General features: G+C 50.9%; 38 protein-coding genes and 2 pseudogenes across 38 annotated transcripts in view; 20 read left to right on the top strand and 20 right to left on the bottom strand.

The window, feature by feature from the left end:
- Nucleotides 1-4100, bottom strand: part of LOC100905130 (probable delta-1-pyrroline-5-carboxylate synthase) — a 4674-nt gene extending 574 nt beyond the window's left edge. The window contains exons 1-15 of the mRNA XM_029110860.1: nt 3963-4100; nt 3472-3620; nt 3309-3384; nt 3028-3182; nt 2800-2918; nt 2578-2712; nt 2360-2500; nt 1929-2093; nt 1718-1803; nt 1522-1629; nt 1251-1424; nt 1016-1175; nt 545-666; nt 222-408; nt 23-126 (exon numbers count right to left, since the gene is read on the bottom strand). Of these exons, the coding sequence (XP_028966693.1) occupies nt 23-126; nt 222-408; nt 545-666; nt 1016-1175; nt 1251-1424; nt 1522-1629; nt 1718-1803; nt 1929-2093; nt 2360-2500; nt 2578-2712; nt 2800-2918; nt 3028-3182; nt 3309-3384; nt 3472-3620; nt 3963-4076 (1995 nt within the window). The 5' untranslated portion in view covers nt 4077-4100. The remainder of the gene's footprint in view (nt 1-22; nt 127-221; nt 409-544; nt 667-1015; nt 1176-1250; nt 1425-1521; nt 1630-1717; nt 1804-1928; nt 2094-2359; nt 2501-2577; nt 2713-2799; nt 2919-3027; nt 3183-3308; nt 3385-3471; nt 3621-3962) is intronic.
- Nucleotides 4101-7522: 3422 nt separating this feature from the next.
- Nucleotides 7523-18206, bottom strand: LOC100904990 (unconventional myosin-IXa). The gene is made up of 38 exons (XM_029110823.1): nt 18156-18206; nt 17243-17386; nt 16974-17118; nt 16778-16881; nt 16616-16694; nt 16359-16533; nt 16162-16255; nt 15941-16060; nt 15641-15767; nt 15322-15544; nt 15088-15211; nt 14836-14946; nt 14630-14720; nt 14392-14540; nt 13991-14313; nt 13738-13900; nt 13490-13651; nt 13249-13407; nt 13035-13159; nt 12834-12942; nt 12568-12717; nt 12228-12374; nt 11910-12124; nt 11577-11818; nt 11315-11480; nt 11063-11207; nt 10808-10977; nt 10523-10691; nt 10203-10345; nt 9930-10089; nt 9682-9815; nt 9357-9504; nt 9095-9271; nt 8555-8700; nt 8336-8440; nt 8092-8243; nt 7875-8002; nt 7523-7783 (listed from the first exon to the last, which is right to left on the bottom strand). Exons 1-38 carry the CDS (start codon nt 18180-18182, stop codon nt 7730-7732), a joined length of 5505 nt encoding a protein of 1834 aa, XP_028966656.1. The 5' UTR covers nt 18183-18206; the 3' UTR covers nt 7523-7729.
- A 6985-nt stretch (nt 18207-25191) lies between these two features.
- On the top strand, nt 25192-32533 carry Ae2 (anion exchange protein Ae2). Its single transcript, XM_029110822.1, is given in 27 exon segments — nt 25192-25287; nt 26627-26697; nt 27082-27140; nt 27234-27373; nt 27471-27589; nt 27682-27752; nt 27921-28035; nt 28173-28256; nt 28363-28507; nt 28649-28697; nt 28785-28908; nt 28982-29069; nt 29174-29243; nt 29332-29490; nt 29559-29688; nt 29765-29880; nt 29997-30145; nt 30240-30361; nt 30449-30521; nt 30598-30715; nt 30839-31062; nt 31139-31302; nt 31390-31588; nt 31665-31812; nt 32073-32188; nt 32263-32394; nt 32489-32533. Coding segments are annotated over 27 exon segments (3126 nt in total).
- Nucleotides 32534-33591: 1058 nt separating this feature from the next.
- Nucleotides 33592-35191, bottom strand: Prp38 (pre-mRNA processing factor 38). The gene is made up of 3 exons (XM_003741022.1): nt 34902-35191; nt 34414-34594; nt 33592-34340 (listed from the first exon to the last, which is right to left on the bottom strand). The coding sequence occupies exons 1-3, from the start codon at nt 35049-35051 to the stop codon at nt 33751-33753; spliced, it is 921 nt and encodes a 306-aa protein (XP_003741070.1). The 5' UTR covers nt 35052-35191; the 3' UTR covers nt 33592-33750.
- A 2091-nt stretch (nt 35192-37282) lies between these two features.
- Nucleotides 37283-37735, bottom strand: LOC108863918 (uncharacterized). The gene has a single exon (XM_018638610.1). It carries the CDS (start codon nt 37733-37735, stop codon nt 37283-37285), a length of 453 nt encoding a protein of 150 aa, XP_018494126.1.
- An 8792-nt stretch (nt 37736-46527) lies between these two features.
- LOC100904701 (peptidyl-prolyl cis-trans isomerase 9) lies at nt 46528-49207 on the top strand. The gene is made up of 6 exons (XM_018638608.2): nt 46528-46641; nt 46806-47010; nt 47159-47336; nt 47448-47994; nt 48092-48606; nt 49129-49207. The coding sequence occupies exons 1-6, from the start codon at nt 46528-46530 to the stop codon at nt 49205-49207; spliced, it is 1638 nt and encodes a 545-aa protein (XP_018494124.2).
- A 607-nt stretch (nt 49208-49814) lies between these two features.
- LOC100904940 (transforming growth factor beta-1-induced transcript 1 protein pseudogene) lies at nt 49815-50355 on the top strand (annotated as a pseudogene).
- Nucleotides 50356-55031: 4676 nt separating this feature from the next.
- Nucleotides 55032-59320, top strand: LOC100904552 (Krueppel-like factor 12). The gene is made up of 2 exons (XM_018638655.1): nt 55032-55103; nt 57186-59320. The coding sequence occupies exon 2, from the start codon at nt 57578-57580 to the stop codon at nt 58481-58483; it is 906 nt and encodes a 301-aa protein (XP_018494171.1). The 5' UTR covers nt 55032-55103; nt 57186-57577; the 3' UTR covers nt 58484-59320.
- Nucleotides 59321-60962: 1642 nt separating this feature from the next.
- On the bottom strand, nt 60963-63730 carry LOC100904505 (dnaJ homolog subfamily C member 21). The gene is made up of 9 exons (XM_003741019.2): nt 63634-63730; nt 63131-63345; nt 62727-62999; nt 62468-62617; nt 62146-62288; nt 61851-62061; nt 61628-61736; nt 61343-61526; nt 60963-61239 (listed from the first exon to the last, which is right to left on the bottom strand). The coding sequence occupies exons 1-9, from the start codon at nt 63728-63730 to the stop codon at nt 61035-61037; spliced, it is 1587 nt and encodes a 528-aa protein (XP_003741067.2). The 3' UTR covers nt 60963-61034.
- Nucleotides 63731-65211: 1481 nt separating this feature from the next.
- Nucleotides 65212-69287, bottom strand: LOC100904266 (RE1-silencing transcription factor). The gene is made up of 13 exons (XM_018638607.1): nt 69258-69287; nt 67900-68058; nt 67693-67788; nt 67464-67590; nt 67230-67372; nt 67120-67144; nt 66867-67019; nt 66640-66761; nt 66385-66537; nt 66064-66227; nt 65823-65977; nt 65673-65716; nt 65212-65561 (listed from the first exon to the last, which is right to left on the bottom strand). Exons 1-13 carry the CDS (start codon nt 69285-69287, stop codon nt 65544-65546), a joined length of 1389 nt encoding a protein of 462 aa, XP_018494123.1. The 3' UTR covers nt 65212-65543.
- Nucleotides 69288-71867: 2580 nt separating this feature from the next.
- Nucleotides 71868-73611, bottom strand: LOC100904125 (serine proteinase stubble). Its single transcript, XM_003741093.2, has 2 exons — nt 73395-73611; nt 71868-73302 (listed from the first exon to the last, which is right to left on the bottom strand). The coding sequence occupies exon 2, from the start codon at nt 73264-73266 to the stop codon at nt 72223-72225; it is 1044 nt and encodes a 347-aa protein (XP_003741141.2). The 5' UTR covers nt 73267-73302; nt 73395-73611; the 3' UTR covers nt 71868-72222.
- A 1598-nt stretch (nt 73612-75209) lies between these two features.
- LOC100904360 (isopentenyl-diphosphate Delta-isomerase 1) lies at nt 75210-78703 on the top strand. Its single transcript, XM_003741018.1, has 7 exons — nt 75210-75376; nt 76212-76308; nt 76483-76724; nt 76959-77025; nt 77238-77394; nt 77516-77702; nt 77827-78703. Exons 2-7 carry the CDS (start codon nt 76214-76216, stop codon nt 77961-77963), a joined length of 885 nt encoding a protein of 294 aa, XP_003741066.1. The 5' UTR covers nt 75210-75376; nt 76212-76213; the 3' UTR covers nt 77964-78703.
- A 437-nt stretch (nt 78704-79140) lies between these two features.
- Nucleotides 79141-80729, top strand: LOC100904650 (cell division control protein 42 homolog). Its single transcript, XM_018638657.1, has 5 exons — nt 79141-79280; nt 79378-79673; nt 79815-80122; nt 80229-80473; nt 80567-80729. The coding sequence occupies exons 2-4, from the start codon at nt 79427-79429 to the stop codon at nt 80322-80324; spliced, it is 651 nt and encodes a 216-aa protein (XP_018494173.1). The 5' UTR covers nt 79141-79280; nt 79378-79426; the 3' UTR covers nt 80325-80473; nt 80567-80729.
- A 261-nt stretch (nt 80730-80990) lies between these two features.
- Nucleotides 80991-82812, bottom strand: RPA2 (Replication protein A2). The gene is made up of 5 exons (XM_003741017.1): nt 82665-82812; nt 82014-82123; nt 81695-81847; nt 81262-81606; nt 80991-81184 (listed from the first exon to the last, which is right to left on the bottom strand). The coding sequence occupies exons 1-5, from the start codon at nt 82723-82725 to the stop codon at nt 81056-81058; spliced, it is 798 nt and encodes a 265-aa protein (XP_003741065.1). The 5' UTR covers nt 82726-82812; the 3' UTR covers nt 80991-81055.
- Nucleotides 82813-85981: 3169 nt separating this feature from the next.
- Nucleotides 85982-89018, top strand: sm (heterogeneous nuclear ribonucleoprotein L). Its single transcript, XM_029110814.1, has 2 exons — nt 85982-86963; nt 87103-89018. Exons 1-2 carry the CDS (start codon nt 86582-86584, stop codon nt 88176-88178), a joined length of 1458 nt encoding a protein of 485 aa, XP_028966647.1. The 5' UTR covers nt 85982-86581; the 3' UTR covers nt 88179-89018.
- A 525-nt stretch (nt 89019-89543) lies between these two features.
- Nucleotides 89544-90211, bottom strand: LOC100903829 (uncharacterized). Its single transcript, XM_003741091.1, has 4 exons — nt 90186-90211; nt 89951-90082; nt 89744-89860; nt 89544-89663 (listed from the first exon to the last, which is right to left on the bottom strand). Exons 2-4 carry the CDS (start codon nt 90071-90073, stop codon nt 89544-89546), a joined length of 360 nt encoding a protein of 119 aa, XP_003741139.1. The 5' UTR covers nt 90074-90082; nt 90186-90211.
- A 576-nt stretch (nt 90212-90787) lies between these two features.
- Nucleotides 90788-93686, bottom strand: Zip99C (Zinc transporter Zip99C). Its single transcript, XM_003741090.1, has 10 exons — nt 93607-93686; nt 93290-93411; nt 92862-92963; nt 92666-92775; nt 92452-92536; nt 91977-92059; nt 91763-91861; nt 91516-91604; nt 91303-91398; nt 90788-91216 (listed from the first exon to the last, which is right to left on the bottom strand). The coding sequence occupies exons 1-10, from the start codon at nt 93627-93629 to the stop codon at nt 91141-91143; spliced, it is 885 nt and encodes a 294-aa protein (XP_003741138.1). The 5' UTR covers nt 93630-93686; the 3' UTR covers nt 90788-91140.
- A 3921-nt stretch (nt 93687-97607) lies between these two features.
- LOC100903549 (uncharacterized) lies at nt 97608-99038 on the bottom strand. The gene is made up of 5 exons (XM_018638606.2): nt 98914-99038; nt 98673-98838; nt 98448-98595; nt 98188-98321; nt 97608-98068 (listed from the first exon to the last, which is right to left on the bottom strand). Exons 1-5 carry the CDS (start codon nt 99036-99038, stop codon nt 98006-98008), a joined length of 636 nt encoding a protein of 211 aa, XP_018494122.1. The 3' UTR covers nt 97608-98005.
- Nucleotides 99039-100879: 1841 nt separating this feature from the next.
- On the top strand, nt 100880-105713 carry LOC100903405 (neurexin-4). The gene is made up of 10 exons (XM_003741088.2): nt 100880-101080; nt 101214-101330; nt 101459-101556; nt 101659-101761; nt 101864-102044; nt 102124-102242; nt 102339-103730; nt 103842-104081; nt 104185-104319; nt 104438-105713. The coding sequence occupies exons 1-10, from the start codon at nt 100880-100882 to the stop codon at nt 105629-105631; spliced, it is 3780 nt and encodes a 1259-aa protein (XP_003741136.1). The 3' UTR covers nt 105632-105713.
- A 1-nt stretch (nt 105714) lies between these two features.
- On the top strand, nt 105715-107250 carry Mthfs (methenyltetrahydrofolate synthetase). The gene is made up of 4 exons (XM_003741087.1): nt 105715-105785; nt 106415-106542; nt 106931-107015; nt 107103-107250. The coding sequence occupies exons 1-4, from the start codon at nt 105715-105717 to the stop codon at nt 107248-107250; spliced, it is 432 nt and encodes a 143-aa protein (XP_003741135.1).
- Nucleotides 107251-111470: 4220 nt separating this feature from the next.
- LOC100903116 (uncharacterized) lies at nt 111471-115326 on the bottom strand. Its single transcript, XM_029110821.1, has 9 exons — nt 115193-115326; nt 114780-114898; nt 114497-114630; nt 114020-114265; nt 113644-113865; nt 113303-113516; nt 113028-113182; nt 112784-112937; nt 111471-111558 (listed from the first exon to the last, which is right to left on the bottom strand). The coding sequence occupies exons 2-9, from the start codon at nt 114884-114886 to the stop codon at nt 111471-111473; spliced, it is 1320 nt and encodes a 439-aa protein (XP_028966654.1). The 5' UTR covers nt 114887-114898; nt 115193-115326.
- Nucleotides 115327-126182: 10856 nt separating this feature from the next.
- LOC114828087 (uncharacterized) lies at nt 126183-127486 on the top strand. The gene is made up of 5 exons (XM_029110820.1): nt 126183-126213; nt 126309-126790; nt 126922-127031; nt 127145-127284; nt 127377-127486. Exons 1-5 carry the CDS (start codon nt 126183-126185, stop codon nt 127484-127486), a joined length of 873 nt encoding a protein of 290 aa, XP_028966653.1.
- A 69-nt stretch (nt 127487-127555) lies between these two features.
- LOC100902979 (phosphoacetylglucosamine mutase) lies at nt 127556-134255 on the bottom strand. The gene is made up of 13 exons (XM_029110813.1): nt 134187-134255; nt 133734-133830; nt 130219-130310; nt 129976-130106; nt 129804-129891; nt 129613-129720; nt 129434-129518; nt 129225-129318; nt 128944-129091; nt 128754-128855; nt 128470-128612; nt 128310-128382; nt 127556-128193 (listed from the first exon to the last, which is right to left on the bottom strand). The coding sequence occupies exons 1-13, from the start codon at nt 134253-134255 to the stop codon at nt 127948-127950; spliced, it is 1476 nt and encodes a 491-aa protein (XP_028966646.1). The 3' UTR covers nt 127556-127947.
- Nucleotides 134256-141542: 7287 nt separating this feature from the next.
- Nucleotides 141543-148327, top strand: LOC100904078 (long-chain-fatty-acid--CoA ligase 4-like; annotated as a pseudogene).
- Nucleotides 148328-160243: 11916 nt separating this feature from the next.
- Nucleotides 160244-161411, bottom strand: LOC100903930 (uncharacterized). The gene is made up of 4 exons (XM_003741016.2): nt 161306-161411; nt 161130-161194; nt 160918-161025; nt 160244-160781 (listed from the first exon to the last, which is right to left on the bottom strand). The coding sequence occupies exons 1-4, from the start codon at nt 161349-161351 to the stop codon at nt 160524-160526; spliced, it is 477 nt and encodes a 158-aa protein (XP_003741064.1). The 5' UTR covers nt 161352-161411; the 3' UTR covers nt 160244-160523.
- A 2815-nt stretch (nt 161412-164226) lies between these two features.
- Nucleotides 164227-166526, top strand: dgt6 (dim gamma-tubulin 6). The gene is made up of 7 exons (XM_003741015.2): nt 164227-164390; nt 164500-164735; nt 164823-164983; nt 165110-165424; nt 165618-165763; nt 165938-166088; nt 166197-166526. The coding sequence occupies exons 1-7, from the start codon at nt 164308-164310 to the stop codon at nt 166506-166508; spliced, it is 1404 nt and encodes a 467-aa protein (XP_003741063.1). The 5' UTR covers nt 164227-164307; the 3' UTR covers nt 166509-166526.
- Nucleotides 166527-168694: 2168 nt separating this feature from the next.
- LOC100903647 (regulation of nuclear pre-mRNA domain-containing protein 1B) lies at nt 168695-171050 on the top strand. The gene is made up of 9 exons (XM_003741014.1): nt 168695-168795; nt 168908-168977; nt 169077-169155; nt 169250-169305; nt 169475-169609; nt 169711-170043; nt 170297-170397; nt 170536-170611; nt 170723-171050. The coding sequence occupies exons 1-9, from the start codon at nt 168695-168697 to the stop codon at nt 170837-170839; spliced, it is 1068 nt and encodes a 355-aa protein (XP_003741062.1). The 3' UTR covers nt 170840-171050.
- Nucleotides 171051-176599: 5549 nt separating this feature from the next.
- On the top strand, nt 176600-183316 carry Shc (SHC-adaptor protein). The gene is made up of 11 exons (XM_018638604.1): nt 176600-177055; nt 177309-177448; nt 180884-180954; nt 181125-181240; nt 181411-181518; nt 181673-181811; nt 181936-182050; nt 182323-182467; nt 182590-182726; nt 182905-183072; nt 183191-183316. The coding sequence occupies exons 1-11, from the start codon at nt 176665-176667 to the stop codon at nt 183314-183316; spliced, it is 1656 nt and encodes a 551-aa protein (XP_018494120.1). The 5' UTR covers nt 176600-176664.
- Nucleotides 183317-186151: 2835 nt separating this feature from the next.
- On the bottom strand, nt 186152-188502 carry Dtwd2 (DTW domain containing 2). The gene is made up of 6 exons (XM_003741082.1): nt 188422-188502; nt 187805-187917; nt 187467-187640; nt 186675-186864; nt 186404-186571; nt 186152-186283 (listed from the first exon to the last, which is right to left on the bottom strand). The coding sequence occupies exons 2-6, from the start codon at nt 187909-187911 to the stop codon at nt 186152-186154; spliced, it is 771 nt and encodes a 256-aa protein (XP_003741130.1). The 5' UTR covers nt 187912-187917; nt 188422-188502.
- Nucleotides 188503-189976: 1474 nt separating this feature from the next.
- Nucleotides 189977-193703, top strand: Pdcd4 (Programmed cell death 4). The gene is made up of 10 exons (XM_003741012.2): nt 189977-190290; nt 190607-190765; nt 190865-190965; nt 191076-191189; nt 191303-191433; nt 191548-191638; nt 191762-192030; nt 192116-192278; nt 192395-192514; nt 192612-193703. The coding sequence occupies exons 1-10, from the start codon at nt 190254-190256 to the stop codon at nt 192687-192689; spliced, it is 1263 nt and encodes a 420-aa protein (XP_003741060.1). The 5' UTR covers nt 189977-190253; the 3' UTR covers nt 192690-193703.
- Nucleotides 193704-194603: 900 nt separating this feature from the next.
- On the bottom strand, nt 194604-197683 carry Bem46 (abhydrolase domain containing 13-like protein Bem46). The gene is made up of 9 exons (XM_003741013.1): nt 197510-197683; nt 196928-197086; nt 196747-196823; nt 196448-196643; nt 196190-196327; nt 195886-196067; nt 195666-195788; nt 195450-195561; nt 194604-195302 (listed from the first exon to the last, which is right to left on the bottom strand). Exons 2-9 carry the CDS (start codon nt 196934-196936, stop codon nt 194940-194942), a joined length of 1200 nt encoding a protein of 399 aa, XP_003741061.1. The 5' UTR covers nt 196937-197086; nt 197510-197683; the 3' UTR covers nt 194604-194939.
- Nucleotides 197684-211151: 13468 nt separating this feature from the next.
- Nucleotides 211152-212508, bottom strand: LOC114828086 (uncharacterized). Its single transcript, XM_029110819.1, has 5 exons — nt 212348-212508; nt 211911-212214; nt 211611-211841; nt 211351-211482; nt 211152-211262 (listed from the first exon to the last, which is right to left on the bottom strand). Exons 1-5 carry the CDS (start codon nt 212506-212508, stop codon nt 211152-211154), a joined length of 939 nt encoding a protein of 312 aa, XP_028966652.1.
- Nucleotides 212509-214120: 1612 nt separating this feature from the next.
- On the bottom strand, nt 214121-217496 carry Frmd5 (FERM domain containing). Its single transcript, XM_029110818.1, has 12 exons — nt 217398-217496; nt 216545-216685; nt 216380-216451; nt 216068-216295; nt 215854-215934; nt 215580-215713; nt 215329-215410; nt 215145-215224; nt 214886-215057; nt 214573-214777; nt 214315-214457; nt 214121-214213 (listed from the first exon to the last, which is right to left on the bottom strand). Exons 1-12 carry the CDS (start codon nt 217494-217496, stop codon nt 214121-214123), a joined length of 1530 nt encoding a protein of 509 aa, XP_028966651.1.
- A 2043-nt stretch (nt 217497-219539) lies between these two features.
- On the top strand, nt 219540-222266 carry mRpS30 (mitochondrial ribosomal protein S30). The gene is made up of 10 exons (XM_003741011.2): nt 219540-219758; nt 219837-219958; nt 220066-220177; nt 220293-220420; nt 220529-220688; nt 220830-221024; nt 221108-221257; nt 221347-221524; nt 221705-221991; nt 222093-222266. Exons 1-10 carry the CDS (start codon nt 219540-219542, stop codon nt 222231-222233), a joined length of 1692 nt encoding a protein of 563 aa, XP_003741059.2. The 3' UTR covers nt 222234-222266.
- A 696-nt stretch (nt 222267-222962) lies between these two features.
- Nucleotides 222963-225983, top strand: LOC100902116 (uncharacterized). Its single transcript, XM_003741079.1, has 13 exons — nt 222963-223101; nt 223193-223267; nt 223342-223458; nt 223567-223638; nt 223737-223915; nt 224069-224204; nt 224303-224488; nt 224572-224667; nt 224769-224801; nt 225008-225100; nt 225190-225345; nt 225517-225756; nt 225877-225983. Exons 1-13 carry the CDS (start codon nt 223009-223011, stop codon nt 225940-225942), a joined length of 1542 nt encoding a protein of 513 aa, XP_003741127.1. The 5' UTR covers nt 222963-223008; the 3' UTR covers nt 225943-225983.
- A 1491-nt stretch (nt 225984-227474) lies between these two features.
- Nucleotides 227475-229912, top strand: LOC100902927 (cyclin-dependent kinase-like 1). The gene is made up of 9 exons (XM_003741010.2): nt 227475-227651; nt 228023-228144; nt 228231-228303; nt 228437-228662; nt 228778-228923; nt 229024-229083; nt 229185-229362; nt 229443-229554; nt 229667-229912. The coding sequence occupies exons 1-8, from the start codon at nt 227484-227486 to the stop codon at nt 229550-229552; spliced, it is 1083 nt and encodes a 360-aa protein (XP_003741058.1). The 5' UTR covers nt 227475-227483; the 3' UTR covers nt 229553-229554; nt 229667-229912.
- A 1760-nt stretch (nt 229913-231672) lies between these two features.
- Nucleotides 231673-232944, bottom strand: LOC100901965 (venom protease). Its single transcript, XM_029110817.1, has 6 exons — nt 232867-232944; nt 232642-232775; nt 232412-232559; nt 232174-232312; nt 231944-232077; nt 231673-231828 (listed from the first exon to the last, which is right to left on the bottom strand). Exons 1-6 carry the CDS (start codon nt 232942-232944, stop codon nt 231673-231675), a joined length of 789 nt encoding a protein of 262 aa, XP_028966650.1.
- Nucleotides 232945-245618: 12674 nt separating this feature from the next.
- On the top strand, nt 245619-248685 carry LOC100902777 (protein BFR2). Its single transcript, XM_003741009.2, has 2 exons — nt 245619-245767; nt 247763-248685. The coding sequence occupies exons 1-2, from the start codon at nt 245742-245744 to the stop codon at nt 248127-248129; spliced, it is 393 nt and encodes a 130-aa protein (XP_003741057.1). The 5' UTR covers nt 245619-245741; the 3' UTR covers nt 248130-248685.
- Nucleotides 248686-250071: 1386 nt separating this feature from the next.
- Bsg (immunoglobulin domain-containing protein Bsg) lies at nt 250072-260217 on the bottom strand. Its single transcript, XM_029110815.1, has 15 exons — nt 260154-260217; nt 259460-259608; nt 259249-259366; nt 258869-258962; nt 258517-258674; nt 258286-258402; nt 258085-258182; nt 257879-257975; nt 253660-253775; nt 253482-253556; nt 253225-253326; nt 253007-253127; nt 252723-252828; nt 252505-252599; nt 250072-252169 (listed from the first exon to the last, which is right to left on the bottom strand). Exons 1-15 carry the CDS (start codon nt 260215-260217, stop codon nt 252054-252056), a joined length of 1626 nt encoding a protein of 541 aa, XP_028966648.1. The 3' UTR covers nt 250072-252053.
- Nucleotides 260218-261811: 1594 nt separating this feature from the next.
- MED28 (mediator complex subunit 28) lies at nt 261812-262733 on the top strand. Its single transcript, XM_003741007.1, has 4 exons — nt 261812-261963; nt 262063-262179; nt 262265-262445; nt 262543-262733. Exons 1-4 carry the CDS (start codon nt 261856-261858, stop codon nt 262662-262664), a joined length of 528 nt encoding a protein of 175 aa, XP_003741055.1. The 5' UTR covers nt 261812-261855; the 3' UTR covers nt 262665-262733.
- Nucleotides 262734-267376: the final 4643 nt, after the last annotated feature.

The raw sequence follows: 267376 nt of genomic DNA, 5'->3' as shown, positions 1-267376 counted from the left end.
CTCGTCAAGCTCTCAGTCTTACCTCTGCTCCCAGCCCGAATCTGTAGCCATCAGCGAACCTCGACGACGCGTTGTGGAAGACACAGGCCGAACGCACGGACCTCAAAAAAGTTTCGGCGGTCTCACCTTCGGGAGAAACGCTTGTCATTCAAGCATCATAGGGCAAGCTTGCGTCGTGACGTAAGAACCCACGCGGGAGGCGATCTCCACGAATGACTCACCGTTCTCCGTTACGATGACATCGGTGTGACCACTCCCGTACGCGTTCACGTGACTGACAGCTTGATGAACATCATCGACGACCTCTATGGCACATTCTAGACGCGAATATTCCATTTTGAGAGATCGCGCCTCCGGCGGTCCGAATGTCAACTGTTCATGGAGCCGAGGCCCGGCGTTCACGACAACCTGTCGAAGGTATGGAACTTTCGATCGGATGTACAATAAGTGCTGAGCTCACTATTTCATCCGAGCGTCGAGCCCATCGAAGAAGAAAGGAATCGATAATATCGTCGAAGCGGAACAACAGTTCGGGAAGACTCACGCCCTCATTCTTCAAGATAGAACACATTTTGTTGAAGAATTCCGTTTTCATCAGATCTTTATGCAACAACAGAGTCTCCATGGCGTTGCACGCAGCTGGGTAGTCGCATTTTGCGTCGCGCACTGCGGATTCGAGAATTGGGTCGTATGAGCCCATGGATAATTTCGGTCGACGATATTTTTTCTTTTCCGTCATGAAGTGGAACCTCCTTCCGCAGTTTGTCCGAATCATACATCAATAGGGCATTCTTCTCCCTTGCTAATCTGCCAGGCGTTTAGTTCAAATAGACCAGAGCTCTCTAGATAGCCGCGGAACACCGGGAATGTTTCGTCGGCAGAGTTGAGACTCCCTATACGACATTGAGCCCCGGGAAACACTCTAACAGGACGATGCTCTCGGATTTTGACGAAGTCATCTCATTATCGTCCAGATCACCGAGAGAGCCTGAATTGCGAATCGATTTCCACGCACCGATTTTGTAAGCCATCTCGAGATCAGCCTCCTTGTCGACGTAGACGTGACAGATTCCTTCACTGTGTCCCAAAACGGGAATGCCTTGGGCTTTCTCCTGAATGGTGCGCACCAGCTCCGACGATCCTCGAGGAATAATCAAGTCGATGTGCTTCCTCATCTATAATATCGATTTTCAATTCTACTGATTCACGCTCCGTCGAAAGACTGATACGACCGATAAATATTATCTTACGCTGAGGATCTCGTCGACATCCTCTCGGCTCGAGACAAGCGAAACTGCTCGTTCAGCGTTGTGAGTGGCGAGAGCTTCTTGAACCAAACCATAGAGAGCACGATTCGAGCGATGAGCTTCCTTGCCACCTTTGAGAAGAAGTCCGTTACCAGTAGCGATGGCGAGGGAAGCGACCTGAATGATGATGCTTAGGTAGAAATCAGATCCGCGATGAATTTCTCTGTCATATGCAAATACGACAAACGCTCCCAGCTCTCCTCCGGGCGCTAACCTGAGGCAAACAGTCAGGGCGAGACTCGAAGATGACGAGCAGAACTCCGATGGGCACCGTTATCTGCTGCAGCTCCAGACCATCGGCGATGAGCGTCCGGCGCTTGACCTAAAGAGGCAAAAGCATCTCATGAAAACGAGGCAGAGGAAGGACCTCGATAAGATCTTCAAAAATCCTCGAAAGTATCCCTCATCACCTGTCTGAGAACGTCTTCTTTTTCACATCGGAGTGCGATCGAACGGATCCCACAGGCGAGGCCTTCGAGCTTGGCGTCAGTCAAAGCTGCGGAAAAGAGCGGGTCCATGATGAAGATCATCGTCATCGGAGTAATCGAGTGAATCAGAGAAAAATGATTATCCGACTTCAACCGACGGTAACGAGGTAGCTCGCAGAATTCCCAAACTCACAAAGTCTGCTGAGAAGAGACGCATCGAGTTTAGCGGCAGCGGCTTCTTTGATGTCTTCGCAATTTGCTGCGAGGATCGCAGCTGATTTCTTTACGAGCAGATCTGCCAGAACACGCAGGATGGCGCCGCGCTGACTTCCCGTGAGGGATTCCAATATTCCCGATCCTGCGGCGAAAGGGACAGAGCCATGAGATGTTTCGTGATACCGTTTTCTCCTCCAGACCCCTCCAGTATTTTAAGATTCTCGAATCAGAGTCGTTGGAAAGTTCCTCCAAGCCAATGAGGAGGCGCCCCCTGCAGACGTCCAGGTCTTAAGGCGCGTTGGGGAATCGGGTCTCCGATTCTTCTAATCGTTCGCGGATCGTGATCTTGTGCGAGAGCGGGTGCCCAACATATCTAAGGTATTTCTCGAGATACGAGATGATGTTCACCTTCTTTCGCGTTCAACGCTAAGGTCTCGAGAGGTTCTATTGTTGTCTCATGGTTTGTGAAGAAAGTGCCCACTTTCATCCCATTGATAATCCGCAAGATTGCTCCTTCTCGAAGAGCGTTACAAATGACAGCGGAGACACCTGAAAGGACTCAATACTATGGAGACCCTGCTGACGTGGGAGAGAATACTCGAAGGGAGCCACGCGTACGCTCATACCTCTTTCGAAGGCCCAAGAGGCCGCAGAAATTTTGCTCTTCATGCCACCGAGTCCAACGCTGGATTTTTCCCCGAAAACTACTTGATCTTCGAGTCCCGGAGAGAAGCTGTGCAGCAGTTTCGAACCCTCTTGGCCTAGAAGAAAAAATATCACGTGTGGAACGAGGAAATTATTTCCCCGTGTGTCGATGACAACGCGTATACTTAGCTCCCAGAACTGACCCGGAGGTAAGGTGTACAGTCCGTCAACGTTAGTCATCGCGATGAAAAGGTCCGCGTCAATTTCGACCGCCAGATGTGCCGCCAGCGAGTCGTTGTCCGTTATGGCTTGGATGAGGGACCTGGTTGAAGACGAAGAATGACCCTCGAAAGTTTCTTCATTATACCTAATGCGAGGTCACTACATATTCATTAGCGCGACGCGGAAATTCTAATCGAAGATCCATTTACCCGTCTGATGGTCCCTCGAAGATCGTGGTCGGCGAAGATACGGCATCGTTTGTATTGATGATCGGCAGAATGTTGAGCGAGAGCAGTTCTAGCAGCGTTTGACGGAGCCAGTGTCTCGATTCCGGGTGATAAAAATCAGGTTTGGTCACCAGAACCTGTCGGATATCTATCACGCGTCATCAACCAACGACGAATAATTTAGCCCAAATAAATTAAAAGCTGGGCGGTTTCGACTGGTCGATACATCAATCTCCGATCTGAATACAGGGCAAAATCCTCACCTGAGCGATGTCAACACCAAACTGACTGAACATGGCGTCATATAGAGCCATCAGACCACTCTGTCCTACAGCGGCACTGCGAAGTAGAGTCGGAATCAACGAAGTAGAGTCGTAGGTCGCGCTCCATCAACTCAACGATAGGCATAGAGTCTTGTGCGCTCACCTGGTTCCGAAAGAACTCTTCTTCGTGTTGACTTGAGCCGATGCTTCTCGATAGGACAAGGTTTCCCGCATGGACATCGACAAGCGAACCGCTCTGGAGAGCCTGACTTTCCCGAAAGCAACGGCACCAGAGGTCACCATGAGCACTTCCTGACGGGAGGACCGATAGATAGATTAGAATACAAGCCTTGAGATCAGCTTCATCTCGGAATTGAAAAAAATCATGATGAAATCCGCAGCCTCATGTCCATCACTGAGGCTTATGTGGAGTATTGGGGATATTCCCGATGAGAACCTACACGGAGGCCCTAGGGTGAAGCACATTATATCATCATAATACTTATTCTACTATCAGTACAATATTTCACGACGAGAACGGGAAGGGTCGGACCATCATATCCAATCTCCTTCGGTCTCCTTCGGCGGTTCAAAATTCGAAATAATTCACAGCCATCGAAAGAATTGGTCAGGACGGAACTTCGCATCGCTTGCCTTCCCTCGGTTGTGCAGCTGAGACACCTGTTCCACGATCGAGGCAAGCCTACCCAAGGCGAGACCACATCCATCTTCACGAGTTACGACCGCTGTGCCGATCTTGACAACCATGCGCTTGGCATTGCGCAGCTCAGACCTAAAATGTATTCAAGCAAATGACAGATAATGGGACGCTCGATTGCTCGGCTATCGGCTGTATCGAAGCGAGCGTGGCCAGGATCTAGATCCACAGCCGGCAAAATCTTTTGAATATGAGTCGAGTCGCGACTTGAATTCTCTTCGGCCGCATCGGATGACCCACGGACCTTTTGGAGAAAGGAGTTCTCTTCTTAGACATCGGGCTTGACATTGTCGATTCGAGTTGATCCGATCTTTATGCCTCAGCGACGGCGGGATTCGAATAATGAAGAACGATGACGCTCGAGAGATTGATCACGAGTTCACACGCCGATCTGTCGTTCGAGAAAAACTGAAACATGCCGATGTGATTTATTTCGGTATATAGTGTTGTTTTCGCTCGAAGAGCTCTCCTCTGATTCCGGAGGAATCTCCGCAGACATATTCGTAATTCATGCACCTTCTCGGATAGCTCGCGAAGAGCTAGATAACAAGTATGACGAATCTCGGGAATCGAACGCGGCTCGTGTCATTCCGACGAAGTCGCGACAGCATTGATGCATCGCGGATTCGAACGCTCTCTTTCGGAAGTTGATCGCGTGTTTCTGTTGTGACCACGTTTATCGTTGGGGAGTGTATGCTAGGTCACGCTCCTTTGCGATGCAGAAGAACATCGCGGATACGAGTACAGTTCGAGAGGCAATTCAACGAATCTGAATGTGATCTGTGAGCTATGATCAGCCGCAATCGAAACAAAGCATCGTATCGAGGTTAGAGTGAGCTCTTCATTTCGCTGGCACGCAATGATCATGCCATGATCAAGAACCATCCGCAGATGACGCACGGATCCCTATCGTGTCGGGATTTGGGATCGTCAAGAATCCGACTCGCAATGAAACGGGAGTTTGTACTTTGCTGGTTCGAGGCCCTGATCGGCGCGGAAAAGTTGAAAACAATAGAGGCGAACAATTTCGTGAGATCTTCCTCCTCTTTTTTTCTCCTGAGCAAGGAACGAGCGCGTCTCTTTGTCAGGAATGTAGTGAAGTGAACTGAAGCCAAAAGACCAGAGGTGCGACCCCCAGCTCGGGACAAAGAAATCAGTGTGCCTCCGATCGAGCGAGAAGCCTGTCGACAACTCAAGACATTGGACGGGATCGGGAAACCCCCCTGACTCTCGGCCGGATATAGAGTGGTTGTTCATAAATCATGTGATAGGTTTCGTATGGGTTTGCGGAAACTCAGTACTAGCTCGGACTTCGGAAGACTGGCCGCCAGTCGTTAACAGTTCGGCGCTACTGAACGAGATATATGTAGAGGTATGTGTGAGAAGAAGAGGGAAATGAATGATAGGAGTGGAATAATGGTCTTTTAATAATTGTGCTTCTCATAGACGAGAGGACATACCCTTAGGGGCGGAGCAGTCGATCGATCACGAGCGTATTCGAGGCAGCTCGACAAAAATCCTTGGAGATTTGTGTTGAGAACGTCCTCGATGATCTAGCGCTCACAATGGTGATCCTCTGATACCGAGGAATCTAGCTTGATAGCGTGGAGAAGCGCGTAGTTTGAAAGAAGAATAGCGGCTATCCACGGGCATATACAAGCGAATCGTAGTTAAGAGGAACAGTTTTTGTGCACGAAACCTAGAACTTGTATTGCGTCCGGCTCCTCGAAAACCGAGTAGAACCATTTCGATGACTCCGATGAAGAGGGGGGATTGAGGGAGAGTACTCGTCCTAGAGTAGGTCTTGGGGCTTCACAAACACCTGGCAGTCGCCTCCCCGCGACACAGTGACCGGAATAATAATCCGAAATCCGGCGGTGAATAAATTACCGTAAATATTCCAGTACAAGCCCCTCGCCAGTAGTAGCCTGTCTCCCATAGAAGGCCCTCGGCGGGATTCCCGAGTCTAATAGAAGCCCGTCTCCAATAGTAGCCCGTCTCCAATAGTAGCCGGTCTCGGACAGGTGCCCCTTTAGGGGGATCGAATCAGATTCCCGAGAAGCTCTATTCCGGAACATACCTCGGTTTTCAGATGTCTCGAGGAATCCGGCTTTCTGAAGTCTCTCTTTCCCAATCGCCGTCATTGCAAAATCGCGCGTGTGATCATGAGAAGCTCCCCTGTAATAGAAGCCCCTCTCCGATAGAAGCCCATCTCCAATAGACGCCCCTCTGCGAGGAGGTTCTCGAATTATAGAAGCCCGGGCTTGTATTGGAATGTTTACGGTGTCTCATCGGAGAATATCGGGAAGCCCCGGCGGTGCCGGCGCAGGCGGCGCGGCGGTGCCCGTATACTCATGTATTCGCCGAGGAGCCATAAACTTCGAGTTCGGCATCGTGATTGGAAACGCAAGGACTGTGCGGGCGTTAAGCTTTGTCTGACCGGCTATGAAGTCTAGCGTCTCTGACCGATCGCGGTCTGAGCGCGCATACCCGCTACCGAGACCCCATCCTGGAAGAACCTCACCGATGAGCGGAAGAAGCGTGCTGCGCACTTAGGTAGCTTCTGTCGGCGAAATCTCGACAGCATGTTAAAGCATCGGCGACTCGCTTCCATAAATTTCTCCATATGTAGTCAGACAAGCTCGGAATCCAGACGCGAAGAGGAGATTCTGGTTTACTGAGATCGTTGCGTTGAGTAGCGTCGTTGAATAGCAATACGGTGAGACAAGAGATCGACGTCTTAGGTCAAGAGGCTCATCGGCTGTTGACAAGGGCTAAAGTTGCCGATGTAGAGGAGAAACATTGCCGAACGGAGGTTGGGAAGCCGGTACGCAGGCGAGCGAGCCGGCGGGCGGGCAGACGGGCGGATCCTTCCCATTGTTTCTAGAAAAATTTATCGAACCTATTTGCTCTTTGCTCCAAAAGAACGTATCGATCGTCGTGATAGCCTAACGCTAACTCGCTGTTCAGCTTTTGTTGCGGCTCCTCGATCGAGAGTTCTCTATCTCTAGATTTGAGATCCTACATTATGTCTTGGAAACTCCCCGAGAGACAGACACTGCGTTCTCTCTTCATTCCTCCTCTTTCATACATGTAGAAAACGCTTCAAATAGTGCCATCTTCCGTCATGGATTCACAATCGACTGCTGCCGCAGCCGAACAACGAGCTTTCTGTGGACGAGTTGTGAGAGTTCTTGGACGCCGAACCAATTGTGCTTAGACCGTGCCAAATTGTTGTCGCCGAGGGTTTGAAAGCTGACTACCACTCTGGGTTCGCACTGAGTTTTTCTAAGAATCGTATGAACACAGCTTGTGGTAATCAATCTGAAAACCCAAAATCTACGCAGATCGGTCGTTCCCTCGAGTTGCTATTCCCCGGTGAGTGGAAGAGCTTCTCATCCCGCCTGTGCCGTCCCAATCGCCTCTGTGTTCGAGGCTCTCCCGAATAAGGTTCTGGGGAAGCCAGTTCTTGTTGTTACCCTGAATACGAGAATTCACTTTCCGGAGATGACTTTATTGGGCATCCAGGAGTTACGATATAAATTAAAGATTCATGGCATATATGAATATCCGGGTAAGGGGGACTCGTCCGCGAGACTTCCGCCCGCGTTCAGTATCCACAGTCGGATTTGAGCTTCTTTTCGGTAACACATGCACCCGTGCACTTCATTGTCTTGGAATTCGTTGTTTGTGTAGAAGTTGCCTAGACGAGAACCGTGGAGTCATCTGTTCCCGGACTTGTTTGATCAGTGCTTCCCTGGAAGAAGCACAACTACTGAGCACCTATAGGTGATTCGGAATGCTCCTTGAGAATCGAATGGTAAGAAGGAGACGCAAGGATTGCTCACTTGGTTGAAAACAGCTTGGCCTTCGGAGCTCTGCGTCAATCGTCTGATCGGGGTAGATACTCGACTCCGCGTTGAGCATTTCGCCGAACTCGCTGACCCGTCCTGATTCTTGTCACTGCCTCCGCCTCCTGTGGAAAATTTTTGAAAGGCATGAAGGACTACCCGTAGAAAAACCGACATGAACTGACAGCAAGCCTAACACCCTTGTCCCGCCTACCGGTTGCTGAGTCGCCCTGAGCGGTGCCATCGTGGAAATCGTCAAGACTTCCTGCAGCCGAATCGTCAATATCAGTCGTAGATAGATGGTCGTCGTCAGAACCCTGCGATTGCGATGGCTGGAGGTTGGGCAGGTCTGAGGTGAGGAGGGCTCTGCACAAAAACGGATGCTCATCGTTAGAGAACTTTTGTTATTTTACGTAGGGACCGATAATGGTCGTTCGGCAGACGATTCCAAAACTCACTTTTCTTTCTGGAGACTCTGGATATGATTGGTGAGAATAACTTCCTCGTATTGATCTTCGGAGCCCGTACGGTTTTTCTCCTCGGCGAGGAACATCCGTGACGATCTGAGGGGAATATGTGGTTCCTCGATGATACATAGGAGACCTTCTAGCAAATATTCTGTACAATATTTCCTGCGCCGAGAATAAAATAGTGGCACAATGATCAGATCCACGAACCTCAACGAAGATAGCCTCGTGGATGCGGTGTGGCACGCTGTATCAAGCGTATCGATCTCGGCCAGCGTGTTCGTGAGACGTTGGAATTGATCATCGATCAACAGTGTTATACATTCGGTCTGCTTCGATATCGAGTTCAATGAATCCTGTAACGGAATTTCCAGACTTGATAGTGCAGTCCATAATCTCGAAGGTCGTTAAGGGTGAGCCAGCAGAAATCTGGCAGTCTTCAGCAGGAATTCCCAACCGGGGATCCCAGAGGGTCCCAGAGACTCCGGACGATGATCCCATGCGTTGTCAGCATTAAGGACGCCAAAAAGTGGCGAGGAAGCGTGAATGCCGACTTAGATACTCGATCATATCCAGAATATCGGTGAATAATCGAGAGATGCAGTAGAGAACCGTGGTGCCTAAATCTTTTGAGTATGACATCATCCCCGAGAGCTCATCACAAGAGGCTCAAAGTCGGTCTCACGATTCGCGGGGATCCCGATAGGCTTTAGGGGGAACACTGATCTTGAAAATCTTCATGCGACGCACCTGAGCTTTTTCTTTCTTATTGGTGCGGAAAATACACGGTGTAAAAACGATAGCCAGATTCTCGGCTTTCATTCGATTCGATTCCTCGTGTGTAGCGACACGGGCCAAGTGGAACATAAGGCGGCCGAATAGGTCATAGTTTCTTCTCGGCAACTTCGTCAACTGGTGGAAAATCGCCTTGGGGAAAGAAACCGTCAATAAATGAGCATTCTCCGGGATACATATATATTCACCATCACTATCCGGAGCAATCGATATTCACCTGGAGCCGCTCTTGTCTATCAGCGATCGAAGCAGCCCATACGAAATTCGAATATAGGTCGGCGGTCATGAGCGGTTCGGGAAGGTCCCGAAAGAAGGCTTTCAGGACTGAGGTCAAGACATGTATGCTGTAGTTGTCCAAGGTCACACTGAAAATAAATGAGATGTTGCCGGAATGAGATCGAGTATGCGAGTCATTGGACCCGTGTTGGGTCCCGTGTTGGGGTCCCGAAAATATTTCCGAATCATGAATTCCGCACGAGTCCGCGGACGATGACCCTCCGAGAATACCGTCGGCCGTTCCCCCTCTCGGCTTGTGCCGTTACCTGTAGGGATCTTCGTCCATGATCAATCTCAATTGATCGATCTCCGCTTTCCTTCCGCCTTTTCGATAAAGACCCTCGCAGTAGAGACCACGCAGCTCGATCTGGTTGATAAGCATGTCCACCACGACTGGCACCTGTAACGGATTCGCGGCCGTCAACGTGCGCCAGAGACGAGAATATCCGCGCGATATTGGTTACCTCTATAAATCTCATTCGGACACACAGAGCCGGCCGCTCCATATACTTACGGGACCTTCGGAATCCTTGACCAATATGTCTAGAGGCACACCGAAATGATGACGTTGAGGGTAAATCATATTCTTACACGACGCGACGATTTGTGAGTAACATTTCTTGTGGCACATCAGTTTACAGCCTGAGCAAATCAGTCCCTTCTCGAGCATCAACCTGTCGAATTCAAAGGAGCTTATGTTTTAGCTCGAGAGTTCATCTATCTGGCCTCGTCGATCGTCGCTTTGTGTTGCTCCACCATGGTAGCATGGGAATTCGGATCATCTAACCTTATCGGATTGTTGCAGACTTCACATGTCGTCGTAATGTGAACTAATTGAGTATGGAACAGATGTTCTCGGTGCTCGATCACATCCTTGCGCTTTTTGGCAGTTTTCTTCTTGACCTTCTTGTCAACGGGCTTGTCTTTCAACTGAAAACGTTCGAACTTCATTGGAAGGCTGTCGAAGAGCGATGGCGCGAAGAAGTTTATGAAACCTAATATGAAACTCCTGGATCATCCGGAAGGGCTTCGGAGACCTTCTTCAAAAATGAAGCCGAGCTTAACGACGGCGAGCCCCGACATCTGCGAATCGTTGCAGGTACTCACATCTTTCGACTCCGAAGGTGCGCGACAATGATTATTCCGGAATTCGTCGATGAAGCCTCTAAAGGCATTGACAGCCATCGTCGTCGGGAAATTGTGCTTCGTTTCCGCGGTTTGGTTTTTGAGCACCGAAGCCACAACTTGTGCATAGTGATCCGTGAGGTCCTTGTATCTGTGGATTCGGAAGATGAATTGAGATCCATAGTTGATGCTACGTGTGAACGGTCACTGACTCCTCCCTGACGGGTTATGTCTACTGCAGTCGAGTCAACGGAGGCTTTCTCTTACCGTAGACAGAGCTTCTGAGTATCTAGAGGAGCTGTGCAGTAGGTTGAGATGAGATTGCACTTGAACTCCTTCAGAGCCAAGGCGAAAACTCGGTCGACTTCTGAATCCTTTTGTGAATACTTGTTCTCAGACAGCGTACAGAGTTTACGCAGCAAGAAGTCTTCCAGACTCTGAAAGAAAGAAAGGGAAGATAATGATTCTGTGCTATGCCTTCAATCGGTCCCGCTTGTCTCAGCACCACAAGGAAATATCCACCTTCAGTACTGCTGGATCTGAGATAATGATGTCGCCAGGGTCCTTGAATTGTGTGGTCCTCGTGAGATTCCAACTCTTGGCGGGACTGGCTGTCTCTCGAGGTAGATTGTACATCGGAGTAGAAGCATTTTGTTGGGACATAAACCTGGAAACCAGGAGTATATATCGAAATCAGAAACGAGCGACCGATCGACGATAGTCTTTCCGCGTTGCGACCGACAGCTCTAGTATGCTCCTCATGATTGATGAGACCTTTCTTGGTGTAGTGATCCCTGGATAGGGTAGATACGATCCCCTCGCAGAGCGGGCGTTCTCCGAGGACTGTGATTTTGACGTTCCTTCTTGGGAATGCTCTGAGAGAATGACGTACAAGCGACGGATCCGGCGGGACAGTCCGAATGGAAGAGTCTCTTGCAACCTTCAGTGAGAAAGGGAGAAGAACCATAAATTGGAAGATAGGAGTACAATCAGGATAATCTTCGATTAGTTCCCGACAGCGGGTTCTAATCCTCACTTGTGCATTGCCCCATGTGAGTGTAGCCAGGTCCGCTGCAGGAAGCACAAATTTGGCCCGGTTGCACTCTGACCCTTTGAAGGAGATGGATGTTTGCGCGCTTGGCTGAGGCATTCTGACGCGAAGTTGGCTGCCTCAGAGTGCTCTCGCTCAGAGTCGGTCGTAGCGGGGCTTTTTTCTTCACAGTGCGAGGTGGCCGAATCTCCGGCATCGATGCTCCCGACAGCTCGAGATGTCGATGGCTATAAACGAGATCCGATGCTAATATCTCATTCCTTCCGAAACTCGGCGGCGCGACTCCGAATCTTCGCCGAACGATGTCGGAGAACCTACCTCGCTGATGCGGAAGCTTCCAGACTCGCAGGAGCTTCTGATCCTTGATCATCGTTAGTCTTGCTCCTCCTAAGAGGCGGATGTCTTCGTTGAGGAAGTACCACCGCGGTTTTGGACGGCTCAATCGCGGTTCCTTGGGAAAGTATTGAGTGGAACTTCTGCGCCGCCACGCATTTGTGGTACCGCAGACGAGCGAGGTGACCGCGACAAGCCGCCTGAAATAGGTCGCCGGCTTCGTCAAATCGATACTTTCAGTCTACATATGGTGAGTTCAATTAAATAATTCTTCTGGATGTACATTCTCCTGAAACCATTTACCTGGAAGTGCACAATGACCCTGTCAATCGCGTAATACGCTTTATTCCTCTGATAAGTTAGCCAGGCATGCTGGATGACTATGGCGGCTCTTCGTTCAGTACGCATTCTATGTGCTTCTCGTCGGAGCAGAAAACCTCGACAGTGAGCCTTAAATTCAAACGAAGGAAAACATTGGGTGGAGAGAAAACTGGAACAACTCCCGCTGTTGGATATTCCCGAACCTTTTGAAATTGGGTCAGATCCCGAGTGCAGTGAGTACAAAGATTGCCGTGACTGAGTCACGACGGAGGAACGTGAGAAGCGCTCGGAAATGATCGATAATAGTCGACCAGAGCCTCACCTGGAAGATCACGATTGAGGATCTGAGCTGTCGGAAGTGCTTCCGCAAGAGCCATGTCCTGATGTACTTCTGAAGGGTAACTATGCGCCGCAGTATGTGCTGGTGCAATTGTTCGTCGAGCCTCAACTTCTCGGACTCTCGCAGGAACACCTGGAGTTGAGACACGCTCGAGCTTTTGAGATTCTCCTCGCTGCGGAGCAGGGGATGGGAATTGAAATATTCATGGAATCGCGAGAAAGATACGGAAGACGGGTCGCTCCTCTAACCTTGCTCCGGCCCATTTGATATTTCGTAGTGTCGAGCTGCATTTTGACTAAGAAGCTTTGAATGTCCTGCTGAGAACTCAGGAGGCCGTTTGGTAGCAATATCCGATACCTTTAAACGAAAGCGTGATCGGTGATTGAGAGCATAGGAGCAAGTGGAGTGTGATATTCTCCGCGAGGAAGCATTACTCTCTAGCAACCGACCTCTGGATGAATTCTTCGAAGGCGAGCCGGACAGAGTAGCCCGATTGACGAATTCGTACAGTTTCCAGCATGCCCGTGTAACGCAATTGTTGTAGGATCACCGCCTCGTCGAACATGCAAGGTACCTGAAGAAGAAATTCCTCGTGACGCCTTCGGATGATATCGACTTGGCGGGCGGAGCAGCCGAACCTTGAAAGGAAAACTTGGAGCTCACCTTTCCGACGTTGCTCTTTATGCAACGAACGAAGAACGGATTAGCTTGGTTCAGCGTATCCATCAGCTTCGAAAGACTTGACGCGAATTGCGACGTGACCGTCGAATGACATTTTCGGAAATTTTGTTTGACACTGGGTTTGAGTCCATGAGTATCTCCCTGAAAGATCGAGGTGACTCGTGAGTGCGTCATCGATCACTTTTCACGATAAATTCCGAGTTTCGCCATTCCATCAACGCACCTGAGTTTTGGCGTGAGCCATTTTGATGTTTTGCAGCGTATATACACCTCTGACGTGCCGAGTTCGTGTTCGGGAGGTTTTATTTTTCTGGATGATTTGATTCGCTTTTTGCAGAACTTTCGCTTCGGAAGCCCCCAGGATATATTCAAGTCCATTGAGTCCCTGAGAGGGGGTAAATTTTCGTCAATATGGGGAAAGACAGAATACCATGGACCGGTGAATGATCCCCGTCTTGGCGACTGACCCACCTTCTGGCTTCCGTAACCCCAGTTATCGAAAAAGTTGTTGTCAGAGAGCAGAGAATCCTGCCTTTCAGAAATGGATCGAACCGATCTGCTCCGAGCACTGTATTTTTTGTGCATGGCGGCAAACACAGCGTACGACTTGAAAAACGCGCGAACGACTCTCCATCTGTAATGAAGGCCCCATACTGCATTATGTTATCCGCCGGAATGACTGCAGACCCGATTCCGAGAATGTTGCAGAGAATACCCCACTCACCTATAGCACGCAACAGGATCGCCTCCTACGAGTTCTCGCACGAAACTTATGTGCGACGATTTGAGCACAGCCACTACATCGGGCTTCATTTGATCCAGGTTCTTCTCTTTGAAATCGTGAATCTGGTACTTGACCTTACCAGCGTAATGCTTGATAAAGAAGGCATTCTCCTTCTTCTGGGGTTTGTCGTAGAAAGTATTGCATCCGTGATAATCTTTGAACTTCTGCAGAAGCTGAGCATTTGTTGATCCGCTAAAGTTGCACTGATCGTTGAGCAGACACACGAGTCCATGTGGTCGATTCTCAATGAGCACCAGACATTCCTGAGATGAAAGAGAAATTCCACGAAATGCTCGCGGAAACGGGGAGTGAAATCCTCAGAGTCGGCAGGGCTCACGTACCTTATTGTCCTCGAATTCGATGTTTTTCCATTGTATCCCTTCCTTCAGATACTCTTCTTGCTCATAATTGAAAACGTGTTGATTGAAGTAGTGCTGGAGGTGCTCATTTGCCCAATTTATACAAAACTGCTCGAAAGTATTATGGTTCCCTAGGGAAAATGGCCAACATGAGAGGATGTCGAGAAAGCTTGAGAGAATCCATGGCACGGTACTCATTGAAACTATATGGAAAGCTTACCGAAATCTTCGAAACCAAAGATATCCAGGACTCCGATCGAGTAACCCCGATGTTCCACCAGGTCTTTCTTCGATAAGAGCGCATAATTGACCTTTGAGACACAACGACATGAGTTTCATTACAACGGCCGTGAAGTGAACCTCTAGCGGGCTCCACCAATTCCTGATCTAGGCTGGTCGATTGCGTGGGAGAATCTGGCAACATACCTGCATCACAATCCAATCGAAGAGTGCGCCGTAAAGACATTTAGCAATGGCATCCCGGGCAGCGATCGCTTCTGACAGTCGATGATTGATGACTACGGTGTCCCCAGGCGCCTAGTGTGGAACGTAAGAATCTTCCGTAGAGAATCGGTCGGATAAGAGGAAACAGGATAGTCATGATGTCGTGATTCATTCAATCATAATGACGAAGAATTCGAGCGGCAGGATTTCTCCGGCATACGTTTCCGAGCTCACCTTAGCTCTCTTGGACACTAATGCTTGGTGGAGGGTCTCGACTCGAACACCGAGTAGTCTGGATATAACTTCCAGGGTGTCTTTGTTCAGTACGCCGACCGATTCATCGCTATGATAGCCCGATCTGCAATATATTTTCTCAATCGGGTAGCCCGCTCGGTAGAGGCTCCGAGGCTGATCATGATCGATCAATTCTTCAGGGCGCACACTTCGCGAGGATGAAGTCAATCTTACCGTTTGCTGAACTCGATGTTCCCCAGTTGTAAAACAGCGCTGAGAACGCGCGTGGATTTGTTCATTTTGTCCTTCGTGAAACCGACCATTTCCATGCTCTGCATGAGGCGGGCATACTCGAAGTGTTCGTCGACATTAGATACGCCGACGTTTCCTCCGCTCAAGTAATTGTACTGAGAGGGATCTGACAGATGAAGTTCTTGCTTGTCTTCCGCTGAAGCACCTAGAGACGCGAGAAATTCATGGGATGAATGCCTCCTCTGTAGAAATTTCACCGCATCCAAAACACCGCATTATCGCTCTGGAATTCTCCACGAACCCAGGAGGAGATAGTAAAAAATGTGGTAGTTCCGCTCCTTCTCGCCCTGGGAGACGATCCTCGACTTTTCCAAGAGATACTTTTGAACGACGGCTCCATGAACGCTTCCGTTTTCCCGATAGTTGACCTACGGACGGAAACTCCGATGATTTCGGTGGATCGAAATAGACGTAGACCTCTCGCAGACACGCGAACGCCGCAGAACATGTTCCCCGCGCGTCGCGAAACTTGGAATAAGCCTGATCATCCTCCCGTGGAGGGTCGACAGACGACCAAGAAGAATCGCGGAGATGGCATTACCTGGATGAATTTTCCGAATCTCGATGAATTGTCATTGTGTTTCGTTTTAGCGTTTCCGAAAGCCTCAAGAACAGGTCCCGCGGAGAGAATGGTTTGTTCGACACCCCGGCCATAGGAACCCTGGCGATTGGAGGAAAGATTAAATATGAATGACCGAACAAATAGTCCTGATCTGGATAACTCTTGTAGCAGGCCTCTGGTTTTTAAGAGCGCGAGCCGACCTTTTGCGAGAGCGAAGTGAGATGATGCAACAGGAAATTAGTCGACTCGGTTTTTCCGCTGCCACTTTCGCCCGATATCACGATGCATTGGTTCCTGCGGAGGCAACATTGTTCCTAATATCTTCGGTGATAAGGCTCCTCGTCGTTGATTCGGAAAGGAGCGGATCAGAACTTCGTTACGGGTGCGAGGAATTTACCTTCGTTCTTGCAGCATAGTATGATACGCTGCGTCAGCGATAGCGAAGATATGTGGCGGCAGATCTCCCAAGCGTCGGTTTTGATAAAGGCCGACATATTTCGGGTTATACACGGGGTAGTATTTGAAAGGGTTGACCGCAATTAAGATGGAGCCGACATACGTGTAGATATGACCTGAAGAGATCAGGAGTGATCCACTCGATCGATATCGAGGCCGGCGAGCTCATAGAGGGACAGTAGAGACTGATCAAATTACCTTTCAGGAATCTGGCTTTGAGATTGTCCAGCAGAGTTTGCTCAGTGAGATCTGGAAGTTGGCAGAGATCCGCGTATTCCTGCAAAGGAAGTTTTCAATGGAAACTTCGATTCTCTTTCTCGCCCATTCCGGGGAACGCGATCAATTGCTTGGAAGCATCACCTTGTCCGAGGGCTGACAGAGGAAGCGTAAGAAATAGTCCCTGATCAATTGGGTGTCGGTGGGTTCAGTGGCCTTCCAGGAGAGATTTACCAGGCGATTCGAACCTATGAAATATCAGAATTTCTAGATTGAACTCTTCGGACCGATGCGGCTCTATGATGCGAATAAGGCATCAGATACATCGTGCTGCGCTCACCAATTTTCTCTTTCAACACGAATCTGTATCTCGGTCCATCGAAAGAGCTCGGACCCTGTGGCCAGAGCAACTGGAGCGCGACCGGGCATTCTGCAGGAGAGAGTCTTCGTTCCTTGCACTCTTGTCCGGAAGCATTGGTCACAACCTGCACGCGGAAATCACTTTGTTAGAGCGATTATTTAAGATCGATGAGCCTTCTCAAAACCGCAAGTCGCACTCTATAAACTCGGGGTATTCCGGGAGCCGGAACGGATAGATTCAGAGCTCACCTCCGCCAGTTCCAAGTCGTTCCATTGTGCGGCAGTGAGACCGAGCTTGTTCGAGATGCACTGCAGAATATCCGACGACGAAGTTTGCTTCGAAGCCTCGATCGACAGAGCTTCGTACAAGGGACTGAAGCCACCGACGTGAACCTGTCCAATGCATATGGTAAGATACCCCGGAAATTGTCATGGGAAAGATGGAGATTCTACCGCGTCACTCGTACTCTACATGATTTCTCGGAGCTCTTTCATTCCATCGTCCCGTGGGATCCCAGGATTCCTGAGGGTGACGATTACATGAAAACTATCCTCCCGGATCCGGAATCATACTGCGCCCGGCGAGGAACGGGGGCTAAGGGTCGTTACGGACAGGTCTCGACGCTCAACTTTTCGTTCGATCGCTTGAAGGTACCGCTAGCTTTCCCGCACTAAGAATAATCTGTAAGGGTCAACACGGAGCGGTAAACCGCTGCTTCGACTTACGGATAAAAGCGTCGATAGGTCTAGCGAATTGCAAGCCATATCCGCTTGCAAAGAATCGCCGGACCTAATTGTTTTTACGGTCCGGCGTAGAATGGGAGGAACAGCGTCTTGCTCCGCTTGGCACGATTTAGTCATATCGAGTGACTGGATGGAATATTCAATAATCTAATCGAAGAGTTCCAAAACGGTGGAACGGTCTCTCGATCGAGTTGAATACACATCAGCTTCCGCTGATTTCTCCGCATGAGTCTCTCCCAGAGGAAGCCTCGCTCGGCCCGCGAGAGTCTCGACGTCGACCGACGTCGCCAGGAGCCCATGCTTCCTCAGTCAATACCTTATGATGAAAATTCCCCCTTTCTCGATAGAGCACCGTGAAGGAGTAAGGTCTCGATCTGTCATGCGATTCAGCTGCGCTCGGGCGAAAAATCACACTGACCTGTAGTACGTAGCGGGGCTTCGACATTCTCGATGTTCGAGAACGCCTACTTCCTTCATTGAAATCCTGGAATAAAATTCCCGGTTTTCAGAGGAACAGTGCATGGAGATCGGTCACATTTCCGTCGGGCTTCCTGATGTTTGGTAGCGATCTTCATCTTTCTTTAGTCACAGTATAGGTCTGAATATACACGAAGCATTCGGCTAAAACGTATCCATGACTATCACAGATCCTAGTGCGGAACACTTGCCATGGGTAGAAAGAATCTGGTCTCCACTCTACTAGTGAGTGTGTGGATGTATCCGTCGGTAAGTTCCTAATCCGATCCAGAATCGTTTAAACGCCTTGGATCCACCACTCCATTGTCGCCGACAATTAGGACTTGCAGGCAGAATCCGACGAGCACGCGAGCTTCGGAGCTATTGGAACATTTTTAATGTTTGGAGAATTTTCCATGTTACGTGTATACATCTAGGCAGCCATTACGGCGCCTGTTACGATGATGACTTTACGGCGCATTGATCCTGCTTTTTCTTTGCGTTCACACGGGCCGTCTGAACGTGGACGGTGACGCGCCGGCCCCGCCGCTATGAGCTGTGGCCAGGTGCTACACAGCTATATTCGCTCTCTACTCACCACGGCGCCACCGTATCCTTCGAGAAGTATCAGGGATGAATGAAGAATACATGTTCCGGGAGAATCTCACAGGAGATCAGCCGAGTTTCCTTCCATCCAAAAATCACGGATGTTGCTGCTTATACCTCTCAGATATTTTTCTTCATTGGCCGAGTCTTTTTTATCCGCGTGAGAAGGGAATGGAGGATCCCCCGGATTCGGCGGTCTCCGCCCCGCTATTCAGCCTCTGTTGGAGCTGCCCCCAACCAAGCTCCCCTGATTCCGGGGCATTCGATTCTGGATTATGGAGACACACAACATAGCAACGATCTCAAGACATTGCGCATTCTCATTGATTGGTACGTATAGGAAACATCCAAATCACTCCAAATTATTATTATCCAAATTACTCGGAATCTGCTCGGGGCGACCGTGATCCGTGCAGTTCATTCATTGGGATCTGCTGACGGCTTGGCTTCTGACGAGCCATTCGAATCAGTGCGGGCTCCACGGTCCTGAGTAGTGCTCTCATATTCTATATACATATGTGTTCCTTCGGAGGACACATCACTTTTTGCGTCTCCTCGACAAAGACACCAGCCCCCGTGGAGCGAGCGACCGCAATGTGTCGAGCTGCTCATTACCTAGAGCTCAGTCATCGGAGGTTTCCTATTCGCTCGATGGCGTGGAGAGGAGCAGTGGAGAAAGGGATTTTAGTGCTGCCGTCGTGAAGGAGCATGACGGCGTGAACGCCCCGATGACCAGGGAAAGGAAGGGAATGGGAGTAGGTTTGCCCCGGATACATTGCCGCGAGAGCTGCAGGGGATCGCAGGGAATGGAGGGATGAAACATGCAACGCTTAAGGGGGATATATGTTGCATCCGCGGTCTGGTCTTCGATTCTTACTTGGTCGGGATCAGAGATCCAGTACGACGGCCCACCTCGACCCTCTCTTCTATTTATCGCCTTCGAGGGATGTGACAGTGTGACCACTCCATTTCTTCAAATCGATTCCGCGTAATCGGGTTGAGGCGATCAGACGGGAATGCTCTACTTGAGCCATCTCATCCCCCGCGTCCTCCCTTCACGTGAAAGACGCCATCGATTTTCCCGGATACAATAGTTTTCTTCTCGGAATCGTCGGATGAATCGACCAATGGATCGATCGAAATCTGCAGCATAGAATTTTCTGGATCAATGCATGAAGGGATGCCCGTACGGATGCATGAAACTATCGAGCGGGCCGGATTCTCGTGGGACAATTCAGCATGTGTCCAGGGAACCGGATCCAAGGATCCTGATCCGCTGGAAGGTCCAGATCAGTAGATCATTCCGACCAAATGTATAGGAGCGTTCGGATGAGTCTCCTGATGCTGCTCCAGAATCGGAAGCATGGAAATCTAGGTGAGGTGATTTGGAGATCTCCTCCCAGGAGGAACCGATTCAGACCAGGGAACGTACGTCCTCCCGCTCATCTCTTCTTCCGTCATGGACACTGTCACGCTGCCTTCCATCAGTCGACCTTTGCGGCATACCATCCTTTCGGAACGGTTCGGAACGACTAGATTCCGCAGTTCGGGGAAACGTCCATCGAAAAGAATCCGGATGTCCCCCTTCTCGACATCACGATTCGCACCTGATGTGAGCGTCTAACTTTCTGGAGAACATTGTGCCCCCAGCGACCTTCGTCTCCTCAGCGGGGTCCTCTGGAAGGGCAGACGAATCTAAGTCTTCCAATGGGCGAATCTTGGTTCAGAAAGAATGTGAAGGCACCTCAGGACTTCGATGGGCACTCCCCTATTCGTGTGCACTCGGAGCTGTCAGCATCGCTCGAAACACCTTGGTTCTAGCGGTGTGCTTCTTACGATTCGTCGACCGGTTCGGAACGGGGACTTCATCACAACCCGAACATTCGACGAGGCTTTCCGTGTATGGCAGGAGAGGTCGAGCTATTTAGAGGCAGCTTTCCAATTCGGTGGTCTCGACCACCGAAAGTTATATGTCAACAAAAAAATCTTCTCGAGAAAGTCCCGGCCCGAATACCCGGGGTCTGATACATGCCAGCCCGATTTTCCATCTCGATTCCATCTGGATCGATATCCAATTCTGGGGTTTCTGGACCGAGTACCCCGACGGCCCCCATCCCTTGACTCATGACTCAGCCATTCGATTATCGTTACCATCCCACGATTCGCACAAAAACTTCCCCCTCACTCTTCTGCAGGTCTGGGGAACTTGCTCAATGCACCTGGTCTTGGCGAAGCGGATCGTATTGCGGGAACCTTCCAAATATTTCCGCCGCTTCGGCAATTCTGACTGGACAGCAAGACCTTTCAGCTTTTATTCTCCTGGCAAGTGTGATCCCGAGTTCCCCTTCATTCAGATCAAATCGCGCGGTAGAAGACCGAGACATGATCAATTTACCCGTTCTATTCATCGGATCGTGATCATCGCGGAGTAGTCGTCGCTCGCCATGCGACTGAAAGGAAACATACTCGAGTTCTCTATCCCTGAAGTTCAGCCGACTGTTCTGTAACGGCGAAAACACGTACATGTTGCACCTATTCTCAATCTCACCCTTCCTTCCAATTAGGACTCACTCTGCCGACAGCCAAACCACCCATTAGGGATCATCGACAGACGAAGGAAAGCAAGAAATGGCTGTACTTGTGGATACAAAAGATTACCTGCTGCCATTATTTCTGGTCGTTCCGAAATTCCGGCTGTCCAGAAATCGTAGGACGAAGTGGGATGCTGTCGCTCGTCGGTGGAATGCCTCACAGATCATGTTCACCGCTGAATGACCCGGCAATCATCCGAATTTTACCCTGTCAGGAACCCTCCTCTCACAATAAAGATTACCAATTTCTAGGCAGCTCTGAATCCTACGGAAATGAAGGAGTACAATACGGGAACACCTCAGAGAACTCAGTCTTCCTGAACGAAGATTCATCCGACCACATCCTAGCGGAGTCAGTTCCCTCGAGCTGGAGAGAGCTCTCCATTGGCATGAGATTTCTGTGGATTGTAGACTGGGGGCTCCAGATCGCTGCTGCCAGAGTCGAGATGGATAAACAGTAGCCGGGATTGAACTTGATATTGGTCATGATCTCCAGATTGATGCGCTCGGTCGGTGAGAGAAGACGTCTGCTTCGCATAAAAGCATGCCGATGGAAGTTCTCAGCGTCGGAGCAGTAGAGAAATTCCGAGCCTCCGCCGAGAAATCCCGACCCCTAGGCTGATACTCTCGCCAGAGGGACTCCCAGATCCATCGGCTGGCAGCCCTCCGGTATCTGAGAGTTGAAGATTCACATAGAGAGTTCCGGATGGTTTTCCCGCCCGAAGCCACCAAGAACCCCCCCACTCCCCCAATGGCTCCCCAATACAATCTTTAGGAATGTTCGCCGCCAGTTCACGGATGACGGAATGAACTCGGCAGATTATTTTGCGTCGTTTTACTATATCGGGATGAAGAAAAAATAATTGTTAATGGTTCAGCGTCTCGGACAAGAATTCATCTTCAGAGGTGACGTCAGAGAAACAGTGGTTTAGCCTGACCCTCCAAGGGACGAGGGCTCTTGCCCGCCCCTGGTAGAAGTCAAGCCCCAGATGGTATACGTGAGGCGTTCGTGCGTGTTTCGATTCGTGGCTTGTTTTTTGCTTATTCAAAGTCGGAATGTGTAAGTCGAGTGGTTTAGTGAAACAGAGTCTCACTGAGTCTGTAAGCACTCTAGTTTGTCGGTTTGGTGTCTCGTGATCCCTGTGGCGTTCGTTTTCGCTTTTTCGATGACTCGTTTAGCTGACTAATGTTAGCTAGCTCATCGGCTTTTGCTTTGTTTGCTGTCAGACGGTCAACCAATAATTCCCCGTGGCGCATGGCGCGCTGTTCGAATCCAACCCCCCTCCCGGTAGATTAAAAAACATGAGAGTGTCCACTCCAAATTCGGACCAGACTCTAGCTTGCTGACTATTCCACCGACAGATAGATTTTCAGCCAAACGATCCGCAAACGTCTCTCTCGTTCTCTCCTCTCCTGTTCATAGCTGACCCTCGGCCTCCTCCCGACCGTTCTTGCCCTAAGCGACTGATCGCTCGGCGTCAATGATTACCCATTCTCTTATGCAGCCAGTACGATCATTTAGCTCGGTGGGTTCACTTCGTCTCGGAGTAGTGTGAGAGTTCACGTGCATTCCAGTTCGCGCTTCAGCGGAGACGGCATATCCTCGACTCGCTCAGGAGGCTCTGGAGCAACCGAAAGAGCAGCGAACCAGCCGACCGAGCGGCCGTGCATCTGTCCGTCCGTCTCTCACACCCGGCCGATCAACCGAACACTCAGTAAGCCAGTCGATCCGCCAGCGGGCAAGAGCAATCAGCCTGTCGAGCCTTCCGCCAACTTCCAGACAAGAGCTCGAAGTGGTCGTCGGCGTCGTTGGAGAAGCTCGTCTTCCAGTTTCGCTCCTCGGAATCTCTTTACCGAGGATTGGGTCCAAGCCCTGGAATCTCATTCCGGAGTCCAGAGCTTTCAGGAGGCTCTCCGATCCCTCGATCCATCGTTTCGGTGTCTCTGGCTGCTTCTTGACGCGGGACGCGTAGTATCGATTTTCGAGTTCGATCACCGATGGACCACGGATAATATTCGAAGGACCGGCAGCTCTCGGATCGCATGATGGCGGATGCCGACAATGAGGTAGGACATCAGTTTCAAGCTTCATACCCGATATTCCGGCATTAAGCCTTTCGCGACGGCTCAATGTAGTCACAGCGCGGTCACATGATGTTTAATTACGGCGACTATTTCGCATTAAGCGAACGAGAGTGGAGTGCAGAAATCTCGGATCGGATATTCCCCGGTCAGGTTGAGCCTTCTCACGTGTTTATCTATATGTGGAGCCACCTGGGAGACGAATTTTCGCAAAAACAAGCTTGGCGCGTGAAGAGGGGAGTACGAGAGCTCCCTTCATATGAGAAAGTCAAGGATCCAGCCCCCCAACTTGGCTTTCCGTGGAGCTTAGAAGTCTTCATGCAGATTCGTTGAGTCGTGATCAGAAGTTCGACGTACATATGATATGCAGTCAAACATCCGCATCTAGAATCTTTGGAGCAATTCCGAGAATTTCAGCGAGTTTTCGTTGAGATCGGATTCGCGTCATGCGAGGCACCGACATTCTAGAGGTAAACTCACAGTAAAAACAAACATATTTGGCGCGTTCGTCGAAAGACTGAGGGACGACCATCAACGGGCTGTGGCTTTGATAGCGGTCATTTGAGTTTGAGTAAAGCATGCATAAACAAATCTTGATTGATCCGTTCGGCATTCGAGATCAGCTCAGAATGCTCCGAATTGAATAGAGAAAATCGCGCGGGTGGGCTTCTGAGTTCGCGGAGCTGGTCTTCGTTCTGGGAATTGGGAAAATGTTGATCCGACCCGTGCATTTCGTTCTGAGTCCCTTCCAGAAAGCCAATTCGCCAAGTATACTCCATGAAACCCCGATAGCTCTATCGTCGTATATTCTTGAGGCTTTCTAAGCTCGGACTACGCGGTGGCGATACGAGATATCTGACGCTAGCGAGCAATGAGCACGCAGTCAAACTCGATATCTGCGACTTCATGGCATGCGACCTAATATCACTTACGAAGCCATTCGAGGAAAAGCAACAAACACAGATACGAATGCATCCCAGCCACCAGACATCTGTTTGTTGGGCTTCAGGATAACAGAGGAAGGGGGGAATCCGCGAACTCTCCTCTCGTTCAAGCGGCCTATCCCGCGCCAAGAAACTCCGGAGGAGCTGGTCAGAATCGAAATATTCGAAAACAATCGGAAAAGTTCAACCTCGATGGAGCAATAAAACAAAAATACAATCCGGTCGAGCTGCGTCGGCAGGGTGTGGTTCCCTTAAGCTTCCCCTCCGTAGCCTTGAACTTGAAGATGGCTCTAAAGCACTCGATTCACGACTCGCTTCTTTATTCTCGAATCCCGTCTGGACAGCTCTTCAGGATTGGAACGGACCGGTTTCTCGGAGCGTTTCGCGAAACAACCCCGTGTTCGTTCTAGGGGCGTGATGACAAAGGAAGCTGTTTGTCTGTTCGGAAATCGTTGACTCTACCGTGACCGCTTCCGAACCGCTCCCCATGATTCTGGGCTCGCTTGGACGATGCGGTCACTTCTCTGAGCTTTCTTTTGAGAATACATCGGTTTTCAGAGTGATGGTGCTCCGAATTTACCGCTCCTGAGTTCTCGGGACAAAGAAGATTCTCCTGAGCTTGTGTATCATTCTGCCATGAGGAAGTCCGTGGGAGATACCAACAGGTTCGTTTTTTAGCGGAAGATGACTCCGAAATCCATGTTAATGATTACGTCCCGCCGTACTCTTCTTTCTCCGTTAACCGTCGTATTTATCCTTTATTACCTCCAGTTCGATGCCCCTGCAAGACTTCCATTGTGTGGACATTGGCGACGAGCCGCTAACATCGTCGCAGGCTCGAGCGAAAAATTTGGTGGACAATCAACATAAGGTATGAAGTTTGCTTCAAGCGATCGATGAAAAGCCGTTCTGTCGAAGCTCGGTACGACGAAACTCTGTGAAATGAATACCTTGAGCTCACACATACTCTCTGCCAGCGTCGTTGGCCAGGCACCAACACAACAATGCTGAAGGACTCTACTTATAGCGAAATTTCAGTACAACGAGCGAAACTTTAGGTACGCGACTTATTCGCTGTAGGGTGGCTTCACTGTGCATATGTAGAACATGTGCAATCGAGATTGAATGATGGGATAGATGATTCTTGTGTCTTGCGTCAATCGATTCCTTCGCGGCTGTCCGGCATCAGTTGAAGCATGACCGCGCCAAGCTCTATTGCCCAGAAGCTGCTTCGTGGCTGCCTTCGATAGACACAGGCACATAATTATCAAGTTCCTGGCGACACCCGATGACGGGAGGACCGATGCGACCTATGTTCCCAAACCCTTTCGATTTATGCAGATATCATATCTGAGATATGCATCTCCAACTCACCAGGGCGGCAGCGTTTCTCTATCTCTCGGGGCCGGTCACGGATTACAGGTGCATCGAATCGGATACTTTAAGGCCAATGCCTGTACACATTCATTCTCCCGTGCGGTAGGAGCTAATCGGAAGGCATCGGCGATGTTCTGTGACCATCCTTTCTGCTCCTTGCAGCTGACCTTTGATTCGATCGTCTCCCATCGATTCCGCCGACAAGAATACATAGGTTTCTCGATACATTCGCATGTTCTAATGACCGAGATCATGAGTTGAGGGCAATGATGGCCCGACGCTGGAGAAGCTCTCAAGCGCGCACTTGTTGCCTGCTAGCACGGCGAGCGGCGAAGAGCATTTCTCCTTTCGAGACTGTTTTCGCCCACGGTGCCATGACTCTCATGGAACAATTCGTAAAAGCTGTTGAAGACTGCGGCTTGAATCTCGGGGGAATCACATATGTACGATGCATCCAGATAGCATTTATTGATCGGAACTAATGGTGAGGAGATGACAAATACAGGCGAAGGCCCCAATTCCGCGTCGACCAATCGACATGACAGAAATATAGCATCAATCAAGACGGGGCCGAATAGACTGATGAATGAAATCAGATCACGTCATTACGCAATCACGGCGACGTTCGTCGCTTGCTGCCGAACAATGGACGAGCCTCGTCGTGATCATTATAAGTTGGGAGTCTTTCGCATTTCGAAGTACTCTTGAAGCGCGGGTGAATATTCCCATTGCGGCTGAGGGGAAGCCCGGCAAGGGCGTCACGAGGAATCCACGGTCTTTCTTGAGAAGGTGCTCGGAGATCCGCGCCAAGTCAATGTCGGGATTTTTTTCAGGTGAATTTCATCATCGGCGAGGAAGATCATAATGGGAGCGCAGAGAAAATTGGGGATCGAACAAAAGACAGGTATGAGAGCACCAGCCGGTTGATGAGAGAGAGAGATAGAGAGAGAGAGAGAGATAGAAGAGAGAGAGAGAGAAAGAGCACCACCACTCTTTCTGTGCCAGAGTGCTTGGAATCTCAACCCGCGACGTATCCAACGCTTAGGGGAATTATGAAGTTTGAAGTCTAAGAAATCGCTGATTTCAATTTCCATTGGTCATAGGCACGCATCCGGACGCTATCATCGCTTTCATGTATATCATCAGAATAAATACAACAGGGATCGGTCGCGGACGTAAGTCTCTTCCTTTTCCTGATAATTCGGGGCTCTCCTCGTTGTATGGTCCCGGTGTCCGAGCTCCGAGAGCTAAGATCGCTCAGAAATCAAAAGCTTTATTCCGCCTCTAGACCCGTGACAAAAGACGAACCGTACACCCGGCTGGCTCTGGATCATAGCGACATTCTGAGTGAGTTTCGAGTTTTCTTCTCGCTCACTGGGTATCCATGTAAATGTCGACTTTAATCCCCACGGTCACTAACTCGAGAGGCTCACTCCGCAGCTCATCGTTTCGGAGTTGCCCCGCAGAGCTTGAGGCGACACCTGAGTCATCGATCAGCTCACAAGAAAATAGAAGAGATCAACGGCTTCAGTGGGAAACCAGGAAAAGACTCCGAACAAAAGAAGGCAGTAGCTAAGAAGGTTCGTCTTTTTCTAGAAGCTCCTCCACTAATGGCACAGCTCACGCTTCGCGGACGCGTCAGATGTATATTTGCATACGTTCACTCTTCCCGGCCAGATCCTCGACCATCGACCTCACGAGGTATTCGTTGAGCTTGAAGAGCTTGTATCCAACCAGTGGAAAGAAACTGCGCGTTGGATTAAATACGAAGAAAACGTTGAGCACGACCTTGACAGGTGATAGGCCTCTCCCGTCCTCGATTGATTAACCTTATTTTCTGGAATTTCGGAGGGACTCCTTTCTGACAAGTCCTGTAACTCCTGCGCAGGTGGAGTGCACCTCATATTGCACCGCTTTCATTCAACGATATGGGAATACTGAAAAAATGTCTTGAGGAAGGCAAGTATTCTCCGGCCCTCATGGGAGGCTGTTCAGCTGAGCCATCGATTCCCGTGTAGGGCACCTAGGACCACTCTTAGGCCATGAACGGGTCCAGCGCGGGTCGGAGGAACTCGAAAATATCTTTTGGAACAAGGGAGTTACGGTATAATCACTCATCCATTCCAGCGGTCGTATTGCTCGATATCGAAGATCACGATCTGACGAGTATCTTCAATCACATTGCGGATGCAGCAGTCCAAGCAGGTCAGATAAATTCCGATCAACGCGCTCTAGTTCTCAGGTAAGCACGCCGGCATGCACAATTCATTCATTATCCTTGTGATGCCCTCCTGGGAAGGATTGGAGATCCTGCGCCCGTCATTCTCGGAGACACGGGACCATACTCCTAGCGCTCCGACTGCACGCCGTCTATTCCAGGGCCCTCCTGCAAAGCCATCATCACGTCGGGGAGGAAACGTCGGGTCCCTTGAAATTTCTGCGACGAAGCTCCATTCTCGGAAGGTGCCATGGGGGATCTTTGAATTCATCGTTGGTTCTCCGGAAGAGCATGGAGTCCCTTCCTGGCAGAGGAGCGGATGCTTAAGCTTGGATAATTCTTCCATTCCAGCGGTACTTTCCGTCACAACACATCGGCGACATCTCTAGACGCGGCAGCCTCGTTCCGGGAACAGCAGAAAAATCTCTCCATGCCGTTGATGAACCATCACTTGAATAATTCTCAAGAAATCAGAGTCAGCAGCATCTCGAATATAGTGGGTAGAATGGGCACGAGTCGTCTACCTCATCTCGCTCAATGATCCTACACACTCACAAGGCCACAGAAACGTTGGGAATTCTGCTCTCAGCTCCTAGCTTGATTTAGACCGAATACTAATTCGCTTTGTCTATCCAAGGACGCTGAAGCCGGTCGCCATCAGGCTATTCTGAAACGGATTCCTGAAGGTTAGCCATTTCATCCCGAATTCTTCTGATCATAGAATTCTCTGAGTTGGAGATCGTCGGCCATGTACGGACAATCTTTCTCTCCAGATTCGGAAGCGACTTGCGTCATGGTCGCTGGTCTCAAATCTCTCGTGAAGACCGCTGCAGCCTTCGTACGACTTGCAGACAGTCAATACCTCCCGAATGTCATCGAAATTCCTCTTCCCGTACGGTGAGCCGAATTCCTCCTCAGAGAGTCTCACTCTCGTGGATGCCTACAGTAACTCATGAGGAATATTCTGTAGGTTCATCTTCGTTTGCATCGGACCTGAAGAGGGTGAGGTAGATTATCACGAGATCGGACGGTGCATGTCTACATTGATGGCCAACAAGGTATCGACTTCATAGCGTTTTGGGAAAGAACATGAGTACTTGTAGTTTGCTCAATCTCGATTCCTTTGGTAAGGCCGCTTTTGACGTCTGGGGATATTTTTCAGTCGTTCCACGATGCGGCGTATGCAGCCAACGGCCGATTGGATCTCATCAACGCTTTCAATCAGTTTCTCGGTAGATATTCTCTGACGCTCAAACATAATCCCAGGAGCGAAGAGTCTCCACAACGAGTGAATACGGACCATGACACATGTATCCTCAGGGGAATCGATAGTGCTCCCTCCTGGCGACTATGATAACCGGGAGCTCCTACCGGTCGACGAGTTGAAGAAGAAGTCTGAGCTCATTCGCAAGAAACAAGAGAAGCTGCGAAAGTCCTCGAAGAAGCTACAGGAGGCATCTGGCCGTACCGAAAAATTTGGTTAGAAAAGATCTTAGCTCTCAGAATATTTTCGGAATTTGTGAAGCAACATGTCCTCTTCTCTCAAGCGGCTCCAAACCCTAGAATTTTCTGCGAATGATCAGCAGGTGACGGGAAGAAAAATGATGATCACGATTTCTCGCCTCTGCGGAGAACAGGCCGGATATTTGGTGGCCTCATCAATGAAGCTCGGAAAAGGTTCGGGCCTGCATATGTTTAATCCTTGAATTCGACAATTGGAGGAGAAGGTCGAATGAATTCAATAACATTCTAGGTATCCCCAGTATGTGTCGGATATCAGAGACGGATTCAACGGACAGTGCCTAGCCACGGCGATATTTATTTTCTTCGCAGCATTATCGGGCTCGATAACTTTCGGGGGCTTGATAGGTGCGTTTCCGACGAACCAGCTAAATTCACATAGATTCTCCCCTTCCTTGTCCCCAATCAAGACAATATTCCGCCAATCATGGTGTACATTGACCGCTCCTACTCCAATCCATCAGGCGAGAAGACCAACAACCTTATAGGAGTTTCTGAAACATTATTTGTGACTTTCGCGGGCGGAATTTTCTTCGGATTGCTATCCGGACAGCCTCTCATCATCATCGGGCTCACCGGACCAGTATTGCTCTTCGACGAATTACTCTATGATGTAGGTGGAGTTCCGTTCCTTGTGTTTGCGGCATGAAATGCAGCCAGAGCAACTTATTTCATGCATATCCATCCGACTAATCATCCGCTTCCAGCTTTGTCAAGAACAAGCGATCGACTTCTTAGGGATTCGTGTGTGGATAGCCACATGGACTGTCGTGATTGCGCTGATATTTTGTGCCTTTGAGATGCCTACTTTCGTTTGCTTCTTCACAAGGTATTCTGAAAAGGTCGATTCCTCTGGTGTCCGATCGATCCGTCATGAAATGATTCGAACTCTCATTCTTTTTGACTCCTTCGACAGGTTCACACAGGAAATATTCGCAGCTCTGATTTCTCTCCTGTATCTCTATGAATCCATGGGAAAACTCGTGAATGTGAGCTCTAGCGATCTCGAGACCTAGCCGGAATCGATCGAAGGGTGCAAGCCTCTATATTAGAGTTGATTTCCAGATATTCGTGACGAATCCCCTCCTGTCGTTGGGCGACTACGAAAATCGAATCATTGGTGTATCGAATGTCGTTGACATGGCCAATGAATCTTCCGGGGGTTTGCCGTCCAACACATCAGGTAAGAATGGCACCTCTAGTCTCCTCTGGCTTGTGAATCATTCGCCGCACGCGTAGGTCGGAATTAAGCACGGAGTCATCCACGAAACGTCAGACAAGTCTTTAATCGCTAGCCTTCGAGCAGATCTCACGCAAGGCTTCGAGATTGCGAGAAGTCATCCCAACACGGCATTGCTATCATTTGTCCTGATGTTCTCCACTTTCTTCCTGGCGGACTACTTCCGACGTCTGAAGACGTCGAAATTTCTCTCCCGAGAGACGCGCGCCTTGATGGGTGACTTCGCGATGCCTATATCGATCGTGACCATGGTTCTCATCGATCACTTCATACCGAATGTTTATACTCAGGTCAGTCAACACAAAGATATGATAGACACATACTGTCTCGAGGAGCTCTCAGTTAAATCCCTTGCAACTGTTAAAGAAATTATCCGTGCCGGATGGATTGGCGACTACCACGCCAGGCCGAGGTTGGTTGGTGAATCCTTGGGGTCACTATAAGAACTTGGAGATATGGCATATGGGAATGGCGTCCTTCGGGGGCGTTCTGGTCTTCATCCTTATATTTTTGGAGGTTGAAATCTGTCAGTGAGTATAACTTGGAGCTCGAAGCAGAATAAGCGTCACACGAGGGTCCTCCGATGACAATGAGAATCTGAATCTTGAATTCAACAGGCTACTGCTCGCGAAAAAGGAACGAAAAACCGTGAAGGGCACGGGTTTCCATTTAGATCTCCTGCTCGTCTGCATGATGGAGCTGGGAAGTGCTAGTTTTGGTGGGCCTTGGCTGTGCGCTGCAACTATTCGTTGCGTCAGTCATCTCTGCGCACTGACAGTGACGAACGCGAGAGTTCCACCGGGAGAGAAACCCCAGGTGGGTCTTCTAATGGGCGATGATTCCACGGCGATGCGGGAGAGAGAACCCCTGTTAACGCTTTCTATTATCCCAGGTCAAAGGAGTGCGGGAACAGAGAATCACCGGGATACTAGTTTCTATCCTCTTGGGCTTGTCCGTGCTCATGGGTCCGGCTCTGCGCCGGATTCCCGTGGCTGTTCTCTTCGGAGTATTCCTGTACATGGGCTATACGAGCATGCTTGGTGAGCGAAACTTTCCGATCAGACCGAATTTGGAAGTTTCCTTGGCTGGAAACGATGGAAAAAATTATTTCAAGTAACTTTTCGTCATGGACGAAATCCTGAGGCGAGGAGGAAGAGCTCCCACACGGTCCTTCAACCCGTTCTCTAGCTAGTTACGACATGATTTCATGAGGTTCCGAATTAGAACCTTATAGGTAGTCTTCTTCAAAAGGGAACAGGGGGATGTTATGAGAGTACCAAATAACACGCTTCACCCGCAGGTTTGCAGTTGTTCGACAGGTTGGTTCTCATGTTCAAACCAACGAAGCATTTTCCGCCTGTACCCTATGCGCAGAAAGTTGGTGTATGGAAAATGCATGGCTACACCGTGATTCAGGTGCGTTCAATTGATTCTACTGCATCCGGATCATCGATAGAGCTCGGTAGACTCAAAGTGTACTCTCTCTTCAGCTGCTGTGCCTGGGGACACTCTGGGCGGTGAAACAAAGTTCCTTTGCGTTGGCCTTTCCCTTCGGTTTGCTCATGATGATACCGATGCGGGTAGCGCTGAAGTTCATTTTCTCCAAGAAAGAACTGCAACTGGTGAGAATCATCGGTCAAGGAGTCTTGTATCGCAATATGAATCAGGCGACGTGGGGGATCGATATAAAATCAATTTCACATGTCTAATCTGCAGCTCGACTGCGATGATTGCGACCATCTCTCCGAAGAGGACGAATGATCTGTCAACCGCGTAAATCTGCGCCCCTAGCGCCAGTGTACTCGAATGACCTCGTGTTTGTATGTTTGAGATGATCTCCTGACATGGTGACATGATCTGTACTGTCCTCGCTACAATCGACAACCGTGGAGCTCTCCCCGGAATTCAACGTGACCGTTTCTGGAACGGCTGTCCTGTCACCGCCGGTAACCCCGATACCGGGGATTATTCACGAGAAACTCGGGATCTGCTCCGTGTTTCGATGAGAATCTCCTAGTAGTTTGCGGAGAGCGGAGATCGAAATGGAAGACAGCTGCCAGCTAATAAACCCGACTAAGGACATTTTCATGCCCAATAAGAACAAAAACACATGCCCTCGAGTTTTTAGTATCATTCGAGAGTCGAGAGTCTTAAGCAGGAGATTCCAGGTGAAAAAACGGCAAACTTTTCCTTCTTCGCGGACGCTGCCTGACGTTCCCTACAAGCGATCCCGAATAATTCAAACGAATCTTGCGAAATCGGAGCAAACGCGCTGGTTTTCTGCAATGGTGCGGGACCGTCTCTTACAGCTTCTGTATGAGGCTCCATCCAACTGCAGGAGGTCGAGAAGTATGAGCGGTCTGCACATGACAAGTAGATTCTGATGAACCGCGTCGGCATCATCACTAGCACCTTATTCCGCGATCGGCCGCTTCGCCTTGATGCCCTGCGGGAGCTGAAGGTGTTTCGAAGCCTGGGAACCCTTCTTCATTAAACCTAACTTCGGGGTAGATCCTAAAGGTTATGGCTGATTGGAGTCTCATGCTAGACTTCCGAGACACAAGCCAGAAACTCCAATGGGGTTTCCGGTTGGGGCGCTATCGTATTTAATATTATGCGTGGTGAATCAGTTACCTACTCCATCTCTGGACAATCGCCGGCGGGAACTGACGGCGAGGAGGGAACCTGCGGCAAGCTTCCCGATTGAGCCCCGGGATGGGAGCCACGAGAGATTCGTCGAGAGCCTTTCGGGCAGTGCCGACTTAGATTGACTCGAATCAGAGATAATTAGCCCGAGATCGAAGACGAATCACCTGTCCAGGGATCGGGCTCAAACTGTATATTTGATTTTATAAAGAACTTTCAATGACTTCTTCCAATCCCAGAGTTTGTAATCATTCTTACGTCATGACATTCTCAGCTCTCTCGAAACGGATGAGCTTTTCGCCTCATTTATACAATTGGGTCTGACGCATCTCTCATCTTCGCCGGTACCGCCTTTCATAACTACGACTCCGTCGGCGTTCATGCCTTCTATCTTTCCTTATTGGACTCCGATCATAACGTTCCCTCCTCCTTTCACGACTCCTGTCTTTGCTGCGGCTTCGCTTCCGCTTGTCCCTTATTTGATATCTGCCGCGGTCTCGGTCCCTATCCCGCTCGCGATCTCGGTCCCGTTCCCGATCTCGCTCTCGATCTCTTCTGTCGTCTTTTTTGCGATCATCCTTGCGTCTGTCTTTACGGTCTCTGTCGAATTCCTCTTCCTGTTGGCGCTTCTTCTGTATCTTCTGCATTTCGATCTCGATCTCTTGCTCTTCGTCGCTCTCGTCCTCCTCATTGTCATCGTCTAGGAGCGAAACTCTCGGATCGAGCTCAGAGGTTTCTTCAAGCACGTGTCTCTTCATCAGTCGAGGTAAGATGATGTCGCAGACGCGTTCCTCGTGGAGCAGCTCGTCGACGAACTGATCCATCGTGGTCAAAACGAACTCTCCTTGTCGATTTTGGTGTCGGAGTTTCCGGTAATCGTTATATAATGGCTCGAGGTACTTGTATATGTCGACGGAAGTCGCTGGAAAGAGAACGTGGTTTTGAGAATAATGGAACTCAAAGTTGATTTTCTGTGCAAAGACCCAGATACTCACCAGTTAGACGAAGGTAGATGGCCGACAGAGCTCGAAGATATTTGAAGTCTTCTTGTCTCAGGAACTCGATTATGATGTCTTTCTCCGGTTGGATTTGGAGCATCTTCAGCACCAAGCAAATGAACGGAGTAGGCTTGATGTTACCACCGAAAACGCCACCGCTGTACCTCAACTCCATACCCTGCAAAACGCGTCGGGGCGGGTTAGCTCTCAAGCAAAGCTCTGTCGAACGGAGTTTATATCATGGTGGTAGAGGCAATCGCCGACGGAATGAGTTTCGCGCGCAATGATCATGGTGCACCGACGCGTCAGGAACGAAATAAGTATTTGCGAGACGATCACCATCTATTCGTAGAACAAGACAAAGGAAGCCTCGCAAACCGCGGTTCACCGGCTGTCGATCTTAGAGAGTTCGTGAAGGGACGAAAAAGTTTTTCGCGTGAGACCATGGAACAATACATTCACAGGTCTGTGTGTCTCTTTCGTACCTTGTCGACGATCAGCTCCGAGGTAACGGCGAAGCATTCTTCTTTCCAGTAGCGGCTCTCGTAGATTCGGGAACGGATTATTTTTTCCACAAGGTACTGGGGATTCGTTCCGTGGACTGTTTGAGCGTCTTTCACCGTACGGTTCGCCATTGCGGGAGGAAATGAAGCGGAATTCTCGCACTGGCTCTCTGCGGCGGCGCCGCAGCTAGGGAATTATTTTGAAAGCTCGAGAGTTGATTCTTTAAGCGGAGGAACGGTTCAGGGAGAAAGTGCATTCGAATATAACGCCGGCTCAAGCTGAGGTGAACAAGAAATCAGTCGTCTGGATGTCGTAGACAATGATGGTGATGATCTCTACTCGCCGCCTGATCCTAATCGGGCGGAAGATGCTGCACTCGAAAGCTGGCAGCTCATCTCGCCCGCCATAATATTCTACGGGGTCGCCTCTCATCAATCGAAGACATAAGTGAGTTCCCTTTCCACTCTTCGATTCCCGTTCGGAAAGCGGAGAGACTCACTGGTCTGCGGAAGCCTACGCGACGAGGATCAAGAGACTCAGCCATCGAGACATCTACGCTCGGTTTCAGAGGCGCTCGAAAAGAGGAAAGACTACGCACCATTGAGGCCATGAGGATGGCTTATTCTGGACTGGCGAAGTTCTCTGCTCTCGGTGTCTACTTGGGACGTCGATGGAGGCTTCGTGAATCCATGAAATCGACGAGCCGAGATATATTAGTTTCGGCACCTGGGAGAGCGGAATGCTTGCTTTGAAACATCTGTCAGGTAGCTCAGGAGAAACCTCTATTCAACCGAACCGACAGACGTATTCCCGTGAAAATGAATCTTATTCCTTATATCGATTCGCACGGGTTTGCCGACTCGAAGGTCTAACCGAAGTACGAACGTCGACGACGCGATCGATTGGCGTGAAATGTTTTGAGAGTCAAGGTGGGGCGTAAGTTGAGTCCGGGTCTCAAACAAACACTTGCTGAACTCCTGAACTTTTTCGAGGCTCCATTTACGGCTCTGCATCGTACTGCCTTTCAGTCTGGGTGAGGGGGGGGGGGGCTACCGCCAGCAGCGGTTTCAACACTGCTCACGCTTCGTTCGAGATCGGCCTGGAAGCGGCCCTTGGCTTGCCAGCTCGAGCTCACGTCTCTCACTCAGTGGTTCGATGCATATTCTCCTCCAAGCCCTGATGGCCTCTACCGACTTCGCACGGCCTCCTTGGCTTTCATCTACGTTCACCGCCCTCAGTTGTTTCCCCTCAACTTTTCGCTTATCTTCATTCAACCTGGCAGACCCTCCGGAAGACTTCTTATCAAATCACCCTTTGCTCATAACAAACTCCCTCTAACCATACTATTCTATCAGATAGCCGACGTTTGAAATTCTCTCCCGTGCGAGATCCGCAATTCTCCTGCACTTTCCATATCCATATGTAAAATAAGTCGCGGCATTTTTCTCAGCTGGTCGAATATAATGTACCAAACCTTATCAAGTCAAGTCCGTAGTCCCTTCCCCTTGTTCCCACGGGCTTTCTCGACATGAATTCAAAGGGCGCGAACCATGCCAAGGTTCTCTCCGATTACGGAGCTGTTGACGCAGTTAGACTTCGCATGGAGTCGTGCCTGGCCCCTTGTTCTGCTCATCGACTATCGAGGGAACTCAGAATTTTGAGCTTTCGAATACAGATAGGGAAGAAAGAAAGCTTGGAAAAAATTGTGGGCTCATTGACGCATTTTTCAGACACTCCTCCCTGTGCCAACTCGATAGGGTTCTATATATTTGCTGGAGCGAAAACTCAAGCATAGGCCGAAGTCGATGCATCAAGCCGCGAATAAAGGCTTCTAAACAGGGGAACAATAAGGAGTTTTCATCTAGACTCATGGAACAGGTCTAAGAATCAGTGGTCACTTACTACCAAACTGTCGGAGTGATTCGGGATTCTTACTGAGGGGGAAAGAGAAGAATAAGCCGGTGCATGACGATTCGGCGCAAAGGAGGATTCAGCGCAAAGGACGATTCGGCGCGAGACGATTCGGCGCAAAGGATGATTCGGCGCCAAGGATGAGTCGGCGCGAAAGATGATTCGGCGCAAAGAATGATTCGGCCCGAAAGATGATTCGGCGCAAAGGATGATTCGGCGATAATCAAGGAGAAAGGAAAACACATGGATCCCAGGTCAAGTCATCTCATGTAATTTCATCATGTTTCTCACAAGCAAGGAAGGTTCTCAAACCGATAGAGAACTGGTTAGAAGGGAAGATGGTTTCCAGTGAGACTCCCGTGAGGATTAGTTGTTATGTATTTTTCACAAAGAAGGAAATGATAGATGGGAGTGCAAAGGTGGATGAAGACAATAGAATCACAAGATTTTTCTAGTTGTCCATGAGGAACTTGTTTGCCATCCCTCGCAGAAAGGCCACCGGCTCACGATTCTCGACGGTACGGACCAACTCGAGCAAATTGGCGTCCGTATTCAGATATCTGCGTCTTTTTGGAGCCAGCGCAGATCCTATATTGTATCGCTCGAGCTCGGCGTCTGCCTTGTGCTGCACATGCCGGAGACCATCGATGAACTTCCAGATGGAGGGATGACAGACGCCGAAAGCCCCCTGGAGTTTTCGATGAGCAGCTTCAGCGAAGTTGTTGGTGCGGCTCTCACCGTTGAGAGTCCTCTCATGGACCGACCACATATCGGAGCTGAAGAGCGGATTGTCCCTGATGACTGACCCATCTAAGCGTACGCTGAGTATGCGACCCACATACGTAAGCTCGAAGTAAGTGTAGACGGGTTTCAACTCTCCTGGTAAGACTTCCAGAAGAGCCATCATTGCTCTGTCAAGGAGATCTTCTCTCACGAAAGTCATCGAAGAGAAGACTCGAGTTGCCGTTGTTCGGATTCGACTCATGTTTATTTTTTTCGACGACGGACGTTCGATTTTGCTCGGATCGGAGATCAGATTCCGTATTTTAGTCACACACTTTTGGTGGCGTACTAGCCCAGCCTTTCTAAAGACGTTTCACGTCGAAATGGTCTCAGAGTGATAATCACAGTCCTCTTCTATCCCCTACCGAGCCGCAGATTCCAGTTGTTTCTGCGCAGATTCGATTGCGCTACGAAGCGCAGCCATGTTATGTTCATGATGTCGGCGAATTCTCCTTTGAATTGCGACATCGGCCTGCAACTGGGCTATCATAGCGAGTTTCTTTTGTCGGTGTCTAGCAGAAGCTTGGCGACCCTGTAGTTTCCTCTTTCTGAGCCTCTCTTCGTCGGCAGCGCGCTGTGATTCGTTCCCACGACTGGAGTGATCCGAAAAATCACATGATTCTCCCTCTTCGAACATTCGAAATGGGTCCGTCGCTGTCGCAGCACGCAGTGATTCCATACCAAAAGTTTTCGATAGCTGCATTGTGGGTGAGGAGAAGGCTGTTCCACCGACAGGCTGGTTCTGTCGGAGAAAGACGCTTCCAGACAGGTGAAGGTTCATTGGGTGAGGCTTCCGAGCTTCAGGAACGTTAAGAGCGAGTTTCTCCGATCGTGGAGTCCTCAGAGAGCATACGGTGCGAGATCGAGCTGCCGATCTCCCGGCTGGAAAGCCCGCCGCTGATAATTCCGGATCTGATGGTTTCTTGCTCAAGTCCAAGGGAGCAAGTTGCTCATCGGCTGCCCCGTATGAGGGAGCTCCTCCAAGATAGTCTGCAGGTCGATGAAACATGATATCGTAGAGAGCCATCCTTGATCACGAACTTATAACTTGAGCACGAAGCTCGTTCAGAACTCGTGCACCTCGTCGGACAGGAGTGATCGAGATCGCACATATGTATATATCCCGATCGTTTCGTTTTCGCAGTAATGCCTCCTCGCTGATCGAGAGCTACGTTCTTCGGCGGGAGAGGATCGCATGCGAGAAGAAAAGCGGACTACACATTGCGCCGGAGACCGGCATTCAATCTGGGCCGATGAAGATCCTTTCTGATCGGGGGGAGGTCGAATGAGAAGGTCAGCGGAATGCTCCCGAAAGATGCCTTCGATGACCGCTGTCTTAGGTGTCGCTCATCATTGCAGTTTTCAAACGTTCCGCAATCAAACTGGGTTTGACCACAGAGCTTAATCGCAATGCCGTGGAGACGAAGCGCCTCCTCGAAAAATGGGAGTGTGAAACCACTGGATCCGCTGAGCCAACTCCTGAATAGAAGAGTTGATGTGTACATGTCATGATACCGTCCGATCCGAATGAACCATTAAACCATTAAACTGTTGCATGCCACGAGCACAGGGTAGCTGGTCTCGCCGAAATTAGATGATGTATTATGAGAACCGTCAGGGATGCCACTCGAATTTGAGGCTCCCTCGGACCTACGGGACAATTGCGTTAATCAACGGGAACAATAACAGATAAAGAACCTCTCCTCCGTTCACATATCCCTCGGAAGAATTGATATGCCCATTCGACAAAGATTTCGTGCGATTTATATTTGCTTCCCCGATCGCGACGTCGCTCCCGTTTCCGCAGAGTTTCCACGAGAGAAAGAACGTCTATCTTCCATGGAGTTTGAGAATTTCTTCGTGATCGGGTGCTCATAGCTATCCACAGCTGTCGGGATCAGGCTCCCCGACAGGAGCTCTGATGCTTTTTTCTTTGTTCCGCCTCTCAAAGAGGGCGGCATCGCGGTTCCATTCAAACATGCGAATAGAGGCTCATCAGATGGGCGATCCAATGAATTCCCACGTTGCATTTCGAATTCTCTCTTAATTATAAATGTGTCTCCACGGACATGAGGAAGTTCATTTATGTGATGATAAAGAGAACAGAACAACGTCGAACGTGAGGTCCATGGCATACTCTTCAGACATGTTCGTGCTGCAGATCCTCTTGGAATTCGCAATAGGATCATTCATTTCGAGGAATCCACCCGACCCGCTCGTCAGACGCCAATCTCGACCCTCGCGAGGGGGTGGCGAGGGCTTCGAGCGAGAATCCGCGAGGGCGAGCGGGACCGCGTTTCGGAATGGGATTTCAGCGCTCTTCTTCACATCGATCAGAAGAAAGTTGTGTGTCGCCGAGACGAGTGAGTTGAGTAATCTGCCACATCAGGACAACGATCTCATCCGGGATGGCTTCATCTGACTCCAACGCGAAGGATGGTATTCGCAATCAGAAAAGAGCCCTATGACATGCGCTCGACGGTTTGTTCGAGGAAGTTCCGGCGAAAAGAACGCGCCCTGACCCGTATTTTAAGAGCTATTTGGGGATTCCGGGTGTGACTATAAGCAGCCCTGAACTTATGGAGCTTCTGCTGAGGAATCTCTTCAAGCCTCGCCCCAGGTCAGCTCAGCCATCATCGCTCACCCCTCCTAAGGAGACTGGGTCTAGCGAATCCTGGGCGGAATCAGCGGTACCGCCGATTGCATTGACTCTGAGCCGACATCCGCCGAACGAAGTTGAGAACTGCGAGTTCACGCAGCCTCAGCACCGCGGGAGTTCTCCTGCGATAGCAGCCTCAGCGATCTCCGGAAAAGACGGAGCCAGGCCCGATGAGTTTCCGGAAAACACGAGTCCGGGCTCAGCGAGCCTGGGGAGTACGGGAGAATTCCTTGAAAAGAGCGCCGAGGTTTGCGGCAGAGCGGTCGAGTGTCGCCGAGAGGAATCTGACCTCGCGTTCAGTCCCTCGCCGTGTGTCATCAACGGAGAATCGACGGCAGCGCCCTTCAGAAGAATTCACGGTGACGATTCAGAGGCAAGCACCGCCCTGCCCGGAACTTCGATCGTGGCTCCAACAGAAGCAGGAGTCTGCGAATCGATGTCGAGCTGTGAAGCTCCTGGAAGTGCTGAAGGGGATTACGCGGACCTCATCAGAGCTGAGAGGCTCCAAGACTGACGCGAGAGGAATCGCATCGCGGCAGCGAAGTCTCGAAAAAAATTCAGTGCAGGGTTAGCTTGATGCCTAATCTGTAGGTTGCGTAGAACTACCTACGTCTACGTGCTGGAGGGGACTCATTGCAAGAGCGCGATGAAGTCAATGAAGCAAATCGGGGATAGATTCATCGCTTCAATCTATGATTATGATCTATGATTCATTCAAAATAGAGATTTCAGGACTCCATCTAGAATATGGGATCGGGTTTTTGATGGCTGAAGTGTGGAATGAAAATATCGTTTCGCGATGTTCTCCGATTCTGAATTCCGATTTGGGGTCTTCAAAGATAGGTTTCAACTTATCTGAAGTCCGGATCTGGAGGATAAAGTCCGGCCACACTCTTCCGAAGCCAATGAGGTTCGATTCCGGATGCAAAATCCAAGACCCTCATAGATATGTTCCTATTACCTCAAGTCTCGATACCGAGAATAATGTTCGGACGCGCTGTTAGGATGTCATCGATTGAATATACGTATTTCAGTATGGACCTCGGATCTACCGTGCGTGTCTCGCGCGGGCCCGAGCACACAAATTTATAGATGATAGTGGAGTGATATATGAGGGCTGTCTTCCGGGGCGCCCCAACTCGTCGCGGCTAACTCGCCGCGGCCCAACTCGTCGCAGGGTCCAGCTCGCCGCGGCCCGACTCGCCGCCGGAGGCGACCATCATCGGAAATGGATCGACATGGCTGTACTCCTGCTCGAAGGAAGAAGACCGACGAGGCTCAAGTCTCTCGCGTTCGGGAGAACGAACTTCAGTGAGATCATTATCCCGCAAAACTTCCCGGAAACTCCTTGCCTCTGTTCCGGCTGATTCGATAATTTCTTTTCCGGAGGTAGAGAACACAACGCTCCTACGTCCATCAGGTTTTTAGACGAATGAGCCGAGGACTGTCGCTCTGAGGTGGTCGCCTCCGGCGGCGAGTTCGACCCTGCGGCGAGCTGGGCCCTACGGCTAATCGGGCCGCCGCGAGTCGGCCGGGGCGAGTTGGGTCGCGGCGAGTTGGGGTGTACCGCTGTCTTCTGTCGATACGCTATTATGCCAGACACCTGACACGCACTCTTATGGAGCCGACGAAGTTCGGTCCCGGATGAGAATCCTGGGTCCTCAACATTGTGTTTCTATTCTAGATTCTGATCTCTGTTCTGAAAACTCCTGGAATAGGCGAGGCGAACAGGCACTAAAAAAGGAAGAATGTGCATCCGAAAAAGCAAAATGGGCAAAGCAAAGAATAGGCATCCAAGAAAGGCAAAGCGCTTTTCGAAAACGAAGAACCTGCAAGAACACAGGAATCTAGCGAGAAAATGCGTTTTTAGGCAGTTTAGACATTTCGCCTGAAAGTCCCAGCTCTACATGTGACCATCAACTCGAACAACCACGCGGATTCGAATTTTCCATCGCTAAGTCGATGACTTTTTGGTGCCTCCGTCATAGTTGCGTACGAGAACACTCGTTCCTTGCGCACTTGACGGGAGTGCTGTGTTGACCGCACGAAAAATTTTCTCAATCGACGGATGCTTTCTCAGCATGCTGGGATGCGTTTGCGCATCTCCCAGGTTCTGTAACATGATACTTTTCCCGAGCTTACAAACAGCGCGCAATGATGAAGCGGAGTTTGACTCACTCCGCCGAAGTCGTAGAAAGGGTCCAACTCCATCGACTCTGCTTCAGCGGAAGGATCCAGAGTGAATTGCTCACAGGCATGATTCCTCAAGAAGCTAAGGATATATTACTGATGATCATTCTGGGCTTCGGTTGGCTTGAAATTTCACGGAGGTTCTCTTGAAGTTCAACCAAAGCTCTCAGACTGTCAGAGAAACTGCTCCATCTGGTTGCTACTGGTCTCGGCAAACATCTTTCTGTGATGCTCTTGATGATTTCAGCCGATCTGGGTCGTCGACTCAAAAAGAGCGTTGCATTTCTCTAGAACCGACTCGTGTGAAGCTCGCACATTCGGATGATCGTCAAAGACACTGTGTAAGTCAGTCGCCGCGCTGAGGGATAAGGTGTGCGCAGCACATCGAGCATGAAATCTAGTTCTAATAATTCGGTCCCACCGTCGTATTCCACCCATGGATTTTCCTCAGGTCCATTCTCCTGGAATCCTTCTTCCTCTTCGCTCCTTTCCGTGTCTCCTTCCATATCTTCCGCCGCCTCCTCTTCCATATCTTCTGCCGACTCTTCTGCCATATCTTCGGCCGGCTCTGCTTCTGGCTCTTCGGCCGAGTCTTCCTCTGGCTCTTGTTCCTCCTCATCACCCCGATCGTTCTGTTCTTCTCCGGTTTCTACCTGGGCTGCTTCGTCTCGATTCTCTTGCGATTCTCTTGATTCTCGAGCCTGCCGGGATCACGTTTCCAAAACTGACGCCGAATACTCGAAAAGCTTTGACGAAATTCGATTGCAGAATTCAAGATAAAAATGCAATCTTCCCCTCTTCTGTCTTTTCAGAAGCCATATTGCATTTCGCCGATGACCTCCGTTTCTTCCATCCGATTCTGGATCTCTCGGCAGGGTATCCGCGCGAACAGCCTATACATACAATATTGTCGATGTTGTGAGTGGCCGATAGGCTCTAAGCATGCCTTTTTTCGAGGAGCTCTTCGTCAGGAGTGATAACCGTCCTAAGCGCCAGTCTTCTGCAATCGGCCGGGCTCCTACCCTGATGTCAGTGAACAGTCGTGCTGAGTACCCGCATCCTGTTTTACCTAGGTTTCCGAGTGTGTATGCTGGTATATTGCGTATTCTTCAGGAGATCTCCAGGAGCTTCACGCTGGTATACTTCAGGAGCTCGTACGTCACAGGCTCGTCTCGAAGCAAAAGATTTCTTAGACTCTCTTTCGCTTCCAAGGTGGCCCTGTTTTCATCAACCATATCGAGTTTGTTTGACTGTTTCTTCGTGTTCTTTCCCTCTCCAGCAGAAAAAGTTAGCTGTAATTGGCTTGAGGTACGGAATTTGTGTTATCTGTCTCTCCAATCTGTTATCAATCACCATCCGTTGCATTTTACTGTACGCTGCTGCATTGCAGAGCACATAGCCCAGCACTGCTCCTTTCTGGGTGAACTTCCCTCCGCACTTGTCGAAAGTGTTCGCAATAACGAGTCCCCTCTGACTCGCAAAGTTCTTCTATAACCAGCCTCTCGCATCCTCCCGGTCTGCGGACTGTGTTATATGAGCATTCATGTCTCCGCCAATGACAACGTGTGTTTTCTCGTCGTGCTCGTGGCTGAGTACGTTGGTAATATTTTCGAACAATTGTCCTCAATCTCAGTCGTCCTCTCTTTCAGCGCAACATACATTGAGATAAACAACCATTTCGATGATTAGATTTCCATCTTGATTGCTATGAAATCCCTTTCACTTTTGGTAGAGATCACTCGCCCGGGACCCTGTGGGATCAGTGTTCCCAATGCGACTCTCGCGTGCTTCCCCGTTTTACCTTCTCTATCGGATCCCAGCCATTCGTATCGGGATGTTTTCGCGGAACCTCCTTCATTACGAGCCAAGTTTCGCTCAACAGCGTGATCCCTCTCGAGTCTCTCGCATCTTTCCCGACCGTTCTTGAGAGTGATCTCCTCGTCAAACTCTTCCATTTTGACCTCGCACGCCCCTCCCCCCCAGATATTGAGGACACCGATTTGAATTCTCAAAAAGTTGGTTCCCTTTATTGACTCGTTTTTGGATTCGCCCCCCCGCCGCCGATTTCGTTACAGGAGTTTTCCATTTCCGAGTTCTAGAACCGTTGGAAGGCGGGATCGTTCGGCTCCGGTTTTTGGCTCCATTTCGATCCCAGAGGGTTCGCCGTTTTCCGTGCACCCCCTCTACTCTGTCCGCGACCTCGGTCAGCAAAATTGCCCCTTCCTTCTTTTCATTTGGGCTCGGAGGTTTTCTTCCTCTTCCGCATCGAGCTCTACCGTAACGATATACTTGGAGGTCGGCTTTTCTAGCGCTTCCGCCTTACCCAATTTCGTCAGGTTGTCCGGATCGGAATAGACCCGGTTCTGGTAAATGCCTCTAAAGTTGAAGAGGGACACTTTCTCTGGGTTTAGCGTTTCAATCCATTCTTCTATCGCCCGGCTCACCTCACTTGCCGGATGGGCAAAATCCCCCTCCTCTGGTAGGTTCGTCAACGTTACTATGGAAGCATTTTCGTTTGCCAGCAGTTTCCGAGCCACTGCTCATTTGGTCACCAACTTCCTTCGCTTTCCGGGGACGGAAATTTTCGTCCCGGAGCTTGGCCTTGCCAATTTTAAAGAATTGACATGCTTTTTATCCGCAGTCCCCTCGTGGATAAATTTCTCCGCCATTTCGAAATGTCTGGCACCCAAACACCGTGTAGTTCTCAGGTTTCCGAACGTAGACATCCGTTCTTATCAAGCGGCACTTTGTTGATTTCATCTGAATTGCACCAGCGAACGCAAACATCCGTTGTCTCCCGCGTCCGTGTTGTCAAAAATTGGGATAGATCCCAACGCGTTTTTCAGTCGGGAACATTAGAGCGCAACCATTCAGCGCGTTTATCACTGCTGGCTGTCGAGGGAATTCATTCGGGAGCCGGCATGCGGGCAAAAAATAATGGGAGAGCCTTCGTACATAGATCCGCTCCTTCAAGGGAGAGAGCTCTTCGGTGGAGGAGCGAAATCTTGGAAGCATTGCAGCGGCTCGTCGGAGACAGGCTCAAGAGGAAGGGAGCGTGTAGAACCTCAAAGGGTTTCTCCCCCGTAGCAGGCTCTAGCGGTGCAGGAATTGGAAAACTTCCCCAAGGCGGAACCTTTTTGCCCGAATTCATGCGCTGTTGCCTCAAGTATTTCCGGGGGCTTGCTTGTTCGAACTCTCTCCTGACGATTGCATCGCTTGTTTTATCAGGTCGACGAATTTAGGAATTTGTCTGATGGGTTGAAAAAGTGAGTGGGTCTCATGCATTCGGACAGGGAAATCGAGGATTACGGCCTCCATTGAACTGTCACAGCCGCGATCTCGAAAAAGTGGAGAGCGCGGCCGGGGCGGTGGATGCCGAAGCGACGGCAATTCAGAGAGGATGGCGCCGGCGTCAGACGTCAGACTCATTGCCCATCCGCCGATCGTTCGGTGCGAGGTTCCAGCGGCCCGTCCGTCGTTGAGGAAGGCAGTGTCGCATGAACGAAGAGATCATCATCGCGCGCCGCCATGTTTTGATCACTCTCATCAACTTCTGACTTCTGAGGCGCCTTCCTGAGACCTGGAGATATTATTCACAGAGCGTGTCTAATTTCTTCATCCTCAAGGTTATACTCGGTCAGAGCTCCTCGGTCCCATTCGAACATCTTTGCGGCTCTTCGGAGTTTCAATGCCTTGGGCATATGAACAGCAGAAATTCGAATGAGCGGGCAAAATACGTCGTCTGCTACGCTCTTGTTTACTTAAATAGAACGACCACAACCCGTCAGACGACACACCACCGCACGGCGACTGTTTGGAACGGAGTGCCATTATTCGTTCTTGCGCGTTTACTCGAAGCAGAATACGGGAGTTTAGAGAGTTGTGCGACGAATCCAGAGCTCCTTATAGAAGTCGGAGACACGGAGCTTGACTGCTGACTCGAGTTCGAGCGAAACTAAGGCGAAACAGAAGGCTGCAGAACCAGAAGACTCCGAGTTCTGTACGGCCGGCGACCGCCTCACCAGATATTCCAATATCGAAATCGACCACAGACCAGCCCGAAGATGACGGTCGATTCGTCGCCTGAAATGGCCAGGAAGAAGCAGAAAACGAAACACATAGAGAGACAACGGACGTTTTTCGACGTGTCGATCGGATCAAAGAGCGCAGGTCGCATTGTGAGTAACTAACCCGATAGCTCGCTTGAACACTCAGTCGGTCAAGGAGACTATTCGCTCGGGGTCGATGGAGCCGCTCTTCTTTCGGAGACTTCCTCCTTGATTTAGCCGTTCCATATTGGAGGATCCGATCGCGACTGACCTGACATCCTTATTTTCCTCAGGTGTTCGAGCTATTTTGTGACATCGCACCGAGAACATGTGAAAACTTTCGTGCCCTATGCACGGGTGAAAATGGTATCGGAGCGACAACAAAGATGCCCCTTCACTACAAAGGAGTGAAATTCCATCGCGTTATTAAACGCTTCATGGTTCAGTCAGGTGACTTCAGCAAGGGTGATGGTTCAGGAGGCGAGAGTATTTACGGAGGTGAGTTTCGTTGCGAAGGATTCGTAAATTTTCTCAGAGGCAGAGCTCGGCCCCGTCAGAGGCGATTTTTGCTTTTCCGATATCACGAACATTCGGATGTGGTCTCACGAGCTTAGTCCCTCACGCTTGTGATTCTTTCCCTGCCCAGGACAATTCGATGATGAAACCTTCGCTTTGAAACACGATCAGCCTTACCTGCTGTCGATGGCCAATCGCGGTGCAAACACGAACGGTTCGCAGTTCTTCATCACAACAGTTGCCACTCCGCATCTCGACGGCATCCACGTCGTCTTCGGCAAAGTGATCAAAGGCCAAGAAATCGTCAAGTCAGTATCGTTCGCATCCCTTCGAACAACGACCGCGGAACCGTCTCCTGAGGGAGACGGTACCGACTCGCTGCCTCAGAAGGGTTCTGAGATTAAGTTTTACAATTTCAGGCAGATAGAAAATTCTGCGGTGGACCGTAACTCGAAACCATTGGACGAGATCGTGATCGAGCATTGCGGGCAACTGCAGAAGAAGAAGTCGAGCAAGGAAGAGAAAAAGAAATCTTCGAAGAAAGCTCGCGCTCGATCCGAAAGTGAGTCATCCTCGTCGTCCAATCACTCATCGGCTTCCGGGTCGGGCGGCTCCTCCGAAGCCGAGGGACCTCCTGGAAAAAAATCCAAGTCGTCCAAAGCATCTGGCTCATCCGAGTCAAAGCGGGATGCCTACGTCACCCAAGAAGCCGGCGTGATCATTCTCCCGGAAGAGATTCCCGAGGTTCCGATGAACAAGTTTCTCATGCGCGGAGCACCTCAAATCGTGCCCGATGACCACCGGCGCCGCGACAGAGGTCGGGATCGCGATCGGAAACCAACAACGACAAAATCCGGGAGGAAATGTCGCGGTCGCGGCAATATGAGGTTCAGAACTCCGCCCGGTAGCGAAAGCGACAGATCTCGAAGCCGAACTCCACCTCATTGGAGATCAGCAATGAGATCGGTGAGTTTCGTGTAGCGTTTCGCATGCGAATATTAATCGAATTATCACTGATGCGACGGGAAGATCCGACTGATCGTTGCCTGTCTCCCCCTTTCAGGATAACAGGAGGACCAACAATGCCGCTACTTCGTGGGGCCCATCTGAAGAAGAAATCGCGGAGAAAGCAAACAAGGGCTCACGGGCCGACGATTCTTGGCAGAAAGCCGGAAGCAGCTGGAGAGACCGGCAAGGTCAAGGAGACGATGGACGCCGAGGGCGCAGACGGGACTGGGACAATCCTCGCAGGGACGCCCATGATGACTCCGACAATGAGGATGTGGAGGACTCCCCTCCCCGCTCCGGTTTGAGGTCCACGATCGTTTCGGTCGTTAAGAGGAACGAGCCTCAAGCCGCGACCTCGCTCGACCATGAGTCGCCTACAAACAGGGCCCGCTCGACGATTCAAGTCGTTCTCCCGCCAGCGGATTGCGACGAGAAAAATTCTGAGGTTCCCCCAGAAGAAACCGGCGCTTCCGAGAAGAGTCGAGACAGCCTCGAACGCAGGAGGCAAAATTCATCCCGATCGCCCGAGCGTAAGGATTCTGGCGAGAAGTCTCCGAAAAGGAAGAGGAGGTGAGTCTCGCTTTCGAGTTTCGGATTCGGAGCAATGTATCCGCTAAGTCAGTGGTTTTCAAACATTTTCTCCCACGGGGTTCCGCAGGTAGACTTTGGGGTTCCGCGGAACCCAGTTTGAGAAACACTGTGCTAAGTCATGCGTCTTCAGTTTGTATGTAGCTCCGCGCATATGTATATCTGTGCGGCGAAAAAATATCGTTTGTGCGTTTCGTGTGGGCCGATTCTCGCCGGCTCGAGTGAAAACATATTTGGACGTCAGCCCAGCAGAGCTCTCGATCTCCTCGCTCAATGGCCACTGGGCGGTCGGACGGCTCTCGAGGCGGCTCAACTGTTGCTACTTGGGCCCGAGCTTCAGAGGCGATTGCCACCGCTAACAATAATGGCGGCCTCAGTCGGTTATTGTTCATTAATTTCGCGAAATCACCATCCTACTGGGGATGTCTCCCCGTGGTCTACGCCGAGGGTTTTCCGCATGGATCAGCCTCATTCATTCATGCAATGGATCGTCGTCTTTTGCAGGGATAGGAGTCGCTCCACGCCTAGACGCAGGAGAGGTTCCAGGTCTCGATCGAGGTCACGCGATCGTCGCGCCAGATGAACTCCCGTAGTCATTTCACTGTCGTGCTGAAATATAAGCGGGGGAGCACGGCAGTTCCCACGAAATCCGTGCGTACAGCGAACGCATCATACAGATCGAGAAATTCATCTTGTACACAGTGAAACATTTGTCTTCTTCATTTCAATAAACTACGCAGCAGCAATGAGGGTTCTATTTTGATCCTCCAGATGGGACTGGAGCTTCCGGTAGAAATTGAGAAATTCCATCTCTAGACGCTTTTAACCTCCTCCATTGGATGTTCTTTCTGAACCTTGAGCGAGATATACAAATATCCCGCCAAGTTTGTCCTTACGGATAATTCTGATTCGCCCGCCGGAACACGGGCTCGGGGGTCCCTGAGCGTTAGAGTACCAAAAGTGAACGGAGGCAGAGTCTGGACGCGTGTAAATAGAGATGAACGTCATAGGTCCGGCCTCGATTCGCACTGAGTCACCAGCGTCAAGAACGGGACCTTGAGGCTGACGAAGAGACCTGTCCACATATGTGGTGGTGTTGGTGGCGGCGAAAACCACCAGGCTTCTCTCCCCTCCCACCCGGGCGCCCTCCACGCGGCTTACATAACCAAGAACTCTCAGCCCGACGAGCAGAGCAGTCTCTTCCGACCCGAGTTCCCAATCAACAGTGGACAGTGACAGCGATGGCCGACGCCCCCGCCGACGATAAGTGCCCGTTCTGTGAGAAAGTTGTGGAGGGACAAGCCGTCACGGCTCTTAACAAGAACTGGCACCCGGAGCATTTCATCTGCACCCGCTGTACGCAGTCGCTCATCGGCGGAGAATCGAAACAGTTCTTCGAGAAGGAAGGCAAACCTTATTGCGAAAAGTGTTATCTCAAAGAGTTCGCTCCCAAATGCGCCAAATGCTCGGATCCGATCAAGGGAAAGGCGGTGACAGCCCTAGAACAGCACTGGCATCCGGAGCACTTCCAATGCTCTAAGTGTCAGAAAGTCATTCCAACTGACTCGAAATTCAAGAGCTACAACAAGAAAGCATTCTGTGAAGCTTGCCCACCTGCTTGAGTTTTTTTCCCATGATCTTCGTTGATTTTCTCGCGAAATGGAATGATCGCGCTCAAGAACTTATTGCTTAAGTTGTACATGTGTTCAATAAAACTGCCGATATCTGTGAATCCTACTCCTGGCTCACGCACATTGATTTCGGGAGGAGTCGCTCAATTCTGGCATAGCTTCACTTTGACGGATTTATCTTTCCTTGCTCTGATCGAGACTCTTCTTTACCCGCGCAAGCGACTCCCCGCGATTCCCAAGCGATCGATGATAATTAGACAATGTTGATCTGAATCTCAAGATCACACTCCACGGCTTCTGTCAGGCAGAAATGGACCAGCTAGACAACGGGTCGGGAATCTTCTGAAAGTCTGACGCAGGAAGCTCGTCCTCAAAGCAGGGACAGTTCCGAGAGGGTCAAACACAGCGCTTCACTGCTCGGGCTGCCAACATTATTATTAGAATGGTGCAGCCATCTGCGAACCTGACGATTTAACACACTTCACTGTTGTTCTTGAGGGAGAAGGAAGACAATGCCCAACTAGGAGAGACTACCATTAACCACTCTTTTCAGGCTCAATAGATCCTGTGCCGCACATCTACATTGATGCTGCGAGCGAGATTCGGAGTTGCAGAACGATATCCGGGTGATTGAAAGAACCCTCAATATAATTATATGCGGATAAAAACACGCAGACCGGAAGCCGAATTTAGCTCGGTGAAAAGGAACACTGTGAGCTGCGAGACTGTGAACACCCACGCGAGGCAGTGGGTGAAAACGTCCAACCTACGAACAAGCGTTCGAGATCGACCGCAGAGCTCTCTTCTCCCCTCTCTCTCTCCCTGGATAGGGAAGAACATGTTTCCCACGTCATCCGCCTCAAGAAAACGATTTTCTTCGTGGCTGAGGTGCGGCCGTCCCTGAGGGCGTTCGGAAGATATCCGGATTGGAATAGTCGCGGGGCGAAGTGCAGACGTGGTTCCGCTTTTCGTCGAGCATGCTTGACAATCGCTCAGCGCTCGTATAACTGCGGCGGCTTATAATAGAGACGAAGGTGGAACAAAAAGACCGGTCCCTCCGTTTCAAATCAGCTTCGTCCTCGGTCAGCTATCTATTCAGGGGCGATCACGATCTGAAGAGAGATCTGACTGTATGTGTCCGAATCTCGACGTCTGAGATGTCGGATGCGAGATCTGGACTCACCATCATCGGGTCGAAACGTCACCGAGATGTGTCGAGAGTGCCACCAATCTGATGATATGGACAATAATGACCGGTGTCTCCCCGATCAGGAAGCTGTTTTTTTTTACCGCCCTCAAGGTGTCTGCTTCTGATGCCTGAATGGAAAAATGCCCGCCTGATAGCAGGCCACTCAGCTCGTCAATATCCTCTCAGCTTCCCAGTCACCCACGAGTCTGTGGGAAGCCCAGTAGTCTGATGTTCAGAAGCGACCTCAGTTTGTCACACAAACCTAAGATCTCAAGCTGGCGGGCTGACGCGCGGTCGCTCGGTACATCGGTCTGTGTATCCGCGTGGCGGCCCGCGAGAACACAGTCGGACCAGATAGGCTGTGAGTGACGTGTTCACAGTGAGACGCGCTTGTTATCGCGACGCGTCGTTCGATACTGATCGGTATAATCTCGAACACAATACACTCGAAATTCGGAGACTCGCGGCACAAAAAAATAATTCGTATTCTCTTCCATCGCTAGGCATCAGCGCATGGGACACCCGAGCAAGAAGTGTGGTAGAACCTCGACTTCCTTCAATGTTAAGACGGGAGGGCATGCTCGACAATACTCCCCAGGCAGCGCGTGTTTCAGGGACCGCTCGCGCTATTATAGTTCCCGTCTGAACTTTCGTCCTTGTAGAAGACCATTGAGCTAAGTCGGTCCCTGAGACGTCTCCTGTGATACAATGAAAGATCGAACTCCGCTCTCTTCACCGGCGTACTTCGGGAAGCGGACCTCGAGGACTCCATTTCCCACTCTGCCCTCATGCTCGAAGTTTAGACGGGGGATTGCGGGGACGCGGGTCCCCCCGCGATGGTCCCGCCCCCGCTACGGTGATAAAGATTTCAGTGATTAAATCGCCAGGGAGGGCCGCCGCGGATTGAACGCCTCCTTTCCGGAGGGGGCGGAGGATTACGAACCCCTGCATTTCCCCGCGATGTGGGAGATGCCGATCCCTGCAGGATCGGCATTCTGGAGCTGGAACGGAACGCGCGGACTTCTCGCTTTCTCCATGGCATCCAGATGCATTGACGCACTACCCAGAAGACAAGGAAAATTCGACTGGAGTGTAGGGCTCATATTAATAATACCCACTTCGGAAGCCCTGTTGCTGGCAGTCGAGACTCGCGAAAGGCAAACATCTGGCAATGAGAGAACCGTCGCCGTCCTTCGACACCTTGAATAATCACAATCCTCGTCTGAGGTGCACGCATCTGTTTGCGAGAGAGGATGGACGAAATTCCCCGGGCATGACGGGACAAGAAGTCATCGGAGTCAAGTCAGAGAACGTTAGCAAAAGCTCATCGTAGATGACTTGCTCACAGGTAAGGTTCCCTTCTGCTGCCCTTCCCACAACTCCATCGAGTACCATTGGAGATTCGCGTGAGGTGGAGGTGCTTCTATCACCTCGAAGCCTGCCACTGGAGCTCTTATGTTATTCATCCCATGATGAGGCTGCTGGAAACAGTGGACTTAAGGAATAGATCCGAGTCGACATCTGACAGCGGCACCGAGTTCATGTAATGATGCTTCGAGCTATCGAAGGACGATTCTGTTGAGCGCGAGGTCGACAAAATAATCAATATGATTGATATCGTTCAATATTTGAAATGCTCCAATTCGGGGCGTGGCATACCGCAGAAGGAACTCCGCGACGAGTCTGTCGAGTACTGAGGACTAACTGAGCGGAGCTCACGAGCGTTATCGGGGACTATTTGAGATCTGTGAGCGGTTAACGAATATCTCCTGAACGGAGAACGGCGATTTGGAGCTGGTGGATATTCTCACTCGTTTATGAACTCTCTTTGATGCGATTTCCTCGTGGAACTGAATGTTCCAGGATAATAACGGTGTCGAACGAGCGAGCGCCCCGAAAGGTGAGAATCAATCATGCAGAGGTTCACGGAGATCAATCATTCACGAGGTTCTTCATAGAGCTCGAGTCCCCCTGTGATAAGGAGAAGACGATAGGGACTACTCGATCGATTGCTGCGGACCTCTGACATTGATCGAATTTGTTCCTCATTTCCAGACTCATTAGGGCTGTTACAAGATGTTGACTGTGGAGCTTCCTCCTTCGGTTCGCTACCCTCTCATTGATGATATCTGTATATATGGAACCAACGCTCACTTCACTCCTAAATCTAAGCCTCTGGAGGGATTCGGATCTTCAAAAGCGTGAAGAATCACTCATGAGCACGACCGTGCTTGCGTCCTCCAGGGGCGGAAGACCATACTGAAGCAGCTTCCCGATTCTCGAGACTGCCCGGGTTCTCACTCGCTTTGATTCTCACTCGACTCCCATTACGGGTCTTGAAGTTTTTTTGGCTCGACTAGGGAGAATCCTCGGAGCAGAACGACCGCAGGACACTCTCCTGGGACGGCAATGAGCCATCATTAGGGCTGGAGATTTTTCGCGAAGAATTTCCGCCAAATCCGCGGAAATTCGCGGCCGCCATAGAAAGTCTATGAGCAGTAGCCGGAAATTTCCGCGAAAATTCGCGGAAAAATGGCGGTCCGCGAAAAAATCCTCAGCCCTACCCATCATCGCACACACACGGCGCGACTCCGAGAACAACATTCGAGAACAGGGCTCGATCCAGCTCCGGTGGACTCGGCAAGGAAGGATCGACATTTTCGGTCTCGGGACCAAGATCACTCCGCTTCTTCAGGTAGCCTTTGTCAATCTCAGGCAGTCTACGGGGCTCGCTTGTGTCGATCATCTCGGACGGCTTACGGCTTACGGAAATCTGGTGCTGGAAGGGCCTCCTCCCAGTGGAGTCCCGTATATCTTTTTCCCGTATCTCACCTATTTCCCCTGTTCCTTCATCAGGGAATGATCTTATCGAAGAAAGTGCCCCTCTATCTCCGAGCAGGAAGTTTGTGAGCATCGGCGAAGGGGATTCCATGATTCATGGCCGAGATAGTTTCCCGTTGAAACACTGGAAGGGTCTTCAATTATTATTGAGCAAGGAAGAGTGAATTTTAGGAGGGAATCCCGCTAATACGGTTCTCTGAGGAGTGCTTCCCCGATGGGAATCAATCGCCCGACTAATATAGAGGGAGAACTCACACGATTCAGAGGGAACTGTTCGCCGAACCGATCCGAAGAGAGAAATTTGGAAAGGATGAACATTCATCGAAGCTCAGACTTGAGGACATGAAGTCCTCTCCACTCACTGATTTTCGCGATTCGAGACTACGAGAAGCTCGAATGCTGTTCTTAGCGCTGATTGTGTGCTCCAAGAACTATAACAGACTCTTGAATAGAATTCGGTTCCCAATACGAGTGATACTGTCAAGCGACTCCAGTGTAGGCTAGGGTCCCATATCGGCGTACGCTTATTCGACTCTGCGATTAGAAACGATTCGATTACGAGCCCCCGACAGACTCGGATTTACCCGGCTAATAAACGAGGCCTCTTGCTCGGTTAAGAGGGAGAGAGATGTCGCTCCGTCGATTCCAAGTCACGCGGCTCGATCCAAGATGTTCAAACAGTTTCACAAGTCGAACGAAATAGCTTCAGATTTAGCTGCAGCGTGTCACACGTCAGACTCTGTTTTTGTCGACGCGGTCAGGATCGACGACTCCATCATCCAAAATCGTTTCTCCTGATGGGCTCTCTGATATTCGAGGTGAGTTGATAGATTCGGACGAATCGATACAGGCCGAATTCGCAGATGACGCAAGCCATCCTCCGCGGACCGGGCACTTCTCACGCATCCCCCCGCAGGGAATAAGACGAGACGCGGACTTCGAGAGGAGCGGCGGCGGCTGCTTTTTTGTAGTTACTGTAGCTGTTCTGGTCGGGATCGAACGCTTCATTAGACGTGCACGCGTCATTCAGACGGAGCGCGTCAGAGACGAACTCATGAGCGAAGAATGAAAGACCGTCTGGATGACTTGGCAGAGAATCGGCCGCGCTTAAGACGGCATCAGGCAACCTGGTCTGGCAGTCCGGAGCGAAGGTGGCTGCCCTGTGCCTGGACGTGGATCAGGTTACTCGGAGAAGGGATGATCCAAATCACTGTGGCTGCTGCTGCTGCTGCCATCCGTTTCTCGTAGTCAGGCTGTCGAAAGGAAGTAATCGACTCGAGCGTTTTGCTGCTCACGCTTATGACGACGATGATCGGTCGATCCTGTTGCAGCATCCTCGGTGCATCCGTCCCTTTCCTTTATTCCACATTAAGGCGGGGGTCAGATACTTCTCAGTTTCCACGAGCCTCGTCCACAAACAATTACAGAACGAGCGGCGATGCTCTCCTATCCAACATCGTCGACCTGTGCGCTATCCTACGAAGACTCGAGTCTTGAGCGCTGTCTCGAATGTAGGTTCATCGACGGCCCTTGGATTTCATTCGGAAGTTTGACTGACGAACCACTCTGACGGGCAGACGCGGAGTGCGCGCGAGGACATGCCGAGCTTTCTGCTCGTGTTGTGTAATCCAGCTTGATCACTGCATCACTGCTTTCAATGGAAATTTCTGTAAAGGTCACATGACTCAGTGTGTAGAACAGGGTTCGACGTTCTGTGTTGTGATTGTGGATTGTGCGAATTCTTTCCAAGCTCCACGACGCGTGCTCGTTCCGCTCTCTCCTTGCCTCCGTCTTGGAAAAGACGGCTCCGGGCTCCCGATTTGTTGTGAGAGTCGATGCGCGATCCACGCCTGCGCCTTTCGGTTTCGGGAATTGTTGTCGTCGGTCGCACCGGCATCATAGTCTTATGTCCCCCTGCCTTGAAATCGACGACACTTGCCGCTTCGTCGCGACTGCCGGTCTGCGTAGGTACGTTCGTTTAGAAGGTATCGGAAAACCAGAGACTCGAAAGAGAATACCTACAGGCTGACCGACCGACCAACAGACCGAAAGAAATCCGGGACAGCGCGTGCGGCGTGTATGCCACGAAGAAACCCACTTCGATCGATGTGGAGGGCGATAGGGAAGAAGTAAAGGAAGTCGCGCGATAAGTCTCCGCTTGTTCCGATGGCTTTTTTCAGACTAACTCACTCGTTGACTGACTGACTGAGTGCTGTACCGAGTGAGCGAGCGAGTGTTCGCTGCCGAGGGAGCCGCTTTGGCTCTCGAGATCGCTGGTGCCCCTAGTTACCTTCACTCGCCCAGTTGGTCCGCTCAGATTATGGACGTCTGAAAGACGCGACATCCTTTTTCGATAAGTGACGTCGTCGGCGACGATTTCGCAGATCCGGTACTCTGTATCCGAAAGATCAACACACGCTGTACAGCCGATGCCGGCTGTCTCTGTGTGGATACTCTCCGAGAGACTGCTGACAGACGTTCTGACTGACTGACTGACTGACTGACGGACACACGGACAGACAGACTTGGTTACATCGCTCTACTCGCTGGCTCGATGGTCAGGTCGGTGGCTCGCTTTCTCTGGCACTGACTGTGTGTTGACGGTTCCGTCCACTTGTTCGATAGCGTGCCACTATAGGAAGATCCTCCGTATTGTTTCTTACCATCGAATGAGTGAGAGACCGAGTGTGCGTATTTCTTAGAGCGTTCGAGTGTGGATCATTTCGCTGGCTGTCACTGCCACTGTCATTGTGAGCCTGTCAGTTCTGCTGCTAGTGCAGTTGTTGTTGTCCGTGCCGGCCCTTGTGCTTCATTTCGGACACCGTTCGTTCTCCAAACAAAGAGTGCACTCCATGGCTCCGCGTCGACTAATGTTGTCCCACCCATCTTGAATATTTCAGCTCTCCTGATCTCGCTCGACGGCTCTGATGATCCGATTGGCGGGAATCAAATTCGGCAGGACGCTTTGCAGAACACCGTCGACTACAACCATCTCGTCGAAAACGATCTCAGCAACAACGTCAACAACACCGACACCGGCGGTGTCGCTTGCAACCGCGGCGGCCCCTACAGCCACGGCAGTTCCTTTGAGCCGGCGTCGACGTCGCTAATCGATAATGAGTGGAGCTCGACTTTCTGTGGGGATTACTTGCTAGCTCGAGCGCCCGGGGACCAGGTGTTACTTCCACACTCATCGTCGTCGTCGTCGTCGGCGGCCGCGGCAGTCGATAATGAGCCTTTGAGCTGTACACAGTTACAAGATCATCACCTCCAGAACCAAGACTTTTACGTCATGGTTCCAGAGCAGCACGGCAACGGCGGGGTCTTCGGGGGGCACGACGAGCCTCCGCAGGACAGTGGCGCCTCCCTGAACGACCTCGATGCCGATTCGTACCTCGGTTTCATCTTCCCCAATCAGACCATTCAACAGAATGGTCCCCTGCCGGAGTTTCCGACGCTGTTCGTCAAAGCCGAACCTACCGCCGAGACGTTCAGCGACCCGTCGCCCGGATTCTTCAACGAATCGGAGCCGATCGGACACCAGAGTTACTGCTCACCGCTGGATCAGCAACAAGCGAGCACGGACAGCGACGGGTTCGTGGTTCTCGGAGTCGGGCTGGAAACCCTGTCTGGCTTCAGAGGAGAACTGGATGAAAGCCCGTTGCAGGACCTCAAACAGGAACAGGTTGTGCCCAGTGTGATGGATGACCAGACGGCTATCTATATACAACAGACGAAATTCCTCCGAGAAGAACGGGTACCCCCGATCACGCGGGTGCCTCGGAAGTACGTTCGACATCCGAAGCCGAACGATGCGGAAAAGATCTTCTACTGCTCATACGAGGGCTGCATGAAAGGCTATTCGAAGAGCTCTCACCTCAAAGCGCATCTCCGACGACATACGGGTGAGAAACCGTTCGCTTGTCAATGGCCTGGCTGTAGCTGGAAATTCAGCCGCTCCGATGAGTTGGCGCGGCATAGACGCTCTCACTCGGGCATCAAGCCCTATGAATGTTCGATTTGCCAAAAGCGATTCTCACGCTCAGATCACCTGACGAAACACTTGAAGGTTCACAAGAAAAATCAGAACGGCTACATCCCTCGTCGGAGCTATAGCCGCCAGAAGCTTTTGCCCTCGTTGAGTCCCGAAGGCCATGACTTGGCAGAGAACCATATGCTTATTTATCCTCAAGCATAGTGGAGGAGCGTTTTTTTGGAGCGTGCAAACTGCATTTTTACATTCGTCGAGACTCCTTTCTGCCGCGACGGAGCGTCCACTTCGATTCGCGACCTCATCATCGATGCTCTCTCTCATGTTTCTGTGATCGGCTTCATCTTCGCACCTCCTTCATCGCGGTCACAGATCACAACCAGAGCCGATCGACTTCGCTGCAAGGCGAGCACCCACCGAATACTTTGACAATCAATGTGGGATGATAGGGAGAATACTTTGCTAGTTGTATTCAGGAGTTCATTGCTAGACATGATGATTCGTCATGAATAGCACCGAGGCACCTTTCCGGTGTGATCTCATCGTAGAGGCAAGCGGCGACGGATGTCTCTCGATACCAACTTATAGCGCAAGCCACCGATGGAAAATGGCAGTATCGTCATAGTTTCTCTCGAACTCCATGTAGTGCTCCTGGATGTCATGTTTACGAATGGATGCGTGGATAGACTTTTCGTCGGGCCGGCAGAACTAGAGGCTGAAAAACGGAGCTTTCTCTTCAAGCGACGATAGATGTGCTCTGGACGGCTAAGCGATAAGCAGTTTTAGAGCCTCCGAGAAAGAGATACGACAGGAATTCCCATCTCAGTACGCAGGGCCTGCTGTGTAAATATTCTATGCAGAAGAGATTTTTCTCAAAACGGACTCGGACTCTCCTTCCCATATGCCTAATGCCCCGGGGGTCCATGATTCATCGCCGAAGAGTTTGCTGGAGCTTATGCTTGAGATTCGCTCCCGATTTCCGAAACTGACTCTGTTGAGTGACTGACATTATTGGAAATAAAACGTCACATTCCGCGATAGATATCATTCCTGAGTGCTTATTCCAGTTGATGGACAACAATAGACGAACAATGGAGTTAGATCGACACCAAGACACCCAAAGCGTGTAATCCCTAGACGAGCAGTTAGAAGCGCTCTCCTCTTTGGGATCGTCTCCTGCGGCGACCGCCAACATCTCGCCGTAATCGACGCGAAATTTTGCCCCATAACTCCGTTTCACTGGTCTGTGTGACACAATGAATAAAGATCTCAAATGAGTATCCGTGACTTAAGCTGTAGGATCCCAGCAGGATCCCCGCGACATCTCGGGCCACTGCATGACACCACCTCCTATCTAGGCACATTCGGAGCCTGCCAATCAGTGACGGCACCGCGTCGGTGGCACGGTGATCGCCGTTCCTCAACCGGAGGGCAAACAGCCTGGAGTCCAGACACAAACAAGTGACTTAGCTAAAGATGAAAAGGTGAAGCAGACATAAGGATAGACATATCGCTTCGCTTAGCTCGGTATCGAACCGTTCAGGAGAGGCCTGCAATTCGCGCTCCACATCGCGAGCAGAGTCCGCAAGCTCGAGACGACCTTTGCATTGATCCCAAAACCACAGCTCCCGTCCCTGAGAGCGGCGATCGAGCTGTCAAACATGGAGGTAGCCCCAGTGGCCTGTTACGGAACTCGGATGATATGGTAACGTCCTGGACTCGCCGAGATCGTCGCTCTCGACAAACTGAACGCATCGTTGCGCGAGCTGCCGTTGGGTCCACAGCTCTAGCCAACCGCCCCGTATATATCGTGGCGGGCAACCCGCTTCTGACGGAAGACAGACCGACAGAGAAACCTCGGACCAGAAATGGCGATTGAATATGGGAAAAACATCGCTCCTCGGCAGAATGAGACGGTAGACGTAGACGGTAAGCTCATTGCAGTTCCCGCCCCTATTGTCGACCCATGGAAATCGCACCCATGGAATCGCCCTTGTGCAAGATCCGGCTGACCGAGAAGCCATGCATGGCTTCCATGAATGGAAATGCAAGAAGCGGAAAGGATATGAGGCAAAGTAGAGATTTACCCCTGAGGGTGGAAAGAGACCGCCGTGTCATGAAGACGAGCGGAAAAACGTAGGTTTCGGCTGGAGCGTGATTCGAAACATCATACCATGAAGGCGTAATAATCGATTTCCTGGCATAATCTAGTACGGGATAAGTCATCGTAGAAGAGCAACTTTCGGATGTCGCGACCGACGAAAGATTGATTCAGCAAGCGCTTGACGGCTACGCGGAATGTACGGCCAGCTTCGTGAAGCCGGGTGAAACGAAGTTCGTTCCATTCGCCCCCAGTCGATTCGTATCGCGAGTGTGATTCTTCCGAGTTCTGACTTGAGACCATCAGTGGTCGTTTTGTGAGAGTCCGCGAAGACACGCTTTCCCGAGTGTCACGCTCTAGCTCCCGCATCCCTGACCTGATTCTCGTTCTACCGCCGCCAGATCCGAATCAATCGGGAAGGCCACTGAGATAGGCCGCGTCGGCGCCGGCCGTCGAATTAGTGGGCGAATCTTCTTTCGCTAAGTTGTTTTTATTCTTATCCATCCCCACGCTCCTCTAATCATGTCTTAAGTTTCGGACCAAGCCAAACATCACATAGATTCTTGTCAGGGAAATACTTGATGACGAAAGCAGTCGTGTTCCCTCTCAAACAAGACAGAGGAAGAACCTCGCAGATCTCCTCATGGAGCCTCGATATTATTTCCCTACGTATTGTGCGTGATTTGTCCTGTTGAAATGCGCGAACATTTTATTCCTGGATGGGAATTCCGCCCCACACGTGGCGCATCGGTTCCCCACCGGCGTCGGCGTCGTTTCCTCCTGTTTCCGGGCTTTACGCCTCGCTTCTCTCGCCTTGTGACCTTTCAATTTCACCGTTGCCGGCGGTGCAGGGGCAGGGGCTCTGGAAGCAATCATGGAGTAGGATAAGGAAAATTTTCCCCCATTGTTTGCGGAGCCATCACCTTACGGACTCCCTCACAGCGCTTTCCTTGTGGATTACTAACCTAGTCTCTTCTCCTTCAGGCTTAACAGCTTCTGCAGGAGCCACTTTCTCCTTCGCTGCTTCCTCCGGTTGAGTTTCTTTTATTCTCGCCGAGTTTTTCTGCCTTCTGCGATCCTTTGTGCTGGAGTTCTTGCTGAAGTCGACATCGTCGCTGCTGTCCGCTCCAGGTTTGGAGACACCGGTTGCTGCCGAACACAAGGGAGATGACAAGTCCTGAATTTCACCACAACCTCCTCGAAACGCAGAATCGATGAGGATGAGAATTCGCAAAATAAGAGCTACCCACCTTCAGTCTCACTGTCAGTCAATCGAGCGACAAGGATCTGCTTCTTCTTGTTCTTCCGCTTCGACTTTGGTTTTTTCCTCTCTTCATCGGAATCTCGATCTGACGTACACTGGAAGGGGTTCTGCGATGATATAACCGTGATTTGAACACCTATATCATGCTATTCGTCCAGTCTGTTCCATGTGCGGAGCAGGAACACCGGAATTCGAACACTGGAATTCACCTTTCCCGGGTCCGGTTCCTTAGTGACATGCGCGGTGTCCTCTCCTGCAGCCGTCATCTTTTCCGCTCGATTATCATCGATTTCATTCTCGGACTCGCCGTCGTTCTCGTTCAGATCTTCATCTCGGTAGTTTTCTTCGTCTTCCTGCATCTGCTGCTTGACCAATTCCTCATTCTGCTTGTGTTTCTTGGAGCGAACATGATTCTCGAAGCTGGCAACGCCGGAAGAACATTCGATTATATCCACCTGATAGTCTGGAAATTTCGGCGAACTCCATCGGGTGCTGGAAACTTACGATTTGATTGACATGAACAACTTGTCGCAGACGACACAGAAGAGAGAGTCCTCCTCGTCGCCTTCAAGCTGAATCTTATCGTGTTCCGCCTCCAGGGCTTCCAGCTGTCTCTCCAGTTCATCGAGGGGCATCCATTCGGCTTCCTGGCATGGTGGGGCATTTAATTCGCAAGGTGACCATTGCTCGAGAGCGTTAGCCGCTTAGAAGCTACAGAACTATATTCGACTGATTATTTATGAATAAGCAATAGCTCAAAGCAAACTCAGCCGGAGTCTGCTCGCGTGAGATGGCTCAGAATTCAAGTTCTGATAGGTCAACCAACCTGGAAATCTTCGATTTTTTTCAGCTTCTCGAGCCTTTGTTGCTGGCGCTGTTCATCCAGATACTTTTTGTGAGCCTCTTGTTTTTCTTGTAAACCTGATAAGTAGGCTTTGACTCGCGGATCTCGCTTCTTCACAAACTGAGCCAAACTCTGCGGGGGAAAGCTGCTTGTCTCGCTTCTCATGACAACCGTGGAAGCATGCCGAAACCAACGACGAGTACTTTCTCATATCCGAGCATGAATTCTCGAATATACTCACTCGGACATTGATGTTGCGTTCTTTACGTGCTGCGTCCCGCGCCTTTTGATTTTCTTTATTACAGGCACGCGTATACCACCTTTCCCTGCACAATGTCGGATCTTCCTTCACGATCCACTCGTACTCCAAGGATGTGCAAAAAGATTCCCAAGCTCGGTAGAACGGGCCGACAGAGTCTGCGTATCCTGAGCGGCTGTCCCCGAAACCAGGGAGGTCTTGTTCTTCCTCAGCGGCTATGTCCGCGAAAACTTTCCGATATACAGCGAAAAAACCCTAGAATTCGGAGATGAGCCCCAGTCAGCGAGCGATCTCTGGGGGTGGGCACAGCGAGACATGAGGAGGACGTATGCGGGACATGAGGAGAATCTGGAGCGTCAAGTCATTCCGGGGCTGCTCCAACTCACCGACTCGCTGTCTGTATAGCCTTTGAAGCAGCTCGTTGTGAAAAATTCGAAAACATTCACTAGATTCAGCTCCTCAGGTGGCCTTCCATCCCGCAATAGATGCTCACGATTCTTATCATAATAGGCGCGCTCAACGGGATCGGATAGGATCTCATAAGCTAATTGGATCGACTTGAAAATCTCGGTAGCTTCTTCTTGATTCTGGATATTTTTATCTGGAGTTAAAAAACACGATATCGACGGTCCCGCCTTTATTCATGTTCCAGCTCTAGCCCCCCTCGTGTTAGAGCCCCGGTCAATCACCGGATGGGAACTTCTATGGGAGGAGCATGTCAAGGCAGACCGCGCGGTCTACCATCGGAGAAATTCGGCTGGGCATTATTCATAGCATTCCTCCCATAGCAGAATCTTCCTCCCACGCTCACGGGTTCACATTAGCAAAGGAGCGCTCTTAAGAAATCGAGGAGTTCTTGCGGCGCTTAAGCATAAGCTTTTTCATTCACCTGGATGCCACTTCAAGGCGAGTTGCCGGTACGCCAACTTGAGTTCTTGGTCGTTCACGTTCTGAGCTACGCCGAGCACTTCGTAGTGACATTTCATTCTGGTAACAATATAAGGATATCACAGACGAAATCACAAATCGCCACTGATGAGGTCGAGATTTCAGAGATCGTTCCCGACCACGGTTCAACGTTCGAAAACAGCGGACTTGATCGCGTGGAGTGGAGGCCACATGTTAGGAAAGAAAATGGCGCTCCACGTCTTTTCCCTCCTCCGCTCTCTCGCGAATATTTTGAGAGGAAAGACGTAAGTTGAAGGCCCCGTCCAGAAGGAGTCTATTCCGAGTCTACCCGGGACTCCCTTTGGGGGAAAAATTGGTATGGGCCTCAAGAATGAAAAACGACTTAATTGTCGGAGAATGATGATGTTGATCCGTCGAGATCATTCCGAACTAGCCGAGCGGTCCTTCCCGCCGTCGCTCAGAAACTCGTGGTTTCTGGCGCCGACGGTATCCCGGGCTCGTGCATGGAATCGAGGGATCATATCTGGTATATTCTCGGGTGTTGAATTCCCTGATGCTACAGTTCCCGACGGGATGCTCGGGAGCGGTGGAATCATGGAGCCGAGAGATCGTACATGATGCTGAAGTCGTGGACTCATGGGATTGCAGAATTGTTCTATAAATTACTCCATCCGAGCGGAATACTCCGTTGTTTGAATCCGCAGCTAGAGGAGCAGGCACTGGGGGAACTGTTGAGTCGCTCGGGTGGGAGGGGTCGCTGACCCTCGAGATTGGAGAATCGCAGGACCCGATTTCTGCATCAGATATCGTGAATTTCCCCTCCGCTCCACGGGAGACGATCAGCAAAGAGACAGCGAGATTCAGGCAGTCATGATCTCCGCCCACAATCGCTCTCCGGTAGCGTTCCGACATCGCTTCAGTCAAAGGGTACCGATTCGTCGGGAAACCGAGATCGTTCACCTTCTACCTCGATCGAGTTACGCCTAGCGGGAACAAGGAGCTTTTCTCGGGCATTCGGAGAATGTTTGCGGCGAATGTCAAGGATACAGGCATCATTCGGGTAGATGCTTCGATTGCGAACCGGAATCACTGACTTTTCCAGGCTCGCTTGCGCTGGAGTCATGTGCAGCGATCAGGTCGCCTCCCCCCTCGGAGACAGACGCAGGCACCTAGCTGCGAGTGATATGACCCAATCAGACGTACACTCCGAATGGGCCTGGAAGGGACGGAAGCCCCACGGAGTCACAGCATTCTGAGCCGTAGCAACGAGAGTCGAATTTCGTCGGCATCTCCCCGACTTCTGTTCGGTCTCATGGGATTCGATGAGCTCATTGGTGCTTCCAACGGAGTCGACTTCGGAACATGGGCAGATACCCTCCAGATGAAGAATGCGAAGTGGAGTTTTCCCGAGAAAGCGTTCTTTCGAAGTCTCCGGGTCCATTGATCTGATTCATATTCTTGGGGAATCACCCTTCAGGCCTCTGCTTGCGATTGAAGAGAGAACCTCGGCCACCCAGGAAGTTTCTATGTAAGGCTTATGAAAACAAGAGCTCGGAGATCGCTACTACTTTACTATCAACTTTCAACCTTCATCGTGAGTCGTGAAGTGCCGTAGTTGCGAGATGTATGTCTTGCGAGAAGACAAGAGGGGAACAAGGGGATAGTTGCATTGAAAGGAACTCAAGAGATCAATGCTCGGCAAATTTTGTCTTCGTATGATTCGCGCAAATGTCCTGATGTTGGTCATTTGTGACGTATCCATGCAGATGATTCATAATGGTAAGCAAGTTGCAATCTTCCCGGTATCTTCGCCTTGTGAACGGGGATATCAGTGACGTGAACGTAGTTACATAAATCACAGTAAAGGAAACTTCTCTCCCATCCATTCTCCTAGTAGGATGCGGCCAGCTGAAAGAATCAAGGGTGTCAGAGAGGACCGGGACCGATCATCCGAAACAGAATGGCTCGTCTCTGTATCTGTCTCGGAATGCTGATCCTTCCAGCAGAAGGATGACTTACTTCTGTATGTTCTTCGAGCCCCGCCTGTTCATTTTGTTGGGAGCCTGCGGAGAGCGGACGGAGGAGAAATTGATTAAACTTTGAATAGAAAAGAAGGGTGGTGCAGCTTTTCGTTCCAGAAAAACCGATTATTCAATGTTCTTCCCCTACCTTGCCCACTGGATCCTCCCGTGGGATTGAAAGTGTCAATGTACATGTTGTCTTTTTTGTGCATGCGGCGGACATGAGACCTGAGGTTGTCTCTTCGCGCTGATCTGTAGCTGCAGTGGGGACACAAATGTGGTTTCTCTCCCGTATGCATTCGGCTGAAAGCGGCAAATCGCTTTAGAATCTATCGGTGGGAGAGCGCTGCCTGTTAGAACGGATGTGAATCTCTCGCTGGAAAGCTTACCGATGTTGAATGACTTTCTTCAACTGGATCGATGTAAAGTCGCAAATGTCGCAGCCGAAATTTTCACCTTGTCGATGCTTCCTCATGTGTTTGTTCATATCATCTTCGGACGAGCGATCCTTTCCGCACACTTTACACGAAATCTTTAATGGCGTTTCTTTGCCCTGGGATGAACGGATCATTAGTTTCAGGAAGCGCCAGTCGACGGAAATCCCCTCTGACTCAACCAATCAACTCAGCGTCGTCGATTGAGACTCGAAAAAAAATTCCAGCGGTGCTATCTCCGCATGTTCCTCGTATATCCATCCCCGCGGGGTTTACCTGGAGGTGCATTTTCTCATGCTTTATCAAAGCTTTATATACAGTGCAGCCATATGGACAATAGGGGCAGTGGTATTCTTCGGCATTGTGGCGGTGTCGCTGCGGCGGAGCCTCCGGTCGGTGACGTTTCTTCCCGCACGGATGAAAACCATCCTGGAACGAGATCTCGGATTATTCCGCGCACCCCTAGGGAAGGCATCTTTCGACATAAGTCACTTGTGACTCACATGTGGACTGTCCTGATTAAACGCTTACCTGAAGAACGTGTTTCATCGCATGTTTGTCGAGTTTATCACGCCGATGCGTCGAGTAACTACACGAGGGGCATCGGTATGTCTGGACACCATTGGCGTCGGTGGAGTTCAGCGTCAACGCATCTGAAGATCAGACACAACCCGTCGGATCGTCAATAGCTGTCGAGCATGTCACACATATGTACATAGAGCTGCTGATACGACTTCATTGACTCCACCTCCACAGACCTTGAGCGAGCACCGAAGTAGAGGAGACCGAGCCGTGACGATGGTGTCGCGATTTCTTTTTCGACTTGCATTGATAGTTGTGTACTGTTGTCAGGTGCTCCTTCGCAATAGCCCTTGACCTTAGCACTGCCCCGCATTCCAAGCACGAGTATCCTGGAATCGTACACGATTTATATGCACTGACTGACATGGCATGGTGTAAGACCAGCTGCATAAGGCCTCATGGCCTTACTGCATGGAGCCCGAAACTCACCTGAAGTTATCTGGCCCTCTTCCTGCTGGAATGTCAAAAAAAAAGTGTTACGGCGAATCCACAATCTGGGAAAAGAGCTCTCCGAGGGGGTCTCATTGCGAAAGACTTACTGGTTCCGATTTGGAGGGAAGCTGTATCAGATCCGAAGTTATTTCCTCGACGTTGTCCACCGGTACTTCCGAACTTTCGTCGAGGAAGAATTGCGTCGAGTTCTCGACTATCTCTTCGTGATCTTCGTCGGATAAGCCAGCCACTGGAAATATATCGGACCCTTCATTCATATCCTCTTCTCCAGGTCGCTGATTCCATTCTCTACGGAGCGAAACGCTACGAAATCAACTCACACTCCTGCTTGATGTCTGGAACCTCGAGTACGATGCCATCCTTCAAGCTGTCCCGAGAAGGCGATCGGTCGCGCATGTCTTTCCCGTTGATTATGATCTCGTCTCTCGCGAGGTCCATGTGTATCACCTGGGGGTCGAGAACCGGGTCTCACTCTGCGGAACTCGGCACGCCGAACCACCGAAGACAAGGATCTGCACCTCGTAGATGCACAAGAAGCTCGCGACTTACCTCTTGGTGTTGAGCAACGGTTTCCGGAACCGGCATGATCTCCCCAACGATTTCCGTGGCCAGTTCGTCGCTACCCATGATGAGTCCATCGGACTCCTACAACCAAAAAGGGGCGTTCGAGATTCGTGTCTGAGGATACTTTCCTCGATCGAAGGAATCTCCGGCATAAGAGAACCGAAAAAGCCAAACCACCCCAGACAGCCTCACCTGAGAATATATTAGAGTGTTCACAAAGCTATTGTGGTGACCATCCCCGATCCCGATGCCTCCGATTCCAAGGTGTTGCATGTCTTCGGGAACTTCGAATTGCGATGGGTTTGTCGAAGCTCCCACATGGCACACAGGGTCCATCATTTCTTCGACTTTCTGAAACAAGAGGAATTTGGTGTCAGATTTCGTAGCGGTCCCATGAAAGCCGCGAAAAGCCTACCGAGCCCGAAGAACGGGTCCGATTCCACCGAGTTTCCTATAAGTGTGTCAGGATTCGGCTCCAAAGTTCTGCTTGAAGGCGTAGAACCTCCGCCCGTGCATGGGTATATCGCCTCGCATAGTCTGCCTGGCCCGAGAAGGAACGCTGTTGATCGCGTAGCTGCTGATTCCCCTAATAGGTACTAGGAGTCAGTACTGAGGAGTACGCCTCCAGCCGTACTGTCTGTAGTTGGAGGAATCGCGCATTCGGATCTCTTCTCGCGAGCGCTGTTCCTTGATGGCTGAGAGAATACAATATCGGATCCGAAGCGTTTCGGGATCTTCCCCGACTCGCTAGATCAGATTGCGCCGCAGCTATTCAGGACTCTTCTTCCTTCGACTTCATATCAGGAGGCCGATTCGGCTTGCCGTGTATTTCGATCAATCGCGAGCATCATCTTGATCTCGGGATGACGAGCGTGAACTATCTGCTGACCGCGAGCCCCGTATTTGAACAAAAGTGTAATGGTAAATGTGAATGTAATGGTCTCCGAGGGCTCATGTATCCACGGAATATTCCTCGTCGAGTCAAGGAGGTTAGTCTTTGTGTTTCGTCCGGGTAATTGCAAGAAAAATCGAAATGTGTGATCGTGTTTTCTCAATACGAGGTTCGCTCTGGCATCGTTGGGTCGGCTTCGCCGTTGGGCGAGGCCATCGCACGGTTTTCGTTCTCCTCAGCCGCGGTCTCGTCCTGGCGACGAGAGCGTGGCCGTATGAATTGAGTGACCGTCCGCGGTGCCCTGAAAACAAGATGGCTGCCCATCGAGGCCTTTCTCGTACGAGTGGCCATGATCACTCATTAGGGTATTCATCAGGGACGCTTTAAGCGAGCGAGAGCCGGAGCCTCGCTGACCCAGAGCTGCTCGATCGGACTCGAACAATCGTGGCATGTGATGACTCTCGCCAAACGTTACGCGGCTTCCTTCATATTTGTAATTAAGACGTATCAACCAGTAAGCTTCGTTGTGGCCGGAGCCAAGATGGCGAATCATGCAGCTTAGCCTAAATAGGCCTATGCGTGGCCCTTTTTCCAACTAGTTCGCTCACTTTGTCGTTCATTCGGTCTCACTACCGCGCTACCATGTTTCACGACTCACATCAACTTGACTGAGGGCTAATTTCCCCATGAAAATGCCTCACCTTCGTCGAACGGCCGTTGCAACGGCGACTAAGCCTCTTGAATAGGGCTAGCACAACATGGAGGCGGCGTCTTCGAAGAGCGAGGCGCGCTGATTCGAAAAACGGCATCTTCATCAACAGCGGCGTCGAGTCCTCTCAACACACGGAGTGGAGCAGCCTGCGCCAATCATCAAGTCTAATCATCGAATTCATAAGACTCGATCAATGGATTTCCATTATTCTGAAACGTCCATGATTTCTCGGGAGAGGACCCGGCCCATGGAGCTCAAAAAACTCCCGTTCTCTCGTAAAGAAATATAAGGAACAGCCGGGGCGCCGCCGGGGACCGTGGGGATCTTGGGCCTTCAAGGAGAAACTCAAAGCTCGAACGGATCGGAAATCTGTGAATTCCTGAAGTCGACCCTGTCTGATTTCCAGGCCTTTCGCATCCTGCACGGATCCATGGGACACTGAAGGTCGAACGATGAAATCATCAGCTCCCACGAGCGATCATCCTCATCGAATCAGAAAGAGAAGTCGATAAGGTTCAATTCCGAGGGAGTATAGTATGAGGATATCAGAAAGAACCGACGATGAATGACTTACAATTTATTGCACGGTATTTTTCCCATGCGCGAAGATGATGCCGCTCGCACACCGCTTGTTTGCCGCTCGCTTATCGTCGCTTCTTTCTCATTGCATCAAAACCAATCAAGCGAATCAGAGCGAGTCACGCAATGCCCGTATCGGTAAGAGAATTTGTCGGAGATTCGAACTTGCCGTGAAGGAGAACCCCTCCGTAGTCCGAATAATTGAGATGTCGTTCCTATCTCCCGAAATTGCCGTCTGTCCCGGGTATTTTCATGTATCACCGGAGCTCCCGGCGCTGGAAAGTGTCGCTCCATGGAGGCGCGTAGCGACAGCAGCCATATTCACCGGGATACCGAAAACAGTTGATCTCATGCATTCATTCAGTTTACGTCCATCTCCGAAGACCTTCGGAGACGATTCTCTGGCGAGCGTCAAGAAGAGTGTCTCGGTTCCCAACATCGACCCCTCGAGCAGTCGGACGGAAGGGTCCTTCCCCATTCATGAGTCAAGAGACGCGGATGTTCCATCTATCAACATCCGAAATGGCCTGCGATAAGAAGACTCTGGGCCAGAATCTGATCTATCCATTCCCGTGTCGGAGTCCTGAGCTGCTGGGACGCCTTGGAATCTGCGTTCTCACCGAATTTTCGCGCCTCGCATTCCAGAAATCCTGCGGCTTGTATTCGACCCTCTCCTGCTGCTGGTCGATTGGTAGGAGTTCGCAAAACAATTCCAGACTCCACAGGATTGCTCCGAGCGGCTAAATTAGTTGACTCCAGCGGTCTATCGTAACTCCTGCATCATGGTCGAAGGGCACAACCAGGATCTTCGCCCCAGCGAAAACTTCACGACAGTGGGAACGGCCGGTAACGGACAGCCGGAGTTCGAATTACTGGAAGTGGACTCTCCTCATAATGGACTCGAAGGGACTGGCCGTAACGAGGTTTTACTGTACGTGCGAGTGCTTGGTACTTCTCATACCTTCGGGTAGGCGAAGTATTCGATTCTTTACGGTCCCTATCTCCTAGAAGCTCGCCCCATAGGATCAGAATACATGTCTGCGAGTGCATTCATCCGACCGAAGACAGAAGCTTGGCGTCCTCGGTTTCGTCTCGGAATTCATCGAATATACCATTTAGATTGAAATTCGAAGCAAGCGCTCTATAGGCTGAAGGCCTCAGCCACTCAAGGTGATCATGACCTCAGCAGAAGGAAGAATCGGGATCGAGAGGCTATGGGGGACGAAAGAGGAGCTCCCGGACGCAATCGGAACTAAATATCTGATCGACCGCCGCGCTCTACAGAGGGTTGCCAATATGTGGACCTAAATCCGACCAGTCCGAGTGAGATTCGGTACGGCGACCGAGATAAGACACCTCCGAATTATAGTGATTTCCCTCCAGTGCAGCAAGGTTTTCTCGCGAAAGCGGAGCTGACGTGATAAGGAAGAACAAGTTTCCAAAGAGGAGGCAACGCCCGAAGCAGTCGCTTGGCCATGGATGCGTTCCGCGATTTTCAGGTTTCTGTCACCAAGGCGCAAGATTGGATGGGAAACTCTCCTCGGGACGCACCAGGAATTCGTCGACACGCGAGGTGTGGAACGCGTGGACCTTATTCCTCCATATGGACATCGCAAGGAGCCGAGATCCGCTCAGACATCCGAAGCCCTGTCCCGATGATCCCAATCAACGTCTTCCTGTGAATTGTATGAGAATCGATAGGGACGTCGTTGTGGGGACCGAGGGCTCTTCCATGGGAGGAAATCTATGATTCGAAAATCTGTGAGAAATCGTGATTGTTTTGAAGACTTTCACGGCTTCGATGAGTCGGGATATCTAACTGCCTTCTCCCGGGCAGATTCCGATCCATCCAGCCACTCGTCCGTTGCCGGTCGCCCGAGAGATGAGGAAGAGGGATAACTCTCTCGGGCCACCCGGGCAGGTCCCGGATCCGCGACCACTAACCCGTCGTCGGCTGATGAGATACTTGTTTCGTCGCAGTCTCGCTTTAAACTTTATTCTACATGCTCGGAGCGAACAGGCATCGGATTATATCCACAAGATGATCGGTGTCGCGAAGTTATTGTCGAAGAATCGAGATGGGTCCTCAACTTCAGGATTGAGAGATGCTTCAGAAATACCACAATGAAATGAATTATCGCCGTCTTTGTCTACAAGGCGGACGCATCTGGAGATGGAATCATTGACTCCCGGGGGTAATACAGCGATCCCGGGTGAGTTGAGCGAAAAGCGAAGTCGGAGACAGCGTTGAGCTGGGCCAGGGGCTGATCCGGTGATCATCGGCTCACCGTCCTCCGCGGGATTCTCGATCCTTCCCTCGAATCCACTTTAGTCAGTTCGCGATGAGTTTATTGATCCACTCGGCGAATGCGGAAATCCTGGCGTGCTTTTTCGGCCCAGCCGAAAGGTAATGCTCTCCGCCCAGCACCACTCCTATCAGGCTCCACTGACCGCTAGTTTCATCCTTCATCATCAACGGACCTCCAGAGCCACCGAAACAGGCTCTCTCGCCGTCCACGAGTTTATTGGTACAGATGAAAGCCTCGGGTACTCTTGACGACCTTCCGACGACCTTTTCTAGTTTTTCGCAATCCTCATTGGAAATGAACGAAAGACGTACTTCGCAGAAGATCAACGGCAACGACTCGTCCTCATCCGAAAGCCTCCAACCGGTGTAAAAAGCGGTACCTCTTACGTAATCGTGGTCGCCGTCGGCTACGCATATCGGTGACGTGTTGTCCGTGAATTCGACAGGCTCGTCGAACCTGATGAGCGCTATATCGTCCCCCCGATGGAATGGTCTCCGGCTCGACAGACGAACCGTTTTCTGAATTCGTCTTTCAATTCGATCCGGGTCCTCCTCTAGGAGCTCATCGAGATCATGCGCACCGAACACGAGCACAATCTCCTCACGTCGAAAGATGTTGTCACAATGAGCTGCAGTTATGGCCCAGTTTTCACTCAGGAGAGTGGCTCCACAGAAAAACTCAGAAGTGTTGTCGTCCAGACGGTGGTGCATCGAGATCGTCCATGGCCATCGTTCTGACTTAGGGATATCCGTGAGATTCCTGCCGTCAAGAAGATCGTTCCCGGACGCAGCAGTTGTACCGCAAATGTTTCCGAGACGATCCTGCTTGGTTTGACCTTCGGCTACGTTTGGGAATCGGCAGCACATTCCGCGGTTGCCCCGATTGCGACAGCTTGTCGTAGGAGTTCCGCTCCATATGAAGCAGTCCCAAGGAAACATGCAAAGACCTCTTTCTTCTGTGTTCGGATCGGTACAAGGACTCTTGTAAGTCAATCTACGAACTCTGTATCCCGCTATGTGAGACAGACTTACGAGGAGGAAGAGGATGTACGCTCGCATTTTGTGCATCTGAGCCGCCGTTATTCTCCTGTGAGCTGGGAATACCTTCGGAAAAGAGAAGAAACTCAGTGTTAAGAAGTCTCAGATCGGAGTAGTGGCAATGCGGGATACAGCTGTTTAAACGGAAACATTTCCACCTTTGGTCTCAGCCCAGGTGAAAAAAAGGCCGCATGGGCCTGTCGGTGAGAGGTCGCTTATCACTACACAGGCGATCTGTTGGCCGCAAGCAGAAAGGACTCGGTCACCGGTCGGATACGACTTGACTTCGGGAGGTTTCTAAACCTCCGGTCGAGTACTTTCGTTGATCGCTCCTCATAGAACGAGTCAGCTGCCAGAATACCGCTCTCCAAGAGCAACCTATGTGTGCGTCGGGCGCATGGACGTCGAAACGAGTTCGACTGACTGAGAGGTGCTGATCGACAATCAATACCCTCGGGTTATACAGTCCGGACTGGTGTTAAAAAGGGACGTACTAGATTCACAAGGCCTATCGAGTGCACCGTTCGGGATGCGAAGAAACCATGCGAGTGATAATTTATGACGATAACGATACACCGAAGACAACCAAGCTGTTTTCCTTGCAGCAAGGTCCCCGTCGAGTGTTGGAGCGCCCTGGTGTGGTCCGGCTGAGATTCGATCGAGATGAGAAGACCTCGAAGGAACCTCGGTCGGGCCCGCGCGCCGTGTCTTCACCGAAGCTTCAGCGGAAGCTCATCGGGACTACGTACACCGTACTCCCATCGGGCCTTCCCGCAACCTCCGGAGAACCTTCACTGCGAATTCCATGAGGAGTAGCAGGCTGCCGGAGACGGTAAGTCGTGAGAACCTCCGCCATGCACAACGGATAGAATTATGGTCAGTGATCATCAAGCACAAACAGATTGGCGAGCCGTCATGGCGCTCCCTCACCTCACGACACGAATGAGAAAAACGAGCCAGGGTCGCTTCAGCCGGACGATCCTCGAGAGGACTGGAAAGCGGAATGAAGCAAGATAACGTCCAGAGTGCAGGAGATCTCGCGGATTAGATGGGCGCCTTCGGTGCTTGAGCGATGATCTCAAGGACTCCGAAGTTGAGACTTCCAATTTCCACAGAATGAATGATTCTGCTCCGTCGATTGACAAATATGAGGACGACGAGATACCTGAAATACTTTCTCCGTGGGACTCCAACCGAGTTCCAGCTGCAGACTGCGAGTTTCCCTAGGAGTTCTGACAATTATCATTCGGTCGCGAAATGGTCATGAGAAATGATCGGAAGGATTTGTTCCTGTTTTTGTCTTTTGACGCATCTGAGGCTCTCAGGGAAAGACCATCCGTCTATCTGATCATTGATGGCTCCCGACAGCAATTGCCCAATCGTGGCAACGCGTGGCCCCCCTGCCAACTGCAGACAACTCATTCAGGAGCACGAGTACTCCTGAGTTCATAATGTCGCGGCGGGGTTCGTTGTATCTCCCTTCCTCCTGATGCTTTCTCGAGGAATGATTAGCTTTGGAGCCGGTAAAGAATTAAATTGAAAGCGCTCGCGCGGATGAATGTTGTTCTAAGCTGAAACTGGGCGGATCCGCCTCGAAGTACGCGCATTCGGCGTGAGGGATTCTGGATTCAGATTCTGGGACTCACGGAGTTCCTCGTGCGGCAGGCGCAGTTTTCAACCCTGGCTGCAAGCGATTCTTCGCAACGAAGCTCGAACCCGTTGGAGAGCCTTGGTTCCCGAGAAGGAACGCGATCTACGAGGAACTAGCTTGAACATGGAGATGGCCGTTAAGAGCTTGATCAGAAGCGCGGCGCTCTTGGGTCGTATGTTGTAGAAATAAGAGCCTTCTGTGGAATCTACCGCTCGGAAGCGGTACGGTGCACCGAGAGCTGTTTCAAATTGCCGCCTGCAGAAAAATGACGTCAGGCGCGCCCGAGCAAAGATGGCGGCGCCCATAGGCGCCGATGATCACCACTCCATCCATCTGCACACACAGCTAGAGACTCCAGAGACAGGTCATTGCAGATCTTCTCACTCTCGAGGCGGGTCGCGGGCGGACCCCTGTGAGAGCTTGGAGGGTGTGCGCCGAAAGAGATCGCGTGGTGGAAGAAACCCTTAGCGAAATTCCTGAACAGAGCCGGTGAGTACTTTTGTGGTGAGATGTCCTCCGAGTAGACTCGTCTCTCCGTGATCGACTGATTGCCTGGTCCACGAGCGATCAGCCTACGGAGCGAGCCTTCGAAATCGGGCCGGGGGAAGTATTTCGGAACCAGTCAAGTCGAGCGGGAGACCATGTTATGTGGATGATGGATTGAGCATCGGTTGGTTCCCCCTGGAGGAGGGATCTGTTCGGATTGAGTCAAACGAAAAGTCGAGTGCAACTCGCTATTCTCCTCCGAGCAGAGTCCTCTTCCACTGGTCCTCGACGGCCGCAGGGCCGTCCAGCCAATCCTGAAAGGGTGCCGTTACAGCTTACGTCCGGCATACTAGATGGCGTTCAGTGTATGACGAGCCCAACCGGCTAAATTCTCTCCCATCCGACCCGGATTTATAAATAAATCCGAAAAAAACTTCCGACGTCGATCAGACACCGACGACCGGCCCTTGTGCAATCGGTCGGCTTTATTTTCGGGAGATCAGGTCCTGCTGAAAATCCAACGCACACGTAAGTGGGCAAACCAGTCGGCAGCCGATCGGCCCGGCCGCGCCAGTGAGTTCGCTCAGTCGCTACGCCGCTGTCCAAACCGCTCGGTGCGGACTGTCTGGATTCAAGTATTTTACATCCGCCCGTCATCCCGTCCCTAGGTCTGCGGACATCTGTTGTTGCCTTGCAGACGCGTGTAGGCTCAGATCTGATTGTGATGACTCGTGTCTATGAGAGTCGTGCGAATGAGAACTCCTCACGGTGATAGGTATGCACTCCGCACTCTGAGACGGTCGGCAACGAAAGTTTCACTCGTCTCTTGGATTTCCAGCAATGCGTGCCATCAGCCGACTCGCCAACAATATCCGGCGACAGCTAGATCCGCGGAAAGAATCGGAAGCTCAGCGAGCCATGTCGGGGTATAAAGCGTAAGCTCCGAAGCCGCCGCTCTGTCATATCATATTTTTTAGGGATTCTTGCAGTCGTAAAGCGTTGACGCACTCATGCACGATCGTCTTGCGGTCTGTGCTACGGATCTTGCTGCGGTCGAGACAGACGCCGATGAACAGCATCTCATCGAGCCTCTCTGCTTTACTCATCAGGAACACCATGTTCTCCTCCCCGGCAAAGACCACCTCTGCTTCGATTCACACCGCCATGAAGGGTCCTCTACACTCCGCACGGGTCGAACCCAAACCTTCACCGCCGTCGACCATGCTCGATGCTCTCGATCCCGTCCAGGTCAAACTCTTGAAGGAAGAGTGCATTCTTGTCGATGAGGCCGACAAAGTGGTCGGCACGGGCAGTAAGGAGGACTGCCACCTGATGTCCAACATCAATAAAGGTGGGTGTGATTCGCTCGCTTTATTCCCGAATGTCGATTGAGAATCTTCCGACTTTTTGCGATCGAAACCTGAAAAAAATTCATAGCCACCGGCACGGCGAATTCATTTCGCTGGAGCCCGGGGCGACAATTATTCTAATGTTGCGGAAGAAATCGATATCAGGCCGTGCGAACGGAGTCTGACTCGAAGAAATTCGGATAATAATCCATAATAATCATTCATTATTTTTGTAGGGCTCTTGCACCGGGCGTTCTCCGTGTTCCTGTTCAACTCGAAGGGAGAGCTGCTCATACAACAAAGGTACGGTTCTGATATCCCGAACATCATGGAGTTCTTCTGATTTTCCTCTCCACATTCTACGCCAAGTCTGTCACTTCCGATGACTCGACGGCGGTGCCCGACAATTGAGGAGCTTCCTCTCGGGATTTCTCTGGGAAAAAAACTCTCTCGGGGTTCTCTCATCGGCGCTTCCTACTTCGTACGTAAATGACATCACTCCTTGGAATCCGCAGGTCCGACGCCAAAATCACGTTCCCCGGGTCGTACACCAACTCGTGCTGTTCACATCCTCTGGCAGTGCCCACGGAGCAGACAGAGGACCCCGTACAAGGGGTCAAAGTGGCTGCGCAGCGACGGATCTTCGCAGAACTCGGTATCCCGACCGAGGAGGTGAGCAATGGATGTTTACCGGAGCCCGTAGATAGGCGAACATGGACCGATGGGGAAAGATACGTAACCATACCGAGCAAGATGGCTCATCGATATTCATTCGTTCCGCCCCCTGTTGCAGCTGCCACTTGAATGTTTCCATTACATCACACGTATAAAATACATGGCCGCATCGGACGGGATGTGGGGCGAGCACGAAGTGGACTACATTCTATTTGTGAAAAAAGATATCAAGATTATGAAGCCGGATCCCAATGAGATCAAGACGATCCGCTATTTGAAGAGGAACGACATCAAAGAATTCGTCAGTAAGTCACCCTGACTCCTAAGGCCAGAGTTCGATCCGTGAACGCCATTGGTGAATCGACGAGAGCTTTTTCGAAGACTTCCCGCTCCACTCTGCAGGGCCAGTGACGAGAAGATTTTTTTCAGGTGAAATCGAGGATCGCGGCGAGAAGCTGACACCTTGGTTCCAACTGATCCTGAACACTTTCCTAGAAGAATGGTGGAGCAATTTAGATAACCTGAAAAAATTTGAATCCCATGATCAAATCCATAAGCTGAACTAGGAGGCCCGCGGAAATGCGCAAAGTTCTAGGGGGATCTCGGGTTGGACGCGATTGCCTGGCGTGTCATCTGTCGCTGTCGGATCGAGCCTCGAGAGATTCAGCCTCTTCCCCCCGATGGACGTTTGTGCCGACAGCACCCGATAGCACCGGCGGAACTAAGACTGACTCACTTGATTCCGGGAAATCTGAAACCGTCGATTTCCATTCCACTCGGGGACAAAATGGAACTATCGAAGACTCAAGGTTCCTATTTTAGAAAGTACTCACTACTCACCCCTTAGACATGACAACCGTTCAGGAACTTCCGATTGCTCTCGGGAATCAGAACACCATAGGAGCTCTCGATGTTTCTCTCGAATGAGCATAAGTTGGGCTTGAGCTGACATTCCACTCAGCAGCGTGATGGCCTCTAGACTTGAGATTCCGCGGTGGATTCGAAGCTGGACGAGCTCGAGTCTACATGGTCGCTAACTATGATGAATTTGATAAAGGAAAGATTCGACTGTAAACTAGGAACAAATGGACCAGATCTGTGGGGTTCAAGTTTCGAGCGTATGCATTCCAATTCGTTGGGTTCATACTTGGGATGGAGATGACCAACTTTGTAAGATATGGAAAGTCTCGCGGATCGATTGTTATCTTATGGAGTTTGTAGATATTTGGAAAATGAAGATTTCTGTGAAATGAGATTTGTTCTCCTTACCTGCTTCCCGACTCCTGAATAAAGGAATTGTTCACTGTTCCCACTTTATTTGTCCGAGTCGTGTCGTGCTCGTGGTCCTGGTCGATTCGTGATCAGTGATCATAATCATCGAGGTGATTCAATAATTGTGCCTGAGGCTCATATCGTCATTTTCGTCAACATTTTCTCAACATTCCCACGGAGAAATTGCAGCTTATGCATATGCCCAGCCCTCAGCGGACTTGGCGCAAGTCTTCGCAGCTGGAGCGCCGAAGAGTCACATGCGCGTCTCGCATTTTGTTTCCATTCTCGCAGACCGCGGCGCTTCACGCCATTTTCGAGCAGTCGCCGGGGCGTTTGCTTCGAGAGCCTGAATCTATACGGATCAAAGTTGCTTTTCTCTCTCTTGTTCAGATTGTTTGAGACTCTTCTTCACCGATCCACTTCAGACTCCTCGGAGGGTGAGTGCACCGATGATGTCCTTTCTTTTTCGATGAGTATGTGCTGTCGAGCTTTCTAGGCACCGAGGAGGACAGCGTCGCCAAGGTTGGCAGAAACGTACGGTCGATACTTTCCAACCCCCTGGTGGGGAGCTGGAACGCTGCATGAAGCTCTACTGCGACTGCGAGTCCGAGGTCCGAGATGAATACTTCCGATAACGATCGGCAGAATTGTCGCACCACTCTCGTCGAGTCCGGATTCGTCTGACACTATCCGACTCTAAATTTGAAGGCATTGCAGTTCCGTTCCGGCTACTCTAAACCATTGAGTGACCAATTCAATGTGGCGAATCGACGGTATGAGGTTCGGGAGCACCGACGATCTCTCCTCCGACTTTTCAACGCAGAAGACGTGCAGAGAGGACATAAGGTGCATCGCTGTCGGTGATGCAAACTCCGGAAAAAATCAACTCCTCGCAGCCTGTGAAAAAATCGATTCGGATAAGGAACAGGCAGTGTTTCTGGAATACTCGACTTGCAAGTTGTACAACGACATAAATCACAAGCTTGTTTTCAAAGGATTTTCGGGTGAGTTGCCTGGCTGTTCCGAATAACTTGAGGTGTCCAGCCCAGAGCCCAGCGAGAGTCGGCCTCCCTGAGAGAGAGCTCTCGGTGAGCATGGTACCAGCTCCGTGGCAAACAAGATTTCTCATTCTCAACCGTTGGCAGGCCAAGAAAACACTCACAACCTCAGGCGGATGTCCTACATCGAGCCTACCGGAGTGTTTCTGGTTTGCTTTTCCGTGGTTGACAGGGAGCAGTTCGAAAACGCTACCGATAATTGGATCGGAGAGATAAAGAGCTACGCGCCCGGATCACCTTATTTGCTGATCGGAACTCACACAGATCTCCGGAAAGACCCGATTTATCGACAACAGCTGCAGCTAGAGTCCAAGAAAGTTGTGACCAAGAGAGAAGCGAGGCGGAAAGCCTTCATCCATGAGTGCAAATATCTCGAATGCTCTTCGACAACTCTGGTACCCCATTCATTGACTCAATGGACTCAATGTACCTACTAGCGTGGGGAGTCGGAAGAATATGTGCTCGGTCATGACGTGCTCTAGGGGGCTCCTTCATTTTCAGAGAGGGGTGAAGCAGGTGTTCAATGCTGCCATTAGCGCCGCCCTCCAGGGTGACTACGCTGAAGCTCTCCGGAGAAGAGTTTGTCAAATGATGTGATCCGCCACTTCTGGGGGTGTCACAAGGGATCACGCGTGGACCGTCTCATCTGCCTTAAATATCTGAAGAGCAGCGCCCTCCTCTGGTTGTATCGAGGAAGAAGTGTGGAGACCCGCTATCCAAGGCTCTGCTATCATTTGCATGTTGTGGTAAGCATTTGGAGCCAACAAGGAGAGATTGCTTCACGACAAGCCTATCTTTATCCTTGCGCCGAGGTGAACCTTGTGAGTCACTACTTGCAGGTGTTCGAACTGCTCAGGATCTGATCGATATCATCCTCGTCTCATCGACTCACGGACACGAGTCTCCCGCCGATTTGCGCACTCCTCTGACGTCGAAAACTCTCAGGACCTGTAATTCGACGACTTTGCCTCAATGATAGAATAAAAGATTCAAAATACGCAACTTCTTTCTCTTCTTCGATGCTTGACACCAGCGTAGGCGTCACGGACATCTAATCTGGAGCAGGTGTCAAGGATTCCCACAGAGAACTCCCGCTCCGGTGGACCGAGGCAGTCTGGCGTGGTTCGAGTCGTTTTGCTGAAGGAATATTTGAGACGACCATCGATTATTGGAATAAGAACGCCGGCCTCTAGCTCATCCCCCGGGATTTTTCCCCGGAAGTAAAATTTGAGATTTATGCATTTGGAGTTTTGGAGTCAGCACTTTTTTTGAGCCGTGAGGGTCAACCTCCTTTAAAATCCCATTTATTATCACGAAAAGGAAGGAAATCAGTTCTCGAGACAGGCGTATGTGTCTTCATCGATCGTTGTGTAGACATGGCCTTCATTCGACAAGAATTCAAGTGCATCCCGGGCCTCCCGTTCGGACACGCCGTGCATGTTGATCTTCTGGAGCAACTGCGGGACGAGGAAGGAGATTAAACGGAGACAGAAAGGAAGAAAAAAGGTCAGAGCGAGCAGCCGGCTGGACTCACTTTGTTGATATGGAGTCCTTGGGAATCGTTTGCTCCAGCTTCCTTGATGGCTTGATAGACCATCTGCTGTTTCCTATTGAGACCTGGAACTCCGCTGTCGTCGAAGGTGGTCCCATTGTTAATCGGAGCAGAGGACTTGGATGGCTGAGAGGGAGCTTGGCTTTCTCCCAAGATGGCCTGGAGTCTCTTCTCAGCAGTGAGATAATAGACTCTGGCTTGGACGCACTCCATCATGTGGAGCGACACCTCGTTCAGGGAAGAGACCGCGCGGAGCTTGATGAGGTTGATCATGGTCTTCATCTCCTCGTCTCGATTGACCGATTGTTTTCGCAGGGTGCCAAAAACCTGAGATGAATGAGAATCGATTCAAATCAGAGAGACTGTGGAATAAACTCGACGCCTCTCGGGACGGATGGGATCGATGTTGACTGACCTTGATGTACATGCCTTCGTTGAGTCGCTCCAGTTCAGCGTCATTCGTATCCATTGACTGGCAGATGACTGGAGGACCGGTCCTATCATCGACAACCAGGGTGGCCTTAAGACTGGATATTTCGATCGATCGAACTACTCCGACCAAGCAGACCTGAAGGGGCCAAGTCATTAGATTGATGATCGAGAACGATTATATTATTCACATTTCTCCCATCTCGCCCGCAATCGAGTCGGAGCAATGCCCCGACGCGTACCGATTTCCGGTCCGCACAGTGCATCCTCAATTTCGGAGCTGCGCGCGCGGGTGTACGACTTACCTTTTCAGCTTCGTGACTTCCGAAGGTCCATCTTTCTCCTGTCATCGAATGAATGTCTGCGCATGTCAACGGTGTCAAGTTTGGAGGAGCTCTTTGGCGATCCTTTTTTGCTGCGAATAGGCCATAACCATGATAGATGAGTGTGGAGATTCAAGTCGCCACCATTCGAGCCTCCAATAGTCGCAGCTCGCAGCACTAATAATCGCCGTTGAAGTGCTATCTCTCCGACGATCACGATAACGAAGCGATCAGTTCAAAAAAATGGTCTTTGAGATCAAGTTGAGCGTTAAAATCGAAAGTGTCTTTTAGACCGAAAGGATTCGATAATGCCGAGCCTAGTTATGAGAAAATGACTTTCCGCGGGCTCCGGAGCAACTTCTTCCATTCTCGGAATTTCCGTCTCTGCAGGCTGAATGCACCGATTACGCAGGATTCACCACAGGTGCATTTGTCTGGATCTCAGATCATATAGACTACATAGAATCGTGATGACACCGTATGTCACGATCGGACATCGTAGCGAATCTTTCCGTGAGGCTCCTCAGAGTCCCTGGGACCAGATTTTGGCAAGACGGTATTCACAGAGCGTTCTGTGTTTCCTCTTCGATGAGCCTGAGTCGTAGAGCTCATCATCGATCGAATCCTCCGAACTTACCCCATCACTGAAGGATGAATCTATATCAAAGCCTCCGGCTTCAGCGTAAACGTCCATAGTCCTATCCGCGGGTCACTTGGCAGCCAGCGAGATACGATTCCTCGACAATAATTCTGACTTGAAGGCGCCAAAACCCTTCGCGCCAATATTCTGCTCATGAGCTGATGTTTTGCTTGCGACTAGATGTCCGTCTGATCCGAAGTGTATGAGCATGAGCAGTGAGCAGCCATCCGATTTGTTAAATGGCGGAGATTCCAATTCTCCTCAAGCAGCTTTATTGGCGTGTCGAATAAATCAGGGTTTCGGAAATCTAGGGATGCTTTTCCCCAGTTATGTTTTACCGGAGCATACGCTCTCAATGATCCCAAGAGAGCTTAGCGGAACGAAGCGGGGGATTGAATAGAAAGTATCTCAACTCTCGAGAGCCCCGGGAGGGGAATAAGGATATGCCTTTGGATCATGGGGGACTCCTCACGGAACGGTCTCAGAAAACCTCCGCCATTTATTAGAATATATTCGCCAACGAAGGACGGCAGAAGGGAATATTTGAAGATGAGGTCCAATTGCGGGCGATGATGGCGGTGATCTTCGCTCAGAGAGAAAGCTATTGATTTGGCGATTACCACCCAATATGCGCTTCTCTACGGCCATACCTACTCTGCTCCATGACAAAAGAAGACTGATGATGGACTCAATTTTGAGTGAGCCCGCGCTCATTTAGACCTTTCAAAGAGGGCGTCTCCCAACCGCGTAAGGAAGGTTCCTCACGAATCTCAGTCGAATGTTTCATTATTCGTCTTGGGAAGAACTTATCAGTCCGGTTGAAAATCATTGTCAGAAATCAGAACCATGTTCTCATGATTTCATTCGACTCCCCGTCTCGAATATTTTCTAGAGGATTGGCGATTTTTTTTCCAGTGCACAGCTCGCAAAGTGGAGGTACTCATGATGAGGAGCCCTATGCGACAAGATGGCCACCGCCTAAACTCCTTTTCCGTGATCGCGTTCAATTGAAGAGACCCGATACCAAAACAGTATATCCAGAATTATATCCAGTGTCAGACTCTTCGCTCCCTCGATCTCTAGAGATTTTGAAGGAGTCCACCTGTTCGAGACGACGGTAAGAGATCGTCCGGCTATTCAACGGCGATCTGGAGATAGGATTGTTCTCTGGATTCTTTCTGCGAATCATTTCTCCTCCAAGCCTCGTTCGAGTTCCGCAAGGGAATCTTACGAGTGCCCCCGTTTCCGAATAGTCCACCAACAACCCACAATATGCGCTCGGGCGGGCGACTCACACAGACTGATTTTTCTCCTCTCCCAAAACAACATGGCCGCCCGGATGTGTTGTGATGATGTGAGATGATTCCACACCACCACCGCCACCCAGTCAATCTCGTCGTCGACCGATTCAGAATAGATCGTCGAACTTGGGGGTGGTCTTGCTTTTCTTTCTGAAACCGTTGAAGACGGCGAGTTGGAGTGTTCTAGGTGTCAACGAAACGAAGCCGCTTTTCGAGCAGCGACGAACAAGTGAGTTTAGGCGTTAGGCTAACCAAATTCACGCGAGGCACACTCGGATAGCATGGACTGTATTTGTCGTGGTCGGCGAAATCTCCCATCTGTGCAGAGACCAGGAGAATCCCCTGACCTCCGCGAGCGTCGGAGCAGGCTTCAGCTTGCATTCTTGATCAGCGAGACCAGATCGTTCGTTGAAGAAATAAGCGTGCAGTGGCATCGAGTTGGCGATGATTCTATCGGAGCCAGCATCCCTTGTCTGCGGGAGAAGGACTCGACGGAATGGATTTCTGAGCTCCTGACTCCCAAGCGAGCGACCACATGAGCATCATTACGAAGTATCCTCGTGAGCTAAGATCCATCATCTCGTGGAGCGTCCCGAGTCTCTGGGCCACGGTGGAGATCTCCCCGTCGGCGGATACCATGACTCTCTATCGACACGGAGTTGGAGGCCGATAGGAATATCCATCGATCGAACTTTATCCCTCGCGAACAGCACTATCCACGTCCTTCGTGGAATTTGAGGTCGGGTTTGTCGGAAGCGAGTCTCCTGTACCTATCTTAATCACCATCACAGTCAAGCAGATCAACGGGAATCAAACCACTCTCGTCTCACTCCTACTTACTCACGTTACTCCCGACAAAAAAGACACGCTTGCACCCCGATTTGGATGTCGAACATGAATGATATCGAAACGAGTCTCCATGTGATAAGATGTTCCCCTAGAGGAACCGGAAGTCTCGAATCTCGACCTGGGGAAGAGCCGGAAAATGTGTCGACTCGGAATGGGAAGAAATTCTAGACGAGGAATTTCGGTATCCGATTCGGGATCAAGATGAAGAATCCGTCTTCTATAGAATCCCTTGCTTGACTGAATTTGAGGTCAAGCCCTGTCGCCTGTTTCTTATCTCTGGTCTTATCGAGACGGTGCCCTGAGACACGTCGTATACGGCGTCGCATGCTAACGCGTCGTCGCATAAAACACTCTTTCTACTGATCGTAGGTCTGTTCGGCCGTGCGCCGTTAGCTGATCAGTCACCACTCGAACTCCTGAACAGTTATTTGCCTTCTGGCGCACTACATTCTTGATTGTTAGTTGTTCTCCCAAAGCGTTCCGAAATCGACGGACTTCTGCGGCTCATATCCGGAGAAAAGTGTGCGACGGCGACCTGAGTCTCATCGCTTCCTATTGCGTTATCTTCAACAGCGCAGTGAGTTAGGTCGAAATCGGGAGTTCAGAGAGCCGTCGACAAACTAGGTGATGAGGCTTTTATTCAAAGTGCCAGCTCATGCTCGTGACTTTTGCGGGGGTGGACGTCAACGAGTGCCTTGGTCACTCTTCCTTTCAACGGCTGCCTTTGTCGAGGCTTCGAGCCGCGGGCTGAGACCGGCTTCGATCATTTGCGAGTGCGCTGTTCCCTGGTCGTGACTGAGTTGTGATGGTCGGATTCTCACCGGGAAGACAGGCTTTCTCAGTCCGAGAGTGTGAACATTTACGTTTTCCCGTATGTATGATATGAACCTCCCCATCCTTCTTCTAGTGCTATCGCAAACGATTCGATTCTACTCGACTCGCGGTCGATCGAGAATCCAGAATCCAGAGAATTCATGCCGTCGAGGTATCCGAGCTAGCAGCAGAACCGAAGCAGTATTGGTGACACCACCTAGTGGTAATGGCGCTAGCGGTAGTCGCAGTCGACTCTCGTCGCGCAGTGTCAACACTCACCCGAAGAGATGATTCCGAACATATTTCCGCACACAACATTTGAATGAAACATTTATCTCTCTGTTACAGTTGAGTCGCCTAGACCTGAACATACCTGAACACTGAGCCGATCTGATCACAACCAAGTGAACCAACATCCAAGCGTAGTCCAGGCTACGGCAACAAAAGTGCTCGGGACGTTTCCACAAGGGATCAAACACGGGGACAAATAGAAAGGCTTGCTACATGTACATGATCCGGTCCGATACACTTCCAAAAGGTGGAACTTCTGCATCTAGCGCCACACATTGACAAGTGCGGAAGTCAGACATCTTTTATCGATTCATCGATCGATCTGTTCATCTGGCCCTCCGACGTACCATCGTCCGTCCATCCATCCAACCATCCATCAATCCTTCATCAGTCCTGACTGACTGACTCCAGACATTGCGGGAGCCATACTCACTACAAGTCTACGAACTCACGTAAAACAGTCACATCTCGACTCTGTCCGAGCTCAGTTTCTGTTTGAAGTTCAGTTGAGCAAGAGGACGCCGACGAGAACAACATTGAGACTCTACAACAACAGCTGATAATTATAATTGTAAAAATTATAATTGGTCCATCATAACCTCAACAGCAGACTTATTATATACCAGTCTAAACACCTACAACAAAAAGCAAGAAAAATGCCTTTTGACATGGATGACAACGGACGTGCTCCGAAACGCCAACGTACGGAGGCCTTAAAGCCCAATCATATTGTTCTCATGACTATAAGAAACGCTCTTTATCCCATCGACGTCGAGGTGATCTACAAGATCTCTCACACTCTGGGTAGAGTCCAGAGAATCGTAATCTTTAGGAAAAACGGCGTTCAAGCCCTTGTCGAATTCGAGAACGTCGACCAAGCCACTCGAGCAAAAAACGAATTGGACGGCGCTGATATCTATCAAGGATGTTGCACTCTGAAACTGGAGTACGCTAAACCATCGAAGCTGAACGTTTACAAGAACGATAAAGACACTTGGGACTATACCGGCAGCCTTGACGGCAAGGAGAAAGATCCAGGTAATTTAGCAAGGGGCTTCGCTTTCCCTGTTCAGTCTGTTTTCGCAATCGATACGACCCCCAGAGTCGTGGGTGCTCATCAGAGGAGGAGCTGGAATTCCACTTCACTTACAATAATTGCACTTCGTACTCGTTCCAGGACGCCATAAGGCTGCTCTTCTAGGACCGCCCCCACTCACGACGAACAATGGTTTTGCCGGACCTGGACCTTCTGGTCCCGGAGCAGGAGGTCCCCCGGCTTACAATTCGTACGACGAATCTTTCAATAGGAATCGTCAGCCCCCTGCAGGGCCTCAGGGCCGAAACGGAAACTACGGACAACAGGAAAGTGGGTTCGATTACCATCACGGGAATTACGGGGGTTTACCTCCGGCCAAAGGTGGTGGTCAATACGGGGAGCGTCGAGAGACCCTCCAATACGAACGGAGAGGCGAGCGGTCCGAGGACTTCGGTTCGCCGCCTGTCGGAGGACCGCGGAGCGGCGCTCCGGGTTTCAACAGTCTCCCTCTGCCGATGCAGAACGTCGGATGTGTCTTGATGGTGTACGGGCTGGCGCCGAGAATTAATACCTCTCACTTGTTCAACTTGTTCTGCCTTTACGGTAACGTGATTCGCGTCAAGTTCCTCAAATCGAAGCCCGGTTGCGCGATGGTACAGATGGGCGACGGGCCATCGGTGGAGCGCGCCGTGCAGAACGTTCACAACGCGGTCATCTTCGATCAGACGATCCAAGTGAATTTCAGTAAACAGCCCTTCCTTCACGAGGAAGTGAAGGCGTACGACCTCCACGACGGTACACCTTCGTTCCGCGAATTCAGTAAGAGCCGAAACAATCGCTTCACGAACACGGAGCTTGCGGCCAAGAACCGCATCCGCCCACCGTCGAACACATTACATTTTTTCAATGCACCAAACGACATATCGGAAGAACGACTCAAAGACGTCTTCAAGAAAGAAGATTTGACACCGCCGACGAAAATCACCATGTTCGAGAACAAGAACCTTAAGAGTCAGACCGGCATGTTGGAATTCGAGACCATCCAACAATCGACAGAAGCGCTCGTGATCTGCAACCACGCTCCGATTCAAAGTCCCTCTTCACCTTTCCCATTCCTTCTGAAACTCTGTTTCACCTCAGGTAGCTATCCGAAACATTTCACCGAAGCGCAGCCTGGCAACGCAATCGGTTCAGTCGTGATGGAGAAAGACATGTGAGGCACATTCAGCGGTAGAGTTAGATCGAACCCTTCGACGACGAGTCACTCGAATTTTTCGTCCCACCCGCCTCCATTCCCCCCTCTCGTCCACTCGAATCGCAGTGCTCATTGCCTCTCTCCGTTCTCGAACCGGCGTAGGAAGACAGTCGTCAACGTCAAGGTTCTGCGGACCCGAGACGAGTCGAAATATTTTGCCTGAGAGTCAAATTGTTCAACTTTCAAGAAACGATATTATTCGCGCGGATCGATCTCCTCGATACAGCCCCGTGGCATGCACTTCCCGCCCCTGGCTGCAATACTTCATCATATCGTATCCTTCGATTGGCGGGTAGTGAACAATTCGGGGAAATACTTATCGGCATAAAAAGTCAGGCGGAGGAAAATGATGCCCTCAGAGAGACTCATATTCACATCAGTAGTGAACCACCGGCCAGGAGCCATGAAACGCCGCAAAACATTCGATTTCATTTCTATCCATTTTCCTGCATTACATTATATTACTTGAAGTCGTTGCAATGATCGTCATCGTGAGATCTCTTGAGAGTTATGATTAATGGCTCTCAGTGTACATGCCTACATGTCAGTTTGTCTTTCTGTCTGTCCCTCGATTAAAGTGTCTGTCCGTTCCTCTATCTGTCATGAATGGATCAATTGGTGCATTTCAATATATTGAGTCCTTGTGCCTCTCGACGCATGAGCACGAAAGGTTCGTCGAGAGAGAAACGAGAGTTCGTCGAGCAGAAAATCGACTTTATGAAACGCCGTTGCGGGGATTCGAGAGGTATAAAATCTAGATAGGAAGCATCGATCCTTCTGCTCTCTATTGAAAAATGAATCAAGGCAGCGATTTGAACCAATTCGAAGTTTGAGAAGCTCTTGCAATTTGTTCAGTGGTGTTACTGCGGCCAGTCGTGAATAAAACATCTCTGCGAGACCAATTATTCTGTGTGCTCCCTCTGACCATGACCGGACGACTGTCATCCCCTACAGGTAGTCTCGACCGACTCTGACGAACGCAGGAGCTCCCCCATCGTACACCTGGAATCTGGGCGGAGCCGATTGATATTTGAATCCCCGAAGGCCGTCACCGCGATAGTCGTAGCTGGGTCTACGATGCCTCGAATCCGCTTCTCACGCCGTATGTCGCTGAAGTTCATCAACATACGGAGAGAATATCATGACGCCTCGTTTTCCGTCGTCTTCCGATAATTTTCCCTTGATATTCCCGATGGGCTAGCTCAAGCCTCGTGATCGGATACAGCCGTCGGGGATCTCGCGTGATTTTTCTACGATTTAGAAACTTTGAGCGTTTTATTCAGGGACTGAAAATTTATTTGTTCCGATCCTTGCTGAGTACGTCGCATCAGTGTTTCTTAACGAGTTCGGTGCAGTGTTTGCCCTTGATCTTGAGGAGATCGATCATTTTGTCGATGGTCTTCTGATCGACATGGGGCAGCTCTTTCTTAGTAGCTTCGTGGATTTCCTGTGAATTTCGAGTCCCAAAGTGAGCGGTGATAGCGGAATCGGAATACGTTTCGTCGTACGACGGTGATAGTGACTTACGTCGATGATTTTCATCTGCTCTTGGAGAGTCTTTTTGCAGAGAGGCTCCTTCATGATCTCTTTGTCGATGATGTTGGTGAAGATCTTAATATCAGCCTCAGGAAGCTTCCAAGATTCCTACGATGGAATGATCGAATTAAATATCAACAGAACTCCTTGCTCTGAAGGTGTCGGAGACATCCAGCTGGGGGCGAGGCAAGAACTCACGGTGTTGGCAGCAAGAATGTCCTTATTGATGCAATCGACGACGGATTTCCTCACGACCGTGTCCTCATCTGCGGACGCGACGACAAACAGGAGGGCGGCACAAACTACGACTGGCTTGAACATTTTTCTCGGCTGGAACCCGACGGCAACGGATCGCTTAGGTTTTCATTTTGAACTCAGTCGACTTCTCCGCTCTAAGATTCTATCCGGTGTGCGTAGCGGAAGATTTACTTACACGCTTATTTCGAGGAGCACGAAAGTCTGGATAGCTTTGTTGGGCTGCAAACGCTCTTTTATATGAGAGCGGCTATTCCTGGGAAGGTTCCGTGTCTCTAGGAAGTTGAAAGAGCAAGCTAAGAAAATATTTGGCGTGTCATGAGGGATACACCTACCGGATAGGGAGCGTAGCGTGTTTGGGTCGTCTTGGGCAAACGGATCGTTCTCCCCAGGATGACCCACACTCATATCTCACAAGAGGCGATCCCAGGAAATCGAAGCGCCTCGAATCATATGACTCGACTTCCATTTTTCAACCCGAAGTCAAGAATACTGGACGTCGTTCTCCGGTGTGCGAAGTTGCTGACTCTAGGAACAGGAATCAACTCCAGTCGATCGGACAGAATTGATTGAGACCATCAGCTACCTTGCGAAAGGCATGGGACTCCAGCAAGTGTCTCCGCGTTCCCCATCAGGCTGATCGCGTTCATTCGGGAGGGGAGGAAGATGAGACTAATTTTCCCATGGCCTTCGGCTCAGTCACTCAGGAGCTCCACGCTCGGGACGGAAGGACGAAATGAATTCTCGTCCGGGAAAATAGAATTTATTTATTTCGACGCGGGAAAATAAATATTCGTCAATTCACTCTGGAAGGTATGTACAGCTTTCTACACAACAATATCGAGTACTAAATACTTCTAGTGATCCGAGAGACGATCCAGTTCATTGGGCCCGCTCGCCTGAGCTATCGTTGCATATGCTTTTCGTCGGAAGCGAGGACCGCCACATGAGCGGTCCCCAAAGCGATGATTTGACGAGAGAAAATCTTGAACATATGGGCAGAGTATCTTGAAGGCTCTCCAGCACCTAGGAGCGGTGAGTTTATCGTCGACCTCGGTGTTCTTCACGGGTGAGTCTGGGCAAAGGTTTCTCGATTCCTCCTAAAACTTCCAATGCTGATGCGCTCGCGAATATTAGTGGGTGATGTATTGGACGCCCGCCATCATCATGATTCCGAGGAAAACACTTAGGAATTGTTTGACAGATTCTCTGAAAGCGATTCATTGCGATTAGAATTCGAGATCCGTAGCGCGTTTCCGGTCCAGATCATAAGCCAGTATCTGCGCTCGACCCACTTTGGCTGATCCTCCTTCAACAGCTCCGGGAGCACTCCGATCAGCGCGATGTTCAAGAACCCGCCGGCAGTGAATGGCAATATCCACGTCGTGCACCTAGCGGTGGTGTGGGGTCGTTATTGTTCTACCCTTCGAGACAATACTAAAATGCTTCCAGTGACGGAGTTTGATGTATCTTAGGGAGGCACGGGGGTCGGAACGAAAATCTCTTACCGACCAAGAGTTTCCAGACGCTCAACAGACAGAGCAGTGATGGCACCTATCATCCCAATCGATGCTGTACTTAGCTGAGCTTTCGCTGCCTGGAAAGATTCACTGTTAGCCACGAAGCTCTGCTAAGGGTGCTAGCATCCTTCGCAAGGCTATTCATACTTTCAGAATCTTTCGGGAGCGATCATACGTCGATAGCACTAGAGCGAAATCGAAGTCCCAAACAGGACTTCAGGGAGGTCCGACGCACCTGCCATCTCGAGAATCCCGATTTGAGCAGAATGGCGAAGTCTCCGATTTCATGCGGGATCTCATGTAGAAGGATCGCGAATGTTGTGACGAGACCGACCTGGACATCGCGGAAGAAAATGAGCGTTGGACGCCTCAGGCTCTCTCAGGAGTCCTCTCATGCAGCCTCTGGGTCTCTAGAGAGCGTTGATCGAGAAATGTATCATTTTCCTCACCTGCGGACCGGCTATGAAACTTCCCGCGACGGCGAGTCCGTGACTAAAATTATCGATGGCGTTTGCAACCAGATTAAGGTACCCTGGAAAGAATCTTCAGTTCCAACGAATTGACTATCGAAGTCTCGACCCTGCCCGAAGATTCAGCCGGGATGCAGTGGCGTGAATAGGGGAACGAGGGAGCGCAGGCGGGTCTCGTGCTCCGAGCGCCGTTTCCGAGGGTCGCGGAATCGGTTCAGCACTTTCGACCAAAGCAGAAGTTTCCTTTCGTGCGCCCCGGGCGCCCCGAACTCTATCAACGCCTCTCCTGAAACGGGGGTCTTCCCTAGGGGGAGACCTTCTGCCCGGTTTCGTGCACATCTCTTCCAACATTCCATGCGTTCATGAGAAACGGTCCTCCGGAAACAAAGCTCTGATCGAGGAACATCTCGACTGATCGAAGGAATGTGAAGAGACCGCACCGCGGGTCACTCACCGGAAATGTGGATGAGATCTGTGTTTTTTTCTTTCGTGCCGTTCTCCTTCTGATCCTTCTTGACTCTGCTGTACTGGATTCGCTCCTGGGAAGAAATGACACCTGGTGAAGCACTCTTTCGATGAAAAATTCAACTATCCCTGATTCCTGCCGATTGATTCACTAATCGCACAGGGCCTGCTGCAAAGCGGGCCAGAGAAGAGCCCTTTCCCACCTCCATCCGTTGGTGAGCAGAAACCAGAATCTCGACGAGCACGAACGTGAAGATCCCCACCAGGGTCCACATCCCGCAAATCCGTAGAGCAGAGTCATTATCGTGGTTTCCTTTAATCCCAACGACACCCCTTAGTTTGGCTTACGTTGCTAGTTTGCGAAAGTATACAGTCGAGAGGAGTTAGACTGAATTGTACCATTATTTTTTATGGCTTCGAAAGCTTCGGGCAGCAAATGCAGGAAAACGTCTCCCAAGAGTCCGCCAACAGCAAAGCCTAGGAATATTCTCAACGATCCCCCTGTAATTGAATGAAGACGCTTGAACTTTCTTTTCGTCTGGAGAATCGGAAAGGTTCGCGTGAGATGGTCAGCGAGAAAACGCCGGTCGCTCAAGCGACCTGGAGCTTGATTGACGGCAATGAGCGTTAACAGCAATCCCGCCATTCAAGCGAACACTCGATCCGAATAATCGTCAAGGTGAAGATGCATTCGAGACTCAGGGGCTGCGAGTGATTGTCAAAGCTTCCTGATGGATTTTCGAGCATCATGAGTATCCTCGATGTGAGAACTGCCGTCTTGGCGCTTCGTGGAGTTTCATCGGGATTAAAGTTTGTTCTTGAAGTACCTGTGTCGCCATCGGCTTTCAGGCGCAGTCCCATCTCAGGCGATATCACAAAGAGCGGCAAAATCCCGCTCAAGCCAACAGCACATGTAGCTCCTAACGTCCATAGCCATGTCCACAGACCCCTGAAGGATTTGAATGAATTGAGATACTATCACTATATCGAGAACGATTAGGTGGGTATTCCGCGAGAACTCCTCCCGTCACATACGAAGGGCACGCGGTGGGAGCGCCTCGTCCTGAAGAGGCACCCGAATGAATTTCACCGCGTCTTTTATCCAATCACTGCAGAAGACCACATTCAATCAAATCACGCATACCTGTCACCGTGTACTGCTTCCATGCTCAGTGAATGCAGCGCTTCCCTTCGACTCGCTCCTGCTAGAGCTTACTTGGCGAACTAAAGTCCGTGAGCCGGATGGACGGGACCTGTGCACGAAAGGAACGAACCTTGTTGAAGAGCCTCTTATATGAGTAGGCGAAAGCCGCTAAGGAGCTAAATATTGCCGGTATCTATATCTAAAGGAGAATTCCCCACCAAATCAATTGATTGATAACCCCTCTATCGGAAACATCACGTATGCTCAACGTCGCAAACCGGGAACGTTCCTCGATGAATCACTATTATCGGGTCCCTGCACTCGAAGCTTCGAAAAGATCCATCACGCCGACTCAGGAATGCGCCGGCCTGCTCACGACTGTTCCTATGTCAAAGATATCATTCCTAAGCATCGCCCCCCTCCACGGTAGGAGGGGTGGGCGGGGAGTCGTTGCAAAACCCTGCAATCTGTTCTAATGTCACAATCTCGTGTACTGAGAGCTACGAGGGAATGATAGAATATTTTGATGACTGCTCGTCGTTCGGTAGTCCTGCGCACACCGGACCATCATTCAGTGGTCGGCGTCGACCCACTGACGGTAGTCAACGATAGGTTTCTCCAGACAACCAAAGAGTATTGCACAGTTTTGCTTGAAACACGTGCGATGCTCCCCTGGCGAATGGCTGACCGGGCCTTGCCTCAAGAGGTACCGATATCGACACAATCTGACCGTTGGATGCTTTCTGACATCGCTGGAGATTCGCGAGCCTTGCTCATCGAATCATCCTCATATCTTTGGATTTTCGACGCTCGCATGGATGGCCCATTCAGAAGAGGGATTCCGACGCCGGACGTTCGAGCAAGTTTTCAGGCTCCTGAGCTGCCACCGTCGGTTTATCTCCTCCGACGAGTTCTATGGAGGGTATTTTCCGCATAATTTTATAGGTTTGACTTTCTATTGTGCTTCAGAGCTCATTTCTTTGTAGTAGCCGCCTCTCGACCCTCCCGGTCCCCCCGGACCTCCATTAAAAAAGCTCGTATAGGTGGCACAGGTCTTTGACAGTCAGAACAAGTATTCGAATTAGCAAGAATGCAGTACGATCTTCATAATCAGGGTCACCGATCTAGCTTCTCCTTTGCGAAAGTATCCCGAGGGCTTTGAATAGCTCGGCGAGCGGACTCCAATGGGGAAATCCCCGTTGGGAACTGACCTAAGAATCGCGAAGCCGTTCCTTCCGGCGAGCGATGCGGATCTTCTGCAGCGATGCTCACGATTCACCCCCATGCTCCATTTTAGAGAGCAGTATCACGTCTCCGTGCGTTTTTATCGGACTTCCACGAGGGACAAGTACAAATAGTCAATACATACACGAAATGAAAAAGCCTAGTGGCCTCATAGAAATTGAATGCTCCCGAATCCTCCGCCGTGATTATCCTTGGAAGCGATTGACACGGAAAGCGACCGCTGCTCTTGTCAGCGAGATCCACCGATTCTCGGAGCTGAAGACGGAGCTCTGCCATTCCTAGAGCCGACGTTGAGGATTCGCGCCCGGTCCATCGACTCGAAGCCGTTGAAGCCGAATCACGGAGGGACTGTTCATCGCCTACGCAGTGCTCGGATCTGATGCAGTTGCCGAGTTCAGCTCGAACCCAATGACGGAGCCAGCCATCCTGATGTCTGAGGACCTGCTGTGCGACCGACAGCGTTCCCCGATTTTTCCGGCACCGGATCTGCCGGAACGGAGCTCGACTCCGATCTACAGGAGTCATGCTCGGATCCTCCGATATCAATTTCCGATTCCTTGGAAGATCAAGCCTTGACATGCGCTCCCGCCGACGTAGTCAACATGCAAAGACCATGATTATTCTCACGTACCAATCAGCTGATCTCCTCCATCAGCTGGCTCGGGCGAAACCAAGATAAAAACGGAACCATTAGCGAGTGTGATGTCGGATTGTGTCCTCTCCTCTCGTGAAGTCTAATAGCGCACGCACAAGTTAGTCCGATGCCAGGCATCCAGTAGACGTGTCCTCGTCTGAACGCGGCGAATCATCCTCGTTGGCGGTTGGAGAGCGTTGCCGGTCGGAGGGAAGATAGAGAGGTGGTCGAGCTCAGCACGAGAGAGTAAACAAAGCCTCGAAGGCTGGCGCGCTGGTTCGCTTGTTCGCTGGCTGGCTGGCTGGCTGGCTTACTCTTTCTACCAAGCTAGTTGTCGGCCAGCAGTTAGAGGGTTTTCTCCGCCGCGCCGCTGGCTCGAGTGTCTGTTCATCTGCTGGACTACCGAATAGCGCACGGCAGGGAGCGTGCGTCGGTGGTGCCCTCTACGGAGACCGGTTGCATACAAACAGATACCTCACAAAAAGCCGCATGGAATACAGGCTCGGGAGCGTGTGGCTATCAATCTGACAGAGAGCGTGAGGACCCTTCGGAGGGGATGACATCGGGAGTACTTGAGCCGGCGCGGCGCGACATAACGCTTCTCCCTCGGTGGAGGCTCAATGAGCGGGCATGTCCGCCTTGTCTCGAGAGAGATGGCTCTAATCATGAGTCGAGAGAGAGAGATGGATGGAGACCGGATGGCATGGAGATTGGGGACCTTTCGAACGACCGCCGTAGCACACCGAATAGGCTTGTTCAGAAAAGCAACGCCTTCCGCAGGTGAGAATCGCGAAAGTCTCAACGAGAACGGAGTCATCCGCTGGTCTTGAGAATGTTTCGAAAGCTTCGGGCAGCAAATCCTCTGATGCTTGTGCATCAGAGGAAGCTCCGAGGGATTCGCGGTGGGAAGCCTCGGCGATCCGCGGCAGCAACTCCCTGGGCCGGCGGCCATGAGAGCGCTGCGCTTCCGTCTCGCGTCCTCGGAGGATCAGATGAGGATCGACTCGTTCACTATCCGCTCAGGCCGTTTCCCTGTGAACGTCTATTCGCAGCAAACTCGTAGGCTGAATTTTGGATCGATGCTCGCTCTCATTACAGTCAGCAACATGTCCAGTCTCCGGGCCGCCAAAAATACTCTGCGCAAACAGATGAAGTCACGACTGAAGGAAATCTCTCCGTCTGACCGGAAAACTCAGTCCGATGCAATATTCAAGAAACTTTGGGCACTGCCTGAAGTTCTCTCAGCAGAGAGGTGAGCAAGTTTCGAACCACAACTCTTCTCCTCGATTTTCATTCTCGTGCAGGCGAAATTCTCTGTCAGCAGCCGGTGTCTGTCGTTGGAGCTGCGAGTAGAGGTGATTCCTTCTTTGGATGATGTCATTGCCATGGGCATGCTCGACCGGTGCCCCTTCGAAGGAATCACAATTTCCGGATTTGGTCCTCACCAGTAGTCATGGGGTATTCTATTCTTTCGCGGCTCTCTCGCGAAAATTCTCTGAGGAGGTGTCAATAGAAGTCAACTCCGAAGATCCCGTATCGAGAAGTGCTGTTCGGGACTGGCGTTGATATAGAAGGAAACTGTTGGGGGAAAGCCTTGAGCAGCTCTTTAGCCCATAATTTACATGGTTGTTGAGGGAAGGTGCACAGTCTGGGCTTTCCGCACATACTCACATTCGATTCTGTACCAGGGTGGGGAATAGGGATGGTGGGATTCTCCCGAGTCGTTCTCTCGCTATACTCCTTCGTTCGTGGATGCAATGGGGATGCTCATCTGGCTTATAGACAAGTCCTCTTTCCAGAGTGAGTGTCTTCGTGAGCACGCCTTCAGAAGTGGACACTGAGCCTCTCATACGCCAGATGCTCAGGCAAGGGAAAGCGGTATTCATTCCTCGATACAGGTGAGCCTGCTAGATGTGATTCGGAGGTGAAGCAAGGGGTTCTCGGTCAGTCTTAGATTCGATGAGCTCCGTCATCGATGTTGCTAGACTCTGGAGCAACCCGCTCACTTTAGCGACGACATGCGTGGGCGGGGACCGACAGCGGGGATAGCGTATCCGAACTACGAATGGCTTCGGAGAGATTACTACACGAAGTTTATTTCCACGTAAAAAAATAATTCGGGGATGTATTCAATATTTCATATACGATGCATTCCACGAGATTCGACGCTCTCACTCAAACATCCAGCATTGTCTCTGATCGAGGGATCGGTATATCAGACTCGAAACCTTCCACTGAACTGCTCGCTTACATTCAAACTTCCATTTTGTGAGATTCAACGAAAGTCCTCGATCTCGCACATGCTCTCTGGCATGGGAAGTCTTCACACAACCCTAAGCTAAGACAAACTTTCTGTATACATCATCAGTGCAAGCACTGATTCATTGTTGTCGAGTTTCCCCGAGACAACTTGGCGAACGATCGCCGGATGATGACGCAGTTGCCCAAGGGGATACCTCCATTCTACACGATTCGCTACCGGGCCTCGGAAGCCGCGGGGAGTCGATCCGATGCACTCACTCATCCAAATGTGTGGAGATTCTCATTCTTCCTCTCGTCATCCTCGATGTGTCGGGAGTCGACCTGGGAAATTAATCCAAATCTCATCCCCGCGAATAAGAAATGTCACCATGATTTCTCCATCTTTTCTGCTCGAGGCGGAGGATACCGGATACCGGTAAGAATCTGATCGATTACTGTACCTGGAGGCAGACGACGGCTATCAGTTCACAAAAAGCTCCGACGACGGCCGAAGCGAATGACCAGCTCAAATAGTTGTGCATAGGATCAGGCATCCAGTTTTCCATGTGGGCACAGCTCCCGAAGACGGCGACAGCTGCGAAAAACTCTAGACTGAAAATTCCGGCAACCTCGCCCTCTCGTGACTGGCCTCCCGCGAGAACAGCTCAGCGGTGATTCTCCAAATCGAGTCAATATTTTATGCGGAGACTTCAGCGCTTACTTATCGTGGAGCAAAGGCAGGCGAAGGCCAGGAGTACGTTCCCATATCTGATGATTCTCTTCTCCGTGCCTTCGGTCGCGCACACATAGATCGATACCAAGCCTAGGCAAGCGATAGCGTGAGCGACGAACGCGAATGTGTAAAACACCTGGAAGGAAGACATTCGAAGGATAAATCGAACGAGACTGGAGCTCCTCCACGCGTAGAAGTCGTTGAAATGCTCACCTGCGCGGATATGAAAAAAGGAAGTTCGATCGTGTCACGTAGGGTATTGTATTCGTACGTGAATATCCATCGGCATCCGACGTAAAATTTCCTCTTTTCCAAATCGTAGGGGCTTGAATGGGACCGGAAACAAGTTTCCCACAGACCTGTCCGCAGGAAATCGGCGCTGGGAAAAGAAGCACTCTGAGTTTCGACCCATGATCTCAAATAGAAGCGCGCACATTCTGCTCTCTGAACTCACCTGTATGCCCTGAAGTCCGACTTCAGCCAGTAGGGAGTCACGAAAGCCAAGAAAGTCGCAATGAATCCGAAGTTTGCGAAGAAGAGGCCGCCAGCCCGTCCGTCCCGACAGCCGAATACACCCATGGTTCTGAAATCGTTCTGGGTTTCAAAAGAGGAAGACGAGCGTTTGACTCGCCGCTGCCCCAGATAGCATTCCCAAAGCTGTTTCCGAGAACAGGAGCGAAATACTGCGATGTCTCTTCTCTGGAGCCGGTACCCGACGACTCGATTTTCGCGAAAAGTTCCGAATCGGTCCGCCGACTCATTCAAAAAGGTTCAGGGCAGATCATTGAATGGTTTCATGCTCTGTGGAATTCCTCAGGTTTTGGCTCATCCCCAGAATTAAAGAGCAAACTGAAAACTCTTCCGAGTTTACTTCGTCTACAGCAGCTGGGTGTGGTGCCTCTCGGAGATGTCTGATTTCCTTTGATTTTTGGGCACCTTGTGCTCCAATTTGCGATGAGCCGCCTCCCGCTCTACTAGTCGTGTCGATGCTTGACAAGCGCTCCAGTCGATTCGAAGCTCTCGGGTCTGTACGGAATTTCAAACAAAGCTCATTCCGCTCGACCCCGTGAGTTGTCCGCATCCTCCGTGAGTTCTCCGCATCCTCCGTGAGTTCTCCGCATCCTCCGTGCGGATTGCGGGATTCTGTGAAGGGTCGTCTGAATTCGCTCCTTCGTTAGTCTCGTTAGTCTCCGTCCCGAACTTATTCGTCAGCTCCGCAGATCGATATCGAACTTGATTGCGTGCCGACTGCTCTCAGCATCTCCTACCACCTTTTTCACGCTTCTCGGCCGCCTGATTCGGCTCATTATTTGTGCTCGCTTTCATCCGGGTTCCAAGCTCTCCATGTGAAACCTCTGTCGCTGGAACCAAATCTGATCCTACGGTCAACATCGTTACGGAAGTCGAGTGTTGCCCAAGTGCCATCGAATGAAACTGCTCCGGAATAGACGTCGGAGTGAAAAGTTGTAGAGTCCTAGTGAGAATAAATTTCCCTCTACGTCGGGAAACATATGGCTAAATTCCTCAAGTTCCGCGATCTTCAAGGAAATATGCGACAGTGAGTCTGCCGCAGGACCGGAAGATACCTAAGAAATCTCATCATTGAAGTTGCATCGATTGAGGATCCTCAGAGAGGGCACTCGGATTATTTCCGGGGAGTATCGCTGAGGACCATGTCAACAATCGGATCTCTCCCAACCTCATGTCCGAGGGCAAGTGCTCGTCTGAATCGGATGATTCATCGGATTTTTTCAACCCGATTCCGGAAGAGCTAAGAACTCGGAATGAATGGAGCTCGGAGACTTACCGCTGGGGGAGACAAGGTCTCCGAAGTTCGTCGGATTGTTCCGAGACCGGCTAATTTATCTTAACGGTGAAGGCAACGGAAATGAGCGCCGTGTTTACGGCTCGACGGAACGCAAGATGTATACTGTGTGTAACCAAGTCAACATGGGGAGCAGTGCGTCAACGTCAGTGGGCCGCTGGCGATGGTCCTCACGGATCCCGTCAGTCCGGTCGCCGTGGCAACCTGGCGCGGTCGCCACAACACGACGCGAACGGCGAGATACCTGGCCCCAAGCGTCACCGTCGTCGATTGGAAGATTTGCTTTCGGGGCGACGTTCGATTCCGGATAGTTTTCGGGCGGTACAGGCGCCAGAAGCCTCCGATTACCTGAGAGCCTCCATTCTGACAACCTCTCATACGAGCCCGCGCACCGCTCGCCGCCATCTTGGAGTTCAAATCCCGAGCCTTCAGACGGCCTCATCCATATGATCGGTCCGGTGATGGATGATTCCGGAGTGCAATGTATCCTTCAACTTTAGCTGGGATCACACCGACTTGAATCGGGCTTGTGGAGTTCGCTCCGGCGACTCATTGCGAACTCATCTATCGAAGACGAGCCAAATATCGGAAAACGATGGCTTCTGTTATGCTGTTTGTGGTTTTGTGTTGGAGCTCAGCCGTGAACGCTTACTATGAATGCAATGAGGAGTTGGTGCACTATTCTAAGTTACGCGCTTCTTCACAACTGAATCAAGAGCGGAATCCAGATAAAGCTGTGCGTGACAGCGGCAGCTCATGGACTGCCGGAGTATCCGACTTCAGCCAATATATCGAGGTAAGCTCAGATACAAGGAGAACCCCACTCCGCCGGGGGCTCTCGCGGAAAACCTCAGAGCGAAATTATTTGGAACGGGACCCGACCGAGGGGTGTCACAGCTTCATGGCTCAATCCACGAGTATGGTTTCAGATCGATTTGAAAGAAATGAAAACCGTCCACTACATCGAAACTTACGGAAAACAGTACACCTCCGAATACGTGCAAGAGTTCCGAATCTATTTCGGTAACAACGGAGGAGATTTCCAGGTTTGTATTGCAATGCCCTGATAGGAATATCGGGGTCCTGTCAGTGACGGATGTTCGGCCGGCAGAATCCGTAGATGATTATGATGCGAGATTCGCTTGAGGATGAGTTCTGAATTTTATTCCCCCAGGAATACAAAGATCGAGATGGAAATACTAAACTGTTCGATGCCAATCGGGATGGAGACTCTCCGGTGATAAACTACTTCGACATCCCGATAATAGCGAGGTTTGTTCCGCTGAAGTCTCTCATTGGGTCTGCCATCCTTCTCGGAATAACGATGAATCCCAATCCAGAATTTTTCTCTGAAACCTCTGCGTTCTCTTCCAGATATATAAGGGTCAATCCCACGAGATGGAGGGATAGAATATCGATGAGGGTAGAGCTCGTGGGGTGTCAGTATGAAGCCGAGTCCCTGAATTTCGATGGTCAGGTATGTAACTCCGTCCAGCAATCGTTGGCCGGAGAATCGACAAGCATATTGGCCAGATTCCGAGGTATGAGTCACACTCATGGTCGCTCTTCATGCTTTCAGGCTTACGTGATGAAAATGCTGCGTCGGCCGATATCTTCGTTCGAAGATCGAATCAGTTTTCGTTTCCGGACCAATTATCCGAATGGTCTCCTTCTGTACTCCCGCGGAACGCAGCGGGATTTGTTCTCGCTTCAGCTGGTCGAAAATCAGCTGAAACTCAACCTCGATCTCGGGGGTGAAGGTACGATGCCGAAACAGCAGATCATTCTGAATTCACTCTGTGTTCTCGGGCTCGAAGTCATGAGAAAACCTTCTTCTAGGCCTCATTTCGTCCGTGCTGGTCGGCACGCTTCTCGATGATAATCTATGGCACGACGTGGCCATACACCGCAACCGATCGGATATCATATTCTCAGTCGACCGGGTTGTCGTACAGAACGTAAGCTCCTCTCGATATCCTACGATACCCCACTCTCCGGTTGTCAGAGGATTGAGAGCATTCGTTGACTGAGTTTGTCTTGTGAACGGCTTCCAGGTGATCAAAGGCGACAATATAAAGTTGGATCTGAATCGTGAGTTCTTCATCGGTGGATTGCCGTACTTCAGTCAGGAAGGCGTCGAGGTCACGAAAAACTTCACCGGCTGCATCGAGAACCTCTACCTGAACAAGACCAACATCATACGCGAGATCAAAGAAGATTATCGCGGCTGGGATTATCAAACTTTCGGGGAGACTCTGTATTCGTGCCAGTTCGAGCAGGTGATACCTGTGACATTCGGCTCCGACGCTTCGTACATCCGTGTCGGTGGATACATGCAGCGTCAAATGAACACTTCTTTCGACTTCCGAACATTCAATGAAGACGGCATGCTTCTATACAACAAATTCTCCGGAGATGGTCACGTGATGCTCTACTTGGAGAAAGGTCTCATAAAAATCGAGATTCAAGGGAAGAATACGCCTATCGTCATCCTGTCGCCCTTCGACGACAATCTCGCGGACGGTCGCTGGCACCAGACCATGCTGATCCTGCAGGAGAACCGCATCGAACTTCACATCGATAGGCTGCCCTCCATCACGACAAGGCGCTTCTCGATGGAGACGGGGCAGAACTACTTGATCGGTGGCGGAGTTTACGGCAGACGAGGATTCCTCGGCTGCATGAGATTCCTGTATATCGAGGGACGATACATAAACCCCTTGGTGTTGTCCCCGGACCAATATTTCGACACCGTGGTGTTCGACGCGTGCACGATGGTCGATCGATGCAATCCGAATCCCTGCGAGCACGGCGGTTCCTGCAAACAGAGCTGGGACGAGTTCTTCTGCGACTGTTCGAAGAGCGGCTACGCCGGAGCTGTCTGCCACATTTCGAGACACCCGCTGTCGTGCGAAGGATACCGCATTGAGCACCCCAGAGAAGTGGAGAAAGATCTGCACATCGACGTTGACGGCAGTGGGCCGCTGAAACCGTTTGAGGTTCAGTGTATTTTCCATCCCGATAACCGAACGGAAACCGTCATCCATCACAAGGCTGAACACTCGGTCGAGATCATCGGCTATCAGGGTCACGGATCCTTCGTGCAAGATATTGTTTACGCGGCCCCGCTCGAGCAGATCGTGCAGTTGGTGAACAGATCGACCTTCTGCCGCCAAACGCTGAGGTACGATTGCTTCAACTCGAAACTTTTCGACACTCCCACCGACGAGCTCGGAAACTTCCATCCCTATGGCTGGTGGGTGAGCCGGACAAATCAGGCCATGGATTATTGGGGCGGTTCCATACAAGGATCGAGGAAATGTCAATGTGGTCTGACGGAAATTTGCGAAGACCCATCGAAGTGGTGCAACTGTGACGCCGGCATAAACAAATGGCTTCACGACAGCGGGGACTTGACAGATCGCAACAGTCTCCCGGTCCGACAGGTAGGTCGCTTCGTAGCGAGCATCGTCCGAAGTCATAATATCATTATTATCGATTCGAGTGGAAGACTAGCTCGGATGGAATGATCTGATTTAGTGAAATGTCCTCGACAGCTGCGCTACGGTGACACCGGCAGCGTCGGAGATAACCGGATGGCGAGGAGCACCCTCAGCGCGCTTCACTGCGAGGGAGACAGTCTTTTCGATAATCTCATAACGTTCAGATACTCTGACGCAACGGTGGAAATCCCTCACTTCGAGTGGAGGCATTCGGGCGACATATACTTCCAGTTCAAGACGACAGCCGAGAACGGGATCATGGTGCACTCCAAGGGATACCAGGATTTCATAAAGGTGCGTGCAAATGGAAAATTTCCCACGGCGAGGCAGATGACCTCAGTTTCGGCTTTCGACTAGGGTTCCAACTTAAATCCGACACCCACCCTTCTGTCAACAGATCGTCCTAGTTGGTGGTGATCAAATTCAATTTCAATATCAAGCTGGGAACGGGTTATTGGGTGTCAGCGTGGAAACTTCCTATAAACTGAACAACGACGAGTGGCATTCCGTTCACGTAGAGCGAAACCGCAAGGTAAGATAATCCTCTGAGTTTCCTCTATTAGAGATCTCCTGAGATATTCCGACATTATGGAGGAGAGGAGGCGGTTCCACAGTCTTGCATTGATGTATTTCTCTTCTTGCAATTGCAGGAAGCTCGGATTATAATTGATGGTTCACAAAGTGCTGAGGTCAAGGAAAGGCTCGATCGAGTCCGACCCTTCAATTTGACGTCCCGTCTCGTGATCGGAGCTTCTGTGGACTACAAAGAAGGCTTCGTGGGCTGTATGAGATCGTTCTTGATGAACGGAAAACTCGTCGACCTCAGAAAGCAGGCCGAGGAAGGCCTCTACGGGGTTTCTGTGGGCTGCATCGGGAAATGTCTGTCCAATCCGTGCCAAAATAATGGAATCTGCCTCGAAGGATATTCGCATTACACCTGCGATTGTCAGTGGACTCCTTTCAAAGGTCCCATCTGTGCCGATGAGATCGGTGTCCACCTTCGATCGGATTCCTTCGTTAGATACGACTTCGAGACTACTGTGTCGACCCTTGAGGAATTTATTCGAGTCGGATTCACAACAACGGAGCATCAGGGACTCATTTTCGGCATGTCGTCGAAATCTGGCGAATATTTGAACCTGATGATGTCGACTTCCGGTCATCTCCGTCTCGTATTCGACTTCGGCTTCGAACGGCAGGAACTCATCGTCAGGAACGAAAATTTCGCGCTGGGCCAGATCCACGACGTCCAAATCGTACGATCAGACAAAGGGAGGAGAGTCTCGATCTACGTCGACAATTACCCACCGCAAATTTACGTGTTCAACGTGGGCCACAAAGCCGACGCTCAGTTCAATGAGCTGCAGAGCATATACGTCGGCCGTAATGAGTCCATGAATACGGGAGAAGGTTTCGTCGGCTGCATTACACGCGTGCAATTCGAAGATCACGTCCCCCTAAGGAGGCTGTTCCAAGAGTCCAGACGTTCCAACGTTCACGCCAACCCAGACAACCTTAGAGAAGACACCTGCGGCATCGAAGCGGTAACTTATCCGGAAGAGGGTAGCGAAACCAGACCGCCGCCAACGTTGCCTCCCGGAGTCTTCAGAGAGATTTATAGACCAGCTCTGAATGAATCCGCCATCTTGGGTATAGTGTTGGCTGTGTTGTTCGCCGCACTCATAATTATGTGTTTCATACTCTCGAGATTCATCGCAAGGCACAAAGGCGACTACGTTACCCAAGAGGATCATGGCGCCACCGACGCGCCCGATGCTGACACTGCCGTGATGCATGCCAAGACTGGTCACCATGTAATTAAGAAGAAGGAGTGGTTCCTTTAGGGAGTTCGAAACATACATTCCCGTCGGTTTCGAGCTGAGTGACCGCATCTCTGGGATGGCGCTCGGAGGCCGTCACCTCCTACATGTACAAAAGAGACGAGATCATCTACGATCGAGAGCGTCTCGGTACTCGTTCGGAGAAGTTCAAAAAGAAGTGCCTTAACTTTCTATATCCAATAGGATGGATGAGCTGAGAATCGATGAATGAGCGATGACTGACATGGGTGAGAATATCTGAGGAATGCATATGATTTTTTTGTGCAATCCAGTCGCAAACACTAAATAATATCTTGGTCCTACCGCGCTCCCGTCATCGCTCGGGGAGCGCCGGGAAAGGAACGGAAGCTTCATGGCAGCTGGGCTTGGCTCCGCGAACCTCGCGGCAAGCTCCGGGAAAGAGTCGTTGAGAAGCTATTTTTGTAAGACGCGTATGCTTGGTGATTAAATATTTATAATTCTCGAGGCCCCTCGTATTCTTTCCTGCAAGTTGTTGAATGACTTGACATTCAGATGGCAAGATATACTCGGCGAGTCAGAATAATCTTCGGACGGAACTCGATGAAGGGAGAGTTTCGATAACGGAATTCAATGGGAAATTATCCTGTCCGGAGTGGATGGACCTCCCTTCATCTCTTAGCCTAGGGAAAGCAGCTTCGCGACCCTCCTTCAAGAGAAATGCCAAGGGATCGTCCTCGATTACGTTCCACTCCCGGCGAGGAACGGTATCGCCAAGTACGGAAGACCTCCGAGAATAAGCTTCTCAGGGTTTTGGGTCCGTTGCAGGGAGACCTCAACTTTCATGGAAATGATACGCCTCCCGTCCGAGAGGGAATTCGATCGTCTACACCTGACGAAGTGGAATATACGTCAGCCTCCGCCCGAAGTCGAATGGCCCGAGGCCATCGAAAGTGGTAATGTTCCCCAATGTTCCCCCAATAATCTTCCCTCTCCGGAATCGAGCTTCTGACAGACGCTTTCTTAGTTCCATGCGAAATCCTCTTGGGAGAGACTTCCCGAAAACGATTCCAGATATGGTTATCCTCCCGTTTGTCGGACATTTCGATCGATGGACCGAAATCGCTGTGAGTCGCGAACTTCGTGAACGGCTCTGATCAGCATGTTGTCCGACGAGAGACTAGTGATGGTCGGGCCCCCAAGAAGAAGAAATTTCGGTCACGGACGTTGTTTCCGTGGTCGGAGACGTTCCTCACCGTGATACCCGATATCAGCTATGCGAGAAAGCATTACCAATACAGCATTTCCTTGCGGGGAGCATTTCTTGAGCTCGAAATTTTGCAGGGGGCTTAGACATCATGATCTGCCCCGGAGTGGCTTTCACCAGACGAGGTCATCGTCTAGGACACGGTATGGGATACTACGACCGGTCAGTTCTCTTCACCTTGATCAGCATCGCGGTGGACATCAAGCAAGATTGGAATAACATTCTCGTGAAGCTCTACTCCGCTTATAGGTACATCGCTCGCTTATCGGGATCTGCGAGAGAGCCCATGCTCATCGGAGTCGCTTTCGATGAGCAGATCCTGGAAGACATTCCCTGTGATGAAACGGACGTTCTCCTCGACAAAGTCATCACGAGTGAAGCGCCCGAGCGTCAATAAGAATCGCTCTCTCATGCATCCCAGCGGGGGGTGTGAGGACGAGCTCTTTCCGTGCCCGAAAAAAAAATCTCACGCACCTTCTCCTAGAAGTAGATATCCTCAAGCTAGTAATAAAGATATCAAGATTCGGTGGTGTGGGATCATTGCGAGGTTGCATTTATATCATGTCATCTTCGCCTCACAATGCGGGACAATTCCGTCGACAATCAACTCGTCTCTCCAGTGACATAATCTTACCTAATGTTTTTCGACATCGTATTCTATTTTCTACCACAGATTTCCAATCTCCAACTTTCCCATGCATTCGGTCATCGTCTCCTAATCACTCGTTCACTTTTTTGTTTTTCGTTGAATCTTGCTGCGATGATTGCTCTTCCATAATTACAAATACAAAGATTTACAGCACTTACTTATCCGATAATGAAGGAGTGTTTCTGCTCTTGCCTGAGAAACTTGCTCAGCTCTCCTGCTCCAAACAACAAACAAGGGCATCCGGTTTCTTATCGGGTCGTGTCTCGTATATTACAGTCTTACATCAATCATCAAAGAATACACGGTTATGAAATCTTTGGCCACATAGATCAATCATATAATTTGGCAAGCATCCTTCTGTTCATCCATCCATCCATCCATTCATCGCACCGATCACTCGGACGATCAATCTCGAGGGATTCTAGCCCTCTCGGCGCTTCGAGAGAACTCTCTTTGGGAGCAGCCAATCGTACAGCCTCGGTTCCCTTCGTGGGAGCTCACCGACGGCGGACTCAATAGATACAAGTGGGTACGAAACCGGATTTTCCTCTGATGATAGGAGGGTCACCGAACAGACTGCGTTTCTGCTTCGCATTCTTCGGCTCTCGGATGCGGATCCAATCTCGAGCGACACATCGGCTTAAATCTACGACCCATTGCCAGCCCTACGAGGCGGCGACTCTGCTCAGATCGGCCCATCAGCTCATCCAGGGCCCTGACTGGCGCGAATATTCTCGACGAAGAAGACTAGAAGTCCGTCGCCGATTCCATTCACTGTCATGGGCAATCGGGGGAACGTTGGATCGACCCGCGTTCCCGACAAGGGCAAGCCCGGTCCGTCGCACATGCACGAGTTTCGAGCTCAAGCCGAGAGGACAACGTGATTGGCCGTTGGCATGAAATGGTCGCCGGACCCCGTCACATAAAATTGAGCCTGGAAGTTCGAGTTCGTATCGCGACGCATCGACGAGAGCTTACGGAGGGGAGAAATAATTCAGATATCCGCGACGGGAGTAAAGCGGCCGGAGCCAGGGGGATTCGATGGAACGAGGGAATGATATACCGTTGGCATCATCATTCCTTCCTCAGAACATTAATCGGGATCTTCCAAGAATTACATCATATGGTTTTTTGATCGTTGTTTGGTTGCTCCTTGTTCATCGTGAAGCCACTTCTTCAGAAGCGGAAAGTCGAGTATCGCAAGTTTGCTTCTGGCTGTATCCGACTCATCACATCGATGGTACTTCTCCAACAGGCAGATAGACGGGGTGACTAGATCAAAGCTTCTTTGTTTAATGCTCGTGATTTTCGCATCCTATTGTACACACATATAAATCTAAAAGCATATACCTTGTCTTGAACAGAATGAGAATGGAGCGACGAACGCAATGACGGATATTCTGCCGGGCGCCATTCATACTGGGGGGAAGACACTGAGTGGATTAGACTTGAAGACAATGGTGTCTGATTCCAGCGGCGAGTCAGAAACAACTCTACTGGAGTAGGCGCTAGTCAGCCCCTCACTAATCTGTCTACCAGTTCGATGGAGCGCTATCGACTTCTAACTACATCGAAAACAACGGGGGTCGAATGGGTACCGAATCCAATAGCGATTCCTCGAATTCCATGTGATTTATATGCAGGAGATCGAAGAATTACAACTTTTGACGGAATACCAGGAGGTCGATTTTGCATTCATAAAGATCAGTGATCATGGACAGACACGGTCTCGAATCGTTCTCTTTCAAGAGCTTCACAAATTCGTTGCAAAAAGTCAGTGCATCCCGGCGGCGGCCCCCAGAATTCCGTTACCATCAACGAAAGTCTTTTCCAACATTCTACACGCAGATATCACCGTCCTCTCGGTCGATTCAGTCGATCAGCATAAATCGACTTGGACAATACATGGATTCAGCTCCACTGACCTCGGTAAAGAGAGGTCCTGTCAATCTGATTCCATTACTCATAGGCTCTTGATCATGCAAATGTGTGGATGCATGTTCGTTCGTGGATGCATGAAAGGATGAATGAATGGATGAACGTATACGTATGTACGTTAGAACGTGAAATACGTATGCTTGTATGTGTGGTGTTCCGCACCAGTCGGTGGTGTTCGACGTGGGGTAAAGCACAGGAGGGCGGACCGAGTAGAACTCCTCCCAAGTTAGACTCTTGTTTTCCGCTCGGATTCTCGAAGTATCTCATCGAAGTATGTATATAGTGATAATTGTTGTATTACTTGGTTCGTTCTAAGCTACATTAATCGTAAACGATCATACGCTCCTTCTCACCGCATAGTTCTCTTGTAAATTAGGTTGGGTCACGGGAATATCCATCTTATCGTAGTTCTAATAACACCTTGTCAGGTTTCCGTCGCTCAATAGTTGGCTTCTATCTTGTCGAAAATGCATAACATCACGTTGTGTCGTCAGTGCCGATGCAGGAACAGGAACTTTGTGTACAGCTTCACCGTGTCACGTCATCTGACCTTTCGCGAAGCTCGCCATCTCGCATGAGCTCCGCTCCAGTTCCAATATGAACCTCTTCTCGATTCCGCAAGCTTTCTTCCTCCTTTCTCCCAGCATCCACTCGGTTCCTCTTTTTTGTTTCCTGCTCTCGTCGTTTCCAACTGTTCTTGTCCCAACATCCCGCTCTCTTTCTCATGTTCCACCAGTTCTCATCGCAAACCTGCAGCATGCCAAAAATGTTTCATCTTGTTTGCAAAAAAATGAGATCGGAAGGCACCCGTTCTGCATAAGAGATGGCTGTCTATCAGCTTCGCTGTAGAGCTTTTGTGTTTCAATGTGTCTTCTGCTCGTTTAGAGATCATCGAATAGAGATCATCGTCCGTCTATTCAAGGCTACTTTCTTCTCTCCGGCCTTCCAAGACTAAAATGCTTCCTTCGGAAAGGGATCAATCACTCTCACGGGGTTTACTCAAGTCTTCGATATTTGGGCAAATTAATTCACGCGGACTAGACATCAGCAACTCAATTCCTCGTCTAGCCTCGCCTCCTGAGGCGGCGGGCTGAGACTCGGCATTCGGATGCTCGATTCCTCGAGCCGCGTTTCCGCCTACATATATGCGACGAGGAAACAGAGCGGCTCAAAACGAAAATCGGGAGTACCTTGTTGTACTCTATGCGACCATTCCAGACCGACCGACGGAGGTCAGGTAGCAAGCGATCGCAGCTACCGTCCTGTCTATCCCGACCGCAATGGACGGGCACGGTTCGGAGGAAGGATCGTACGAATACAGCGGCCACCGATAGATGTCCCCGATCGAAAACTCAAGAAGTTGCGTTATTCTCCTGCACGCGGGGCAAGGATTTTCTTCTACCCGTTCATCATTCACGGACGCGATGGCGATTTCGAAGGTTTTTCCGGTTCCTTCTCTTCTTTGGGTATTCGCACTATTTCGAGAGTCGTGATAAAGAGTATGGCATGGGCGGCAGATGAGGCAATCAATAACTTGCTCCACGCGTCCGTGAACGAGAAGAGAACTGAGGAGCACACTTGACCATGTGATGTCGAAATTCAAGAGGACCGCTAACAACAAACTAGGTTCATTTTTCGACTCACACGGTCTGCCTGCGCCTCCGACTCCACTAACTAGGGAACAGTTTACGATGAACTAAGCATTGGGTAGCATCTCTTTCCAACGATTTTAATCAGTGACTCGATTGATTTCGCAATCGGGCCGCTGACCGTCGAATGAATGAGTAATCGATCGTTTGAACAAGCGACTGCTCCCGAACACGGTTCCGTCGCGGTGATGGTTCTGGTGAAGGATCTTCTTGCTGATTAGATTCGTGTTTCGGGTTTTTAAATCCGGAACAAGTCTCTCCTATCGTCATCTCTGTTGTCGCTGCTGGTTCCGTCCGTAGACTCTTATTTGCTTGTGGTTTGTATTTGGTTCGCTATGGCGATGAATTGACGAAGCTCAAACCCACGGACCTTTATGGTGATCACGACGACTGTTGGATTTTCACGTCTCGGGCCATCAAGGCTTGCAATAGTGGTTTGAAGTTCTCCTGCTCCTGAAGAAGGGCCTCGCTGCAAAGAGAAAGACCAGAACGCTCGTCAGACGCTGAGGGGCCAGCTCCGTCTCTTCACGAAATCGGCTCTCGAGATATTATGCGGTGAGCTATCGAATTGATTGATCGATTCGATCAGAGAAACGACCGGATGACAATGCTAAATGGATGGGTGAGTGGATAAACGGGTGGGATGGTGGATGCTTAATCGATGAAAGGAAAACAAGAGTAACAATTCAGTGATTAACAGCAACATCAACAACAACGACAGTGACAGCAACATTGACCATTGGTGAAGATCAATCTCGACAATCTTCGACAACCACACAAGAGCAGAGAGTCAAGAAGCGTTGAATTGAAAACAATGAAATGATCGAAAGCATAATGAAATTAATGTTAGGTAGGTAGGTAGAAGAGATGGGTGAAGTTGGATCTCCTGATGTCTTTCGGATAGATCTCAAAGAAGATTTTACAAAGAAATTATTCGGATGGGAGAGAAGCTGACGTACGGGAATTAGTGAGGTAAAAACGAAGAAAAGCAGTCGAGGTTACTCAAGAGCGGAAGGACAAGGATTTCCGATAGATTGGTGGATCGCTTATTCGATCGATTCGATTGATTGAACGAGAGATTGAGTCCTGAGCGGGACTTACACAGATCTAAGTGGTCCAGAGGTGATACAGAGAGGTGGAGTCTTCTACAAGGTAGGTGGACGTATTTCGTGCATCGTGTGAGGTCATCTGCTCGCTTGACTGACTCATCAATTTACAGATATCTGCTACAGCCGTCGTTGCTGCTGTTGCTGTTACGTTGTTGCTCATGCTTTTCCGTTTTTGTATGCGTTCGCAGCGTGGATGCGTTCTGTCCGTTTTTTGGCTGTCTGTGTACAAGTGTTACAGAGGATGTCTGCCATTTCGATCGGAGTCTCCTTGCGCTCAATCGGAGCTGATCATTCGGACGAGGGGGGGGGGGGTCCGGCACTAGGAAACCCCTTTGGGCAGCATTGTGATGTCGGGGAACGAATCTCGTTCATGGTTTGACTGACGGGGATTTCGCCCGCGAACCGCGGTCTGAACAGCAAGACGGCTGTCTTTTCGAGAGCGTTATCATCATATCGAACGACTTGGCTTTCGAGAGTCTTCCTGTTTGTCTGTTCAATCAACTGTGTGACCGATTCTTGCATTCAGTGACTGAGAGGAACGTGTTTGATGTACTTTCTGTAATTCGTTGTCGAGTTGAAATTTACCAGAAGTCTGGCAGGAGCGTCCGATTGGCCGCAGTTGATCGATGGTCGCCAGGGGTCTGAGCTACTAATTCCCCATAGGTGCGTTTACGACTGCTCTTGGAGCTATTGACAACACGGGCTTCGAGATATTTAAAGACCCGGTCGTAACCTTGTCCTGGAATAGATTCAAAATCCGATTGTTAGGGTTCTGTTCGACCTCGCCCGATAAGCTCAAGCGACGACGCATCAACGAATATCAACTCACCGAACACAGTCGCCTCGCCGGGTTCGTCGCGCAAAGATTGTGGATATCTCGCCACCATTTCTCGGGCTACCTCGGCGATTTGGCGCCTCGCGGGTCGGGCTCCAAACTGCTGCTCCATGGCTGCACAAACGATGCGGATCATCTCCAGCCGGTCCCTGGATAAATTGAGACGGATGAGCCGCACAGCTTTCACGGGAAAGGTTGACAATTCCTCGAATATCGATATCCGTGTGAGCATTTCTCTGGCGGGCTAGAGTATTTCGAGCATACGCTACCTCTTGTCCAACTTGCGACCTTCCTCAAGTGTTTGAATGACATAGTCAGGCAGGCGGTCCCACGGTATCTGGAATAAACCAGCTACACCCAAACCTGGTGAAACTCCACCAAGCGGACCTCCTCCCAAAGATCCACCGACTAAGCCTCCACCGCCGTTCATTAGCATGCCTTGCGGAGACGGTGCTGCAATCGGAGAATAATGAAAATTAGCTCCTTCTTGCTCTCAAAGACACGGAGGGAGAAGTTCTCCTGTACCTATTTCTTTCTCCCGGGTCTCAGTTCCGTTCGGAGCTTCCAATCTCGCTCGAATGAGCTGATTCTAAGATATTCGGCGGCTCACCCTGTAGAGGTGTCTTTAATGTAATGTCTGGCAAGATTTCAGCCACATTCTTGCAATCGTTGCTCCCGACGTTTTGTGGTGATTTCAGCAAGAGATCGTCCCCTTCGACCATCTGAGCCACTGGGGACTGGGGTCCACCATTCATCGTGTGGTTCTGATTGGAATTCGACATCGCGGAATCGCTTTCATCCGAGTCACCTGAAGAGAGGATCGAAAGACAGCCTTGTAAGCCTGCTCGCGAGATCGATCGGAGGTTGATCGTGTGTGTCTCCCGTGAATGAATGTTTGATATCGCCTGCTGATGAGACGGGCAGAGAATTGCTAGAATTAGGCCAAATGATGGTTTCCTTACAGGTCCACCACGTACCCTGTTGACCAGATTCTGCTTGGCTGCTGCTCAATCCATTCAGGTCAGCGTGTGGCTGCTGTTGTAGGAGCTGTTGGTAAGCTGCCATGGCGGCTTGGTTTCTCGAAACCGCATCCCGGTCATGGTTGTTGGCACTCTGGTGATTGGTGTGGTTATGTAGAACGCCATGATGATGACTCAGACCCAGGTGGTTGAGCGAAGCAGGCAGCGTCGTCGAATAACCTCGAGAGCGTCGTTCTCTGATATATCCTCCAGCTGCAAGAAACCCCGTTCGATATTGAGAGTGAGTGGGACTTAGAGCTCTCCACGGAGCACCGGCACGCGTCCCCCGCAAACACTCTTGCGCGGCACCTCGCGAGCGAATTCTCATTCCCTTCAGCTCATATCGTGCAGTCTACGGATAGCATTGAGAGTCCGAAAATGGGATCGAGAGAGAAATTTTGAATGTTCGGATTAATGAAATCAGCATGCTGATGTGGAACTCACGTCGTTCGAAATGCCACCCGCTCTCGGATAGGACGAATATTTTCTCAAAACTCGAGTCTTGCAGAACCTCGACTATCACGTCGTCCTCTATTTCGGTTCCATCTTCTAAATATACCCGGACGTGGCCCGGGTCCCTGGTTCCAAAAACGAACTCGTCAGACCGATATAGGTAAATCCAATATTCTCACGCCATAGGTGACAATCGGATTCGGAATCCTCACGGACGACTCCTCAGCATATAACTGACAGCTGATTAAATATATCGGACGACCGGAGTACTAACCTGGCTAGTCCTTTAGCGATTGCTTGTCTCTTGAGATCGTCGCCGTCTGTGATGTTAAGTAGTTTCTTCCTACTCTTATCCGTCGACCACACTCTGACCAACACCATCGTTGTAAGTTCCTGTAAGATGATAATTCCAATGAATCGAGAGCCGGCGAGCATCACTTCGTGGACCTCCACGAGTACGGTCCTGGGCCACGGAGTATTCCAACATCCCGGTGGCGAGATCTGTCTCCGAAAAGAAATGGAGCCCGCTCTCCAAATGATGTGATTCGATCAACATGCCACTCCGTAAGGTGGATGAAGCGGAATTCCCCCGATATTTATGGAAACTATAATGGATAATGAAAGATAATTCCGCGATCCACCTCCGGCAACCTGACACGTCGAAGTCACAAGGGAACGAGTTTTTACCAAATACAAGGAGAGAACGCAGTCGCGAAGATTAGCTCAAATCGACAGTGTGGGGGCGATCCTGTGGAATGCGGCGCGCGAGCGATATTATGGAAGAAAATGCGCAGACCGAAGATGACCACGACATAGGCTCCGGCATACAACGGGTGAGTTTTGTTTTGTAGAGATAGAGTTCTGCACACATTACTTATAACATCGCACATGGTCATAACATACATGTTTGTAGGCGCACAAAACGTCTTCCCCTCATCCGAGAAACCCTTGCTGGTGATCGCGGGAGATTGCTCCGGCGGAAGGGAAATATGTTTCAGGTCGATTCTTCGGAATCTGTAGAGTGAGATTGGGGGCAATATTCGGCCTCGCTCATGGAAGGCGAACCCTGAATAGGAACCTTCGCTTCCGACTCAATAGCTCTCGTATTGACCGTTTCCTTCGCAGCAGAGCGCGGCATCTTATAATTTCATTATACAGAGATAGGGAAGTATGCTGTATACGGCGCGTATGAGTGGGGAAACTCGTACTCCCTCTCGCGCCAGAGTATCCATTCCGCGGATTCATGGAATCGAACAGGGGAGCCGAGTGAATCGACTGATATCGATTCTCTCGTCATCATCCCTCCGTAGCGTTTCAGTACATCGAGGCACCATTTCCTCCCCGATGGGGGGAAGGATTCCGTAAATAGGCGTCCACGGTCGAGGAGATCAGCCGCAGGAAGGTGGTGGCTCGGTCTAAAGTTTTCGAGATTTCCGAGTTTAATTCTCCGCTCTTCGTTCAACTAGGCTTAAGCATAGTGCAGCTCGATTCTGCTGTATTACTCTCAGAATAATTGGAAATGAATAGATCGGGGACGTAGGCGTTGCGATCTGCAGATTGAGAAATGGAAATTTCGCTCCGTTTTCAGGTCTGGCGAACCTAGGTACCGACCATAGGAAAAAGGGTGAAGTGAGCGCTACTCATTTGAAATCCTCCGGATAAAGGGAACAGCAGTGAAATCGACTAAATCATTGATATCGATTCCTTGAATCGCTGCTCCCTCTGAGAGGTATGCTGGCTGCTTGCCGTCGGCGTATGGGGATCTCGTCACCTAGTATGAGTGTTGAGTCGTGTATTGACGACGAACGAAGGGACGAATGTATGAGTGTGCGCATACGACGCAAGGAATGGTAGCTCTCTCGCTGCCGATTCGGGACGTTTGATCTAGAGCTCGAAAGGAGGGGAAGAGGGAGTGGCGGTGAAGGACTTGGGAGGTGGTCGATGGCGTTCGCCTGCCTCGCCAGACCATTCGTCCAACCGTCCGTCCGCCCGTACGCCTGTCCGGTCTCCGGTCCGTGTTGCCCGAGCGAGCCCCCTCATTCGTTCGTTTCACTCTCCCTCGTTTCGCTCGACGATGACTTCAGCAGCTGACTTGGCTTCCCTTCGATCTCGGCCCTCACCCGCCCCGAATTTCTTGGGCCCTAATTCTTCTACAACTCCCCCAAAGCTATGTCCGATGGTGGTGGCGGCAGCGACGGGCTCCAGCAATGGTGGCGGCGGTAGTCGTCCCTCTCTCAACTCAGCTTCGGAAAATTCACTCGAGAGAGAAAGAGCGAGCGAGCGATAGCAAACTACTCTTGAACAGCCAACTGCGTCGTTTCCACCGCTCTTCAGCACCTTCTCCACATTTCCTCTCCGTTCCATTGCTGACTCCCTCTTCCGCTCCCCTCCTCCCCCATTTCATCCTTGCCCCATGATTCTTCCCCACAAATTACCCCACTATCCCATCCTTTGGCCATCGTTGCAGCAGAGCAGTGTAATCCGTTCCATATATAGAGGAGCTCGCTCGGCCCTCCGCGAAGGTTTGCCTCGAACTCTCGTCGTCGCCGCCGCCACCGTCCTCCTCCTCCCCCCCCGCCCCCGACTTCTTGCTCCCAACCTCCAGCCTTCGAATCCCTTCTTTCTCCATCGCTCATCCAGTGAGTTCCATATCCTCGCTGTGGTGCTCCTCGTCCTCCTCCGGTTCCCGCTATGCTGCCTGCGCCGCTCCGTCTCTATCTCCCTCCCTGCCATGTCGATTCAGAGTGCGTTGCTCCCCGCGAGCAGGAGCGCATGCCCCGCTCTTCGGCTTCGCAACACCCCCTCCCTTCGTTCATTCGTTCGTTGGTCCGACTGTCTGTACGTCCGTCGTTTCGTTCGCTGCCAACTCTCGCCGTTTCTCATTCTCTCTCGCCACTTTCTCAAATCCTCTCTCCCAATTTTGAGTCCGTTCGACCATTTGAGGAGGGAACGAACCAAAGGAGGAGCTAGGGATAGAGGGGAAAAGGAGGAGGGATAGCCGCTTGCCTGGTCGGTCGCTCGGGTGGATGAAGGGGACGGAAATAAGGGCAGACAGTGAGCGACTCAGAGAGTGAACTGAAGAGCGGAGGGAGCGAAGCAAAGCTTACATCCATCTCAAAGACAAGTTCAAACATGAAGCTTCATCGCTTCATGTCTTACCAGCGGAATTCCGAGCTGTTCCTCGTCGCCCGCCGGCGATTTCAGCTCATCGCCACCAACGGAGGGTAGAGAGACCCAACCTCCCTACGCGAGACGAAATCACGTTTGGCAATTCAAGGAGTATTGGAATATCGAGAATCATTCCCATTGGTGGGGACTGGTATTGGAAATTTCGTTGTGTTTGAAAACAGTACCGATGGATGTCAAGTCATCATGGAAAGCACTGACGCTTGGGAGTAATCTCTGTTTAGAGACCTCGACGGGAGCCCGCCCGCAGATCGAGACAAGATTGGGGAAACTCAGTGCCATCGATAACTGTATGCTGTTGGCAGGCTACGGGATATCGCCGACGGAATAATGTTCCGGATCCGAACGAAAATTCCCGATACCGAGTCAGATCTGCGTTTCAACCAATTCCTGCAAATCATGGATGGATGAGATCAGCGAGTTTTTCGAATCTTTTGAGAAAACCTCGTCATCATCGAGATCATCATCACCACGGGCCGGAGAGAGGCGGGAGAAGGAGCAACCGAAATATAACAGAATCGAAAACAGACCTCGCTGAGCGAGAGAGAAAAAGGCGGGTACACTCAATCGTTTCCTCTCCCAAAGACTGACTGCGGCTGGCAGCAAGATTCGAGAATCGATTCACAAAGATTTGGAAAATTTTTAGCCTCGTTCACTGCTGGGCGCATGCTGAAGAGACCGAGAGAGAATAGGAAAGGGAACAGGAATACAGCGACATGAGTCATTACTCAGTTTCCCTCAACGCTCCTCTAGAGTTTGTATGATCCATGCGTCGATATTTCTCAATCCGTGGGCATGTGCGGGAACGCTGAGCGGGGGCCCACCGGGACCGAGATGAAACGGAGTATTCCGCAGGATCCGCTCCCAACATCCCAATGAAGTCATTCAATTCGGATAGAATCCCTCGAGGATGCGCATCGAGAGAACTCGTCTTGGTGACCGGAGGACCATCGAGATGAAACTCGGAATCGATTTCGAAATCTCAGCTCGGATAGCGCATGTCGGATGTAGGTCGCCACTGACGGCCATTCCCGTCCGATGATGAGCATAGCGACCATCATCGAGAGCATAGACGGTGGTAACGGCACACAAGGGTTAGCTGACGGGGGTGGTCATGACCTTGATGTTCCGAAAGAGGACACAGAGACTCGGCGCAGTTGCTGCGCTACTTTGTACTTGTTTCGCGGCATCCTCCTCGCCGGCAGACACGCAGGCAGGCAGGCAGGCAACCGGGTCGGCAGTCAGGCAAGCGTGCGCTTCCCTTGTATGTGTGCCGTCGAAATGTGTGAGCGTGTGTTGTGCGTGAGAGTGGCGGGCGGTGGAGCACGGGAGGGTCGCCCTGGGAAGGGTCGGGGGATGTATTGCGGCTGGTTGCGCGAGAACGTTGCGTAGTAGGAAACAGTGGAGGGCAAGAGAGCGAGAGAGGGAGCGCGCTGGCGGAGAATCGGACTGACGGACGGACGGCCACTCGCCCGAACAGGCCGTGAGACATACGTACGGATGGACCCAAAGACGCACGAACGGAAGACCTAAAGAGGAGGAAAAAAGGGGGGTGAAGCGGTGGTCGCGACTGCCCTTTTAGTCCGAGGAACAAACGCAGAGATGTTCCCACGCTCCTTCCTTCCTCGTCGTCGTCGCCGTCTCGTCCCCTCCCCTTCGCTTGCGCGGAAACGTTTGCCGAAGCGCCCTTAGCCAACATGTCGCTTTGCCCTAGCTTCCCCTTGCGTCGATTGCTTACTGACGTGCTGGCCTGAGTGGCTGCCCCCCTCGACTGACCCCGACTGGCTTTGGCAAGGATCAGCTCGTTCGAGGCCGAGTCAATTTGACTCGGGGTCGCAGTCTCAGAGGAGGAGGAAAGAGAAGAGAACGGCCTTTCACCCCCTGAATCGGTCTGTCCGCCACCTGTTTCTTTCTCCCGATGTCCCCTCCCCTGAACCCCCGACCCCGTCCGTGAAATATCATCCTTCCATCACGAGTGCTGCATAAGGGCATCTTTCCTCGGGAAAGTGTTCTTCGACGATCTGTCTCGGATTTCATTTCGCTGAACTCGGATCGAAATCTAATTCTCCAGGAATGGGTCTCGGACTCCCTCAACTCTTGTCTCGCGCCAGATTGACAAGTCTCTCCCTCCCACGTATATCCGAGCAGCGCAGCCTTGGTTTCGGAGCTGAAACCCAGCGCAGTAGCGAGGAAGCCTGTGAATGGTATCCGTGCATCGGGCCGTATGTCGGTTGCGACGGATAGATCTCGGCAGAGACCTTTATTTCCTCGAGCAGAATCGCATGTGTCTGTCTGTGCAATCTGTCCCCCCGGCGGTCTCTAGTGAGCACATTCGACGGATTCAGGAGAAGTCAGGGATCCCCACCCCGAACCAGAACGTTCATATATCGTTCATACAGCGGATAAATCGATCGTAGCTCGAAAATCATGGCTGAAACCTGGAGTTTCGCTCGCCCCGCATCAGATCTATTGAGAGCTTTGGAAGATCAGAACCGGAAGCGACGGGGGGCGAACAGCAAATGACCCGTTATAAGTTTTCTCAGTCATCAGAGCTGAGAAGTCCGATCCGCTAGTTCATTCAGTTCCTCAACGAGACGCGGCGGTGGTATGACCGAATCAAGGCGCTGCAATGCTCGCTTGCTTGCTCGCTTACTCGTTGGCCCCAGGGGACATCTGGCCTTCGCCTTCATTCTCGGCCATCCACCGAGAGCGGAGCACGCGGACCGCACGTTGCCTCAAGACCGTCCGTTTGACCGCCCGTTCGCCCAGCCCTCCCTGTCCAGAGTAGTCTATCCTCCCGAATGTATACCGCACGGTGAAATCGGCCACACGAAACTTCCCAGTTCACGCTTGAGAACCTGTCCGCGAAATCGAAGACTCCGCTCGGAAGTACCTACAAAAGCTGCTGGCCGCAAGCTCAGCTGGAAACAATCCGCAGCCAGGAAACCAGCCAACGAAGTCGAGTTGCGTCACAGAGCTGGGCGAGTCTCTCGGAGAAGCACGCATGCACAAGCGACTTCACAGGAGGACTAGCCGACCTGGAGGAGGTTGGGAGCAGGAAATGCCACCGACTCCTCCTGAATCAGATGGAACCCACAATATCCCATGGTTCGGTGCCTGTTCGATCGTCCTACTATCCGGCGGGCTTGCGGAATAGTAGTGGAGCAGGCGGCAGGCCCGTGTGCTGGTTAAACTCACTCACGTTTCCTAGCTCGCTCGCTGGCTCAGTGGCTGGCTCGCTAGCTGGTGGTGTTGTGACTCTTCCGCCGGCGGTCTCACGTTGCGCGTAATGTTGTTGCCGTTGATTTGGCGCGATTCAGCTCCTTGGACCTTCGAACAGCCGTACCAGTCGAGTTGATCCGTTGATGGCGGCCCACTCTTCACTGAACTGCATCACAGCACTCTATGGAAGGAGCATTCACTCACAGAGAGTGGGCTGGGGGCGACTCACAAAATACAAATACAATAAAACTACAGAAGAGAGAGAGGAGCACCGGGTCCTCGCAGAGGGCGCTGCGATCGCTTTCTTTGACCAATCAGGACACGGCTTGAATTCGGAATTGACTGAGTCAGCGTTACTATTTCGAGCTGGCTGACTGGCTGGCTGCCTGGCTGCTGCTTGCCTGGCTCTGGCTCCCTGCTTGCCTGCCTGCCTGCCACCCTGCTGCCTGCTGCCGTAGGTTGTACAGCAGCAAACGAAGCATCGACGATAACAACAACGACATCGAATGAGAGAGTTCGAGATGAGCGGTAAAGGCGGCGGCAACAGCGATCCGAGCACTGAAAATATTGGACGGCGATAGTCGCTTTGAACTTCGGCTTTGATCCCTTAAGCCACGCTTGGCCAACCAGTGGTCTCTCCGCTGGAGATTCCAAACTCTGTCGCGAGGAGTGACTCTTGCGGGAATATTCTCAAATATCTGATGGCACTGATCACTTTCATAGAATCCGAAGAGATCATGCAATGCACTCGAGGTATTGATTGAGGGTACGCGATGCCCATCGCTGTCGAAGTCAAGTTCTTGGTTCCCCGAATACACCGCGGAACTCGGATAGTGTCAGTGCGGGGGCCGGATCGGACAAGCCGCCCTCCAGAGGAGATCCGATGTGGCAATCAGGAGTGAATTGATTGATCACAAATGGCTGTGTTTTTCTAACCTTCCCCTTGAATGTCGCGTTCATGCTCCGGGACCGCTTGTTGAGACTCGATTTCGTCCCGCTCGCAACAACGAGGAATTGATCGAGACATTGATTAGCTGAGGATCTCTCGACGAGCGAGCTCATATCTATGTGTGAATATCTACGATGAATCGCGAGAAACTATGCACTCACCGAATGTCGACACGCAGGACAAGGACTGCGGTGATATTCAGGAACGGGAATCGCGGAACGATCACGTCTCTAGGAGTCGATCCAGTCAACTGATAGACGGCAGCCTGAGAAGTCCCTCCGGAGGACTGACTTGCACCCTTCGCCAGGTTCCTCGACCGTCTGAATGCGCTCCACATGGATTTCGACAACCGAACAGTCAGCAGACAATCCGATCGGGAATTAACGGTAGCCGGCGGGACAGGCAAGCAGTTGACGCAAATAGAGAACCATTTGCCGCCTGATCATAGTTGCGTACTTAGATACATACGAACGAGGAGGCCCCTCTGCGATACGGAACTTCCGAAGCTGCTCCAATCTCGCGCGTGTTATCAAAAATCGAGGATAGAGGCCTGGAAACATCCTCTGAGATTCTGAATCACGCATTCGGACTCATCCAACCTGGCGGTTCCGTCTCAGATGCAGTCTAGCAGTACTCGAGCGTGTTTCGAGCATGCAGCATTCCTGAACGAGAAAATTCAGTAAATAATTTTCTTATCATCAGCATCGTTCCCGGTGACTGAAGGAATATTGCAAAACTGAAGCAGCCAGAAATTCACATAGAATGATAGCATGCAGGAGAGAGCTCTCCCCGGGTCCGAGCTCACTCAGTCTTCTGATCGCGCCTGCTCGGTCGCACGGCTCCGCGATCCGAGACGGAATGTGTCGGAAAGAAGAAAGTCAGGAAGTTCTGGTCGGCTTCGGCCCCCCTTGTCTCCGGAAATGTTTCGTTTTACCGTACGTTCTGCGAACGATTCTCAATTCCTGAGTCTGTTCCTACGGGCGATTCTCATCGCACCAGTCGGATCAACAGTACAGCGACCCCTGTCCTGGGCTCTGGAGCGACGTCACAGTTTCTCAGACACTTGGCGGACCCGAGATCCGAAAACAGACGTCCAGAGAAAATCATAGTCAGGGCGTCTGGGCATGAGTGCCATGTATATCGATCGGATGGCGATTCTCGAATAATGAACATCGAACCAGGAGTGAAATCCCGAAATCTCCAATTATTTCACTTTCTATGTATCGAACCTCCGAGGCGAGAACCCCCCTCTCGAGAGCCTCGATTCGAGCAATCGAGGGAATCTTCTGCGAAACTCCCAAGAGACCTGATTCGCATCAAAGAATAGAATGAGCATGCTTTCGTCCACACAGAAGAAATCGGTTTCATATTTCGTTCTTTGTTCCTACTGCGAACCCCTTTTTCGTACCGTAATGGAGGAGTTTTAAAGAGAATTCTGCATGAGATTCTTCTGAGAGCTCTTTTGCCGACGAGCAAGCCAGTTGGGTGACTGGGTGGCTCCGTTTTGATCCCCACACCAGCGATGCACAGACGCGCCGATGAACAAAAATGAAAATCACCCCAATGCTTCATCGGTCTGCTGCCGCAACGGCTGCTGCTATAAAAACAGCCCGCTGCTGACATGAAAGAACCGAAGCGAGCGCGCCAGCGAGTGAACTCACAGTCCGATATACGGATGGATCGACGAACGGACGATGTACCGACCGATGATTTGAATCGCTAGCCTGCCTAGTTTAGTCGTCGTTGTCGTCGCTGCCGCTGCTGCTGCTGCTGCTGCTGCCGGGCCTCTCGAACAACCAAGAGCAGCAGCAGGGCAGTTTCGAGTTCGGTCGATTATCAGTCAGCATTCCATAACTGCATCTCAGGGCCATCATCACGAGATTCCTGCATCCATAGCCCGAGAAAGGAGGTTGCGTTTTAAAGGAAAAGTCTCGCGTTTCATTCTTGACACAATACCAGTTTCGAGGGCCCCCAGTAAATGTGACTGACTGGGTGAATAGTAGAGCGAGCGGAGGAACGAGAGGTACATACATCTATGTATGTATGTATGTATATTGAGGGAGAGCGCGATAGAGGGGGAAAGGGGGCCGGAGGGAGGGCCGCGCGAGAAGGAAGCGGGACCGGCGGGATCGCGCTGGGCATAGGCAGGAGGAATCAGAGAGCGCACAACCGAGCACGCAAGAGGGCAAGCGGGCGCAAGAGAGAGATCCCGGTCGAGTGGGAGAAAGAGAGCGAGGGGGCAGGGGAGAGATCACAGTGTTTTAGGAGGCCTCCATGTATTTTTGCCCATTTCCCTCCCCCTCTGCTAGGAGTGGAGTGTAGGTTGGATAGCACTGGTGGTCGCGGCGGGTAGTAAGTTGAGAAGCGCGGACGAGCTGGTGGGCGGCCTGGCTGGAATACATGGGGATCATGGGAGAGGGAAAACCGAGAACCAAGAGGCATTACCTTTCGCTTGCACGGGCCCGTTTCGCCACATCTTCCTCCAAAATGGCCGTGCTCATGGAGGAGCACCAGCCGAACCAAGCTGTTTGATGTACCCGAGCACCATTTGGCATCGTTCAGCCACTAATTGTGGTGACATTCCCGCTTAACATCAGTGTTGGAATTTAGTTATCTGGTTTGTTCCTCGACTGTCAACGGGCGTGCACATTCCCGAGTTCAGACTTCACAAAACGAGCTTCCTGATTCGAGAACTTCGAGTGTCACTCATCGCTCGGCTCCTTCATTTCCCTGAAATTTAATCGACCAGGGAATGGTTTGAAAAACGATAGGCGATATTGCTCTCCGCCGATTTCGGTCATCGCTCTCGAGAGATTGAGGCCGCTGAGCGATTCTCATCCACGCGTGCGAACTGATGGACTGGACGTAGGCTGGCTCATCGGAACCTTCGAAGCTCGAAAGCGAGAGGGCGAGTATCTCTTGCAAAATTCTCAATAAACCCAACTCGCGATTCTTCCTGACCCCGTTATGCATGATCTATTCACAGTCGCTCCCATGCAGCGAAGAACATAAGATAACCCCTATTTCCTACTGCAGGTTCACCATGTCCGAGCGCTGCAATGTGCCCAGTGTCATCGATCTCCTGGAGGAGCTGCAAAGAATTCGTCATCTCATCCCAGACGACAGCAACAGCAGCAGCTGTGGAGGTGGCGGCGGTGGTGACGAGGACGACGTCGACGTAAGAAGAGGTCAGCGCGGCAGTCGGTCTAATATGGTTTATGATGATAAATCATGTCACAACTAGACGAGCCTCGACATGAGAGGCCAAAGAGAGTTAAAAAATTATCCGTCTCGACTGCACACCCACTTCAATCAAGGCACCGCAAAACTCACACGTGTTTTCGATCATAGCCTTCGTCTCTAACGCACCCCATCCGGAATAGTCAGCAATGGAAGCCTAATGTAGAGAGGTTGGAGCACTTTCGAACCTTGCCTGTGATCTTAAAACTAGAGATATCTCTAAGAGCATTCGATGATTTCTGTCCGTGAGAAGTGTTCCTCGGGCCAATCTTTGGTATACATACTCCTGCATGCCAACAGCAGCACAAGATACCTCCGGCGGGAAGTCTAGCTATCTCCACGGTGGTTCTGGCGCCGCCTGCGAGAAAATCCCTCGCCGGGTCACGTTTTTAAAGACTTTATGTCCCTGGAAAACGATCGCAGACTGGAGAAGCACACAGATTCTATTTTCCTAATGCCAAGATTTGGAGTTCGACGAGAAGATTGACCCGTCTTCGATTCAAGCTGTGAATGCTCTCCCTTATTCCATGATCAGTAAGTGACCAGACCAGATTATATGTTATAGACTCAGATTCTATCTTTCAATAAACTTTTTACTCGAGTAAAGAGTGTCCTCACTGTTCGAACTTCAGATCGGCTCTGATCCTAACCCTGAGAATGAACAGATATAATGTAGCCGCTTTACCTCCCTAGACGAGTGTTCTAACATGGAACGAGAGAATCGCGACCCACCGAGTGGTTGCGCGATCGTATCAAGAATCAAATAATCCCCGCGTGCACTAAAATAGGGAATACGATCAACTTTGGAGCACTTGTGAAAAATGATAGCACTGTCCCCTGAATGAACGAAGACAACCTGCACAATGTGAAGAGCTCAATGTAGATGTCGCAAACGATTTTCGCACGATGATTTCTTTCGCCGACATATCGATGATTCAATTAAGTCCTGTCATTTAGTTCCAACCCGTCAGGAATGGACTGCAGCCGGGGGAGGATTGAGAGAGCGTCTCACACCGCGAAGCTATACACTCTGACTCGCCTCACCTGGGAAGATTTTCGTTCCTACGCATTCTGTCCCGCATGGGTGGAAATTCCATGGAGCCCCCTTTCGGTTCGACTACCAATAGACACGATCATCCGTGAACGATCCCCGGAGTGTCTAGAGACCCATCCCGCCCGCCTAAAACGAAAACTTCTGTGAAGCAGCTCGAGACTCCACAATCGTCCCGATATCGGATGGATTCGCATTCGATCCAACGCATGGAAATCGTTTGGACTTGGAGCCGTGGTCGCGAACGCGACGACCCCTGACGCAATGGTTCGTCGAAGAAGCGTCACCAAGCGTCATCACAACCCCACCGCACCGGAGCGTGCGCCCTTCTTCGCTCTGCCTAGATTTCCCCACCCCTCCGTCCGAGTTCCTCAGTAGCGATTCGCCGAGACGCCAACGGTCGAGAGTGCCATGGCACATCGGAGGTGAAATCTCGAGCAAAAGGAAGAAAAAACTCGACTCAGTGCTCAGCTTCCGTAGCGATGATCAAAGTAGCGGCGTTTCCCAGGGAACACCTCTTGTCTGGAGCGCCAACAGCAGACGGTGTTCCCGGGACTTGCTTGAAGTACCGAATCAAAGAATAGGCTGTGATCAAGACTTCACTGATCTCGATCTCTGGAGAGCGCAATCCGCCGAAGTGAGTGGTGTCCTCGCTTCAGTGTTCCCTATCGGAGTCCTCAGTTTCGGTGTCCGGCGATTTCGGAACACTTCTGAGGCGACAGACCCCTGAATGAATATCCGATGAGGCTCTAAGCAAACTATCCTCAGGTGATCGGTGGGGTTCAAAATCTTCACATGGACGAACTTGCTCAAATCGTCAGAAATAAGAATATGGTCAGGAGGAGGAGCGCGGATTTACTAGAAGACTGTCTCCGAAGGTTGGTGACTTGGGCAGTAACCTTCAGCGTGATGCGATATCAGCCTCATATAGCTATTCCAGAGAGGATTCCTCCGATTGATCTCATAAAACAGTCGTTTCGCTCCTATTAAGGCACACCCGCTCACTATCGGAAGTGGACAATCTACAGATGGTGGGAATGGTTACAGCGAATCAGATCGTATCGAAAAGAAGATGGCGTCGAATGGTTCTCAGAGAACGCGCAGTCGATGCCTTCGCTCTAACTTGTGGAGGTAAGATGAGATCTCCTCCGAGCCCGTTTCCCGCTCCATGGATACTGGCACCCGTCCATCCGGGCTCGCCTTCAAGTTTTCTTCTTCGACAGGTACATGCTGCATAGCTTGTTTATACGCGTGCGTAGCCTACTTCTTCCTGCCAGGAACTTGGCCTACCGTCTTCGGACCCTGCGAAGATGCTCTCTGCGCCCTAAAATAGCTAGGCTACGACCTTGAAGAACTAGCGGCATCATCAGACGCGGCCCAAATTTATGCCTCCCCACGAAACGAGAGATACAGGTTTCTACTCGTCCCGATAGATTCCTCTGAAAGGTGATCGACCAAGGTTTCGACGAATGAAATGAGATTGGGTGCCCAAGAGGGAGCAGAGATATTCCTTGGCCGTCAGAATCGGGGGATCCGCTTCGGTAGGAGTCACGCGATAGGTAGAAATTATTGCTCAGTTTACGTAGACTTGAGAATAAAATCATTCGATCCTGTTGTATACTCTGTGCTGTTTCAAAAATCTCGTCGACTCTGGGGAGATCGACGACTTGTCTTTCCTCGGAAGATAGCAGTCCGGTTATGAGACTCGTGGCGAGGGGGCCTCGACGCGAAAACTTGTTCGTAGACTTCTCAGTAAGGCAGATTTCAGAAGTTTCTTCAGGTTCCGGTCTCACATCACGCCAACATCCTGGATAAGATCTTCGAAACTTCATTCGCCAAGAAGTCCACGTTCGCCACTCCCGCTGTTTCTCCGGGAGCTTCTGCGTAAACACGTACAATGTCCTCGGTTCCGGACGGTCTCACGAAACACCGAGCTTGCGGGAATCGCGAAACTATATCGTCGATTGCCTCTTGTAGCCCTGTCGGTGCTACGCAAGTTCTCTCTGCGTTCGCGGTCTTGATCACAGTTCGATCCTTCACCTTAAAATGAAAGCATGGTTACTCGAGCACGATGGCATGCTCGGGTTGTGAGAGATAATATCGGAGATCCTCGAACGAGATCGGAGAGATCGTAGAAGTTGGGGTCTTCCACTCACGGCGACCTTCAGTTGTCGACACGGCAGATCCTCGTATTCACTGAGCCAGTCGCTGACGTCAGTGTCCGAAGTTCTGAAAAGAATCCCAGTCGAGAATTATGTATTCCAGTCGAATATTTACCATGAAGACTCCTGACTAGGCGAGCTTGGGAGACCGCACCTCAGGACGTATTCGACGAGAAGCATATCTGAGAGAGCGTCGCCCACTGCCTCGTTGGTGAGGTCTATGAAGTCGCTTATAGTAGCCGCCTCTTCAGAGCTCAAAGCAGACACACGATTTTTGATCGTGTCGCTGAAGCAGATCTGCAATGATATCGAGTCAGTCTCGCTCAACTCCTAAATGCCAGCGCTTCGAAGCTCCCGCTCATGGTGTTGGCTGGCGCTGCGATCGATCGAATCTTCGAAAATCGAATGGTATCAGGAGCGAGGACTCCGAAAACGTACCGTTCCGTGCCCGTTTGCCTCGAAGTATATACCGACGTCGGCTTTCTGAGCTTCATGGTGGAGGTGCTTCACGCCCGTGGGAACGCACAATGCATTTATTCCCTGAAAGCATAAAATCCCGAATGATCACCGAGCTATCCCGGGTATCGGGGAACAGGTGTGAATCTTCTTTCGCTTCCGCGGAACGTACGAGTTTCTCCGAGATGTACTTGGTAGAGCTCCCATTGGCGTAAGCAGTCTGCACTAAAGCTATCCCGACATCGCTCAGTCCCGCCTCCCCGAAGAGTTTCTTGATGTAGGATCCTAGGAGGGTGGCGATTCGATCACCGTCCAGAAGCCTGAACAAAGGAGAAATGAAGGTCACCTCATGAATGACTGTAGTCGACATCCCACCCGATCTGATTTATCCATCTCAATTCTCAGCGCCGTGCGTCGCAGCAGATACGCGATCACAGAGAGGAAGGTGGTTACCTGAACTTGCCGTCCGCATCTTGGAAGAAATAAACTATACGATCCGCATCACCGTCCAGAGACGCATATCGGCCGAGAGTTTTCAATGAGAGGCCTGGAATGAAGCAATTCTCAACATGTAGAGCGAGATATTACCGGACCGTGCATCATGTCCTTCTACCCATATGAGGATCTCTGATCTCAACGCGTAGAGTCAGGGGTACACTTGCCGACTGGAGCCCCCTGTGAGATCTTGACATAGTCAGCGCCACACTGGTCATTCAGCGGACCATTTCCGTCGTTCACAACGCTGATCTGGAAGAGAATATAGTCGAAACTCAGTCCCGGGGCTGCTCGGCGAGAAGAGAGAGCGATCAGCGCAATTCCAGAGAATGCCACGACGGGATACCTCTAAGATGTTCTTCAGTTGTTCACTCAGCAGGTGGACCGCTCGAGCTCCAACCCCGTTAGCCGCATCAATTGTCAGAGCAGGAGTGTAACGCAAGGGTTGTTTGGTCTGTAACGGGGAGAGTTATCAGATTGCCGCTGACCGAATCCCGGGAACTTTCCGAGAAAGAAGCGCTCCGGATCGGAACCTACTTTCGAAGCGAGTCGGATGAAGGCCGAGGTGAGTTTATCATAGTACCCGTGCACGGATGGCTCACCGTATTTTGGATCATTCGTGCACCTGCAAGAATATACGTGGACTCTCGGTTGATATCGATTTCAAATGCTGCGTGAGCCCTTGATACTCATCAGCTGAGCAACTCACCTCACAACGAAATGCAATTGCGGTGTTGTCACGAGCCCGAGACTTTTGACCGCACAACCCAGACTCGTTGCTCCTTCGGACGCCGCGTCGTGCAGGGACACCGAGCTGGCTCGCGTGTCGTATCCAATTATCTGGAACCCCAGACGCGGAGAAGCCTCTTAAATGTTCGACCCGATTATTCACTCAGGTAAAATCCGATCATCATCATGTCCTGCTCCTGGTCTGAGAAACATCCGAATTTACCAAGTTACTCGGCGCATCGGACGGAATCGAGAAATCCGAAACGATCTTGGTTAACTGGCCCTCCAGTTGATCATCGTCTGCATTTAACACCGCTGAAAGAGACGGAGTATTACGATACGATCGAGGAACCATTCATTCACTGCCGGGGGAGGGGGCTTCATCAAAAGGGTAGATCTATCAGCGAATGTGGTCAATTACCAAGTGATTATCAAGTTGCTCACCGGCAGAGTGGGGCATATTCGTATTCGTGAATACGAATACCTATATTCGATTTTTTTATAAATACGAATATATTCGTAAGCGCATGATGATCGTATTCATATCCGTATTCATAAATTTTATGTGAATACGCCCGTATTCATACGAATGAGACGAGCTGAGAGGCTACTTGGCGGTTTTCGGGCACGTTGAGCTCGATTCCGGGGTCAGGGCTCAACAGAAAATTGAGCTATTGGAACATTTGAGCAGTTTGCACTCGCAGGAATTTCAGTGAGCTTTCCCATCGCATCGCTTTCCGATCCAAGCATGCTCAGCGAACTCGCCGCGATGTGGAATGAAAAACTTGAGCGCCGTTCTCATGCTAAGGCTCCCGTTCCGTTCCTGGTTTTCACGAAGACCGAAATTTACGTGAACCGGACTCATTCATGATTTGACGGTGGATGACCGCTTCAAACGTCACAAATTTACGACCCTCGTCGTTCTCAAATGCTCATTGCTGGATTCGAATTTCGATTCCTCCATCCGAGTGAGATTCGGATTGCCCGCTCTCAGCAGCCGACCTCGCCGTAGCAGTCGGCACGCAGCGGCGCTCGCTGCCCCGTCAACAAAAGCAGTCGTCGAGCGCGCAAACACGAACAGGAGGAAGTGTATGCACACAAAGTTCCATTGCTCTACTCAAGATAAGGCAGCTCCGCAGTTACTCGAAATGAATTCCGCGGGGGGTATCGTCGCTGTAGAAGGAAGCTCTCACGTGACATCACTGTCGTCCTCGGTCAAAATCGCCCTCAACAGTGCATTCTTTAAATGCGGTAGCACGGACCCAAGTTTCTCAGCCCGGACTCTGTCGACCGCGCACTCAATTGTCGCAGTGTGCCGAAGATGTGACCCCTCAGCTCCAGAGAAGAAGAAGCAGATTCGCATCAGTCCGAAAAGCACTTGGAATCTTTTCAAGCACTTGCTAGCACACCACTCTCAGACGGAAGCCGATGATTTCAGAACATGGCTGGAGAATCAAGGAGTCGCTTTCGTGCTGAGCAATCCAAATGATGGAGGTAAGACGCGAATTCAGAGATGCGCGCGTCCTTTACAGATGCAATTCGACGACTTGATCACTGAGTTCATCTTGCGATCAATGATACCCCTACGGGTTGTGGAAGAGTCGTCGTTCAAGAAGATTCTTGATTTCCTGAAGTTCGATCGACTGGGGTTGAAGCTCATGAGTCGGCGTACTCTGGGTCGCAGAATCGACTTGACGTACGACGGCAACGTGGATCGCCTGCGCGAAGCTCTAAAGAAAACGACGTGGGTGGCGACCACGGCAGGCATCTGGTCCAATAACAAGAGAAGCTTCTTCGGTATGACCGTTCATTGGATCGATGAACAGTACAAACGGAGGTCGGCAGCTTTGGCGTGTCGGCGGTTCCGCGGAGTCCATTCGTTCGAGAAGATTGCTGAGATCACTTCAAAAATACACAAACTCTTCAACCTCTCATGCTCTAAAATCGCAGCCACTGTCACTGATAAGGGCTCTAATTTCGTCAAGGCCTTTCGAGAATTCGGAGTGGAGGTTGGGAACCTCAGGTTGGCAGACGAAGAGGAAGGAGAAGTCGAAGTCCCGGAAGAGCCGCGGGAGGATCAGGAAGAGGAGGTGGAAGAAGAAGGAGAGGCGGAAGAAGAAGAAGAGGCGGAGCTCAACCCGTGGATAGAATGCAGAGAGGCATTCCGATTACCGTCGCACGCTCGGTGTGCGGCGCACACGTTGTTTTTGTGCGCAACAACAGATGTCCAGCGCGTATTGAACAGCGATGCCGACCTTCGGAATCTCCATCACTCGGTGCTGCTCAAGTGTAACGCTCTGTGGAAAACAAGTCGGCGACCGAAGTCAGCCGAGATCATCAAGGCGGTCACAGGCAAATCGTTGTTGCGGCCTGTTGCAACCCGGTGGACCAGCCTTTACGATAGTTTGCGAGCTTTGGTCGATCTCCGAGAGCTCATCTACGATCTGTCTGTCGAGCTGAACATCCGGACGATCTTGACTCCGAGCGACATCTCGTATATCGAGGAGTATCTGAAATGTGTCAAACCCATCGCCGATGCCCTCGATATACTCCAAGAAGAGGAGGCTGCGTTTTACGGCGTGTTACTCCCGACCCTCCACGTGGTGAAACGTCAATTGAACTCGTTGTCCCGAACTTCACTCCAGTACTGTCGACCGCTCGTCGAGGGATACTTGCTGAGTGTCGGAAACCGCTTTGCAGAGGACTTCGACTGCCAAACTGTACGCGGCGAGAAAGCTGCCATCGCCGCTCTCTCTTTGCCTCGCTTCAAAAAGAGGTGGTTCCCCTGCATTCCGGAGGAAACTCAGGAGTATATACTCAATCGCTTCAATGATCTTATCCGGGAGCAGTTGACACCGGCGAATCCTCAGGACAGCGAGCCGATGGAGGTCGACCCCTACTATGACTTCGGGGAAGGGCCGCAAATGCCAGCGGCTCCAATAATAATCGATCTCAACCAGCATCGGCAGCCAATAATGATGCAGTATCTGAACGACCCGCAGACAAACCCGACGATGCTGCGGAACTATCCCCCGATAGATCGCGTCTTCAGGCAGTTCAACACGGCACCGCCCTCCAGCGCCGCGGTACAACGGCTTTTCTCGTATGCGACGATGACCAACTCGCCGAAAAGCAATCGCCTGAGTGACGAGAGATTTGAGCAGCGCGTAGTGCTCCCCATCAATGAACCTCTGGATTCATGAGAAGATCTGAGGAATGTGCAATAAATAAATAATGAAATTCTTTCCTTTCCTCAACAATGATCAAGCCTCTTGTGTTCCTTAGGGAGTTTCTGGTGGACAAGGATCGCGGTCTCTACCGAGTAATTCGGTTGCAGAATCCTGTGCTGAAGATTTACCGAGCAAGCCCCGCTCGCGTTCGTAGCGCCATCAAACAAAGTTTTCCCTATGAGTACGAATCTATCTGCTCATGCGAATTCGCCACATATAGACGGAAGAAGAGGGTCCTGACCCTGAAATCGTGCTCAGCTTGGCCGAAAACCCCCAATCAGCCTCCTGGCTCGTCCCCGTGGCGTCATTAAATGGCGTCATTAAAATCATTATTCTTAATATTATGGCGTATTCACAAATATTCTATGAATACGAATATATTCGTAAATACGAATGCATATATTCGTACTCGTATTCGTATTCATATCCGTATTCATAAAGAAAAATTCGAATATATTCCTATTCACGAATACGAATATGCCCCACTCTACGAATATGCGTCACTCACCGGTGACGCAGCGTTCCCAGCTCAGTTCCATCATTTCACCATGAGGATCCACGAGCTTGGCCCCGTTGTCGCACTCCGGGTTGTGCGAGGCCGTTACCTGCGGAGACCAATCACGAGATATTGATTCGTCGCATATTTGGGCTTCGATCATTTCGCTTCCCATCTTCGATTCGTCCCCATGACGCGTGAATGGAGCCACCAAAAGATATTGTTGGCGTCACACAAAAATCTGGCCGTCGGAACCGATTATCCGCCTCGCAAGATGACGACTAGATCGTTTTCCGGGATCTGATCCTCTCACCCGGAAGATGAAAACGTCCCGAGCTGTCTATCAAAATACCAGGATTGCTGATCAGTCGAAGAAGGAGCACTTAATTCCTAGAGAATCACTTTTCTGCCTCCTCTGAGGGAGCTCAGTCGAGAGTCGAGGGGAGGTCTCCTCGGTAGACTCACCATAATCCCGACTGTAGCTCCGCGCAATGCACGGGATCTCAAGGCGGCGACAACTCCTAGACGGAACATAGCAGTCTTCAGGACGTCAGACCTAGAAAAAGAGCACTTGGGTCTAGTATCGAAGCTATTATTATCAGGGGTTCCTATCATGAATGATCATAGTAGTGAACGTGATTGATGAGGATGACGCTGGACTAAATATTAGAGGAGGTGATCCTGCTGGCGCGGCGTCTGGAGTGTTAGCGTGAATGAATGATTTACAATGGTCCGTCCGTCGCCGGGGACAGATTCCGGAGCCCTATTTTTCACGTGTGCTCATGGGCCAGAGAAGCCTTTGTGAGCCCTGAGAAAACTTATTCATCGACCAGAGGGAACCATTCATCGCGCAGGCCTATGGTGGGCCCGCTGGATCGGCCCTCATCAATATCGAGCCTCTCTCGCCATTGGAACGGTTTGTCCGATTTTATAATCAGACTCCACGCTCTTCCAAGGGAACTCCTCGGACTTCCGCAAGTGAAAGGCGGTTAAAAATAAAAAGCGATGCGATCTCTCCGAAAGCCCGCGAGGAAGAGTCGACTGGCTTATGGCCGAGTAAAAGTGCGAAAATTGCAATGTCTGGGTTGGCATCCCTCACGACCACGCTGAAGCCGTCATCGAGTAGAGCTCGGAGATTTTCGAAGCGAGAAGTCGAGGGCTCGCTTCGCAATGAAGTTCTATGTCCTCCCGAACTTTAGCGCTCCGAGCCGGTTTCCACGATCCTGGATAGAAGTTCCGCGGATACCGCTGCGGAGACCCTACTCGACTTCCGACCGCAAACATGGGGACCCCTTCACTCGCAGCCAGAGTAGTGTGTGCCACGAGAGCTCCGTCTAAGTGAATCTGAATTGTTTCCTACACTATATGTATGTTCGGATACGTATGGCGGAGGCTCGCTAAGGAACATTGCCACGGGCTCAGCGAACTCACCTGGTCCGGACCCCGGAGGTTCCGTAGGAGAAAACAACCCCATCCAATCGCGGATAGAGAGTCGCGCTCAAATCGATAACTTTCTGGAACATGGCTCAAGACGTCAAAACTCTAGTAGTGTAAAGAATCGTTCCAAAAAGTTTTGGAGCTATTCGAAGAGCAGGTCCTTGTTCTCTCTCATTGGGGAAGGGAGGCAGACTTCGAACTCACGAGCGCCAACGCTCCCACAGCACGAGGATTACCATGCTCGCGATGTCCCAGAGCATTCAATCCGAAAATCTTCCCTCGACTCATCCGAAGTGCTTGAGTGGTGAGAGATCCTCACGGTGGAGGGCAATCATTATTCCCCCCTGAGCTCTCCCGAACTCTTGAAAGAGCGCTCGCCGAGACTTGACGGCAACAGTAGATGCTCATGCCAAGCCAGTCTTAGAGCTAGAGGTGCAACCCGTGGCAAGTACTACCGATACCAGGACCACAGTCTGCCTAGAATCGACTCTGATTGATTGATTGATTGATTAACCATCCCTGGTGTTACAAGATATACATTGTATCCAGGATACCCCATGCGCGGGGGCGAGTCTTCTCAGCTGGTTATAGGTTGGTGGATCCGACGTTTGCAGGGGACGTATCTCATCGTCTCCCGCTCCCATCTCTCTAGACTCTAGACTACTTTTTGTTCGCTCTACAGTTTCTCGTGTTGAGTCGTCGTGTAGGCCTAGTCTTTTGCGGATCTCTGGCTCTTCTGAAGCGGAGGCGTCGTGCGAAGCGCTACCGTGAGTGAGGGTCTTCCACCAAGCGCTGGGAGGCGACTTGGGGATCACCGTATCGGTCGTTCCCGATTTCGATGCAGTTCCTTGTTTATGGAAAGACTCGATGTTCAACTCGAGGAACCGATGAGTGCTTCATCCGCTTGGGAAATTCGTTCTGGGCGGAGCTAATGATACCACTCGACGCTACTCATTCGGGAAGCGTCGATCTAGTTCGGGAATCTCCAGGACCATGAATCCTGCAATCATCCAGAGTTGACGTGCGATTTCGTATCGAAGGGAGACGCCTGTGCCATGACGAGCGATGCATTCGCACAGACCCGCGGTTCACATATTACTTTAGTTTGTCCCGACTCTCAGGATCCCTTCGGACCTCCCGCCATATCCACCTGGGAGCGTCAATGCTTGCCGAGTGAATTGGGCTAGACGATGACTGGGGTGGAATGACGACGTCCAATCCCCGAGTCGGTGGTTGTGGAAGCTTGAGGTACTCCAAGTTGCCGCCGATTGCCGGACATCGAGAGCAGGTTGCGGTCAGGTATTCGTTACCGGAGTTCAGGCATATATCACCGGAAGCTCCTTCAGATGCGTTCGAATTGCAGCTAACTTCCTTTCGGCTGACCACTCGGCGAGCACTCTGGAGAGAGCATTGGCTCAACCGGCTCATCGACTATTCCATTTGATCTCGTGACCGTCATCCGTTGGAGCAGCCCCATGTTGCGCTTTCCAACTTGGACGACCCGATGCTACCTAATATATTAGGGGTCGAACTCTCAGAACAGGAAAACTGCCTGTAGCGCGAACGTCACTCGAGGAAAATGAGGGAAAAGCACGCTGATCACGGAACAGAAAGTCAGAGCCGACTCGGGTTATCCCTCGAGTACCGCTGAGACCCTACGCCGAACCGACCCGTCGACAATGTCTAGCTCAATTGTTCATGATCACTCTGAGTCTGATACGAAAAAAAGGGAAGCGATCAAGAGGATCAGAATTCGTGACGGATTCCCTGATGAATGAATATCGTTCTGAGCTGGATTCTACTTCGAGGGACGCTTGCATGAGAGGCGATAAGGTTATGGGTGATGCCTCGGTTGCGGTCGCTTCTCATTATAAGCAGCAGCTCGGACGCCTTTGCCTTATGGGCCGTCCCTCAGTATGGGCATAGCTTTCGCGTAGCTAAATAAAACGGCGTTGGCCTCCAACTGTTCGATTGGCTATAACGCTGGAGGCATAGTCTGGAATGGTTTTGATATGTCCCTGATGACCTCTTGAAGCGAGATCGAAACCTGGAGATTTTTTGTTCCGACATGTTTCGCCTACCGAGCGGAATGTCACGAGTAGTAAATCTGACCGATCGATCACAATTTCTCCCATCTAGCGGTCGAGCGACTAGCCTCCGAACGAGAGCGCGGCTCCGTGAATTTCAGCAGCTTTATTCAGAAAGCCGCGTCGCAATTGGTCTGAAAAAACCGGTACCACTCTTGACGAATTAACTATTGTTCTGACGGACATTCAAGATTGATGCGGTGATGAGTGGATCCTCCACCGACTTGGCCTGGAATGATGGGAGTAATGCCAAAGTTCTGAAACATTCTGTCTGATCAAGGAGACAACTGAAGCCGTCACTCTTCCGATGACCGATGGATGTATCAATTTGTTCGCGATCGCTTGCACAAGATACGGCGGAACCGCTCTCTGACCGCGGGAATAAGACGGGGTTCGGAGCTTCATACCGCGAGCTTCGTATCTTTTTTCACGGCTCTCTCACGCCATTCTGACCTTGGGAAAACTCGCATGAACTGACGTGACGGGAGCATTATGCGACCTGAGCTTGCGGAAAAAGAAGCGATCTGTCTTGAGTGATGGGTAATTCCGACGTCGGGGAACTTGCGTGCTTATGAGCGGAAAATATCGCTCGCTGGACAAATCTCCAGGTGCGAATTATAAGCTTGAATGAAATCCGGCCCGACAAGCATATTGTCAGGGTCATATGTCATAGATTAGCTCCCAGGTTGTCGTCAGATGCTTTTTACTTCAATGCTGACGTTTGTTTCCTGTTGTGTCGCAACCGCGGTACCGTAAGGACGCACTTCTCAGCTCCGAATTTTCCTTTTCCCTGTTCCGACTTTGGCAGAGGCGTATTCCAATTTGGGAGTATCCGTTGTCCTGGCCCACTAGTTTTCCGATGATGATTAGACGATGATGATAAATTGGAATCCCTCCGATGATGCGTTGCGCGGTGCGGCCTACCCGGTCTGGCCGATCTTCGGCGTCTGTTTCGCCAAAGCAGTGAGCGAGTCCCGGCGGAGGACCAAAAACATCAAAACGCGAGACGCGGGACCCTGAGAACTGGAAATCAAAAACCAGCGGAAAGAAATTACGGGCGGAAATTCTGGACACAAATTGATTGTGCCCGAAATAGTGGATTCGATCGATTCGCGAATCACCTCTGCAAGCGAATAAGCTGGAAAGAAATCCTAGACTGGATGATGGATCAGTAGGTGCGAGAAGCGGGCTCAGATCCGTCGACTGGCGTCTTGGACTTGACGACGGAGAGCTCTTCGGCGGCTATGCGCCAGTGAGGGTCTGCTTCAGAAATGTCCCTCGGCAATTACTAGAGAAAATCATCGCAACAGCGGTCGGTCGAGTCGGAGAGCGGTAACCAAAAAACGGATTATGATCAACGAGATTCCGCCTCAATTGAGGCACTAAGATTTGTATTTCTCGAAGTTCCGGGGAAATTCTCTCCGGATCGAATGAGAACTCAGCTTAGAGATTTGCTCCTGCCAGCTTATCGAGCAGCACATGTGCCACCCAGGACCTATAGGTACTTTTCTAATTGGCGATGCTTTCGATATTCGGGGATCACATTGGCTGCGTCAGTTTCCGGGTCAGACCCTTAAGCTGGGCAGCGTCCACAACAAGTTTTTGAGGACCCGATATGAACGAGATGAAGGTCTCTCGAGCAGATGACGCCTGAGCTAATGCAGCGACTCGTACGTTTTACAGATGGGTTTATCGTTGGGCACTGGCCGGCGGAATGCGAAGTTTTCACAATCAGACAGCGATTGGAGAGCAATCTTCCCGGGAAGTCTCAACTCTCCACACTCAGACGGACTGATTTATCTTGCGAGAGCATCCTTCTGTAGCTTGGTCCTACGCGGAGGGCCCAAGAAATGAGTTAATCCTGGTCCGTCTTGGGCGAGTGAACTGGAGACTATTCTTTCCCCGAGTAATCGGATGCTCTAAGATGTCGTCAGAAAAGCGTAGTTTCCTAATCCCGGTACTTATCTCTCTGGGCATCGATAAACACAGAAAAACCCAGCTGATACAGAATTCATGATTCCGAAAACCTCACGTAAGCCTGAACTTATGGCGCTCTTGCTGACTTCACAGGCACTCCAAGAATGCCGCCATAGTACAATGAAAACAGTGAACAGTGAAACAGTAAAATGTTTAACGTTGACGGGAGCAGGTGCCATAGTCGTCACGGCGCGGCGCGAGCTCGAATTGGCTCACAGAGTAGAGCACTTCTGCAGTGTTGATTCGCTCGGAGCCGGTGGCCGCTTTCAAGAACCGTCACATCGGATATCACGCATGCGCATTCCAGCTGTAGTCAGACCACTCACCTTTCGCAAACGTGCGCCGATGTGTCAGCAGCACTACGAGTTGGCTGCTTGCGCGTATGTTTCTCTGTCATTCTTCTGAGATTGGAATTGAGAGTAGTGATACTCGATAGGTGGATAAGGATCCGGGATGCTCTTCTAGTGTGCCGTTGTAGATCTTCCACACTGTCAAACAGGTCTGAGCAAGTTCTCTTTGGAAGCTTCTCACGTTCCTTTTGTGTGCGTGTCTCAGGTGAGTTTGGAAAGCGGCGTTTGATTTTCAAGGCGCATTCGCCCCATCGAGTGTGTTCGTTGATTGATCGTGATTCAGACGAGCATGGTGGAACATTCACCGGTAGATGTCATCTTCGCCAAATGTCCGATACGCATTTCAACGAGAGAACTGGGTGGAGTTGGCTGCTTGCGGCTATTACTTACAGTTACGTCAGAAGAATCATACAAGCCTCTGCTCCGTTGACGTGTACTGTGACTTTCGTGCGTATTCATGTCGGTTCGGGAAGCGAGCAGAGCTGACCAAGACTCTCTTTGATTTCCGACACCGGTTGATTCGGATTCGTTTTCTTATCTCGATGTGCGCTCGGCTCTCGGACCTACGGTCGAGCGATCTACGTCGTCTAGAACTCTCACGATCAGTTATGAGCGAGGTTAAATCATCGATACGTCGATAAGAATCCTCGGAATTGAAATGCGGAGCCGGCTAAAATCAGGCTCGTGTACAGACGACCGAAGTCTCAGATCCTTCGAAGGGCTCAATGGAGTCCCACCGATTTGTAGTACCGGCCCGACGATGAGAGAGAGACTCATTACCGAAGCTGACATCTCCGATCCGCAGTGGATCTGATTGTCTCGCCGAGACGTGAATGTTTTTTTTAGAGCACTTGTAGCTTCGAATTTCTGATACCAGCAGGCGAGTGCTCAGTGATTTCCGGTCGGCATTGATCTTGCCGCCATTTCGTGTCGCGTTTCAGACTTGTGTCCCCAGAAGGACTTCTATGGCTTCAGAAGAATTCGTGTTCATATATCGGAACGGACGAAAATTTACGAACGCCGCTCTGTATTCTGCATTCATAGATTCGAAGATCTCCTGGATTGAATTCTCTTCCTGTCAGCTCGGTGACTGTTCACTGGACGATTCGGTTAATCAGGGAAAGAGAAGGCGGAAAATGCTACAGCCGAGAAAAGCCACTGAGATTTCATGACCGCGCGTTCATAGAATTCGATTTGATGCTCTGGGGACGGATGAGGGATATGAGCGCCGCGCCGCTCCGTGCTCTGGGTGTATGATTTCGTTGTTTTCACATCGTTATTTCTTGAGTGATCGATACAGAAGGTTTTATTGACCGAACTTCACGAGGCTGAATTCGGGAAACTCCGTCGGGGAGTCCAGCCCGCCAGGATTTGATGGTACTAAGACGTGGAAACGCGAACACGTAAGAAGTATGGCTCGAAAACCATCAGCATCATCCTTTTTTCTCGTTGTATTCGGCCGAGGGTTCGTCTGCTTAATGGAGGGGTCGCGTAGCAACGGAACGGAGGAAAGAGTGGAATTAGTCGGTGGATTGCCACTGCTGCCTCTCAAACTCGGAATATTACGTCAAGTCGAGAGGGTCAGCGGAGCAGCAAGGGGGACGATATTGCGAGAGAAGAATCCCAAAACCGCTGCTACCGTCGTCATTCTCATCGATAATCGCGAATTGGCTTTGGCGCTATCCCTTTTCTTGTTGCTGTTGTTGTCGTCGTAGTCGTTGTTGTTTGTGCTGTTGGCGGTCGCATATTCATCTATATTTTGATCCTCGACGACGACGGTTGGATACCCTGGTTCACGACGAGAGTCAGATCTTGCTGAGGGAGAGAGGGAACTCTCTGTCGTCGAGAACTTCTTCTGCTGCTGCTGCAGTTTTCTCACGCAGCAGCAACAACAAGTGCTGGTGGAAGAGGGGAAGGTATGTTCGGTTCCGACGTTTTCGTCCACTGCGCTTGTCGGGTCCCTGCCCGTATTCGCAGGCTCACGTGGCCCAAGTTAGCCGTATCGTGTATAGCTAATTGGCCACCGTCGACTCCGAGATTCTCTCGTGAGTGGTGTGCTCGCGTACGTGTCCGTCATCAGCGGCATACACGAGAACCGACGGGTTCCAGCAGGAGCTGTGGGAGAGAAAAAAAGAAGAACTTCCGTGACTGTGCTGGCCCCTCTGACACCGAAACATCTGAGTGAGTCAGCTTGGCGGCCTACGTCGCAAGTCGCAAGTCTGACTGAGTTCTGTAGAAGGACGCGTGATTCTCCGTATTTCGATTGGTTTAACTACTCTGCCAGACTGACGCGTGTATGTTCGAGCCTTTCCTAGTGTGTGCTCAAGTGAGGCGTAGTTCGAACTGCGCCATCGGAGCAACATCGTTTTTGGAGCTCATACGGAGCGGCAGATACGAGCTGGGGACGGGACAGTTTAGCGATGCTTGATTCGATATCGATTCCCCGCGGAAGAATTAAGTCAACGCGCGTCGAGGTGCTTGAATACCTAGGCAGCAACTCCGCATTTGAGGAAAGCCCCTTTTGCCACCGTAAGCCGTCGCCTGTGTTTCGAGCTCTGCGGGAGCTCCTAACGTGTAACCCGATTCCTTTTCCGGCATATCTCGAGTATTTTCATCGGAAAGTGAATTCGTCGGCTTGGGGAACATTGCTTCCGATCGTAGCAGAAATCGACTAATTGAAGCTCTCAACTATAGGGTAGACGTCGGCGTTGGGTTCGCCGATGCTAGACGATACCGTGCGGTAGATATAAAGGACACAATTCCCGTGATCGATGGAAACGCCTCATTTCAGACCGTAGCGGCATCGCCGATCCGCGTAAAGGAAATTGGATTCTTTACTGAAGTCCCCAAAACTCATCCCAACGGTGACGGTCAAAGCGAGCGGAAATGGCGAACAGACAAGTGGCCCAGTTGAGCCCGACTCAACAGGTAGGTGGCGCCATTGAAGGAAGAAATTAAGCGAGAGCCTCCCAATTGTGGAGATATGTACGAGACGGCAATCGTATTATGGGACTTGGTCGAGGACGAAATATTCAGTTATAACGTTTGCATATGGTAGTGGTCTCCGTGATTGACAACCTGACACTCCGCTTTCCCAGGTGGGCCTCGCTCTCCTGAAGGGCATAAACATGGCTTACGATGTAGCCACACTCCCATTATATACCGCGCTCCAAGCCCCGTGGAAACACTGGCAAGACAGCAGAAGAGTGAGTTGCAGCGATCGCCTCCGTCGTTCATTGGATTGGATTCTCATGCGAATATCCGGAAAATTTTCGAAATGTGATGAGCTATTAGCTATCAGAAGATTGAATGACGAGGATCGCTCCCACAGATATTCGCTCGTCCAACTATACCTGAAGATCCACACTCGCCATGGGTTCGAGAGCATTTCAACGAGTTGAAGAAACTGGAACACATCGAAACCATGGATCAGCTGATTCGGCAGGTCAGTAAAGTTAGCGGCGAAATGCTTTTCCTGAAGCAGAATACGGAGAAAGGGCGATTCCCATCCGGTGATTGCTGTTCACACGGAGCCGGGCGGGAGTTCCGGAAGTCTCTCATCGAGCTTCCAAAATCTCTGGGAGATTCCGAAGCGAAGCGAATCGTGATCTCAAAACCCACGATGCGGGCTAGCCGTGGTAGTCGAAGTGGATCGAATTAGCGCAGATCCCGGTATGATGGTGTCTCGAATTCACCTCGGTCGCATTTTTCACGGGGCAAGACAGGGCGCGGTCTCCGGTCGCGATTGTATTCGGCGAAAAAACCGCGGGCTTCTCTGTACAATTTCTCTCCGCTGTCATACGGGAGCGACAGTGGTAGCTGGTGGATATCCAAGGACAGCGGTGCTTCACCGATCTTGAGGAATGTTCAAACGAGAGAGATAAGAGAGCTTATCCGTTCGCAATCGAGAAGTTCCTATCTCGTCATGCTACCGAACGCTTGGATCCACGGCGATTCCGGGGATCCTGTTTTGGAATACGATCCCTCAAGGAAATCGGAGTAATCACATATCTTCATGTCCGCGAAATGAATGGGGAGGCGGGCTTGGACGGGTCCGTCCTCAGCCAGAAGCTTCTGTCTTCAATCCGCGAAGGACGCGCGAGAATCGAGGAGTCGAATAGAATCTGTTCTCATGCGTTATCTGAAGAAGTTTTCTTACTGTCAAATGCTCATCATATATCACCATCTTGACGTAGGATCCAGCAGCGCGGAAACTTCGCGGCAGAACTCCATTAGCGGGTCCGGAATTTCCGATCACATTCACTTGAACAAGGTTCAATATTCCAGGCCATCAAAGATTTCCCGGATAAAGATGCCATGGGCACCAGGGAAGTCTTCGGTGAAGAGGCAGAGCTTCAGCCGGACGGGAAGGTGAGTATTTTCGGAGATAAAAGGTTTTTGGATGAGAGTGGCGACTTCGGGTCGGACTAGTTCCACGTCCGATCCCCATGGGAGCGCTAGCAATTAGAAACGCCTACATCTATCCTCATGAGTCATGAATCCCGAATCCGCGAACTCCGGACTCGGCCCGCTCGACGGCCCTGCGTAGACGCGATATTGAGACTATAATAATCTTTTGTCTCTCGATTGTATTTCCTACTCTTGTGAGGAGAAGCAAATGATCCTCTTTCATTTCAGTACTTCAAAAAACTCATATTGGGTGATTACAAGTGGATAACGTACACGCAGTTAGAGCGGTGAGTTCCCATGGGCGTGACCGATCGTATGATCCGAGGCTACTGAGAGCTTCTCGGGCTTTCGGAGGTTTCTTGTCCTATCTTCTATGAGTGATATTCCAGGAAAATCGAAGCTGTCGGTCGCGGGTTGATGTCCCTGGGACTTCGACCTCGCCAGAATGTGGTGATTCTGGCTGAAACAAGATCGGAATGGATGGTGACCGCCCAAGCCTGTTTGAGGTTGAATATTCCTGTCGTCACTCTATACGCGACTCTCGGCGAAGAAGGAATCGTACACGGTCAGTGAATTAAGCGAATCACGGGAATTCCTCTGACGACCGTCACCATTCGAACGGTCACGGCCGAGATGGAAGAGTTTTCTCGGGGCCTACTCGAGAGTATATGCGCCTGAACCAGCATCATCATAATTCTTTCTAAATCTAGGCATAAATGAGACGGAAGCGCAGTATCTGATCACATCTCAAGATCTCCTGCCGAAGATACAGAAATTACTCCCAAAAATAAAGACATTGAAGCATATTGTCTACATGGAGAACCCCATCGCAAAGGTCAGCTCCGAGACGGTCAAATGTTCGATTCATGGTGCTGTAATGCCGCACTCTCCGTGACAGCATCGAGAGTACGATGATATCCTTCCCTGAAAATTCCAGGTGAAACCTGAACCTTTGGAAGGGATAAAGTTGATGTCCTATCCGCAACTCGAGCAACTGGGAGAAACATCAGGCTTCGATCTGAAAGGTGATAGAAGTTCGAGTGCCCAGAACATAACGGGAGCCAATACCTGTTGGGAACAAACAGAGCTGGATGAATTCTAAACCTTACAAATGAGCGAGCAGGGCTGTTATGATGCATAGTACAGGAGCCGATCGGCAGAGATGTACTTTTATGGGGAAGATCACATGAGGTATTGATTAGTGGGAGGGATACATGACCCATCGCGTAAAACTTTTTCCAGGGGAGGTGCCGGGACCCGACGACGTTGCGATCATTATGTACACATCGGGCTCGACCGGTGTCCCCAAGGGTGTCATGATCACGCAGGCTAATATCGTCGCGACAACTAAAGGTTTCTACAGTATAACACCTGATGTAAGTGGGAGTTAGAGCGAGGACTTGGTGTTCTAATGCTAGAAATCCAGAATTACTCAAACCCGAGACCGTTCCCACTCCAGGTTGACGAAACAGACGTGTACATCGCCTACCTGCCATTAGCTCATGTTTTGGAGCTAGCCTGTGAGTCCCTCTCTCTGGCTCTGGGCGCCAAAGTCGGGTGAGTTCAGCGAATTCTCCTGTCCGTATCTTGGTCCCATTTCGAGTCATCGAGTTGGGTCGCTCACCCGTGCTACAAGGGTGCAACTTTTCTAAGGCATCGGATTTATTCTTTCGCGTCAGGTATTCTTCGCCCTTGACGCTGACCGACAAATCCACCGGCATAACACTGAACGGAAAGGGAGATGCGACCCTTCTGAAGCCAACGGTTCTGGTTGCCGTCCCACTCATGTTAGACAGGGTAATTAGATTGGTCTCCTTAGCGCTGTGGGGAGCAAACCAGAATCGCTACTGATCCGCATGACCTCCATGTCCTTCCTGAAGACACGTAGTTGTTGAGATTATGGTCAAGTCTCTCAGTTTAGACAATTTTCAGGTTCGCAAAAGCATAACGGAAGTAGCAGAGAATAAAGGTATCTTTTCAAAGAACTTCTTCCACCATGTGATCGGATACAAAACGCTATGGCAGAAGCTAGGTTACGGAACTCCGATTCTGGATCGAGTTGTGTTCAATAAAATGAAGGCTCTCCTCGGTGGAAGGCTGAAGGTGAGTCCATAATGACGGTCGACCATGGCAGAGCATCTCGGCTTGAGTTAGGAGTTGGGACATACCGAATGTCGCTTCGAGCCCGCTAATCATAATCATCGGATCGTCCCTTCGCAGGTTATACCTTGTGGTTCGGCGCCTTTGTCGTGTGACACTCATGAGTTCATCAAAGCCTGCCTTGGGTGTGATTTGGTATCGGGATACGGTCTCACGGAAACAGCAGCGGGCGGTACAATCATGGACTTGACGGATAAGAGCTACGGCCGAGTCGGAGCTCCCATGATCGGGAACTACATAAAGTTGGAGGATTGGGCTGAGGGAGGTTATTATGCCAAAGACAAGCCCAATCCCCGGGGGAGATCGTTGTAGGAGGCGCGTCGGTAACGAAGGGCTACTACAAAAACGAGGCTCTCACTCAGGAATCGTTCAGAGAAGAAGGCGGCATCCGGTGAGTGCGAATGAGCTCGACGCTCCCGCCAACGAGATTGTGCAAGGTTGTATTGGCGTCAATCGAGACGGAAAATTCTGCGTTCCAGATGGTTTTACACCGGTGACATCGGGGAAATGTATCCCGACGGCACAATAAAGATCATCGACAGGAAGAAAGACCTCGTCAAGCTACAATTTGGAGAATATATTTCACTTGGCAAGGTGTGTTTCCGTTGTGCCAGCTCATCCTGATCGTTACCGATGAGCAATGTCATCTGTGACAACTTGTCACCACATTGAGTGCGATCGAAATGACATGGAACTGAATCGTCACGCTCTTTATCCCGGATTTCCTGTTCTTACAGATCGAAACAGAGCTGAAAACGTGTCCATTGGTGGATAACATCTGCGTCTACGGATCGTCTTTCCACACGTTCCTTATCGCGCTGATCGCTCCTAACCAGAAAGTCATACTGGTGAGCATATCTTTCGGGGTGTTTGGAATCATGCCAAGGAAGCCACTTTTCTCGCTCGGCCATCTCCGGAAGATCCTCCTTCTAATTTTCCGGATTCCACTCTTCCAGAGTATCGCCGCCTCGCTGAATAAGAACACAGATGATTTCCGGAGACTGTGTCGTGATCCCGACGTAATTAGGGCTGCTATTGAATTGTTGAGTGAACACGGCAAGAAGGCTAACCTCGCCAAAACTGAAATCCCCACTAAGGTACCGCCTCGGCCATTTCTAAGACTACCCGCTCGTCGTCCGGACGTGTCCTTTCGGCGAGGGAGGTCTCCTCCCGGGAAATCAATTTTTTGAGAATTTTCCCCTCTGCAAGTCTCAGAGTGCACGAATGAATGTTCCCCTCTTTCAGATCAAGCTATGCACCGAAGAGTGGCATCCCGACTCAGGCTTAGTGACGGCAGCATTTAAAATTCGTCGCAAGCAAATACAGACGTTCTACCAAGCAGATATCGATGACATGTATTCCCCGCACGGCAGCTCCAAGGGCCAATGGGGCTTGAAGTTCTCGTACCCGTCTTAATCGTGTCAACGATTAATCTCCGGGCTAAATATGTGTTCTGAGAGGATTTTGGACTTCTCAAACAAAATGTCATCAGATCGAGAATTCAGAAAATCAGTGCTAGGCTTGGTCGACGAATCGAACGGCCACTCGGTCTGTCATATAAAGTCAGTCTGTCTACAGCACCGCGAGAATGCCCCGTCGACAGAGAAGGCCCAACAACGACCTATGGAGATCATGGGCTCCACTCACTTAAGTCCGAGTTCGAAGTTGGAGTTGCGTGCTTTTTGTAGATCGTTTTCCTTCTGTCTCCCCGGTACGGTCAGTTATTTACTGTGATGCACAAACGCTCTTCAGTGTTCACCTCATTTTCGTCTTGTCTTTTTTCCGAACCTTTATCTGAGTTCTGATTCTATGTCGGCCGCGTTCTCCCGCTGTGGAAATTTCGGTCACCCGCAGTGGTACTCCTCGAGCAACCTGAACTCGGCTCACGGAGTTTTCGTGTCGACAAGGCCCGTCTTCATCGGTAGGACCGGCTCGTCGTCGAGTCTGACCTCGACTTGGTATTCAGACTGAAGAGCGCTTCACTGGTTTGTTTCGGGTCTGGGTCGAGGGAACCATTTGCTGCTGTGGCAGTGAAAGGAGCTATACAGTATGGAGTTCGTGCACAGTTGAATTTGAACATGAAGTGAATCGATCGATAACTATTTAATACTTGTGCGAGAACCTCGGTATAGGAGATTGGAACATGAAGGAACGCAAATAAATGAACTGACATATTCATACTGTTCTCGAGCCTCTTCCTCGTCATTGATTCTCGGTCAGGGAGCATCGGCGGGAACGTAAGCGTCCCCATACACCTCGCTTGCGGGAGTTCTCAGAATGGCAGCCTCGCGGATACGCGCGTCGATTCGCATATTAAGTTCCAGGGCGAGGATGATTGATCAAAAGATTTGTAGAAGTAGAGTTCCCGTAAGCTCGTCTAATCCATTGAGAGAGATACCGTCGGGGGGCGAGTCTGAATACATTCGAGCTGACAACTTTGCTCCAAGCTGAGCAAGTCTCGATAATTCGAGAAGTAATCGTGGAAATGAGCCTAGAGTCGTGAGAGATTTCCTCGGTCAAGTTTCGAGCGTTTCCGTGGGTGCACGTGCCTGGAGAAAATGAGTAGAAACGACAAGAAAGCGACTCCGAGGACCTCGGTAAAGTTCTGTGTAATAATTCTCTCCGGGCTGATGAAGTTCTGAAATTGGAAACGAGAGGACTGCCTTCCTTCGTATGATTTCCTGTGAGCAGAATTCAGTAGAATACACCGCAGGAGAATAGAGAGGTGCTTCACGGGAAGGCTGTCACACGCCTCGGGGACATTTCTTCCGTTTTCGAGGATTACCTCTCGCGAGAACTCAGACAGAATATTCCCGGACTTCCTCCAGACGTTTTTCGTAGCCACTCCAATACTGTCCCGTGATTTTTAACGTCGAGCCCCTTCGCATAGGGGCTTCTGCTCGATCCGAACGCCTCTCCCTAGGGTGAGCTCCCATCAGAGAGGGACTCGACTACTTATGTGTTGGATCCTCGAAAAGGGCGCCTCGACCCATCTTTGGTCCATGAGCTTCTTCCGCAGCATCGGATACTGAGAGGTGACTCCGACGCCTTCAAAATCTTCGTTGAAGCGCTTGACTGAGCTCATTCCTGATGTGGTGTCGGACGAGTATCCCATGAGCCACGATGCGCCGAATGCTCCCTTTGGAGATGGACTCCGACTGGGGAGGAGCTACTATCCGACTCGAATCCTCTCACGAGGGGGGTCACATTCGCTAGGGGCTTTTTTGTACTTTTCCGTCGATCGAAAGCATCGCATACTCAGCGCTGTTGGGCTTGTTCGATTGTCGACGAGCGAACGGCCTCAAGGAGCTGCTCAACGAGGATTCCACTTCAAGAGGCCAATCACTGACAGTTTTCCGGCAAGAGGACCTGCCTGTCGAGATTTTCGGAGAGATAGAGCTGTTCCATTATTTGCATCTTGTCTCGATAGTCCTCGGGTCGAATCGATCGACACGTGTAGGGAAGCCGACCCTTCGTCACTAGGATCTTATGTATGCACACCTAGGTATGTTTCTTGATTGACATAAGACGGAACGAAGCTCGATCTCTCGGCTGCAGGTATTGGAGCGACCAAAGGGGAGATTTCTGATTGAGGACGAATTCCTGACGCCGTTCCCGGACCCGTCCAGACCTCCGAGCGCAGCGAGATCTTCCGCTTTTGCTCGAGTGCGAGCTCTGACTTCGAGGCTATCAGCATCAACATCGAATTTAGATCCCGAATCTGAGAGCTTACTCGCGAAAACTGTTTCGACCGCAGAAGATTGTGAAAATAATGATAGCCCTCTGTCAAGGAAAAGTACATCTCTCGGAAGACTCCACCATGAGCCGTCGGTTGTCGCTCCCTCCCTGTCTGACTCTCGAGACTCCCTGAACTCGGGCCGTTCAGCATCGCTCGACAGCAAGAATGGGCTCCCGGCGAGGAGAGTCCGATTCGGAGAGATCCTCGCCTCGAAATCTATAGGCCTCGGGCCGTCGAGTCAGTCCTCTCAGAGCACTCTCGACCTCCGGCGACAGCCGCACGGATCCGCCTCCCGCAGCGGCCAAATTCGGTATTCCTCAGCGACTGATCTCCGTCCTGAGAGCTCAAGCACCCCCGATGTGAGCCAGAGGAGAACGACGCCTGCCCCGAGGACTTCTCCAGATGGTCCCGGAAAGAACTTCAAGAGCTCGTTGTCGAGTCTGAACTACGGCGATATCACGGGCCTCCCTAGAATCTCAATACGAGAGAACGCGCGTCCAGATCAGCATGTTGGCCCTTTGACATCACCTGGCAGAGTTGAGTCAATTTCTGGAACTTCATCAAGCTCGACAGATGATTACCCTGCAGGTAAAGATCCATTCAGCTCCCCGACTCCGACGCTCCCTCCAGCGTTCGATCGTTATTCGGGATCTCTGCGGAAGGATAGCGAGCGAGAATTCGATTTCAAGTCGCTATCGAAGTTCACAGCGAGAGTCAGTTCAAACCCCTCGAGAATATTCGAGAGTAAGCCTCAGAAATCACCACTCGATCCCCCCTCGGAAGAACGATTTCCGTACGAGCCATTCAGAGCCAGCTCGAGGGAGACGTCTTCCGCTGATCTTGATGCGAAAAAAGCAGAGACAGGGCCCCGAGCTCGGTCCCTCGAATCGAAGGCGAATTCGGCTTCAGGCCTATCAACTGCCTGGGGTAGAGATCGAGTTTCGCAACTTCCTGTCAGCAGTGTCCCAGAGGGAGCTCTGATCCAACAGCCTACCGCCTGGTCCCCGAGTCTGACGCACGTCCGCGGTCAGACCGATCTTTATACATTGGCTGAGCAGAGACTCCTGTCGAGAACAAAGTCAAGCAGTCAAACTCCTCGACCCCTATCCACCGAAATATCGGCCCCGCTCAACGCTACGCCCGCTCTGTCTTCGCCTCGACTACATCGGGCGCAGACGGATCTTCGATATTCGGTGCTCTCTCACGAGGTACGTAGCTGATTTCGGAGAATCCGTTTCCCGATCGATCATGTCTTTGATCTATCCGATCGAGGAATACCATGACACCCGAGCTTATGCACAACGAGTAATGATGGTATTTTGCAGTCTGGATCAGTTCCGACTCTGAGCAGCTGGTCCCCGTTATCAAGCTCTCTTCTGAGCTCACTGCAAAGCGATTCGCACCCAAAGTAAGCGCGATTCCGATGGGGTTCGCCCGTTTTTCAGAAGATTCCTCTCCCTCGGACCGAAAGCTTCCGCAATGAGAGGATACGGCTCCAAAACGAACATAGAGAGACTCGGCATTCAGCCAACGTTTATTTCCAGACCACCTTCCAATTCGACCGGCGTCGCAGCCAAACGACCTCATCAGGGCTTGGAAACGAGCTCCGAGTCTCTCGCAGCTGGAGCGAAGAGCTCTTTGAGGCTCCCTCTGATAAAGCTACATGATCATCACAGAAGTCCGAGCCTTGAGATCCAGCCACCGCCGTTGCCTTCGTGTCCGCCCCCTGACGAGAGCTACACTCCGATACCGACGACTATTCTGAACGAAGGATTCTATCGATGGAAAGAAAAAATAGCGGGTACAGCATCCCCAAGTCCCGATACCGACCCTGGACGAGAGACGAATGGCACTCTGCGGAATTTCCTTGAAGAAGACGTACCATTCAAGAGTCCGAAGAAAAAATTGGCCCCCACCCCTGCTCCACGGACTCTTCCCACAGATGAATCCCGGTACAGATTCAGCGCGCCTGCCAGAGAATTCCTGAGGACCTATGAAGGTCGCGTTGAGAATGCTGTCCATCCGCCATCAAGCTCTGAGCATGAGCGGAGCAGGAGAATTCCGGTCCTGTCGGCGAAGGATGAGAAAAAGGTGAAATGTCAAGGTTGAATAATCCCCCGATGAAGCATCGAGGATTTGTATACGGAAGCTCCTCAGAGCCTTGATAGGTTCGCGAAGGATACTAGAGCCGTTTGATTACCAGAACACATCAGAAATTCCGGCTCCTTGCGATCGAGTCGTCGATTCGGCATCGAAGACAAACGGCTCAATGTACCGGGGGCCTCCTGAGGATACCTCTTCGAAATTCTCTACGTGAGTGTTTTTGTTTCGCTGACTCATACCGGAAGTAGTGCTTGGAAAGAAGCCTGGGTACCATTCTGAGCGAGCATCCTGATTCTTTCCACAAATCCCCAGGTTGCCGGTCCTCAAATCCGGCTCGAACCGAAACCAAAAGGCACCCGACCCGGAGCGGCAACCGTCGTCAGACAGCGTGAGTGCACCCAACTAATTCCCGCAATCAGTTTGGCGCCCGAATCTGCGAGTATAGCGTATAGCTCACGTCTGTGTTGTTCGGATTCTCAGATTCGTTCGAGACTATCCGAGCCCGCTCTAGGAGCTCAGCCAAGTAAAGTCGCTCGTGCCTCGGGTTCAGGCCTCGGATCGCCTTCTCGGTCACAGTGGAACAGTCTTCCCAGATATAATGGGTGAGCATGAACTAGTAATCGCATGTCTGACGAAGGAGAAATATAAAAAAAATAGAGCAATCGATAGCTCCCCAAGCACGTCCGATTTTCAGGGGCAGTGGATCGGATCCGAGAAATCCCTTCGATTCGTCAGACGACGAGCTGAGCACGGAAGAGAAGTCGTCGCTATCCGACTGTCCGCTCCAGGCCAGCACACCTTACGGAACTCTTAAGAGACAGGTCCCCCAGAGAATCGGCTTCACTAATCTACTCATTACAGCACACTCTTTTCGAAGAGGAAAAAACTCGAGTTAGAAGCTAATGGATCTGGTTCCGCAGTTCGGTGGAATGGGACTCTCCCAAGCTTGGAACAACGACGTCTCTAATTCCACGTCAGAGATCCAGGTAAAGCTGACTGCGTCGGTCCCTGCGAAACTGTTCCCGAAATCTCCGTTCCTGAGCTTGGTGGACCTATTGTCGGTGTCTAATGCGAAGAATTTATTCATAGTCTCAGACTTCGCTCAACACGATGGGATACTCCCTGGGGACAAACCCGTTCGACGAAGACGAGGACTCAGATGACACTCTGAGTACACAAGGCGTGAGGGAGCGACAATAATATTAAAACAGAGAATATATAAATGGACATATTGATTGAAACCTTCTTCGGCGAATATCACTCTCATATACGCGGGGAGGCAATCGATGACTCTGCCAAGACCTTCCGTTGCAGCCGAAGATGGTCGTGGATTCGAGACGAGCATTCCATTCCAGAATAACGATGACTCGAAGAACCCGTTTGCTGAAGATCTGTATGAAGAGGACGGCGCCATGTCGAATACCGGCGAAAAAGCTCCGATGTATGTGGCGGAGCATCTATTTGGATGCAGATACTCTCATACCTCATGTGAGCCACTTCGAATATATTCAGCTGGGAATTCGAGCTGAAGGCCTTCAGAAGATCTTGTTTCAGGCCTCCACCACGACGGAAGAGGACGAGTTCGCTCTCTCAGACTTCCGTCTCGCTCTCGTCCATCCCATCTCAGCCAGACGATTCAGAGCAGGTGGGCTGGGTTGGCACAGAAACAACCACTCCATTTTTTCCGAATGATCCCGCAAAAGAAACGATTGACGATGATCTCTTCCAGCCAGGACCTTCCCGCAGTGAGGCATGGGATTGCGATGGAGACAAACTAGAGGAACTCGGCTCCGACGAATCTATCGATCTTAATTTGTGAGTTCGACTTCAGATGCTCTTGATTCGTTGAAGTCAACTCCAGCCATGTGAAAATGAAGGCACTTGACTCCTGATCCGCAGATCCCGGCCCTTGCCACCGCTGCCACCACTCCCGGAGCATAAGAGTCGCGCGGCATCCTCGGCTCCATTGCTGACCGAAACTCCGCAGTCGATCACCGAACCTATCGACGTCGGGAAGCTGGGCTCTCTTGATTTCCGGAAACGAATCAGAGAAAATATATCCGATCGTATTGTTCCATCGAAGAAGGAGAATCACCCGTCCGTCGAGGCTAATCCCATATCGGCTAATGAGATAAGACCTGAGCCGGTGAAGAAGTCGTCAGACTGTTTGCCGGTTGAGGCTTGCGCCTCTGACAAAGGTAACCGCTTCCTGCAGAATCTTAAGGCTCCAGAGTCCGATACGGCACCTGGCCTTTCGAACACCGTGTATCAGAGTACATATGATTCTATAAGTGTCCTGGTCTAGATGTTGTGCTTCCCTTTCCAGCGGACGAAGAAGTCCAAAACAGTATTGTCGTATCTGGAAGGAAGAAGAGCAGCAAGCCTGCCAACCCGGGGCGGCTACGATTGAGTCAGAAAAAAAAGAACATGTGAGAAAATTAGGAAGAAGACCCTTCCACGTGTCAATACCCCAGGGAAGGTTCAGAATCCTGATCTAAAATGACCTTTGCTTTCCGCAGAAATCCCCGATTGAGCAAGAGATCCAGACCCATCGTAATCCAGTATATCTATCATAGTGCTCCCGTAGGCGCTCCGCCCCCAGCCCAATCACTAATCAGCACCGAGGCCACGGATCTTCCGATCGATCGGCGAGCGAACAATGTACTCGCCTCTATGAGGAATGGGTCGGAAGTCGTGAATTCCCCGCAGAGGTCTTCGGGGAATCCTCCACAGACTGAAGCCGAGGGCGCTCGCGACAAGACAGAAATAGAAACCGAGAGACTCCGCGACGAGATAGAAAGTGGAGCCGAGGAGCCTCGCGACATGATCGGGAGTCATGCCGACAGCCCTCGCGGCAAGACCGTGGTGAAAGCCGAGAGATCTCCCGACGCGACGGAAACACAAGGGACATCACTCACAGTTTCCGAAACTGTGGAAGCATCGAACGGATCCGTGGAGACTCACTCGAATGTAGGTGAGGTACCTGGATCGTGCGATAAGGAACTGACCAATATCGTGACAGAGATCGTTACGACTCCGCTCGAAGACTCTCCGCCGCTCGTCGAAGACTACATCTGCGAATCTCCAAGGTAGGCATTTATCGGGAATTCATCCATGTGTCCCGGACTATCCTTCTTTCATTTGAGATCTGAATGAAAAGAATCAAAATCTGAGCGTTGCGTCGGACGGAATCTGCGACTCCCCTGCAGCACTTCGGAGACATCGTATGGCTCAGATCCCGGAGACCCGCAGAGCAGCATCAGTTCCTTGGATTTCGATGCGAGGCCCGAGTTCCCAAGAGAGAGGAGGATTTTGAGCATCATACCCGAATACTCCGAAGAAGATTCAGTCGAGCTCAAGTAGGTGCTTCCGCCGAGGATCATTCCGTTTTTTGCTTGCGTATTAAGGACCGCGCAGATAAGTTCCGACCCATTTCCGAGCGTTGTCTTGGGAAGTTCGCTGTCGGAACAGCGCAGCATCAAGTATAGCTCTCGCTTCTTCAAGCCTCGGGTTCTGTCACATTGATACTCCCGGTAAATATTGAAGGCTCAGAGAAACTCTTCTATCACGAGGAAATTCCCCGCAGGGTCCCCAACGATTCTGTTTCACCCCGCAACGGCTTGATTTTCGTGGATACAATCGTCGAGGACGAGGAAGAGTTCCGAGTTCACAGCGTGATCCACGACGAGTTGAATTCTATCAGCGATGAGGATTGCGCCGGTTTCGAGACTGACGATGCAGATCCGGAGATCGAGTCAAATCCCGCTTCGAGCATGACGCTGCAAGATAGCTCACGGAGGACAGAAAATGTACTGATTGGTCGGGAGACTTCCAGCGAACCCCCGCAAGGGACGTCTGCTAAGGGAGCTTTGAGAACAGATGAGGCCCGCTCGTCGTCTGGAGCCGGAGTCGCGATGATCTCATCATTCGATCGCTCAAAGACCGGCGAAATTCTCGAGTCCGATGAGCTTGTCGTCCCGATATCGAAGGGGGACCTCGAGTTCCCTAGAGATCAATCCGCCGCATGCTCGTCGATTCCGGAACGCCTGAGGCAAGATCGAGGTGCCGAGAAAGTCGGAGAAGTGACTGCCGACTCCGAGAGAACTGGTCTGAGCATGCCAGAGGAGAGTGGAGGATCAGAGAGACTCGAACCTGAGCGAGAATCTCGTTCCGGAACGCGTCCCGACCCTGTCTCGGGGACTCTGGAGCTGCCCCCGCCAGAGACATCGACAGAGGGGAGCTGTGAAAAAAGTGGGGCGGCGACGGAACCAACGGCGAACGTCGTTGAAGCCGGAGAAATGTCGCCCTCGATCGGGTGTAATTCTCAGGGGAATCCCCGAGAATCCTTATCCTTATTCTTGGACGAAGATCAGACGCGAGTGCGAACTCATCAAGAGGAGACTTCAGAACGAGAGTCAATCACGATTCGAGAGGAGCGGGAGGGGAGACTCGCCTCCGGCGGTGTCTCCGACGGAGCGGAGACCAAGCCTGCGTTGACTCCCATGTAAATAGTTTTTTTCCCGTCTGTACGCGAGACCCGAGAGATCTGCTGAGAAACCTCGCCCCTGAACCAGGGTCGCTCGTGTGTACAAAGGCAATACGTAAACATGGTCGAGGATCACTGAAAAGGATAATCATGAGTTGATATCCGAACGACTATCTTGACTTCATTTTCGAGCAACAAGAGGTTACGATGGATAATTCTTTACGAATAGTTGTTTCTCCGCCACAGTGAAATACTTGAGACAACTACGGTAACTTCTGAGGATTTATTCATCCAGCGAGCGGAGCATGACGACGAAGCTCTTGAGGCCGGAGTCGAGCGATTTGGGGGAACCCTTTTCGCGCGGTCCCTGCCCCTGCCACCCATGGATCTCATCGCGAGAAGGTGGATCTTCGCTTCAGAGCGAACGGAGGACAGAAGAATCATCTCTCTTATAAGTCATTGGGATTCTTCTCCGTTCCTTCCTCTTATATTTGAAATATTTTGGATCTATCCAGATATTCGGAAGGCGACGCCAAGTCTCGGGAGATCTCGCATCCACCCCGTCGCAAATCGATGACTCCGCCTGCTATCAGCGAAGTCAAGAGAATGGAGCCTGTCGAGTCCAGTTCGCCGAAAAAGTGAGTTCCCGGATGAAAAAGGCGGGAGGCGAATGATTGAGGTCACTGAAAGGAAATCCATGGTACTCCAGGAAAGACGGGAACTCAGCCTCGGGCGCCAGCCACGCTTCAGCAAGGAAAAACAGGAAACCCTTGGCCAGACCTGCCTTAGCACCACCAAAACCCCCATCCGAAGGTACGGGAGCAGTCTCTCCCGGAGGTATAACCATTCGATCCGCTGCATATCGCCAGGGAGATCTCCAGGCAGGAATGATCGCTACCTGAAAATTTTCAGCCGGGAAAGGCACCGAGCGGACAATGCGTCCTCCCCCACCGCCTCCCCCACCCTCTCCGATACCTCGGCCGAAACCTTCCATGGAAACCGCGCCGAAAGAGATGCCTGCTGGTACCAAAAAACAGAAGTCCTTGACGGAAAGGTTCGCCGAGGCCCGAGCTTCTCAGGAAGTTGTTCTGCCGATGCCTAAAAGTGAGATGAGCTCCATGAGTCTGTCGAGATCCCAACGTGCGTCTAGCGTCGCGAGCGATGAGCTAAACATGTTCCCGGTACAGCTGTGCGTCCCGGTCCCCCGCCTGGTCCCGCTAAGAAGTCGCCTCCCGCCGGGACGCATCGGAGGCCCGCCCCTCCCGTACCCGCTCGGCGAAAGAATTCAGAGGCAGATGACGCGGCGATGCCTAGAAAGTCTTCGATAGCGGGCATCCAGTTCCAGCCACTGCCCCCCATTGCGGCGATGTCCATGCCTACACGTATCGCGATGGTCGAAAGAGATGGCGATAGGCAAAGGGAATATTCCCGGATGCCTTCACGCGAAGATTCAACAGGTGTAGGGATCGCAGCAGAGAAGGAAGAGTCCAAGGTAGGTCAGCCCGATTCGATGACGCAGTCGTGTTCGAACCGTTCTGAGGTTTCTCGATCAAATCGCTGTCTTATGTTCTCGCAGGAGAAGCCCTTGAAGCTAATTGTGATGAGAGATGAGACCTCTGAGCAGGAGGGAGACGCCAGAGACACTGAGTTGGACCTTTCGCAGACTGAATCTCCAGTTCGGACAGGTTGGGGGAGTCTCAGCTGACCTATATTATACATTGTTGGATGTGTGACCTCATCAACTCTTGACAAGCGCATCGCTTTCCTGCAGCAGACGGTCGGAAAATGTCAGATGGAAATCAGGCGGAGAGAATTTTCGGTCGGAACATAAGTTTTTCTGAGGAAGACGACAAGTGAGTCCATGCGTCATATCGAAATTTTTGCATTCGAAGTTCCGGGCGGTTTCCTCACGGAGCTCCTTTCCGCAGATTGAATATTCAGTGTCGCGAAATCGATGAGCAGCAAGCCATCCTGTCAGCTGAAGCTCGGCTGGTCGAGCGGCAAATATATGAGGCAACGAAAGGTGATGGTTTAACCGGAGTAGCGAGGATGGAGCATGCGAAATCTTGAATGAAATCTGATTCGAACTCGTTTCTAGAAACCGCACTGAAAGGCGAAATACCACGATTGATCTTGGATCCAGAAACCGGGAAATATCTCTGTGAGTTAATCCCCTGGAGAAAACTCGACTATGAGCTTTCTACGCAGACGCATTCATCGATGGATCGGCGCATGGAAATCATGTTTAAAGAGAAATTGTTCCCATTGTGCTCGCAAACTAGTATCGAACGAAACGAATTCAGAACTTCTCCCTGAAAATCTGATCGCTGACCTGTATCGAATCCTGAACGTCAAAAACCAACTGGCGGGGAAACACAGACAGGTGACTTTCCTGTGAGTCTCGAGCTCTGAATCTTTCTCAATGATTTTCCGATATTCGCCACAAGACGTGAGTCCCCGCTGACGCTGATATTCTCGCTCCCAGACGGCGCTACAATCAACTTCAGAGGGAGCAAGCGTGTCTGGAGTTGAGGCTCAGGAATTTCGCGAAAACTAATGGTACGTCTCTGGCCGTACTCTGGCGGTACGTCGGTGGGCTGAAGAAATATCGCGATCGGTAACGTTGAGGGCATCCATGGAACTCTCTGGGAGAACATTTATGAAATTTCACAGAAGGCTCCCAGGCGGATTCTGACTATGAGATGGCGCTTGTGAAGAAACTACTCGAGATCGTTGAACAGAGAGACAAGCTCGTGGAAGCTATGGATGGTGATCGCAAACGCATTAAGTCCCTTGGAGAACTATCCCAAAGCAAGTGACAACCAGACTTCCGAATCCCCTCATTTTAGCGAATGTATACGAGGGCCTCGTGGAAGACTCCGTGGAGAAATTCCGAAGGGTCTTTCCTATCCTGACAGGTACCGACGATGAAAGCGTCGAATCACTCGGCTCCACTGTTTCGATCCATAGCTCGAAGTCACTCATGGATATGAATGAAAGTGCCTCCCAAATGAGCGGGGACATCGCGAAGAAGAAACGGAGAGGCGTGAAACATTTCATTAGGAAAAAATACAAGCGAGTATTCAGCAAATAGAGACTTGGAACATTCAAATTCATAGCTACGAGCGAACTGCATAGCTACACGATATCATGGCCCAAGCATGGATATATACCGACATGTATTTATGGAAGATGAAAGAAAGTCCTCCCAAGGCACCCACCGCATGTTCTGGACTTATCATTTCACACCGAAGATTATTCAAATGTGAAGCTTACGCGACGGCGAACGGTGAACTTCTGTATTCGACTCTGGAAATCGAATGCGATAAAGAGATAAAAATAAAGAAAAAACAATTCTGAGCCCATGTTCAAAATCCGTTCTCGATACACCCCGATGATTCTCGCTCGATTCATTCATCGCTTCGCGAGGACTCGTAAACAATTTCCAGGGAGCTCCCAACTCAATATTGGTTCAGCCGAGCCGAACATCGAGACCAAAACTTCGCAGTTTCACGAGATTGTCCAAATGAGAGAAGATTCATAGGCCTAGCGATCCCGACTGATGAATCGTCCCTTCGAGCAAAGATTTCTCGCGGCTCTCTAAAATTCGAGAGCGACTTGGTAGGTCTGCTCCAGAAACCATCGGGGAACGGCTCTCCCGGATTTTCTGCATGAAGCCCCCATAGAGGGATTGATTACAGCACCGCGCCGGCTCTCGCGGACTCCCGTAAGCCGGCCTGAAAGAGCAGTAAGAGCAGGCGGAACAATTTAATGAGGCAGCTGGGTGAGCACGGTAAACCCAGTCAACCATTTATTATATGGTGGATCATTATTTGCACAATGCGGTGTCTTCAGAACTGGTATGAACATCATGTTCCCCGTCCGGAGTGGCAGCACCGAGAGCATGCCGAATTCTCGAGCCGAGACAGAGAGTCGACAGCTGTTATTCCGGGTCGCGCACTTAATACTTTCGGTAGAGTATGTTATCTCCTTATCACAAACTTTTCTATCGATCAAGGGGAGCGGTTCCGCGCGGTCTCCTACCTCAATGCCTCATCTCCGGAGAGTCGGAACGCAAACTCCTTTGCGGCATACACCCAGGTAGAGCGGATCCACAACGATCTCGTAATGATTTGAAGCGTCGCTCGAGTCGCTTGAAGAGGATTCGTTGTGTTTATCTCTCTTCACCCCAGCCTCATTCAGGACCGTATCGAGATTCGGTGGCGTCCCATTGGAAGATTCATCGGAGTCGCTCCCAGAACTCTCTGAGCTTGAATCTGAGCTCGATGCGGAATCAGATTCGCGAGCTCCCTGAAATTTCATCAATCCTTTGTCGTTGCATCTCTCTGCGAGGGAGCGAGCCAAGCGAGGAGAGTGCTCAGCTCGTCCGTGAAAACATCATACCTTCAGAACGACTCACGCGATCTGAATCAAAATCGCAACTTACTATGCAAGGGAGACCATCTCTGCGGTCTCCAATGACGTAATCGATAGCCTTCATTCCGAAACCGCTCGGGTGGGGGACCCTGCCCCTACACCATACTCTGCATCCACTCTGAAATTTCAAAGAAGAAGAGTTGACGACGAGATCAGAGTATCTGCGATCTAAGAATCGAGTTTAGAGCCTGAGCCTCGCTCCAGTCATCCGCTTCCACTGACCCTGCCGAGGATGTAATCGCTGCCAGGACACCCATGTCGGACCTCCTGCGCCTCGTCGGCAATACCTGAAAATTTCCGTTGAGGAATCCGCCAATCCACACGGCAGTGGAATGCCCAGTAACGACAAGCTTACAAATAGGAAGGTTTATTCGAACATCAAATCGTAGGAAACTCACTGCATACGATGATGAAACAAAACACCCACACAATTTTCTCAACCATCTTCCACGAACTTGGCTTCCGACCTCAAGTCCAAGTAGAATGTTTATTGAAGATGCCTCGGTTTGACGACGTCCGATCACATGAGGACAAGAGGAGAAGACGGCAAGCGGAGCGATCCGGCAAAGCAGCTGGTCGGGTAGACGTAACCTTCACTCGCGGGATTCCCATTAACACCGCTTCCGAGGCCAGCCTTCCAATATCAAGGCTCTTGCTGTCAGCCACAGAGCTCGGAGAATTCTGAGTGAACTCCCCTGTCCGAAAACTAGGATTGCTTGGTGTTTTAGATACTTATCGTGCATACGCCCGAGCTCATAAAAGCTTCGTCTCCTCGTGAGGGGGCGCTAGCTTTCCGCATCGTCTCATAAGAAGCGCAATCGCAGAATTGAAGGACAGAGATGTCGGAGTTATACCTGTTATAGGAATTCCTTTCTGCCCGTAGAGCATTGGAGGAGTAAACACCATGTGATGCCGCATTGATTAGCTAGGACGTGACGGGCAGTGTGAGCGGACATCTGCTTAGCCGTAAGATTGCTAAGATCGAATCGGCTCGTTCTGAGGTCGCAATATGCATCCCAGGCAGGGGAAGCAACATATCGTCGGATGGCTCGCATTGTCATCTCATCCCCGCTTCTCCGATACTAACGACAACGATTCGGATCGCGGGACCAAAATGTGGGCTCAATCGGGAAAATCGATCAAAACCCAGAACTCAAGCACCGAATCGTACACTGGGGAACACAAAATAGAAGACGCTCTTCAAAGGATTCACCGATCCTCTCCTAGGACTCACGAGATCACGAGCTCACGAGAGGTCCAACTTAGAGATCTTCTGTTCTGTTCGACACTATGCGATTTTCGGGCGCGCGGGAGATGAACACCACCAGCGATTGCTTGTTATGTACGGTGGCGCTCCCCTAATTATTTTCTGCATGCCGGAAGCTTAATGATTAATGAGTTAACTCGGCAACCACTGGGGATAGGCGCGCTAAATGGTCACGCTCTAACGCTTCCGATTGAGAACCGCGCTTCGCGTTGGAATGGAATGGCGAGACTGACGCGGGAGACGCCGCCCGGATTTATTCGCGTGCGCCGGGGCCAGTCCGAGGAAATCAACAAAATGCCGCTAGATAAGAACGGGTGTCTACGTTTGGAACTCGTGAGACTCATCTACCCAGGAGCGACATGCTTGACATACAGCGAGGACGGTGACTCGCTATGTCGGCTACTCGATTACTATGATCACTAATCGGCTACTCGAATGCGTCGATGGGTTCCTCGAAGGTAAGAATCATGACGATATGTCGAATGTCGATCGATTCGAATGCGACGGGAATCGATGGTCGTGTAATCAAAAGCAAATAGGCAATTTAGAGAAAAACCCGAAGATCAACTTTTCTTCGCTTCCGTTGTGACGACACGCGCGGATTCCTCCAGCGGATACTCGTGTAGGCTGATAATTCGAATAAGGTCTACTTCAGGTCGCGGGTGTTAATTCTGGAATTCGCCGCAGACACCTGGATAGAGCTGAGGACAACGTTTCAAGCGCGTGAGGTAGGGATGCTAGTTTGGAATATGTACCATTTATTTAGTCTGTTCGAGACTCACGGAAGGGTAAAAGTGGAAGCTGTATCAAATGTGCACAAGCGAGTCACACGGATTCTCCTCCGGAATCCTCGATTCGCTGACAGTGGAATCAGAACGAAGTTAGTGTCTCAGTTAGCATTGGTTCCATGGCAGGCTTGGTTGCTTTTCGCCGTGCTCCTTGTCCTCGTCATGGCACTGCGAAGTCGTCATTACCTGCGGTGAGCGAGAACTCGGGAATGTGATGAATGAATTATAAAACACCGAATTGCTCCCAGTGTCCCTGTCGAGAGCTGATGAAGACGTAGGTAAAAATTATGATGGTCGTGACTCGAGACAGACGAGTCGGTATGAGGAAATTCTTGCCAACCTATCACTCGCTTTTTCTGACATCAACAGAAATCCTAACGCTTCAATCTCAGCGAGAGCATACCGGTTTTACACTCTGCTTCACGAGATCTTAGTTTTCGGGGCGCCCAAGCATCTCGGCGCGCGCGATTGAAACGACGTCCGTGACCTCGTGATGTTAGGCTGGGTCTAACTGGCTCGCATCAGACAATTTTCCGACCAGAAGGATGCATTTAGATAAGTAGATACAGTGAAACCTGTCTAATAGGACCACCCTCTACCAATGGGACTACCCAAGGTGAACCTGAGTAATCGGACTGCCCTTGAGTCGGGAAACCTGTGGGAATCGATATCAGGAAGAGAATTCCTCTCCACGGAAATACGTCTCTCGATTCGAGATCGGTTGATGGGAGCTGCACATTCAATGCGAAAATATATCAGTTCAGACTTGTTGATGGGAAGCCTCTTCTGAGCTACCTGACAGATATTTCCGAGCAAGAATTCCGCTCTCCTGGATGCCAAAACTAATATACATATGTCGATTCGTCGACCTCTTGGATCCTCCATGCATGTCTCAAGTTCACGCCCAAAACAGAGCCTGAACGCCCAGTGGTATAAGAATGATGTGAAACATATTACAGCTTGGATTAAAATCCGAGTTAGATCGCCGCTCACACTTCAAGGCTCTGCCTTCTGCTTCTTCCCCGTCTTGACTTCCCTGCATCCCGTATTCTGAATTGTTCAGGTGCTGATAGGTGATTCTGATCTTCGAGACCATTGATATCCACAGGCTTCTAGGCTTGAACCTGCTTGCCAGAAATATGGCCTCCGGCTCAGGCTGCGTCGCAGAGGGGGCTAGGGATCGGTCGCTCGACCGCGATCGGGCGGCGGGTAGAGATCATTACCATCATTTTACGATATCCAGACAACTGACGGTTTGTTGTTCAATTTTGCGCGGTCGGGTCGAAGTCTCCCTCCATGCCGAAGACCTCAGCTCTACTGAACTGGAGCTGACAGAAGACAGAAGATGTCAGCCGAGGAAATGGCCGAGATGGCCTACACCCTGCTGGTAGATCTGGGATACACCTCGGATCGTGATTGGTTCAATCAGTAGGTGAAGGCTGAAGGAAAATTATATATTTCGGCTTGATGCAGCATAATCCTCAGGGCGCTCCCTCATTTTCCTACCGATTCCCTCAAAGCGCGACCCTTCCTTCAGGCGGCTGTTCGTGGCACCGAACAACGAGGCCTTCTTTTCCGTATTCCAATATCTTCTCTCCTTCGCGGATCCTCAAATGTTCAAGGACAAATTCAAATTCTGCCTACCTTTGTACGATAAACGACGAGAAGGAGATTTTCGTAAGGTTCTTTGTTCCCTCCTGCAAGACTTAGCTAGAAACGGGGATTTAGGGGACGACGTCCCCATGATAAAGATGGCTTTATTCACTACCCCAGGTAGGTGAGCGAGTCTCGACGTTATGAAATCGACGAGGTCCATCAGAGGGAAAAGTCCACAGAGGATCTCATTCCTCGATATTCTAGGCAGGAGCGCTTTCCTTCAGATGCTGCTTGCAGTCATCGAATGGGTTATACGGAAGAACTCAAGCATGCTCGAAATCGTGATACCTCCCTATGACGCGCCGCACGAAGCACTACAATCTGTCCTGGAATTTTACGGGAAACAGATGGAGGCCGATGCGAAGGTGAGAGCTAACAAGCAGGTATTTTCTGGATGACCGGAAATAATAATTATTGCCAGAGTTTTGCCTCTAATGTTGCTTCGCGAAAATTACTACGATGTAGGAGAGCGCTGGGATCCTCGTTTACAGGCCGCCGATGCACTGCTCGGGGAAATGCAGAGTCAAATGGAGTTGTTGGTGTCGGACCTCCAGAAAACAGACGCTGCTGTTCAAGCTAGCCGAGATGAATTGACGAAAGCTCAGGAGCAAACTAAAACCACCGAAGGGGACGAGAAAAATCTACGGAAATTGTCTGAAGCGCTCTCACAGATGGCTTCGATGTCCAGATCTTTACGGAGACTTTTAGATATTGTGCAGACGGATTCCCCGAGCCATGATGCCTTGACCATAATTGAACCCTTACCGGAAGTCTTGCTACAATCCATACCAGAAGCCGGTCCAAAGGTGAGTGGGACATCACCTACTGCGATTCCAGAAGGCTCCTTCGTTAGGAAGATACGCAACGTCATTTTTGTGGACTTTTCCGCCGATCCGGAACTCGCCTCTGCGCGGAACAGATCGACTGAGTGCGGGGATTCCTTCCATTCAGAAAGCGACGATCCGTTTTCTCCTTTCAATCAGCCCTCTTGTCTCTCAGGTGGACGAATTGAACGAGCAAATTTCCTCAGGTCAAGTCGACATACTCCTATACATGAGACTAGTCAGTATCATCCTGAGGAACAGACGACCTTTATTCAATGATGTCATCGAGAAGCTCTCTGTAGGCTCGGCCATAGACAGATCGTGAGTTCTAGAGAGAAGATACTCCGTTGATGGAATAGTGAGCCCCGGCGAGCGGGTAGAGCTGTCCCAGGGGCGCCCCTACACCTGTGCATGCTTTGGACATACGAGGGGACCCCAGGGGAATTCCTTGATTGCATTATCGCTAAAAGCGATGACTCGTCCCCGAATTTCCAGCTTGAGAGATCAACGGAAGTGTTTGGAGCAAGCCAGGAAGACCCTGAATCAGATCCACCAGTTCATCGACGCCAAGTCAAAATCGATCACTGGTTACGTCACAGAAGAACTCGAAGCCGTTGAAGACGCCCTCATCTTGGCGATTGATCCGGTGAGCGTTCTCACCGAATACTTCTCGGAGGCCTGCGACGAACGCGCTCGCGAATTTCCGTCGAAAATAATAAAAAATGACTTGAGAGCTTTGTCTCGTCTATTCCAGCCTTCGGTGTCTGAACTCAAAGAGCTCGTGGATCTGAGCGAGGCCAATCTAGACTCGGTCGGGGAGAATTCCGCTCCGCAGCCTCGAAACGGGGCGATGGCACCACCAACAGCTCGACATCATTTGAAGAGGAAGAAGATCGGAACCTTGAACTTGCCGCTCTCGAACACCACCAAAATGGACCTTTCAGGGTTCTCACCCCTGTCTACACCCATTCAGAGTCTCAGAATCGATAAATTGAAAAACGAACGCCTCAAGCGTCGAAGTATCAAAGACGTTTTCACTTCAACGCCTTTCGTAACGCCCCAATAAATCACGTTCTCGTTTTTTGAGGAGCTTGCTTACTGTTCTGCTCGGAGGAGCCGGCAAATCGTCGATTCACGACATCACAGGGTCACCGATGATTCGGGAGATCGCACCGCTCTATCCTTTCCAGCCCAGGAGATCGATACTGAAGCTGAAGAGCGAGCTCTCTGCTCTTCATCCGGGATTCCCTTACTCCGACCGCCCTCAGAAAGAGCAAATATTATGATGTCCGAAAATTCGGAGCGAGTCGAGATTCCTTATGCCCATGAATTAGTTTCAGAAACCGGCTCTCAAGATCGGCCCGGTGACTCTGAAATCGATTCCGGGTGGCAGCTGGCAGAATCGTATCGCATGCATGACTATCGTCGGAACTCTTCATTCTCCAATCGTACTCGAGCGCGAAGCAAGATCTCCCGACGCGACGCGGGCCCTCAAATGGTCCAATCCAGGTCACCTTGTCGGCTTCCGCGAATTTAAGATTTTCGATGTGCCTCCTCATGCTGATACATCGATCCCAGATCAAGACGTTTCCGGTGTCTATGTCTATGGGTCCTTTCTATAGGATGACCTCGAGGTCAAACCCTAGCACAGTGACAAGATGACCTTTGTATTTGAACATCCGAGAGGTGCGGGCTAGACTTCTATAATCGGTCTTTTTTGCTTCAGGAACGCAAGACGGGGCCATCTCGTTTGGACCCGACTTCGTTGTGGAGGTTCAAGAAAGCGCCCGAAGGCCAATGGTCGCAGTTCGATCTGAGAAGTCGCTGAGGATTCCCGCTCGAATGAGCGGGAATCTTGTTAGGGAGGCTCTTAGTGAGATATGATCAATTGAATGAGGACTGAGAATCTAAATACGATCAGGGTGACCAGGTGGGCTGGAGGCGCCGAACCATATTCCCCGCGATCTCGATAACATACAGTTGGTCGGAGCTTTCCGCATTTAGACCGAGGTCGCGCTCGAACATGATGCACATGAGAACTCCACTGGCCAGCTTAGGCAAGGTTACTGAACTAACGCTGAATCTGAGGTGTCCCAGATTCAGCGTTAGTCACCGACCGCAAGGGGTCAGCCCAGTTTTAGTTGTCAAAGACAGCTAGAAAGAGTCCGACTTGCTCTAGCACGAGTATCGTTGATAATCTCGCCGGAAGAAAAGCTGACTCTTTTCTTCGTAGCGATGCTCGCCATCCGAAGATATATGATGAGATGATAAACGGCGTCGATATCTATTTGTCGCTTCCATGGCTAAGACGGAACCGTTCGGAGCGAACGCGCGACTGATCCGTGACCAGCACGAATCACGACCTGCTCGTCGACTTCTGACTTCGGGGGATCCTCAATTTGCAGTAAAGCTGAACTCATCGAATAAAATATGCATGGCTGGACGGATCATAGCCGAGCTCAGGTACGGTATCCATTCTCGTTTGAAGTTTCCTTCGCGGCAGGATCTGCCACCAAGGAAGATGAGTGGCGGAGAGTTTCGAGCCTAAAATTTTCAAGATACCGCCGTGGGATCGTCTGCTCCATACGTAAGGCCTTCGGAAAGGGAAGTTGTGTTTATGAAAACAAACACAAGAATACCGTAGTGCTGGGTAGTTCTCGAAAATTTCGCGACTCGCAGAATTTTCGGAGATTAACCGAACGATTCGTATCGGTGAGCTGCTAAACACGTTTCTCATTCTTCACTCGTTCTCGCACTATCGGCAGTGACTGCGAGCTGCTAGTCCTCCCCCGCTGCCGTATTCTCCCTCCGGAGAGTCGTTTCGGCTCCGGCGAACGAAGTTTCAGATAGCCCGCAGGTCGTTCTGCGTGGTGCTTTCTGCAATTTACGCAGAGTGAATAGATTCTCGACGCTCAACGTCTATGAGAACCTGCTTCAGCAGTTTTTCGAGTTTCTATTGGGTCAGCAGGTGGCATCTGTTGGAGTAATTCCCCGTTCTTCATGACCCCCGAGATCATATTCGATCTTGCTCCGTAGGGGGTTGGGCTAAAGGTGTTTTCCGACTGGGAACTGTCAGATTGATTGTCCCGCATTTCGTACCGGAGCGATCCGATTAGCTTGAGATCAATCCCGCTCGATCTCTAGTGTTTCGGATCGCGACGCGGATCGACTGCACTGAGCGATTGCTCGAGAATTCATCATAACAGAGAAGATGTTTGGATTTTCAGCGAGGTCCAGGGATCAAGGTTGGAAATGTCAACCTTTTCCGAGGAGTCTCTTGTGAAGCGCTTGAAGGAGCTCAGTCCAACCCAGCAGGGGATCGAGACATTGAGCTTGTGGCTCATACATCACAGGTGAGTCTCATCTTCACCATTCAGTCGGTCGAATGCTCTGGAGGTAATGGAGTACTGCTGAGCGGGAATCCCTAAGCGAGTGTCCTTTATTTCCCCCACCGCAATCATGAAGAAAACATCACAAACGAATCGCGGAAGTTTGGCTCAAGGTTCTTCTGGAATTGGAGAAAGCCTCAAGAAAGGTTTGGGATTTTTTTGGAGTTTTTCCGGCTATTCCCTCCTCCGGCCCATCCCTATGCTCTGAAGTTCTTCTCTCCTCTCACCGACTTTTCGTTTCCCAGCTGAACCTGCTGTATCTCGCGAATGACGTGATCCAGAATAGTCGGAGGAAGGGTCTGGATTTCCCAACCTCTTTCATCGGTGAGTTCGGGCGTCAACTCCTGAGCATGGGTTCTGATGCATGCCGAGCGACCGCCTTCGCGGCTGACAGAAACCTTCATTTCGATCATTCCAGATCCGCTCAATGCAGCGTTCCACCACATCTTCGGAAATCATCCCACTGAAAGCAAGGTGAGTTCACGCGCGCGAGTCGGACAGTTCCGTAGTTTCCACGTTCTGATCACTATTTGCCAAAAGAGTTTCTCGGAAAGCCTCCCTCGACGTTCTCAGCATTCTTCGCCCGGACCTCCGATTCAGAGATGCCATCTCAATGCTTGTTCGACAACTTGATGTATTTCAGGTTCTCGCTGCGATAGAGCGAACGATTTCAATTTGGAAACAGCGCAAAATCTACGATGACTCCGTACTCTCAAGCTTCGAGAAGCATGCGCGAAAGATCAAACATGATCCGTCTGACGAGAAACATCCTAAGAAGGTGATTTCCTTTCGAGTTCATTCTGAGCGACACCTTGAATAAGCATGGGGCGCCCGGGGCTTTTCAAATGCGATCCTCCGATCACGGAATTCTACCAACAGATCGGAGACTCGACCTTTCCGCAGCAGTCCGGTATTACACCGTCGCCGTCTAAGAAGGCGAGACCGAACAGTCCCTTCAGTGAAAACATGGATCTCCTGGAGAAGATCAACGAATTCCAAAAACATAAGGTCGAGTACGACAGTGAGCCTACGAGCGATTCGAAGGTGCCAGATCATGCTGAAGTCATAAGAGCGATCCTGGCCCTCGAAAATGCTCCATCCGCCGACGCTGCGATAAGAGAGAAAATCGCATCGCTTCCCCCGGAAGTTCGGGATGTGGCAATGCTCGAGAAAATTCAGGACCAGGCTACGCTGAACAAGCTTAGAACTCAGGTGAGGCTCCACTCTTCATAATTCAAACCTTCATGGACTCGTGAGTCATGACTGACACTACGATTTGGACGCTCACTCCTCCACGTGACGATTTCGTGTGGGAGCCCTCGAGCTCCGTCGTCAGTTCCCGGGTTGGGTTCGCTATCTCGAACGGAATTCCGCGGTGTTTCTCGCTCCGAATCGCATGTTTTTCTGCATAGCATCTTTTATATAGTTCGTTCATGCTTAGGTTAACTTTCCGGCTGATCCCCAGGTGGATGAGGCTTGTGAGCTCCTGAAGAACTACAATGGCGACTTGGACAAAGAAATCTCAGATCGAGGAAAATTGGCAAATCTCCTTCACGACTTTCGCAAGTATGTTCTCAAGTCTGATTGAGCTGTATGCAGTCTATATTCCTCCACATCATGAGCCTGGATGAACCACATGCTCGGTTCTACGACGAGTTTCCGTTTATTTTTTATTTTTTATTCATTTTTTCATTTTCACTCAAGGTACAACAGCGCGAAGATCATGGACCTAGTCAAGGAGCTCGACACCTACAAACAGAAGCTTCAGACAGCTGTTCAGGTACCAAATTCGATCTGCTTGGCTCGTCGCGCGTTCCGAATCAGATGAGACGACCTTTCCTTCCCAGCCTATCAGAGGATACTCAGATACCTAAATGATTCCTTCTTCTAGGTCCGTGATGAAGTCAGACGGCATGCTAACAAGCTACCCGATATGACTAAACTACCGAATGTCACCCAGGGACGTCTCGTTCCTTTACCGACGGCTGGCGATCTCTTCACCAAATAAGAGGGGCGATGTATCTACCTACATGCTAGAAGTGTACACAATTGTGATTTCGCTGAACTGAGTTTTGAAGTGAGCTATCTCAGTTGGGCTGAATGAAGTATGAGACCTCCCCGAGATGATCGAGTAGGAACGTTCCAGAGACACCTAAAACTCTGGCAACTGAATCCTGTGTTGATAAGGAATGAATCGAGCGAATAAATAATTGAAACGATAGACGAAGCTGTCTTGCTCGGAGGGCGCTCAGCTCATTGTCAGTCCCTATTCGACTAATCGATAATGTGGGTTGGGTTTGGAGTAGGATAAGATTCGAATCGCTCACCCATACAACATTCGACCCTGCGTAAATATTCGGTGTCTGACGAAAATTTCAAGCTCGATTTTGAGACAATGAACAGCTCCTGAGACCTGACAATACGTAGGCCTCCTGCTGTGTCGACGGATGCGCGGAGTTTACGACCGTCCTCTTCTCCCCCGGGAAGCATGGAAGAGAAAAATCCGGAAGCAAGGTATTTTCTTCGCGTTGAAATCCCTCGATTCCCCGTCCGCGACATTCGTTCAGGAGCGTCGGAGGGAAGTTGGAAGAAGTCACGAACTCAAAATGGATTCGGATTCCTCCTAATCATTGTCATTTGCAATCACCCATGCAATGGTCACACTAGGGAACAATTGATCGATATTCTTATTTGGAATTGAGCATATACCATGAATGAGAATCGTTGCCTTGAGCCGTCAGAGAGCGTAACCCGCCCCAGAATTATTTTCTTGAAAGAGTTACTGACGGAGGGGTGACCCCATAATTATCGAAAGGAGCGAAGTTAATTGTTGAGTGTTTGCAAGTTGAGTGAATTGCAAGCATGAAGGGAAAGGCCGACGGGCCGTGGGAAAAAGACCATCGAAGCACGGCTCAGAATAGCGAAAAATTCCACTGGAGTGTGGGTCCATGTAAGTACTACCGTCTGGAGAATTCTCAGAGGGTCGGGGAATAAATCATATCCACGTCCGATGTCGCCGGTGTCCGACGTGAGCCTTTGCATCAATCGCGTTCGATGATTTCGGTGAATCATCTGCAATATATGGGACCAACATGCTACACGATCGGCGGACCGACCTACGAGTCATTCGTCTAAAGACGCCGCGCCGCCCTTCCCTTGTTGCGGGGCGGAAGGGTTGGGGAGGCTCCTGCAAGGTTTAGAAATATCCAAGGACACCCATATCGCAATCTCCGTCCGCTTTCGCTCGTTGAAACTGTCCGGGCGCAGGCCCCAAACTTCCGCAATAGCATTGACACATATCTTGTGGCCGTTGGACGTCTCGGTAGGACCTGAGGAATTAGACGTGTGCCAAGATAGGCCTCACTCCCCGCGTTTGCGTTCAAGGAACCATCGGATTCCTTCCTTGTTGGGAGAGTTCGTCTTCTCTACGTTGGGAGCAGCTGTGAGAGTAGTCAGGGAAGAAAACTCGGTCAGAACCAAATTTCTCAACATGGCATCGGAGGCAAGAGCTCCCGCAATTCTCGTTCTACTCTCGAGCGCTTATGCACTGTCCCCCCGATCTTCGAGCTTTGATATCCCGGTCCCAGAGCTCAATTTTCGCTCGGCTTTGCTTGATTTCGCTCAGTTCCGCTGGATGGCGACTCGAGACGCCTCTTGGGCCTCCCCATCCAGCGACCTGCACTCCTATTGCCTCATGTCTCAAACTAGTCATCGCCCAAGTCCGTCATTACGGACCCTGCATTCCTACGCCCTCTATTCATTGTGATCTCATTCGACTCGGGCTAGATTCCATGTGGAGTAGCTTGTTTTACTCGTTTCAATCATCAACCGTTGGCTGAGCATGGTCTCTCCGTGGGAACGGGAAACTGAAGTCGGATAAATGGGATGGACCGCCCGTTCGTGTTTTTCAGCAGAGATAATCAGCATCATTGTCCTCACACTCTCCCATCAACAGATTTCGCTTCGCTTCAATTTCCACGCCGTACCTCCTGCACGGGTTCCCCGAAGACTTGACATACGTACCATCGTACGGTTCCTCCAAGGGTCGTAGAATCAAACAAAAATTACGGTGGACAGGCGAAAAAGTCGAATTTTCGTTCTAGTCGTCGAGCGTCGGAAGTCGTCCGTGCTCTCTTCCTCAATTCGTCTTTGTTGTTGTGTCTGTGGCGTAAAACAGTAGCAGAAGTTTCGAAGCTTGATGGAGTGTTAAAGTTAGAACTGTTACATAATACCTCGATTGCCAGAAAGACTCCCCGGACGATTCGACGAGCAGTGCCCGGCCGAGCTACTTGGTGAGTGACGAACTCCGTTACCGTATGATTTGGTGCCCATAGTCTAGCTTGCAGGCAGACATCTGACATTTGGACTGTTCGAAGGAGTAGAATAACAGCTCATCGACGATACAGTGGAGCTTCATTGCCACCGATGCGTCACCGATACCTTAATTCGGATTGCATCTCTTGAAAGCAGAGCCTGTCAGTGAGCTCTTCCCGCATTGTTCCGTCATTCAAACTCCCTGGAAAAACACACCTGTTGGAGTATCGTTTCCCCGGAAGAAGAGGCCGCGAAGGATGAATCAGTCGCAGCGTTCCGCGAATCTCCGCGATCCCGACAGCCAGGGTTCGATCAGCCCAAACATTTGCGTGGCTGCATAACTTACGCCGAGCGAGTGCGGCAAGCCTCTCTGGGGAGCAAGATAGAAGTCCCTCTGCGACATACTACGATACTGCGGCAGAACTAGAACAAGCTAGGGGGCATCTTCGTCCTTCTATCAGCAGCCAGAAATCGGTAGAGCCTGACTGAATGTTTCCCGGAGGAGAGTAAGATCAGAGCATACACGGAATCGAAGTCCGAGCATCGGTGTTGCGGGAATTCTATTCCTCGACGACAGTTCGATGCAAGTTCGTCTATGCATCGGCGTCCCTGTCAGAAACTCAGTTTGTCCGATGGAGATCACTCTCGTGTTTAATCATAATTCTACCAGGATGGAGTTGAAAGCTCGCCGGCCCATCTCGCTGAATACGTAAGGACTGCTATCTCCCTAGAGATAAGACTACCCTGAGGAGGAAGTGGGAAGGCTTCTCTGTTGTCGACCAAACGGGTCTCTCTGCTTCAAAGAACTTCACTGTACCATCCGTTTGTTCAGCCAAAAGTGTCTTGACTATTTCTTAAAACAGCGTTTCGGGGTTAATCTGTCCAATCTCAGCCGATAGAGCGTCGCACATTTCGTGCCCTGACGTATAACGAGTCTTCGCCAATTTAGGTAGTGTATACAGAGTAGAGCAAAGACCCTCAGCTAAGAGCACCGACACCTGATCGTCAATGATCGCATACGCAGGAGCTCTCTGAGTGGTAGAGGCTTCAAAAGTCTTTAAACGTGACCCAGCCGGATGACGCCGTGCCATTGAGTGATACGTTATGGACTTGGAATGTTTTCTCAGTATAGCAGAGTTTCGCGTTGGCTCAGATCGTGTGTGTGATCACTGAGCGGGGAGTTCGTCTCCGGTGGTGGCTCCTGTCGAAGCTCGAAGCCTTTGGAGTGAGTCTAATGACACGGGAGTTACTCCCGGCGATTCCCGTCGGCAGCCCATGAGCGGAGTTTACGGGAACGATTCGATCGCTCTCTATGTGATATGTGAGATTTGGAGCTTTGGCGTCGAGAGTTTTCTGCGAAGACGGCTGAGAAAAAACTGTCAATGTTTCTTGGCGCTGTCAGAATTTCCAGCATCGCGATCAGCTGATTCATTGTGAGCACATCCTATCAAGACCCGTCAAGGAGTCACTCGGGCTCAAAGTGCAGGGACAGCTTCTCGATTGAGGTCAGATATTCCTCTTCCTCGATATCCGAGAGTAGATGAATCTCTGTCTCTCGTCGGCACTGGGTCGACGGTTGTCGCCAACCCTTTCTCGGTCGAGCGGAAACTGTTGCTTCTGCTTTACTATGGCGGAGGCCGCAGCGTGATGCGAGGTCCTTCCCATGCTGTCTCTCTTCGCGTCTGTAGGTCCCGATACGATTTTCGAGCCAGCGACGAGAGGGAGGAGGGTTGTATGATGACGTCATTCATTCACTTGGTCTGTGCTGCTGCGTTCATTGAGAGAGCGGCCACTGCGGAACAGCGCTCTTCGCGGAGGGTCCGAGCTGCTTCGATTTTGGGGAAATCGAAGTAGGCGAATCTGCCAAGCGACAAGCACTCTCAGTGGAAATCTTACTCGAAATCAGAGCCGCGAGTATCTGGGAAGATTGACGAGGCCCGTCCTGGGGGCTCTAACGGAGGCGATATACATGAAGCTCATGATTCGTCCGCGATGTGGAAATCACGAGAGCCGCCAACGATGAGGAAACGTGCCGAGGACCGTTCTCGGGCACAGTAGGCTGCTCACTTCATGGGCTTCCCACGCCTTCTTTGCGTCGGGCGGACTTCCCTCCGATGAGACGTCTCCTCAGCGAAATCGGTTCGTGGTTCTTCGGGATTAAGGTCGGCTGGACGTAGACGTACAGCATTTACGCTCGTAGTCTGGTCTCTATAGAGGTATCGGAAAATCTAGAACGAGTCGAGTGAAATTCGTTTTTTCAACAATCGATCGATGAGCTCTACGTAAACACACGAATTATTCGCCTGATGAAACAGATGGCAGGGTTCACAGGCTGGCTGTTCGCCGTCGACAACAGCAACAACAACGCTACGCATAGAACGTGCGGCGTAGAAGCTCGTAGGCGTTCAACGGAGGGAGATGATCAGAAGGAAAAGAGGAAGGGACGGACGGACGGATAGTGTTCCAGAAATAGCAACGTTGGGAGAGGGACTGTGGCCCGACGGCGATGGCGGCGCGCAGAGCACTTGGAGAGTTACTCAGAGAATACAGCAAACCAACATCTGAACCAACATCGAAGTGCTCGCCGCCTCTTCGACTGCCTACCGACTGACTCTTTTCGTGGCTTTCCAATCGACGTGGGAAGGATCACATTATCATGTTGCGGGCGTCGACCGTCAACCTCTGAACCGAAAGCCGGTCCGTGATCCGGAGCTGCTGACAACAACCGTTCCCCAGAGCGGGGTGTGACAAGCTCGTTGGAAAAGAGCGGAATATGTGTTGACACTTCGAGTCATCGGTGATTAGCGGAGCATCGCTGCCCTACCGGTCCCAATGAACTCTGACAAGGTGGATAGTCACATCGGGACGGCTGCGCGAGAGCCTCCTACGTGAAGATGTCTCACCGTTGACTACCGGACCGTGTGTGAATCCCATCTCAGAGGTCGGAATTCACTTCCCCGAGAAGCGGTGCAAACGTTTCGATTAGTTGTGGGCAGGATCATCGCAGGAGAACCGTGAGACGCCGTGATCGCGATTCGAATCCACATGTGTGTTAATCGGGACGCTCGTGGCGGTCGTTCAGACATCGATGGTCGGTGTTATTCTTGATTGATGAGGCTAGTCGTATTGACAGTGGACGCTGATGTTGCTTCTGGAGATTTTCGAGTGTTCTCAGTCGGAATTCGTCTCATCGACTGAGATTCGGGATTCCGAAAGATGTTGAGCTGCTTCTCTTATGCTGCCTATCGTTCTCTGGACGAGCCAGACGGGAAAGCAGAGCTAGACGCCGAGGATAGTCGATCCGCATCCCCTAGAGATTCTACGGGAGGACAAGTGACCGCTGGTACTACCGACGCCATCGTTCCTGCCTCGACAACGACGGCGACGACGACGACCGCGGCGACAACAACAACAAGCACGTCGTCAATCGTCAGTGGACAAACGGGAATCAATGGCAGGCAGCTCCATCTTGGCTCATCCGGCTTAGGAGGTCATCTCAGTAGCTCAACAGGAACTCTCATGCACCTCAGTCCCACGTCACTCGTCTTACCTCAGAATCCGAGCTCTGCTCCGAGTTCTACGGCGCTCACGCCCGAATTGAAGAGACCGCCCAATCAGAAATTCGTTAAACATCTCGAGGCGAATCTTCTCAAAAATTCCATCAGTGATTCCCACTTGAATTGTACAAAGAACAGAGAAGAACGGTACATCAAAGTACCTATCGGCACCGCTGTTCCACCTCCTAGACCAAATGTACCTTGTCCAAAAAAAGACGTCCGTCACAATCCTAGTCACAACCATTTCCATCAACAAAGTTCCCAACGAAACGACCAGGTTCCGAAGACTCTCGCCCCGATCGTTTCTCAAAATCTGCGCTCGGCGCAAGCACCTCTCCACGTGCTACCACAGAGTATGTCGACCGTATTATCGCGATTTACATTTTTCAAAATTCTCGAGCCGCTCTTGTCGACTAAAGCTCAGAGGAGCGCCTTCATTTACGGAACGATACGACGATTCTCTCGAAAGAAAAAAACACGAAAAGCTCTCCATCCGTCTTCCGACAAGAAATCATTCGATACCGAAGGCCTTGCTCAGCGACCTTTTCTCTCGAAGAGACCAAATGGCCGGAAACCGAGTATCAAGCTCGATTCTTCTCTTTTCAGCTTCATTCAGACTCGTTTCATCGGCGAGAAAGTGCAAAATGGCTCCCTCGAACACCGAAGGAGCGACCGGGAGTTCCCAACGAACCTGGCTGCATCAGGATAACGAAATACTTGGAAACGGAGTCATATACACAGTCAAGGTGAGTTCCTCGTTGATTTGTCCATTCGTGGGAGTAGGCACCCGGATGGAAACCACCGGTGCGCTTCAGGCTCGGACGGTTTAGAGGGCTTTTGATGTGAAGCAGGTGCCCACGGCGGCTTGTGAATCGGTTCCTAGACTTCTTTCCAAGAGGTGACACCTCCGACGTTGCAAGCCTCACGCAACAAATGGGGCGAAACTTGCCCTTGCTGGGACCGATCCTTAGGAAGTAGCGTCGGAAGGGATTTTCCCGCCAAGGCCTCTTCCGAATGGATAATAGCGAAGACGAGCTGAAGATGCCGCGCGCAATACCTCGAGTGTGCCGAGCGTAAAACTGACGGATGGTAGGCGACCTAACCGAGGTGCGTTGTATGATCGGGGCGATTTCCCCGGGTGGGGGGACGATTCGCACTCAGATCTCTTCGATCGAAGGTGGCATCGTCAACCATTTCAGCATAGCCGGGGCGAACCAATTGATACTCCTGAGTTTGAGATAAAAAACGATTTTCGTGCTCGTGGCGCCTCTGTTCCAATGACCGAAATGCCGCATTTCGCTGGATTGAATACACCTCTACCGTATATCGCGGTAGGCGCATCCGATAGCTGCCACGAGTGCGTCTGCAGGTTCTCCCTCGGTTGATTATTCTCTCTGATCAACGAAGTCGCCGATGAGATTAGTTCCACCCCTCTCGCGAGCCCGGAATCCCGCGGGACTCCCGAAGCCGTCTCAGAATGTCTAAACAGATCCAGTTGCTCGGCTCAAGGCGTGATGGAATTTCGCGAATTTGTGAATCGGTTCCAAGAAAAACGGAAATGGAATGCATTGACTGTAATGACAATGACCCTCGATTGGGTTCCGCTTCTCCGGGCGAGTGCTGGATGTCCTTACTGAACGCATGAACAGTCTCGGATTCTCACATGCTACGCTTCGAGAACCCAAGCCCCGCAAAAAAATGACGGAATTCCGGGGAAACTTCGCACGGACTTCCTCTCCCTCCGAGAAACGCCAGCAGATTGGGAGGGGCCCGATCCGAAGAATTCCAATCGAACAAGACTCTCTCGATGACTCAGTCAGTGCTTTGGAAGAAACGGTCTCGGGATACCGTTTCTCGGTTCGTCATTCAAGCCTCATCTCTGGAGGCGATCTCGAGCCGCGTGGCATCTCGATGAATCTCAATCGTTCTGCGGGAGGAACGTTGGCGTTCGAGCTCCTTTGTTCAGGCCCTCGATACGTATTGGGGGAGCGAAACGCGATCGGGCACTTCGCGAGCTCGGCGACGGACAACGAGCTCACAGGAAGACGGTCTGAATGACAAGCCGACTGAATGGTTTCTCGATGAGCAATGAGCAGCAGATTGGAGACAAGAAGTCGAATGCCCGCTTCTCTTTGTGTAGCCGGAGCGGCGAATACTAGAACGTAGAATTATACAACGTAGATGTTCAAGACGAGAGCCCGGCATGCATGCAGGCAAACGAAGATGCAATCGAGCTGGCCAGTGCGCAAGTAAGCAGGATGGGAGGCAAACAAGCTAGTTGGCTGGCTGGCTGACTGACTGTCTAGCTGCTTGACTGACTGAATGAATGGCGGACTGGATGCCTGGCAGGCTAGCATACAGGACGCAGGAAGGGAGGAACCTACACCAAAGACGGGGAGGGAACTAGCTGCTTCCTCCGTGACGTCAATGCTTTCCTCCTCCGCATTGGACGCCGTCTGCCAAGTGCTGCGCCGCCGCCTCGGAGAAGGTGGGTTGGCCGGCCTGTTTGCGTGCCGCTTAGTCGGTCCATCCGTCGTAGCGTCGATTGCCTGACTGACTACTTGTCTGGCTCAGTGCCTGTTGAATCGAGGTCCTGAGGTCGGCTGACTTCTTTTTCGTCTGCTCTGGCTTCGCTCAATTTAATTTCTAATTTCGAGTTTCGCGACGGGCTCTTTGATCGCAGCACGTCCGGGTCGTTTTGTCGAGGACGATGTCCGATCCAGGAGGTCATCATCCAACTGACTGCGATTGCCGACGCGATCAGTCGGAGAGCGACCTCGAGAGGGTTTGACCGCGACAAGATTCGGAGAAAAACGTCAGAAAATCAAATAGTCCGCGCTTCGATCATTTTTTCTTCTTCGCTTCTCTCATTCGAGGGGCCCATCGATCGAGAGAGGATATCCGACTCGGAAAGAAAATTATGGAAATAAGCGCCCATTTGTGTTCTTACCTCGTCAATTGAGGTGGAAGGATTCTTCCGGATGGGACGCGTTTTGTAAGCCGCGTCGTCCAGCGAAAGATAATCCGCGATGAATCGGTCCTTAGAGGAGCGGAATCGCTCCTACTTCGATAAGGTCGCGGATTCTCGAAGACAAAGGCGCTGCAAGTCGATCCGGACTGATTTGTAACGGAAAATGCCGGGGTTCTATAGGAAATTCGAGTAGTTGCTATCCGTTGACCCTGTCGAGCTCTTTGTGAATCCGCGAGGCTTCGCATGGGTTATCGTATGCTATGCTACTCAGTCTTCATAAATCAGCGTCCGGATCTTCGGAGAATTCCTCGTTGAGACACCGACGCAGCTTCTCTGATAATTTCTATGATCGCCGTTAGTGGACCGACCGGACCTGCTGCTCCACACTAGCATCCGCATCTAGGATCGGAACCATCGTTCACATTAGAAAACCGAGATTATAATCGATCAGAGCCCCTAACGATGTCGACGTCCCGGATCAGAATCGACGCGAATTGATTCCCATCTTATCAGCCAGAGTGGTAGACGACGGTGGAGATACCGGCAATTATCTCGATGGCTGGTCAGCGTTCGAAAATAGACAGATTGGTCTCAAATTGATTCCGGAGCTCGAAAGCAGCACGAAAACAACCTTCTCCCCGGGCAAGAATTCTACCGAGCTAAGGACGAACGGGGAGAATAGCTCGACGATAGGAAATTGGAGATCTGGTGAATTCGTTGACGAGATTCGAGAGGAAATATTTGAACACGATGCCAGCTCGACGGCAGTCGGGCTGCTTGCTCCGTCCGCTGTCGGCAGCAACAACGCACGCTTAATAGACTTCCGGCGGAGCTTCCTGCCGGAGCTCTTGTTGTAGCGAATTCCGTTCGGTCCTCTAAAATGGCCAGTTCAGTCAACGGGAGCAGCATTGGCATTTTCGCTCGCTGGATAACGCCTTAGGACTCGTTTCGCACTGTGAGCGCTCAGGACCTGTAGAGATGGAAGATTCTGCGTATATTTCTGTGATAGAGCAGGAAAGGACGACATTAAGGGATATTCACGGGAATTCAGGCCGCAGACTCCTGAGCAGATAGCGGAATCTATTGAATGGCTCATCTAGGATCGGCTTGTCTACAGCTCAGTCCTCCACTCGGGAAGTGGGACAAGACAAGAGTTTTGATCGCTGCGTGGCCGTATCAATCATTCAAACTCTATTCCTAATTCTTACAGTATGTCGGCTGCCTGGAAGTTCTGACCTCAATGAAAAGTCTGGATTTCGAGACGCGCACATTGATCGCAAAGTGAGTATCGAGAAACTCTCAGAGAAGTGGAGAGGCTAAATCGATCATCACCACTGTTAGAAATATTTCCCGGTCGTCGAACCATAACGATTGTGTCAGCTCTCAATCTCTGGCGACGAATTAAGCGAACTCCACTTCCGATATTGAGAATTGACATTCATTTCAATCAGGGAATGTATCGTGAGAGTTTGCGAAGCAGCCGGTCTTAGGACAGTAGATCGAAAAAGGAAATTGGACAGACGCTTGCTTCGAGTTCTCGCAGAGAAACCTATCATGGAGCATGCAGGTAAGCCGTATTGGATCTTGAGCGAGATGAGATACGCGGGAATTTTCTCAATTATTTTTGCGAGCTCTCCGTAGCGCAAACCGACCCACTTCTTTCGATGTTCCCGTGAAGGGAGACTTTTCCCCCTTCGGAAGCAGGGCATAATAATCTGACTCGCTCCTCTCCTGTAGGTGCGAATGTCTCACTGTGTATTAGTGCTTCAGCGTTAGCATTGACAGATCTCGAATCGGGCCACATCGTAGCCACCCACGCTATGCCAAACATCAGTTTTGCATCAGGCGAGTATTCAGGGGCAGACCTCCCGGATCTTACATGATCCCTCACGAGAGGCTCTCCGTTAGAACTACGGGTGTCGCTGTTTCAAATTGTGCCAGTACTTCTCGTCATACCGGTGGTAAACATCAATCATTGAAGGAATCATGTGCCCGATAGGTGGTGATCAGGACACATTGGACTTTGTGGCTTACGTCGGGAAAGACGATTTGCACAACCGAGCTTGCTTCGTGCTCGAATGCGAAGGAGGATTAGCCCAGGATGTCATTGCCACCATCGGGCAGGCTTTCGAATTGAGGTAAGCTAATCACATTCGACTCACTCAGTCAGACATTGCCTCGGGCATCGAGGTTTCCTCAGTCTAACGTTTCCATCGAAAAAACTGGGAGGGACGTGCCCTGAAGTTTTTTTTTCCGATGCAGGTTCAGAGAGTTCCTACGACGATCTCCAGTTCCAGTACCTACGCTTCCACCAGCGAGAGATCCTGATTATTATAATGATTTACCTGGGAAGATTCCCCCGGAACCCGCTCCCAAGGTAGCTAGATCCATGAGTACATCAATGCTAGGGTCCAGCCTGGAGTGATCTAGAAGCTAGGGCAGGGGTCTTCAATTTCTCTCGATCGAAGAGGCTCGAGAGTGCTGCGATGCGCAATCGGAGACCCTTGGCGTGAGGTCTGAAGAAGGCTCGGTGGAGCTCCCAGACGGGCTTCACCGTGAATGATTCAGATCTTCCAGGGTGCCGAAGCACGTACCTAGGTTGAATCGCGCTGGTCCAGTACTTCGTACTCATCCGTTGCTCCTTCTCAGGCCCTGCCAAATAACAATAATACTACTGCTACAACACCAAATAATAACACCTCAGCCGCCGGCCATGGCGGCGCTGGTGAAAACCTCATCGATTTAGAAAACACTGAGACAACGGTCGACCCCACCTCTGTCCAACCCATCCACGGTAAGTCTTCCCAGATGTGCCACTCGGGCTCGCATCGATGCCCCCCTCGCAGTGGGAAAGACCTTGATTTCCTCGCCGAAGGCAATGCAAAGCTCGTTATCGAGTCCAATTGTTCTTTGCAGACTATGTAAACACCAACTTAGATCCTTTCGATATGATGCCAATGTGTGAAGTTATTCCTCCAACGACGCTCCCGGCTCCGTCGGCGGAAGTCCATCCTCCGCCCGAAGTTCTGGCCGTGATCGAGCAGCGCCTCCGGGTGAGAGTTCAGGGCTTCGACATATCATAACAGAGGGCTTATGTCCATACATGTCGATTCATAAGAGGGGTTTCGGTTTTGTCGGATGATACGGAATTGAGAACACCATAAAGAAAATCGCGACCATCAGTGTTTTCTCCCAGCTTCTCATGAGCGATCTCGACCTTCGCAATTTCAGGTCGAACCGTGGTATCATGGCGCCATTTCGCGAGAGGAAAGCGAAGCTCTCCTGAAGAAGGACGGCGATTTCCTTGTGCGTGAATCCAAGGCTCAGAAGGGATTTGTTCTCACCGGTCTGCAAGGAGGAAGCGGGAAGCATCTCCTCTTGATAGATCCCAATGGAGTGGTAGGATTTTTCGGAACATTCCTTGGAAACTGAGACACGTATCTCCCCGTCGAATGCTCACCGATATCAGTCACCGGCAGAAAGACCCCGTGACGTAAGAGGTATTTTTTTCCCTCAGGTCCGGACAAAGGAACGTACCTTCGAGAGCGTCTCACATTTGATCAATTTCCACCGAGATAACCAATTGCCGATTATTTCCCTGGATTCGGCACTGCTCCTCATCAATCCGGTTTGCAAACACTAGACGTCCCTCGGTGTCAACCCGATGTACATTTTTCCAAATCGACATCGGAATCTTCCCTTGTCGAAAGCCTTCCGTGTTTCGTCGAGGAAGCTTATTGTCCAAATCAGGGAGAACCGCGCGTCGTCTACAGATTTGTCCATCATTAACGAGTCAATCCAAGTAGAGATGGGGAGACAGCGCGGAATCACACTGTGGAGAGGGGTATATGACAACCCATATGACCCTCGTTCACATTATGGTCACAAGACCGTAGGAGACCCAGTCATGTATTATAAAAGTAGAAATATTCGATATAAGCAGAAAAATCCAGTTCCGCTGTCGACGACACGGGCATGTAGAAGAATAGCTAAAGAAATGGTTTTCGAGGCATCGCCAATGAGACAAACAGGCTCTCGCGGAAATGCCCGAGATCCTCCATAGGGTAGGAATTCGGATGTGTGGATCTGTAGTCCTCCGCGTCTAAAACGATGAATGAAGAACTTGTTCTGCGCGATCAACTGGAGGAACCCGAATGTACTTCGCAAAGTACTGAAGTATGATTAACGTTGGAACATAGCGTATTAAGCGGGAAGGTGATATATGAGTGTGTCTCTATTTACAGTGCTGTAGATTGTGCCATTCGTGAGCAAAGCGTTATTGCTTTGAACAGCGTATGGATTTATTTACACTATATCCCTTTTTCACACCAGACCGAGACCAACAAGTAGAAACGACAGGTACCATCACCACAGTAATGGTATGAGAAAGCCAAGGAGCCCCTCCCTCAAATCTGAGCGCGATTTCCGAGTTGGGAGATCTGCCAGATACCCCAGAATTCGATTAATACTCACGAATCCATCACCAGGGGTCGTCGCTTCAAGCGGACGCGATATGTCGATTGGATTCCTCCGAATTGTTTTGAATTAATCCAAAATCTGGATTGATCCATCAGGACACCCTTGCGCGATATCGGTGGCGGACTGTTCTGATTGGAATCCCTCTCGGACCCATTGTACGCTCGAGTGATGAAACCCCTCGGAAATATTTTCGGATGTCCTCAACAACCTCTCGCATCGTGGATTTCTTGTACCCAACCGGATCCCTTGTAGGACATATCGTTGGAATTTATCCACAATGAGAAGAACAGCAGCCTTCTGATATCTTACTAAGTCTGCTCACTCGAATCGACTACATTCGTGTGACAGATTACTGTCTTGACTACATTTCTCTCTTGAGAAACTCCAGGAAAGAATTAAGTATCTCTACAATGTATTTTTATGGACGAGTACTACATCGTGCACCACTTGATTCGGAAGCTAGATTGGAACATTCATCGCTTTCTTTTTAGCGCTATTCGCTCACTACGAGACGGGGAAAAATGAAGGGAAAAACAAGTCAACCAGTAGTTTTGGGGTAGTTTCGGGGATCCGGTGATAATCCGGCGATTCCTCACGTAGCTGCTGATCGTCCACATGGGTTGTATTGCTTAGCTCCTCGGAAAGAGGAAGATAATATTGACCGTTCATAGCTCCCATGTTGAGAGTTCTTTCCGTCCTCGAACTTGACTCTACTGTCGGACGGCAGCATCGAGTGTGCTCGGGACAGACAGTCTATATCCTGGAATGATCCTTTTTCTCTTTCAATTGGAAAGCCTAGATGACGGTTCACGGTAGAAAGCATACGTCCGCGGAGTATAGGAAGAGATGTACAGGAATACATGATTGAAAAAAAGATAATAGACTTGACCGAATCAAAAACTCGTTTCGCAGCAGGAAATTGATCGAACGCTCGTTCCGTTTTTCATTCTCCAGATGACACAACGCACATGTAAGAATTGGACTTACAAAGGGTTCAGGCTGAATTTTATCGTTGACGGTTCGAGATGCCGAGCATCTCGCGGCGATTCGACATGGTCGTGGGACTCTCAAGAGGAATTCGCGGTTCCCAGGCATTGGGACCAAGAACTTCGAGGAAACGACTTCGGAATTACTCGGAACGCTTTTTGATTTGGTTCTCGGCTAACTGTTGATGTGAATGTTTCAATCACCCGGGCCGTCGATGGGCATGCTGACTGGCGGATGCGGGTGCTCACTACAGACATAATTGTAACTCGAGAGAATTTACTCAGAGAGCAATTCTGGTTAGGAACAGTTACGGATCTGCGGGTCGGAAACCGCTCCGATAATGTCGAACTTTCTCGTCGATCTTGATCGAGTCGATTTCACGATTTCAGAAATGGACAGATCATGAGCTACAGTAATAAAGTTGATCATAGACCATCACTGAGATTTCTTCTTCTCTGAGCGGGATCCCCGTTCTCGATGAACCGCCGCCCGGGTGTATGTATTGAATAAAAAAATTAATGAAATCCCAACGACTGTTTCGATCACCTCGCAACGACCAGTGAGTGGTACGCGGATGACTGGCGGATGAAATTCGCTCGCGAGTCACGAGGGAGCCTCTGCCGAGGGCCAGGACATACGCGACGTTTTTCAGGCCTTCCTGTTCTCCTTGAGTGAGCAGCAAAGGAAAGAATCCGTAGCGAAAGATCTGTCGATCACAAGGCTCAGGCGGCCGCACATGAGCAGCGGGAGAGATACAAAGATTCTGGAAGCCGGTGATAATTTGGACTGACTGCGATGCCTTCGTCATCCAAACGGGCAAACTCCCGTCACCCAGAGGTCTACTTTCTATCAGAGATGATTTCTAACCGTTTTCAGCCGGTTTCAGCTTCTGCAAGGCGGAATCAGGAGAATTCCGAACATATCATTCGACAGTTCCAAGGACGGCGGAATGGAGGCCTTTATTTACACAGTAATCCCCGAACAAGGCAAAGATTAACCGCCTCTTTCACGATCAGCCCAAGAGATGCTTGAAGTCTTTACACTGCCGTATTCGATTTTCGATTTTTCTCGGTATCTTCTTCTTGAATGTGCCGCTGATTATCTGCTCCTCTTTTGAATCGTGCTTCTCGGCTCCATGTTCAATCTGAGGAGAGGATCGAAAGACTCACAAGTTCATTCAATGTACCCGATCGGTAGCCGGCTTGGCATTAGCGCAAGCAATCGCGACCCCAGCTCTTATTCAATGGTACCCGCTCTCACTGACCTGGAAGGCACACATGGCGACAAGAGGTTTAACAAGTAGAGAATTGAGCTCCGGCCACCGTTCCATCTTGCTGAGGGCCAACGCCACAGATTCTACAGTTGACAGGCACTCGTTGTGCGGTTGTGTGCGAATAACGTAGTAGGACGGATGGGTGGGATTGATTTTGACCTGGAAAGAGCTCCGCGTCTTAGTTTGTGGCGTTTCTGATCGATGAAGATCCGAGGCTCCGAACTTTCCACGGTACTAGATCAACCCGATCTCGCCTATTCACCTTCTTCAGCGAATGTAGCTCCTTGTTGCCGAAATATAAGCTCTTGGCTTGGTTCCAAGTGCCGTCAATCACAATCAAGCTGTAGTCTCTCCCAACAGCGACCAAATCCTCCACGTCGATCGCATCCGATGCAGGATAGAGGACATAGGATCTCTCAGGGTTTGAGAAGGTATCCCTCAGAAGCGGATGGCTGAGGTGAGAGGAAGGTTTTTATTTACCTCCAGCTACTTTTCGGTTCACGGTTTCGATCGATCAAAGAGCGGTGTCAGACATCGTGAGCGCCTGCGCCGTCCTCGCTTCTGTGGTCCGATGGAAAGACTCGGCTGAATACATGAATGGAATTTATGCGTTGAAGGTTGCAAGCGGTCCGACTTTTTGATCACCGGCTTCGCCCGATTTGAGGTACCGCTCAAGGCTCCGCTTCGTAGATGGAGCGGGACTCGAGGAAGAGCTTCAGTTCGTATGTCGGAGGAGACGATCAGAGATGGAGGAACTAAAAATTGAGTGCCCCAAGGTCGCTATAATTTGATGGGGGAATCTGTTCAGGTTCTGCCTTTTTCGGACTCCGGATGAGGTCCACTCCGACTAGTTCCTCTCCAGATTTGGATTTTCCGATTGGTTTCTCGCCAATGATAATGCTCTTCAATCAACAGATGGAAATTCGTTTTTTCGCAATTCCTTGGAGGATTTCTCTCGCATTCGGAGTCTGACGCTCATATATCGCTCAGAGGTCACATCGTAAGCGAGTGCTTCTGATCTGGACTTGTTCGAAAGATTTGCCGGGGCACTAACCGGGAGAAATGTCGTCCGCGGATGATATGGCAGTTCTCTAGAGCCGATTCGAGCATCGGAGCGGTTCTCACGTTCCTCTTCTCCTCGTTGGGATGCTGTAGTATCAAGACTGTAGTTGATGTCTTGATTTTATCGACGGGTAGGTGAGAACACCAACAAACATTGATTGGGCGCCTTCAAAGAAAAACAATGTGATCTCCAGTATGTGTCATTTTATTCTGATCAAGTACGCATGTAGATGAATCCATCCGAGAATCGGGATGTGTGGTAGGCGGATTATCGGTGGAATCATCGATCGATCGAGTCATCAGTCATCACGATTCAATGAGCGCACTTACTTGCATCTGGTACATAAACTGCGTTTCGTGCACGTAATGCACTCGTTGGTGTCGATCTCACTCAGTTCTGAGAGAGCTGATTCCAGCTCCTTGTCAGAGTCTGGCATCACCGCCTGTCGAGAAATCGTATAACCCAGTGAGACAATTTTTTCCCGAATTTTCCCCTCTCGGTCGTCCTTCTTCCAACACGCGGCTCCGTTGGTCAACGACGATTTCAAAGCGGTTCACATGTGGAGCTTCTCCCGAGCGGATTCGGGGCTTTGACAGTCCTAGGTGAGACAATTGTCGGTCGTAGGGGTGCGGCTCGCGTAACAGGTGGAAATACGAGCTCAAGTTCTCCCTGAGTCGGCGCTCCCTCAGCGCTCAAAGAGTGTCGGCACGGGCTTCACGACGATCGTCAGCTATAAGCAAATCGATCCCTCATTCCCAATCCGGTTCCGCAACAGTTCTGGATTTGAGGGGATTAATTCAATGATTTCGTGATTGTACGCGTCCGCTCATGACTCCGGACCGAAGCTTGAGATGTCATGTTAGTAATCAAGGAATTAGTGGGGCTTCCACAATCGATGTCATGATAGCTTCCCGATGTTCCTCTTCTCGTCGGAGTGGAAACCAACCTCGGGCCGACAACGCCGATACCAGCGGCGGCACACGGTATCCGCGACCAAGCAAGAGTGCACAGGAGGAGAGTGACTAGCTTCGAATACCTGCTTATTTCTTATTTCTTTCAGGTTGATCCGAATGCCTCCTAGGATTCAAAGATTCTCCATGTCCCCTCCGACTAACGGGGGAATTCCGACTCCTTCTCAGGTGCTTCTAGCGAACTTCTCGCAGATGAGAAAACGTCTCTCCTAAACTCCTCACTCCTGATCACTGGGTCGTCGTCTGCCGTCGTCTGCTAGAAACCCTGGTCCCGTCGTCTAAGGGATGAGGGATGGATGAGGGAAATGGTGGAAACCTTGAGAAAAATACTAGCCAATAATTCCGGAAGACTTCCAACCATAAACCACAGTGAGATCGAGAATTTAGTGGGATACCGAGAGACGCCGGCCAATACATCAGGGGTTGGCGTACGTTGTGTCAAGTTCCAGCGTGAGTTGGAGCGCGACCCTTGGACGCTCGCGTTGTTTGACCGCGCGCATTCGCCTGAGCGGATCTGATCGGTCGATCTCTCTCGGGGAATCTCCTTCATTGTTCAGTCCGCAGCTTCCGTTCCCGGAGCCCTGACGACATAATACCAATCAAGAGCGAAGCGATATTTGGCCTTGCAGAAGCTTAAAGGCAGGAAATTCATCGAAACTTCGAGCGATCCGGTCGGTTCTCCGTACGGAGTCCTTCGTACCCCTCGCCTCTGCAATGAGGACTTCTTCAGCACCTCCGAACTGCGTTGCTATGAAGCGAGCTCTTCCCGTCGGCTCTCCAGGCACATCCAGTAGCATTCAGTCCCTGCTACTCGCGTTCACGATCCAGAGTTGGAATGTCGGAATTCGGAAGAAAATGCCCGGTAGGAACTCAGAGGTCCCTTCAAGATTGAAGGAGGTTCCCTGACGGAGTCCCGAAAACGCCGTCTAGACAAATACGCGCTCAAATCCACTCATTTGCGTGCGGGAATCGAATCCCCCCGTCTACGTCTATCGGCTCTGAGGGGGCCCTCGGATCCCGAGGGGTCTATCGGAGCCGCAAACCGTTTCTCGATATCGTTGAAGTCTCTGAAGCTTCCCGACAAAAATTATACCGTTCCCTTCAGCCGAACGCTAGCAACATTTCAATCGATCGCGGGCGCCAACTTGAAGCTCACTACAATCCGAATCCTCGAGAAAGTTCATCAGGATCGAGAAAGCCATTCTAGCAACTTCGGAGCCGTCCCTAGTCGAGAACGTCTTCCCGAGGGAGACTCTGCATACGTCTAGAATGAAAGTCTAGGTGTAGAGCCTCAAACTGAATCTCTCTGCTTGTATCGAGAGGACAGTCCGCGCCCCGGACCTTAAGCTCTCATCGGCGTGACGGATAGTGCAGTCGAACCGTCGGTGTCGGCATTCAAACGTCCGCGCCTCCGCCGGCAGCCAAAGCGGCGGCGGCAGCGACTGATTCGTCTGCTAGATCATCGATCGCCGAGCAGTAAGAGTCCCGCTGCCAGCCGTCTGTCGTTGTGTTTATGTATGCTTTGTTATCGGCAACTTTCACCATCACTCACTACCTACGGTCTGCCAGCAACGAGTGGCTAACGTCGCACTTCTGGAGAATCTTCAACGAAGCTATCCAAGCTTGATGATTGGAGGTGTCATTAGCCATAAACGGTAACAGCTTCAACAGAGAAGCTGTTGTGCGGTTGCAAGTTGCGAGACAGAGCGTCTCCAGAGCGGAATCTTGATTAGCGCACTCGAGTTAAGCCTCTTCCCGTTCAACGCCAGCAAGCCAGCGGCTCGCCATCGACTCAATATCCATCATTATGAGCGGCTCGGAGATGAAATCTAACGGTGAAAATGGTGTGTATGGTCATCGATTGCGACTTTCGGCCGTGCTAGGAAATATCCAGCACTGTTGCTAACCTTACCACAGCTAGTAAACAATCTATGGCTTTCTGCTTCACGCATGTTCAAGGTTATCCATATTGACAAATAGAAAGCGTCCCCGCGGCGTCAGAAACCGCGGCGTCAGATAGCGCGTCAGAAGCCGCCCCAGCGGAATCTGCTACCCGATCCGATCGATCTTTCGCGAAGCTTCTCGACTGCTCACGCATTGCTCGGTCTGCGAGAGGGAGGCGAAACAGTGAACTCATGGGGTTCGTCACTTGTACTGCAGGAACTGCGGGCCCTCGGAAGAGGATAAAGCGAAATTCCAGGACCCTCTCAACCGGCGACGCGACCACCGTGGACGCGATCCTGTTAGCGAAAGCTTGTCCGCAGTTGAAGAACTCGAGACGCAGTCGCAATGGACGCGGTCGTGGCGCTCCCAAGAAAGGTTATCTATCGCATGCCGAAGAGATTTGGTGAATTAGTATCGATCGCGCTGGAGGCATCCGATTTCTCGGATCACTCATATTGGAATACTTGCTCTCAGGCGGTGCAGGTGGGAAAGGTACCTGGGGCACTCCCGGGTCTGAGCTCCAGCCGGACTTCGTCGATCATAAGGACCCCAACTATGACTCCGAGGCCGAAAAGGTTTGGAACCCTCTCTCGCAGCCTGTGTGACAGTCATATGATGTCGCGCCCAGAAGTCGATTTTTCTTTCCGCCTGAACGCTCCCGCTAATCAGGAGCTATTCCTGGCAGGACAACCTCGAGTTCGAAGCGATTACCCCCGCTGTGAAGGAGGAAGACCTCGAGAAGGTCGTGAGTCCTCTCATCGTGGAGTATTTCGAGCACGGCGACACCAACGAAGTTATCGTAAGTTTGTTTGTAGGGGGTCCGCAACGCTTTCGGCAGTGCATTCGGAGAGACAAGGAGGGTGTAATGGGGCAAGGCAATATCAATTGACCAGAACGAAATTCTGCGAACAGATGTCATTGGAAGAATTGAACCTATCGAACGTCCGGGCGGCACTGGTCGCCCTGGTGGTTCAACTGTCGCTGGAGAGGAAACCGTCTCACCGCGAAATGTGCTCGGTATTGCTCAGTGACTGTTATGACAGGTGCGTAACGTCCAGCTATTCCCGATCCCGTTGTCAGCCGAGCGAAATATTCCTGGGAAATATATTCAGAGTAATATACCTGTAGAGAGAGATACATATTCGATCGGCTTACAGGATTCTCGAGGAGGAAGATTATGAGAACGGTTTCAAGCTTCTCCTTGAATCTATCGGGGACATTTCGCTCGATACACCCGAGGCAGCAACGGTGAGCCTGATGGAGATATACGCAATATCGAAAAGCGATCACTTCCCCACTCGACAGATGGGGCGTTTTGAGATATGAGGCTCATTCGTGTCGGTCTCGAATGAGCTAATTCCCTTTTCACAGTGGATTGGAAACTTCGCCGCGCGATGTATCGCCGACGATTGTCTCGCTCCGAAGTTCCTGCAGGAGAAAACCGAGAAGCCGCTCTCTCCAAAGGCCCAAGAATGTCTCGCACACGCGAGTGCTTTGCTCAAGATGCCTCACGGTCTTGTTCGATTGGACAATGTCTGGGGCACGGGTGGAGGTATGCGACCAGTGCAGAGTCTGGTGAAGCAGATTCAGCTCCTGATTCGAGAATACCTCGTGTCGGAAGACATCCAAGAAGCTCAAAGGTAACTGCTGCATCTCGTAGGTGTATAATTGCGAGTCGTCCTCGACGCGGAATGAATTCACCCGAGCTATCGCTCTCTGTCGTAGGTGTCTCCGCGAGCTCGAAGTTCCTCATTTCCACCATGAACTGGTTTACGAAGCGCTGCTCTTCACCATCGAAGACATGCATGACGCGGCGATTGGTGCACTTGTTAAGCTGTTGAAGGCGTGCGATGAAAGCGGAATAATTACCCCCCAGCAAATGCAGAGGGTGAGTTGTCCTGTTCGATGAAGTCTCAATTCCCGGCTGGCTGTTATGAGATGAGCATTCTTCGGCATGAGGAGCTCTCCAGGAGGAACCCAACACGAAACATTGTTCCTTTCTAGGGTTTCGACCGCGTTTACAGTGAGATGAACGATATCGTTATTGATGTCCCACCGGCGTATTCTGTGCTCGAGAGGATTGTCGACAAGTGTTTGAAGGAAGGAAATTTCTTGCCGGAAAAGGTGAGTCTCTACGCGCTTCGAGGATCCCCCGGAGCATTTAACGGAAAAGAGTCCCGGCGACGATTCGACGACCATGACCCCAGTGCACTTCTTGCAGGTCGTTACGATGATGCCTTCGAGAGGACGGAAACGTTTTGTTTCTGAAGGCGACGGCGGCCGCGTGAAGGACTGCTAAGGAGGGAACGTTCAGTGCCAACGACAAAAGAGAATCAGACCAAAGCTCCGCAAATTGCTCGCGACACCAAATCTCTCTGTATGTTTCGACTACAAACGATCTCCACGGATCTGATGGGGGCGTTATCTGAAATCGATTCCGTACGCAGATTCAATGAACGAGGCAATGCCAGCTCTAGAGGCCGATCGGAACTTCGACTTGTGTCGGAGCGAAACTTCGATCTGTTTCTCTCTTGTGTAGGGCTCGTTGGGTTCGAATGAGATTGATCTTCGCCGATTTTTCCATACCTAAATTAAGACTTCGGAAGTGTACGAAAGTGCTGCAGCTGCTCCGGCAGGCATGACTGTTGTAGTGATTGGTGTCGAATGCTCCATAAGGAATGATTGCTTACTCTAGCGTAAATTGTCTCAGTAACCGATTTATCGCTTTGTCGTCCGATCGTCGGTTGGCTCGGTTCGTCGCTGCCGCCGACGGCGCTGTCGACCCCATCGACGATCTGATCACAATTCCGAAGTTCCACCTCAATAGATTCTCGAAAGTGTGATGATTTTTCGCCCTCATCGTATTACTCGAATTATACCCGAGCACCGAAAGCAGAACATGAACTAAGAAACGTTCGGACCCAGGTATCGTATGCAGCAACAGAGTGAAGTTCCCACTGTATCGGAGGGAGGAGCAGCCGACCGAGTCCCGACCATCTTCTAACCTTGCTAGATGCTGTAGCGGAGTGATGTCGGAATTTTTTCTTCAGATGAGCACTTGGTATACTCATTCGCTATTCCGAGTGGAATATCAATATCAGAGCAGTTTGTTAGAATTGGTTTACTTTAAGAAGATTATTTTGTAAAACTCGGCCTAGCTCCAACGGAAACCCAGTCGATCACCAAGCAGCGCAATCGAAGGGGAAGGCTGACAAGACCAAGGATACCAGGTTTACTGAGCTGTGTTGCTTCGATAGCCTGATCTTAGTGAGGTTCTGGAAGTGTTTCGAATAAAAGTGGCGAGACTTTGACATGGGACCCTAATCTCTTCGACGTCTTGGAAGACCGCTGAAGTTCGGGTATTCATCCATAATCACCAATTTACTGTAATGTATTGACGGACGGGAAAGTCTTCCGAGAAAGAGCCCGAAGCTCGAGTCGACGGGAAACTGCTGCTGTTTACGCGCCTACGATACGTCTCACTACAAGTTCTGGGGAGTGCATTTGCGACACTCGATATCGACCCTCACCTATTATTATCGCTCTCCGTGCGAGAAACGTGGGCTCACAGTATGACGAAAGGGTGCACTCTACGGAAGTGACTCCTCGTCATCAAGCGATTCGCCGGTTTGAGAAGCTCAATTCCGTTCGTTGGCCTCGAGCGACTAGAAGGGAATGGGCAATTGCGTGCAGTATACAGAACGCTGATTAACCTGCCGCCGCGAGTTTGTGGAACTCATATTCATGCACGATTCGAGGCACATCTCGCCGCCGCTACCTTGGCAGTAGGGAGAAATGTATTCGAGTGTGGACTGGTCCGCGGGAGGGGGGTGGGGGCGGCCCCTCAGAGTCAGCTAACTTGAATTTTCGGCTGATCTTCGAGATGACATTCGCACCCTGACCGAACCCCGAACGCACAGAATCTCGATCGAGCACCGTCATTCTACGATGCGGAGTCACGAAAAAAAAAACATCAGCCGAGGGGTCTCCTGCATTCCGTGAAGCCCCGTGGGGAGAAGCGTCTTCGGAGACAAAATGGAAGGGACCCCTGTGGCTCGACCTAACGACGGAGAGAATCACATCATACTGACCGTAAGATCTCCCCCCCACAATACTGAAGTTACGCTGAGCTTTGGACATAAAGAGCAGTTTTAATGCGAAGTCCTCAGAGCTGAGTTTCAGCAGCTGCCAAATGACAACACTAACTCAGGAAGGCTTTCCGGCGGCGGATCCCGCGAACTACTTGCTTTATTCTTTCTCCGTAAAGCGCCATTAACAGCTGAAAACTCTTTGGGGAATCGCTTTGAGGCGCGACCTCACAGTAACTGGAAACCATGTACATTGTTACGTCAGATCGATAGTTTGATTGACTGTTTGCGGATCATAACGGTGAATACTTGGAATTCACCACTTTTCTCCCCTGTGGCAACGTCTGATCTCAGTATCCGGGAGAGCTGTTCACAGTTTCGGAACCGTGTCTGGCCCTCCGAAGGATAGGAATCAAGATGAACAGCAGTCTAAGGATCACAAGAGAAACGAGTGGAACTAACTAGATGACGTCGGCAATGACATGAATGTTCTGTTTGTTGATTGGCCACACCGTCCGTTCCGGACCGTTTTCTTCGTCTACCTCCTTCTTGATAGTTTCGAGGAAGTCGATGCAGATCTTCAGGTAACCCTTGCATTGCCAAGTCTGGTTGTGATTCCCGCTCTCGAACGTTGCGAGGAGTTTGAAGTTCGACCCACATTTGTTATAAAGGGTCTTCATCATCGATGGAGGTATCAATGTATCCGCGAGTCCGGATATGAAGAGAACTGGGCACTGTACACGTGAGACTCGATCTTCGGAAGCGAAGACGTTCTTGTAGAACAGACGAGGGACGTAACGGATAGCTTTGTACGGTATGATCACCTTTGAAGAGAGAACGTCGATTTCTGATAAGATCATGATGCATCTCGAATGTGATTATCTAGATCGTTAGGTCCACGGCTCATTAACTCTGATGAGTGAGAGCCCGTGGGGCCTCCAACTCGACGGATGGGGGAAAGCTAGGCTCACCTTGGTCAATGACGGTATGGATGTGAATGTGTTCTCCAGAATCAGACCCGCTAATCTCGAGGCGTATCTTTGGTGACTCGCTAAATTTATGGCCACGGCCCCTCCCAAGCTCCTGCAGAACAAAAGAGCATGAACATCGACGTAGCACTGCCGGAGATCAACCAATCGCTATACGTACAGCCGATCGTTAATTCGGGGGGCTCGCGAAGCGCTCACCTGCCGAACACCAGGATCAGCTTTTTATTCACAGCCGGATGATTGAATAGGAATTCGATGCCGGCTTGGGCGTCTTTATACAAGCCGTTCTCGGAAGGATGGCCCTCACTCCGCCCATAGCCTCTGTGGAAGAAGAACAACCGAATGGATAACAAGGATGGAGCGAGCGCAAGACGATCGAATCGTTCGAGTCTTTGTCCAGAAGCTAGAGGCTGCTCACCTGTATTCTAGGAGCAATAGATTCACTTTGGTTGTATGATACATTTCTTGTGCGTGTGGTAGCCTGTGTCCGACATTGCCTGCGTTGCCATGAAGATAGAGGACAGTTGGCGCTTTCTCGAAGTCGGCTTGCTTGATGAGGAAGCCATGTATTCGAATATTATCCGATGTTTTGATAGTGACCTGGAAGGAAAACAAATTTCCTAACATCAGTCCCGGGTCGGCGGAGTAGAGACGAGACGAATCGGCAATCAAGGGGAACATCGTCCACCATGGACGGGCAGTGGGACGCAAGAGAGACTCACATCTTCGAAGGGGAGGTTGTATATTAACGGCAGGTCTACATGACTTCGCGACGTTTCTGGCTGCTCGGGATGATACAGTAGCGTGTCGCAGAGGTTGTAGAGAGCTCGCATCGAGGTCGCCAGGATGACGGCTAGAGCCTATTCGGAATAGAGAAGAATTTGAGTTACGATTCCGAAAATCCGAGAGTGTTCCCAATCAATACCGATCGGATGACGCGACCGGTCGCTCATTGTACGCTCTCATTCGAGACAACTCACCAAATAACCACTAAAGAAAATGTAAACGATCAGAGCCACCAGCAGGGTAGGTCCGCATTTCCGTCCCACTAAGAAACAGCCTATGCAAGCTAGCTGCCCAAGGAGCCTCAAGAGACCGGAGCGTCTCCCTGGAGCTGAAGTCAGAGGAATATCTTTGAAGCCTTGTTCACAATCCTCGGTAGGAACTCGTGCATACCTGCAACGGAATGTGGTCTTGTACGCCCGGCTCGATACGGGAAGTCTCGTTTATTTCCAGATGTCCATTCTAGACATCGACTCTCGAGACCGAACTCACTCACCTCACGCCCTGTTTGCTGAAAAGCTTCGTTATCGGGATATCCACTATGTGTGCCCCTGAGGATCGCGCATCTGCTGCCTGAAGAAAAAGTCTATGAGTTCCTCCCTGAAAAATCGAAGCGTTCCAATTACGGTAAAGAGTCGTCTAATCGATGCTACTACTCTGAAGCGTCTCAGCCTTACTTTAGCCATCGAAAGGCGAGGTCTCTTCCGATGCTGGTGTTGAGAGAATTAATTTATTATCCGACTTCGATGAACCCATTGCGATCACGCACTCTATGCGATCAGTCTGCAGAGGGACTAGCCGGCCAGAGAAACTGCATCGACCTCCCCAGACGGCTCCTACACATAGAGAACGCTTAGGGGGAAGTTTCATATTCCAGTGTCATATCGCGAGACGTTTTTCAAGCGTTTTCGGAGGCCGCGAGAGCTGTCGACCGTTCGATGAGTCGTCTTACTGCGCCGGCAGCAAAGATTTATCGAGGAAAGCAACTAAGCCACGAGAGACATCAAAGAAACATCAAGAGGATTGCCCCGGTGAATGCCTCCCCAGGGTTGCCTCAGAAGATGAGGGGTTCCCAGAAGGTGTCGAGAGCAGCGACATTTGGAAATCAAAACTCCATACTCATCCGTCCGGTTGCGAATCCTTGTCTACCAGCTGATATCGGTCGGAAGGAAAACACTAATGCAACCCATCAGCAAACGGCATCACGCACGAAGTTTGACGTTCCGTCGGTCCGAATGTGTCTAGAGAACGCTACTTACCGCAAGTTGAGCTGAGACTTGACGAGTCGCCACCCTGCCTCCACGGAATCGAATGCTGCTGGCATTCGTGATAGGAATCACATGTAACGGCAAAGGGGGAACGTCAGTGCGCTTCCCTTCAGCAATGGTACCGTTGCCCTGCTCTCACTCAGTCAGTGTATTTCTCTTCTTCTCGATCGATGACGGGAGCGGCCATGTTGGAGTCAGAGCGCGGCTAATAGAAGCCTGATCGCAGAAGCTACGTTCGAGGGATTCTCAGAAGCGCGGCAACCGTGTCGTCTTGAGCCGCGATCTCCAGCTCAAGGAATCCGATTTAGAGTGATTCCCCGATGATTATCCAAATAAAGGGCACAGTGTCACCCACGAAGGAGGGACGATGATTCCGGTACCTGAACGGTGTCGGGTACTTCCGAGCACATATATTTTCAGTGATTGACGTGCTTATACTGTCGGAGTTTTTCGCCCGAATGCTCAAGACGCTCAAGACGACACGGTTGCCGCGCTTCGATAGCGGGGGATTCCCGTTATGCTGTGGGAGGGAAACGAAATACACTTGTTTGCAATTACTTAGAGACTGCCGTTCCCACTCTCAAGATGGGCTTGGCCTCTCGTTGACGAGCATGCTCCCGCGACAAGGTCTCAAAAACTCAAGCAGAGTACTTTAACAGGGGGGCGGCTCCGAATCTCGAAGGCGCTGACGGTTGTTGGGGAAGATGGGGAATTATGCCTCGTTTGCAGCCTGCTCTCTATCGTTTACAGAAAAGATTCTACCCGCCTTGGATGGGTCCGTCAATCCTTCCTCATTATCCGAGTGTCCCACGAGAAGAACATATACATAGTCGGCCGAGTCCGAATGAGCGGGAACGCTATATTAGACTGTCGTGTATCGAATATATTTTGGGACGAAGCGGGGGAATGTCGGCAACTCGGTGCCGGAACTTCCGCACCCCGAAACTTCGCGGCTCCTTGAGGTGCATGCATGCTCGAGAATGATGAGGGCAACATGTATGTACCTATCGCAAATTCTTGACGCGAGCGGAAAACTTCGCTTATCGAAGGCACTCAACTCGAGCATCAAGGTGCTCAACAGCGGCTATGCGTCTCGCCGATACGAGTACACAGGGTGCGAGTAGATGCGCATGTTGAGGATAGTTCTTGGCCATCAGGATCGCAGCGGACTGCTGAGGCTCCCTGTTCCGAATCAGATCACGTCCGCTGTATTCTTCGAACAGGGAGGACCACTGAGAGGAGTCTCTCGAAGTCCTCGACCGAGTCTTCCGACCCCATCGCAAGCACAATTAGAACTATCGACCGCCCATTATACGCAATGACATACTAATGAGTAGAGATGCGAGAATCTTTGAGAGATTGGGGTCTTCACTTAGCAGGAGGGCTCAATCACTTGACCGCAGCTGCGCGAACCCCGCTGATGCCTATCCGTCTCCGTCAGGTCACGATTGACAACAAATCCTAAATGACATCGCGAGAATGCCCGAGGAATGGATCGCAGCATCGTTCACGGTAGGCCGCATCGAGATGATCGAAGGCTTCCTAATGACGTGGTAAATATCGTCGCCGTATTTTGCGACAAATTGAATAAGTTGAAGCAGCATTTGAGCCGGTCAGCAGCTCGTTGCCGGTATGGGAGCTCCGATGTTGGACTGGAAAAACGGAGGCGTCCTGCGGACATCATACGTGGATGTGAGTCAGCTCTGAGCACGCATGGAACTTTTTTTTTCTCACAATTTTTCCCGCAGCTCGATGAGGTGTTCCCCGGCTCCCTCTTTCGACTCTCATGCAACTCCAGTCCTTTTCTCTTCCCGGATCCCCTCTCAGTTCTACCCCTGGTATGTTCCGTACACGAACTCCGACGGGAAGCTGCAGGTGCATGGATTATTCGGATCGATGCTTGGGAATATAAGCAAGTCCCTAAACTTCACGTAAGTGCAGGTCTTGGACGTACATCCCGAACGGCTCCGGCGGCACGTAATGCAGGGTCAGCTGCTCGCATGATGTAAAATCATTTTTTCATTGCAGGTATGAAATGTTCCCTCCCCCGGACGGGCAGTATGGGATGGTCCTGCCAGACAACACTGTCAACGGGCAGTTACTCCAAGTGGAGAAAGGGGTATATTCCATTTCGGTTGAGCTCCTTCGACCCGATGGCCAACCGAAAAATTTCTGATCCCGATTGTTTCTCTATCCAGGACATCGACATTGCCCTTGGTCCATTCACTTTCCATTGGGTTCTGCACGAGAAGTTCCATGTGCCTCTACCGCCACGGTAGGGGGCTTGAGAACTCATGCTAGACCACAGATGCCTCTACATGACTCTCAGTATTTTCTGTAGCGATGGTCGGTCTCAATGATTCTCGCAATGAATGCATCTGGACTTTCTCGCAGATACACCCAAATCTCCATTCTGTCCGCCATGAAACAAGCGTGGGTCAAGAAGCCTGCTCCCCTGACGGTCGCCTTCGACTTGACAGTGAGTTTCGGCTTCGCTGTCGCGGGATTCGGTCTCAGAAGTGATTCTAAAGGAAGCGTCTGAATTCCAGACGTGGAGCTCTCTCTTGGCTCTGTTCTTAGCTGTTGAACTTCTCTGGTTCCTCCATCAGAGGTAGGCTGATCTGTTCGTTGGGGCAGCGAAGCGACGTCGGCAAGCGCCTGCGTCGGAAAGGTCACAATGAGTTCCCCGAGGTTTTGAGAACCGGTAGCTTCTTTCCCATAGATTCGTACTCCAACCGGGCAAAAACATTCCACGTCTGTTGGGGGAGACGGCGTTCACTCTGGTAGAAGTTCTCCTCCAAGAATGTGAGTCGAAAACGATACCGAGAGTCGGAGGAGCGCTGATGTCCTCAGAGTGAGCCACTCACGGAATTAAGCTGCCCATATGGTAGTCAGGTCACATCCGTTCATTCCAGCGACAAAGAACCGATTCCGTGACAATTTCAGTAGACTCCTTGGGGGTCTTTGGCTAGCTTGTGCTTTCTTTCTCGGGCAATTCTTCGTTTCGCAGGTGAGTTCTGATTACAATCGTGGTCGTGCCGGCGGGACTCGTTCGCACGCAGATTATGATCGACGCATTTTCTAGGGAAAAGCCAATTTGGTGGTGAAGAGTCCAACAATGCGTATCGATGACTTGGACATGGTAACTTGCCATGCTGACGATTACTCCTTGGCTCGACCTTTCGTAAAAAACACATGTGCATACTCCGAATCTCCCAAAACAAGAAATTTCAACCCACAAGCAGCTAACTCTCTCTGAGCCCTTTTGAAGATACTCGCGAGACCGCAGATGAGAATTTATTACCCTATAAGTACTCCTATCCACGCCATACTACTGGTGAGTTTCCTCTGAGCTACTATACTCACTCAAAAGTCCAGAACTGATAGCACGAAAAAATCAGGAAATTTCCGGCAATCGTGGAGAAAGGCTTCGACGTCATCTGGACTCGAGTGGAGTGGGACTAGGAGTGGCAGAGCTATACACTGAAATGGTTCTGGAGGATCTCCAAGAGGGTACGCATCTTTCAATGAACTAGTCTGAAACTCTTCCTATGACGCTCAACATTCGGGAGCAAATATTGATAATCGTAATCCTAGATTTTCCGCCTCGCCAACAGAGACTGCAGTCATCATCATGGATCTTCAAAGTATAACAACGAACGTTCACTCGTACTGTCTTCATCTGGAGTGAGTGCCTCCATCGAGACTGATCACGTAACCTAATACGAGTCGGGAAAGGACTCGGATAGACATGAAAAATAACACGTTCTCCTGCCGACGAAGAGGATAAGAACCTGCTCTGAATTTCGCAGAAGCTATTTCTATATCGGCGCCGAAAACGTCCGAGAGCTACCAGGCCTCTGGGTGACCTCCAAGAGACTACCACCGGAGTTGAATGAAATCATCGACCGGAAGCGAGTTATACTTTCTTTTTTACGAAGACCCGAGTTCTTTCCGATAGCAACGATTGCGGCTCCTCAAGTGACGCCTCCTCGCGGTAGATTGGGCTTCGATATTGCGACTCATCCTTGAAAGGATCCTAAAATATTTCAGAGTCGAGTGGTTACTCGCTATGGACGTGCCTTTCATGACCGATCACGAGCTATACAAGGGGAACATGGAATGCGTGCCAGCACGCTTCAATCGACGATCCGATACCGCCGAGGCCCTTACCATTCGGGTAAGATGGATTGGAGGAAACGAGAGACACCCTCGACTTCCTCTTCGATTCGTGGCAAGGCGAAATTTCCCCGCTTGTTCGATCAACTCGTACCTCTGTTTCGTAATCCAGGACATTGAGTTCACCTTCAGCGCCTTATTGAGCGGTCAAGCTGCAGCAATCGTCGTTTTCGTCCTGGAAATGCTCTTCTCCAACATTAGCCAACGGAAGTCTAGGAACTACCGCGGAAAATTCCGACTCGGTGATTGGATGCGAGCACGTCGCTTCTCATAGACGCTCTTGGACTGGTCGGGAATCCGTAGGAAGAGCACTGAAATCCATCGAGCTGCGGAGATGAATGTATAGGAGAGCGACTGGAAAGAAGAGGAATAACTTGTCAGGCATCCCGCGGAATTGGCCCTCCTGTACATCTCTAGACACTCTCCGGGAGTCAGAAAAACGGCAAGATTTTCGGAAGGAGGACAGCGCTCGGGAGACACCGCCTTCGAGTATGGTGCCTTCGGCAGGCGTTTCAAGTCTGTATGTCGTTCCCGGGCTACAGTTTGGCTCTGTCATCACTCACTTTGTCCCGGAAGGAGAATAATCCAGATAGTTCTCGCCGCTACCGATCCGAAGTAGATCCGGCGAAGGCGCTGAAGGCCTATTCGCGCGCATGACCACCACGTTGTAGATGAGCTGCTGATTCAATACACCCGAGAGCAATGCGAATAAGACTTATGACTCTTCATACTAGTTGCGCTCATGACCGATAATTAGAGTTGCGATATGAGAGGACATATCTTTCCCGAAAAAAGGACAATGTCCGCGCGGACATCGGGACGGAGAGCGGACACTCTATTCCACGTTTTTTGCCCGTTCCATGGAATTGATTTGACTCTCCGACCATTTTCCTAATAAGCAACAATCGACTCAACTTCGATGCCCTAACGGTCGTTCAGAGAGAATTTGCTGAGGAGAAAATTTCCGACCCAGCCCCCGGCGCCTCTGGCTCACTGTGCAGCCGAGACCTCGGTGCCCTCGGCTGAGAAAAGCGTAGAAATTCCATTTTTTTCATCGAGTTTAGCGGTATTTCCTTTAAAGTTCCGGAAAGCGGACTTTTCCGAGGAAACCCCAAAAAAGCGGTCAAAGCGTACAAAAAAGGACATGTCCTCCCATATCGCAACTCTAACGAGAATAGTACTTTTGACCTGACGCGTTTCCGGTCTTGCAATATTTTGGATGCATTCTAGCCTTCTCTTTACGATTCCGCCGTCGTTTGAGTCAGACCCCCGAGAATGCCTCCGGCTTACCTCCGGAGGCTCGCTCTCTCCTGGGCTCCGGTGCTGCTGTGACGAGGTCAGTCGAAAGAGTATCTCCAGAAAGTTCGTTATTTTCCACGAATGCGTTATCTCCACTGATCTGCTCGCAGAGCTTCAGAAAAATACGACGCTTGAAGCTCCTTGCGATACGACGACGCTGTCCGGGAATTTTCCTCGACTGATCTCTATCACATTCAGTCGGTCCGATGCTCTATCTTTTCCACGCCCTCTTCAGGATCAGCGACCGAGCTCAGTTGATGGAAGTAGGTATAGCTGTGGGTCTAACAGCGACAGTCTTGAGCCATTGGAATCCCCACAGAATACTCGTAGATACCGGAGATAGCCATTTCGATGTAGATTTGACGCGAAGGTCCCAGGTAAGATGTCATCTATTTCCTCTCGGTCATCGAGCTCTGACAACATCGGAAGGGACCTCGATATAGTCGGGCACATATCACAGGACCACCTCGCAACATACCTGCCGATGACGGCTTTCGGAATTGTGGACCACGTGCCCAGGGAGAAGTACGACTTGATCTGCTCGAGTCTGATAGCCTTCAAAAAAACTCCACACGTGACGGCAGTGGACTTGATCACGGATTTCGACCTGGACCTCAAGCAAAAGCATAACTCGACGGCGATCACACTCAGAATTCAGTTGAACAACGCCATTCGGCATATGATAGGCTCCTTCGCCCATACCGGAGACCCACGTCTACTGACGTAAGTGTAGCGTCCTCTGGAAGGACCCTGGAGAAATTGGGGCGATCAATCGAAAAAAACATTCCGTCTTCTAGCAACCAACGAGAGCTGGACGCTCACGGGCTCGGCGTGTTCGCGCACAAGTTTGACTTATTGAAATCACTGCATCGGAACGCTTTCCTCTCTGGTGACGATTCCGCGCCCAGAATCTTCCTTGAGGCTCTGAGCGTGCCTTCAGAGCCCAGCCTTACCTTGGGATCAACTCAGGTGAACAAGTATATTCCAGAATATCTCCTTTATCCGAGCATTCCTCCGACGGATTCCTCTTTCGCTCGTTGAATTCAGGCTCCGCGCGAGAGACTGTCCGCGACGACTCAAATCGAGCCGGATCCTGAATGATTCCAGTTCGCTGTCCAGAGTCTGGTGATCAGTACTCTTTGGCTCTCGGTCTATTTCGCGAGCAGGATGATCCATAATCTTCACAGCGATCGGAAGTCGTTGAGAGATCTGCATTTTCGTCTGAGCGGCGTAAATCGATGGCAATGCGTGATGGCGAATTTGATAGTGGCCATGTTCAAGGTGACGATTGCAAGCCCGCACTAGAGAAAAAAGATATATCCACCGATTTTGCATAGCATATGGTCGGTTGCACGGTCTCTGCCGCAGGCCCTACTTGACTTGATTCGCTCGACTCCCAGATTGCCGTTTCGCTGTGCTCCCAGCTGATCACGGCTGGATGGGGTCACTTGCTCGTGCAACGATGGGCAATGTTCTTGCCACCTCACGTCAACATCCTACAATTATTCTGCAGTCTCTTCAACACATGTTTCTTGATTGTCTGCTACGGCTACGCAAGCCTCGTTCTATTCGGTAAGAAATGTTGCGATCGTTACGTGGATCGCTCCACCGAATCTGTAGCATCTATTGTACTTACCGCTCTGCTCGACGATATGTGCATCCCCGTGTTTACAGGCAACACGGCCCTGGAGTTTTTCCTGGTCGCGGTCGTTGGGACTTACATACGTCATGCGTATGAACAAAGAGAAATATCCAACGAAGATCTATGCATCACATCCGGCCGGGGTCTCACTCCGATTTTCAACATTTTCACGTCCGCTCTCCAGAAAATTCACGCTATCTCAGATTTTTCTGAACATGCAGGTCAGCAGGGCCATCGATCAATCCGGAGATCGAGCCGGCGCGTTTTCCCCGATCCTCAATTCCTTCCACTTTCACAGCCCACTTCGTCCGAGACTGCAGAATTGACGTCTGGAGGCATTTCATTGTCGCGCCGTTTCTGGAGGTCACTGGGCTCCTTCTGCTTATCCTGGTGTTGGACTACGCGAGCCTGCGGATTCTCACGAACGTCTGCGACTCCCATAGGGGTCTCGTGATTTGCATTCTCATATATCGTATGTTTGGAGCGGGTTTCACGCAGAAAGAGAAATTGAAGTCAATTGTTCTGGCCATGAATGACTTCCGACGATGCAAGCGTCGACCATAGCATTCTCAAACCAGAAGGTTTCCTCTCAGTTCTCCGCGCGGACCAGGACGAGCACGACGCGATAAATCTCAGGTTGGCTCCGAAGAAGAGCCTCTCGGTGTTCAGCGAAAAGAAAAGTTCGCTCCTCTCGATATTTACGTCGATTTCCCGCACCAGACCAAACTCCCGAGTACTGATCAATGGTAAGCTATTCAGAATAATCAAGGAGCGAGACAAGGACTTCGACTGGTCCTGAGAGCAGCATTATATCTTCATGCTTTTTGCTCGGCAGGAATCCCCTATCCGTACGGACACCTTCCGACCAGCATTCTCGTGGACGTGGCCGGTGAGGCTTTCTCAGAGCTGACGGTGATCGAGACTTTGCTGACCTTCTGTAAGGATTTGAAGGTGGCGATCTTGACTCAGCTCGGACTCGAGACGCTACTGGACAAGCAGACAAAAGAACTTAGCGATCACGAGAAGGCTCTGTTGTGCGCGGCCGTCTGCCTCATGGCTCCCCACGGACTGTCTGTGTTTTATTTCGACCACTTGCGGCTTGTGAAGAATCCCAAAGTGGTAAGGACTGATGACTGGCCGAGCTTCATGCAGCTGCGATTTCCTGATGAATTTTTCGGCAGCCTCTCCATGATTCACCTTCTAGCTCTTGAAGAAACTGGCACGCATGCGCTATAGAAGCTCGGTGTTGCTTCTGACCGCAGATCACGAGGAGGTGAACGCGCTCATGGGTGAGGTAGCCGTCATCCTGGATGGCAAAATACAGTTTTCCGGCGACAGCGCTCAGATTGCCAGTGATCTAGGTAAGCGAGCTGACTCAAGAGTCGTGGTGCGTCGACACTCTCGACAACAACGCACGTACGTCCACGTGTCTAACCGAAAGCTCTATTCTCCTTTTTTCCAGGCCTCGGTTCGAACCTCCGAGTTTTCTGGCAGAACAGACCAAAGTTCATGGGCTTGCTGTCCGCTGTAGGGAATTTCACGGAGCATATGCTGGTGTCGAACAACGAGTATACGAATATAACCATCAGTGTTTCCGGGCGCTCCGAGGAAATACGTGACTTGTGCCTTCATCTCGATAAGAACAAGGAATCTCTGGGGATCTTCAGCTTCGTCATAAGTGATAACGATCTCCGAGTGCTTCAGACGGAGAGAAAGGTTCGTTTCGATCTGAAGTTTATCTCACCATATGAGCGACTCAAGGCTCTCTGACAGGAGGAATTCCGTCGGACGAACAGGTCGGATATTTCGATTCCGTTTATCAAGACGTTGGGAGCAGCGTGTCCGATTGGTGTAAGGTGGCTGACGCTGGGGGCCGGCCATCGTGGGACTCTTTCAAGGCGTTTTCAAGTAACGCCGCTTTTACTCCCACGGAATAATCTTTTCGCCCGAGCTCATTACATGATATCGGTCCCTCTCTGCCGTGGATCCTCTCTCCGATATTTTTCCAGAAGAGTAGATCTTTCCAGCGATCGTAAATCGAGCACTGGTTGCCCTTCTGGCGGATATCGTTCTTCGTTTCGCGTTCGTCGCGTTGGTTGGATTTCTCTTACTTCAACGAACCTCGAGTATGGAGTACAACCAGGGACTCTGGCAAGAAGATTCCATGTCAAATGGGAGCGTTTGCATCTTGAGGGAGTTCAAGAAGGTCGACAATGAATCAGAACGGTTCTTGAAGGACCTTACGGAGGGCATCTCTCGAAAAAGGTGAGAGCTCTGGCCCGTTCGATGCGAGTTGTTCTTCCGGCTCGAGGCGAGAATGTCACTCTCTACCCGCCCAATATACGATCGCTCCCTAATCCACGATCTGATTTCAACCTCCTAGGAACGTAGATATCTGTAATCTGACGCGAGCGGATTACGGCGATTGCGTGAAGAAAAGTTCCATGTGCATCGGCGTTGGGAAATTCAATGAAATGTACCGAGTCCGTTTTTTACTGAAGAAAGGTGCATTTTCGGCTGACCTGTACAATGCGTACACATCTACCCTTAACGCCTACCTGAAACATCGAAATGTGAACCAGTACGAATGGGAGGTCAAAGCAGACTCAGTAAGCGAGATCGTCGACTTGACGCAAGGTAAAACGAGCGTTCTTCTTCCGAACGTCGATGGAGGCTGTGGGGAGAGGAGGTACTGGGATAGTGGGCGCAGGAGGGAGTTCCCATGCGGGAAACGGCTCCCTGGAAATAACTTTTTTCTTTCGAACCCCGTCCAGGTTCGATGGACTTCTCGGGCATATTCTCCCTATACTTGATGATGTTGTACGTCATGATCTGGGCGCTATTCACCAAGGTCCTGCTCCGGCATCATTACCTCTTTACCCGGGATCACTTCCATTTTTCGGGGCTCAAGATAACTACGGTCGTCGTCGTTCATCTTGCAAGCGTCTTCCTTATATGTGAGTCGGTCGCTTTCCTAAGATTGGCAGCATGCCAGGCTGACCAGACTCAGAATATCCCTCAAAGTTATTGGTCATTGGAGTGAGAGGATTCAAACATCTTCCTCGTTCTCATCGGGTCGACCCGATCGCGGCGCTAGATTGAATTTTCTTTGCAGCCGGATTTCTGCAGATCATCCCGCTGTACGCTGTCAGAGAGTATCCCACAAGGGTGACAGCTTACCTCACAGTCATCCAGTCCCTTGTGACGACAGTTCATTTGTTGATGGTCTTGTGTTTGATATCCAAATTCCAAAAAGAGTGAGCTCGAACGGCATACTCTCATACTGCAGGGGTCAATTCCGTACGGCGCGACAGAAAGACCGCCCATATTTACAAAGGAATGTTCTAACCTTCCCTCCTGGCGATTCTCACCAGTTTCCGTGACGTGCAAATGAGCATGCTTTTTCTAATCGGAGTGACGATTTATTTCGTCGCCATTTCTCTGGAGAAGCAAGTCTTGAATGTCGTTGATTCTAAGACGCGACGCTTGTCCTACTTCATCTTCCCCTTGTACGGTGAGCGCTCCGATATACATATGTATTGATCTGACGATTCTGCCCGCGCAGATTCTCCTCCTCGCTGAAGGCTATACGATATGAGACACTATGCTCCTCAGGTCTGGTGATGATCCATTCAGAGTACCGTCTGTGGGCTCGCATACAAACCGTATGCTCGGCCCCGGTAATGCGAAATCTGATATGCCCTCATCGACCGTGGGCTCTTTCAATGTGTTGTCAGCGACCATGGGACTTCGACACATTGCACGACCTGAACTTGCCCATCGTCGTCTACTCTGTGGAGATTCTGTTTTTCGTCGCTCTCTTCTTCAAGTTGTTCACGAGGAGGTCTGAGAAAGAGCCGAGCTTCAATGCATGGGAGAAATTACTCTTGGAAGTTCGGAGGGTGAACACCAACCCCGTTCGAAGGAACCTGCATTGGGGCCCGGGATTGCTTGCGGAGGAAACTCTGGTGCATCGCTTGAAAAGCCTTGAGACTCAGAGAGGCGTCCTTCTTAAGAATGTCGCAAAAAGAATCGGATCCGTAGACGCTCTTTGCAACATAACCTGCTGGATGCAGCCTGGTCAACTCGTCACGATCCTCGGACCGAGAGGCTGCGGGAAGACCGTGCTGCTTAACGTCATCGCGGGTCGTATGTCGGCTACGGAGGGTCTCATTGTCGTAGACGGCAAAAGAATTCAATACGGGCCAAATACAGCGATAGGATTTGTTCCTGAAAATGTCCAAATTCCCGAACAATGTACCGTAGCGGAACTCCTAACTCTTTTCTGTGCTATGCGCGGCGTTCATCTACGATGGGCGCACCGACAGATCGATCTCGTTCTCAAAATGTTCCAGATGAAAGACAAGAAGAGAAGGTATCCTCGGTTTAGAGTCCATGGGTGCCACAAGCGAGCTGTGGTAGTTGGGAATCTCATTTTTCCTTGGAGTATTCGAATTCTACCATGATCGAATGTCTTGCAGCCTTATCTGCGAACTCGATGAATCGGAGAAAAGAGTTCTCGCTGTCTGCTCTGCCTTCATTGGTCATCCAGAAACGATTTTGCTGGATAATCCTCTGGAGGGTTTATCGGCTGATCACAGAGCTAATGTGATCAAGGTCATCTCCCAGATGAGAGGCAAATGTATGCAGGAGGGAAGACGGCTTGGTTGCGCAGTGTCCGAGCCCGTATCGTAGAGGAATTCACCGATTCTTCCGTCTGCAGATTGTACCATTGTGGTGACGACGAACTCGCTGGATGAATGTTGTAGTCTTGGCTCGAACAAAGCAGCTCTGATGGTTGACGGAAAATTCATAGCCATGGAGAAGCCTGAACAATTCTCCAAGCTTTGCAGAGGTTACCTCCTACTGTTCCGGCTGACCCCGAAAATCAGTGAATATCTACTGGACTTACCGTCACTATTCGTGGGAATCATTATTTACGCGCGAGATCTATAAATAACTACAGCTCCGCTTCTGCAGCTGCCTCCCAAATGACTTTCGTCACCCAGTGGTGTAAACAAAGGCTTGCCCAGGCTCACATCGAAATACACGGTATAGCTGACGATATCTTGAGACAGATCGATCCATGTGTAGAAAGAATGTTCCATGACACTTATCTTAATCATCGCTCTATGGCTGCACCTCAAGCATAGAATCGTCTTCAGGTCTCACAGTCAGCGCCGTGATGCTCTCCGCCTCAACGTGGGCTACGAGTCTCGAGATGAAGGAGCAGGTGAAGAAATCGGACTTCATCGAAGAATGTTCTCTCCGACCTATACCGAACGGTCTACAATTGTCGACATTGGTTCGCTACTACTCCACACAAGCGGGAGATACGATGGTCACGCAGCGAGCGTGAAGTTTCCGGCTCGGAGAGCTGCCGGAGGATTCGATGTTCGAGGCCTTGCTCATGGGATAATGGTTTCAATTACGTTCTGCTATCGAACGACCGTCAAGCTGATGACGAGCCGTCTCGAGGAGCTTTCCATTGAATAAAGAGGCTTTCGTCGACGCGGAAGCACGGTCTCAGTTCGACTGGTACGGCGCGGCGGTGCCTCAGCTGCAATGTTTGACAGCGGTAGCTGGAGTTCTCACTTCACTGTTCCCAAGCAGCCCGTCATGGGCGGCTCTCATTGCAACGTGGTTCATGCGTGCAGAGGTCCGACGAGATCGATCTGATACGAACTAAGCGGATTTGTTGTACGGTTGTCAATAGCATCGCGTTCTGATTCGGCAGTACCTCCCAGCGGTTTACCCCTCCAGGAAGGCTAATGAAACAGTCAGTTTGCGATGTGAAATACGGTTTCTCGGAAAGGAGATCAATGATCTTCACTATACATGTGTACGTGAACTCGGAACTCGATTCGCTTGGATTCCGGCGTTCAAGCTGCACTTCTATGATGCCCGATGAGTTTGCTCCGACTCGTATCGGAACTCGAGTTTCTCCAAATGGACATTGCTGACTGATAGCACTTCATCTTTTCATTGCTGAATTCGTGGGGGCTTCGCTCAGAATATTGATCTCACGTCGGAACCGAGGGGAGGGAAATCGGGGCCCTAGGTATGGCAATCGGCGGGGAAGCGGGGCTGCTAGACTGCAGCTGAAACAGAGAAGCAGCAGATTGGTGGTCGATGGGTTAGCGCTCCCGTCACTTCTCATGGAACTCACTTCGCGGAAAGCCGCGACGGCGGCGCTCGCCAAGGAGCCGGCGCTGGTTCAATCCCTGCGGCCTGCCAACGTGCGGGTCCACGGGCTCGATCCTCCCGGCAAAATCTTCTTCCAAGATCCTAGAGGTCTAGCCTGCAAATTTTTCATTCATTCAACGGGGGAGGGCGATCTCATCCTTGGGAAAGTCGCCGCTCGTCTCGGAACAGCATACATGAGACGATTCGTTCCTCGTGGATTCTTAATTTTCGTATGCCACGGGGAGATAACGCCCTCTCAGCAGACGTTCATTGGAGGACGTGAATGAGGAGAGCCAAAGTCAGAGAAATGCCTTCAAGATCATACCCTCAAGTCGTTCTGGATGTACATGAATTCGTTGGTTTCTGAATGGTGGAAGTCACAATGATTGTCTTCAGCTGCAAGACAGTCATGAAGTAGCTAAAAGCGAATGCCGCTATCTGTGAGAAGAGCAATGAATAGTTAAATTTCGAAATCAGATAGGAAGACTCCCGCAACCTGGTATTTGAGCCTGCTGCGAACTCTCACCGATGGGAGAATTCCAAGACGCAGCTCGAACAGGCCAATCACTGTTGGGGGATGCTTGATTCGCTTCAGAAGGGGGAGGCTATCCTTGATCGCACCAGCCCTGTCCTCCAGCGCGAGTCGCCATTCACTTATCTGGAGCAAAATAATGGAATGAGAATCTACTGTTTCCCACCGGAAGAGTGCTGTCGCCGGAGGAGCTCGCAGGGGGAGCAGCGACTGTTCGTTGATAGAAATTCGTGAACGAGCTCGTATCTACATACCTGCTTTGACAACACATCAATTAACTTGAGTGAGATGATGAGTCCAGAAATCACGCAGAGCCAGTAGGATGCTACGAATCGAGGGTTGACGGACGCACGCGTCATGGGATTCATGAGGAGGAACACGTGTTGCATGGCCAAGGCGAGCAAGGCTCCAAAACATGTTGCGGATATCGGCGATATGTACGAAGAGAGTTCATTCGTCAGCTCTAGGACATCTCTTAAGATCACCTGGAAGCCCTTGAGCCTTATTTTCTCTGAGCCGATTTCGTGCATGGCAAACATCGTGCGACTACTTACCGCTGATTTTTCTTCCGTGTCTCTTTCCGCGTAGTCCGTCTTCTCGAGAAAATGCTTCAAAGCATTTGTCAAGGAACCATATATGAACACCATCAGAGAGAGGAGCAGCACAGGAGTCAAGAAGCCCATGTAAATCAGCCATCCAACCAAGGATGATTTCATAATTTCGAACGCACTCGGGCTCGTGTTCTTGTGGACGACTTCCCTGAGAACCAGGCTACACTGGAGCCAAACGAAGAAAACCAGACTCACGAGGCCTCCGATGAGGCTCAGAGAAGCCACTCCTGACCCGGATGCTCCGGAGCTGGGAAGGGGCAGTTCGATACAATTGCCGAATATGTAAAGAATTGAATGTACAATATGTAACGGATCTTGTCCCAGAGATCATCATCTCCTCAGTTCGAGCTGACTCAAGGCGAGGTAAAGACGGCGCTTACCAAGTCCAGATGCAATGGAGGTGATTCAGAGCTTTCGCCAGACTCCGCCGCCGAGAAAAAATGTAAATGTCCGCAAGACCGACCAGGAACACGATCGTGCTGTAGAGACAATCGAGATACAAATCCAGCTCATAACGGATCGGATCTCCGTCGAACTTCATTCTGTGGACCGCCAACCATGAGAACGGCGCTATCGGTGCGACGATCAACATCAGTGTGCCAGCAATCAGGTGAATCGCGCTTGTTCTCGAGGGAACGTATTGGCGTGACTTCCAGGCGACAGGATTAACTCCTGTGACCTGTAAGCAGAGGATCAATAATCTACTCGACGGTAGCGGGCGCATCTTGATCTCTCTGTCCTCGGAATCCATGGAACGAATCTGAAGTTTCGCAGGGAGTGAGCAACAGGTAATCCAGAGGTCAGCACTTTGGCCTGACTCAAAGGGCGTCGAGCGAATGGAGCAGTCCTCCAATGAGAATATCCCGATCGGGATGGATCGATCGGTCAATTTATGTAGATTCGGAATCGATCTCAGCTGCTCCCCCTCCACTGTGGGAGCTGCTCGTGGAACAGCGCTCATGCAACGTATTCTTATATGCGACGTATGCAGCTGGCAAGTGGAACGACTTGGAACATATTCTTCACGATCCCCAGCGGGATGCGCTGCATGGATCGGAGTTCTTCCAAAAAAACTATTGGCGAACCTACAGTTTTATCGAACTCAATCTCATTGCTACTTTCAGTCAGAAGGCCAGTTCATTTTGCAAATGGTCGGGTCGCAAGTTGCAGCTCGCACCTGTATTGCCCGACTGCCCGTGACCGTTTTCTGAATGTTACAATCCCGAGAGACGGAGCGCATCTCGGATTATCCATCGGCATAGATTCTTTGGCGTGTTCCGAAGCTCCGACAGAGTACTGGGACGGCACAAATTGAAATTCCGTATGTCTATCAATCGATGGCGGATTCCGACCCCTGGCCTGATCAGTGAAGGAGCGACCATGGTGTAGAAGTCTTTGTTTTATTCTTCATTCTGAATTATATACCTTAAATTTCTCTCCGAATATCAACAGATAGACTAGATCCGCGACTACCTTACGAGTTTTGATCGATTTGATGATGATGATGATGTTTCCTCTCATGAATAGCGAAGAATGTATGGAATGGAGGATAGAATGCAGAATGGTAAAATCAAGGTGCATTATATCGACAAAATAAGGTCAATAGACTTAGATTGGGGCGAACGTCCGTTAGGAGCTTGTGGAATAAGTTAAATTATTAAGTAATTCTGGCAGTAAGCATTGAGGATGGGATCCCGGTATACGTAAGCTTCGGCGCAGACTTTGCATAAACTGATTCCGCTCAATGAGGGAATCATAATGGCAACACGTATGTACTGGATGATCATTTTGTTCGGTCGGAGGCGTCTCATGATAACGTGAGATTAGCTGTTCCCGAATGCGAGCGATTGGCGGCGATTCGTACGCCTTGCAGATATACAGATATACAATATACAGAGGGTGAATGGGAGTAGAATAATCAATATCCATTAAGCAGTATGGTCCAGTAAGGAACCTAATGATGATAGACACAAAGCCGATGGATGAGCCGATGCGATAATCGCTGAGATATCATCTCACTTGTCGGAGCTGCCCGTCACGACACACACAACCATTCAGGATTTGAGTTCCGAATTCACTCGCCTCTCATTTTCCCAAGAATGTTAACCGCTGCCGACAAACGAGATGATTCCGTGAGATGGAGCTCGGTCAGTTCAGTAGTCAAAAGACATTCGGCCGCTGATAAAGCTCTTAACTGGATGATAATATTCGCGTCGGAGGATCACCAGTGGTGGCCATGATTTGACCTGTAATAAATCCCGGAATGAGCTCAATACGCGGGTCATCAACGGATTTATAATCGAAAGACGAAGATAAACGCCACGAAGATTCGGGTTCGGAAACAAACCTCCTCGAAGAGGGCAGAATCGCTCTCCATAACTGCGATAGCGGTGACGCTGATGATCAGGAGCATGACAAGCGCCGTGAAGGCCAGCATCTGAGCGTGACGGAGTATTGATGAGCTCGACTGACACTCCAGGATGGTGTATTCTGTGGTGAAAAAGTCATCATCATGAACATCTTTCCTGCTCAGAGTGGGAACTTCTTTCAGCGACACCCGAAAGGAGCAAAACTTGCTTCCCAATATTTGCGATTTCCATCGTACCGGGATGCTCTGCGATCGGTGAGTCGACGGGTCCGTATACATTGGTGCTCTGGAATACGTCGCCGTTTTCCTTCGAGTTTTGCTTCGTTGGCGTAGCGTCCACGGTGGGTGTGATTAGCGGTGTTTTGAGCTGTCCTTTCAGTTCATCCTCGTCTTCAGAATGCGCCATCAATGAGTCGATATCAGAGGCTCCGCGGACCTCGGTCTGGAATAAAATAGGGAAAACTCAGAATATTCAAGTCCTGCGTCTGCCCATCGAGCCGACGGCAAGCTCACAGCCGACGGCTGGTGAAGATCGGATCGGTAAACGAACCTTGCAATTATCTTCGCGATGATCGGATAGACCGCTTTTGTTGAAATTAAGGTTGTTCGGCGCAAGATTCATCTGGGATGGTGCTAGAGACGCAACGGAATTCTCGCGTTTCTTCAGGATGGACATGGCGCGGGAAAGCGTGTTCTTTTTCGACACGAGTGGTGGGATGCTCCTGCGAAAATATCGAGAGCTTCGAATGACTGACCCGTCACGGAGATAACTTTGCGGCGTCTCACATGGAGTCTCGAATGGAACTTACGTGTAGAAACATCGGATTTCATTAGCACAAGCAAATAGGTATTGACAGGCTGCTTGCGTGGGACACCGGAAGCCTATGACCTGGAGAAGTTCCGCCGAGGATTAGAATGAAATCAAACGACGTAACTCATTAGCTCGGCTCGACCGACTCGCCAGCCCTTAGGCGGACGAGAACAGCAGCCTACCTGTTTACGATTCGATCCGGCTGTCATGACATGAAGAATGAACATCTTCCCCTCGTAGTTGAACTTAACGAGGTCGTCGAATCTGGAAATCACAATGGTCCAAAAATTAATTCGGGAATCCTCCTCCCCGGGGGCATTCTTCGGCAATATAACGCATTCACATAAAATAAATTGTTCACCGAAAAGTGACTAAATATGATGCACGCATGTGTCTAGCATGGCAAGATGCTATCGAATACTCTCAGGGTTACCTGATATGAAGGTCCCTCTTGCCGGCCCGGAACGTCATTACGCCCAAGTAGTTGACACCGATGTATAGCTGCGTATTGTGTTCGTCTTTGACTGGATGCGGATCAATGCCATAGCTTTCCAAAGTAGCTGCGCGCTGCGGCGAAGAAGACAAGGGATTTAATTTTCTGCGTCGAGGTCACCACTGGTTTTCTGGATTCCGTGCATATAGGATCGGATGGTAAATTATTGCGGATAGAAACCAATAGCTCGTCATTTCCTCTTCTAGAAACTGACCTTCAGGAAGAAATCCTGGGCGTCCGTGGCCGACACGCCCTTCAGTGTCTCGTGTATACGATCCACTCGAGACTCGATTTCCTATAAAGAGGCGAATTCACTCGGAATCACTCATATTCCCTCCTGACCAGATTAAGGCGGCAGGTCCTCCCTCCTTGGACAGGAAGCAATGGGTACATGACGCTTGATGATTATTCTCCCCGGAATTTCATACCTGGGAATGTTTTGGCAGAATTCTCGCACTGAATGCCGACTGTGCTTCGTCCCCGCTCTCGCTCGAAGCTCGTGCGTCCCCTTGATTCGACGGCGCCTCGTGGTCTCCGAGTTCAGCTTGCTTCACATAAGCTACCATGAGCGCAGCTTCGCTCTGCGTGCAGTTGAGACGTCCATGGCTCAAATCTCTCTTCAGCTGGAGATAGACTTGGTATCTCGTGGAATCCTCCTGGAGAAACAAGTCCGAGTCATCGTTTCAGGTCGTGGATTCCCTCGTTTTCATTCAGAAACGGGACATTCGCAACTCACTCACCTTGAGATCCAGCGGATTCGGAGGATAGAATTTGACTCTGAAGCAAAAGACGACATTCCGAATATCTTTCACCTGTGGAGCGTAGCAGTCGCAAGTATGAAGAAAATTCCCTCTAATTCTTGAAAGTTTTCGAATCTTCTGACGCATAGTCGGGAGTGAACTTACCTGCTTTAGAACAGGTTTGGATAGGTCAAGCCACCTCCTCTGGTTGTGAGAGTCGACATAGCGTAAGCCAAAGAGGTCCTTCTCGAGCAATCCTATGCTCGAGCATACGAAGTCGAGGACGTATTGGCCTAAGCACACATGCTGTGGAGGCACAAATCGATGTATATTCCTCTGCCAGTTCATTTTCGTTCGTCAGGGGAAAACCTCACATGTGATTCCCCTAGGACAAAAATTAAGTCCTTGGAGAGGACCGTCTTCTGGAGAAACCCAAAGGCTGCGCTCCCTCGCATGCTCCAAGAACTCTCCCTCCCATGGTCGTCCCCCGCTACTGAGTTAGGTCAGCCACGGTAGCTCGACGCTAGTATAAAGACCTCATGTGGGACAAATGCATCAATATTCCCGCGGTATAGGCTCATTGGAAAAACTCTCCATGAGGTACACATTACGGAAGCGAAAGTCTTCGGAAGGTCTTCGTTCGCGGTATATTTTCCAAGGGATACGCCCGGGTCATCACCGATACAGAGCGAACGTCGAATGGAAGATCAATAGGCGATTGGAAAAGAAAAAGAAGATCTGCCGCTCAGGTGTCCAAATTCTTAGGCTCCCGGATGCCTCCGGCTTGGGAGTCGTCAGATACGGCGATTTTCCGCGCGAAAAGCGTCGATCTGTCTAGGCAGACCCAGCCGGAACTATGTTCCTCGGTTCTCTCAGTTTCATGGCTCAAGAAGCGAAGGAGATCAGAATTTGACGTGGCGTTACGCTTGAGAAGACCAATTCTGATTGAGGATGCCGAATTATTCACAAGCCGGAAATGACAGTCAAGAATATCGAGGGATCCATCCCTAGCAAATACCTGAAAGTCACAATTGATGGGAGGTTCGTCATCGTCTAGGAGCCGCACGGTGCACCTGTATTCCTGTCTGTTAGCTTTTCTTGAGCCGAAGCGGAACATCTTGAAGATCGAGAAGACGTCGAAGATTTTCTGGACACGATCGTTTTCGCTTCAGCCTTATCCGGAGGCAAAGTGCTCGAGGGTCTCCTTAACGATCCAATAACATCTCTGGAAACGATGTCGTTCACTCTCGGATACGCACTGGAGTTGTACATAGAGTGGCTTGTCGGATCGTAAGCTGAAGCGACTATTGAATTCTTGCGGCCGATTCGCCAGACTCTCACGAATCATCAAGTTTCATCTGTACTTCGGAATTTGAAATTCCGCATCACGAAACTAAGACGTGATTACATGTATGAGGCTTACGTCACGCATCTCACCTAATCCGACCGTTCGCAGATGAGTGGGTGGTAAAGTATCCGCGGTCACTAATATTGTGGAGGTACTGCGCCGACCTGAAGCTGACGGTGTGAAGTGAGTCTTCAGCGACGACACGGCTTAGCGAGGCTGGATCACAATTATCCAATGATGCGCAGCTTGGCGACTGAACACACTCAAAGTTTTTCGCGAGCAATGACGAAGATGATCGAACTACTGCGTTTGAAGTGTACCGATTCGAAAGAGAGCAGAAGGAATTCACTCGAAGGAGCTTCGGACTCGGCGCTAACACAAGAGAAACTTCCTCGTCGGCGGCCGGCTCTCCGATCAGCGAGTTCGGTTGACTTGCTAGTGCAGCGATTCGTCGTGCCAGTTCTAAATTGGAGGCGGACTCCCTCAGTCAGTGAAAGCCGTTTTCTGAGACGGCAGACGACCGTCAGTCACTATGGGAAAGAGCAACGGTTGAGAGCCAGCTAGGCGTAAAAATATTGCTTGTTGTTCTCCTACTTCGCTTGAGGGAAGGGCTTGTTTGGGTTACAGCGTCAATGGAACGAAAGGACGCTTCAGGGTGAGGGGTAGGTGGAGCGCCGAGGAGAGGATGACTCACCAGATCGGCCGGTCAGACAGCCTGCTAGTCCGACCGGAAAATTCTCGAGCGCCTGTACTGACTGAGACCTGCTTCGTTGGGACTATCGTAGCGCATTGAGCTCCCGCAAGCAACTGAAGGAAGTAGAAAAGTCATACCGGGGCTCGCGGTTTCCGATTTTTGCGTCTAACTCGAATGCCTTATCACAGAAACCGCTCATGACTCATGAGGAGCTCATCGAGAACAGACTTGTGACGGCGGTCGAAGCATTGAGCTCGCGATTTGCGTGGCTGAGGATATGAACCCTCCCCGTAGCATCTTCTTCCGGAGCTCCACGGGTGGAACAGAGTCTTCGGTGCAGATCTGTGTTTCCCAGGGAGGCCCTGGACCTGAACCCGTGTCTGCCCTGATGATCTCCATCAAAGGATTCTATGACTATTCAAAAAATCCAGGCCTCAAGCGGGCATTATCTAGGTCGGCCCCGGAGCCTGATGAAGCACCCGGAGGCTACCTTCAGGATTTCCCTGTGCCAATTTCCTTCCAACGTCTATCAGATGGATGCGGGCGCGTTGCGCCCTCTGCGTGAGGGAGTCGAACGTCAGCTCAAAGTTTAATCGATTCTCACATCGACTTGGATAAGTCCGACATGGATCGATCGCATCCATATATAGCCCATGATAAATGATATTGACATTCGGGGAACCTAGGGATCGGATCTTGAACGTCCGGAACGGGGAACGGAACGAATTTCCTCAAACCCGATGGCAGTAGTGACACTACGACAATCTTGACTCCTAATCCGGAAAGACTCGCGATTCTTCCGTACTCGTTTGTGACTCAGCTGATGATCGCCTAGTTGTCGGGGCCTGAAGATCCTCATCTTCTCGCAAAACACGCGCCGTGAGTCTGTTCTCTCCACATTCCCTGACAAGGCGCCAGAAAGGTGGTGTGTCGATTGTTTTGAGCAACTCGGAAGGAGAAAACTCGAGCACGGAGGGGTTTTCTTTGAGCCTTTCCCTAATTTCCCCGGACCTATCGCAGATCCGTGAATAGCGGCAATCGTATTTTCGAGGCCGATCGAGTTGAGCTTGTTCGGACCTCTCCTGCCGGAGCACCCGTGCAAACCTCACCAGCCAGTAATGGCATGCCGAATTCTCCGCGCACCGGCATTGGCTCGGAGCCTTTGCCGAAACTTTCCGAATCCCGAGTGCGTTCCGTGCGGGGAGACGAGGCAGACCGTATGCCTCGGGAATCTTCAGAAACGTCATTACAATAACTATAAAACTCACGGCGAAATGGCGGCCCTCAAGACTCCCTCCGATGGCACGCTCTTCAGCGAAGAGCCCGAATATCCAGAGGTGAGTTTCAAAAGATCAAGCGGGCGCTCTCAGGGACGATAGCGGAAGGAAGCTTAGACTAATCCTCGGGTTTTCAAGATTCTGGATATGAGCCCCGAGGGGGTGGCCCTGAGGGAGAGGCAGAAGCACTACGATGAAGTGAAGAGAATGCCCACCGCTCACCATAAGTCATTCATATTGAATACGGAACGTGGCCGAGAGTAAGCATTATCCCAATCGATTTCTGGGACATTTCCGCTCATACACTCGCACGAAAACTGCTGTCTGAGCTTGCCAGAGGCTCTCTTTGAGTATTCGGAAATTACAGGGAAATGTATTACATCGGGGATCTCCATTACAACTCCCTCGATATGTACCAGTACGCCACGCGCACCACTCACGAAATGGAGCAGCCTGCTGCGGAAACCGATGCTCAGACGGTAGGCTCCCGAAAAATCCTGAGGATTGTCGCTCAGACATGTGAGGCAAAAGCGGTACCGACTTCGATGACGGTCACTTTTTGTCTCCTCTAAATAATCCATTCGCTTCTTCCAGGTCGATTCTGAGCTCGTCTCGTGGATCGAGGAAGCCATCCTGACCAGCCATCTGACCGAGCCGCAGACAGGGGAATCCCTCAAATTTAGAGAGAGGAATCTCGTCCGGTCCATCCTCGATGCTATAAGGTCGCGCATCATAGACTACCCGTCTTGAATTCAGCAGGCACTTGCGTCCCCTACGATCGATTCGGCTTCCATAGATCTAGAATTCGTCAATGTGATCTGACTTTCCAGATACCATTATAAAATGGCTGACACCGTCGTTCTGGAAGAGCCACGGATCGAGGCTTTCTGGCAGCACACGAGCTTCAAGACAAATTTAGACGAGACAAGATTCGAGGACAAAGAGAATTTCGCGCCCTGGCTGCAATTTCGGGGGCATCCTCAATTGATGGTAAAAAACGCTGTTTCTATGATTGGATCATCTTGACCGAATTCGACCGGGGTGCGGAGATCGCGAAAAAATCTGAGCAAGAAGTCGATGTTTTGTGCATCGATAAAATCATCTGCTTCATTATGTCCTCCTCACCTACAGATTTCGAGCGAGATACCGCTCGAGCCGGTCATCGCCTCGACGTCAGAAGAGATCTTCCAAGCTGAGCTCCCGATTTATGACTACTACCCGGAAGAATTGGGGATGCAAAAGAAAAAGCACAGGATGGTCAGCACAGCAGGATATTGGTGCAACGCTCTTCAGTATCCCCTGCTGACGTTGAGTTCAATGAAAGAGGTTTGGGCGATAGAACTCACTTACATTGTCACTCTGATTCGTGAGATCGGGAATGTTAACATGACTTTCGATAATCTCCGTAGGTGCTGCCGTCGAGCTTGGACCCGAGCATAGGCACTGATCATTTGAATGTGTCCGAGAGGAGGCGGCGTTTAGCCGCTCACGGTTTGATGTTGAATTTTGCGACAGCAGCCGGCTCAGCCTTCTCCTGTGGATTCACGCCCTTCCACGAGGTATTTGCAATCTCGAATGGGATCTTCTCGGGGACAGATCCATCGGTCGAGAGCCTAGTCACCAGATTCCAACTTCGTTCCCATTCCAGGTGACGTACCCGTTCGTGGCTCAGCACGTTGTCAGTGATGGGCAGAACTGGCATTTCTCGAAGTACCAGCTGGACACCATGGCATTCGGACCGGATTTCTCCAGAGACAAGCGAAATTTCGCCTGGAGTTCCGAGGAAATGAAACTCTACGATTCTATCGAGGATGGGAAGCTTCAGGGTGAGGCTCATCCTGATGGAAGTGTTCCGTTGATACGTATGGCGGAAGTTTTCGCGATGGCCGGGAAATCTTGAAAACCTCCTGCCGGTCATCAGTGATACGAATCATACATTTTCGCCTTCATTGACCTCTTGTCTCGATATCTCACTCAGGATTGAGGAGTACATTCTATCCTTCCAGGCTTGAACTCTTCCGTTCTGTCAAGAATCGTGCAGACGGTCCGAGCGCCGCGGAAGACGGTGGAAGACCCTCGACCTTATACCGACACGGACGTCGAGGCAGAGTTCCTTGCTCGCGGAGAGAAACTAGCCAAGGACCTAGCCGCGAGGAAGTTCTATGTGTCCGAAAGCCTGGACTACGAGATACCTTTGTGGGTGAAGATTTTCAAGATGGGTGGTGAAGATATGCCAACCTCGCCGACGCTCAAATGGGAACGACCGCGTCCGAAGGCGCAGCATATCTTCCAGGTGAGAATACCCTCGGAATATCGGTCCTATCCACTGTCATACCGTAACGCTTCGGCTGATCCGGGGCGATGAACTTGCTAATTGCTTTGATGGCTCCACAGTTCAACAAAGAGATGTACGAAGCAGAAATCAAGGGCATCAAGGAAAGGAAGAAGCGAATCGCTCGGGACAAGTTCTTCGGCCTTCGACCTATATGGAGAGAGCCGAGGCCAATTGGAGTGAACCCGGATGGACGCAATTGAGTTCTGCTCCCTTTCGACGAGCCTTACGAGAGTGGAAATGTACATATGGCGAATGGAAAAAGAGCGAATGATAGTTTCCCGAACCGCTTCATTTCTTCTTTCCCCGTAAGAATTCCAGATGCAGAAATATGTATAGAGATATTTGGGGTTTGCGTCTCTCCAAGACTTTACCAAGGCTTCCGGATGAGTTCGAAATGATAATTCGAATTATTATTGAGGGGTCGGAGGGGAGAACCACATTTCCGCGCAGTTTTCTCTTCCGTTACTCAACGGAGTGAGTACGAATATGAAAGACGAAGGATTCTCCACAGCCCGCTCGCATTCGGGCATCACCTCTGAATAATGGATCTTTGCTCATGTCGTTGGTGCTCGTGAATGCAACTTGACTCTATTATTTCCATTGCCATTGTGGGACTCGTAGAAATCGTTGTGAAATCATAGCAACGCTCAATCGAAGCTCACGGCAAAGCGGAGCTGTTGTCGAGGGCGTCATCGACTCTCGACGTCGAGACGGTCCTCGGATTTTCCAAGCCTCTTGGAGAAAGTTCAAATTACGAGCGCGATTGAATGGATACGGGAAGCTCGACTCTCAATTTGCGTTTCGTGACTCCTGAGGTAAAACGTTCACGCATTCCGTGACGCCGAACCTGCGCCCCGAAACAAGGACACGAATGGAGATCGGTCGACATCCTCGACCATCTTTCGAACAGACGAGAGATTTCAGCTCATCTCGGTTCATTTCGTCTAATCCCAGAGCAACGTGAGCTGAAGAAGCATGAGAGTTGCTCTACAATTTCTCCTATGTGTCTCGTCAGCATGGCAGGCTCCTGCTCTTCTCAATCTAACTTCTCTAGGATTCGACACGAAGGTATTGAGAGGGAATGCGGAAAAAAATCTTTGGCGGCGCGCGCTCGGGTTGAGGCGCTCACGAACCGGCTCCGAACGATCACGTATTTCAGCCAATGCGCCATGACTTCGCAACGATCCAGAAGCTCGCCGCCAAGTTGTGCATCCGGAATCACGATCCCGTTCATGTATGTATCCCGAATGTTGGTTGCAAAGGATTGAATCTCGAGACTTCGTCGGTGAAGTTCAACGCATCCCCCAGTTCCGTAATACGGCCAAGGAATGCCACGATTGCGCCCTCAAGTGGCACAACAAAATGTTCGAGCTCGAAGAGGAGGATAAACTCATTCATCGGATAATGTACGATTGCACACAATACGTGAGTTCGCCCCGCATAGTGAGGTGAAGACTCGAGCGGTATGCCTTGGTCCGATCGGAAAAAGTAATATCCGTTGAGGTCTGACGCTGCATCTCGATCTCTCGACAGTTCAACATGACTCATTTCCTTTTGAGCAAATGCAGCGCTCAGAGGAACCATGGCTTCCATCCGCTCAACTTGGTATCTTCGAAACTGGCTCAGGAGAACTTTAAATATGCACACTCGAAGCTTCCTGAGTTGCGGCTCTTAATGAGCTAAGCCTATTATTTTCCCCTAAGATAAGGAGACATCGAACAACGGCGCAATGTGAGCAGTGCTTCGTGTCGGCCGGTCTCAATCTGACAGCGAGTATCACCTTTGACGAGTACGTCAAGGCTCGTCGACTTTGCGTGCGGACTGGAACGTCCTTCAGAACGATGGCTACCGTGTTCCGCGGTCGATCCTTCCGCGACATACGGTTGGCGTTTTTCGTGTCGATATCATGCGCGGTATCCTGTTCCGTATTGTACCGAGGCTCGCGAATCATGGGAATGAATTTGTTCATTTCCGGGATGAGCAGGGCTGCAACGCAGAATGCCGGAGAAATAATTAATTATCGTTCGTTTTCCAGGTATCAATACGACTATGAGTTAATTCGCGGCAATCACCTCCAGTATTGTAGTGACCACTTCAGGCCGGAAACAGTACTGATGTGCCAGACTTGCATAAACGATACGTTTCTCTCAGAAGACATGGAACCCTACACGGTACCTACGAAGTATTTCCCATTTATCGAATTGAATTCTAATCCCTTTCCCGAATGGAGATGAATTTTGTTTCCCGTGCATTTATTTTCCTGTCCAAGGCATTGTCAAAACTGCGGAGCTGCCTGCCGGAGTTGAATGCCAATGAGAGGTTGGCGCTCACTTGTAGAGAAGCTGATTTGAGGAACCGGATTATTCGCTTTAACCGGCGAAACGTGGAAGCATCCGAACGTCGCCGTCGCGAAAACTGGGAGTCAGTCTTCCCCGGAAAACCGTATCAGGGTCCGGTGAGTTTCTAATGGTTTCATATCGATATGCTCTCATCAGCTCTCCGTTGGCCTAAAATTGGTCTGATCCCGATGTCCTGCAGAACGTCACACGGACTGAATACAACATGAAGTCTCTGGCAGAATGCCGGTCCTGCTTCGCCAATGAGAATCTGGGCGAGAACGCAACTAAGGCACAGGTGGAGTTCGCTCGCTCACTCCGTTGAATTTCATTGAGTATCCTGAGAGGGCCGTCGACTGAAGCTCTATGAGAATTCAATCCCCTTACTATCCCACTCAGAAACAAGCGGCTTCCTACCGATGCACACCTCCGGTGAGTGACCCTGGGTCCCCCATTCGATCGTGCCTAGAATTCTGACCGACGAACGTAGCGGTTCCCTCACGCGCCGGTGGATCGTTACAAGTGTCCCTTGTGGCGGACGATCTCAGAGTTCTTTTCCTGAGGTAGGAACCATCGGTCCGAGATGGGTCGTATGATGATCTCGAAGATATCTAAGGAGAAATGTATCCTTCCGGCAGCTCCATCCGAAGTTGGAAATTCGAATTAAACTCTGCAATAAAGTCGCAGCTCTCCGCGCGGTCAAATATCAGGGCCATCCGAACAAGCAAGCGGCAAGTCATTCGGCTGCAGCGACGATTGATTGCTATATGTATTTCTAGACCCATACTTCCTTCTCCCTAACGATGGTTCCAACAAGTAGGGTACTTTGAATGAGCGTCGCCACTACGGCAACAGGACCTACTACTTCGCCCAGAGGGCCAAGCGAAGTTGTGATGCGTGCGTGACCAACTCGCCGGTTAACATCAACTCCACCTATGAGCAATACAAAGCATCTTTCAAGTCTTGTGCAGAAAATGTGAGTGATCGTCGGCGGAATGAATTCGCTTGGTGCCCGTGCCGCATCCTCCCGATCGTCTCGGAGGGACGATTATAATATAATAATATTATATTTTAATATAATATAATATCGGACGATTCGGAGCTGCGAAGCTCTTGGAATCTAAAGAGAAAAACCGTTCCCGTGAAGGTTGTCAGCACTTTCAACAGTGCTTGCATGGACCTGGTGGTCCTTGGAGCCAGGAAGCAGTGCACTCAGTGTGTCACCAACACACTCGGGAAGATACTCGACACAATAGCGACGGATCGTAAGACCTTCCTTCAGGCCACGCAGTGCGTTCTGGATGCTCAAGATATGAATCTCCTCAATAATGAGGACGTGCTCCAGAACGCGGACGCCAACGAGGTGAACTCCGCGCCCATCGTTTCGGTAGGTCCCACGCGTGACCGCAGAGGTTGTGAGTCTCGAGCAGAGTCTCCTTGACGTGTGGCGCAGCCTGATAGGTCCTTTCTAGAGTCAAGGAGTTCGAGGTAAAAATCCTTTTTCCAGCCCGCCCTCGGAGCGGATGAAAACAACGGGGGAGGATCGATCAAGTTCGCCTTGGACGACCGCTGACATGCGACATTCCTGACTTATCCCAAAATGAATAAATGAATATCAAGTAGAGGATCGTGATATTTTCTACGAAGCTTTCGTTATCAGCATCGAATCGAAGAACATGATCCCATCCCGGGACCGTGATGCGGGCTAGGATTCTTGTACTCGCACACGATGCGAATTCGCGAGCGGCCTCGAATCGACACTGACTGAGAGACCCCGGCCCCGGGTCGATTCGAAGGTAGTCGCTACATCTCCAATGTGCGCGTCGATGTATCTGAAAGTGATAATCCTAGACCGAAAATTGAGATTGAACTGCGTGTCGGGGCTCCGGACGGCATTGATTCCGTGAGCGGTCTCCTAGGCGACCACGGAACACATCGCGAATCTGCTGTATGTCAGGAGTATCTGCGATGGCGGATTGAGCGAGTCGACCCGACAACTTTCATAGAGGCAAGTTCTTTTTGAGCTTTTCATCTCTCTGAGAGAAGCGCCTGAGGTTGCGTGATCTCCGAGTTCAGCAACGGGGACTTCTCTCCGAGATGATCCAACGTCCCGAGAAGTTAGTGACCGGATCCAGTGGTAGATGGTTGCAAGTGTTTCATCTTTGCGAAATCAGCTATCCCGGTTATAGTTCTGCGACGGCAATACTTGTGGACACCCTATTCCTTCGCGGCTCGTTCCGAGACCCATGCTTTCAGAGGAAGGGATGCTTGGAAGGCTGGATGGACCTGAGCCCGAAAATTCTCTTGAAGTACACGGATAGGCTCAGCTAATTCACGAGGCAGAGCCCCACGATAGTGGAAGAGGATCGTGCGGATTCCTGTGAGGTTGTCATTGAGGTTCTCGAAATCGTGCTAGATGTTGATTTCGACCAAACGAAAAAGCTCAGCCGGCGCTCTTGCTCCCACCTGGGGAGTGCTGAGCTGCAACTCGAAATTCCGTGCTATGTAGGCAGGAAAAATTCCGCCAACGAGGGACGCAGCCACGGGAAATGTGAATGCCTTTCCAATTATATATTCTCGTGAAAGGAAGTCCGCTTGTCTGGGACTTAACTCTGGGGGAGGGGAATGCGAAACGTCCACCAAAGATGAAACTTGCTACGATTGATGAGATCAATGCGGCTGTATCGATAGGCCAGGAGCCAGGCTAGTCCACTATCGCCCCAGCTACCGCGACCTAGGGTCCATCGGATGGCCGGATCCCAACTTCGGATCAACACCGCCATCGGGAACTCGTGTTGGCTGCCAAAGGACAACGGAGTCTGCCAAGCTTCCGGACCGCCTTTCTCTCAAGCTAAACGATTGTCGCACAAGCGGAAGTCATCCGGAAGAGGAGCAATGTACGCGAGAGGCCCGAATGACTCTGAACCATGCGGGGACTGAAGGGGTCAGCGAACGTACAGTACGAATAGCGCTGAGCTCGAGTGTTGCCAGGAGGGATCGTCGGATATCAGAGGGAAAACTCTCCCCCCGCCAGATATGAATTCGGAACAGCATGGGCTCATTGAATTTCAACTCATGCCCCTTCCTCAATTCCAGGTCATCTCTCATGGTGAAATGGAGAAATACGAGAAGATTTCCAAGATCGGAGAAGGCTCCTACGGAGTCGTGTTCAAATGCCGCAACCGAGACACAGGACAGACGGTCGCCATCAAGAAATACGTAGAAACCGAGGATGATATTTTGATCAAGAAGATTGCATTGAGAGAGATCCGCATGCTCAAGGTGCGTGCCGCGACCTCCAGCCTCTCACTCAGTGCTCCGAAGGGCGCAGCAGCCCGGCGGGTACAAATTTCTTTTACCTCAGGCACCGCGTATTCGACATCCAATTATGTGGCCACGAATCCACCCGGCGCCGCCAGCGGACTCGTCAAAGCGAGACCGCTCGACGTCCTTGGACTCGCTGACCCCCACGGTATCAACGTGCGCCACTGTTCGATGTTTTTCTAAACTCTCGCTGTCCCACGAAACGCCGCGCCGCCGGGTCGAAATCCGGATCCGAATCGCATTTCGGTCAATTCTCGTTCTGAGGTGTCGCAGTTGTCGGATTTCGAGAGTTCATCAGCTGGTCACCTAAAAGCTGTCCCGACTTGCAGTTGTTGAAACACCCGAACCTTGTGAACCTATTAGAGGTATTCAGACGGAAGAGGAAACTGCATCTCGTATTCGAGTTCTGCGATGCGACCGTCCTGGATATTCTAGAAAAGCATCCCAAAGGGTTCGTCCCACGGTCGTTTTGATCACTTCTCGGTGCACGTATCTCCCGACGCTCACCTACCACCAATGTGCTCCCCTACATTTCAGAGTTCCTGAACAATTGACAAAACGCATCACATGGCAAGTCATTCAAGCTGTAAACTTTTGCCATTCCCACAACGTGAGTTCACGACTCCATAGCGCATGCCTCACCACGAGGTTTCGAGCTCTTCTTGGCTCCGACTCGGTTAAGGATGATTTCCTCATGATATTATCGGTTCCTATTTCGGGAAGAAGGAATATTCTGTCGACAGGCAATTCATAGAGACGTGAAACCCGAAAATATCCTTCTGACGAAAGAAGGCGTCGTGAAGCTGTGCGACTTCGGCTTCGCCAGAACCCTCAGCCCAGGGGAAAACTATACGGATTATGTCGCTACTCGTTGGTACCGCGCCCCCGAACTCCTTGTGGGGGATACGCAATATGGGCCCAGCGTCGATGTATGGGCAATTGGATGCGTGGCTGCCGAACTCATGCGAGGTAAGGATATCGTTTGTGTCTGCTTTCTTTGGAGCAACACGTTCCCAAACAGAACGCCACACGAGTCGTCTACCGTTCCGTAGCCTTTCGATACGTACCCTTCCTTCTCTTGAAGGAGAGGCTCTCTGGCCCGGGAAATCAGACGTGGATCAACTGTACTCGATACGCAAAACCGTCGGAGAACTGATACCGCGCCATCTGCAGATCTTCAAGAGCAACGACTTCTTCGCTGGAGTTACGATTCCGGAGCCTGATCACATGGTGAGCGCAGTAGAGACGCTCATGAGGTCGAATCGCGGGGAAAGGGTTCGAAAAAGCTTTGCACGTCAGAGAGAACTGTTCACATCCATGAAATTGACAGGAACCTCTGGAGGACATGATTCCCAAAAACAACGACAAGTTCGCCATCGATTTCCTCAAGGTGAGGAGCTTCTTTCGAACAGCGACTCATGAACTTTGATCGCACCGATTTTCACGACGGAAAATACGGGAGACACGTTTCAATGATATTACTTCCGGCAGAAATGTCTCGATCGAGACCCTTCAAAGCGATCAACCTGTGAACAATTACTCCGGCACCCGTACTTCAATGGCAGTCATGATGAGGAGTCGCGCAAAGAGAATCCTAGAGCAAGTTCAAAGGGGAATCCACATTCGGGTCTGAGCAGTGGAACCGCGACCACTGTGTTTCCCAACCTGGGTGAGCTGGAATTCTGTTCGTTTCGGACAGCTGTCCTTCTCTCTGTTCGGATCACTGCTAAAGCCTCGCTCATCTTCCAGATACCCAAACAAGTGATAGTAGAGGTAACGGTCCGCTTATGCCAGAGGCGAAAGCCTCTCAACTCTATTCGCGGACCCGAATGCAGTCCGATCATCTTCCGCACATATGACGGTGAGTTGCGTGCTAGACGTACGTACCTAGCCTTGGACCCTTATGGAGTAGTTAATGAATTTCGCAAGTCATTGAAATCCGCTGCTCAAACTTACCGGATGGGTTTCATCAGGTACGATCCAGATGCATCCGCATCTTTATCCTCGAATAAACTCTCTGCCCAGATCCAGCAAGCTAATAGCTCAGCTTGGTTCTGGAAGTAAGCATCGGAGTGTCATCACGTTAATGGCTGCTTGCAGCACGAGGACTGTTCCGAATGAGATGGCACCGTTCGCAAGGCTTCATCGTACATTTCAAACCTGCTACCCGATCAAACCTCTTATTGTGACTCTAGGTTCGCTATCTGAGAGATTAAAGCTCTTCTTCATGAGGTTCGACTCGTACTGCTCTATAATAAGGAGAGATTAGGAGAGCTTGGGACTTTCCCGTGGATTTCGAGACTACGATACCTTCAGCGAAAGTGGAAGAGGCTCTCTGAATTCATGAACGGACCTCGACGTCGAGAATTCGCATCGGATCCGAAACCTTTATAAGATTGTTCTTGATAGAGCTCATGGATGTTGGGTCTGGATCATAGCCCTCGACCCTGCAATAAAGGATCTGCCTATAGGGGGTAGGTATTCCAAACAGGGGTCCTCGGCTCTGAATCGAACACATAAAACGCTTTTATTTCATGTCGAGGCTTGCTGCGTTGATAGCCTCTTCACCGAACATACTTGGCGGATGTTCGAAATTACACATGCTCCTCACGCGTAACCACCGCCGAAATGGAGCGGAAAATCCCCATAGGGGTTTCCGACCAATAACTTAAACAGGGAGAGGGACCGCGCGACTGAGTAAAATGACGATCGGTGAAGGATGTGAATATCACCTTCGGCGGGCGAAGTTCAATATTCACGCATAAATATGTTTCTTCTCTTGAAAGTCCGCGTGGGAGACCCTGCGGCACGCACTCTCGGTTCTGTAGGATGCAAAACTGAAATTCATCGGTGCAGTAAAATTGTGGCGGATCGAGGAATCCGCCGAAACAGGGCGGTTCGAGTGTGAAGACCAGGCCAGATCGAAACCTGAGCCGTCCTCCGATTCTCTACCCGCCACCACTTCGAACGATTTCGCCCCCCAAAGTCGAACGGTTATCCGGGACGCCTTACAAGAGGGAACGCAGAGTATTCGACGATCCGTAGCTACTGTGGTCATTCCAAGTTTAAGGGGCGCTCGGTATATTCAGGAAAATCTTTGGGATCATCTTTGGCAATTTTCAAGCACGGAAGACAGATACTGTGATTCTCACAGCGGGCGCAGCAAGGTTCTGGGGGACTCCGAAGAGACTACCTAAGGATTGAGGCGCGTGACAGCGGAGATCTCTTTGCGGGAAAAACCGGTGTATGATAAGCTGAAGGGAGAGTATCATCAGACACGCCTCCTCGGTCGGACCTGCGCTCGATTCTGGATACATCTGTGCGAGTTGCCCGTCGTTTCGTTTTTCTCGGATTTCTCCTCTTCCGATGCGATAGCACTCTGCTTCCTCCGCCTCTGTGTAGTCTGACTGAATATCCTAATATGTATGCTTTGTTGCTACTACAATATCACCCGGGGGTTTGCCTCTTTGGATTTCGGAGACCTCCGCGAGTGGAGGGGATGCCCGAGAACTAAACCTCGCAGAGAAGGAAATACTCGCGGAGCGATCTTCCCCTCCCGAGAGAATAATTTTGGAACATCCTCCAAACAGGCGTTCCTCGGCATCGAGTGAAGTATGCCTGATATTAAGGAAAATCTATGAACTCCTTAGAATCAAGAATATCTCGCCTTCCGGGATTGTGAATGTCGCCAGGTATCGGATAAGACATTATACATCAGAACTATGAATATATGAGCTGCACAGCGTATTTACACAACCCGAGGGTTTTGAATAAATTATGTGGGACTTCCTGGCGGAGACTCCCAGGATTACGGCGGCCTTCGAGGCATCGCCGCGGGCTTCGGATTCACCTCCGAGAACCCCGGCGGGAGGATTGAGCGTCAATTTCTCTGGAGCAGATAGGGAGCGGTAGCGGATCCTACCGCGAAGGAGGCGCTAGGATCCGTCCGGTTCCAATATCAATCGAAGATTGGCACGATTTAGTTGATGACATCATTGATCCACGGGACGAAGGATGAAACTCGAGCGTATACTCCCGGCGTGTTGGGCCTTGCACACCCGTAGCCGGTTGATACAACCCCGAGGACAACGTATCTACCGTCTTCGATCGTCATCAGCGGTCCGCCCGAGTCGCCCTGGCAGGGATACGAATAGAAGAATCGTTACGGTCCGTTATTGGAACGATCTCCCGGCCGGGCCTCCAAACTCGGAATTGTGATAGACACGTCGGCTTCACAGATCTCAACCTACCTGACACGCATCTTTGCCACCGCGCTCGATACCTGCGCAAAGATGGTTATCGAGTAGCCTCATCCGCAGGGATGACAACCAATTGTTACACTGAGAATTCTCGAAAACTACGAGCGACGTTTTACGCGGCGTCTCTGCAAGGGAATTCCGATTATATTCGCAAGATCATCTGGAGTTGTGCTCCCAGCTCGAGAGATCTCTAAAATGAGGATTTCGGGAAGGAATCTCACCAGGCACTTTGCCTTCTTCGGCGAGTTTGCCCCATCCGATGACCGTGACATTTTTTCCCGCCGTAGAGGCCAACCGCAAGGTGGGAAGGCAGGCTGGCAAAGAATAGGGTGAGAACTTGATGTCCTTGGACAACCTTATCTGCAAGGAAAGGACGTGATAGATCACCCTGGAACAAGCGTTCTAATTGACCCGTTTGTGACCCGGAGGATAGTTTCATAAAGTTATGTTTCCACGAACCAGGGCAATGTCGTTGTCGTACTTTCGGTCCTTCCTATATTCGGGATGAACGACGATCCTCTCGATCTTCGATGTGAAAGCTTGTTCTTTGCGAGATTCTCTGCGTCGCAAGTTGTAGTCCGCCACTCGAACCACGAAGTTGCTCTTCCTGCACGGAGAGATGAGAACACCGTCACTCAAGCTCAATCGATACTCTTTCGCTCCGAAGTTTCACGACTCGGATAACTTACTTGTAGCCATGAAAACAGTGAGCTGCTGTGAGAATCCATCGGTCGTTCAGGATGGTACCGCCACATTTGTTCTCCCCTAGAGCAGGCACGAGCTGTATGCTCACCAGCCACGGGAACTCTCCGTCGTAGACATCCTGATAAGGAAAACGTAGAGATCAACTCAGTAGAATCATCCACGATCCTCTACCCACTTGTTCCAATCTGCGGGACACCCCAAAAAATTACCTCGCCACCGACGATCCGCTGACGACGTGCGGTTGGCTTCCCACATTTCGCGAAAAGAAATCCATCTGGAAAATGCATGCTGTGTCAAAATTTCGCAAGCGGAAATTCCCGGGAACCTTTCGAGGGAGCCCGAGATTGCCCATCGAGAGCACACAGTTCGACCCAGAGATCTGAACCAACGGAAGCTGTTCCCCCTCCTGCAAAGCCGAAGCTCCGAAAAGCCGATCAGAACCAACCAGACAGTCGGAACGTCGCGTTAAGGACATGTGGCCAAAGCGGAAACCCTCTCTGCAGGTTGATCGGAGTCACGGTGAGGGTTACTCATACACTTATGGTTACAAACAACGGGAATTCTGTGAATTATTCGACTAAATCGATATGCGTTTCACGAGGCTCTCCACAGTCGCGCCTCGAGGCCCTGGAAAGTCTGTAGGCAAACAGGAAGCTATGGCGGTCTCTCAAGGCTGAGACGTCTCCACATACAAACGAGCATATCCTTTTTCGAACGAGGGACACCCCTCTTCCAGAGCCTCAAATCGCAACTTCAAAGTCCCACTTGACCGCGACGGTATGAACAGCTTCGTCGGAGAACTAGCAAGGAATGTTCGAGGCAAAAGTACACTCGACGACAGTCTGAATCCAGAGGGGACCACAACACTCAACTTCCGTTCGTACGGTAGAATCGGCGGGATTGACGCAAGAACCCGGACCTTGATCCAGGAGCACCAGAAATCGGATTCGGAGACAAAGCTCGAGATTCCAAGAAGTATCACTTTCTGCCAGAGTTTCGTCGACACCATTCACAATCAGTGATGCCACACTCACCTCCTTGTATATGCATAGAGATGTTGTTTGGACTTGTGTCATGGCTTCCTCTGACGATCTCTACACTCCACAACAGAAGAAGCCAATAATACCGACAAACGATACACATGGTTCGAAGCGGCTTGCTTATCGGCGGACGTCAGAGCGATGGCGATGTAGTCCGAACAAAGAGTCCCAACAGACTTATCCTGGCGATAAGATAATCGAAGTTCGCCTCGAGATCCGTCGCACCGTTCACGAAGTCGTACAAGATGAGAACCGTATCCTCCGAAACAGCGATGGTCGATCGACGCAGTGAGAGCTCGCGACGTCGTTGTGTGTTGGGTCACAAGTTAGTGCTTCTGTCCGAGCACGGTCCGAACTCGGTACTTATATAGCGTGGACAGCGTGAGCTCCGTCTGAAGCGAGGCATCAATGCCCGTTCGATGCCATTTGCCACCAGGTGGGGCTGTTATCAGGGTTGCTTGTGCGCTACGCAGGAACACCATGTACTATTGCGCGGTCTGGCGCAGCAAGCAAGGTGGCTCCGCCTCGAGAGGAGTCCACTCGTCTGGAGCACTTGGGTAGTTGCTTATCAATGGTACCGAGCGAGCAGCAGACGGCGCCAACAACAACGACCACGAGCGAGCTCGTATAGTACATGCTCGTGAGCTTTCGCTGCGTCACACATTCACACGCGGTAGTAATGAGTAAGACGCAGATTACTGGCTCCCACCTAGCAGTCAGTCAGACAGGGACCGCTGACGGCCCGCCTGAACACAAACGGCCTCGCTCCCATCACTGTAGACTTCATGTCACATAGACGACAACGTTGACAGCTTCCGAAGCGGTGGGAGGGTGCTGCAGCGACGCAAATGCCGCCGTGCACTGCTCGGGTCGCTCAGAGAACCTCGAACTCGGATAAGAACGCCGAGGGAACAGACTCTGGTCCCGGTTGGAGGGACAAACACCCCGATTTGCATCGATTTCAACGCGAAACCATTGAGGCGATTCCATCATGCAGCCGCGGCCGGATCGGCTGGCAATGAGGTTCTGTCCTGCAACACCCTCTACGAAGTTAAGGGACACTCATCGTTGATAAATGATCTGTTGTATAATCGAGTCGCAGATACTATCATATCGTAGACATCCCCAATCGTGGTATCCGCGATCAAGGTTATGAACCGATGTCCGACAAGGACATTTAAGATGCGCAGTGTCGCATCTCACGGAACGACTCGATGCAAGTCCTGCCGGACCCTTTGGGGACTTGAGCTCGCTTGGACCTCGTATAGCAGCCGGGCCGCGAAGTCTTCGCAGGTTATCGCTCCGCAAGAGACCCTTCCCTCCACAGGAGGTCTCGGGACATCCTCTACAATTCCACGAGGCACTGGGGGAGATTAGCGAGAAGGGCGCTCCTTCCCCGCAGGAAAGAGACTTCGTAAGCGGAAATCGCTCCCAGTATCTGCCGCCTCAGTATCTGAGGAGGCAGGGGGAATGGCCCGGGTCAACGCTCGTTTTCAGAGAACTCGCTGTCAGCAGACCTCAGTCCACCGGGTAGACGTAGAGTCGATGATTACCTAATGCCCGTGTCATGGAAGCTGATACTGACGTAATCGATGTATCTTTTAGGACCGATGCGGAAGTCGTTCAGGAGGGATTTAGTCGCTCTATCGCACTCGTCGGTAATGAAGCTGAACAGACGATCATTATTCAGGGTGGAAGCATGCGAATTATTGAGAATTTCGCCATGTTGATTTCGATGTTCTGGGTGGGCGCCCCGAAACGTCGATAAGATTAGATTCCGTGGGATTCATATCGTTCCATTCCCTCTCGGCTGATCGAAATAAGAAAATACCCTGATCCGGATGAGGGGTCCATGCCCCCCTTAGTCGAGAGTCGAGAGCCATTCCTGGGAATCAGAGGTGAGGAATCAAGTTGAGTTCCTGTGGTATCCTCAATGTTCAGCCTCTCCAGTCGCTCGGTCTCGTGTCAGGAGCGCTTCCCAGAATGGGTCCACACGCGCGCGATTCTGCGGTATGCTCAATTCTGGCCCGAGTAGATCGTTCCGCTTCATTGGAGCAACGAAGCGTCATACCATCCCGGAAAGATGACGCAATGTTTTCCAAAAAGCTTTTTCGATGCGACCTTGATCTTGGATATATTCGATTATCACCTTCGTCTGGCTTTGTGATTCATCACCTGATCACGTTTTGATTTTTTGCTCCGGCTTCCGAGAGTAATCGGCACTGAAGTGGGCTTCCTTCCCAATACGCATCGGAAACGTCAGTGTTCTCTCGGGGCCTTCGGGGGGAAGCGCTTCGACCGCTCTCGTCTACTTTTGATCCTTATCCGGGGGTTCAGGGCCCCCAGGGTTCCCGGCGAGATTCTTCAGCGAAACGAGCTTCTCGGGGACCGTACATTGAATCTGATATGTCGAGTTGGTTGAGTTTTCCCATGGAAGCTGCGAACCTGATGATCCTCATGAGGGAAAACGTGACTGAATCGTTCATCGAGATCGCATCGACTCTTCGACCAACCTTCTAATGCACCCATTCGACTTCAATAAGTTTGCGCTGATCGCTGGGATCAGTTTTTGAAAGACGGCGAATACAGCCCCTTGTCGAACGGGCGAACGAGATCTGATTGGGGCATTCCGGCAAAAACCGTGTATGGTACAGTGATTCATTCCATAGCTCTGAAAACTTCGGGAGAGCCTCTTGAATCATCGGAGTTCTATGGAATCTCATGAAAAGGGATTCCACTATCACCATATGACGTATTCTTCGATCGTGACAGAAAATCGTCGTTTATGCGCTCACGAAGGTGGCGAATAGAAAATCGGCGATCCACTCCCCATTCATCGCCTAAGGGCAGGTCCCCAAGGTGAGAATGGAAACGAATGGTGACAGTATTGCGGCGCGAGAAAGAACCGATCCATTGGCGGGACGGACTCCCAGATTCCTGCCGACGAGTCGGGCTGCTCCTTCAAGTCCTGTAGAGTGCAAGCCAATTATTGAAGGAGGCTCGGGTAATTGAGCTCGCTAATTGATTGGATAAATATTGACAATCATCGCCTATCAGTGTTTGGGTCAGAAATTTTCTAAAAATACGTATAGTGCCTCTCGATACCCCGCGAGTCAGAAAAACATATAATTCACATAATAAACATATAACCTTCACATCAATCTACCTAATCAGTAATCAGTCATCGTGATGCGTGGATCGAGAAAGCTGCTTCATTACAATCTCCACTCCAGTCATCACCTGAAGCTACCGTCCACTCCATGACCGATTACCTCGTCAGGGCTCCCGACTCCAGAACGTCTAGGAATATCCCACTGAGGAGACTTCAAACGGGAACCCGAGAAAACTGAAACCAGGAAAACTTCTCTCGCGGCATTGGGGCGCCTCTGCGATTCTCGTCAGGTGGGCTGGGCGACGGAGTACATGCGAGCCGGAGATGCCGATTCGATGAGCAGCACTACACTCGAGTTCTCGGACCCTAGGCTAAATAGCATTGATGGCATTGTTGACACAAGGAGATGTTTCATGCAATAGTGATCACTGATCAGCCTCTTAGATGACGAGTTCTCGCATGGACACTTTTCAGTGAACGCGTACTCGCTCAAGACCCCTTGCTTTTCTCGTGGAAGATTCCTCTGTCCCTGCCCCCTCAGCTTGAAGGACGACAAGTGGATCCGCCCGCTTATCGGAATTTTATTTTTGGGTACAATTCCATGTACAGTCGAGGGGGTAGATAGAAACTGTCTCGGGTCGACAACATCGAAGGGAACCCGGAAGGTGCTCTCTTTCTCAGTTGAGAAAAATCCTTCTGACGGAGAATAGAGTCAAAAGCGTTGCGTACATCATTGGAGCAGGCAAGCGAATGATGCCCCGAAGCTCAAGCCATCCTCAGCTCTCCGGAAAGTCAACTGGCGGTACACTGTCTCGGTAGCCAGATATTTGAAGCTTCAATAAGGTCGAGCACATGGTTCCAGAGTTCCTTTGGGAGAGGAGGCCGGCCGGCTGGAATGATGAGGAGGGTCTCCGCCCTCGTCGAATAGAATGACTCTTCATCTGCCGGATACTCGATCCCTCAAGCTCGAGAGATCTGTCGACGATCCGCGGGGCAACGAGGAAATCAGTGTACAATTGACCTCGACGGCAACAACAGCATATACAGGAATCCGGCCCGCGCTCGCGGTCGAGGGCATGTATTGTATCAGTAGCTACTGGACGCAGATGGGCCGTACAGCTTCGATTGAGAAAGGCTCTTACGAGAGGCATCTGTACACAATGACATAATTTTCCAGCTTCACGACACAGGATTCGATCATTGAGAAGGTCAGTTCTTCCCGTCGGGCGCTAAGTGGACAGAGCAACTACCGATAGTCGAGGAACCGGCCAGCCAGCGATCTGTGACCGATACTCGGCCTCTACGGACAAGGTCTGAGCAGGTCTGATGTCTGTCGAGTCTGACATCGATGTAGGTCCTGAAGTCGATTTTGGGTTCTTCGCTAACAGAAAAAGGTTCGTCTCTGCGCTGCGATAAGTTCCCGGAGATCGCCACGATTGCGGAGAGTTATACTCGCGCCTAAGAAGACCAAAGAAATCGTCACGGTGGAACTGCGCTGCACTCTCTGCTTTTCTTCTCCGAAGGAGTTGCGAGTCGGCTGCGGGTGCGGGGCTCCCGTCAGAAGAGGGCCGTCTTGGAGTTGGACTGAAAGCCCGCCAGGACCCTCGCCCCTCTCAATGAATATTCATTGATCTCTCTCTGGAGACTGCCGAAGGAGGTCAACAAAGAACGATTTATGGCATGGACTCCTTTGATGTTAACGTTCGAGTCTAGGTCCGCCAACGACGCGAAGTCAATGATCTGAGGCGGCGCGAGACGATGCGCGTTGAGATATCGGTAGCGAATTGGTGCACAGCTCATCCGCAAGCGGGCTGAGGGCACATATAGCGGTCTCGATGGTCAAGAACTGCGTTCGGCGATCAGTGGCCATCGCGCAACTTATGGGGGGAGACCGCGACCGAGGAGCTCCTATATAACACAGTTCGAGCTCTTTAGAAGGTGCTCCCGAATCCAATTCAACCCTGGAGATCCTCGGGGCAGAAATATTTTTCGTGATGGTCCCTTTATGGTCCTATGATACATATCTCGAGTCATCGATGGCGTGAGAGAGTACTCAATGGTTTTGATAGGTTCCATATATTCGTTTCCTTGCAAGTAATCCCACACCGAGCAATTAGATGACGGTGACAATGCGAGAAGCAACTTCTTGCCTAATTATGAGGATGAGACGGATCGCGAGCTCCTCAATTCTTTAGAGCAGCGTCTCTCAAACTAGGGGGGCAGGAGAAGTTCAGGATAGACGCGGAGGATCCCTGGAACTCCCAACCGACCGATTTTTCGTCTCAGGTCACTCAGCTCATGGCTAGTCTACAATAACTCTTAAATCATTGTACGATTGGTCCATGGAGAAAACGGCATTGTGACAGGTCGAAACTTTACATTCTAAGATATACGGTAATCTCCTTGGGAGACGCGAGCGCCCCTCATAAGGCTTAGGGGAGACGTGGGGAAGAAAAGTTTGAGAAGCGCTGTTTTAGAGGAAGATCAAGATCTCTCCCTGAGAGGATAGAAAGATATCTGTGCTTGACATTCCTTTGCAGTATTATAGCAACCGACCGGGCATTGCGATCCCAAGAACTCTGGTCGATATCCTTAGAGTCTCCGAAGCGTCAATGTGAACCGAGAGGCGAGAAGTTTTCGAAGGCTTCCGAGAAGCGAGCGGCTTTTCCGCTCGCTTCATTGAAGACGATCTCAGTCGGTTAGCCCACTCGCCTAGGCGAGTTTGTTTGCTCCGCCAGCTAGCTAGTTCTGTTAGCTCAGGCGGCTACCCCGCCGATTTCACTGGTTGCTGGCACGAGAATCCCGCGCAGAGCTTTCCGAGTAAGAAACTCTGAGCTGCATCAAAGCGCCACGAGCGCTCGTTTTCTGGTGTAGTCCTCCCCGTTCTTCATGCGACTACTCTAACATCCGAACAATGCGGCCCCAGTACAACAGCGCGCAACGCTCGTTGAGCTTCGGAGATCTCGCCCCCATTCTGCGCGATTGACCGGCTGGCTGCTGCCGCTCGCTGGCCTGGATGGCTTGTCGGCTAACCCACGAGCTGATTATTTGCCGGCCTCGCAAGGAATCGTTGAGAGGTGACGGAGCTCCACAACTTTCCAGTGAAAAAATAATTTAAGGGCTCTGTTCGAATCACTGAGGGAAATACGGGTCGCTCATGGCAGGCACAGGCAGGCTTCGGACCACGATCCCGTTGGAAGCTGAGTAATCCGCGACATACGACCTTGACCGAAGGATTCAGGAGAAAACGGTCATGAGATCTTCGTAAGAAACTATATCCGCAGCCCCAGGTCGAATAGGCATACGGAGATGTCTGATCGCGAGTCGGAATCGTGACTTGTTGTGAAATAAATTTCGTGACGAGCGCTGAAGCTCGCCGCAAGCCCGCTCGGAGCTGCTCTCGGCGCTGGCCGCGGTCCGATTCGGCGAACGTTTTTTGGCTTTGCGTCTGCTGTCGGCCGCCACAATAAGTCAATCCATTCGACCGTCTCCTATTCGTCGTTGGGTCCACGTCTGCCGCGAGCAGGCTCATTGTCTCATGTCAAACGAGCGTATTGAGGGAGCAACGAACGCGCAAGCGAGCGGATTCGGGCTTCAAGGGCGAAAAAAGGCGCTCGCTCCACTGTTTTGTTATCACTGCCTAGATTGCATGTCGATCGCTCCCCAGCCGAGTGTGCGATGCACAAGAGGGTGAAGCGGTTCCACCTACGTGTGGCTGTCCCTGCGACGAGTTTCAGAGCGCCTGGGAGTTATGGTTGACGCTTGTAGCGGCGATGGCCGGTGACTTTCCCTTCAAAGAAGAGAGAATGCGTAGAGCAGAATCCAACGGAGAGGCTGTTTGTTGGAATGAAAGACCGAAAGCGAAGACGGGAGGGAGCGAACGAGCGCGCTTAAGAGCAATAAACCAAAACTATCTCCGGATGTACATCAGCCATATTCCAAAAGAGACCGGATCGCAGCTATCGGGCCATTCCCGACCGCGTGTCCGCTGAAACTCCGAGGGACAAAGATGCCGCGATCCGGATATGCCTCTGGTAGAGGACGATTTCTCACGGTCGTATTTTATCAAAGTCCTCGTGGGGAATTAGCAGGATTCGATGACCTCGGAGAGCTCAATCTTTCACATTTTGACGGCGAGATTTCGAGGTGTTCCTTCACCTTCTTGGACTTCCTCGCAGAAAAGGAAGAAGAAGCGAGCAACTCCAGGATTTCCCGGCTTGCTTCGTCGCATTTAAGAGGATGATCATCATCGGCGCCAAGCGGGCAGCCGTATGCAACCACTCACGAATCACGACCGACAGACTGACCTCCGTTGGTTTTTCTCCCCACGCACGCATACTCAAGTCATGCCGTGAGTTCGCTTCCCAAGAAAATACGCGTCGCTCTATCGTCTGTTCGGAGCTCGTGTTGAGTAAGCCTAATCGAGCTCGCTTGTATGAAGTTCTCTCTGATCTGAATCGGGAGGAAAACTCATCATGTGGGCATTGCTATGAATTGAATTCCTAACTAGACGGCGGTCTTCAGGAATCGGAGATGCGAAGGTGCCGATTCAATCATATCTCTTAATCATATCATTTTTAAACTAGGGAATGGCAATGGATTTACTTGGGCTCCATTTCGGAAATTACACAGAGGCCAGGCGCAACATCGAGGGTCTCGGTTGAATTGAAAAAGTGGAAGAGTCCCGATGTCAACGAGGGTAACGTGGAGCGGAGGATCTTCTGCGAGTTCGAGACCTCGCTCGGGAGGATTCCCAGACCGAAGTTCACGAAGGTCTAACCCCAATCCGATCGGACTTTTTTGGTGAAAGGCTTTGAAACCGCGATGAGGAACAGCCAGCCCAATCTCACATGCCTTCCATGGTGGGTTTATCGAGAGGTCTCCGTAGAAACTTGCAGTCTGGCTCAGCGGCTCAGCGGGCTCGGAAGCTTCGAAGTGCGGAATGAGTAGATCAATACAAAGGTGGTCAGAGATGTTTCTTCCTTCTTCGATGTCGATTTGTGATGCGAGAGGATCTCCCAAAGCTGAGGCTACCGAAATTGACTCTGTTTCCGACAGTTGCCGTTTCTTGGCCCGACCCTTTGGAATTAGGCTGCTCACGGAGGCACGAGCGCTCAGTTCCTTGCGGAACTGAACTCCCCGCTCGGACGCAAGGGTGCAAAACCGTGAGCCTCCCGGGTTCTTCAGAGTTCAGTCCATGATATGAGTTCTGGAAGAAAGCTGGAGTTCTCAAGATTTCCGAGCCGGAGAGACCACCCCCTTGAGGAATGTCACACCGGCCCGCCTGTGCCGAGTGTGTCGAAACTTCCCGAGAACCTCCTCCTGCAGGGATGTGGACCGAATCTATCGAAGAATCGCACTTCATAAACGAAATAGATTTCAGATAAATGCTCATCAACGATGGATCAAGTTCACGGGATTGCGAGCATCATCGACAGCGCCCTACAGTGGGAATAAAATGAATTTCGCTACACGATCTCCTCAAATGTTTCGCGGGCATCTGACAAAGTCCGGCGTCCGGGATGGGTTCATAAGATGGAGTCAATCCTCACTACTTCCAATGACTTATTGAAATGACGGAAAGATGCCACATAATTAGGCAGCTCAGCTCCGACTCAAGCGTACAGAACCCTGAAGCTCGGCTCCCCCAATACAGAATCCCGAGGCCGATCCTCTCCTTACTAAAAACCCTCCGGACCTGACCTAATTTGGGCATCGGTTCGCCGCCAAGTGTACCGACACCGACGACACTGTCGGCGAAACCAACGCTGATTTAACCGAGAGCAAGGACTGATCATCATCAGGGAATCCAACACGGACAGAGGCTCCGCCATATCGTAAGTCATAGGATCGTACGGTGATTTGGCTCCAGACTCGAGACCCAATGCATCAGATCTCTGCTCCTTCGCGTCATTTGCATTAGTCCGGGGCTTCCCGATCGACCAGATCCGGGAGAAATCTTCAGCCGCCAGCCGAGAGATGCTGGAATGGAGCTGATGCCACACAGGGCACGGCCGGAGTGCTCGCGAGCCGGTAGAGTCGAGACCGGGAGCTCCTTTCCGTCATTTCCTGCACCGCTGCGCTGCAGAGAATGAGCTGTGTCAGAGAAAACGTTTGCTTCTCGTCTACAAAAGGGTCAGGGTGCGCTCGTCCCGGAAACGAGGATCGACAAGCGAGGACTTCGTTTGGTTCCAGCAAGGAATAAGCGATCTCATTTTGAGTTGCGACTCACCGTACAAGTCCGAATAATCGCTGAATCCCGGTACTGAGGCTCCATTCCAGACGGGCTCCCCGAGAGTTTTACCTCCAGCCGACGACCCTCGCTGTCGGTCCCGACATTCGCAAGTCCACCTGTCCAAGGCAGTGGTCATCGAGTTCTTTCATTTCAGATGATTGTCACTCTAGGAGACGAAATCGAACCCATCAGAATCGGGAAGATAGAAGAATCGCACCTAATGACTTATACTAATATCACGCTCTCGTAGTCTTATGATATCGTAACGACTCACACTCGAGATCTATATAACAATAGACCAAACCATAGTATGAGCGTTTATGATGGACCACATACCCTATTCCCCGGTCAAAGAGTTGAATCTGCGTGAGACACCTATGTTGACTGAGCCTCTTCCAGTAGCTCTCCGATTCCCTCCATGGAATTGACGCTAGGACTTGGAATTGCACAGGCTTTCGATTTGAAGTTTCCGACACGGAACCGTCACCATCGGTTCTCCTAGGCTCGTCTCATATGAAGAAAATTCTGTCAAGTCGCAGGAATCTGAAATATTTCAAGATCGTACCTGAGTAAGGAAGTAACATAATGGTATGGCGATCTCTACTCGCTCAGTCCGGGAAACACAGCTCCATCGCTCTGACATCCGCGCGCCAGCAACTGACTTGCGTCGTCTGCTTTCGCTCATGTTTATTTAGGATCCTTATCCCTCTCTCTGTCTCGAAACACCGCTCCCCTCGTTCTCTATTTTCCACACTCGGCTCGGAAACGTCTTATATCATAAATTTTCCCCTCCTTCTCGTACCGATGGGATTCTACTGTCCAATCACTGTGGTAGTGCTTTCAAAGTAGAGGTTCTCGAGAAGGGTTCCAACAAACCCTATGGCCTCAGGGTGACGCGAGCCGCGAATCTGCCCGTCTGAAAACTTTTTCCATCAAATCGCTTTCTTTCCGTCATTCTCGACTGTCACCTTGGATTAAGACATGGGCGACGACCGACGACATCCGAAGGTTGCGCTGTTCTCGGAGCATATCCATATTCAAGATAATAAATTTATGAAATTGCTTCTTGGAAGGTGTATAGTGTATAGGGACACGAGGATCCCGCCGAATCCCTCGAGGCATCCTCGAACATAAACTCTCTAGCCACAGCTCTAGGCAACTGCTGATCCTACCGCGGGATGATTCATGAGTGCGCCGAGGTTGAATATGACGGATGGGAATCAGAACACGAAGCTTTCAAGCTGTAGCTTGTTCTGCGAGCTACTGATACATGAAGAAGCAGAAGATTCCAAGACGCCGGAGTTCCAGGCGGCCGAGCTCGGACGAGAAGCTCTGACTCGATTTCGGGTGAATCTTCCCGGCGATGGACCTGAAGGATTTCCTTCAACGAAGCAGCAGCCACCATACCAATGGTTTTTGAGTGTTTCAAGAGGGCTAAGAGAGTATTCCTCCCTCCGATGTTTCTATTCCGTGTCCTCTACGAAATATTCCCGAAGGCCGACGGCTTCTATATCGCGGAATGGAGACCATTCCGACGAGGAAAAAGCTGCCTAGTCAGGAATTCATGTATGTTCCCCGCATCTGTGCGCCTCGTGGTTAGGCTTAACAGCCAGCGCGATGACGACCATTCTGAAGCTAGGCTAGCTTACTGGCTGGCTAGCCGGCCGGCCGACCGACCGACCAGTCGTCGTCAAGCATTGAGCAGTTTCTTCACCATCGGCAGCGGGTCTGCTTCGCTGGCTCTAACGGTCGTCGCTTCTGAGGCGGCGGTGGCGGCGGCGGCTGTCGAGGCTTCATTCTTGCTCGTTGTAGTCGTCGCGCTCGTCAGTCAGCGGCTGCGAGGGACTCGCGTAGATCTCTTCGTTTTCTTCGGCAATAGCACCAGTCGTCGCAGCGGCGGCGCGCAGCGGTAGCGAACTTCCCTCCTCTTCGTTGTTGTTGTTGTCGTCGTCGTTGTCGTCATCGTCGTCATTTCCTCTCCCTCTCCCGCTTGCTGTTCGACGACGACAACGACGACTTATGGGTTCTTGGAAACGATATGGCTCGTCAAATATTGAAAGCGTCTCGTCGGAAATTCAGCCCCACGGCTTCTTCAAGAACCCGACAGGCTCTGAAATGTTAATGCGCATGCGCCATTTGGTGTGCTCGTTGCCCGGACGCGCCCGTTGATTCGGCGCCGAGAAAAGCCGCCATCGCGATTTTACCGGGCGCCCACAGGTTGTTGACAGCTGGCGAATGTTGAAAACCTGATGAAAAACCTCTTTCCAGGAGATGCAAAGTCTCGAGAAACGTTGTATACATCGGTCGCTATCGTTTTGAACTAGAATTTTGTCCCCTTGGTGTTGATTGAACAAAATGAAGCCTCAACAGAAACATTGAAAAATCGCAGGTTTTCCCGGGATTTTTCGATACGAAACGAACTCTGAAGTCGACCGAACTCGTCAGGGACACAAATCTCCTGCGGAAATCGCGATTTTGAGCGAAAATCTATTGAAAATCAGTCACTTCACGGCACAGTGGCGCCCCCACCGCCAGTTCAGGTTGAAAGAGGGCGCTTTGTCGCAGCCAGGTCTCGCGGCGTGAGTGCGTCGGCTTCCACTCCATCGCCGGTCGAGCTACTGCGAGCATCTACCTGTCGGATCTCTTCAATTTCCTTAAGTCTTCGAGGTACTCAGCATTCCTGCTAACCAAGCGAAAATGCCCGCCACACGCAGCCGCCAAAGGTAAGCCTCGAAACGTTTCATATTCGACGTGAGGTTCCCACAGAATCTCTATACTTTCAGAATTCAGAGATTCCTTCTATGGAACCGTTCGGTTCCGTTGGCATCGCATAGGATGCCATTGCACATCGTTGCGGCTCCTATTGGTGGCGTTGCCTCGTGCTGCAGTAATGCTGCTCGTCTAGTGGCCGAACGGTACACGTTCGTCGGTATTTTGTGACCGCGCTTGTCGTCGAATCGTGTTGCGCGCTCAGTCGCTTGACGACCTGTAGAAACTCATGCCGTCGTCGTCATTTTCCGAAACAGCGGCATCGCGTTGTCGAGACATTCGGCACACACGTTAGGGTTAGGTATAAGTTCAAATGTCTCCCTGTCGCTCTGCTCATTCTTCGCGGAAAACATCCGAGCGCTTGAAACTCTCGGTATCGTTCGTTCACCGAAGCAGTTCATCGAGCGCCAAGCATGCCGAGCGTTGGGCCTCGGCCAGTTCCGCTTACGATCGCTGTCAGTGGCCTCCTGAGCTCTCGGAGCTCTGTCAGAGGCTCACAGGTACCCCGGGAGCGGGAAATCGCTATCGGAAGCTCTTGCAACGGACTCACGCTAGAATTCGTTAATCCTCTCGTGGCGCTCTCATATAGAGCATGGATGGCGGCGGCGGTGGCGGCAGCAGCGTCGGCCATTGCACTCATCACGACCGCCACCGCCACCAGAGCCAACCATTGCTTATTCGTTCGGGTTTGCTGAAGCTTGTCTGAGCGACCGCATCGAACTCTGACACTCTGCGAAATGTCAAAGCGTGTATCGGCACGAAGCCGGCCAACGCCGTTCGAGCGGCATGGGTCTGCCTCGTGCACACGGTTCCTGAATAAAATTCGATCTTCCGGGTTCGGATTCGCATACGGCGAGCTACTCGGGGTGGATACTGTCATTCGGCATCGATTGTGTCATCTTATCCACCTTGTAACGCAATTTTAGACGGATCCGGAACCTGAGATTCGTATCGAGCGTTGCTATTGGCGCCGATGGATGCTCCGCTCGGCCGCTTGGCGCGCTCCACGCAAGTCAATATGGCCGCCGATATTCCTCTCGCGCTCTTCGCTCACGCTGGCCGGCTAGCTTCTTCTAGCTCACTCACTCAGACAAGCGGTCAAGTTCTGTGCGGAGGCTCCGCTCTTGAAGTTCCCTAGTTTTTCTCACTCTCGCGCCTTCTCCAACCTGACTGCTCGCTTGCTCGTCCGCTCTCCCTCTCACTATGACGAGTGCCGGACCCATGGTGAAGGGAAGCTCAACATAAGAACGAGCTGCACTTTGGGAAAGGGGAGGCATCGGAGGGGGGAAATACCGCGTTTTCCTCGTATAACAATAGCGTGGATCCCCTGGGGTATCGAGACGCTTCGATTTTCGTGGGAAACGTGCACGTATCGGCGTTGCGAGAACTGTCACCCGCCTTCGAGACAGAATTCCCCGATCCCTTCTCCGAATTTTCGACTTTTGTTGCACGGGGACAGCGAGGGTCGTCGAAGCCGCCGGCTCGCTTAGCTGTCGGGTGGTTTCGCAGCCTGCCTGCCTGCCCGCCTGCTTGGTTGGTTGCTTGGTTGACGGCGACCTCATGGTAGAAGCGATAGCTTGCCTTCAATCTATCCGCCGGTCTGGCTAGCGCCATTTCTATTGTGAAGCAACGAAGCCAGTGACCTGTGCTTGAGAACGTTGCTCGCTCTCACTCCTTCGTTTGCCCGTCGTCGGTTTGTCCCGCGTCGTTTCGGATGCTTGGTCGCTGGGTCAATCTCGAGACGTTGGGCTAGCCGGCGGAAACGTCTATGATTTTTAATCGTTTCATTATTTTTAATCGATTTCAATCAACATTTATCAGCGATTCCCCAAAAAATTAACGCATTTTCTATATTTCGGGAATTCTCGGGCCGACATCATATTTCCTCTCGATCTGACTCCCCAATCGTAGACCCGAATGTCAATTAACGCCGAACCTTCTTTTCGCAGCACTGAGAAGCCCGTGGAGGAGGTCCCCACCGAGCCCACAAAGGGAGCCGAAGAAGTTCCCGAAGGCGTGAAGCCCGCGGAACCCACCGAGGCCGCCGAGAAGGACAAGGAGCCCACTTCCACCGAGGAGGACACGAACGGAGCTCTGAACGGCGCGGATAAGGAAGACGCCGATGATGATGAGGAGGACGACGAAGCCGACGAGGATGAGAAGACCGGCGCTGAGGACAACGAAGCCGAAGACGACAAGCGCGACGCTGAGGAAGAGTCCGAAGACGCTTCCCCCAAGAAGAAGATCAAGACCGTCGAAGAGCCCGCTGTCGAAGCCGAGGACTCCGCCCCTGCCGAGGCTGAAGAAGCCGCTTAAACGTTCCGCGACCGAACTACTACAGCAGCAGCAGGGAAGAGGGGATCCTAATAATTTATTGGTTCCTGGTCACTAATCATGTGAACCAGCAGCGCAGTGGGCACTTGTACATTCGTTTGTTCGGAAAAAGCAAGGAGAAAAGTAAGATCGATCGATGATTGAGGGCGGGATAAGACCACACCACACCAAACAACAAAAGCATCACCAAGAATGCTTTCCTTCTGAATCCGATCCCATCTTGACGACATCGACAGCAACTACCATAGCTCATGATAATCCCAGCTGCTCGAAGCAGCGGCAGCAGAAGCAGGCAAATTGTATATCCAGGTTATTGATCGTCACACTGTCATGACAATAATACATCATTACTCTTAATCTCGTAATTACAATCATCTTCCCTCTGGAATCGTCATTCCCTTGAAAAACAAGCAAACAAACATACAGCAAGTGGTGGTGGTGTGTCGTCACAAGAAGCTGAAGGTGGTAGACTGTATAAAATAAATGTGGACGGAACAACTGCCTTCCCGGATTCTCGGGACAGGTTCACTGTACAAAATATTCTCGTCTTTCTTCTGTAGAACGAGCGCAATCTCTCGCGCTCGGCTCGAATTGATTGCATCGGTGAGCTCGTCGGGGGCGGGCGGCGTGTTTCTGGATTTCGTTATAGCTGGTTAGAGTAAGAAGTAGTAGAAGAGTAAGTTCAGAGTAAGAAGGAAAGAAGTCCAGAAGCTTACATCGAACGAGAGGACTCTCCCGGTTCTCCAGCAAACATTCGGCGGATCCCGCGTGATCGGAAAACGTCTGTGGCGTCCATATCGCTCCGGGAAAGCGAAGAATCCGCTCATCTAGCGACCGAGTCGAAAGAATTCGTAAAATGAGAATACCCGGGCAGCGATCTTATCGAGCGGAAGATCCGCCTGAGTGACCCACCCGATGAACCCTTGCATAATGCTGTGTGAATACCACCGAATTCGATTCGCTCGAGGCTCGGGCGCTCTGAGACCTCTTCTGCTGCTGATCCGGCGATTTCTGCCACTGGATAGAAGATCTCAGGCCTGGCGTGGGAGGAGCTCATGAACGACTCGCGCTCTCGACGTCAAATCCTCGTACACTCAGATCCCCAACCTCTCTCCATCGCCCTCAGAGGAAAAGAGTTGAGCGAAGAAGGCGTCGACGAGCTGTCGAGAATGATGGGAAGGTTGTGTCTCTCATGATCAAGACTCAATCACGAGCGGTTCGTCTGAGCTCGGAAAATCGGCGAGACTTCCATGCCCAGAATGGGTCCACCGGATCCTTGGAAGAATCATCCAATCGGAGCGGCTCCTCATCGTGTGATGCTCAAGACTTTCGGCTCGGAACTTCAAAATCGTGTCGCCTCGAGTCCCCCTGCGCCGACGGCAAGTAGCCGCCGCAGCAGCAGCAGCACAACAGGGTTGCATCGACATGCCGACAGTGGTCGGCGGAGGGGTCAACAACCGGTTTTCACTCAGGCGCCCATGAAGTTGGCATCCCCGACTGATGGAAGCTCGAGCGGGACGATCCGCGAGCAGAAATTCAAGTTGCGGTCACCCGTCACGCGCGTCTACTTCGCAGACGAGACCGTTTCGGGGCTTCCGCAAGCAAGATGAAATGGAGGTGTCCACGGGATGAGAGAGATGTCAAATAGTCGAATAATTCTGCTCTGATTCGGTATTCAATCAGAATGTGGACTCTGGCTTCATTCTTCGCTAAGAATATAATTCCAGGGGTCTGTCAATGAGGGAGGGGCGGCTGTCTGAGACCCCGACCTTGAAACGAAGCTTGCCCACCCTTCAGCTCATTCAGATCGATGGCAGTGATCGTATAATTTGTGATGAGAGTTCTGGAGTCCGGCGTGCCTTCGTGGGTTGCGAAGAGTTCGAGAAGAGGTGCTTCGTCAAATTAAGGAGTCATGTGCTTTCTAGAGTATTTTTATTAAAAGCAGTATATCATTACGATCAAGTGTCTCATAACTTTCACTCGTGCTGCGGTAAGTCACAGTGAAGTCTTCAAGTGGAACTACCAGCGGCGCAAAGAGTTCCTATAACGTTAAAGATCTATTTATGTGATGCAAAAATTCAACGCTCCGTTCGAATCCGCTCTAACAATTGAATATAAATTCTATATGTGGTTCTTGTTATGTCTTCATGGTCAAGCCGACTTATAAAAAAGACTCAAGCACCCCCGACCCTCTTCACACATCATCATGGGTGATCCAGCTTCTTGATCTCCATTCCAGTGTCGTGGTTGATAGCCTTGACTTGCCTATCCTCGTTCCAAGAGAGGAGCTAAATTCACCATGAAAATTGCGAATTTCCAATTCGCTCTTTACTCCCCGTCTGCCGTAGTGAATCCTCGGGTCTTTCGACTCGCATTCTCCTTCTCTCCGATAGATATGCAGTTCATAATTAAACGTCATTATTCGTCGGTTTGCTGCTTCCGTCGTTCTGATGTCGAAAAGAGAAACATTGCGAGCACTATCATTAGGATCAAACATTGTCGAGCGAGATACCGAACACATGAATATTCAACGATATACCATGCGGGAAAGAGTCTCAAGGAGGAGTTGAGCGTGAATGAATTAATTGGTCATTTGCCGTTATCGGGCTCCATGGAGAGGTATGAGGGGGAAATCTGGCGGCTCGGCGCACTGTGCGGGAGCTCTACGGTGAGAAGTGTGGAGGATATCTCCAGGAACTGCGAGCGTGAAACGATCGGGGAAGAATCGTGAGACTCGGATAGTTCCAGGGAAGATTCCTGAGGAAAATATATGAACGAGACGTATAAGGACCACCACTAACGGTACATCACCGCTTTGAGAGAAGATTATTGAAGAGGAAAACTTTTAAGAGTGTATTCCGGGAACGTTCGAATATGGGAGGGAGATTCCTCCCTCATCATCTTCCAAGAGGCGAAACGAGAGGCGAGTGATTACTGTCTATCAAAATCGAGCTCTTAATGATGGGAGGATTGCTTCTAGGGAAACATATCAAAACTATGCGCCTCCTCGTCAACATTAACATTATTTAACAGAGAATGGCGCTTTCTACATAACGGGAGAAGCGTCAGCCGAACTCGGAGAGGTTTAAATAATAACCGAAGCGAATGCTTCCTCCTATGAACACGACAGCAACAGCTCTGTTTCCTCCATCCTCGCGAAAACTCATCCCGTTCATCCTGTTGTACCCCTCGTCGTACTGGTCAGAACAGTTTTGAGAGCCATCTCCCTTACAAAGTAATACACGGTTATCGTATTCTGAACGTAGGAAAGATAATGCCATTCTCATCATAATTCTTATTCCTCCGCCGGGAATATCGCAGGGTACGGCGACGACAACCGGTGTACAGTCGTTCGCTCAGAGAACGCCCATTTCGCGAGCGCGATGATGAATAGCGAAAACGGCGAAGAACAACTCTTGCCTCTGAGCCATGTCGTTTCGCAAAACACCCATGAGCCTTGGGAGGCCTAACTAGTCTCATCACCATAAGGAAGTCTAGCCCTCAAAAAAGGCGCCGTCTTGAAGACCTGCGAGGTGTTTGGGCTGGAAATCAATGCCCGTTCTCTGCCCCCCCCCCCCTTTCTCAATAGAGGGGACTCGGAAGGTCATCGCAAAGGGAAAGTCCCTTGAGGGCTGTCAGATGGCTCCGTCGAGGGCTACCTCGATCATGCGGATATTCCTCTGGAGGAGAGTTCGGGATGGGAAATCAGCTAGGAAGAACCGCGCGATTCCGCGAGCTTCATACGGAAGGGGACCCGTGTGCACGGACATTGTGTACATAATCTAGGCCGCAAGATATTTCATCGATGCACACTTCAAATAATGTGGGCCTATCCCTCCCGTCCGCTGAATCTATCAGTTAAAGCGTTGATCGATGCATCGTGGCAGTAAGAGGCATCTCGGGGAATTATTTGCGGCTCGACGACTCCTTCTTGTCATCGTCATCCTCGAATTCGGGCTTCGTGCGACGTCTTTCGTAGATGAAAATGATTGTGCACAAGATGGCGACTTCTGCACAGATTCCTGAAGGCAAGAGATTCGTTTTAAATATGTGTTCATGAACGCAATGTATATGTCCGAGGGGAGCTCAAGAAATTCGTGGTTGAGGAACTCGCTCTACAGGAAGTCTCGTTGGGGAAAGCGGTGCAGGGAGTTTTTGAAGAAGCGCCCATGACAGATACTGCTCCCCGTATCTCGGAATGGAATGAGCCCCGCGGGAAGGCTTCTCCATCGTTCTGTGCTCATCAATCGGAATCATTCGGAGGAGCTCCGGTGGGGAGCTACTGGGGTACTCTCCCGGTGGGCGTCCTGCAGTCTGTTCGTGGGCCACATATCAGTGGCGACAAAATTCAACTCACCGAGGAATGGCCAGAGCGCAGCATATTTATCCTTCACGCGAACGTTGATCTCCACTGAGCGCGTAACGTTGGCTGCTTTAGCCTTACAAACGTAACTGGAATGAGAGGATGGGGTCTGTGAGACGGGACCCGATCGCTCCATAAGGACTGCTTGAGAGGCCAGAGGTTTCCGAGAGAGAATAAAGTGAAAGCTTCATGAAAAGGTCTGACTCACTCACCGGCCTTTATCTTGATACTGCAAGTCCTTGATGACGAGCTTCGCGTTGGCGACGCCCTCTAATTCAATGAGCTCGACCCGCTCGTCGGCTTCGAGCTGCGCATCCTCTGTGAAAAATGGATAAAATCATTAGCCATGATCTGCCCTGGCTCAGTCAGATCCTTGGCTGAGAGGCTGAAAAGCTGGGCATATGATCGGTCCTCGTTCCGCGATGAAGCTCCGGATGTTGGACTCCGAACATCTACATCGACTTTAGTCCCACCGGACGATAAGCGGAGAACGCACCTTTGTACCATGTGACAGTCGGAGTGGGGACTCCACGAACTTTGCATAGCAACGTGAGAGGATCTCCCTGAACCTGGATTTTCGATCCCTCCACGTGATCTATCGTCGGGTACATGAATACCTGTTCGAATGAAAAAAATGGCGGTTTTTATGAGTGCCTCCCCCTGCATTCTGCGAATCGGTTGATCCTCCGGGCGCGGCCTTTGAGCCAAACTCACCATCAGGGTAGCTTGTTGATCATTATTGAATTTACACGTATAATTGCCGGCGTCCGAAACATCGCAATTAGTCACTGTCAAAGTGGAAGCCGGACCCTCGTTCTGGAATCAGAAGGGACTCTGTGAGTTGATCGTGGGAGAGTAATGTGAGGGATCGTAGGGGAGAATTCCGCGGATTTCTCAAGGAGCCAAGGCTCCGAGAGTTCATCCAAGGACCGCTCGTCTGAACGTGCAGAATCAAATAGAATATCGGAGACCTTGATGTGATATTTTGAGCTCTCGCTGATGACCGATTGATTCTTGAGCCAGACATACGTCGGCGGTTCCGCGTCCTGTGAAGGCAAGTTGACAAAAATCAATTTCAGTATCGATTACAGTGATGACGCCTAATAACGGCGGAAGAAAATCTTATAAAAGACGACGGCAACTGCTTACATCTTTCCAGTACCCGGTATAGTTGCATTTGAGGACTAACTTCTGAGATTTTGCATTGACGACCACGCCGTGGTATCCGTACTCCGTCTCTGCCTCGTTCGTCAAAATCTCGGACTCTGTAAGCAATCACAAGCATTTGACTCCATCGTGCTCTCAGTCGTAAGGGAGCGCAAACGAATATTGACAGCCTAGAATATTCTGCATCAATGAATGGTACGATCACTCAATCAACCCTGGCGAGAATACGATTATCCTCCGCTAAGTCGCACGGTGAGACCCCCATTCCCATCGTACTCTGACATTCAGCAGGCTCCATGACAAGAAATGAAGAAAGAAGGCGCACACAGAATGGTGGCCGGTCTCTAGCCGCTCGGAAATTAACCTCTCTCAAGGAGGGACCCCGAATATTGGGTGTAGGGACATCCTCTCGGCAAGCCGGGGCGAAGAGGATGCCCGTACGAGCGACGCCTGCAGTCATAATCGCATTATGACTGTAGGTTCCGCTTAGATGAGAATAATTATGGCCATTCATTTTACAGCGAGCTATTACTGCAGTCGCAGCTTGTCATGATTCCAACGATATGATCGTGGTGACAAGTGGAAATACGACCGACTGGTCGTCGAGGCATGACTATACTGAACACTGTGTCGTTGCAATACCTTCCTGTTCCGAGCCGAATCAAGGAACAGTCCAGCCTAGGCTGCGATCAAACTCGAAAACAAATCGAGGAATGAAGTAAGGGTCGTATGAAGGTCGGCAGCGAGTTGTTCAGACGAACGCAGCCGCCGAGAGGCACGATCGAGACACCCAGCAACAGAATCCAACAGAAAGAAAGCCCAGAGATTCATGCGCGGGAAGCTGTGAAATCTACGGCACGTCCAAGACTGGCGAATTGATGCGATACGCGGGGTCCAATCAACTGCAGTTCTTATCAACCGCCTTGTTGACAGACTCTTCTTCTCGGGCGAGATCGGACTGGCGCGCGCGAGCGGGCGCACGAGCAGACATTCAGACGCTCTGACTGGCTTCCTCTGCTGTTGATGGTGATGAAGAGTGATGAACATGGATACAATGGACAGTTCTTGCCTTCAGAGAGTTCTCCGCTCCGTGCAGCTTTTCGGTTTTCCACCTTCAGCGAGAAATAAGTTTCGGCCTTCTCTCCGCAAGAATAGTTCCCGGAGTCCGAGATCTCCACCTGGTCGACTTTCAGGGTCCACATTTCCAATTTTTGTTTCGCCAACGATTCGAGCTTATCCTCGAGTCGCAGCGCAGCTCCAGCGCTCTCGCTTTTGCGTTTACTGCCCGTGTCCATGTTCCGGCTACGACCGGCGCCGGCCGGGCTCCGCAGAGCGAACGACTCCTCGTCTTCCGCGGATTGCGTTGGTACCTGAACTTCGAGCATTTTCCTACGCAGCTGTGATGATTTCAAAGCATTGAGAAGGTTTTTCGTTTCGTCGCTCTTCAATTTAACCGATGTCATGGCGAAGCGGGAACCAGAGCGGATAGCGACGTCGTCTTTCTTCCACGCGTTGACCAAATCGTGCCATGGTACGACACAGCGAATAGAAAAAGAATCGCCGGGCGCCAGGATCTCCGAGGGTCGCTCGAGATGATCTACGAAAATGTTGTCTCGAGTTGAATGCTCACCCGAAAGCCCGACGACGGCGATCCCTGGAAAGAGAAAAGAAGAAATTTGTTGACTGTCGCACAATTTACGGAAACCGCGAATCGGCAAGCTGGCGTCTCGACCTCGACGGAAAAGGGAATAGGCGAAGTCAAGAGAGTCAGAGGACGTAATTCGTCAGGGTCTCGTCTTCAGAATCGGCTCCATGCTCGGTCAACCCTGCATCCGGTTTGAATGAATCATCTGCCGGCTCATCCGCTGTCGGATATTTGAGATCGAAGTGGAACTTTAAGCAGTTATCCGTTTTCATCGCACGAAAATCCACAGTCTATCGCGATAGAACAGCATGTTCAGGGTCGAGTAGAGGGAATTTCCACGGAGCGGCGTGCCAAACGGTGTTATAACTCTCAATGTCCACTCCAAGGGAGCTCTTGAGTCGGTCTGAAAGGACACGAGCAACCGAGCACTCGAAGAAACAAATCACACGTCGAAAAAATCCGCGAACGACTGAACAGACAAACAAACGAGCAAATGGATATAGCAGAAGACTCAAGACGGAGGACAACATTATTTGACAGCAGAAATTTTGACCAGCCGTAGATAGAAATCAACAAATCCGGAATTGTAGACATAAGGATGTGAGAGTCACGTCCAATCAGCTGGACAGAGGTGAAGATGATCCTTTCATGCTCATTACCTCGGAGGATCGCAACAAGCAGCGGCGACAATATACGGAATATCTCGGAGGAGTACTCGAGCCGTCCCGCGCGAGAGGTTTCCATTCCGGGAATGGAATCTTTCGTTCGTGATCGCCTGTCGCTCCGTGGAATGATCGATGGCTCGTGGACACCGCGCAGAATGTACCTAGTTATAATGCATGTCGATCATAGGATCGAGTTCCACAACAAGCATTTGCGGTGACGAATTGATTCGACAGCTCTCGATGACGGCCGGCAGCTCTCGGAGTCACTCATTCATCATCAAACGCTCAGACTCATGGGAGGATAATATGGACCACGCTTCCGCCGGTCATGTATGCAGCTTTTCGCCGAAAGTCAGTCAGAATCTCCCGGACAACATAAGCTTGAAACGACCGGCGAATACGCCTAGTCTCTTCATCCTCACGCTGCCATATCCGATCATGTCGCGATTGGGAGAAGCCTAGACCGTGACCGATGATAATTATAATCGAACGGCGACGGGCACGAACCTAATGATGGCAGCTTCGAAGTTCCTAATTTTAGGAGGAGCTATTTAGGACCATCATCATGCTCAAATATTAGCTCCGGAAGCGAGAACCCACGAGTGCAAAGCGAGATCAGGGAGCAAAATGCATAAGATGTCAGCGGGACATCCATGATGCGGGATTTCGATGTCTCGAGTTCCTCATGGTCGGAATCAGCTGGATTTACGGGGAAACCACGCTTGCACGTCGACTAAGCTCTCTCAAGTCTCAGTTTCTAAGAGTGCGCGGATTCCTACACGTCGTCGATCAGACAGTTAGTCAGCTAGCTGAGCATTAAAAAAAACAGGTCGCTTGTTACGAGTGATGTAGTCATCAAGACAGAATAGAATTCGCCATGATCTAAACAAGGCGGTGGTAGCTTGACACGGCCGATCAGAACCATCGATTTCGGATGAGAAACTCAGCGAAAATAGAGTTGGCTCCGGAATCTGACACGGCATGACCATCCAGAACTTGAGTTTTCGCGTTCGACTATCGCGGGCCTCGCGCTGCTTTGACGAGGAAGGGCGATGGACAGGGTAGAAGACACGACCGTGCTCTTTCGACTTCACCAACACATTCTCGCTGAAGCGAGGGGAAAGACTCACCGAAAAATATTGCCAAAGCGCGCATGGTGATCGCTTCAGTTTTTTCAGGGACCTCTTGTCGATGGTGATGCCGTCCTTCGTGGTGGTGGTGTTGGTGGTAGCTTCTTTACCCTGGCTGGCTGCCTGCTCGCCTGCCTTCTTTGCACGCTCACTCACCCCTTGCACTCACTCTCTCACAGCGGCAGCCGCTCACACAATGGCAGTGGCCCGGCGGCGGCGGCAGTAGTTGTAGAAGCAGCAGCAGCACTTTGCCCTCTCTCAATTTAGGTCTTACCCTGCATCGGCGGCGAGCAGCGACAACCGACCGACGGACGTTGCCACCGCGCCAGGCGATAGCGGCAGAGTACCACACGTACCGCCCTCCCTCTAGAGCAGGCGTAGCTGCTACTTGCGGATTCCACGCGCATGGGCAAGCGATGCTTCAGGATGACGCGCGCGACGGTTTTGTCGGAGGAAGAAAGTGAGCCCGGGAGCACGCCGAGCCTCTCCCATCGGGGGATTCCCGTCGGGAGACTCCCGTCGTTCGACGACCGCTTTTTCCCACAGCCGAGACATTTAAATTTGGCGCTATTATTCGAGTTCATACTCGCTTCGGATTTCGCATGTCCCCGGAGGCATAAATATTCCCAGCGTGCTCACGGAGTGATTCGCTCGCGGGAGATAAGGTCGCGTACCAAGCTGAACTATTATTAGCTGTAAGGGATCGTGAAGGGGAGAGAATGCTTGTCTTAGCGTGTGATGCCCCGTGACACAGAACTTACGTTGAGCTCTGAGGGTCACGACTTGTTCGGTCTGTATCCCGCACATCAGATGCGAAGCTCGGCATGTGTATGCGTTGTTGTCCGAGGGATTCACGTTCTGGAATCGGATCGTCATGTTCCGATATCGACTTTGATCGCTGGCGGGGTCGGAGGGAGGGGGTGGAGGGAGATATACTTTCTTCGGATCGCCTGACTCAATAATCTACCTGAACAATCAAGCGGGAGTTTGGTACTCCTGTACTGGGGTTCACTGAGATGTGCACTCGATGATGAGCTCTTTTCTTCAACTCAGCGTGATCACTCCCTGAGGGAGACGGAGAATACCATTGAGGACATTTTTTCGCGCTCAAATGTCAGGCCTCGAGTCGGGACACTCCGTGCTGTCTCAGGAACAATGTCGGCCTCACCTATGAACCATTCGATATGAGGCTGCGGGTCGGCGACGAAATCGCAATCCAATGCGACTGAGGATCCTATAAGGGCGACCTTGGTCCAGCTATGATCACGTTGAGTGCTGATAGGAGCTAGAATACAAAGGAATTCGAAGACTTTAATCGAGGAACAACGTATTCATGGAAAAATGGGCGCCGAGAACTCCAGTTATCCGACTGTGGTCTGAGAATCTCCCAGGAACTCACTGACGAGGTGATACGTTGTTTCGACAAGCGGATCTTTCACACTCCTACAAATGTAACGTCCGGCATCGGAGAGTTGCATGCCATGGAATAGCAGCTGCGATGTGCGCAATTCCACATGACCTTTCGGCAGGTATCTGGTCTCGTCTTTACCGTAATACCTTCGGAGAAAGTTCCGACTTCAGTTTCGTATAAGTCCTGTTGAGGATTTTCGATGAGCTACAAAAGGGTCCCGGCAGTGAAACGTCCTCGGTCGGACTCTGATCTAACAGAGTCGGGCGAGTTGCGACGATGATTCTGAGCTGCGTCAATCGTAACCGTGTCGGGATTGGATTTTCGAAATGAGTATTCTCACCAGAAGAATGGAGTTTTCCATTCCGGCTGACAGCCAAGCGCGAGCGATGTTTCCGGCTTGATCAGGAAGCACCTTTGGGTGTCGTTGACATTCTCTGTAACACGAGACTGCTCAGTAGGGTTTTATCGAACAACTTCATCCTAAGGTCTTCGACTAAGAATCTCGTTCGTAAGACACGTTCACTGTCTCAACGACTCAGTGAACGTCCCCTCCCCTTTCGGGGAACACTGAGATCTACGGTGCTCAGCTGTGATTCGATTCTAATGTCCGGTACGGAGCGAATGTGCGACGACGATGGAATGAATGAAGGAGGAAGGTCCGCTCGGAATAAATGAATTTCTCCCGAAATCAATCGATTGCTGTATCAGGAGGAGAGCTACCTGGGTCCACGACGTACACGTGGTGTTTATCTGAATCGAATGGATCGCAGCTATATGCCCCGGAATGCTGCAGGCCGGCGTCGAGTACCCGAAGTTCTGCTTCCTGACGTCCGTTTCCCTTCAAATACGCCAGAGAAATAGAACCTGTCTCGGGATATATACATGGCGGAAAATTGTGGGGAAAACGAGGGAATTGAGAAGTCGCTCGAACCTTGACTCTGATAAACTGAATCGCGAAATCGTCTTCTAAGCTCCGTCCATTGAGACTCCATTTAGGGAAGCGGAAAGCATTCGTGCTACACTTCAGTACGAAGTCTTCCCCCACTCTCACGTATAACGGCCCAGAGTATGTTGTAGTACCTAAAAACAAGTTCAAGAGTCGACATTTGGGAAGTTCCTGGGAGCTCTAGTCAGACCTTGAGCTCGACCCTCGAGCCAATATAGTGAGAATGTCTGGCAACGGGAGTTCAATATTCAGAAGGATACTGTATGCGATCCGTCCCATCAGCTCGAAACGTGAAATCGAGAAGAAAAGCTCTGAGCTCAACCGGTAAGAGGTGAGCAAAGATGAAGCCATCGAGGGACTGTCGATCGGAATAAAGGGGATAGAGTTGACAGCAAGTTTTGAATTCTTGGCGTGAGTACTCTCGGCACGTGAACGCTGTGGACAGCTGGCTGTCTCCGAATCAATTCTGGATTATTTTTGGGCGACTTCGTGCCTCCAGCTCTGATCTTATCACCATAGAGTAGCTCAGCCCGGAAGCTAATTTCAAGCGTTCTAGAGCACCTCAATAGAAGAAAATCTCGTTTCAGCTGCTTCATCCAGGGTGTTGATCGGCACAGACTAAACCCGAGCACGAGCTCGAAAGGAGCTTGGATCAGCAATATCGTTCGTCCGAACTCACCCTGAGCTACTACGCTGAATTTGATGAGCGTACACCAAACCAATATCAATGTCGGAGTCTTCATGCTTGTCGCGGGAGAGCAACACTCAATATCTCCGCGGGACACACGCTCAAACCAGGCGGCCGCTATTCTAGAACTCCGGTTCTGTGTCAGACCCTCTGTGAGGGCCGTTTAGGGCCCAAGAATACTACGGCGTGGCTGCTACCGCATCGCTCTTGCAGCGGCACTCGTTGGTGGCAGTGTTCGTCAAGATTTTCGCCGGCACTGAGTGCTCTCTCGGCGAGAAGCGATGGGTTCGCTCGGCAGCATTCGAGAGATCTGCCACGGATGACCCTCGCGGAGCAAATGCGCGATCCAGGGAGTTTAGGGTCCGAGCGTACTCGGCGTCTCCAGCCCGACCATCCACTTTTTGTTCATTTTCTCGATCATTCGATTCCGTCGCTCATCCAAAAGCCGAAGTACATTCATGAGCATAGCACAGTCGAAGCACCCACGGCTCTCGGAGCTCCCGATTGCGCATCGAGCATAGCGATCTCCGAACGAGCCAGAACGAGGAGAAGAGGAGGCCTCCTCAGCTCATATCTTGCGTCCCTCGTACGACGCCTTCTGCTCGTTTCAGGCTCGCCGCACCTCGAGTCGAAGTCGGACGCGATGTCCTCCGGGATACGATCCGCGGAGAGAACACGCGTCATGTTGATTGTCGAGTCCGATCTCCTAGATGCGCTGTTTTCGGTCTGAGTCTGAATCGAGAAAGAGTTCCTCCGCACTGTGACTTCTCAAACAGCTGTGGAGTCGGTCGGAGCGGCTTTCAGAGCGGGAAGACAAGAGTCCGGACTCCGGACCCTTTGGAGAAACTCCAGCTCTCTGTTTGTGATCACGAGAGGCGCCTCTCGGAGAGAACTCTTCCCGGGAGACCGACCCATGCTCCCAGAGCGAGCGACCGGATTCGCTCTCGCTTGAAGTCTACATCGGTTCAACCAGACTCGAAGGGGCTTCGAGCGAATCGCCCCACAGGGCAGATAAGTCATGAAACGTTGCATCAGTGCCGGGGCCGACCACCGGAAAATGCAGTCCTTTCAATCGATCGATTCAAACTCCGCCTTCTCGGAGCTCCGATGTGATTGCACTGAAGGAATCCTCCGTACACTCTCAATGCTAGTCTAGTTCCCGATTTCACACAATCGAAACGTGGGTACACACGACGATCTGTCAGCTGTCCCCGATTCTCATAAATGTCCGGGGGTCGGGAGAGCGACTCGAAAAGTACTCTGTGGAAGGAATTCCAGACGTCTCACTCTACCGCTGTGGCGATTCCTGTCCTGGGAAATTGTGCTCCGGTGGACGGACAGATCCTAGGAAGACCGCACCCGGGAGGAAATTATCAACACAATTCACGAGTCAATTACGATTATTATCAGCCTGGTTTTTTGAGATGCATGTGGAGCGAGCTGGCACACGTGAGCGGGCGTCCTCTGCCATTTTGGCTCTCATTCTCTCTAATAAGCTGGACATAGGAAGTAGCAACCTTAACTTCATTCCCGTCTTTCGACAACAGCTCTCAGAATTTCAAATCCCGCGCTCTTCCCGCTCATAGAGTGCATCAGGCGCCATCTTGGATTTTACCTTGTGGCCCGGACCTGACTACAAAAATACGGCTGAAGCTCTCCGATCTGAAACGAAGCAAAAGAATCGCGTCTAGTGATGGCTTTAAATCTGGCAGAGGAGCTTGAGACAGCATTCCACTCTTGCATAGCGGCCACGACCAATAATGAATACTTCGCACCGAGAGATAATGGAGACGAAATCAAAGTAGGTTGAATCCAGACAGACTCCAGCATTCGGCGTTCTTTTCCACGCCGATTCACCCTTGGTTCCTTGGACTTTCCTCATAAGTTTCCCTTTTCCAAGGTTACCGTCGAGCAGACCGTGCGGAAATTTTTGGATACCGCGAGGCAGATGGAGTGCTTCTTCTTGCAAAAGCGACTGCTGGTTTCCCCTCAAAAGCCCGAACAGATCGTGATGGAGGTGAGCAATCAGACATCATAGATGCGTCTCGCACCAGCAGCCTAAGAAATCGAGTCTCACAGCATTGCTTTACTCCCCCGTTCAGGATAACATGGAGCTGAAGAATGAATTGATGCGCAAAGAGCAGCTACTCGAGAAGTACCACGCGAAGCTGATCGATTGGCAGAGACTGGTCAGCGACACCTCCATCGGCAGCGGAGCACCACCCCACAATATGCCCATGGCGCAGCAGAGACCTTCCCCGCAACAACCGCCAATAGCAGCAGGTGAGATCATCCAAAGACTCAATGCAGTGTCATTCTGAATTCGAAATTATTTCCGGAGCTCGGAATAGAGAACCTAAGTACATATGTCAACTTCTAGTGGCTCCGATGAGCGCCGGCTACATGTGCGGGAATCCCATGAATCCGGCCATGCAAATGCAAGGTGGACCGCCGGGGCGGCAAGTGGGGCCGGGAGGCGGGTTCCGTGGACTGCCCAGTTAATCCAATCTCGGACTCAGCTGAAATTATTTTACCGCTTTTGTAAATAAATTCTGGTGAAGTTGTACAAATGTATGATAGTACGACCGCTTATTCGAACCGTATCTGTTCACCGCGGATTCACTTTGAGAAACCTCACCATTACACCTGTCGAGCCCTTTTCACTCAAACGCCCCCTCCTACATTCGTAACCCAAGCCAGTGAACCTCTAACGGGATTAACCTTGCGGAAGATTGATTTGATCTGAGAAATCGCCAATACTCTTCATAGGAAATGGAATCGTCGAAGACTCGCCCACCGCCTTGCGGACGCTAGCGCTATTGTTCGGCTTTCTCTGAGAAAATTGAAACCCGGATGGAGTCATTTCAGTCAGCGTCTCAGCAAGCGAGATTTGAATGCGATTGCACGCGTCTCAAGTACAGGGATTGCTAAGGGAAAGATCTCGACAGAATATAAAAAAGGAGCCAAACCTCGGGCCCCGGCTCGTGGTAAGCGGGACGGTTCCAGATATAGTTTCAAGAGCAATCGACGTGTTCCCCATCGATAGCAAGGAACTGATCAGTTTTCTCGTTTGTAGCGCGTCCTCAGTCTCGCAATCCCGGGCTGCTGCCACCAATGGACGTCGATCACACAGATTCCAGACAGTCTTTTCATAGTGGTCAGCTGAGCTTCAATTATTTGCCATCCAATGGCTGAGAAGTCATCTCGACGCCTAAGGGGGCCTCCTTCCAGATCCCGGTCGAGGTGTTGTGCAAACATGTGTCTTCAACTTCTACGCATCGGTGTCCAATGTTCTTGAGACAGCGACTTCCGATTAACTGCCGATTGACGGCTTTCTTGGCGGATTCCGAGAGTAAGCTCCATGAAAATTCCGCGCAGCTGCTAGGGATGGTCACAAACTCAAACGCCTGGATTTCGAACCGTTCTCAGGCCGAAACGACACACACAGCTAGGTATGTCAGTGCGCTTCGCAAGCAGTGCGAAGCTAACCATTCGATTGCGACTGCTTTGCAGTACTTTTAAACGCCTGGTTGAGAAATCGTCGTTCAACTACAAAGCAAATTCAACCTGGCAGGCAATCACCAGAGAGAACGGCACTCGAGATATCTCCAACAGCCATAAAAGGTCGATCTTCATCGCCCAGAACTTTGTTACCAGCATTGCCCAGGACATCCACAGAGTAGGTTCCACGAGATTCACGCTTCCACGCCTTTGTGCTTTGAGAGCGATGACCCTAATTCCAAACTTTCATTCTTGTCGAGGAGAAAGGAAACGTCTCACTGAAAGCTTGCGGAAACTTTGCCCCGCTCTGAATTCGTCGAGGAACGACTTCATCTGCTGCGTACGCGACCCTCATCTTGAACAGAGACAGTGTCAAAGAGATTCCACGCAAGCCGCACTCGACGCTTGTGAAATGTGCGATGTCTGCACAGGCTGCAGATGACCGTAGGCCTAGCCGGATCCTACGCTAAAGTCTTCCGGCATGTCAGCTCTCACGTATGTAGCTGGACCCCGCACCCGATATTCCCAACAGCGAAGGAAATCGAAAATTACCACCTGGATCGGGCTGGTCCCTGGAATTTTCCCTATCGATTGAAGCGAACAAATGACTTCGCTCTTGAAAAATAGATGCGCTTTATTCAATGTCTGGAGCTTACCACAAAGAATGCGATTCTACAAGGGTTTTTCGAAAAATTTGCCTCACTCACTCGCTTTCTTTAGGTCTGTATCTCAGTCTATGAATCAGGGATGAGAACGACGCTCGTTGCTGCGCCAGCGGATGGACCAGCGAATATTCTAGGTTTCTGAAAGATAGATCTAATTGTGGAACCGGATCCGTTTCTATTCAATGGACAAGCAGCAATACATGAGTCACTCCGTGGAATCCGAAGCCGCGAGAACCAGTCGTCAAGATCCTTCCAACCCGTTTATCCGACAGAGGCTAATCCTAAACGATCCTGAACCTATTGGAACTCAACCGATCCTCAAAGAGTATCCTCTCAGGCCGCGACGGCCTTCACATGCCGAGTCGCGCAACGCGGTCGTTTGAGCGGGCTCCCGTCGCTGGTGGCACCGAAAAGAAAGGCAACAGATATATTTTAAGGTCTCTCGTGCGGCAGGGGACTCGCGGCCACTCGCCTTTCCGCGCGGCCGTTGGTCTGTATATTCCAGAGTCAAGGGATTCCCTAGAAGCAAAAAAGCCTTTTGTTCTATCGCCGATGGCGCCGATTCTCGAGCTCAGTCAGCTCTGGCTCCCTCCAAGTTCACCGAAATTTCCGCTGCCATCCACACGGAGGGTGAAACAGGGGGTTCCGTGGACGAATATTTCGTTCCGGGGGATGGCTGTTCCGTTGAAGAATCGAAGGTAGGATGAAATCCCATCGAGACGTTTGATCGACAGCGGACGACTGACATTGTACGAGGGACCAAACGACCATGATACCGACGATCTACGGAAGTTAAATGTCTTGAGACTCCGAGCACATTCGAACGGGCTCCGGGGTACTGATGATGGTGATAATGCAAGGACAAACAATGCGAATGGCTCGGGCGTCCTGGTCCACATCGACCGATCGACGACGTCAAGCAGGGGATTCAGAGTAAGAGGATGAGCTTGCAGCGGAAAAAACATCTCCCTAGCTACAGTTCGAGGCTACTTATTTGCAGCGTCTAGCAGCAGCCGGCCGTCTGTCTCTCTCAATTTCTTCGTCCGATCCTCGCTGAAACTGATCTGAAAGGATAGCTTCTGTTCTGTCGGATTTCGGCGGATTTGCCTGGAGAGACCCTAGCAAAATAGAGCGATGACCCCTGCCGCCAAATCTCTGTGCCGACGGACCTGCAGAGTAGACGCCTCGTTATATCTCGGGAAGAGCTCAGCGTTCATATGTGAAGACAACCGCTCTTGCGACGAGTTCGCGGAATCACGACCATGATCCGTCCATCGAGCTTCCGAGAAGGGAGCCAGACACCGCGAAAATTGCGAACAGCCGAGCCTGAGCAATCGGAAATATGTCGGCGACAAAAGAAACTCGGAGCGGGTTCCGAATAGAGCGACAGATCGGAATTTCTCGCGAGCTATCGATCAATCGATTAGAAACAAAACACTTGGTCTTTTAATCCGATTCTTGCACTCGAGCGATACGGGATTCGGAGAAGACAATCATCGATCGATAGAGAGATCGATCGCTTCGCGGATGAGTCGATTGGAGAGGCGATAAGGATCGGAGATATGTGTTTCAATAGAATATATTAACGCGCATATTCTCCTTACTAATATAGTGGGAAACGCATCGTTTATTCTTACACTTGAGCGAGCGGATTGATGAAACTTTGGTGTTCCACGTAATCAATCATTCGATCGATCGGTCGACCGACCGACCAAGCGATCATCAAGGATGGGGCCGTCGTCGTAAACGTCATCACCACCGTGAGTGACGTGCGAGCGAACGAGCGAGCACGTGGGGGCGTGCGTGCGTGCGCGCGTGACTGAGTGATTGACTGATTATGGATCGAATGATGCCGTGGCTCCCCTGAATTCTCTTCTTCTTCTCAATCAACGAAGATGACCAAGTCTGCAAGGGACGGCTCTGCGCCTCTTGAACTCTTGATTACAAGGAGTGCGAACACCCCGAGTCTCTCGATTCGTCGAGGATCAATCGGATTCCGAGCTCGGAATCCACATCTTTCTTCGAAATGCCGATCGTCGGTTCTCGCACTTCTACTCGGACCAATCTATCAGCAATTCTCATCAACGACTTGAGGTCTTTCGGACTTGCGGCGACAACGAGATTCGCGGAGGTACATGATTCTCTGATCTCGTCGACGAAGTCCGCAAATTCCAATGGCATACTTAATTCCATCAAAAGAGACTGCTTCTTTCTGATGAAAGACGTGAAAGGCTCGTCGGGGAGCCGCTGGCGAGCGAAGTATTCAGCAGGGGACCTTCTACTCCCCTCCGGGAATCGCGCTAGTAGCTACTCGATTCAGTTTGGTAGGAGTTGTTCATCCTCCCGCTCAGCGAGAAGCTTGAAGCATGAAGCGAGCTGCTGCTGCCCGGAAAATATGCTTTTATTCACAGAAATGCTGTGCTGATGGACGGATGGATGGATGGATAACATTCCTTTTATTAGGGAGATTCAATGATATATATTACAATTTCGATGGGAGAATCAGCCGCCCAAGAGCGCGAGCTCTCTGAGGGCGCCACGTGGAGGCATTCCTCCTGTGATCATCCTCGCGTTCCCGCGTTGAACTTCGATTGCGATGCGTTGGCGTATGAACGCCGCTGCTCGTTTGTCTCCTCCTCTTGCGACGATACGCGATGGATGGATACATCGAATTTATTCTTGGGGACTTAGCCAGATGGACAGAGAAATGGATGCTCTCGAACGCTGCCGATGGATGGATGGATGGATGGATGGATGGATGGATGGATGGATGGATGGATGGATGGATGGATGGATGATGGATGGATGGATGGATGGATGGATGGATGGATGGATGGATGGATCCAAGGGCACCCTATGCAAGACTCATGACTCATGACTAGAGCCCGTGACTTCATGCAAAATGCATATAATGCATAAAAATGCATATTCTGGGCTTTTCCTCCTGAAGATGCATATTCTGCGCTTTGGGGCATAATTCTGCATATCCCATATTTTCCCCATCGATTCTCGCGGGTCTCGACGCTGAGAGCGACGTACAGCCATGGT

Source organism: Galendromus occidentalis, unplaced genomic scaffold, assembly GCF_000255335.2.
Source record: "Galendromus occidentalis unplaced genomic scaffold, Mocc_1.1 scf7180000077121, whole genome shotgun sequence".
NCBI classification, from domain to species: Eukaryota; Metazoa; Arthropoda; class Arachnida; order Mesostigmata; family Phytoseiidae; genus Galendromus; species Galendromus occidentalis.
The sequence above is the reverse complement of the archived record's forward strand: the minus strand, read 5'-3'. Positions and strand labels throughout refer to the sequence as shown.

Bases quoted from the DNA above. Each gene is read 5' to 3' on its own strand.
- LOC100904990 (XM_029110823.1), bottom strand. From the start codon at position 18,182: ATGTCGAAGCCCCGCTACGTACTACAG. The intron at 17,387-18,155 runs GTCAGTGTGATT...TGCATTGGACAG, and splicing joins AGCCCCGCTACGTACTACAG to GTTCACGTCGGTGGCTTCAG. The intron at 8,441-8,554 runs GTTCGTGGATCT...TATTCCCCTCAG, and splicing joins ACGAGGCTATCTTCGTTGAG to ATCGTCACGGATGTTCCTCG.
- Prp38 (XM_003741022.1), bottom strand. From the start codon at position 35,051: ATGGCGAACCGTACGGTGAAAGACGCTCAAACAGTCCACGGAACGAAT. The intron at 34,595-34,901 runs GTACGAAAGAGA...CGCGTTTTGCAG, and splicing joins CGGAGCTGATCGTCGACAAG to GGTATGGAGTTGAGGTACAG. The intron at 34,341-34,413 runs GTGAGTATCTGG...TTCTCTTTCCAG, and splicing joins CATCTACCTTCGTCTAACTG to CGACTTCCGTCGACATATAC.
- LOC108863918 (XM_018638610.1), bottom strand. From the start codon at position 37,735: ATGGCTCTTCTGGAAGTCTTACCAGGAGAGTTGAAACCCGTCTACACT.
- LOC100904701 (XM_018638608.2), top strand. From the start codon at position 46,528: ATGACGGTCGATTCGTCGCCTGAAATGGCCAGGAAGAAGCAGAAAACG. The intron at 47,337-47,447 runs GTCAGTATCGTT...TTACAATTTCAG, and splicing joins AAAGGCCAAGAAATCGTCAA to GCAGATAGAAAATTCTGCGG. The intron at 47,995-48,091 runs GTGAGTTTCGTG...TCCCCCTTTCAG, and splicing joins GGAGATCAGCAATGAGATCG to GATAACAGGAGGACCAACAA.
- LOC100904552 (XM_018638655.1), top strand. From the start codon at position 57,578: ATGGTTCCAGAGCAGCACGGCAACGGCGGGGTCTTCGGGGGGCACGAC.
- LOC100904505 (XM_003741019.2), bottom strand. From the start codon at position 63,730: ATGAAATGTCACTACGAAGTGCTCGGCGTAGCTCAGAACGTGAACGAC. The intron at 63,000-63,130 runs GTGAGTTGGAGC...TCCGAATTCTAG, and splicing joins GCTATACAGACAGCGAGTCG to GGTTTTTTCGCTGTATATCG. The intron at 61,737-61,850 runs GTGAATTCCAGT...AACCCCTTCCAG, and splicing joins AGGAACCGGACCCGGGAAAG to TGTACGTCAGATCGAGATTC.
- LOC100904266 (XM_018638607.1), bottom strand. From the start codon at position 69,287: ATGGGGAAATTAGCCCTCAGTCAAGTTGAT. The intron at 67,591-67,692 runs GTAAGTCGCGAG...CTCGACCCCCAG, and splicing joins CCGTTGCTCAACACCAAGAG to GTGATACACATGGACCTCGC. The intron at 67,145-67,229 runs GTAAGTCTTTCG...TTGACATTCCAG, and splicing joins TTCCCTCCAAATCGGAACCA to CAGGAAGAGGGCCAGATAAC.
- LOC100904125 (XM_003741093.2), bottom strand. From the start codon at position 73,266: ATGCACAAAATGCGAGCGTACATCCTCTTCCTCCTCGTAAGTCTGTCT.
- LOC100904360 (XM_003741018.1), top strand. From the start codon at position 76,214: ATGCGTGCCATCAGCCGACTCGCCAACAATATCCGGCGACAGCTAGAT. The intron at 77,395-77,515 runs GTGAGCAATGGA...CCCCTGTTGCAG, and splicing joins TCGGTATCCCGACCGAGGAG to CTGCCACTTGAATGTTTCCA. The intron at 77,703-77,826 runs GTAAGTCACCCT...GATTTTTTTCAG, and splicing joins CGACATCAAAGAATTCGTCA to GTGAAATCGAGGATCGCGGC.
- LOC100904650 (XM_018638657.1), top strand. From the start codon at position 79,427: ATGTGGCGAATCGACGGTATGAGGTTCGGGAGCACCGACGATCTCTCC. The intron at 79,674-79,814 runs GTGAGTTGCCTG...AACCGTTGGCAG, and splicing joins TGTTTTCAAAGGATTTTCGG to GCCAAGAAAACACTCACAAC. The intron at 80,123-80,228 runs GTACCCCATTCA...CTTCATTTTCAG, and splicing joins AATGCTCTTCGACAACTCTG to AGAGGGGTGAAGCAGGTGTT.
- RPA2 (XM_003741017.1), bottom strand. From the start codon at position 82,725: ATGGACGTTTACGCTGAAGCCGGAGGCTTTGATATAGATTCATCCTTC. The intron at 81,607-81,694 runs GTCAGTCAACAT...CATTCATCTCAG, and splicing joins ACGAAGGCATGTACATCAAG to GTTTTTGGCACCCTGCGAAA. The intron at 81,185-81,261 runs GTGAGTCCAGCC...CTCGTCCCGCAG, and splicing joins AAGGACTCCATATCAACAAA to TTGCTCCAGAAGATCAACAT.
- sm (XM_029110814.1), top strand. From the start codon at position 86,582: ATGCCTTTTGACATGGATGACAACGGACGTGCTCCGAAACGCCAACGT. The intron at 86,964-87,102 runs GTAATTTAGCAA...TACTCGTTCCAG, and splicing joins CGGCAAGGAGAAAGATCCAG to GACGCCATAAGGCTGCTCTT.
- LOC100903829 (XM_003741091.1), bottom strand. From the start codon at position 90,073: ATGTTCAAGCCAGTCGTAGTTTGTGCCGCCCTCCTGTTTGTCGTCGCG. The intron at 89,861-89,950 runs GTGAGTTCTTGC...ATTCCATCGTAG, and splicing joins ACATTCTTGCTGCCAACACC to GAATCTTGGAAGCTTCCTGA. The intron at 89,664-89,743 runs GTAAGTCACTAT...CGAAATTCACAG, and splicing joins AGCAGATGAAAATCATCGAC to GAAATCCACGAAGCTACTAA.
- Zip99C (XM_003741090.1), bottom strand. From the start codon at position 93,629: ATGGAAGCAGTACACGGTGACAG. The intron at 91,605-91,762 runs GTGCGTCGGACC...GAATCTTTCCAG, and splicing joins CGGGATTCTCGAGATGGCAG to GCAGCGAAAGCTCAGCTAAG. The intron at 91,399-91,515 runs GTAAGAGATTTT...CACCACCGCTAG, and splicing joins CGTCTGGAAACTCTTGGTCG to GTGCACGACGTGGATATTGC.
- LOC100903549 (XM_018638606.2), bottom strand. From the start codon at position 99,038: ATGGGTGTATTCGGCTGTCGGGACGGACGGGCTGGCGGCCTCTTCTTC. The intron at 98,322-98,447 runs GTAAGCGCTGAA...AGTTTTTCGCAG, and splicing joins CTGCCTTTGCTCCACGATAA to CTGTCGCCGTCTTCGGGAGC. The intron at 98,069-98,187 runs GTACAGTAATCG...TTAATTTCCCAG, and splicing joins TAGCCGTCGTCTGCCTCCAG to GTCGACTCCCGACACATCGA.
- LOC100903405 (XM_003741088.2), top strand. From the start codon at position 100,880: ATGGCTTCTGTTATGCTGTTTGTGGTTTTGTGTTGGAGCTCAGCCGTG. The intron at 101,331-101,458 runs GTTTGTATTGCA...TTATTCCCCCAG, and splicing joins ACAACGGAGGAGATTTCCAG to GAATACAAAGATCGAGATGG. The intron at 101,557-101,658 runs GTTTGTTCCGCT...GTTCTCTTCCAG, and splicing joins GACATCCCGATAATAGCGAG to ATATATAAGGGTCAATCCCA.
- Mthfs (XM_003741087.1), top strand. From the start codon at position 105,715: ATGTACAAAAGAGACGAGATCATCTACGATCGAGAGCGTCTCGGTACT. The intron at 105,786-106,414 runs GTGCCTTAACTT...GGTCCGTTGCAG, and splicing joins TCGGAGAAGTTCAAAAAGAA to GGAGACCTCAACTTTCATGG. The intron at 106,543-106,930 runs GTAATGTTCCCC...GAAATTTTGCAG, and splicing joins GCCCGAGGCCATCGAAAGTG to GGGGCTTAGACATCATGATC.
- LOC100903116 (XM_029110821.1), bottom strand. From the start codon at position 114,886: ATGGTGTTGGTCAGAGTGTGGTCGACGGATAAGAGTAGGAAGAAACTA. The intron at 113,866-114,019 runs GTCAACAGGGTA...CAGGCTTACAAG, and splicing joins CAGCAGCCAAGCAGAATCTG to GCTGTCTTTCGATCCTCTCT. The intron at 113,183-113,302 runs GTAGCGTATGCT...CAATTTATCCAG, and splicing joins GGTCGCAAGTTGGACAAGAG to GGACCGGCTGGAGATGATCC.
- LOC114828087 (XM_029110820.1), top strand. From the start codon at position 126,183: ATGGGTGGAAATTCCATGGAGCCCCCTTTCG. The intron at 126,214-126,308 runs GTTCGACTACCA...TCTGTGAAGCAG, and splicing joins TTCCATGGAGCCCCCTTTCG to CTCGAGACTCCACAATCGTC. The intron at 127,032-127,144 runs GTTGGTGACTTG...GCTCCTATTAAG, and splicing joins CTAGAAGACTGTCTCCGAAG to GCACACCCGCTCACTATCGG.
- LOC100902979 (XM_029110813.1), bottom strand. From the start codon at position 134,255: ATGTTCCGTCTAGGAGTTGTCGCCGCCTTGAGATCCCGTGCATTGCGC. The intron at 130,311-133,733 runs GTGAGTGACGCA...CGTCTCTTTCAG, and splicing joins CTGGGAACGCTGCGTCACCG to CGGTGTTAAATGCAGACGAT. The intron at 128,856-128,943 runs GTACGTTCCGCG...TTATGCTTTCAG, and splicing joins AGTACATCTCGGAGAAACTC to GGAATAAATGCATTGTGCGT.
- LOC100903930 (XM_003741016.2), bottom strand. From the start codon at position 161,351: ATGGTTGAGAAAATTGTGTGGGTGTTTTGTTTCATCATCGTATGCA. The intron at 161,026-161,129 runs GTCAGTGGAAGC...TTGAAATTTCAG, and splicing joins GCGATTACATCCTCGGCAGG to AGTGGATGCAGAGTATGGTG. The intron at 160,782-160,917 runs GTAAGTTGCGAT...ATGAAATTTCAG, and splicing joins GAGATGGTCTCCCTTGCATA to GGAGCTCGCGAATCTGATTC.
- dgt6 (XM_003741015.2), top strand. From the start codon at position 164,308: ATGTCAGCCGAGGAAATGGCCGAGATGGCCTACACCCTGCTGGTAGAT. The intron at 164,391-164,499 runs GTAGGTGAAGGC...CCCTTCCTTCAG, and splicing joins GATCGTGATTGGTTCAATCA to GCGGCTGTTCGTGGCACCGA. The intron at 164,736-164,822 runs GTAGGTGAGCGA...TCGATATTCTAG, and splicing joins GGCTTTATTCACTACCCCAG to GCAGGAGCGCTTTCCTTCAG.
- LOC100903647 (XM_003741014.1), top strand. From the start codon at position 168,695: ATGTCAACCTTTTCCGAGGAGTCTCTTGTGAAGCGCTTGAAGGAGCTC. The intron at 168,978-169,076 runs GTTTGGGATTTT...TTCGTTTCCCAG, and splicing joins TGGAGAAAGCCTCAAGAAAG to CTGAACCTGCTGTATCTCGC. The intron at 170,398-170,535 runs GTATGTTCTCAA...TTTTCACTCAAG, and splicing joins CTCCTTCACGACTTTCGCAA to GTACAACAGCGCGAAGATCA.
- Shc (XM_018638604.1), top strand. From the start codon at position 176,665: ATGCACCTCAGTCCCACGTCACTCGTCTTACCTCAGAATCCGAGCTCT. The intron at 181,241-181,410 runs GTAAGCCGTATT...CCTCTCCTGTAG, and splicing joins ACCTATCATGGAGCATGCAG to GTGCGAATGTCTCACTGTGT. The intron at 182,051-182,322 runs GTAGCTAGATCC...GCTCCTTCTCAG, and splicing joins CCCCGGAACCCGCTCCCAAG to GCCCTGCCAAATAACAATAA.
- Dtwd2 (XM_003741082.1), bottom strand. From the start codon at position 187,911: ATGCCAGACTCTGACAAGGAGCTGGAATCAGCTCTCTCAGAACTGAGT. The intron at 186,572-186,674 runs GTGAATAGGCGA...AGCTCTTTCCAG, and splicing joins AGCTACATTCGCTGAAGAAG to GTCAAAATCAATCCCACCCA. The intron at 186,284-186,403 runs GTCAGTGAGAGC...TCCTCTCCTCAG, and splicing joins TCGCCATGTGTGCCTTCCAG to ATTGAACATGGAGCCGAGAA.
- Pdcd4 (XM_003741012.2), top strand. From the start codon at position 190,254: ATGAGCGGCTCGGAGATGAAATCTAACGGTGAAAATG. The intron at 190,766-190,864 runs GTTATCTATCGC...ACTTGCTCTCAG, and splicing joins TCGTGGCGCTCCCAAGAAAG to GCGGTGCAGGTGGGAAAGGT. The intron at 191,190-191,302 runs GTAAGTTTGTTT...TTCTGCGAACAG, and splicing joins GCGACACCAACGAAGTTATC to ATGTCATTGGAAGAATTGAA.
- Bem46 (XM_003741013.1), bottom strand. The intron at 196,068-196,189 runs GTGAGTCTCTCT...TTTTCCTTCCAG, and splicing joins ACAACCTCCCCTTCGAAGAT to GTCACTATCAAAACATCGGA. The intron at 195,562-195,665 runs GTGAGCGCTTCG...TTTGTTCTGCAG, and splicing joins CTGATCCTGGTGTTCGGCAG to GAGCTTGGGAGGGGCCGTGG.
- LOC114828086 (XM_029110819.1), bottom strand. From the start codon at position 212,508: ATGAAGTTCGACGGAGATCCGATCCGTTATGAGCTGGATTTGTATCTC. The intron at 212,215-212,347 runs GTAAGCGCCGTC...GCCCCTTCCCAG, and splicing joins CTCCATTGCATCTGGACTTG to CTCCGGAGCATCCGGGTCAG. The intron at 211,483-211,610 runs GTATGTAGATAC...ATTTTGCTCCAG, and splicing joins TTGATGTGTTGTCAAAGCAG to ATAAGTGAATGGCGACTCGC.
- Frmd5 (XM_029110818.1), bottom strand. From the start codon at position 217,496: ATGTTCCGCTTCGGCTCAAGAAAAGCTAACAGACAGGAATACAGGTGC. The intron at 216,296-216,379 runs GTGAGTGAGTTG...TTGTTTCTCCAG, and splicing joins CGAATCCGCTGGATCTCAAG to GAGGATTCCACGAGATACCA. The intron at 215,225-215,328 runs GTAGGCTGCTGT...GAACTTCTCCAG, and splicing joins CCGGATCGAATCGTAAACAG to GTCATAGGCTTCCGGTGTCC.
- mRpS30 (XM_003741011.2), top strand. From the start codon at position 219,540: ATGGCATGCCGAATTCTCCGCGCACCGGCATTGGCTCGGAGCCTTTGC. The intron at 219,959-220,065 runs GTAAGCATTATC...CGGAAATTACAG, and splicing joins AATACGGAACGTGGCCGAGA to GGAAATGTATTACATCGGGG. The intron at 220,421-220,528 runs GTCGCGCATCAT...CTGACTTTCCAG, and splicing joins TCCATCCTCGATGCTATAAG to ATACCATTATAAAATGGCTG.
- LOC100902116 (XM_003741079.1), top strand. From the start codon at position 223,009: ATGAGAGTTGCTCTACAATTTCTCCTATGTGTCTCGTCAGCATGGCAG. The intron at 223,102-223,192 runs GTATTGAGAGGG...CACGTATTTCAG, and splicing joins CTCTAGGATTCGACACGAAG to CCAATGCGCCATGACTTCGC. The intron at 223,459-223,566 runs GTGAGTTCGCCC...ATCTCTCGACAG, and splicing joins TGTACGATTGCACACAATAC to TTCAACATGACTCATTTCCT.
- LOC100902927 (XM_003741010.2), top strand. From the start codon at position 227,484: ATGGAGAAATACGAGAAGATTTCCAAGATCGGAGAAGGCTCCTACGGA. The intron at 228,663-228,777 runs GTAAGGATATCG...CTTCTCTTGAAG, and splicing joins GGCTGCCGAACTCATGCGAG to GAGAGGCTCTCTGGCCCGGG. The intron at 228,924-229,023 runs GTGAGCGCAGTA...TGAAATTGACAG, and splicing joins TTCCGGAGCCTGATCACATG to GAACCTCTGGAGGACATGAT.
- LOC100901965 (XM_029110817.1), bottom strand. From the start codon at position 232,944: ATGCATTTTCCAGATGGATTTCTTTTCGCGAAATGTGGGAAGCCAACC. The intron at 232,776-232,866 runs GTAATTTTTTGG...TTTCCTTATCAG, and splicing joins AGCGGATCGTCGGTGGCGAG to GATGTCTACGACGGAGAGTT. The intron at 231,829-231,943 runs GTAGGTTGAGAT...TATCCCTGCCAG, and splicing joins GTGGCAAAGATGCGTGTCAG to GGCGACTCGGGCGGACCGCT.
- LOC100902777 (XM_003741009.2), top strand. From the start codon at position 245,742: ATGCCCGCCACACGCAGCCGCCAAAG. The intron at 245,768-247,762 runs GTAAGCCTCGAA...TTCTTTTCGCAG, and splicing joins GCCACACGCAGCCGCCAAAG to CACTGAGAAGCCCGTGGAGG.
- Bsg (XM_029110815.1), bottom strand. From the start codon at position 260,217: ATGAAGACTCCGACATTGATATTGGTTTGGTGTACGCTCATCAAATTC. The intron at 259,609-260,153 runs GTGAGTTCGGAC...ACTTGTTTTTAG, and splicing joins ATTCAGCGTAGTAGCTCAGG to GTACTACAACATACTCTGGG. The intron at 253,557-253,659 runs GTAAGCAGTTGC...TTGCCTTCACAG, and splicing joins ATACCGGGTACTGGAAAGAT to GACGCGGAACCGCCGACGTA.
- MED28 (XM_003741007.1), top strand. From the start codon at position 261,856: ATGGCTTTAAATCTGGCAGAGGAGCTTGAGACAGCATTCCACTCTTGC. The intron at 261,964-262,062 runs GTAGGTTGAATC...CCCTTTTCCAAG, and splicing joins ATAATGGAGACGAAATCAAA to GTTACCGTCGAGCAGACCGT. The intron at 262,446-262,542 runs GTGAGATCATCC...GTCAACTTCTAG, and splicing joins ACAACCGCCAATAGCAGCAG to TGGCTCCGATGAGCGCCGGC.